Here is a 255,528-nt window from a genome sequence, read left to right as displayed (position 1 = left end):
TACTTTCTACTTACAGCCAGTCTTGTTACTTCACCACTTTTTCTTGCTCTTAACAAGCATTTAAACCTACTCATGCACGCTTCCAATTGCTGCAAGCCAGCTTCCTTTCCAATAATAGTAGTTATATCATGAACTGGCTCCGAAAGAATCTTAAAAGGCCATTTAACTAGGCTCTCGAGATTCTGTGTTACATGTAGTTAATTTGAGTTATTCTTCTTGTAACTTCTAAAATAGGGCTTTTCCCTCCTTTGTTCACTTTAAAAGAGGTGTAAAGAGATGTAGACATTATCTAATTTATTGTAGGAGTTTGTGGCAAGGGTATAAAATGACATTATTATCATTAAACTTCAGAGCTCAAATACAAGGGAGACAAACGATTTCTTGTGTTGTTTTCACATCAGTTGCCAGGTATTCTGGCACAGCAGATGGTAAACTTCAGTGTCTGTGTACTTTCTGTGCCCGCAGGGTAGTGGAAGATCCTGTACCCAGGACATGTAGGGTCAAACTTCGGAATCAAAACATTTCACATTTCTTGAGGTAAATGATTAAATGTAATAATAAAAATGTGTAATGTAGGATGTAGGATTTGTAAATGCAAAATGTTTAAAGGCATCTCCTTCCTAAAATGGTATGCAAGGCTGGAATTTATTGAAGAAGCATATTAGTAATTGCATTTTCTTAGGTGGAGTTTCAAACACATTTAGGTGTTTAGATCCTGCAAGCAGGAGCAGATGCTGTTGAAAACCTCATATGAACCGAATAGTAAGGATACAGAGGGGTTTTCTCGACTCTGTGAACCTTGGTCACACATCAAGGAGGGTTGCAGAGATGAATTGTTTTGTGCAATCCTCAAAAATTCAGGACTGATGGTAGGGTTGCGTTACGATGACATGTCTTTTTCTCTTTCACTTGCAACTAATGAAAGTGGTTCACCGCACATCGAGTTAAGAATGGCTCTCGCTGCCCTGCCGGTGAGACCCGGCTGAGGAATGGGGAAGAGCAGAAGTAAGGGGCGGTGGAGCCTGGTTTGCGATTTTAGTGCTGAGAGGGGAGATGAGAAGCACGGAGAGGGCAGAGGGAAGGAGGGAGGGGACCTGGGTGGAGTTTGGCAGTGCCTTCGCTCCCATCATGCCATTCCAGTCCCCGGACAGTCGGCTGAGCAAAGCAACAGTTCCAACGTTGTAATTTGGAACTAAAAATATTACACTTTCTTTCCTCTTTTTCTTCTTTTTTCAAACTGCGGTACCCCATTATGGTCTTTTCTCCCGTGCCAAGCATGCATGTGCAGGTCCTCTTATTGACTTCTGACAAGTTAGGAGAACACTTTCAAGCATGCCATAGTAACAGTATAGAGCTAATTTAATAGGTGGCTGGCTACTTAAGTGTCATAAAAATTACTCCCTCTCCTTCAAAAGATCTTTATATTGAGGCTGCGCTGCTTCATGAGGTTTCCTAGCATTCAGGCTGGACAGGTCTATATGGCACTGCACAATGTACAGCAACAGTTAAATGCACCCTTTTTTTGTCTCTAAATTAATACTTATGTTCACACATAACTGAGACAATTACTGACAAGGCAGTCTGTACATCCGTGGAATTATCACAATACATCATAAACAATATTTATGGCATAAAGCGAGGCAATTATAGTACATTGTTTAACTGATGCAATAAAAAAAATAAACCAGGAGGAACACCAAAGCCTGACACATTCAAAACCATTTGTGTGATGTTGGCCGTAACATGTTTTGCCACAACGAAACAATAATAATTTTGAAGAATTTGTTGCCAGCCCAGCAGATTGTACAATGCATCCTTTAATCTACATTATAATGAAAACTTACAGCAACAAAACAATAAACTACTTTTATAGTGCATAAAGCAAAAATATGACAACAAAATTGTGAGGTTTGGCCATGCGCAAATGAACTGAATGTGTTACTCATTATGCAATATGCATTGCTTTTTAAAGGGATAGTTCACCCAATAATGAGAATGGTATCATTTACTTATCTTCATTTGCAAGTCAAGGTCCAGCGTAGAATGTACACATATTATTTCTTTTATGTAGCAGTAGGTGCTGTCTTTCAGATTGGTTTGGATTTTTATTTGATAGAGTCTCTATAAGTTCTTGCAATAATATGTAAGCATGTGAACATATCAAGATGAAGCCTGTAGTTTGTGCACCCCTAGTATCACTAAGCAAAATTGTAAATGCAATTGCAAATATAGCTGCAAGCAGCAATTAAGGGGCCAACCACAACAGAGGTAAAATGAAGAGCTAAGGAGCTTTCTTTAATTACTCAGTAAAGACCAGGGTTCTCCAACCCTGCTCCTGGAGAGCTATCTTCCTTCAGTTCCTAAACTGCTCTTATTAAGAAACCCTGAACACCTTAATTAGCTGGTTCAGGTGTGTTTGATTAGGGTTAAAGCTGAACTCTGCAGTATGGTTGCTCTCCTGAAGCAGGCTTGGAGACCCCTGTTAAAGATAACAAAGAATTTTACTACAAAGCTCAAAATGGCCAATGCTCAAAAAGACAGACATAGGACAATTAGGTATTGTTTGATTCAGTGACTGTTCTGACTCTAACAAGCCCAATCTTATGATTTTCATGCAGACTGTTCAGAAGTTATAAGCAAAAATGTCCATTTTTTTATGTCTTTTGACTAGTAGGTGGTGCTGTGCCGAAACTATTCATGTGCCTTCAGGTCATGATTGTTATAACACATAGTTTGGTCAAATTCCGCTAAAGTGTTGCAGAGATATAGACTCATGTCCATTTTTGCACAAACTTCGTCACATTTGTTAAACAGTTTGGTATATCTAAGATCTTTTGATAACTTTTTGCGAGAATGCTCTGAAGAGGATCTGATGCAATTTTGGTGAAAACTGGACAAACTGTCAATCAGAGGAAAATTTTGCTTCTAGACCTTACGGCTTAAAAGCTATTAGCAGAAATACGAGTGCAAATTTGGCCTATTGGTGGCGCTAGAAAGAGTTTGAGATAGAGACTCCAAATTTGATATGGGTAAAATTGAGACTGTCTTAAATCTGTGGGCCAAATTTCAGCCAAATCTGGCTGCCATAAACTCCAAGGTATTGTTTGATTCGTTACACTGTTCCAAATCAAACAAGTCCAGTCTTATGGTTTTTGCCCAAACTGGTCAGAAGTTATAAGCAGAGCTGTCAATTTTTTTTTGGTGTGCTGTGCTGAAACTATTCATGTGCCCTTAGGTCATGCTTATAACACATAACAAGTTTTGTCAGAATCCGCTAAAGCATTGCGGAGATATAGCCTCATGTCCATTTCTGCATAAACTTCGTCAAATTCGTTAATGCGCTTTACAAAAAAACGGTTTGGTGTATCAAAAAACTTTTGATAATTTTTTGCCAGAATGGTCAGGTTCAAAAAAGAATTTTCTCAGAATTCAACATTGCGAAAAATCTTAGAATTTATAAAAATTCTTAGAAAATGTTTGGTATGCATTCGACTCGCTATGAGCCAAGGAACCAGAGGAAAATTTAGTTTCTAGATCTTTAGTTATTAGCTGAAATGTGAGTGCAAATTTGGCCTATTGGTGGCGCTAGAGAGTTTGAAATGGAGACTCCGAATTTGATATGGTTAATATTGAGATAACTTTCCCGCAAGCATGTTTAACGTGCTGCCATAAACTCCCAGAGCAGAAGAAGATAAATAAAACTAACGGATACAATACGGTCCCTAAATAAAATCAGACAGGTTTTCCAAACACTCCCTCATCTTCTATTGGTTGGACAAACGGATAGACCCGTCCCAAACTAATGCAGCTGGTTAAGCCATTATGCTGTGTTGGGTTGGTTGGAATGCTTACACTTTTCAAGGAAATTAACCAACAAATGTAAAAACATTCACACTTCATCAACTGTTTTTTTTTTTTAAAGAGATTTTAATGGAAAAGTGGTTCTGCTTGTTATGTGTCCCATGCTTTGTAAATTAATCTTACAAATACATGAAATAACGTGCCACAGGAATGAATTTTAGCAGGTGCCCTGCCCAAGTACTTCTGTTGAACCTTGTAATTACAGATTTGATGATGATGATATTTGTATATGGGGGTGTGGGAGGGGGGTGTCCTTGCTTTCATCGCTATCATAGCAATTAGCTTTAAATTTAGTTGCCCAACAACATATATGAACTTAAAGCCAAGAGCCGCCATAAGGTTACAGTAGCTACACCCTGACATTTTGACATATGTTCTTTTGCCTTTTTCTGCTTGTGGAATGTTTTATGGATACACTCCAGTTTCATCAAAAAAAAAACGGAACAGAAATGACCGGCTGGGAAGCCGGCAACTTGAGTACAAGGCATGCAGTGCGAGGGTGGTGCTGCTGGATGGATTTCTAAATTATTCTGAGCTAAGTTTACATTGTTTTTCAGAAGCTTGGCCCCTGAGAATCTGCTTTGTCAACTACCATTTGGTTTAAGCCTTGCGGCTACTCCACATCTTATGTAATACTGGCTTATAGCTCAATTTGTTTGGCAGCTGAATGAAATGTCAATCACTTGCAGAAGTCGTTCTCCTCTAGAGGAACTGGAAGTGAACCCCTTTTGCTTACATAACCTTAGGGTGCATCGGTTACAGCTAACCCTACAATTCTTTGGTTTCTGAAGGCTACACCCTGGTGTTGCAAACAACAGTGAGTAACGACCATTACGTGACCCCCGTATTTTATACACGAGTCCCCACAGAGCGAACAGTTTTTCATAGGAAATCATAGGGTGATGGTAACCAATCTCTTTTAAACACAGCCATGAATATCAAAATAAAATTCTATATAAAGACCAAACAACACTGACAGCAAAGAAATAAATCAGTAAACCACAACAATATAAACTGCTTTTAAAATTGCTTGTCAAGGTACAAGTCAACACATGAGCTCAAATGACCTTCTTTCTGTTCGTTCCAATTTGAAGTAACCTCAGCAAAGAAAGCTAATGTTGCCATTTTCAGCTTTTAGTGCTGGGCGATTTTTCTGATTTTATCGATTAATTAGAATTTAACGTTCTGCCAGGATTTTATTTTTTAGAAATCAAGGAATCGCTATTTTTAATAGAAATATCATGGTGTTGTGTTGACAAGGATGCAGCGTGGCCAGTGAAATAGAAAAAAGAAGATAACTTGAGCACCGCATTTTTAGAATGTCACTTCATGCATGAGACGCGAATGCAACAGTCAAACGCGTCTATAGAAAAAACAATGGAAAAGCAGCGTAAACTAATAAAAATCCTGTGAAGAACTACTACTGTCTGATATTTCATCTTTGCATCATGGTGACATGCTGAAAGCTGCTGTTCATTGTTTTTACAGAAAATGTATAGTTATTAATATTCTACTGGTGTTATACCTTTAGTCATTTTGAATTTGAATTGTCTTGACTTTTGGAAATTATTTGGAAGCATTTTCCTTGTATTATTTCTTGACATATAATATGTATATGCATATGTAAGACAAGTTAGTACAAGATGTAGTTGTAGTTCATGCATCTTTTCTGCAAAGATATTTAACAAGTAATTTGTTTAACATTTACATCATGTTGACAACTTCATGTGTGGTGCGGTTGGAATAGAATTTTCTTTAACCAGAGTTAATAAAGAAAAAGTTCAAATCATGGAGAATTCAAGTTACATTTTCAAGTCGACTAGTTAAAAATCGTAAAAAAAAAAAAAAATCGACAATCAGTCAAAAAATTGAAAATCAAGATTTTGCCATATCAATAGGCAATAACAATTAGTTCAAATAAAGTATCAAAAGAACATGGTTTTATTGAACATAACTGTTAAAATACATAATGTACATTACGCATTATAACAAATGACGACAGAAATGCTACAGCCACTGTCATTTCTTGAATATGTAGATATCAAAATGTTTAAACTCAGAGTGAAGGTTTGAGCGTTTATTTGATTTATTTCAAAATGTATTTTCATTTCAATTCTGATGAAATGGCGCATATTGCGTTCCCAGATGAATGTCGTAATAAACCCAAACTCACAGCAATATGCAGAGATGGAGTTTGAGATGCTCCATACATGCAAATGATAACAGTTTGTGTGGAGCAGCATTTACTGCGAACAGAGCTACTCTGGAGACGCACATATGTGACCTACACGCATATTAGTAATAATGAAAGTGCATATATTAAATCTGCATTGCATATATTTCTTTAAGTGAATGATAGCGTTTGTGAGTGCACAACAGCATTATGCTTTATTTTGATTTTAAAATTAACATATCATGCTGCCTTGGAAAGCGGTCTAATCCGTTTCATGAATTCTCGTTCGTGGAATGCACCACTTCTGATATTTTGTCGGATACTCGACACAAGCAAAATGCAATTGAGGATTTTTTTAAAATCAAGTACTCAAATTGAATCGAGGAATCGTGTCCGCTCTAGTTGCTAGTTTAGCATTTTTATCAGATTTCTCAAAACAGTGTGTTCTATAGATAAAAGACAAAATTATGTCTGTTTAAATTCAACTTGGATATATTTGTCTTTTTATGCCATATTGTTCTGGGTTAACATGAACCTCAGAGATTTGTTTTAGAAAAACAATGAGACCAAAGAATCTTGCAGACCCACATGTCCATAATTACAAAATTGCTGCAGTCTTCATATCACATGCATGAAATTGCTATATGGAGTTTTTATAGAGTTGCGTGTACACGTGACGTCCTGTTACAGGAGAACGTTTCCAGAAAAATGCTACCAAAGCAATGCTGCCACTGTATGTTTCAATGATATATCATTGCTCTGTGATTCCAACTATACCACTGACTGGCTTAACTAGCCAGATAGTAGAGCTTTAATGTTATAAAAAGAATTGATATAATAAACAGGCGTTTAAAGTATTCATTTTGTTTTATTATCTTGCACAAAGACAATAGAAAATATAAGCTTCCCATAAAGTTGCACTGCAAGTAAAACCAACAGATTGCCATGTCATTTTTTTTTTAAATGAAATAGATGGGTATTATTAGATATAAACATAACATTTGCATTCCTGGAACAGGGAGTCACAAGGTCGTTTACTGGTGACTGCCTGTTCCGTTTACTTCAGCTTTATGTGGAGTATATTTGTTTTTTACACAATCTAAAGTTCCAGCATGAATGTGCAGTCACTGCTTCTTTGCCAGTAGTGGATTACATTATAAATTTTACATGAATGTCACATCATTTGAAGTGTAAGCTTTTTATGTCTCTCACGTGTCCATTGGGCTGGTGGTGGCAACTGACAAATTACAGAAGAAAACCTACAAAGAAACTTGAACCTTATTATTATGCAAACGTTTATGAACCCAGTATTTATCATGAAATGCATTGCAAATAATTTTCATTGAATCCTAAATAGAACTGTAACATCACACCACTTGCCTTGTTTGTTTCAAATGTGCTGCTTTGGTCAACAGCTGTTTTCCATTTACCATCCCTTACTTCATACTGGTAAAAAATGGGTCCTAATAAGTGTCCAACAGAGAGAAAACAAGAAGCATGGTCTGGACAACCTTGAAACATCCCATTTTAGACACTCATGGAAATTTCACATTTGCCAATCTAGCAAAATCCTGGAAAATGTATTGTTGTGGTGGACTCAAATGTCATTTCCAGGCCCACCCCCCCTTGGCCTTAACGTTATGTGATAAAACACTTGAGAGAGGGCTTAGCTAATGGAAACAAAATGGGAGAACGTGAGTGTCTGCTTTTATTTTTTACTTTTTTTTTAAACTAGTGAAGTGGTTTGACGTGACTTAAAACAGAGTGAAATTCAGTCAGCCAAACTGTTAAGGCTTTTCCAGCTGTGTCCCTTGTGACCCAGCCATTTTTGACAGCAATTAAAAACAGCAAAGGAGAGAAAAAAGGCATGAAATGCCACCACAGGATATTTGACCTTTGAAGTGTAGATTGATCTCCTAATTCAGTTTGACAGTATGGTCAAAACCCTAAGAAACTGGCAGTTATGATTAAATTTGTGTCAGCGTTTCAATCCAAAGCACACACTTGTACTGTAGACACAAAAGTAAGAGGCTGTTGACTGTTGTATAATGATGGGTATTCAGTCTGATTTATGTATTGGAATTAATTTTAAAAAGTTTTACCTAAAAAAAAATTGGATGCAAAATTCACTTTTACATGGTGTTTACTTATAAATGTGTTTTAGCAGTATGTGGTTGCAACCACCCTACAATGGCCACGTACACACTGCAGCTAATTTAGTCATCAGTTCACCTTTTACTCCTTAACCACGTTCTTAATCAACATCTTGGATAACAAGGGGGTGAGTACATTATCTGTAAATTTTTGTTCTGGAAGTGGACTTCTACTTTAAAGAGATATGTGCCGAAATGGGTCACTGTGAACAAAGCTGTTTTTGACAAGGTAAAAATGGTGGTGTTTTACAAGACCATTGAGGAAATGTTGTAGACATTTCATGAAGACCCTAAGAATCATACCAGCTTGGAAAATGGGCATCCAATGTCCCATTTAAAGGAGAAGTCCACTTCCAGAACAAAAATTGACAGATAATGTACTCACCCCTTGTCATCCAAGATGTTCATATCTTTCTTTCTTCAGTCGTAAAGAAATTATGTTTTTTGAAGAAAGATTTTTCTCCATATAATGGACTGATATGGTGCCCTGTTTTTGAACTTCCAAATCGCAGTTTAAATGCAGCTTTAAACGATCCCAAATGCGGTTGTAAACGATCCCAGCCGAGGAAGAAGGGCCTTATCTAGCGAAACGATCTGTTATTTTAAAAAAAATAATAACATTTAGATACTTTTTAGTGTCAAACAGTCGTCTTGTCTCGCTCTGCCTGATCTGTTTCTTTCCGGTTCATGACAGTTAGGGTACAGTATGTCGAAAAACTCCCATCTCATGTTCTCCCTCAACTTTAAAATCATCCTATATCGCTGTTTTACCATGTTGTTAAGGGTGTTAGTTCTTCTTTGCATGTTCACTTTGCAATAACTGAGTCGGTACTTCTGCAGCGATGTAGGATGATTCTAAAATGATTTTTGAAGTTGAGGGAGAAAATACGATTGGAGTTTTCCGACATACCTTAACTGTCTTGAGCCAGAATACACAGAGTTCAGGGAGAGAAAGACGAGATGTGTTTTTGAGATTTAAAAGTATTTAAATTGTATTTCTTTAATGAAAATAACTGATCGTTTCGCTGGATAAGACCCTTCTTCCTCGGCTGGGATCGTTTACAACCGCATCTGGGATTGTTGCATTTAAACTGCTTTTGGAAGTTTAAACTCGGGGCACCATATCAGTCCATTATATGGAGAAAAATGCTGAAATGTTTTCCTCAAAAAACATAATTTCTTTACGGCCGAAGAAAGAAAGACATGAACGTCTTGGATGACAAGGGGGTGAGTACATTATCTGTAAATTTTTGTTCTGGAAGTGGACTTCTCCTTTAAAAAAAATCATGACACTTGTGAAATAACATCAAATAACATGATATTTGTACTTAAACTGATGATTCAGTAAGCAGAAACTAAATTTACTCCAGTAAATTTTCTAAACTGAAATTTTAGGTGTTTTTTAGGAAATGTGGTCAATAAAATATAAAGTACAGAATTATAGGTCTCAAATTATAGAATCTGTAGCTGGTATTTTGCTATTGACGAACTTCTCTGACCAGAATCACAAGAAAAAACCATAGGTCAGACTTTGTGCTTTTCCCAGTAACCCTTTAGTTTGCGGTGCTAGCTTTGCAGAATCATGCCATGTTGCCAAACATTTTCTTTCAACAGAACAGAGCGCTGTAATATTTGCTGAAATGACTAACTGTTAGATGACACTGCACTAATGCACACTGTCATTGAGTTTGAATACATAAATAAAGACTACAGCAAAGCTGTTGTAAGTTTTTCATGAGCCGAAAAGGCAGTAAACCCTTATGGTCTTCTCCATATTAGCAGCACACAATATGAATGTCAATATAAAATGTAGTTTCCAGTAATGCGCAGCAGTAGGAAGCCTCAAGAAACAAAAAACCTTTAAAACATCTATTTTTTTTAGATATAACCGTCATAAAATAGTTGCATTATTTTGGTCCTTTCCGCTCAGCCTTCATAAAACATGACAGAACACCTCTTCTTGAAAATAAACTTGTGGAGACAGTCTAGTGCAGCCCGAGTGAAAAAAGAGTGGGTTTTGGGGGGAAAAAAAGAAAGAAACTGCAAAAGTGGTGTCTTTGTATAGAAATTTGCTTACAGAAGGAAGCAGCGAAGATCGCCCAGCTAGCACTTTACAGTCCATCCCACTATTCTACCCTCTTTCCAATTATAAGCTAATTTTACACTTCAAACTGCACTGTCATGCAGTAAATGTTGAAAAAAAAAGGCAATTATTTTGACAATTCTATATTTTCCTTCAGAGACAGTATATATCACCTAAACCAATGATTACCTTCACTGGACAGGGCTGTTCTCCAAACACAGTGTGGGAAGCACCGGCGTACACTAGATTATGCTAGCAAATGTCATTATTTTTTCATAGCCACTAAGAACCATGTTAGTTTACTTTGATTAGTTTACCTAAGCCATGTCAGCAAAACACCTATTATCTAGTTCATTTATGTGGAAATAAGTGGAAACCTCCTGCCAGGGAGATTGCGAGTATTTCCACGGGGCAATCCTTCACCTGCTTCCCAAAACCTAGCACTTGAGGTTAGCCTAATTCAATTAGATGAGTCAGAGTTAAGCAGAGCCAAGACCAGCCCAATGACCCAGAATTGTAACTTGGTGGGATGTAAAAGGCAATTTGTGGGAGCTCCACGCCAATTTCACATCATTTGGTCTCGCCGTTGACACATTTTGCAGTGCCCAAGATGATTAAGATAGACGATTTGCATACGACGATGTCTTTCCTGGCACGGTGGACTGGCCTTAGTCAACATGAAATCAAAATTGACCCTATTTCCACGTGTTTCTGTTATTTACCTACCAATACGTTATTCCATCCAGAGAAAACACAACATTTTTTTAATGCACATTTTAGGATAAAATTGATTTAAATGACCAAGATGAGAATAAATGGTGTCAAAATATTATTATCCCTAACTATCCCTACCATAAATTTGTCCTATGGTGTGACAACAAAAATTAAAAAAAAAAAATCTTAATAATATATAAATAGCATGAGAGAGATTTATCTTTATTGTTAGACACTTATTTTCAGATAGTGTTATTTATTTAATATCAAATTATAATTAACATTATTTTTTCCACCATGACTTGGACAATTTCGAGACAAACTTTGGCAACAAGACAAACTTTGCTGTCATCTGTTCAAAACTGCTGAAAAAAAAAAACATTTTAAGGTGAGTGCTATTTCTATCTCCCCTATTGCAACACTGTTTTTTAAAGATATTTTGAGATAAAAACAAATCTGTGGTTCTTTTATGTGTGTCACACCATAGGACATTACGTCACACTAAAGGACCGAAGTTATTATAATAAGTATTATAATATAACAGTTATTATAATAAGTATTTAGAATTTAGTATAATAAGTATAAGTATTTCTAGTTCATTTTGAATGACAAAGGAGAAGGAAAGTTTAATTTTGATACAAACAGTATCAACATGTTTCTTTTTAAACAAAACAAAATAATTTTCATCAGCATAATTGAGTCTCATAGTCAATCAGTATGTTACTGAACCTCATCTAGCCCCCCTGCTGCATGTGCGGCACAGCTAAATATTATTGATTGAAACTATATTCATTAAGGCATGATTTTGATTCTCTTTACTTTCTGCATCGTTCTCTTAGGATCTCCTCCATTCTAGTGGATCCCTGTTCATTTTCTGTCTATATTTGTGTGTCCTGTCTCTTCCACTAATTTCTTTCCCTCAGAAACAAAGTATCACATTTTATACTTATTTTCATGACACTTTATGACAGTACAAGTTTCTGCAAAAACATCAGAAGATAGTTTAATGTAATTATTGCATTCAACACTGAGACCTTGGCCTCTGGTGTGACATCTTTGTCCTATGGTGTGACAGTATAGGCGTCACACCGGAGGACATTTTCTGTCACACCATGGGACGTTTCAGCCTTTAGTGTCAATTAATGACCTTACTATTCCAAGCTAACTTGTCATTAGCAGTTTGCAAGACACATTTGCATAATTTTCCATGATTATGTAGTTTAACATACAGTTTTTAATGAAAAAATATAATTTGGGGTGTCACACCAAAGGACAGCAAAACATAACACTTTTATAGTGGTTCCAAAAAAGTTATTTTTTTTAACAAGTCTGAGACAAAAAGTGACCATGTGCACATGTCATGGGTTTGACAAGGGGCTTCAGCTACATGACCATGAATGGGGTCCTTCAAGTAATGAAAGTTTTTTTTCTGGAATTGGCCGACTTATGGTGTCAAACCATAGGACATTGTTTTCAGAGACAAAATATATCAAGTTCCTACACTTTCCGAAATATAAAAAAAATAGACACTTGTACAATTACGCCGGATGTATTTATTAACATTTTTATGCTTTTCTTCTTAATTTTTTTAAATTAAAAAGGAGCCACAGTGGTTCCAATATCTCAAGTAGAATGGAATCCAAAAGTCTTTTATCAGTTTTACTTTCCTCTCCTCTGAAATATCTATCTGTCCCACCCAACAGAAAAGAAAAATTTGTTTGTGTTGCAGAAGTCTGAAAGAGAATTATAGGAGATCGAGGCAGCATATGCTGAAATGAACATTGAATAAACTTTAGCAAATATTTAAGTTTCCTATAAATGAAGTAAGAACAGACGCTGCCTGGAAGCACAAGCTGTGCCCTATAACAGATAGTCTTTCCATGAGCTTGGTGTGCAAGCTTTAACTCCAAACCACATTCCTCTCATTTTCTAATATGGGGTTTATTTGACCAGACACCTTCCTGAAGGTAATTTGAAATGAAAAATGTCCATTTTAAAAGCTTGACTATATAATGGTAAGTCATCTTGGTACCAAATATAACCCTGCTAAAGCTACAATAAACCTACTTCTAAAGTGATACTTTGCTAAATTGTCTTATTTAGGAATGTCCTGATGTCTCCTGGGCAGAGCAGGTATGGTATTCCCTCCCAAGGTATTTATTTGCACCGTTGTGTGTATTTGTTTTGCTTGTGGTAGCTTTTTCCTTTCACCTCCACAGTAGGAGGCAGTCTCCTGTCTCTGTGGCCTGGAGTTTGGCGCTCTTTCCGAAGCTCTTGCTTTCCAAACCGGCAGTTCTCTAATCCCTTTGTTGCCCTTGGACCATTGCTGGGAAATGCAAATGTGGGAGACCGTAATTGTGGACATACGTTTCGATTTGAGATATGAATACACACAAACCAAAGATATTATAATCTTGTTCCCAGAACTTACGACAGTCTAGACATACAGCTTACATGCGCCCAGTGTTATGTAATATTGTTCGCCCGCTAAGGCGAGCATCACTGTAACTACTGCAAATGTTTAAAGGCGCTGTATGTAATTTTTGACGGTTCTAAAGCATAAAATAACACATTTGGAGATATTTAGGAAGCATGCATTAAGTTCACATTTTCTCCAAATACAAAATTTTAGCCAGTTATTCTACTTTGAAATGAGCGTTCTGTGTCAGAATGTCCGTTTTTGTTTTGGTCTGTGTGATTCTGCCCACTGACAATTTTCTCAATAGTATTTTGACACCTCAAGTTGCCAGCTGGCAAAAACACACAGCATATTGTAGCCATGCAAGCCAGAAAAACAAACTGGGTCAGAGATTGCAGATTCTGCTCAACCTTAGCATCCAACTAAAAAGCATTATGACCAGAGGCATATTAAAGTGAAAAAATAAACTCAGCTTACAGTCTATGGATCGTTGCCTTCCATTGTCAGTTGCGCTCATACCTATATTTTGAATTTGGACTGCAATACCCACTGCAGTCACTAGATTACATACTGCTCATTTAGGGCCCTGTCATACAACTGGTGCAACACAAGTGTTTTTTGCCAGTTTTAGCATGACGCAGTTATCATTTTTACGTCCAGCACCACTTTGTTTAAATAGCAAATACTTTCACATCCATCTGTTTGCCCATGGTCGTGCTGGTCTGAAAACAAGGTGTCAGGAGAACTAATGTTTTTAGGCAGCTGAAAACGATTGTGCCATTGACCATCTAAAATCCTGGTCTAAAGTCAATGACCCAGTATTATTTAAAGGGTGTGGTAATAATATGCACCTATATTAAAAATGAAAGGATTACAATGCAAAAGATTATTATTGTGTTTTATTGTCAGGGGGCTGTGGTGGAATCCGGATTTTCCCGTAGATGGTCTGCTTGCATGCTTTAAAGGAGAAGTCCACTTCCAGAACAACAATTTATAAATCATTTACTCACCCCCTTGTCATCCAAGATGTTCACATCTTTGTTTCTTCAGTCGTAAAGAAATTGTTTTTTGAGGAAAACATTTCAGGATTTTTCTCCATGAGTTTGAACTTCCAAAATTCAGTTTAAATGCGGCTTCAAACGATCCCAAATGCGGTTTTAAATTATTCCAGCCACGGAAGAAGGGTCTTATCTAACGAAACGATTGGTTATTTTCATAAAAATAATACAATTTCTATACTTTTTAATGTCAGACGCTCGTCTTGTCTTGCTCTTCTGGTTCATGACAGTTAGGGTGTGTCGAAAAACTCCCATCTCATGTTCTCCCTCAACTTCAAAATCGTCCTATATCTTTATATAAATATATATATAAATTTACCTTTTTTGTTAAGGATGTTTGATCCTCTTTGCATGTTCACTTTGCAAAGACTTGGTCTGAACTTCTGCAGTGATGTAGGATGATTTTGAAATGATTTTTGAAGTTGAAGTTCAGAGTTTTTCGACATACCCTAACTATCTTGAGCCAGAATACACAGAGTTCAGGGAGAGAAAGACGAGACGAGCGGTTGAGATTAAAAAGTATTTAAATTGTATTTTTTTAATGCATATAACCAATCGTTTCACTAGATAAGACCCTTCTTTCTTTGTCCATTATATGGAGAAAAACGCTGAAATCCATTTAACCTTGCACATGAACAGGTCCATTTCCTCTCTGGAGAAGCTTTCAGTCTTTGCTCTTGCAAATTCTGCCATGTATATAGCAAAACCGCCATGGTGCAAGCGCAACTGGCTCTTAAAGGGAACGGGAATTTTTTGCCTTGCTAACTAGCAAAAGTGGATTTGGACATGCCCTAAGTGAGCCAAAAGGGGCAAAAAACAACAATTTACAAATAATGTACTCACCCCCTTGTCATCCAAGATTTTCATTTCTTTCTGTTTTCAGTTGTAAAGAAATCATGTTTTTTAAGGAAAACATTTAGGATTTTTCTCCATATAATGTACTTTAATGGTGACCCCGCATTTGAACTTCCAAAATGCAGTTTAAATGGGGCTTCAAAGGACTCTGAACATTCCCAGCTGAGGAAGAAGGGTCTTATTTAGCAAAACAATCTGTCTTTTTTTTTTTTTCGAAAAATTAAAATTTGTATACTGTTCAAGCACAAAAGCTTGTGTAACACTAGCTCCGGGATGCGTGTCCACGACGCTACGTACTACAGAATCATGTCGAACAGAATTTTCGCCATACCCTACCTTTTTGAGCCAGAGTACACTGTCGATGAGCAGATGACGGTGACAGAGAGAGGAGACTGCTGCGGCGACAGTCTCTCAAGCCCCGGGCAGACCACGTTCAAACAAGACATGGTGGTGAACGTGTGGAAAATGGCAACTATTGCCAACGGAGCAGGAATCTCAATGCTGTCAAGAATGGACCATATCTATTTCACTGTCAAAAAGAATCAGCAAGTCAGGTGGTGAGTAGCGCGTGACCTTTTGACGTGATTCTGTAGTATGTAGCGCCGTGGACACGCATCCCAGAGCTAGTGCTACATGAGCTTTTGTGCTTAAATATTTTTAACTTTTTAAAAAATGACAGATCGTTTCGCTAGATAAGACCCTTCTTCCTCGGCTGGGATCATTTAGAGCCCTTTGAAGCTGCATTTATACTACATTTTGGAAGTTCAAAATCGGTGGTACCATTGAAGTCCATTATATGGAGAAAAATCCTGAAATGCTTTCTTTAAAAAACAGAATTTCTTTACGACTGAAGATGGAAAGACGTGAACATCTTGGAATTTGATAGCATGCGCAAATGCAGGCGCGTGTAATGCCTGTGCATTAGAAAGCTTCATCTTAAGGCCTTTTCACACTGAGTGTGAAAATTCTCCATGATGATGTCTTTGAATCAAAACAATAGATCCTTATGCGGACAATCACACCAGACACAATCATTTGCGGCCCATAAAAAAAAAAGGATTTTTTTTTTTGCCTTGTGTGTTGATGACCAGTTCCCCTGCCTTCCCCTGTCACTCCACAGTAAACAGGGTGTCCAATTAGATTTGAGCTTAGATCATGTGCCCGGAGCAGTTGCTGTTGCACAAGAGTAAGAATGGTGGTGCTGTTTCAAAAACCAGTGAACCAGTAAACCAACACTAAAGAAGAGTACGTTAAAGCAATATATGTGAATACATACGTGAGGAAATATGCATTGTTGGACGACGTCATGTAGCATGCAGGTGTGAATTAGCAGAAGGGCGAGCCATCGTTTTGCGCTCTGTGAAATCAGCATTCACTGGCAGTCCGCCTCATTTTTTTTGCATCACGCTCAGTGTGAAATAGCCTTGAACCACTGATGTCACATGGACTATTTAATGATGTCCTTACTACCTTCCTGGGCCTTGAATGTGTCAGTTGTATTGTTGTCTTATGCAAAGCTCTCAGATTTCATCTAAAATATCTTCATTTGTGCTCTGAAGATAAACAAAGGTCTTACAGGTTTGGAACGACATAAGGGTAGGAAATTAATGACAGAACTTTCATTTTTGGGTGAACTATCTCTTTTAGAAGAAAGATAGAGCAGACACTGGACAAAGATGAAACTTTCTAGAGTGCATTTGCAGGGTTTCTGCAGGTTTTATGAGGGTAAATTTAAGACTTTTTAAGACCTTTTTAAGACCAACTAAAGAAAATTTAAGGGGAAAAAATCAAAGGGAAAACAATATAGTAATATGTTCTCTAAGTCTAGTTCGAGTTTTACGTTTACTTTCAAATTAGCAGCAATTCAGTGTGTAGCAGTTGTTTGTCTTTAGTTTCATTTGAGTTTTCCCTCTTTTCCTCGCTTGCCTTCCGTAAAAGCGTTGTGCACATTTTACTTTCACTTTCAAATTTAAATAAATGTAACTAAATAAATAAAAAACGTAAAATGTTTATTAGTAAAATGAATAACAAAACTTGGAAGCACGGCATACACCTTGATGTAATAAAAAAAATAAATTACACAGTTAAAATAAAAATCAGCAAACACTGTGGAACCAAATAAATATGAAACTTTTACTATCACCTTAGATAAATTGCAAAAGTTAACAAGCTTTTCAAAATCCAATATATTTTTAAAACATGTGCTTTTGCATTTAGTTTTGAAACTCTTTCTTGTCTTTCTGACCTCTCTCTTCTTGTCAGTCAGCTCAACTCACTCTCTTCACGTGATAAATTAAATCTGATCTGTGATGCGACTGTCATTCGGCACAGTGCATTGAGCAGACGCGTTCAGTTTTAGTTGTCTGTTCTCTAACTGAACTAAATGACAAAAATTTCAAAATGACAAGCTCTTCTTCGGGTGACTGACAGATGAAGCAGCACGTACCATCTTCCGCGTATTGTTTAATGGATATTGAGCGACCAAAGCCATGTAGCACAGAAATTACGCTTTCACTTCACTTTGAAATGAAAAACATGAGGAAACAATCCCTCACGAATGCCATGATCATATGAATTTAAGACTTGTTGCTCTGATTTAAGACCTTTTCAAGGCCTTAATTCATGGAGAAGCGATTTAAGACTTTTTAAGACTCGCGGAAACCCTGATATGTCAGCCGTCTGCATTTGCACATGCTATAAAAGAGTATACTTGGAAAGGCTACAGGTTCATGCATTTACATAGACATAGACTTGTTTACACATACAAAAACAAAGTATACTAAGGGCTTAAGGTTGCAGAGAGGTGTACATTTCTAAATGATGAACTATATCTGGTGGGTGGTTTGAACTAGTGGTAAAGTCAGACAGACTTACATTACGCCATATGAAGAGATCAGAATATTATAAACACAGTGGTGGTTTAGAAAAAGGTGTCCAATCCTGCTTCCGGAGGACCTCTTTCTGCTGTTTCAGGTGTGTTAATTAAAGTTGGAGGTAAACTACTGAAAGGTGGCCTTCCAGGAGTAGGATTAGACACCTCTGCCTTAAAGCACCTTAGCAGTTGGATAGCAAAACTTGGTGCCCCAGAGTTTTAGATATTACTAGCCACAAATTTAGACACTTCTGTCTCACTATAAGAGTGGGAGATTGAACTTGTAGCAGTCAAAAATTTCCTGGCAGTCATTGCACCTCATCTCAAATGTCTGAGCGGTCTGCAACCTGGTGGAAAAACTTTTTTACAGGGTGAAATTTTATTCACAAACAGCTTGCTTAAGATTAGCTTTAAATATAGTCATCCATGTCCAAGTCATTTTTTCTCTTCTTACATTTCAATTTGTTACCCTTCACCATTTTTCAGAACCACTAACAACATTCCTAGTCCAAATCTTTTACCAGCTGTGAGCAGTTTTCTATTATGTGGAGGAGGGAAAACTACATGACTGCATTCACACAGGGTTTTGACCCCAGAATTTTTTTGTGCAAATTGCTGGAAATTCTTCGGCGGGAATATAAAGTGGAATGCAAGAATCCCGGAATCCCACGCCGGAATGTGTGACCTAAGGATGTGTGCTGCAGTGACTACAATGTCTCCAAGTAGGTACTTTTTTTGAATAAGTAATTACTTTGCAGTCATTAAAAAAAACATGTTCTGTATGTATAAATGTAATCTGGATATACTTCATTTGTCATGTTGTCATTGTCATATGAACGAACAGTACCAGTGGCAGTTACATCAATCCACAGCCATTCACAAATCCTCTTCTTTGGAATCCTCTTCTAGGAAAGTAGTAAATTGCCCACTGGATGTGCACTTCAGAATCCCACTGGAAAGAGTAGTTTATCTGGGCCTGTTGTTTTATGAACATTGTGAATTTGGACACACTGCTGACATACTGTTTTTTTGCCTGCATATAGCTGTAGTTATGGCGCAACTCTTTTACTGTGGATTTATGACGTGAGGGAATAGAAATATTCATATTGAGCCTCATTCATGAAACTTGCGTAAATATATGTTCAAAATAAGAGTAATTTGCACATAAAACAGACCTCGAAAACTCTCATCTGGATTCACAAACACTTCATAAACATTAGATTTGATAATTAAACGTATGTTACAACTACATCCACATAACACAGTGGAATATTCTGGACTTCCTTTTGAGGTTTGGATCCAGTACACTGTGTGCAGAATTATTAGGCATGTTGATATTCTGGTCATATTTTTTTTCCAAACACATTTTACCAATTCCAAACCACATCAGTCTTAATAACTACTGTTAATTTTGTGTTTAATCATTTATATGTGATGTATAATTGTCCGTGAAGGCTGGAAGTGAAAAACTCCTTATATTCAGGTGTGCAGAATTATTAGGCATGTTTTCGTTTACAGCTAAAATGAGCCAAAAAAGATATTTAACCCAGACTGAAAAGTCCAAATTATTAAATGCCCATGAGAAGAATGCAATACTAATGCATTACAAGAATTTGCAAAGTTAAGGCTTGACCATTGGACAGTGAAATGCTTGTTGAGTCTGCATGGTCAGAAAAAACAGGTGGAGAAGAAAAGATGCATGTTAACTGCAAAAGAATTAGGAATTAAGGTGAAGAATTAGGTGTGACACCATCAGGAACCGTTTAGTCTCCAGCGCCACCATTTTCCAGAACTGCAACCTACCTGGAGTCTTCAGAAGTACAATGTGTCAGGTTCTCAGAGACTTTGCTTGGTAAAAAATCCCAAAAAATGCCCCTGACTTAATAAGACTAACAAGCTGACGTCTTGTGAACTACATGAAGACAGTTTTTTTATATGCTTTAGAGACAGATAAGTTGAGAGTGACTCTTGAAGGACAAGCATCACATCCTCTTGTACCTCTGATTCAAGAATTTATCTTCTAAAATCTGGCAGTAAGTTTTGGGAGTTCATTTTAGTCCATCTCTGCAAGTCAGACTTTTCAGGATAGGAGACTAAACATGAACTCCCAAAACTTACTGCCAGATTTTGGAAGATAAATTCTTGAATCAGAGGCACAAGAGATCTTTTCTTCTCCACCTGTTTTTTCTGACCATGCAGACTCAACAAGCATTTCACTGTCCAATGGTCAAGCCTTAACTTTGCAAATTCTTGTAATGCATTAGTATTGCATTCTTCTCATGGGCATTTAATAATTTGGACTTTTCAGTCTGGGTTAAATATCTTTTTTGGCTCATTTTAGCTGTAAACGAAAACATGCCTAATAATCCTGCACACCTGAATATAAGGAGTTTTTCACTTCCAGCCTTCACGGACAATTATACATCACATATAAATGATTAAATACAAAATTAACAGTAGTTACTAAGACTGATGTGGTTTGGAATTGGTAAAATGTGTTTGGAAAAAAAATATGACCAGAATATCAACATGCCTAATAATTCTGCACACAGTGTATATTGTATAAATATAAAGCAGACTAATAGGCCAAATGCCTAACAATAGTATTCAATTAAGATGTCCACCAAAGAGATTTAGCCATCTTAAAAAAAGTCAGAACTGCAAAAAAATTATGATATAAACTCACAAATCGGACTTTTCTCAGAATTGCATGATATAAACTTAAAATTACGAGATACACCTCCAATTTCACAGACAAGGTGCAAGTTAGTCCTTGACTAAAATGCATGTTTGAGCTGTTTTAACTGAAAGCCAGTTGCACTGACATATAAATTTGTAAGAGATATTGTTTTGCCTCAAGATGCACACCACAATGTTTTTTTTTTTTCTACTGCACATTTAAAAAAGTTACTTAAATGCCCTAATTGAACCAAAGCAATTTAGCCTTCTTAAAAAAAAAAACAGCAGGCTCTCTTCTGAAAACAGCCAGCTGTTGGCTTTTGAAAATACTTTGGTGTTACAGCATTTTTTTCAGCTGGGACACTTTGGTTGCTGTGATTTGGAATATCCACGGCAGTAATGTATTAATAACGTATTAACAATGTACACAAAAATTTGTTCTGCTTGCATTTCATGAATGAGGCCCAATGTGTTTCTGAATTATGTGAGTATGTTTTACTAATTCTGGTCCACAGTTTTATAAACCCATCATCATTTTTGCATAGTGAAAAAAAGACCTCTGTTGCTGTTATGAATAAAGTATGATTGCCTGTTCACAAAGAGGGCACAGTAAGCTATTCACAAATCATTCAATATTCGATCTGTATGAAAGCCCATTTATGCCACTGAATAAAATTTAAAAAGGTAACTGTCTTTTTATCTCACAATTCTGACTTTTTTTTCCTCACAATTTCAAGTTTACATCTCACAATTCTGACAACTGTGAGTTAAAAAGTCAAAATTGAGATATTCACGTGCAAATCTTAGAAATTAAGTCATAATTGCATGACAAACTCGCAAACCTGACTTTTCTCAGACTGTGATAATTGTGTTATAAAGTCAGAATTGTGATATAAACTTGCAAATCTGACTTTTCTCAGAATTGCATGATATAAACTTGCAATTGTGAATTATAAAGTCAAAATTGTGTGATATAAACTCGCAAATCTGAGAAATGAAGTCAGAATTGCGCTAAAATTGTAATATAAACTCACAAATCTGACTTTTCTCAGAATTGCATGATATTAACTCAGAATTATGAGATATACCTCCAGTTTCACAGACAAGGCGCAAGTTAGTCCTGGACTGAAACGCATGTTTGAGCTGTTTTAACTGAAAGCCAGTTGCACTGACGCTTTGGTTGCTGTGATTTGGAATATCCAGGGCAGTAACGTATTAATAACGTATTAACAATTTACACAAAAATTTGTTCTGCTTGCATTTCATGAATGAGGCCCAATGTGTTTCTGAATTATGTGAGTACGTTTTACTAATTCTGGTCTGCAGTTTTATAAACCCATCATCATTTTTGCATAGTGAAAAAAAGACCTCTTTTGCTGTTATGAATAAAATATGATTGCCTGTTCACAAAGAGGGCACAGTAAGCTATTCACAAATCATTCAATATTCGATCTGTATGAAAGCCCATTTATGCCACTGAATAAAACATTTTAAAAAGGTAATTGGGTCAATTCTGACATTTTTTTCCTCACAATTTCATGTTTACATCTCACAATTCTGACCTTTTTTACTAGAATTATGAGATATAAACTTTGAATTTTGAGTTATAAGTCAGAATTGTGAGATAAACACAACTGTGAGTTTAAAAAGTCAAAATTGAGATATACACTCGCAAATCTTAGAAATGAAGTCATAATTGCTTGAGATAAACTCGCAAACCTGACTTTTCTCAGACTGCGTGATAATTGTGAGTTATAAAGTCAGAATTGTGATATAAACTTGCAAATCTGACTTTTCTCAGAATTGCATGATATAAACTTGCAATTGCGAATTATAAAGTCAAAATTGTGTGATATAAACTCGCAAATCTGAGAAATGAAGTCAGAATTGTGCTAAAATTGTGATATAAACTCGCAAATCTGACTTTTCTCAGAATTGCATGATATTAACATGCAATTGTGAGTTATAAAGTCAAAATTGTGCAATATAAACTCGCAAATCTGACATTTCTCAGAACTGCATGATATAAGCTCAGAATTACGAGATATACCTCCAGTTTCACAGACAAGGCGCAAGTTAGTCCTGGACTGAAACGCATGTTTGAGCTGTTTTAACTGAAAGCCAGTTGCACTGACATATCATAAATTTGTCTCAAGATGCACACCACAATATTTTTTTTTTTTTTGTTTTGTTTAAAAAGTTACTTAAATGCCCTAATTCAACTAAGATCTAATCCTGGCTTAGTCTAAACCCTGTCTGTGAAACCGGGCCTTAAACTCACAATTCTGACTTTTTTTCTTAGAGTTGCGAGTTTATATCTCAAGTTTATAGACATAATCTCGCACTTCTGAGAACATTTTAGTTTTTTTTCACCTCAAAACTGGACTTTATAACTTGCAATTTGAGTTTATATCTCACAAAAAGTCGGAACTGCGATCTACAAACTCGCATTTGCGAGAAAAAAGTCTGAATTTTAATTTTATCGCACAATTCTGATTTTATTATTTTATGAAACTGTACATTTATATCACATATCTTAAATCTTTTTTTAAAATTGTGAGTTTATATCTCGCTTCTATAGATCTGCATGAAACAAGGTAACAAATTAGTAAATCATGTGCATGATATGCTTGAAAAGAGGTAACAAATGAATAAATTGTGCCCACAATTTACTTAAAGAGTCAAAAGTATTAGCAAGTTGTGGGAACTAATTGTTAATTTTTTTTCTTTATGGCATGTCATGTCTGGAGCTCCATGGATTTACATAAAGGTCAACATGGTTAAGAAGGTGGAGATGGTTTGTATATAGACTAGAGATGGTTTGTATATGAAGACCTAGATTCAGGTAACAAAATAAACTGAATGGTACCATACATAATGCAATTGTTTAAGCAATTGTTTGACGAGTCCTGTCACTTGGAATGTCAAAACCATTTGTTGGACTTTTTTTTTTTTTTTTTTTAAAGATGCATGTGACAGCTCTTTTCAGTTTCAGTCCTAGTTATTGTACTGCTGTACCCTGTTACTACCTGGTTCTCTTTAAGTAGCCTTCACTTTTAGGGGTAAATGTAAGGCTGACATAAAGCAAAGTTGACTTTGACAGTCCCATTTAGCTGAATAGAGGTAGAGGAGTTAATCAAATTCAGGAATCATGCTAAAAATAGGGCTGCACTGGCGTTGACATACCCACTAAGAAACATCTGCATGCTGAGTTTGAACATGCCACTTAGCTTCACAAGCACGTTTTGTACGTTAAAATTATTTGTAGGTATCTAGAGAAAGCAGCATAATAATTACCTTGCGCTGGTCTTTGAGTTGCAGACACTGATGTATTTAAGGAGTATTCTTGGTTATTCAGCGGCCTGCATTTGTGGCCTGCGGTTGATTACAAAGAAAGGAATTTTGACTCATCCTACAGTTTGTAAAAATGAATGGAAAACCCATTTATTGTCAGACAGTACTTTGCAGCAGTGGAAGCAGGTCAGTAGGCCAAAGTATTTAGAAGCTGAAATGTTTTCCTAGGTGGAAGAACCTTTTATCCGTGTAAATCCTGTGGGTTGAGTTTGCAGAGATGTAATTTACAGATTGCAGTGTGTCATACCCCTACAGTATCCTTCTCTACCTAGTTTACTCACAAAGTGAAGTTTTACCTAAAGCTGTCATTATTTACTCACCCTCATGTCATTTTAAATCTGTATGACTTTCTTTCTTTGGTGGAATACAAAGGAAGATGCTTTTATTTTGTCCATATAATGAAAGCTATTAAGGTCCAAATTAATACTGGACCCTATAAAATGTGGAAAATTTCAACACATTTGTTAAATGATAAATAAGGCAGGATATTGGGTTCAACAGTGGAATAACTTAAAGTTAAATGGTAACAGGTAATGTGTATCCTCCCGACAGTTAAAACCGTTTTATGTTGTCTCTGCATTTTTCTTTTCCCACATAAGAAGCCAGCCCATCTCTTGGCTTTGTCAGCTTTTTCCAAGGGTGCCAGCCATCCAGGGATAGACACTAGCATGCCAGAGGACGCCATGCAAATTACAAAGCATCTTCAAGATTTACTCCATCTGAGGTTGGTTGTTTAGCAGACAGAGCAGTCAAGCTGTAAGATGAAGATCCCGAGTAATTTATCTCAGCTTTGCATCTTCTCTCCGCTGGTTCACCATAATTAATGGCGTACTGCAGAGCGCTGTCTCCCAAACAGGATTGTTAAGGAATCGCATCATAAGATCTTTATAACCCAAGAATCATGACCCGTCACCTCTGACTTCAATGGATCTGCAGAGCGCCCATTTCAAGGTTTAATCACTTAAATATATTTAGAAAAAAATATAAATATTCTGCACCATGTGTACTTGCACAACTATTATTTATGTACAAGTTACTGTACAGATATGTAAGCAAAATAGTGATACTTACCTTAGCAGGTGCTACTAACGTACACATTCTCAACTAAGAATGGTAATCCTTTTTTAATTTTGGCCATTCATTTATAAAACTGGTGCTTTGGGGGCTTGAAAAAGCTAACTTTAAAAAATGGGTTTTTAAAAATGATACCATTAGCGCCTTTGCAGACATATTACCTTTACACTGTGCTTCTTTACAAAGCGACATTGCCAACTACTGGCCTGACATACTACAGCATTTTAAAGGGATAGTTCACCCAAAAATGAAAATTCTGTTGATGCTAATGATATTAATTATTTTAACCTATGTTGTTCCAAACCCTGTAAGACCTTTGTTTATCTTTGAAACACAAATTGAGATATTTTTGACGAAATCCCTAATCCTAATCCCGTAGATTTAGTTTGTTTTTCTGAGATTCTTCTGAGGTTTCTTCAATTATGTGCCCTGTGGAATAATCTCTTAAAGGGATAGTGCACCCAAAAATGAAAATTCTGTCATTAATTACTCAACCTAATGTCGTTCCAAACCTGTAAGACCTTCAATCATCTTCAGAACACAAGTTAAGATATTTCTGATGCTTTCTGACCATGCATAGACGGCAACACAACTACCACGTACAAGGCCCAGAAAGGTAGTATGGACATCATAAATACAGTCCATGTGACATCAGTGGTTCAACCGTAATTTTATGAACCCAAGAGAATACTTTTGTGCCCAAAGAAAACAAAAATAACGACTTTATAGAACAATTTCTTCTCTTCCATGTCAGTCTTCGACATCTGTCGACATTACTACCTTTCTGGGCCTTGAACATATTAGTTGTGTTGCTGTCTATGGAGGGTCAGAAAGTTCTCAGATTTCATCAAAAATATCTTCATTTGTATTCTGAAGATAAACTAAGGTATTGGGAGGTTAAGGATGAGTAATTAATGACAGTATTTTCATTTTGGGTAAAACTAACAGATTACGTAGGATGTATGTGTGGCGCATGTGCCGGTGAGAAGTGACAAATGCGGAAGCACAGAAGAGAAAGCAAAACAACAAGTACAAAATGAGGATTTGTAAAGAAAAATGTCTGAAGATTTTGATACAAGCCAAGAGAAGACTGGTTTTGGCTTTGCTTCCTTTGCTCTTGTAAACAAACGTTGGTTTTTGTGAGATCAGCAGTGCCTATGCTACGCATAAAGTGATTATTACAGTTTAAATATGGATATGTTTCTTACAAAAACACATTGATTCACTACAGGCAGCCTTTATTTACCCCCCGGGAGTCATGTGGAGCACTGTTTATTATGGATGGATGCGCTTTCTTGGACTTCTTTTAGACTGTTGAACAGAAACACCCACCCACTGCCATTGTAAAGCTTGGAAGAGCCAGGACATTTTTTAAAATATAACTACGACTGTATTCGTCTAAAAGAAGAAAGTCACATACAAGTAGGATGCCTTTAGGGTGAGTAAACATTTTGTGAGTGAACTATCCCTTTGAGTCAATTGCATAGATTGTTTAGTAGCCACGTTTACATAGACACTTTTTGTTTCAATCAGAATAAACTCATTCTGACTGATGAATCCGAACATTCCGTGTTTACATGAATGCTGAATAAAGTGATCGGGTGTATTCCGAAAAGCAAGGTTAACTTCCCGTCACATATACCCTGAACTCTCGGTTGATTAATCCAAACCTTGCTTACTTGAGGTATGCTAGCTCCAAAAACACATCCGGGAGTAAGTTCATTCAACACAGAGAATGTTCCTGAACATGCCAGACATTCTCAACAGTCCGGACAAATTGATGAGCCACTATGGAAACAGTCGTTAAGAAAAACGTTAAAAAAACAGTCGTTAAGTGTACTATACTTCTTTCTTCATCTTTTGTTCAAACGTCATTTACATAGTGCATATCGCCACCTAATTGGTGGTTGTGCAGTCATTTTTTCATTTTTTTTTTATTTAATCTTTAATCCTTGAGAATTACTTCAGTCACACCAGATTTAAAGGAGAAGTCCACTTACAGAACAAAATTTACAGATAATGTACTCACCTCGTTGTCATCCAAGATGTTCATGTCTTTCTTTCTTCAGCCATAAAGAAATTGTTTTTTGAGGAAAACAAATGCTCATCTCGTCTTGCTCTCCCTGAACTCTGTGTATTCTGCCTCAAGACAGTTATGGTATGTCGAAAAACTCCAATCGTATTTTCTCCCTCAACTTCAAAAATCATTTCAAAATCATCCTACACCACTGCAGAAGTACCGACCCAGTCTTTGCAAAGTGAACATGCAAAGATGATCAAACACCCTTAACAAAAAACTAAAACAGAGATATAGGATGATTTTAAAGTTGAGGGAGAACATGAGATGGGAGATGAGATGAGTTTTTTTTTTTTAGACATACCCTAACTGTCATGAACTGGATAAAAAAAAAAATAAAAAAAAAAGTTCAGGCACAGCAAGACAAGACGAGCGTTTGACATTAAAAAGTATATAAATTGTATTATTTTTATGAAAATGACCAATTGTTTCACTAGATAAGACCCTTCTTCCTCTGCTGGGATCGTTTGAAGCTGCATTTAAACTACATTTTGGAAGTTCAAACTTGGGGCACCACAGAAATCCACTATATGGACAAAAATCATGAAATGTTTTCTTCAAAAAACAATTTCTTTACGACTGAAGAAAGAAAGACATGAACATCTTGGATGACAAGGGGGTGAGTACATTATCTATTTTTGTTCTGGGAGTGAACTTCTTTAATTTGGATTTAATCTTTTGACATGCAGTGTACGAATATACAGATTTAGCCAGTGTTTTTGCATCCTTATTTTCTTTGTTTTAAACAGGCTTAGGCCTAGTCCACGAATTTTTATAAACAGATAACTTACTTCGTTTAAAAAAAAAAAAAATTGTCCAAAAAATTCATGTCCATATGAAAACGCAAAAACACGCAATGAAGCGTGTACTGCATTTATGAGTGGACAGATGGCCAAACCGCATAGAAAAATCTGCGGTTTTGAAAATACCTTTGTTCGTGTGGACAGGGCCTTAAAGGGATAGTTTACCCAAAAATGAAAATTCTGTCATCAATTACTCACCCTTATGTCGTTCCAAAGCCGTAAGACCTTTGTTACCCTTCAGAACACAAATTAAGATATTTTTGATGAAATCCAAGAGCTCTCTGACCATAGACGACAAGGGTCCTACCACGTTCAAGGTCGAGAAAGGTACCACAAAGTATGCATGTGCTTTAATCTGCATGTAAACAATGTATGCGCCATTCTACTCTCCAAAATGGTGCTAGGGTAACGCTGAAAGGGAAGAATAGTTAAAGTTCAGTTTCAGTTTTTTTTGTGCAAGTATTCTTGTAGCTTCATAAAATGACAGTTGAACCACTGATGTCACATGGACCAAACGTGGTAGGAACCTTGCTGTCTATGCAGGGTCAGAAAGCTCTTGGATTTCATCAAAAATCTCTTAATTTGTGTTCAGAAGACGAAGTAAGGTCTTATGGGTTTGGAACAACATGAGGTTGAGTATTACTTGCTTTTATTAATCAAGCAGTAAAAACAGCCATTCCCATGCTCTAAGCAATTGTGACACAACATTATCCTGGACCACTGCACAAACAATAAGTGGAAAGAGAATTTTAGATCAACTCAGCAATCATTTATTATATTCAACAACAACAACAACAACAACAACATCGGCTCGTTCTGTGTGCCATGCATCATTGCATATGCACAAAACTTTCCAGTTTCAGTTTTCATTCCACTCTAGTGTTTACATGTCATACAGAACAAAGATTTATCCTTATCCCACCCCTCTCAACCCATTGGCCATTTTTTATTCTAAATGAAGTGTTTACATGGAGCGTTTTCATTTAGATTGAACTTTTGAACTGGCTGTTGTCAAAACACAATGTCCCTTGTTAAAGCACCAATTGTTGTCAGTACATAAAAAACGCATGGAGAAAACTTATGTTTTTAGTACATCGTTATCGTGTAAAAGTACCCTAAAATAGACAACACTGAGAAGAACAAATTCATTGTTTCTTGTTTATTGAGGCAAACATCCCAAAACAAGCATATTTATATAGACATTCATATTTAACCAGGCATTATGCTAGTTAAACAGTTCAGAAGAGCCAGCCAGCTATAGATAGAAGTTGTAGCACTTAACTTAACCCAGCTCGTCAACAGTCCAAGTAAATTTAGTCAGGGTAAGAACGGGAAATCATTTAACAAATCTTCCATGCAGTGGTCTAAACCAATACATGCTACATTTGTTTTGTTTTTTTTACTTATTCAACAGTGGACGAAAAAAAAAAAAGTCACATTTTTGGAATTATTTAACTACATATGACAGCATGTTTGAAAGCATCCATCTGTACAGTAGTTAAAAGTATTTTTTAAAGGGGGCCAGGGTGACATTTATACAGGTGATTAATACTTAACGTCCCATTGTTGGCATCGTAACAGCGGGTGACTTCAGCGTAGCATCTTCTGCCTTCCACTGCGAAGTAACAGTTTTGATCTGTGTGTAGAACTGAATGCCCTGTAATGGAAAGAATAGCCAAATACTTAAGACTAAACAATGACTCAAGATTAGTCATCTTCTTTTTAATACCCTCTCAAAATGACAATGACATCACATGAGAAATGGCAGGTGGCTGGCAAACTTACGCTGGCGGGGGCAATAAACCACTTGCGTCAAAACATGTCAGTCATTGTTTTATGACAAACTACAGCTGACGAAGTTTTATACTAACATTTTACAACCAAACTTTAGACATTCAAACGGACAATCCAAATGGACCATGCCTGTGAGTGATTTTAAACTTTAGTCAGATCATTTGGGGAAAACTGCCTAATGTTATGCCAGTGATAAATACTTACTTGCTTTCCATAGAAATTGGTGTCACCCCTGAAGGAGGCTCTGGAGCCGGTGAACGAAAACATGGGCAGTGGGACGGGGATTGGTACATTAACTCCAACCTATTGACAAAAAAAAAGCAGTATATTAACCAACGTCTCAGAGGTCAGCTGCGTTTGCCCTTTTGTGCAGTCATGTTCTCTGCATCTCACATATCTGACACACTCACACCCTGATGACAGTTAAGACAACAGCTCACCCGTCAGACGCAAATGCATTTTTGTCTGCCGCAGAAAGCTGTGTACTTTCCTCACGTCGCTAGACACCATGTGGGAGAGACGGTTTGTAAATGCTATACATTACCGCTTCATGTTAGTCTCCCTGCTCTCAATGTAAACTTAGAAATCTCAGCATACAAGTGCAGCTCTAACCTTTCCAGTGCGTGTTGAGACTTCAATGTCAATGTAGCAATTAACGTCCCAAAATAGGAGAGTTTAACAAAACTATAGTTTAAAATTTGTGTTAACCTATACTAGGTAGCAAGCAAACACAGGAGAGTAATTCCAGTAGATTTAGTTTGTTTTTCTGAGATTCTTTTGAGGTTTCTTCAATTATGTGCCCTGTGGATTTAAAAAAAAAAGGAACTCTCTTAAAGGGATAGTTCAACCAAAAATGAAAATTCTGTCATTAAGTACTCATCCTCATGTTGTTCCAAACCTGTAAGACCTTCAGTCATCTTCAGAACACAAATTAAGATATTTTTAATGAAATCCAAGAGCTTTCTGACCCTGCACAGACAGCAACGCAACTACCTTCAAAGCCCAGAAAGGTAGTAAGGACATTTGTGAAAAAACGTAATTTTATAAAGCTATGAGAATACTTTTTGTCCACGAAGACATAAATAACGACTTTATTCAACAATTTCTTCTCTTCCCTCTTAGTCTTTGACACTTGTTCACAAGAGTACCACGATGCATGCGCTTGCATTCCTCTGCTTGTAAACAAGGTGCAGCGCACACAGAGTCATTTGATCTCATATGAACTACTGTAAGAGCCTGCAATAATGCAGTTTGACCAGTGTGGTGCTGTAGCACAAGACTGTAATTCAGTGCTTCTGGATGCAATTCGAGAAAAAGAAAACACGAACCTGAAGTTGCTGAGCAGCATTTGAATGAATATTTAAATAAATGCTGTGCCCTTTTCCTCTCAATAACAAAATAAACTACAAAAACTGACAGTGGTATGAAATTATGTTTTTTGAGGAAAACATTTCAGGATTTTTCTCCATATAATGGACTTCATTGATGCCCTGATTTTGAACTTCCAAAAAGTAGTTTAAATGCAGCTTCAAAGGGCTCTAAACGACCCCAGCCGAGGAAGAAGGGTCTTATCTAGTGAAACGATCTGTCATTTTTTTCAGGAAAATAAAAATGTGTATACTTTTTAAGCACAAAAGCTGGTGTAGCACAGGCTCTGGGATGCACGTTCACACATGAATCATGTCAAAAGGTTATGAGGAACATAGGCAGAACTACAGACCCAGTGTTTACAAAGTGAACGCGCAAAGACTAAGAAAGTGCAAGTAAGTCAAACGTTGTTTACAAACATAAAGGTACAATGATGTCGGACGATTTTGAAGTTGAAGGAGAAAATAACAGTTTTTCGACATACTCTACCTTTTTGAGCCGGAGTACACAGATGATAAACTCGTGGTGATTCCAAGACATGATTTGTAGTAGTGATGAATTATTTTACCGACTCTGACCTTTGAATCTCGTTCAGCAAAATGAACAAATCTTTTTGAGTCATTTTGTTGTTTTTAGCAAAATCAGCATCATGTGACAGCCCCATAAGATGAATGAACGACTCGAAAAACCTGAAGACTCGAAACAGTTGAACTAATTCCAGTACAGAACCTAATAGGATGTTGCGCGTGCATGACTGAATGAATCATTCCCCGAGATGACTCGTTCTTCCCGAGTCACATTAAAGATTCGTTCAAAACTAACGAATCGTTCAAGAACGACCCATTGACGCACATCCAAGAGCCTGTGCTACCCCAGCTTTTGTGCTTAAAAAGTATACAAAGTTTTATTTTTTGAAAACAATGACAGCTCGTTTCACTAGATAAGACCCTTCTTCCTCGGCTGGGATCATTTAGAGCCCTTTGAAGTTGCATTTAAACTACATTTTGGAAATTCAAAATCGGGGCACCATTATATGAAGAAAGTAAGTCCATTATATGGAGAAAAATCCTGGAATGTTTTCCTCAAAAACCATAATTTCTTTACGACTGAAGACAGAAAGACATGAACATCTTGGATGACAAGGGGCTGAGTACATTTTTTGTAAATTGTTGTTCTGGAAGTGGACTTCTCCTTTAAGAACGCAACTGATTTAAGCAATGTGGGTGTTTGCACGAGCTCTGCAGTTTGGTACTTAAGTAAAGTCCAGTCACATAGGGCTGGGCGATATGGCAAACAATTAAAATCTCTACTTTTCTCAGAAAGTTTGACCGATTCTCTTTTTTTTTCTTGATTTTAACTACTCAATTTGAAAATATAACTACAACAAGATTCAAGTAACTGTTTTCTTTATCATCCCTCTAGTTAAAGAAAATTCTATTCCAAGTGCACCACACATGAAGTTGTAAATGTTAAACAAATCACTTGCTAAATATCTTTGCAGAAAAGATAAATGAACTCTTATTTATCTCCTACAACTTCAGAATCGTCCGACATCATTGTACCATTTTGTTTGTAAACAGCGTTTGACTTACTTGCACTTTCTTAGTCTTTCGACATGATTCAATAGTACGTAGCGTCGTAAACACACATGTCAGACACTTGCTACACAAGCTTTTGTGCTTAAAAAGTATACCTACAATGGTCTTGTCAATACGCATTTAAGGGGCATTTAAATATGACGTTATTGGGGTCGCTAATTCTAACGTTTGGTCATATTTCTATTTAAAATCAAGATTTCTCGATTTCTAAAAAATAAAAAGGTAGCAAAACTTTAAATTCAAATGAATCGATAAAATCAGAAAAATCGCCCAGCCTGACAGTCACGTCACGTTTATTTATATAGTACTTTATGCAATAGCCTTAAAGGAGAACTTCACTTCCAGAAAAACAATTCACAAATAATTTACTCAGCCCCTTGTCTTTCAAGATGTTCATGTCTTTCTGTCTTCAGTCGTAAAGAAATTATGGTTTTTGAGGAAAGCATATCAGGATTTTTCTGCATATAATGGACTTCATTGGTGCCCCGATTTTGAACTTCCAAAATATAGTTTAAATGCAGCTTCAAAAGGCTCTAAATGACCCCAGCTGAGGAAGAAGGGTCTTATCTAGCGAAACGATTTTCGGAAAATAAAATGTGTATACTTTTTAAGCACAAAAGATTGTGTAGCACAGGTTCTGGCATGCGCGTTCATGACGCTACGTACTATTGAAAAATGTCGAAAGACTAAGAAGTGCAAGTAAGTCAAAAACGCTGTTTACAAACAAAAAGGTACAACGATGTCGGACGATTCTGAAGTTGTAGGAGAAAATAAGACTCTACTTTTTTTAGCCGGAGTACACAGATGATGAACTTAGATGCGATTTGTAGTAGTGATGGGAAGTTCGGATCATTTTACAGACTCAGACGTTTGAGTCTCGTTCAGCAAATTGAACGAAACTTTTTTTGAGTCATTTCGTTCATTTCGGCAAAATCAGCATCATGTGACAGCCCCATAAGATGAACGAACGACTCGAAAAACCTTAAGACTTGAAACAGGTGAACTAATTCCAGTACAGAACCTAATAGGATGTTGCGCGTGCATGATTGAATGAATCATTCCCCGAGACGACTCGTTCTTCACGAGTCACATTAAAGATTCGTTCAAAATGAATGAATGAATTTGTATTTTTCAAAAAAAAAAAAATGACAGATCGTTTCGCTAGATAAGACCCTTCTTCCTGCGCTGGGATCATTTAGAGCCCTTTGAAGCTGCATTTAAACTACATTTCGGAAGTTTAAAATCGGGGCACCAATGAAGTCTATTATATGAAGAAAAATCCCGAAGTGTTTTCCTCAAAAACCATAATTTCTTTACAACTGAAGACAGAAAGACATGAACATCTTGGATGACAAGGGGGTGAGTACATTATTTGTAAATTGTTGTTCTGGAAGTGGACTTCTCCTTTAAATCAAGCAGCTTTACAGTATAAACACTCTGAAAACAGACGGAAAACAGAGTCAGTGTCACTTTCAGTTGGAATTACAACTGATTTTCTGTTGTAATAGTTAATAAATGATAGTTGGGTTTGCAGAGGTCAAAGCTTGATCTAGCCCAAGACAGTTTTGATTATCATAACCCTATAAGGTATTTTAAGAGAGATTATGTTGTGAACAAAATAGCTGATCCAAAAATGAAACGTCTTATTACTTTATTTTGTTTCTTATCCATATGACTTGGGAATGATGATTCAGTTGCTTTATCATATAGCTGATGAAATTGTAAATAAGACAGTTTCTCTGTCTGTCATCTCATTTTGTGTGCCAAATGTATTTATTTGTATAAATTAATTGTATTATAATTGTAATTACATAATATGTTTTCCAAAATCTGAAGTGATTACCTTTGTTTATTTATTAGTTAGAATATATATAACTTAATATTGCAACTAATTTTAAAAGCTAAATAATCAAAGTATACTGATTGATCAGTGAAATAATCAACAATTAGTCGATTACTCTAACTATCAATCGACTAATCATCAATTATTTCACTGATCTAATGATTAATCAAAATAATCGTTTGTTGCAGCCCTAGTCAGAAAGCTCTCGGATTTCATCAAAAATACCTAAATTTGTGATGAACGAAGGCTGAGTTATTAATGACAGAATTTTCATTTCATTTCATAGAATTCTGGAGGTCTGGGTATGTGGCAATGGGAAATCAACAAAATCTATGCACAAACAGAATTTAAAATGTAGCAAACACAAATGATGACATGGTAAAAAAGTTTCCAAGTAAGTTTTATAATATTATATATTTATATAACAGAAAGAACCCTAAATTTGTTCTAATAAAAACAAAAGCGAGAGACATAAAAGTGTCTGAAGTTGAAGAAACTTGAACATGTTTGCTTTGAGAACCATCTACTGTTGGGCTTCAGCTGTGTATGGAAAGTGTAGAACAATCAGCTCATTCTATTGAATGTGTTGACGAAGCAGTCGACACACAACTGAAAGCCACAATCATTTGTTTGTGTACCAGCCGAGAAAAGTAATGCATGCAGAGAATAACTAAACAAAACATTTTGTTTTTGGGGTGGGGTGAGGCTGGAAACTGGCAGCGCATCTTGAAATGTTTAAAAAAAAAAAAAAAAAAAATGTGGTTGCACATTTTGAGCCTTCTGGCCGAAGGTGACTCGTGAGGGAGTGGACGAAGAAAAAAAAAAAAGCAAAAGGAGGTTCTTGTGTGCGCGGGTTTCGGAGGCCAGCTCAGCACATGGCCCGTGCCGTGTACTCCAGCATGTGAATCGCAAACACACGGCATAGCTGCTTGCCACGGGCAAACAAACGGTGTAAAAAGTGGCCCGTTTTTGCATAACCACCAGATCAACAGGTTGCGAGGGATCCCTTTTGAGTTCAATTTAAGGCTTCAGGCTTTACTAACAAAATATTTTGGCATAGTACTGTTTTGATTTAAAAGCACATATTTGCTATGAACTATTTGTAGTGCACATGTTTTCTGGTCGCAAATGTATGCTTTCAAAGCTGTGGCAAAGTGGGGAAAAAAAAATACTGTTTTTATATACATTTTTAAAGGAAGGCTTGTGCAACCCTTAGTGTTATATATGGCCGCTAAAGAGGCAACACTTACATCTAAACCATGCTTCTTGGCTTTGGCTCGGGGAGTGGCGCCAATGGGATTTTACACATTTCATTTACATCACGTTCCAATATTTACTCTAGAGGTGTGCCTGGAACTCTTCACCTACAATGGTCTTGTCAAGAGCCTACATGACATGTGGAGGTGCCTAATACGACATAAGTGAACATCAACATGTCTACATCGTGTATAAGGAGGGAGTTTTCCACAATCGCAGACTGACCGAGGTCTCTCAAAGGTCTGACTCTTGCATGCACCCGTCTCAAGTCAGCCAGATGGAGTTTCAACACTGTTAGGGGTCATTTTTCCATTCCAGTGCACTACTTTCCCATTGAATTTCTATGCAAATTAAATTCAAAATAAAAATGTACTGATAATTTATACACTCCAATGTCATCAAAGATGTTCATGTCTTTCTTTCTTCAACTGGAAAGAAATTTGATTTTTTTGAAAAACATTCCAATTGAAGGTCAAAATTGATCAAATGAAGGTCCAAACTGCAGTTCCATTGCAGCTTCTAAGGGCTCTACACAATCCCACCTGAGAAATAAGGGTCTTGTCTAGTGAACTAATTGGTAATTTTCTAGGAAAAAATTAAATTTATATACTTTTTAACCACAAATGCTTGTCTTGCACTAGCTCTGCGATGCTCGTCCAAACGTTCATGTATTGCGTGATCACGCTGGAAAGGTTATGTGCGTTTAGTTCTTTGTCTGTGTACTTCAGTTCAAAACGTCAAGGCAGGGCGAAAACCTACCTTAAAATCTAATTTTCTCCTCCAACTTCAAAATCATCTGACATCGCTGTTTTACCATTTTTTGTAAAGGCCGTTTGAATTCTTTTTGCACATTCGCTTTGTAAACAATGGGTCGGTACTTCCGGGTACATCACGCGTGTCACTTTCAAAAAGATATACATATAAAAATTTAAATAAGTCTTAACAAGTGCTTGTCTTGCACTAGCTCGACGCATTTCATAGTCCTATCATTTCACGTAATGCGTGAAGTCAAGCTACGAGCATTTGTGGTTAAAATGTATATCAATTTAATTTAATTTATTTATTTACTTTTTTTTTTAGAAAATGACAGTGGGTGGGTCCTCCCCCCCAAAAAATTACTGGAGTATATGCCATTTTCTGTAGTCTGGTGCCTTTTATTATGAATATTACCTCTGTCCACTAACGTCACAACATTAGAAAAGACAGCCGTTTGCGACGACTTGCTTTTTCACCTCTCATTTTGCATCGGAAAGGCATTTGTTTTCAATAAAAATAAAAACGAAGGAAATAATTGAAAAGTTTGAATAAAGTATCGGGTAGGCTTAGGTGTATCTGAGCAGCAGATATGCTCATATACTTCGTTTACTTTGCTGTGTTACAGAAGTGCAGCAGGTACGAATATTCCCTAAACACATATAGTAAAGACAGCGATGCAGTCAGGACCGTGGGCCCCGCTTCCTTTGAATTATGCTTGATGATTGCTCCTGATGCGCCCACTCCGTCCACTCCTCCACCCCAGATGCTGCATGTTCATACGCGTGAGCATAGAGCTTAATCTATTAGTGCATTCGTCATGTGGAATGGATTTGACTGATGGCGCTCTAAAAGTGCGCAAACATATTCGCCAAATTAAAGATGGTAAAAGTGGGTGGGTCCGATATAATTGGTCTTCAAAAGTGGGTGGGTCCTGTCCCACCTGCATTCAATGGTTCCGACGCCCATGCATAAGACCCTTATTCCTTTGCTAGAATCATGTAGATTTGAAACTGCAATTAGGACCTTCAACCCATTGATCCCCACTGAAGACCACTATATGGAGAAAAATCCTGGTATGTTTTCCTCAAAAACCTTAATTTCTTTTTTACTGAAGAAAGAAAGACATGAACATCTTGGATGACATTGGGGTGAGTCTTTTTTTTTCTGTAGTTGTTAAGCTGAAGTTGTTAGTCCAGTTTTAAAAGTTTGATGAATTTTGAAATGCAAGTTTATGATGTATAAAAAATTAGTATAAATGTATTATAACGTTTTTAGAAAATCTCACCTGACCAACATCAACTTCATGGGTGTATTTACGAGCAGCGGCACCGTTGGTGGTAAAGATGGCAGTACCGTTGCCATATGGGTTCTTATTGACTATTTTGATGGCATCATCCAAGCTGTCGGCCTCCAGGACCACCAACACAGGTCCAAATATTTCCTCCGTATAGCACTTCATGTTTGGCTGAAATAAAGTATGACAAACAACAATGGTACAACATTAAATGGCTTTGCATGATACTTTCATGTTCTAGCATACAGCAGTTAAAGAGATTTATTCACCATCATGTTGTTGCAAACATGTACAACAATATATTTATAACATATATTATTATGTGGGGTAGTTAAGCAACATGGCATGACCAAGAGAGTGCAGTTTTCCCTAAAAACCACAATTGCAAATTTGACACTGATTTTATACAAGAGTTCAAATGAGCAGTTCATATACATTTTAGTACAATATTGTCAATGTTGACTGTTTTTGCTTGAATTGGTTAACCAAAATAGTTCCAAAGATCGCAGCAGAACAGTCACACATCTCTGAGTAACACACAGTGGTTACTGAATGATTTGTTTGTGAATTAATCATTTGAGTCAATGATTCAGTGGTCCATTCATAAGGACAGGAACTTGCTTCAAGGAGAAGTCCACTTTCAAAACAACAATTTACAAATAATGTACTCACCCCCTTGTCATCCAAGACGTTCATGTCTTTCTGTCTTCAGTCGTAAACAGATTATGGTTTTTGAGGAAAACATTTCAGGATCTTTCTTCATATAATGGATTAAATGCAGTTTCAAAGGGCTCTAAACGATCCCAGCCGAGGAAGAAGTGTCTTATCTAGTGAATAGTCATTTTTTTCGAAAAATAAAAATTTCTATACATTTTAAACACAAAAGCTTGCGTAGCACAGGCTCTCGGATGCACGTCCAAGGGTCGTTCTTGTTCAAAATGAACGTTGTGAACGCGCATGCCAGAACCTGTGCTACACAAGCTTTTGCGCTTAAAAAGTATACACATTTTTATTTTCCGAAAACAATGACCGATCGTTTCGCTAGATAAGACCCTTCTTCCTCGGCTGGGATGGTTTAGAGCCTTTTGAAGCTGCATTTAAACTACATTTTGTAAGTTCAAAATCGGATTTTTATTTTTCGAAAAAAATGACGTTTCACTAGATAAGACACTTCTTCCTCGGCTGGGATCGTTTAGAGCCCTTTGAAGCTGCATTTAATACATTATATGAAGAAAAATCCTGAAATGCTTTCCTCAAAAACCATAATTTCTTTACGACTGAAGACAGAAAGACATGAACATCTTGGATGACAAGGGGGTGAGTAAATTATTTGTGAATTGTTGTTGTAAAATGCATGCATGTTACATTTTAGCTTCATTAAACTGTATGTAAATGCATCTAAAATCTACTTCAGCTGCTTCTGCTTTTTCTGAAGTGGGGTAAGATCAGTTTTATTAAAGGGGTCATGAACTGCCTTTGTTTTTTTATTTTGTACTGTTCTCTGAGGTAAAGACAATGTTCTAAAGATAGATTTTTACATAAAAAAAAAAAAACACAATAATTTAGAATGCTGTTTTCTGTCCTGTTTTTAACCCCCCTAATCAGAACGCTCTGTTTGGATAGCCGTGGCGGAAAGTAGACTCGGAAGTAAACACCCACTGCTATGACAGGCTAACAGCGTAAATTCATTCCTCATAGATGAATGGCGCTGTGATTTAAGTTTAAAACACATAAATAATTCAGTACATATCAAACGATCTGTAAGAAGCGACAAAGCAAAGCAACCACGTAATAAAAACAGTTACTCACACTTGTGTTGCGACATCTCTGTCGGATACAATATAGGCGGCACAGCATCACCTTTTAGTTTCAAAACGCATTAAATTGTGTCGCTCCAGTTACTGACATAACCTTGGTTCCCTGAGATAAGGGAGCAAGCGTTGCGTCACTGAAGCTATGTGTAACTGTAAACGAATCAGCGGTAAAATGAAGTAAACAAAGGAGCAAGTTCTTACTGATGCGGTCTGGAACTTTATTCAAAACAAAGCACATTCACTCTTTCCTAACACTGGGATCAAAAAGAAGGCAATGCAATGTAATTTTTTTTCCACAGATTGGCACTGCAGAGCATTCTGTTGTTTTCAGAGCCATCTTTATCATTTGGTTACTGTGTAGACCTGCACATTTGGCTTTCTGGTTAACATTATGCATGAATCGGTGGGCGGGGCTAAACAGGCAGTGATGTTGATCTTCTGCGGAGGCGGTGCTTATCCACACTATTACATCATAGACTTGAACATTCCAAAAGCTGTCGTTTGACAGACTGGCTTTAATATCAGCAGTTTTCAGACTAACAAGAATGTTTTGAGTTCTGAAACTTACTGGATGTTTTTATGCTACAATGACCTCTTATATGTCAAAAGATCAAGGGAGTTTTGGTTTCTCAGTTCATGACCACTATAATACTGATTTCATTTGATTGGTGTCAGCCCTATAATGCCTTTTAAATTAAGTGAAAGTATCAACAAAATATAAGAATTTAATATGAAACATGACATGCATTAAATATGGTTAGGGAAAAATGCCCTTTAAATAGACAAAAAAACAACAAAACAAACCCTGTAAACCAATTTAAATAAATTATAATATGCAGTAACTGTAGTCATGTAAAATGTAATTTCCCAACAAAATTGTGGCCAGTGAAAATGCTGAGTGTCTAGTAATTTTGGAAAACCACTAGCCACAGTGGCTGGTGAGCAAAAAAATTAAAGTCGAGTCCTGGTTACTAGAGTAAATTTATGGTAATTTTTAGTGATTTGTAGACTGAAAAGCCTTTTGACTGTATCACTGCGCAAAGTGTTTCTCCTGTTTGTCAGCACTGTTTCATCTGGCTTTAAACTAATTTAAAGGGGTCACTGGATGCCCATTTTCCATAAGTTGATATGATTCTTTAGGGTCTTAATGAAAAGTCTATAATATACTTTGGTTAAAAATTCTCAATGGTAGTGTAAAATAACACCCTTGCCACCTTTACCTTGCCAAAATCAGCTCTGAAAAAATCATCTCATTCTGGTCGAGGCTGCTTTAAATGTTAATGAGATCTGTTTGCCCCGCCCCTCTCTTCTCTCTGTGAAGTGACAAGCTTGTTTACTTCAGCCGCGTTTAGCCGCGAAACTTGCTAACTAGCCCATTATTAGGAAAGGCGATCACAGAGATTCATCCAAAAACCCTTATACTCACTTCTGCTGTAAGTGAAGCTGGATCACGAATGATTTGCATGAACATAGACGGATATATGTAGATCGGGAGGTGCATTCCCTTCACAAACAAACGTAATCCACTGCATCTCCAGCGGCTCAGATGTCGGGAGTAAATGACGTCCACTATGTTCATTATTACATCCAGCAACACAACACCTCAATCGCTCAATCAGAGATATTCTTGTCTAATTTACATCCCTGCTCTGGCATCGAAACAGTGGAGGTTGGACTGTTACAGCTGATTTAAGGCGGGTCTGAGGTAAGACGCTCATGTCAATCAACTATCGTGGGAGAGGCCTCTGTGGGTGTGATAGCACACCGACAGGCATCTGAGAACGGCTCGATTTGAAAAAGGGAATATTATGTTTACAGATTAATTAAAAACAACTGCATGGATTTTTATCATTATAGGGTAGATTTGTACATACACTGCCAACACACATTAATGTTCAAACAACATAAAACCAAAAAAAAGTGAAAAAAAAAAAGTGAAGTTTGTATCAGATGACCCCTTGAAATCACTGTCATTTGTGTTCTTTACTGGATTCAAGCGCTTCACACTGGATCTCAGAGCAATGTTTAGTGGTCGTGTGACATTTATCCGCTTGGTTCAAATGAGTAGTGTTGTTTTGTTCCACTTTTGGTGCATAAACATTGTATCAAACATTAGTGACCACAAAACCATCATAATTAGCATGGGTGTATTTGTAGCAATAGCTAAAAATACATTGTAAGGGTTAAAATTATTAATTTTTCTTTTATACTAAAATCATTAGGATATTAAGTAAAGATCGGCCAAATATTCAAACTAGTCCTATCCTAACAAACCATACATCAATAGTAAGCTTATTTATTCAGCTTTCAGATGATGTATGTATCTCGATTTAAAAAAACTGACCCTTATGACTGGTTTTGTGGTCTGAGGTCACATTTATTGAGGAAAATTATATCACTGGATTAAAAAATGTCTTGTTTTGTTCTTCACAGTAGAAAGTAAGTAATACAGGTTTCGAAAGACAGTACAGCACTTCTCCAACCTGTGGGTATTGTGTCTCTCACCGTGACATTGCTAATGATGGTTGGTCCCACGAAGTTGCCGTTTTCGTAACCCTTGACCTTTACATTCCTCCCATCGAGCAGCACCTTAGCGCCCTCATCCACACCACTCTGAATAAGGCTGTTGACTCGCTCTTTGGCCTGAGGCGAGATGAGAGGACCCACATCAGCTCCGGGTTGGTCACCTTACAGAACAGCCAAGAGAAGAAATAACAGAAAAACAAGGACATGATTAAAAAGCAAAAGAGCTGCTTAAAGCACAGCGATTATAATCTGGTTTTTGCTAACATGTTTTAGTGCAAACCATTAGAACAAAACTCATTACACGTGGTACTATGTTACAAATGCTGAATGAACGCACTATTCATTACATAATGAATGGTGGTAAAGGTGATCAGATTTCTGCCTCGCAAAAATGTGCGAATTCATATGTTAAACAAGATGCACCAATTTGTTAAGTTAGGTGGATAGCTGGCAGAAAACATAGCGGTTTTTCTTCAAAACAACAGCTTAGTTGGTTAACCAGATATTTAGACATCCTAAAATCTGGAGAAATGCTTTCTGTATCGTTTGCTTTGTTGATTTTTGCTGAATAGAGGGGATGACTTTCCTTTAATTTACCCGTTTTTACTGGGTTGTAACCAAAGGGATTGGTACTGACATACCCAAACACAGCCAAACACACAATTTTAGATACCCTGAGGCAATATGTCTTAGAGGTCTGTTATAGGGTTTCAGAATAGCTGCTGCGGTTCAGCTTCTCTGATTACAATTACAATTTTCATCGGCAGATTTTTTTTTTAAACATTTGATCGGCCCATACTAATTTCTGGTCCCATTTATACCACAAAATGTGCTTTTGCTTTGTGGCATGACCAAGACAAATAGTGCGTCTATCCTCTGGGTGAGCTGAACATGCTTTAAGTTGCTCTGGGAGAGGTGTGGTCATGAAGGCATGGGTGGTCTACGAAAAGGCCAAAAAAGAGGGCATGATTTTAGAGAACTTCTACATAGAGAGGAACTTCGGAAAAGAGATTTCATTCAATGAAACTCATGGAAAAACAGCCTAAAGTGACACTTACGCTATAGGTTTTCTTAGTCTTGGTGGTCCCAGAAATGCAAATAACGGAATTGGTCAATATTGTGTCACTAACTGGCACAAAAACTTAAAAAGAAAACCCCAAACCAAACACGTTTTATTTTTATTTGAGATCAAAATATTATGGGATCTAACAGAACCACAGCTAAATGGCGTATTTAATGTTTGACGAAATATCATTGGTGCAAAATTTTGTCGCATGCCCTTCATCTAGGATTGCTGCTCTAGGTACTTTTTTTTGCATTTGCTTCCTCTCACAAACATTTGAGGGCATCAACATGCAACCAACCTAAGCAATATTCGATAACTCGTTGGAACGTGGACATACTTTGGCCTTTATCGTATTGCAGCTGAATAGGATGCTCCTCATCCCAAATTGGATCAGATTTGAGGTACTTCAAGATTAAAACTTGCTAATTAAAATAACTCGAGTACCTGCATTGACACGGAGACCCTTTGCACGTTCAACCAGTTCAGGCAACCAGTTTCGGGCTTCTCCTATGAGGATAGCAGTGGACAGTGCCATGCATCTCTGACCTGCCGCTCCAAATGCAGCACCAACCAACTGGTTCAGCGTGTTCTCTTTATTAGCATCAGGCATCACCACACCATGATTCTTCGCCCCCTGGTGGACAGAAAATAAGATTGGAGCAGCTCCACATTTTTACCAAACATACAAATTCTAACACTAACATGATGAGAAAAATAGGCAAACTAAAAATGAGGGAAGAAAACGTGACTGACCTCAAGGTTTACCCCTTTGAAAACATTTGAAAACAGACTGGCATAAGATTTGGAATTCAAATTTAATTTAATTAGCAAAACTGCACTAATGTGGAAAGGTTTGTGGGAGCAGAGGGGGCTGCTGTGGGATTTCAGAAAGGGAGTTTATCTGCAGTGGGAGTAAATGAGGTGGGAAATGCTGTATTAAATCCAAGGCATTTGAATAATGGTAGTGTATGTGTTTTGCATTTTAATTTAATACACTGCTGCCCATCATCTTTGAATCTGTCATGCTAACTGTCAAAACAATAAAGAATGAAAGGGGTAATCTCCAATTTCCTAAATCTTGAGTCTAAAATTGCAGCCTCATTATGGAGGTTAAGAAGGAACTAGAATGTTGCAAATTCATTTGTAACCAAATGCTGCCACCATCTGGTCATTGCAGTTGTGCTGAGAAACACTACAGTATATTCATATCATATTTATAGCATATTCAGTTCATTTAGATTTTGAGAACCAACAAGTCAGATTCATGGTAATTTAGACCTCTTTTGTGAAATTGATCATCTAAAGGCATCTTTACACACCCTAGTTAAAGGGATAGTTCATCCAAATATGGAAATTCTGACTATTACTCACCCTCACGTCATCCCAAACCTGTAAGACCTTCGTTCATTTTCAGAACACAAATTTTTGAGCTTTCTGACCCTCCATAGACAGCAACGGCACAACCACGTTCAAGTTCAAGTAATACAGTATGGACATCGATAAAATAGTCCATGTGACATCAGTGGTTCAACCGTAATGTTATGAAGCTTGCACTGTGTTACGCATCAAAGACTGAAGACACGAAAGAGGAGAAACTGTAGAATAAAGCTGTTATTTTTGTTTTTTTGTGCACAAAAAGTATTCTCTTAGCTTTATAACATTAAGGTTAACATTAAGGACTATTTTAACAATGCACTGTTGCAGTCTGTGTAGGGGCAGAAAGCTTTCAGATTTCACCAAAAATGTCTTAATTTGTGTTCTGAAGATGAACGAAGGTTTTACGGGTTTGGAACGACATGAGGTTGATACATGTAGGCTTAATATATTTTTACTGTGCTCCATGTGTTGTGTATCAGTGTTAATTTTACAGCACATTTTGATTCAGTCTTAGTCATGGTCTTTTGACTAAAATGCCATATATTTTTAGTCACGTTTCAGTCATCTGAATTGTTTTAGTTTTAGTCTAGTTTTGGTTGACAACATCTCCAGTAGATTTAATTGGCTAAAATCTAATGAGTTTATTTACAGTGTAATGCATTTATTAGGCATTTCTTTAAAATGACCAAACTCATTATATAAGTTTGATATTATGGCTTTATCATGATATACACAGATTTAACTGCTGTGACATGCCTTTATATTAAGATTAAATGAAACCACTTTTCATAAAGAAACAAGAACATGGTCTTCTTTTTAATCAAATACCAGCGGTTATATGTCACCCTTGACCACAAATGTAGCATGTGTATATTTGTAGCAATAGCCAAAAATACATTATATAGGTCAAAATTACCGATTTTCTTTTTATGCCAAAAATCATTAGGATGTTAAGTAAAAGATCTTGTTCCATGAAGACATTTTGTAAATTTCCCACCGTAAATGTATCAAAATTTATTTACTGATTATTACTGATTAGTAATATGCATTGCTAAGAACTTGATTTGGACAACTTTAGATTTTTTTGCACCCTCGGATTCCAAATTTCAAATAGTTTTACCTCTGACAATTTTTGTCTCATTCTAACAAACCATACATCAGTGGAAAGCTTATTTATTCACCTTTCAGATGATGTATAAATCTCATTTTCAAAAAATTTACCCTTATGGTTTTGTGGTCCAGGGTCACATATATGCTAATTGTGCATTCTTTATAACTTGTTTCATTCTTCATTCTTTCAAGCAGATTATATAAATGAATTAAGATTAGTCTTTATTAGGGTTACTAAAGTGATTCAGTCAAGAGGAGTGAGTGATTTTGTCTTTCTTTTGTTGCTTGATTAACATCAATGCCACAGACAGCAAACAGCAACTAAATTAGGCTGCTGTCCCTTTAAAACTGAATGCACGGATGCAATGTACTGATACACGCCCGTTAGTCTCCCAACTGTTTATGTTCACCTAAACTGACAGTTCAACATTATTTTGTGTGTATTCTCCATTCACGGGCTGTGAAAGAGTACTTGTGCGCTGTGTGAGAGGAGCTGCTTCGGTGCGCGTGCTCAGTAAACCAGACCGTCAAATTTATCCATATGTCTGCTCTTCTCTTACTCCCAGATATTGACATTATTGAATCTCAATGTTTTATGAGATGTGCAGCAAATGTATGTCAAATGTATGCAGATAGATCAATAGGCTATGACACAGTTCAAATGTGTTTTTATACAAAACTATATTATACTTATACATAGTTTTGTATAAAAGTGATTTAATGGATTGACGCACTTAAACCGCAAAACTGAATTACGGAAGAGCGCGGTGCAAACAACAGTTCAAATGTACACATCTAACCTCCTAACCACTCAGCAGATTCGTTCTGAATGAATCTCTTCCCAAATCGTCCCTCCCTAAAATTTTCGTTTCATTTTATTAATTGGCGAAAATGTCAATAGATTTTCGTCATAGTTTTTGTCATTCAAAACAAGTTTTTGTTGCGTTATAGTCTCGCTTTCGTCTGTGAAAAAATGTCTTTGATGAAAATTATGACGAAAATTATTCGTCAACAAAATTAACACTGTTGTGTATTTATACAAGAATCAATGTCTAAATTAGACTTTGAAACTGCTCGTTGTAGTATATGATGCCTTTATGATCTTTCTCGATATTCTAAGTCCTGGTTGCCTAAAGTTTCAATGAAACGACAAAAACCTTTTGAAGCTAAATTGTATGGGTTTGGATATGGGTTTGTAAATGACACAATCTTCATTTTTAGTGTCAACTATCCCTTTAAATTCACAGAGGATGCTTAAGTATGATTTTGTTGCTTGTAACTGAACATACTTTCATATGCAGTTTGGTTTTCTGTAAATTCATTAACTTCATGTTCAGGACCAACCATGTTGCTCTGCACTCTTTTGCCATTTTTGGAGCCTCTCTCGTAGATATACTCGCCAGCCTGGTTGGAGCCCACAAAACTGATGGCTTTGATGGCAGGATGGTCACAGATGAAATTCACAGCTATAAAAACACACAGAAAAATGTGTTATCTGCACACAGAACCTGGATCATAATGTGGTCAAGATATTTATAACCCTTCCACTTCAGTAATATTCTATACCGTCATGCTGTCCGTGGATTATGTTTAATGTTCCATCCGGAGCGCCAGCGTCCTGTAGCAGTTTGGCCAGCATCATGGCGCAGCCAGGCACTCTTTCTGAGGGCTTCATTAAATAGGTGTTCCCGCACACCATGCCCATTGGGAACATCCACAGGGGAATCATGGCAGGGAAATTAAAGGGGGCGATACCGGCACACACGCCAATGGGCAACCGATATGTGTATGTGTCCATGTCTTTAGTGATGGAGGGGAGGGTCTCACCCAGCATGAGGGATGTGATGCTGCAGGTGTGCTCCACCACCTCTGCAAGATCAACAAACAACTTCAGTCAATAATGTGAAGGCACACAAATAAAATGTGCAAACAGTTATAGGGCCAAAGACTTTCCTAGGCCCTAAAAGCTAATAATGTCTCATCTGTAGAATATCCAAGTTATTTTCAACCTTATGTTTATTATGTCACATGCTATGTTGTTGATTTCAGTCTGTATAACCGAACAGGAAATATTTTTACAGTAAATACAGTACTTACTATATAATGGAACCTTTGCAGGCAAAGGGTAAGGTTGGTTATGAAGTACAAATGTGCTTAAGCCTCAATCGCTCAATCTGAGATATTCTTGTCTAACTTACATCCCTGCTCAGGCATAGAAACAATGGAGGTCGGACTGTTACAGCTGATCTGAGGTAAGACGCTCATGTGAATCAATTACCGTAGGAGTGGCCTCTGTTGGTGTGACGCCACAACGACAGGCATCTGAGAATGGTTCGATTTCAAAAAGGGGATATTATTTTTACAGATTAATTTAAAAACTCTGCATGGATTTTTATCATTATAGGGTAGATTTGTGTGTGTTGCACTTCCAGCTCACATTAATGTTCAAACAACATGAAAAAAAGTTTGCATCCGATGACCCCTTTAACTACTACATTCAGGAATTAAGTAACATGGTGGTAATTACTCCTAATATTACTACAGAACTGTTTTAAGAACGAGAGACTCACGCAGTCCTCTGAACACGTCACCCTCAGCATCAGCCAGGGTTTTTCCCTGCTCCAGGGTTATCAGCTTGGCCAGCTCTTTCTGAAACACAAATCAAAACACATACACATTATTAGGCAGTAACGTAGAACAATTAATTGGGGGCTCAAGCGCGTAATGCTGAAACCCTACTGTAATTGTTAGAATAGTCATTGATCAGCAATCTCTATGTAAAATTGATCGTGCAGACCAAACCGTAAATCATAGAGACTTGAAACTTGGAGGGATGGTAGTACTCACACCGCTGACGGCCTGACGGGGGCGCTACAGCGATCGAAATTACTCAGAACTCCTAAACCGTTAATTGCAGGCTCAAGTGTCTTATGTTGTCTGATGTCGTCTGATTCACACCGGACAAAAATGCCTCTGATTCAATCGTGAGCGAAAATTTTCTGGTATTTTGCATTTTTTGAAAACCTACTTTTGCAAACTAGTCCTAGGTTTTTTACCCGTTTGGAACCAAACCAGTGCAGAAACATTCTCTGGAGAGTGAATATCAGTTATTATCAAAAAAAAAGGTTGAACTTTCGACTTACTGTCACAAAGGGGCGCCAAAACATTTGAAAGGGAAACATTCGCCATAAGAGGGAAAAACATGAAAAAATTGGCAATAAATGCACAACCATTTGTCCTATCAACGTGAAAATTGGTCTACACTGTCCTGGTGTGAAGTCCAACAAGTGTCTACAAAGACATTTGCTTATCTCAAAAAACATGGCCACCCTCAGCCGACAAATTTTGAGTACCTGTTAGATAAGGTTAACGGAGGCTGATCGGAACAAAACTCGGTGGGCCTGTTCGACTCACTGCTCTACAGGTCTGAGAGAAATTTGAAAGAAATCGGCCACTGGTAAAAGGTAAAATGGGTGTCGTTTTACACAACCATTAAGGAATTTTGACCAAAGCATGTTACAGATATTCCACGAAAACACCAACCTGTGGAAAATGGGCATCCAATGTACCTTCACAAAAGCTTGATGGTTTAATGTTTAAAAATGATGGCAACTGTGCTTGAGGAGGCCTGGTGTGGCCGCACCAGTTGCACCGACCTAAGGAAGACCCTGTCCGTACAACAAGTGTGTTGAACAGGATCTAGTAAAATGAGACCTAAATTCTGCTAATTTTAACCATAAAGACTAAAAATGCACAATATTATCGGGACGGAATCAGCCGATAAAGACTTAAATTGTAAAAATCATGAATAAAAATTACAAACCATGACACTTGTAAATAATTTAATTAAATAATGTATCCATTAATATGTATATATTTTTCAAATGTATTATGAAAATTTAAATACAAGAAGATTTACAATATTTTTACAATTTTTACAGCTCTTTTGCTTAGTCCATCTATTAATGTTAAATCCACAAACGTTAAGGTTTCAACTGTCTGAGAAAAAAAAAAAAAAAAAGAACTTGTGTTCTTTGTGTGTATGTTTAATACGTTTTTGGTCAAAGCTAACCAAAATTAAAAATAATTTGTTTATTTCCTCACAGAGGAGACTTGGTGGTGTTACAGAACAAAGGGAAATATATATCAGCTTCGGCTACCGCCCAAAATGATTTGAAATAGAACAACATCCTGGATATTTAAAAAAATCGAATATCGTGCATCCTTAATAAAGACTGGTGTTGATTGGTATCCAAAAACAAGCTAGATGAGAATGGGCAGCTGTAACTTACAATATTGTCTTTAATAAGCTGTTGATAGCGAAGGAAGATCTGCTGGCGGGCCAGGATGGAAGTTTCGGACCAGGCGTGGTACGCCCGTGAGCACGAGTCCACGGCAGCCAACATCTCCTCGTGTGTGGCCTTGGGCACTCGACCAATGACCTCGTTGGTGGCCTGAGGACAGCACATGAATTATAATTCAATCAAAGAAACATTTCACCCACAACTAATGGTTTGTGGCCTTTTCTCTGCAAAGACCTGATACAGTAAGTCAAAAATTCTGATTGGCTGATAACAAACATTAACTGAACATCAAAAAAACAGTGCATGCAACTATTATTTTCTAACACAAGACCCATTTTATAACAAAGAAAACATAAAAATCTCAAATTTATGCAAAAGCTACTTCATGTCCACCTTTTCCTTAATGAAAACACAGACTGCTTAAACTGAGCTAATGTGACATTAACCAGAGTTTCTGAAATATGCAAGTGCAGAGTGAAGAAACAAGCAATTATTATGGCATCTGTTTTCTACTGTGCAAAGAAGATTACACTAAAGCTCAAGTACCTGGTTAATCTTTATGTTTTCTCTACTGCTCCTTTCACACACTGGTAACAGTCACAAGCATTTTTAGGACTGTAAAATGTATAGCAGTATAACTGAAGCTGCACTATATAATGATTGATGGTTTAACTAAGGATAACAAAGTAAAGCAGGTGCTGTGTTTTTGTCTAGTCAAGTTGATTAACACCAATCACATGTGCTTAAACCACATTAATCCAATGGGTTTAACTTGACCTAAGTGTGGTCAATGAAAGTAATCTGTTAAACTGCTGTAGTGCATTATTTCCTCAAGTGTACACTACCAGTCAAAAGTTTTTAAACAGTAAGATTTTTAAATGTTTTTTAAAAACGTATCTTCGGCTCAGCAAGCCTGCATTTATTTGATTCAAAGTACAGCAAAGACAGTGAAATTTGTAAATATTTTTACTATTTAAAACAACTATTTCTATTTGAATACATTTTAAAATGTAACTTATTCTTGTGAATTTTTAGCATCATTACTCCAGCCACATGATCCTTTAGAAATCTTTCTGATTTGCTACTCAAAAAACATCTATTATTATTATTAATATGTTGAAAAAAGATGAGTAGATTTTTTCCAGGTTTCTTTGACGAACAGAAAGTTCAGAAGGTCAGCATTTATCTGAAATGGAAATCTTTTGTAACATTATACATTTATTTGTAACATTACACAAAAGCCTGAAGTTAGTATAATTTATAGTAAATTATAGAATTATAGAAATTCATACTTTTATTTAGCAAGGATCCTTTAAATTTATCAAAAGTGATGATAAAGACATTAATAATGTCTTTAATAATGTTAAAATGTTAAAAGTATGAACTTACAGGATTGTGAATGTCCAACCATTGTGAACTCTTGGATTCTACAAACTTTCCATCAATAAACAACTTGGTGGTGGGCTGAGAAAGGACAGAGAAAATTATGCATAATTAATATAAAAAGAACACATAAAACAACTCATGAACAATAGCAACAATAACTTGGCACAAAAACACTATAAGTTTGCTTGCTTTATTTTTTTCCAAGTGAGGTGAATAGTTCGCACTTCAAGACTGTAATACAATACGCAACTTTTCTCCAGATTTTTAACCTAATTTGCAGTCTGGATGAGTCAATGCTAGTTGCCAGTCTGCAGATTTTGCAGCTGGAGTTGACAGCTTGCACAGAACACCATGTAGTGCATGATGGGCACAGACTATGTCTCCAACCAGCCAAACATCTTTCATATTTTAGAACACATGCTGATTTTATCTGCCATGCATTTTTTGGGAACACAACACATATTTGCGTTTGTATGAGCTTGTTGTGTTTGAGTCACGTTGTGCATTCCAGTCTTTACATAAGACAAAATTAATGTTATTCTTCTCAAAAGCAGAAGAGAAAAGTCTGGAATAAATGAGTGATTTCTCTAGTCACTGTCAGATCTGAGTCAAATAGTGTAGTGCAAGGTTCAGTACGAGGCAGTGGTGTGTGGTGGTCTTCCGAAATGAGGTGGCAAAGTTTCACTTGATGTTTACATTGTGTACAGGTTTAAAGGCTTACGGAACAATATTTTATATCAGCTGACGACAACAACTGGATATATAAGCAATTTAAACAAAGTTCATTGTCTGCTTGGTTCTCATAATCACTTGAAGAGTACAATGCATAACTATGCACAATACTTGTGCTCAAATACCTGATGAACTTACCACAGAGGAGGAAGAGTAGCACAAGCGTCCCATCTGAAGAGGAACCTGCAGGACATGTCACAGGTACAATATTAAATGATTTCCATTATTGTGTCTGGGCAAATCATTTCATGAGATGTCAGTCAGTATAGCTGGTATAGCTCATGTAAAACTTCTGTGCACTTACATTTAACTTGGTTCGTAATCAGCATAGAAATTACATATAAAGCTTTTGATCAAAGTGCACATGAAAAAATATTTAGATACAGAGAAGCTGCTTTTCTGATTGCTATAGGTCTGCTTTGTTGCTCAAAAGTATTCATGCATGATATCCAATGCCTTCAAGGACTGATAACACTAGTAGCACTTAGCGCGAATGAACTTGACAAAAACTATTGCGAAATTATATAATATAAGAACAAAGGTAATATACTTGTGGTGATCAGGCAACAAACTCCTTGCATTTCCAACACCTTACACATAATATATTTAATAGTGCATTACACATAGAGTTGATTTCATGGCTAGTGTGCAATAAAGTATCTGCTCGTGGTGTTTGACCGTGAAGTTGATACTTTTGCAACACGACGTAGCGTCAAACTCATACTACGTGTATGACTGCAAAATGCAATGCTTTGTGTTTCTTACCCTCTTCTTTACAAGGGAACGCATTAATGTCGCTGCCATGATGGAATTCGTGGATTTATGTTGTATTCACCCCCTAATGTGCGTCCAACCCCCGCCAGAGGACGTGCACCGAGACCTGAGCACAGCAGATGAATCGCTTTTCCTACTGTGCCTTTAAGAGTGGGCGGGACATCGTCTTCAATCAGCCAATCATGTGCTAAAAGCAACTACTCCCCCACACTAGGCAAATCTACTGGCTAGGCCTGACAGATGATAGACCAATCGCAGTGCGCGTTTGTTTGAAGGCGTTTCTTTGATGACACAGACGCAGATCATAGGCGAGAGCTGTTGCTTGGAAAATGATAGGATATTAAACCTGTCAATTATTACTTACAAAGACGGAAGACATGTGACAAATGTATGGTATCTAACAAAAGACGTTTAACTACGCTAGTTTTGATTTTGCATTTAGTTTTCTCCATAACGTTTAGCTCGATGAAGTCATATTTATTATGTCTATGGGTGAAATTTTCATTTGAACTGAGTCAGAATCATTTGAGCGAATCGGTTCGTTCGAACTGTTCGTTTTTACATAAAACGATTTTTTTGTAGAACATGTGATCCTGGACCACAAAACCAGTCATAAGCGTCATTCTAAAAAAAAAAAAAAAAAAAAAAAAAAAAAAAAAGAGATTTATACATCATCTAAAAGCTGAATAAATAAGCTTTCCATTGATGTGTGGGTTTAAAATTAGAAAATTGTCCAAATTAAGTTCTCAGCAATGCATATTACTAACCAAAAATTAAGTTTTGATATAATTACGGTAGGAAATTTTCAAAATATCTTAATGAAACATGATCTTTACTTAATATCATAATGATTTTTGGCACAAAATAATAATCCATCAATTTTGACACATACAGTGTATTTTTGGCGATTGCTTCGCATTTGTTTACGAATATGTTTTCGGTCCTGTCCTGTTTGTTTGTTTATTCAAACGTTTTTGTTTTGTGTTGGCTAACAACACAGAATAACACTTACAATATAATAAATAATAATGTTATTTTTAATCACATTAATATTAATAATTCCGAACACTGTTAACAGTATTGCTCTCACAAACTTTTATTCCTAAACAAACACATCTCAAACGGTTCGCGAATCAGATTGACTGAATCCTCAACAAGAATCGGTTCCTAAAAATGAATCTTTTTAGTAAACCGAGCTTCGCTGCTATGCGTGTAGTTAATAAATCCATCTCAAACAAAGTCCGTTCATCTTAAGGACCAGAAATCTAATATGAGTGCATCAGCTGCACGTTTAATCAAGGTAAATGCACAAATCATGTATGTATGGTTTAACACTGCAGATGAAATATGACAGACATCCAAACGCACACACAAACGTAATCATTTCCCGATGTCTTCCTAAGTCCATTAAAGTTGCTTAGTCACGAGAAAACCAGCCAGGAGGAGGATTTTTCGTGTTGCATCTCATTGGTTGACAAAGTATTGAGTTTTCTTGTGTAGTAACTGAACTGATAAATGCATGACATGGCGACACAAGCGAAGGTTAAATATGTTGTTTCATATCTGAAATGACGTTATTGTTTGTAATGCATTATTTGACTGACATATTGTCTTGTTCTAGCCTGTTCTGTATGGATATTTTAGAAGTTCCTGCTCTTGGAGAGTCCGGATAGGTGAGTGTTGAATACCTCATTCTATTTATGTGCATGCATCTCAGCATATATCAACTGTTAGTTTATTTAATAACTTAAATGTGTTGTAATATTTCTAGCGTTTGCACTGAAAGGCATTGAATATGAGCAAAAACCAATAAATCTCATCAAGGATGGTGGGTTACAGGTAGAACATATATGCAAAAATCTCTACACTTAATATTGATTGAGCCTTCTCTTTATGCTGGCACTAACTGAAATTATCTTTTTAACAAGCTAACAGATGAGTTTAAGAAAGTAAATCCAATGCAACAAGTGCCTGCAGTCACCATCGACGGCATCACCTTGTCTCAGTCGGTAAGAACATTGACTCTCCCGTTTGTGGCACACAGAAATGTAATTGTTTACATTATTTTGTTATTTACCACAGTTGGCCATCATACAATACATTGAGGAAACTCGTCCAGAGCCCCGACTCCTGCCTGCAGACCCAAAGCAGCGGGCCAACGTCCGCATCATCTGTGACATCATCGCGTCTGGGATCCAGCCCCTCCAGGTGAGACATGACATTGTGTTTACAGGTGCACAGAGTAACAATTTGATCTAAAGAAGTTGTTTAAATGTTTTTAAGTGGGTCCAAGTCAGAAGAGCCCACCTTCAAGTCTCTCAACTCAAAACCATGTCCAAACATATGGAAGTTATTAAAACATATCCTCTACAAGCAAGAATTTCACATCAGTGCTTTATTTGAGGAATATCAATCAAACATTACATTAAAGACCCCATTATTTCCAATGATTCTGTTTCAGAATCTGTATGTGCTTCAGAAGATTGGAGAAGAGAAGGTACAGTGGGCTCAACATTTCATCAACCGAGGATTCGATGGTGAGTTTGTTGTCATATAAACCATCAGGAGATTTGTTTCTGTCTTTGATCCAATTTCTGTCTTAACACGTTTTCTTGCACGAGTAATGTAACATAAATACTTCACACCTGATTTCTTTAACTGTGTAATTGACTTTTATTGCATGTTATTTAAAGCCTTAGAGCCTATTCTGAAGCAGACGGCGGGAAAATACTGTGTTGGCGATGAGGTAACAGCCGTGATGCACTTTATTTAATATACACTAGCAGTCAAAAGTTTTTGAACTGTAAGATTTTTCATGTTTTTAAAGAAGTCTCTTCTGCTCACCAAGCCTGCATTTATTTGATCCAAAATACAGCAAAAACTGTAATATTTTTACTATTTAAAATAAGTGCTTTCTATTTTAATATATTTTAAATTGTAATTTATTCCTGTGATCAAAGCTCAATTTTCAGCATCATTACTCCAGTCTTCAGTGTCACATGATCCTTCAGAAATCACTCTAATATGCTGATTTGCAATGTTGAAAACAGTTATACTACTTAATATTTTAGTGGATACTGACTTTTTTCAGGATTCTTTGATGAATAGGAAATAATGTTCAACAAAAAGAAAAAAAAAAGTAACATGTTTGTAACATGTCTTTACTGTCATTTTTGATCAATTTAATGCATCCTTGCTGAATAAAATATTAATTTCATTAAAAAAATACTAACCATAAGGTGTTGAACAGTAGTGTTGAATTCTAAATCCAGTTTTAACATGCCTTCAATTAATAACATTTCTACACTTTTAGATATCCATGGCAGATATTTGTCTTGTGCCTCAAGTCTTCAATGCAGAAAGGTATGACATGACTCTTTAAGCTGATCTTAATTTTTATGCAATGCCGAATGCTATAATGTACATTCTACTGTCCTTTACCAAAGGTTCAAGGTGGATATGTCCAAGTTTCCTACTATCGGAAGGTTAAATCAGACCTTAACTGAGATTGAAGCATTCAAAGTCAGTCATCCATCACGTCAGCCTGATACACCTGATGATCTGCGGGCTTAACTTGAATAATCAAATCAATAAAACACTTTGATAAACAGTTGTGCAAGACTCTTCATTAATAAGACAGTTTGGTTTCTTTTTAGCAAAGTACTGCATTTATTGCTTTGGTGAAAAGACTGTAGTCGCAACATTCAGGCATCTATGAACAAGAGATGAGCTGTACATGCCAGTGACTTAAAGGTAAAAAGTGTGAGTGCAATATGAAACATACAAAGTGGACAAAAATACAAATGTGAAAACGTGTAAAGTACGTGCAAAATAACAGAAAACATTTATTGCACAAAAAACTCAGAATGTACTAACAAATTTGAACTACATGTGAGAGACTACTAAATAAAAAAATATGATATTTAGGCAAAATAAGAAAAATCTTCATTCTGTTCAAAAGTTTTCACTCCCCAGCTCTTAATGCATTGTTTTCCTTCTGGAGCATCAGTGAGCGTTAAAACTTTCTGTAATAGTTGCATATGAGTCCCTCAGTTGTCCTCAGTGTGAAAAGACGGATCTGAAATTCATAGTCATTTTAGAAAGGGTTCAAATACACAAAAAATGCTGGAAAACCAAAGAATTTGTGGGACCTGAAGGATTTTTCTGAAGAACAGCAGGCAGTTTAACTGTGCAGGACAAACAAGGGACTCATGAACAACTATCACTAAACAAAAAAAAACACACCTGAGGTAACAACACAGTATTAAGAATCAAGTGTATGTAAACTTTTGATAAACACATTTAAATGGACACCTCACCCAAAAAATGAAAACTTCTGTCATCATTTATTTACCCTTATATTTAGGAAAACTTGTTTCATACATGTAAGACTTCCTTTCTTTGGTAGAAAAAAATGCTGAAACTGTTTGTGTCCATATAATAAAGGTCAAAACAACACTGGACCCAATTAACTTTAATTATATGCAGGGCTCACAAGAGTTCAGAATCAGATTTTGGTAGCCCAAAATAAATTAAACTAGCCATTTTAAAATATATATATATATAAATTAGGGTCACACTTTATTTTAAGGTCCTATTCTCGTCATTAACAAACCATTAACTATGACTTTTGCCTCAGTAAATGTTTAGGTTCAGGTATTGGGTAGGATTCCCTGGTGAAAAAAGCAGCATATGCTGGTTAGGTATGTTTTGGTGCTGGTTTAAGCTGGTCCTTTGCTGGTTTATGCTGGTCTTTGACTAGCAACATGATCAGCATAAACCAGCAAAGGACCAGCTTAAACCAGCATCAAAACATACCTAACCAGCATATGCTGCTTTTTTCACCAGGGTTAGGGATGCAGAATATGGTCATGCAGAATATGTGCTTTATAAATAGCCAATATGTTATAAAAAGGCATGCTAATAAGCGACTAGTTAATAGGGAGAATTGTTTCCTATAATTAAGTGTTACCAGAATTGGATAAGAGTCGAAATGTCAATTAAAAACAAGAATCGGTTCGGTTCATAAAAACGAATCTTTTTAGTAACCCAAGCTTCTATGTATAGAGTTAATAAATCCATCTCAAACGAAGTCTATTCATCTTGAGGACCAACAATCTAATATGAGTGCATCAGCTGTACCTTTAATCAAGGTAAATGCACAAATCATGTATGCGTGGTTTAACACTGATAGCGATGAAATATGATCTGGACATCTAAACGCACACACAAATGTCATAATTTCCGGACGTTTTCCGAAGTCCATTAAAGTTGCTTAGTCACGAGAAAATCAGCCAAGAGGAGGGTTTTTCGTGTTGCATCTCATTGGTTGAGTAGTGAGTTTTTTTTTGTGTACAGTTTCAGTAGTAACTGAACTGATAAATGCATGACATGGCGACACAAGCGAAGGTTAAATATGTTGTTTGATATCTGAAATGACGTTATTGTTTGTAATGCATTATTTGACTGACATATTGTCTTGTTCTAGCCTGTTCTGTATGGATATTTTAGAAGTTCCTGCTCTTGGAGAGTCCGGATAGGTGAGTGTTGAATACCTCATTCTATTTATGTGCATGCATCTCAGCATATATCAACTGTTAGTTTATTTAATAACTTAAATGTGTTGTAATATTTCTAGCGTTTGCACTGAAAGGCATTGAATATGAGCAAAAAACAATACATCTCATCAAGGATATGCTACAGGTAGAACATATATGCAGAAATCTCTAAACTTAATATTAAATGAGCCTTCTCTTTATGCTGGCACTAACTGAAGTTATCTTTTTCACAAGGTAACAGATGAGTTTAAGAAAGTAAATCCAATGCAACAAGTGCCTGCAGTCACCATCGACGGCATCACCTTGTCTCAGTCGGTAAGAACATTGACTCTCCGTCTTTGTGACACACAGAAATTTAATTGTTTACACCGATTTGTTATTTACCACAGTTGGCCATCATACAATACATTGAGGAAACTCGTCCAGAGCCCCGACTCCTGCCTGCAGACCCAAAGCAGCGGGCCCACGTCCGCATCATCTGTGACATCATCGCGTCTGGGATCCAGCCCCTCCAGGTGAGACATGACATTGTGTTTACAGGTGCACAACGCAACAATTTGAACTTGTTATTTAAATGTTTTTAAGTGGGTCCAAGTCAAAAGAGCCCACCTTCAAGTCTCTCAACTATCAGGTTTTCATCTGCAAGTTAAAAATCATGTCCCAACACATGGAAAAGTTATTAAAACGTCCTCTACAAGCAAGAATTTCACATTAGTGCTTTATTTGAGGAACATTAAATTAAAAACCCTATTATTTCCAATAATGCTGTATTTCAGAATATATATGTGATTCAGAAGATTGGAGAAGAGAAGGTACAGTGGGCTCAACATTTCATCAACCGAGGATTCGAGGGTGAGTTTGTTGTCATATAAACCATCAGGATATTTGTTTCTATCTTTGATCCAATTTCTGTCTTAACACGTTTTCTTGCGAGTATTGTAACATAAATACTTCACACCTGATTGCTTTAATGGTGTAATTGACTTTTATTGCATGTTATTTAAAGCCTTAGAGCCTATTCTGAAGCAGACGGCGGGAAAATACTGTGTTGGTGATGAGGTAATAGCCGTGATGTACTTTATTAAATATATAAAATAGCACTATAACGGTGAAAAGTATGCACACTATTGTTAAAAAGTTTACTTTGTTTGATGCTTTTGAAAGAAGTCTCTCATGTTCACCATTTGAATATATTTTGAAATATAATTTATTTTTGTCACAACTGAATTTTCAGCATCATTACTCCAGTCTTCAGTGTCACATGATCCTTCAGAAGTCATTCTAATATGCCGATTTGCTGTTCAAGAAACATTCTTATTATCTATGTACAAAGAATGTGACGTGTGAATTATGACATTTTTCAGGATTCAGTTTAATGCATCCTTGCTAAATAAAATATGAATTTATTTAAAGAAAAAAAAGTATATATTACCAGTCAAAGGTTTTTGGACAGTTTTTTTTTTTTTGTAAGTCTTTTCTGCTCACCAAGCCTGCATTTATTTGATCCAAAATACAGCAAAAACAGTAAAATTTTGAAATATTTTTTACTATTTAAAATAACTGTTTCCTATCTGAATATATAATTTATTCCTGTGTTTTTAAAGCTTAAGTTTTAGCATCATTATTCCAGTCACATGATCCTTCAGAAATCATAATATTCTGATTAGCTGCTCAACATTTATTATTATCCTGTTGAAAACAGCCCAGTAGAATTGTTTTTCAAGTTTCTTTGATGAATAGAAAGTTCAGAAGAACAGCATTTATCTGAAATTGAAATCTTTTGTCACATTATAAATGTCTTTTTCATCACTTCTGATCAATTTAAAGCATCCTTGATAAATAAAAGGATTAATTTCTATAATTTTCTTCCCAAAAAAGAAAAAAAACCCCAACAACATACTGACTGTAAGCTTTTGAATGGTATGTGTATAATGTTATGTATAATGTTTTTTTTTTTCAGATAAATGCTGATCTTTGGATCTATCTATTCAAAGAATCCTGAAAAAAAAAAAATACTCAAACGGTTTTAAATATTGATGATAATAATAATAATAGTAATAATAATGTTTCTTCAACAGCAAATCAGCATATTAGAATGATTTCTGATGGATCATGTGACACTGAAGACTGGAGTAATGATGCTGAAAATTGATCTTTGATCACAGGAATAAATTACATTTAAAAAAAATATTCAAATAGAAAGCTGTTATTTTAAATAGTAAAAATATTTCACAATATTACTGCTTTTGATGTATTTTGGATCAAATAAATGCAGGCTTGGTGAGCAGAAGAGACTTCTTTATATATATATTAAAAAAAAAAAAAAAAAAAAAAAAAACATTAAAAATATGTTTAAAAACGTTTGACAGGTAGTGTGTATTAACCCTAATGTTTTGAACAATAGTGCTGAATTTTAAATTCACTTTTAACATGCTTTCAAATAATAACATTTCTACACTTTTAGATATCCATGGCAGACATTTGTCTTGTGCCTCAAGTCTTTAATGCAGAAAGGTACGACATGTCTCTTTAAAGCTGATGTTAATTTTTATGCAATGCAGAATGCTATAATCTACATTCTACTGTCCTTTACCAAAGGTTCAAGGTGGATATGTCCAAGTTTCCTACTATCAGAAGGTTAAATCAGACCTTAACTGAGATTGACGCTTTCAAAGTCAGTCATCCATCACGTCAGCCTGATACACCTGATGATCTGTGGGCTTAACTTGTATAATCAAATCAATAAAACACTTTGATAAACAGTTGTGTGAAACTCTTCATTAATAAGACAGATCAATTTCTTTTTAGCAAGGTACTGCGTTTATTGCGTTGGTGAAAAGACTAGTCGCTTTTTGCAACTTTCAGACATTTATAAACAAGAGATGAGCTGTACATGCCAGTGACTTAAAGGAAAATGTGTGAGTGCAATATGAAACATACAAAGTGGACAAAAATACAAACGTGAAAACGTGTAAAGTACGTGCAAAATAAGAGAAAACATTTATTGCACAAAAATACATACTGTCTCTGAATGTACTAAATACAAATCTGAACTACACGTGAGAGAGAGTGAAGGCTTTGCTTGCTAATAAAGAAATTAATCTAAAGTCGGTAGCTGTAAAACAGCTGTTCATGCTAAAACTGCAACAATGCAACGTTAAAAAACAAATGCTAAAAGTGCTTCTCACGTTCCGATTTTTTACATCACGTTTCTGTGAGTACTCTACATTTATTTCTAAGAAAAAAAATCCTGTAGTCCCTGATCCTAAACAGGGAGTTCAACTGTGCATTTAACGGTGTCATTATAAAACGTTCCTGAACAATCTGACCCTCCAAATACTAGGATGCTACACTGAAGAGAGAGGCTCTTGCCATTATGGTGATCCCTCGCATCCCTTGGGTCTGAAGATAAAGCCTTTTTACAGCCCAGACTTATCAGACTGTGGCCTGCACGGGGTTTGGAGCAAAGCAATGGAGACACCAATGACGTCCAGGAGCTGGTATCTGCAAACATGCATCTTTTTAACCTTTCAAACCATTCAGATTAATAACTGTAAAAACTCTGTACAAGAACACAGAAATCAATGATTTGGGACTTTTGAGGCAATCTACAGTTGATGTCAAAAGTTTACATACACCTTGCAGAATCTGCTCAATGTTAATTACTTTAACTTTTAGGGATCATACAAAATGCATGGTATTTTGTTTAGTACTGACCTGAATAAGATATTTCACATAAAAGACATTTACATATAGTCCACAAGAGAAAATAATGGTTGAATTTATAAAAATGACCCTGTTCAAAAGTTTACATACACTTGATTCTTAATACTGTGTTGTTACCTGAATGATCCACAGCTGTGTTTTTGTTTAGTGATGGTTGTTCACGAGTCCCTTGTTTGTCCTGAATAGTTAAACTGCCTGCTGTTCTTCAGAAAAATCCTTCAGGTCCCACAAATTCTTTGACTTTTCAGCATTTATGTGTATTTGAACCCTTTCCAGCAATAACTGTATGATTTTGAGATCCATCTTTTTACACTGAGGGCAACTGAGAGACTCATATGCAACTATTACAGAAGGTTCAAACACTCACTGATGCATTAAGAGGTGGGGGGTGAAAACTTTTTGAATTTAAAGATCAGAATAAATTTAACTTATTTTGTCTCCTGGGAAACGTGTTAGTATCTCCTGTAGCCTCTGATAGGCAGTACTAAATGAAAAAAATATATTTAGGCAAAATAAGAAAAATCTTCATTCTGTTCAAAAGTTTTCACCCCCCACTCTTAATCCATTGTTTCCTTCTAAATCATCAGTGAGCGTTTGAACCTTCTGTAATAGTTGCATACGAGTCTCTCTGTTTTCCTTAGTGTGAAAAGATGGATCTCAAAATCATACAGTCATTATTGTAAAGGGTTCAAATACACAAAAATGCTGGAAAACCAAAGAATTTGTGAGAACTGAAGGATTTTTCTGAAGAACAGCAGGTAGTTTAACTGTTAACTAGCCATTTTTTTAAAATATAGAAAACTAGATTAGAGTCAATCAAATACATTTTCAAAATGTTTCAGTATAAGCCTTTTTTAGAATAACAAGAAAGATTTTAGTTCTAAAGCTTACAGGATGTTTTTAATAGTACAATGACTTCTTACATATCAAAAGATGATATGAGATCATCAAGAGATTTCTCAGTTCATGACTCTTTAAAGGCTTTTTATGACCCTTTTTAAGACCTGCACAAATAAAATGAACACTGTATGAGTGTGGTAGGGCAATGTCTATGGTAACACATTAAACCATAAAATGACATGATTCACAGTTTAAATAAAGTTTTTTTAAGTTTTTAAAATGATGAACATCACATTTGTGACCCTGGATCACAAAACCAGTCGTATGGGTCATTTTTTCAAAATTGAAATTTATACATCATATGAAAGCTGAATAAATAAGCTTTTCATTGATGTATAGTTTGTTGGTATAGGACAATATTTGGCCAAGATACAACTATTTAAAAATCTAAATATTGAGAAAATCACCTTTAAAGTTCTTCAAATAGTGTTCTTAACAATGTATATTACTAATCAAAAATTAAGTTTTCATACATTTACAGTAGGAATTTTACACAATATATTAATGGAACATGATCTTTACTTGATTTCCTAATGATTTTTGCCATAAAAGAAAAATCAATAATTTTGACCCACACAATGTATTTTTGGCTATTGCTACAAATAAACCCCAGCGACTTAAGACTGGTTTTGTGGTCCAGGGTCACATTTCAGCCATTAAACCACTTTGAAAAGAAAAGGGATGAATCAAATGTATAAATTATTATATTATTCTAAAACAGGGGTGTCAAACTGGATTCTTGGAGGGCCACAGCCCTGCAGAGTTCAGCTTCAACCCTAATTAAACACACCTGATCCAGATAATCATGTCCTTTAGGCTTAAGCCAGGGCTTAACCTGTGTAATTTTTAATAGTCCTTTACAACTGTTGCTTGTCAGTCTGAACAAACATGATGATGATGATGTCACACTGTGTCACACTATGCGTCACGACAGTCAAGACCCATAAAAAGAAAAAAAAAAAAACGGGTGCGCACAAGAAAACTTGTCCTGAGTTTTACATTATCAAACCATACACGTTCGGTGGCTGTGGGCTGTGTTACACACGGGGCTGAAATGTTGGCTAGCATGAAAAGTATATGAATGGTGGCAATACAGGTGTATTTAAGAAGAATAGTGTAAGCAGCACCACACCCACATAAAAACAGGAGTGCAGCCGGAGTTTACCATAGCAAAGGCAACATATAATAAGAATTCTGTGAGCAGCGGACAAGAGTGCCAGAGATTATGACAGTTAGAAAAAAATCTCTACCATTAATTCTGACCATGGCTTGTCCTGACAAATGAAGACAGATTGAGTAGTCACACTGCAGTGTTACTGCAACAGTTATTAATCGGCTGTCGGTGAACATGTCAAACCAGCAATCAAAGACTACAGATTTTAGCCTAGGTTTATAGGAATCTTTAAGGGTTTTCAAAATTGGTCTCAGATGACCAAATCATGGCCAAAATCACACAGCGTGAGCTGGGATTTATTTGAAAGCTACATGTTTTGTGTGTTCGAACAACTCTGCAGGGCTGCGGCCCTCCAGGAACCGAGTCTGACACCCCTGCTTTATCTGGAAATCTTGTCCAAGAAACTTCTGGAATACTGAAATTTATTTTAGTTTTAATTGTAATAATTTTAGTTACTTTTAAATAGAATATATTACGTTAAAATGTTTTGAACAACAATTCTTGGGCCAGGAGTTTCAAATATTGATGGACATTGTTGGGCCTTGGAATTGGACACTGCTTTAACATGAATAAACTTTCTATTTTGGTAAAAATGGACCATATATTTTTATCACATCAAATTTTTGTAGAATAAAATTCTCTTATTCTGAAAACTGTAATTGATAATGTTGCATAACACCAACTGCTACTGACTAGCAATAACACACAGACAGGCTATATGCAGTTTTCTTTTTTAAAAAGCCCATCTGTTAACACAAATGCATGATTGTCAAACCATTTCTAAGGGCTTTAAGGTATTTAAACTTTAATTAGCTATAATATATTTAGGTGTATGGTACTTAGTGTGGTAAATTAGGTAATGACAGACCTATGTTGAAGAGATGGAGGTCCTGTAGGGCTCCTACAGCACTGCAGCCCCCACTGATCAGCACCCTGTTGTCAGACACGGGTAGAGCAGCGTGAAACCTGCACAGAACAATGATTAAAAAAACCTTAAGTCTTCACTTCAAAATACATGAATTTAAGTAGTAAAATTCATATTTTGAAGTCTTACCCACGGGCCAGTGGTGGCATGTTCTCATACTTTACAGCAGTGTATTCCATGAAGCCTTTGAGCAAAAGAGTTTGTATACGAGAGTCTGATAATTTGAACAACACAAAAGACTAACAATTTCAGAATTTTTTTTTTTTTTTTTTTTTAAATGTAAGAGACCCATGTGCTCAGGATCATTACCAAGATCTAGGATGTGAAGATCATTGAGGTATGTGGCAGTTTTTCTTCCACCAAAAATGATCATCTTGTTTGACAGCAGCGTGGTGGAGTGCCTATAATAAAATGACCAATAAGGATAAATTATACAGTTACAACAAATGGACAAAAAAAATACAAATAATAATATTAATAATAATAATAATAATAATAATAATCTCACATTAAAAAAAATAAAATAAAAGGAGAAATCCACTTCCAGAACAACAATTTTCAAATAATTTACTCACCCCCTTGTCATCCAAGATGTCTTCAGTCATAAAGAAATTATGGTTTTTGAGAAAAACATTTCAGAATTTTTCTTGGACTGATATGGTGCCCTGATTTTGAACTTCCAAAATGTAGTTTAAATGCAGCTTCAAAGGGCTCTAAACGATCCCAGCCGAGGAAGAAGGGTCTTATCTAGGGAAACGATCTGTAATTTTTTTTTTCCAAAAATAAAAGAGCACAGGCTTTGGGATGCATGTCCACGATGCTACGAATTTTGAACGGATCTTTAATGTGATTCAGAAAAACGAGTCGTCTCGGGGAGTGATTTGTTCAGTCACGCATGCACAACATCCTATTAGGTTCTGTACTGGAATTAGTTCACCTGTTTCGAGTCCTCAGGTTTTGAGTCATTTGTTCATCCTATGGGGCTGTCAGGTGAGAACGAACGAGTCAAACCCGAAAATTTGTCAGATAAGAGGTGAGGTGAGCTAATTATAGACGAAAGACCCAGGTAAACAATTCATCTTTTCTGTTTCTTATAGCATTATAGTTCTGTCTTATTTGTAGTGTGATCAACATTTGTGTAAGCAGTAGATGTGTCAGGGAAGTAACGCGTAACATTTTAATTATATTTTGCTAAAATGAACGAAATGACTCGAAAAAAAGATTCGTTCATTTTGCTGAACGAGACTCAAAGGTCAGAGTCGGTAAAACAATCCGAACTTTCTGTGTTCTCCGGCTCAAAAAGGTAGGGTATGGCGAAAAACTCCTCATTTTAATAATCTCATTTTATCCTACAACTTCAGAATCGTCCGACATCATTGTACCTTTTGTTTGTAAACAGCGTTTGACTTACTTGCACTTTCTTAGTCTTCTTAGTTCCGCCTGCATTCCCGCGTAACCTTTCGACATGATTTAATAGTACGTACCATAATGGACACGCATCCCAGAGCCTGTGCTACACGAGCTTTTGTGCTTAAAAAGTATACAAATTTTTATTTTTTGAAACAAAATGACAGATCGTTTCGCTAGATAAGACCCTTCTTCCTCGGCTGGGGTCGTTTAGAGCCCTTTGAAGCTGCATTTAAACTTCATTTTTGAAAGTTCAAAATCGGGGCACCAGTGAAGTCCATTATATGGAGAAAAATCCTAAAATGTTTTCCTCAAAAGCCATAATTTCTTTACGCCTGAAGACAGAAAAACATGAACATTTTGGATGAGTAAATTATTTGTGAATTGTTGTTCTGGAAGTGGAGTTCTGCTTTAAAGCATGCTTAAAGTATCATTTCACTCTCATATCATTAAAAACCTGTATGCATCTCTTTCTTCTGTGGAAAATTAAAGTATATATTTAGAAAAACGTTGATTAACTACTCACCCAAACCTAGGCAGAGGACGGTCACCCTCCACAATCGGTTGATACCACAGACCATGTTCAGGGTTAAAAATGTACAGTGCATTACTGCAAACCTTGCCTTCAGGACATCGGCTGGGCTGCACTCCTCCAAATACATACAGCTCCTTCTTATAGACTGTGGCACTGTGGTGCGCCAACGACGGTATATTTCCCTTTGCCTATCCCAACCCAAAACATCAAACATAAATGCAACTGTAATTTACAGTTTCAAGTGATCAAGAGTTTCAAGTTTCAAGATGATGTGTTACACACATCATTTAAAGAAATAAATGATCTAATACTCACAGAAACAAGCTTCCACTTCCAAGTTACAGTGTCCAATATATAAATATCACTGTATCGCTGGCAGTCTCTCAGACCACCGTACACATAGACGGCTTTAGATTCAGGATCAAAGGTTGCTGAGTGACCTTTTGAGCTTGGTGGACTGACCTCAGACGATGAGACGTCCATGGGGAACCAGAAATCATTATCTGAGAATTATTAGAGTTTTAGATATGTTAAAGGTATATGTCAGTATTCATATGAAAATTGTAAAAATAAATAAACAAACAAGCAAATAAATAAATAAAGTAAGTATATATCCAAAGCTATATCAACACTGAATTTTCGGCATCATTACTCCAGTCTTCAGTGTCACATGATACTTCAGAATTCATTCTAATATGCTGATTTATTATCAATGTTGAAAACAGTTGTGCTGCTTAATATTTTGTGGAAACTGTGATACTTTTTTCAGAATTCTTTAAAAAAAATAAGAATTTAAAAAGAACAGCATTTATTTAAAATAGAAAGGATTTCTAACAATATACATATACAGTTCAAAAGTTTGGGGTCAGTAAATTTTTTTCTTTCTTTTTTTTGAAAGAAATTAACACGTTTATTCAGCAAGGATGTGTTAAATTGATTAAAAGTGATAGTAAAGACTTATGTTAGAAAAGATTTCTGTTTTGAATAAATGCTGTTTAACTTATTTATCAAAAAAAAAAAAAAAAAAAAAAAAGGGCAGCACCAACATAGATAATTCTAATACTAAATCAGCATATTAATATGATTTCTTAAGGATCATGTGACACTGAAGACTGGAGTAATTACTGATGAAAATTCAGATTAGCATCACAGGAATAAATTACATTTTAAAGTATATTAAAATAGAAACCATTATTTTATATTGTAACAGCATTTCTGAATATTATTATTTTTTCTGTATTTTTGATCAAATCAGCCTTGATGAGCATAAGGGACTCATTTAAAAAATGATTAGTTTTTTAAAGTCTTACTGATCCTAAACTTGTCCCAAACAATATTCTATATAGTAAGAATGATTTATATACATTAAATTGTAAATATGCTCCCAAGACTAAAATCCAAAAACATATCTAAAGGAAAATTTTAAAATGGTGGCAAGAAACTTCTAGAAACTTAATATAGTAAATAACAAAAAGATCTTAATTTAGAATTAATGAGTAAATAATTACATATAGTATTAAATTAAATAAAAATTATTTAATTAGACATATTTTACTTAATTCTAAATAATTAAATGTAATAATTAAACGTATTTAATAATTATATAATGTATACTTGCTTGAATATGACTAGTTTAGTTATACACTGACCAAAATTATATACGTAACACTTTTGTTTTTGCCCCCATTTTTCATGAGCTTAACTCAAACATCTAAGACTTTTTTCAATGTACACAAAAGGCCTATTTCTCTCAAATATTGTTCACAAATCTGTCTAAATCTGTTAGTGAGCACTTCTCCTTTGCTGAGATAATCCATCCACCTTACAGGTGTGGCATATAAAGATGCTGATTAGACAGCATGGTTATTGCACAGGTGTGCCTTAGGCTGGCCACAATAAAAGGCCACTCTAAAATGTGCAGTTTTATCACACAGCACAATGCCACAGATGTCACAAGTTTTGAGGGAGCGTGCAATTGGCATACTGACTGCAGGAATGTCCATCAGAGCTGTTGCCAGTGAATTGAATGTTCATTTCTCTACCATAAGCCGTCTCCAAAGTCGTTTCAGAGAATTTGGCAGTACATCCAATCGGCCTCACAACCGCAGACCACATGTAACCACCCCAGCCCAGGACCTCCACATCCAGCATCTTCACCTCCAAGATCGTCTAAAACCAGCCACCCGGACATCTGCTGCAACAATCGGTTTGCATAACCAAAGAATTTCTGCACAAACTGTCAGAAACAGTCTCAGGGAAGCTCATCTGCAGTTTGTCTTCGTAACCTACTTAAGTGGGCAAATGCTCACATTTGATGCCGTCTGGCACTTTGGAGAGGTGTTCTCTTCACAGATAAATCCTGGTTTTCACTGTACAGGGCAGATGGCAGACAGCGTGTATGGTGTCGTGTGGGTGAGCGGTTTGCTGATGTCAACATTGCGGATTGAGTGGCCCATGGTGGCAGTGAGGTTATGGTATGGCCAGGCGTATGTTATAGACAACGAACACAGGTGCATTTTATTGATGGCATTTTGAAGAGATCCTGAGGCCCATTGTTGTGCCATTAATCCACGACCATCACCTCATGTTGCAGCATGATAATGCACGGCCCCATGTTGCAAGGATCTGTACACAATTCCTGAAAGCTGAAAACATTCCAGTTTTTGCATGGCCAGCATACTCACCGGACATGTCACCTATTGAACATGTTTGGGATGCTCTGGATCGGTGTATACGACAGCGTGTTCCAGTTCCTGCCAATATCCAGCAACTTCGTACAGCCATTGAAGAGGAGTGGACCAACATTCCACAGGCCACAATCAACAACCTGATCATCTCTATGCGAAGGAGATGTGTTGCACTGTGTGAGGCAAACGGTGGTCACACCAGATACTGACTGGTTTTTGGACCCCCCCAGACCCCTCCAAATACAGTAAAACCGCACATTTTAGAGTGGCCTTTTATAGGCACACCTGTGCAATAATCATGCTGTCTAATCAGCATCTTGATATGCCACACCTGTGAGGTGGATGGATTATCTCGGCAAAGAAGGAGTGCTCACTAACACAGATTTGAACAATATTTGAGAGAAATTTGTGTACATAGAAAAAGTCTTAGATCTTTGAGTTCAGCTCATGAAAAATGGGGGCAAAAACAAGTGTGTTTATAATTTTGGTCAGTGTAGTACTGTGTTCATGCAACTCTTATTAATAAAAAACGCTTTTTTTTTTTTTTTTTTTTTGCATTTTGCAAACAACAATGAATTTTAAAATGATACGCACCAATCTCTAGTTTCCATATAGAATCTTTACAACTAGCCTGGTCATCAGCCTCTCCACCAATCAGAATGGCCGTTTCAGGATCACTCAAACACATGGCGTGGCTCCAGCGCTTTGATGGACAGTCTGAGAATAATAAATAAATTATTAAATACAATAATATTTTGCAATAAAAAAATTGCAATTCCAATTAAAAAAAAATGATAAAATTCAAAAAGTAATAATGATGGCAAACACCAGTAATAATTACCGAGTTTAATATATAAATTATTTATGCTATCAATATTTCATTAGTTATATCAATAAATAATTCTGCAATGCTATGACAATTACAGAGGCTACATTAAGATTCCAAACATGTAAATAAACATTAATCATGTTTGATCCCAACAGAGGAATGTGCCTTTACCAGCCCTGCAGCTCTTCACGCGTTTAACAGCCATCTCATCCTCTAAATCTACTGCAGACATTTTACGCAGCTTGCGCTTCTTTGGGCTTGAAGCTCGCTTTGGATCCTGAGGGCTCTCCGGTTCTTCAGAACTCCAAATATATCCCTTTATTCCAATTATGGAGCGCCTTGGAGTTTTGTCCTTCAAAAACCAAACAAAAGCACAGTACGTTTTATAATTTCACACACTCTCTCCACCTGAAGATTATTCTACTTGCTAGAACTAGTTTGTGGACAACTCCTTACCATCGGCCACACACCCTGAAGCAGAGTGCTTTCCCGTGTCTCCATTTTGCTTTTTCCCAGCTCTGCACAGCTGACGCTTCCCTCGGGAGGAGATCTCTGGGTGATCTTCATAAAGAAGGAGAAGTCATTCTTTGGTGTATTCACTTCATCACAATTCATGTCCTAAGGCATTTTTTAAACCTTATGTCTAGAATTCTAAAAAAAATCTGATGACCGGTTTAAGGGAAAGTCCACCCAAAAATTAAAATTCTATCATCATTTACTCAGTTGTTGGCCCCCTTTAACTTCCATAGTATTTTTTCTATACATCAAGTGTTTGGTTACCAACATTCTTCAAAATATCTTTTGAGTTCAGGAGAAGAAAGAAATTCATACCGGTTTGGAACAACTTGAGGGTGAGTAAACAAGTTCGAAATGGTCTTGTGGCCACTGAACAACAACAAACAGATCATTTCACTGAAGTCATAAGCAAAGTGTGACTCACATCATGACTCTCTCCGCTGCTGAGGAGGGTGCTGGACGGATTGGAGCAGTGGTTTAGCACTAGGCGTTTCCTTGTAATTCGTGGAGTGCTGCTGATAAAACTGGATCTCACCTTTAAAGAATATACAGTTTTAAAATAACAAAAGCAAGACATGCTGTACACATGCAATAGATCTTTAATCTGCACTACCAGTGAGAGAAGTTCGAGGACATGATGTTACGTTGGAATACCTGTCCATTGATGCTGAGCATGACTTTGGCGTAAACTCCTCTCCGGCCTCGCTGTGTGGCTTCAGTGAGAAGTTCAGGAGTCCAAACTCCTTGCCAGATCAGACTCCTTCAGAAAAAGAGTTTCCAAGACAAAGCTTAAATTAAATGTAGGGAATATCAGAGTCTAATTTATTGATTTTTGTTTATTAATATGGGTTTGGTTTACTTTGACAGTTAAAAGTTTGAGATCAGTAAACATTTTAATGTTTTTTTTTTTAAGTCTATTTTATTTATTTGATCAAAAATACAGAAAAAAAAGTTACTTTATAAAATACTATTGCAATTTAAAATAATATTGTAATATTTTAATATACTTTAAAATATAATTTATTTCTTTGATGCAAAGCTGAATTTTCATCAGTCATTACTTCAGTTTTTAATGTCACAATCATTCTAATATGCTGATTTAATATCAATGTTTGAAATATTGCTTAATATTTTTTGGAGCCTGCCATACTTTTTCAAGATTTGTTGATTAATAAAAAGCTAAAAAATAGCATTTATTCAAAATATAAAATTTTAAACAGAAGATTTTCTAACACATAGTCTTTACTATCACTTTTTATCAATTTAACACATCTTTGTTGAATAAAAACATTAATTTCTTTCAAAAAAAAAAAAAAAAAAAAATCTTTGAATGGTAGTTTATAATGTTACAAAAGATTTGTATTTTAAATAAATGCTTTTCTTTTTTAACATTATTCATCAAAGAATCCTGAAAAATGTATCACAGGTTTCAAAAAAAAAATACTGAGCAGCACAACTGTTTCCAACACTGATAATAAACCAGCACATTAGAATGATTTATGAAGGATCATGTGACACTGAAGACTGGATTAATGATGCTGAAAATTCAGCTTTGCGTCACAGGAATAAATTATATTTTAAAATATATTAAAACAGAAAACCACTATTTTAAACTGCAATAATATTTCATAATATTACTGTTTTTTTCTGTATTTTTAATTAAGCAAACACAGCCTTGATGAGCAGAAAAAACTTCTTTAAAACGCCAAATCCCAAAATTTTGAACGATATTGTACATCAGAGTGAAATGGACTATCAAAAATACATATACATGTAAAAAAAATAGGGGTGGGGCTATTCAACTAGTACAACTGATCGGTTGTTGACTGGATGGAGGCAGATCTGGATGGGAACTTGCAGATGATTGTTAGAAAGAGATGGATTGAGAAGTCCCACATACTGTACATACAAGTCCAACAATTTTTATGATTTTATTTTTTACAAAAATTCACTAAAAAATTAGCAAAATTTTAACCATTTAACAAATAAAGACTGGAGGTACCATATTACAGGGATAGATTCATGCACCATGGTACTTCAAGGCACTTTAAAGTCTGTGTGAACCAGTACTTAACACTTATCGTAGTTAGCTGCCAAGGCATTTTTCACTTAAAGGGGCCATGAAATGCTTTTTTTATTACTTTGTACTGTTCTCTGAGGTCCACTTATAATGTTATCAAGATTTTTACATAAACATCATAATTTAGAAATAATAGGCTATTTTCTGTCCTTGTTTGGCCCCCCCCTCATCAGAAAGCTCTGTTTAAATAGACATGGCAGATCGGAAGTAATCGCCCACTGCTATGACTGGCTAACAGTTGTGCATGTTTGACAGCTTGCATCCTTCATAAATGGATGCATATATATTAATAGACAAATAGCGACCGGAACATGTGAAATATGCGATCCGGAACTTCATTAAAAATAAAGTTTATCCAAAGTTGGGATCAGGAGGAGGGCATGCAATTGTTGTCTTTGAAGCCATCTTTATCTTTGGTTTCTGCGTAGACCTGCGTTCACATCTCTTATTCACACTACGTGCATGAATCAGGGCTAAACAGGCAGAGATGTAGAAGCAGGCGTTGATCTTCCTCTGCGGAGGCGGTGTTTAGTCACACTATTACGTCATAAAGTGACACATGCCACAACCTGTCGTTTTGGCAGATTGGCTTCAGTATAAGCTGTTTTTAGACCGAGAAAGTTTTGAGTTATGAAACTTACAGGATGTTTTTATAGTACAACGCCCTCTTATATGCCAAAAGATCAAGGGAATTTGAGTTTCTCAGTTCGTGACCACTTTAATATTTATATTATTTTAATTACTGTAAACAACAGCAGTCAGTTAACCGCCAATTTGGATGAAGGGCTATAATCGAAATATTCAGCGCACTTGCCTGGAGTGAGGTGAAAGAGTCCCGATGACCTGTGATTTGACCTCTGGACCCAGCAGAACCTCCACGGAGATCTCAGTGTCACTGGAAAAGGACGACCATTCCCCTAAACCAAACACTATCAGCTGCTTCGGTAAAGGTAACGGCATCTGAACCTGGTACATCGTACGGTTGACATTTCTAAAAGAGGTAAATTAGAGAAAACAGAAAAAAAAAAGGTTGTCATACAGGGTAGTGATCACAATGGCTAAAACTATAACTATACTATTTGATTGCATAAACGCTTCTCAAACTCAAAAACCACGTTAAGAACTGTTGTAAATGAGGACATTTTATGACAATACACTAAACACACATGCACATATTATATAATTCATGAGTTTCAATTTCAGATAGCCATTTTTTTTTTTTTTTTTACAGTTTTTGGTCTATGGTCAAAACAGTGGTTTTTAATGTTTGTTCCTTTTGCAGAAAACCTATTATTAGTATATCAGTGGGCAATGACGCTGAAAATGCTACTTTTTTTGTAGCCAAGCGATTTCTACCCTGAGTAAAAGTGTGACAACTACTCACTACCTGCTTGGTTAAATGAAATGAAACCTGACACAAACAAAACAATAGTATCTGGTCACAGAGTGAAGTACTTTTCATGAAAGCGCCCACCGTATGAACTGACGAGGCGCTTCACGTAAGGACCAGATGGCATAAAAGTGCACTTTGCCCATGCTGTTGATTCACAATCGATCAAACTCCTCCAGCGCTGTCGGTGTGCGGCCTGCAAGACCTGCAGCCAATCCCGCTCGACCGCTGTCGCATTTATCACCTCCCGTGACACGCGCTCCGCCGCGACCAATTAACATCTCTGACACTCACACGGTTTATGCAGTGACAGCTCTGAAAATATCTAATGTGAACAAGCAAATTAATACATTACAGTATGTATGTAAATACATAATTAACGAAATAATAATAAAAAAAGCTTTCGAAAAAACATTCAGTAGGCCTACGTTAAAATATTTATGTGCATAAATAAATTAACAAAATAATAAAAAAAGGTTTAGAAAAATATTCAGTAGGCTTACATTAAAATATGTATGTAAATAAATAAATAACGAAATAATAATAATTTTAAAAACGTAAAAAAATATTTAGTAGAGCTGCAGTACTACATTTTGTGAAAAAAAAAAAAAAATCACAAAACCTATTTTTTTTCACAGAATGCAATCCGAATAATTTATTTATTTTTAGTTATTTTAAATAAGTATGTAAATAAATAAATAACGAAATAATAAAAAATATTAAGTAGGCCTACTTTCAAATATATAAGTATGTAAATAAATACATACATAAATAATGAAATAATATTAATTTTAAAACTTTAGAAAAATATTAAGCAGGCCTTCAGTACTACATTTTGGAAAAACAACGATTTTCAAAAAACGTTTTTTTGTTTTTTTTTTTCATAAAATGCAATCCAGAATAATTTATTTCATTTTAGTTATTTTAAATAAGTATGTAAACAAATAAGTAACAAAATAAAAAAAAGTTTAGAAAATAATTCAGTAGGCCTACAGTACTACATTTTATGAAAAATAAAGAATTTAGTATGAAACATATTTTTTTCACAAAATGCAATCCTAAATAATTCATTTATTTTTAGTTATTTTAAGTATGTAAATAAATAAATAACTAAATAATACTAAAAAAAAGGTTTAGAAAAAAAACATTCAGTAGGCCTACATTGAAATATTTATGTAAATAAATAAATTAACAAAATAATAAAAAAGGTTTAGAATATAATATGTACGTAAATAAATAAATAACGAAATGATAATAATTTAGAAAACCTTTGAAAAAATATTTAGTAGGCCTACAGTACTACAATTCGTGAAAAATAAATATTCACAAAACATATTTTTTTTTCACAAAATGCAATCCCAATTTATTTCTTTTTAGTTATGTTAAATAAGTATGTCAATAAATAAATAAATAACGAAATAATAAAAAGGTTTAGAAAAAATATTCAATAGGCCTACAGCACTACATTTTGTGAAAACTAAATACATTTTCACAAAACTTATTTCTTTAACAAAATACAATCCTGAATAATTTATTTGTTTTTAGTTATAAGTATGTAAATAAATAAATAACAAAATAATAAAAAAGGTTTAGTAGGCCTACTTTAAAACATATAAGCATGTAAATAAACAAATAACGAAATAATATTAATTTTAAAAACTTTATAAAACTATTAAGCAGGGCTTTAGTACTACATTTTGTGAAAAACAAATACATTTTCACAAAACATATTTTTTTCATAAAATGCAGAATAATTGATTTTTTTTTGTTATTTTAAATAAGTATGTAAACAAATAAGTAACGAAATAATAATAATAAAAAAGTTTAGTAAAAAATTCAGTAGGCCTACAGTACTACATTTAGTAAAAAAAGAAATAATTTAGCATGAAACGTATTTTTTTTCACAAAATGCAATCCTAAATAATTGATTTCCTTTTAGTTATTTTAAATAAGTATGTAAATAAATAAATAACGAAATAATAATGATTAAAAAAAATAGAAAACAATTCAGTAGGCCTACAGTACTACATATTGTATATATATATATATATATATATATATTAAAGGTCTAATTCAAAATTTATTGAACCAAAATATTTTGAATTATAGGTCATACTTAAAAGGTTTTTTTTAATGTGTTTTTGTTATTTTTATATAATTTTTTCATAGTTCTAGTTTTAATTAATAATTAATAATTTAACATATCTTATTTTCATATAATATTTATGTTTTATTTTAGAAAAAACAGCTTTGTGAAAATCACAAACGAGCTAATAGAATGAATTAAACCAATACATTAAAATATGCCAATTAAAAGAAAATAATAATGAATAGCGAACTAAATATGTTGTTCATAAAGTAACATATGATCAATACATTAGCGCTTTTATCTTTTAAAAATGATTATATTCTCCTTTAGTACAAACATCGGATTATAATATTAATATCTCATAGGTATTTATTATAATCCAACATCCTATTTTTAAATAAATACAAAATATACATAATATATAATGTTGTCTTTTTTCAGTCTAACAGCGCCCTCTATCGAAAACAAAAAACTAACACTTTAACTCTGCGGTTACTCAATACATTGACCCCAGTTTACAGGGAAATGGTGCTTGTGATCATCCAATGAAAAACTATTTTTACTGCTGAGAAAGCACTTTCTGAGGTTATTCTGAAAAGGGAAGTGCGTTGCATCTAAAGACGTTTTAAAGGATGGAAGGAATCATAAAGCTAGATATGTAACAGGCATCAACCGCACACTCAATTCAAAGTCAACGTTTATTGTGAACAACAGCAAAAGAAACAAACGAAAAACAAGAAGAGGATGACAAACATATATATGCATATCGTACAAAAAAGATACAGAGAAAGACAAGCAGAAAAAACACATTGGCAGAATCGAGTACCTCAGCAGCACGATGCAACAGTCTCTCAAGACATGCAAATAATCAAGGTACGAAAGGAACTCTCACGGTGCACATTTGCAGCGCCATTTGGTATTCATTTAATCAAAAACCAGAGTATTTAAATGAAACAAAACACTACACTACAACCCCTGCTGGCAGCACTTAGTGTGGCATATTGCACGTGATTTTAGCAAAAAAAATACGTATATAGGTAGTTTTGTAAGTTACCTTGGTAAAGAGGCATTGGCTAAGAACATAAATGTAAATAAACGTCTTCGACAGGCCATCTGCATGATGTCTAAACGAGCCTGGGACATGCAAATATTGGATCAGTTATGCAACAAATTAGCTTCTGACAGGAAATGGTTTAAAGTTGCCCATTTCCACCAGTAGTAACCCTGGTGACTGAAATGATAGCCATTTTAGTACAGTATACAACTGCCATAAAAACATATTTAAATCCTAACACGCGGTGGCTTCCAGTGTCTTTGTGGCTGAGAAAACAAACCCAGTATTAGCAGTATGTAAAAAATAGTGTGTCTGACCTCAGAGGCCGTCCCATACGATACTCCATGCAGTATTGTATGACATAAAACAAGAAAAAAACAACCAAACGAACGTTAAACACTCATATGTCGTTACCTGAATCAACAGTGACCTGCTCGCTTTCCTTGTTTGCTCTTGATTTGTCTAGAACTGTGTGAAAAGCATTTGACCCGGTTCACCACCCATATACTTTCCCTGATTACTCTGTAGTCCCTGATATGCGATGCCACAGTTCTCTTGTGGTGTCAGACAATACAGTTATAAAACATGGTCCTTTTATATGATCGTCGCACACATAAGCCACACAGAACACATTGCACGTATCATGAGCCTCATGAATCCATTCACGTAAAAAAGCATCTTGTATACATATATAGAAGTCATTTTTTGATCTATGATAGGGCTTGGATAAAACGAAAAAGCACAAATTAACAATAGCAAGAATTTAATACATACGATCAAAAATAGTATCACTAAAACCGTTTTAAATATGCTCTTGGTTCCTCAGGCACTGTAGTACACTCTGTAGTACAGAGTCTTATTCCGCCACAGCGAGTACGAGTTGTCAAACTTCAGCTGGTATGTACCTTCTCCTGGAAACTCGTGGCTTCCGTTCTGAACCGCCAGATGACTGTCCTGACGATACACAGGCAGGATTTCTCCCAAGTTCGAGTTGGCAGCTGATTTAGAGCCCTTCTCAATATCTCCAGGAACCACAGGGCCTATGAGGCAAAACAACTGACCATGTTATTATACGCAGTGTTGGGGAAAGTTACTTTTAAAAGTAATGAATTACAATTTTACGTCACTCCCTGAAAAAGTAACTAATTACGTTACTTAGTTACTTTTTAAGTAATGCGTTACGTTACTTTTGCGTTACTTTTAAAATCTGGGCAGGACTTGCTTCTTTGTTTTTAATATAAAACAATTCTAATGTAAAAGCCCTTTTACACCAAAAGTGAAATGAATTCATCTCAGGCTAAAAAAAAATATATGCAGGAGGTCACTCCTTAGCTATATAAAAAAAATGAAGCACAAATGTTAGTTTGTCTAATGTAATAATTGCATTTTACAAAGACACTGGTTAATAAAATGAATATTTGTTTTATTTAAAATATTGAATTATTGCAGGGTTACGTCAGAGTTTGCATTTCACCGTTTTTGTTAATTTTGAGGAATGCTGAATCTGTTTTTTGTGAGTGAGATGAATTAATGCATGTTCACATTTAGTCTAGAATACAGTAACATCATGTTCACTCCCAATTTCCTGACAGGAGACTTGTCAATCAATAAACGGGGAAAAAAGTAACTGGCGTTACTTATTTGAAAAAGTAACTCAGATATTTTCTTAGAAATTCAAAAGTAATGCATTACTTTACTAGTTCCTTAAAAAAAGTAATATTATTACGTAACTCACGTTACTTGTAATGCGTTACCCCCAACACTGATTATGGGGCCATTCACATATCGCGTCTTTTGCGCGCTCAAGTTCGTTATTTCAAATGCAGCCACACTCATAACGGAAGCGACGCGGTCGCGACGCGCACGTGGTGCGACGCGCTCGTTTTTTTCAGGCACGTCCGTGCCGCATCGAGTTGAACACAAGATTCAACCAATTAGCTTCATCCTTTCCCGTAATAACATCGAAAGCTCAGCCAAGATGGAGAAACAACTGATCATAGCTGTACATTTTTAAATAAATTTAGTAGCAGAGCTATAGCAAGTGATTTTTAGTGCTGGAAATCCGTTTGTCCTTTGATGAAACTTCCGCGTCTTCATTGAGAGTGCGGGTCATGGTTGCTTAGCAACGGCAGATGCCACGGGAGCGCAAGCTACAGAGCGCTTTGGAAATGAGGAAAAATCTGCGCCTAGCGTTTTCCACGCATTTTTAGGCACGATATGTGAACGGCCCCTGTAAGTATTCCTTATGCCAGAGATCGCGTTAACCGAAAATTGTCAGTCATTGACGGCCGTCCGTCTGAGGGTGATCTGAAGGGTCTGAGGGGTGTCTGAAATTATAGGCCTGAAATTACAATTATTAAGTTAGGATAGTTAGGGTATTTTGAAAAACTCCCATCTCATTTTCTTTTCCAACTTTTCCAATCATGCTACATCTTTGCATGTTCAGTTTGTAAACACTGTACTGCTGCAGTGATGTAGGATGATTCTGAAGTTGGAGGAGAAAATGACATGGGAGTTTTTTGACATACCCTAACTGTATTGAACTGGAAAACACAGAGGTCACGCAGAGCTAAGACAAGCATTTGAGGTTAAAAAGTATATAAATTGTCATTTTTATTAGAAAATAACAGATTGCGTCGCTAGATAAGACCCTTCTTCCTCGCCTGGGATCATTTAGAGCCCTTTGAAGCTGCATATAAACTGCATTTTGGATGTTCAAATTTACAGGCACCATAGAAGTGCAATTTCAATTACAATTTCTTTACGACTCAAGAAAGACAGACATTAATATTCTGGATGACAAGGGGGTGAATAAATTATCTGTATATTTTTGTTCTGGAAGTGAACTCCTTTAATGGGAAGACTAAAAAAAATTAAGTAAACAACTCACACACTTAGATATAATCAATTTGTTACTTCAAAATGAGACTTGAAATGGGATGAAAACATGATCTGTGGGAGTTTTCAGTGAGTAATCAGCTTGGTGAAACTGAAAGTAAATCTCTGTGTTTGTGAGTAATATTTACTGAGCTTTAATGACTGACGATCTGAAAAAATCAAATAATGGTCCAAAGTTAACCATTAAAAAGAATAGCTGAACATAAGTTCACAAATAAAATATACTGTTTAAATTGTTAATGCTTGAGTTATTATTTTGGAATAAATGTGAAATGTGAAAGACGAACTTGAGATTCATACTTGGCTTTAATAAAAAGAATATTAATTACACTGTTAATGTAAAATATATAGTTTATTTATTTATTTACTTTTTCTGATAGTGTAAGTAATGTTTATACAACCAACCAAAATGTGACTGGGGCATGGATTTAAATTTGATAAAAAATAATAATAATAATAATAATAAAAATAAGGACTTCGCCTTCTCATTTCAGAATGCCACTAATATATAATTTAATTTAATTTTTTTTTTTTTTATTGTAATACATTTTTAAAAATATTGTATGTTCACCAGGTCTGTATTAATTTGATAAAAAATACAGCAAAAACTGTAATGTTGTGAAATATTATTACAATTTAAAATGACCATTTCCTAATTTAATATAATGTAATGTATTCCTGTGAGGCAAAACTATATTTTTAAACTGAATCATTCTGATTTCTTACTACTATCAATGCTGAAAAAAGTGCTATGCAATATTTTTTGTAGAAATCATGATAAAGAGAAAGTCTACAAGTCAAATATAATATATAACACTTATATAATAATGTAAAAGACATTACTGATCAGGTTATTGCATTCTTGCTGAATAAAATAATGGGGGGGGTGACTGATTCCAAACTAATGAAAAATAGTATATATAATTTAGGAATATATACAATTGTGCTAAAGTGTCACACTGCAAAATATCCTAAAAGACCTAAAAAAAAAAAACACAGCCTTTTTGTTTATTGAAAATCTAACATTTTTATTTCATTATTTGGATCTGAGGTAAAATAGGACAGGTTTCGTAAGATATGAAACTTTGAGGTAAAATCTTGACAGGTTTCTTGAGATTCACCCAATTCACTAATTTGTTAATTACAATTGATGGTAACTGTGCTGATACACTAAGCACACAAGAGATGAAAAAAGTAGGGCTGCCCCCTAATAGTCAATTAAACGTTAGTCGACGAGAATAGGCTTGGTCGACCAAAATTTCATCTTTAAAGTGTCGCTTAAAAAAAAAAGTAAAAATCCACAGGAAGTAGCAAAGTCACGCAGTCTGTGACAGACAGATCGTTAACGGCTGGTCTATGAGGTAATATAGTACATCGGGCAGGACATCCTGCCTATCATTCATCAACCTTAAATATGGTTTATCATCTGAAATATCTAAGTAAAAGCAACTTTACTTGGCCGCAGAATCTAATGCTAACTTAGAAAAATGTGCGCTATTGAAGTTTGGGAGTGGAGTGTGGAAGCTGAACAGTACTGCGTTCACTGCATGACAGATGGAGGTGCCAGTGTGGTCACTTGCTCTTAAAAAACTGTCATTTCTGGTCACAAAGATCAGAGTAATACATCAACAAGTTGACAACAACAAGTTGAATAATGAAATCAAACAGGAAGTGATTTCTGCCTTCTCTGTCTCTGAACCTGAGCGTGTCAAAAAAAAATGAACTGAAACTCCATGTATATGGATGTACTATGGGTATACTTGCCTTATAGTAGGGCTGCCCTCGACTAATGATTTTTATGGTCGACAAGTAGTCATTCATTATAAGCTTTAGCTGACTAATCGCAGGATTACTAAAAATTTAAATCATAATAATGACCCTTTAATTGCCTACATAGCCTAATAAGCGCTCAAGCACATGCATGAAGCTTGCCACAGCACACCTGCAGGAGTAATGATTATGAATGTGTCAGGGAAAAACAATAAGGAGGCTGCATTAACATTTTAATAATTTATTAATAAAATAGTGCTTTCTTTGTTTTCAGCTTACGAGATGAAGTCAGAGACACTGTCTTATCATCTCCACAGTAGTGATACGCCTGTTTCAATGTTTCATACAGATTACATAATCTAAAAAATTTTTTTCCATTTGAATTGGTTTATTTGAAAGTAAACATTTTGCTCTCTACAGATATATTTTAATGTCTAGGCAGGTATACAATCAGTTAATTGTTTTTCTTGACGCGCTCAAGTTCACAGAGAGCGAGACGGCAGAAAGTGCATCCTCTTTGCTTTCATTATTTTACAAAAGCGCAATGTTTTGTTGTTATTGTGAGTGCACATGAATAAACGTAGAGTCTTTACAGATTCGAAATATGTATTACTCTTATCTGTAAGACCAAGAATGACAGAGCAAGCACACCAGCACCTCCATCTGTCATGCAAATCGGCCAAGTAAAGTTGCTACCACTTACATATTTCAGATGATAAGCCATATTTGAGGTCGCTGAATGATGCGAGTGAATGCGAGCATTTGGATGTGCCCAAATCAAATAGACCAGCCGTTAATAATCTGTCCGTCACACTTTGCCACTTCCTTTAGATTTTTATTTATTTATTTATTTTTCTGCAACTAATAAAAATTTGGTCGACCAAGCCTCTTCTGGTCGACTAACGGTTAGTCGACTATTAGGGGGAAGCCCTACCTCACATACATGAATAATATACTTTTAGAAAGCAAAATGTCTAGTTCAAATGGAAAACAGGTATTCTTAGATTATACAATCCGTATGAAGCATGCATACACTGAGGGGATGACGAGTCAGTGTCCACGACTTAATATCTTAACCCAAAAACAAAGAAAGCACTAGTTAATGAACAAATTATTAAAATGTTAATGCAACCTCCGTACTGTTTTCCTTTCCCTGAAACATTCATATTCATTACTTCTACTGGCATGCTGTGGCAAGCTTTTTTTGCATGTGCTTGAGCGCTTACTAGGCTATGCAGACAATTAAGTGCTCATTATTATGATTTAAATGGTTTATTAATACACGTGCGTTAAGTCTACTAAAGTTACTAGTCGACCAGAAACATCTTTAGTCAAGGGCAGCCCCTAGAAAAAGACACAGCAACTCCTACCAATAAATCTGAACAAAAGCAGGAAACAGGACAGGAAGAACTCCCTCACCTTCCAGGTCATCATCTTCATCCTCATCGTCACTGGATTCGCTAATATGGACAGTAATGGCTCGGCTGGTGACTGGTGACCAGTCGAAGTAAACCCCAAAACCAATGTCATAGCCATCTGTGGCAAACTCCCAGCAGACACGCTTGGCCTCGGGAACAGTGGGCACGTGGACGGTCATTATGTCTCCACGATATACCGTCACCACGCTGTCCTTCTGCTGACCCAGCTTAGTCTTCAGCTCCTTCAGATCCACGGAGGTCCATGTGGATGCTGGTTTCATTGGAGGAAGAGCTGCGAAGAGATAAGTGAGCACTCAATTGAAATACTTTCAAATTTGCACAGTTGTGCATGTATTCAAATCACCCCAAAATCAAAAGAAAACGACACTCAAGAAAATGAATGGCTAATAAACGTTTTTGTTTTGTGACTTTGTGTTCCTAATTTCTTCCCTGGATATACATACAGTAAGATTTTTAATGTTTTAATGTTTTTTTTGTTGTTGTTGGTTTTTTTTTTGTTTGTTTTTTAAGAATTCTCTTCTGCTGACCAAGCCTGCATTTATAATTATTATTATCAATATTTAAAACAGTTGAATATATTTTTTCAGGATTCTTTGATGAAAAGAAAGATCCAAAGATCAGCATTTACCTGAATTAAAAAGCTTTTGCAACATTATACACTGTACCTTTTAAAAGCCTGGAGTCAGTATCTATCTATCTATCTATCTATCTATCTATCTATATATATACATATATACATATATATATATATATACATATATACATATATATATATATATACATATATACATATATATATATATATATATATATATATATATATATATATTTTTTTTTTTTTTTTTTTTTTTTTTTTTTAAATTTTAGATAAACACTGTTCTTTTGAACTTTCTATTCAAAGACACCTTGAAAAAAAATTCTACTCAGCAGTTTTTTTTTTTTTTTTTTTTTTACATAATAATAATAATAAATGTTTTTTGAGCAGCAAATCATGATGACTTCTGAAGGATCATGTGACTGGAGTAATGATGCTAAAAATTCAGCTTTGAAATCACAGGAATAAATTACATTTTAAAATATATTCAAATAGAAAAGTTATTTTAAATAGTAAAAAATATTTCAGAATTGTACTATTTTTCCTGTATACTGGATCAAATAAATGCAGGCTTGGTAAGCAGAAGAGACTTCTTTAAAAATAAATAAATAAATAAATAATTTTTGAATGGTAGCATATAAATATATAATTTCAATATTTTAAAACGTACATATAAATAAAATTAAATTACACATATTTACATTAATATACATAATTTACAAATCAGAATAATTCAAGCAAGATGCACCTAATTGAAAATAATGTTGCTGCATAATTACACATTGGCTCAACTGGTAAAAAAAAAAAAAAAAAAATCACTACAGTATCACTACATTTATAAGGACAACAAAGGTTAGTAATATATAACCAATATTTAAAATAAAAAGACTAAATGTAAAAAATAAAAATATTAAATTAAATATTTATATTTATATTAAAAAAAAAAAAAATATATATATATATATATATATATATATATATAATATTAATAATTATATTCTATTAATAATTAAATAAGAATAATAATATTCTTTCAGCAATATATAGTTAATTAGCATAACTTTAGTTCACTGTGTAGCCCGGGCACATCAATTATGAAATAAACTGATGAGCAGTCATGAGTTGTGCATCGATTTGTATTGTAATAGCAATATCTTTTACACCATGTTTTATGCTGTCATAGCCCACATATCTGCTATATAACACAACTTTTGTACTACATACTGTAGTACATGGCCTATATAATTTACACTGCATGCAATTTTTAAAAGTCAAGTGACCTGTGACTTGAAAGAAAACTCGCATACGCTTATTCTGCTAAAACATGTCATATACAGAAAGATTCCCATATTTTTTAGAGTGTAAAAACTAGACTTTAAGGTTTTGAACGGCACATTACAAATCGCACAAACATTCTCCTTTTTTCTGACAGCTCTGTTCTCGAGGGGCAATGATGAAAGATGATGAGAAGATTTCCTGAGCTTAGCTTCACTTCTCTAATAGAGTTTGCTAACCTTTTTTCTCCCCAGGGTGTGAAGTACCGCTCTCCTGTGAGTCACCCGCCTCTGCCTTCCCAAGAGATGCGCTGGGCTCCTATTGACAACATCACAATACATACATACATCACAAGCACAGCGCTACAGCTCACTCATTCACATATATCTGACAGGCTTAAAATCACTGTACCTCAGTAGATTGCGTGGATTCTCTGTTGTTGCTGTTATCATCCATTTTAGCTTGGTTGTCTGGTTGGATTACCGTCCGGGAAACGTCTGTGCTTTGAAGTCTTCAAAATGAAAGTGGGAAGGATGAGGTTTACATACCTTTGAAATCTAAAATAACCATTGTTGAGCACTGAAAAACACCTGCACAAACCTGTTTAAAGGATTTGATTCACAGTTTTTTGACGTTATACCAGGGAAAGATGAAACAGACAGAGATGACAGTCTAGACTGAAGCTCTGAAGTCTCTAGTTTCTCCATCTCTAGAGCAGCAAACACATGAAATATATAAAACATCACAACATCTGATCAAAGATTCAGTCCATCCTTCAAACTCTTACCTGACTCAGAGGTGTCTTTCAATGAACCTCATGAAACTAAATCTGCAAGAAGAAACAAAACTGCATTCTAATGTTAAACACATACATTTGGACACAGAAACAAGGCTGTCGGACTACATTTTGAAAGCACTCGTTGTCAACTGACACGTGAAGCATCAGTTTTGACACGTCGAGTAACTAAAGTGAAATTCACCATCAAACCATCAATCTCAGCAGAGGTAAAAAAAAAAAAAAAAAAAAAAAAAAAAAAGGCTCGAGCACACAGCATATTTGCATTCAAGCCAAACCCGCCGTATGTGTTGAACCCACACGTACAGTATTGTTTCATAATGTAATGTACATACACGTACCTGCAGCGAGCGCTTGATGCTGTAGATGCAAGTGTTACCTGACAAATAACGTTAAACGCCCAGGAAGTCCGCTAATTTGTAAATACGTGTTGTGAAGAGTGAAGTCTTTCCTGAATGGCTGCCAGACACACGCAACCACACAAATACATAATAAAAGTCCCGAGAAATAAAACCGCTCAAACACAGTTTGAGAAGAAAACAAAACAAAAAAAAAAAAAAAAAAAAAAAAAAAAAAAACACACACACACAAAAACAGAACAAAAACTAAAAATAGATACATACATTTACACACACACACACACATATATATATATATATATATATATATATATATATATATATATATATATAAAGTTAAAGGTGAGTGATAACAGTTAAGACATTTATATATATATACACTACCGTTCAAAAGTTTGGGGTCAGTAAGACTTGTAATAGTCTTTAAAGAAGTCTCTTATGCTCATCAAGGCTGCATTTATTTCATGAAAAATATAGAAAAAAAAAAAAAACAGTAATATTGCAAAATGTTTTTACAATATAAAATAAAGTTTTTTATTTTAACATACTTTAAAATAGAATTTATTCCTGTGATGAAAAGCTGAATTTTTATCAGCTGTTACTCCAGTCTTAAGTGTCACATGATCCTTCAGAAATCATTCTAATATGCGGATTTATTATTAGAATGATCAATGTTGGATAATATCAACAGTTGTGCTGCCAAATATTTTTTGGAACCTGTGATTTTTTTTTTCAGGATTCTTTCATGAATAACAAGTTTAAAAAGTACAGTGTTTATTCAAAATATACATATTTTATAACAATGTAAATTATTTATTATTAACTTTTAATAAACTTTTAATTATTAACATACAATTAATTAATACATCCTTGGTGAATAAAAGTATTAATTTCTTTAAAAAAAAATACACAGTGTGTATGTGTATATATATATATATATATATATATATATATATATATGAAGAGTTCAGATGCAAAACCAGCTAGCAAGCAAGATGCACCTAATTGAAAATAATGTTGCTGCATAATTACACATTGGCTCAACTGGCAATCTGCAGTGTGAAAAAAAAATAAATAAAAAATTCACTACATTTATAAGGACAACAAAGATTAGTAATATAAAACTAATATTTAAAATAAAAAGACCACATGTAAAAAATAAAAGCATTTAATCATATATATATATATATAATTTTTTTTCAAGTTTAGGGTCAGTGATATATTTTTTTAAAGAAATTAATGGCTATTAATTAAATACTTTCACCAACTACTCACCAGCGATGCCTTAAATTGTATATAAGTGACAGTAAAGACATTTATAAAATTATAAATAAATAAGCTAAATATGTACAGTACTGTGCAAAAGTTTTAGGCCACTAGTATTTTCATCAGCTAAAAAATGGTTTAAAGTCAGTTAAAGTCGGTCTTTTGTTGTAGTGTGTCAGTAGGAAATATCAGTTTACATTTCTAAACATTCATTTTGCCATTAATCGTAATAATCCAGTGAGATTTTTGTGTGGAGCACAGGCTGTTGTCAGACTCCTTGTGCAAACCGAGATGTGATCTCTCCATCATTCAATCCAGTCTGTTTTAAGAAACAGAAAAAACGGAGACGGACTAAATCCAGAAGAACTGTGGCAACATCTCCAAGATGCTTTAAGAGACCTACACCTAAAAAGCTACAGCACTGTTACAATTTTTAGACAGTTAGGCACATAAAATGAGGATGCTGTCAAAAACAATGTCATAATAGATTTTCTTTATCAATGAACTTCTATTAACTAAAATAAATAAGCATTTGATGTGACCATCCTTTGCGTTTAGAGCAGCTTTTGCCCTAAGTGAACTTGTGCAGAGTTTTTCAGGTAGCTTTGCAGGTAGGTTCTTGGAGATGTTGCCACAGTTCTTCTGGATTTAGTCTGTCTCAGTTTTTCTGTTTCTTCATGTCATTCCAGAGACAGACTGGATGATGGTTCATTCAACAATGCCTTAAATTAATGAAAAGCTACAGTAATGACATGTTCTTTTGACCTTTCTAGTCATCAAATAATCCTGAAGAAAATGTATTAGGGTTTCCACAAAAATATTAAGCAATACAAATGTTTTTAACATTAATAATAATAATAATAAATGTTTCTTGAGTACCAAATCAGCATATTAGAATGACTTGATCATGTGATACTAAAGACTGGAGTAATGATGCTGAAAATTCAGCTTTGATCACAGGAATAAATGACATTTTATGAAATAAAATATATTTAAAACATTAAAATATATACATTAAAATAGTATAAATTGTTATAATATGCACAATATTGCAGTTTTTACTGTGTGTATGTGTGTATATATATATATATATATATATATATATATATATATTCATTCCTGTTTTTTATTTTTACTGTCATTTTATTATTTACACATAAACTAATCATCTTAAAATAAAATAAATACAAAAAAAAAAAAGTCTTACGTTTATTTTTCTTACATGTAGGTGTTTTACATATTACAATATTTGTGAGATAAGTGAACAGTTCTAGCGTTTTTGTTAATTAGCAGCATATATTCAGTGTAGATAAATGGCTTGGCACATTCAAATATACAGGGAAACATTTCAAAGTCATTTGGGCCTGTGTGACAAAAATCTGCAGAGAATAAAACACAAATATAGCACTCGGGCAGCTCAAAGGGATCCAGCTGACATGCTAACTCCTCCCCTGAGTTTAATTAACACCTATTTTAGACTTTACTTTACAAACACCTGCACAAAACAGCTGGATGAAGAAACAGATTCAACATGAACAAAAATGTACACACTGAAACTTAAATGTTGCACAATTTAATTGTGTCACTTTGAACTCAACAAAATGATGTCCTATCCTTCTGCTAAGTTTTAAAAAATACATTATAGTACATGACTGAAATGCAGTCTTGCAAACCTTTATCTCTTGACAACAAATCAGTCAATGGAGTGGATTTAGTTTGTACATCAACCAAACTGATCCATGGGAAAAGACTGTAAAACAGCAGAGACAAATTGTTATAAATTATTATAAAACAAGGTTGAATAATATAGCCATAATTCATTCTGAACAACTACGATGAAATGCTTTAGACTCACTCGTCTGGGTTATTGAGGTCAGACGCACTGGGTAAATTTACAAAACTGTGGTAAGTCAATGTCTTTGTCTCAAACAGCCCGTTTAGCAGCTGCAGAGTCTTTCTGGAGCTCAGCTTCTCTGCCGTGCACAGGTTGAGGAGACTGTAGAGCACAGCAGATACCCATCTCTGATCCAGGAAGAGGCCACCTTCAGCAAACAGTGCAAGTTTACTTAATGGAGTCTTATAGCTCACTGTATGAAAACCACACTGACTTAACATGACAGATGGCTATGGACATATCTGGAAGGGAATACAATGCTTGTATTGTGCTGCTTAAATGTGTGTTTAAGCAGCTAGTTATAAAGTTGCAAAAACTTCAATCATGCAACTACGATTAATTATGTTTCATTGAATTTTTTAAATAATTACATATGGCCTAGATGCAATTGTACAGTTTAAAAAATTATTCTTAGTGCATTTACACTACTGTTTAGAAGTTTAGAGTTGACAGGATTTTAAGTTATTAAAATTGTGTTTTGGTTTTTTTTTTCATATTTTTTAATAAATGGAAAGATCAAAAGAAAATAGATGTCACTGTCACGTTTGATCAGTTCAGTGCATCTTTGATGAACAGAAGTATTAATTTCTTTAAAGATAAAAAAATACTGATTCCAGATTTCTGAGCGGTAGTGAATAATATTAATAATAAAGATAAAAATAATAACTAATAAAAATAAAATAGATAAATAGATTAAAATCTATTTTAAATAGATTTTTTTCTTAATCAAATCAGTGCATCCTTGATTAATTAAAAAATATTAATCACTTTAAAAAATATTATTGACCCCAAATTTTTGAATGGTAGTGAACACTACTACTACTACTACTACTACTACTACTACTACTACTACTAACTAACTAACTAACTAACTAAATAAATAAATAAATAATAGATTAATAGACTAAAATCTATTTTAAATAGATTATGCCTTGGCTGTTATGTTTGATAAAGTTAATGTATCCTTTGACAAATAAAAACATTAATTACTTTAAAAAAGATATAACTGACCCCAACTGTTTGAATGATAGTGAATAATACTACTAACTAATTAACTAACTAAACAGATAGATAGATTAAAATCTATTTAAAATATTTTTCTTGACTTTTCTTGACAAATTCAGTGTATCCTTGATGAATAGAAGTATTAATTAAAACAAACAAACAAACAAACAAACAAACAAAAAAACTGACCCCAGATTTTTGAATGGTAGTGAATAATAATAATAATAATAATAATAGATTTTAATCTATTTACCTGTTTTATTTATTTATTTTAACTGTCACTTTTAATAAATTCAGTGCATCCTTGATAAATAAAATTAATTTCTTTAAAAAAATGACTGCCCCCAAATTTTTGAATAGTAGTGAATAATAATAATAATGATAATAATAATAGAAAAATATGTAAATAAGTAAATAAATAAATAAAACATGTTAATAGATTAAAATCTGTTTTACATAGATTTTTTCTTGACTGTCACTTTTAATCAATTCAGTGTATCCTTGATGAATAAAAATATTAAGTTCTTTAAAAAATGACTGCCCCCAAATATTTGAATGGTAGTGAATAATAATAATAATAATAATAATTTATTTCTTAGTTAATGTATTTTAATGTGTTTAATAATGAGAGATTTATATAGACATATTTTGAGGTGAAATAAAATGTATTGTTAAGGATACATCTGCAATTTTAACACACCATTCATTGAAGGAGGAACTGAGGCTGAAATAACTTCTTTATCTTTTAAAGCTGCGGTCACTTGATTGTGGAGAAGCCAAATTGCAGTCACATTATTGCAAGCCACAAACTCATACTGGGGTTTGATAAGAAAGCTGTGGTCAAGGAGCACAGCAAGCCTGAAATTAAAAAAAAAAAAAGAAGATGACAAGCTGATGCTTTATGATGGAATGACATTTTGTGGCTACTTATGAAGTTCAATAAATTAATATTTAGAGATGAAAATAATAATAATAATTATTATTATTATTATGTAATACAGAAAAAAAAAACATAAAAAATGAAAAATAACTAATAAAATTTGACATACATTCAGTCAACAAACAGATGTTAAAACACAGGCTATTTTTTCTTCTTCCATAATAAAAAAAAAAATAATAATAATAATGTGAAGCATGTTCATCTTAATACCTGTTGAGTGTCACTGCTGAGGTGAAGCCGTACACGAGACAGCGTGAAGGCAGATGGCAGCGGATCTCTGCGCAGACTTGAGGTAGTTGAGAGGGCAAGACACAGATAAAGAGCATGTCTGCCCATTTAGCCAATCTAATGTTGTCAAAGTAACACTCAACACCCATGTTTGAATATTCCCCTATGGACCAATCAAAGACAAGAGATTGTTTTAATAAACTAACAGGTCATGATGAAAATCCTGATTTATCTGTCATGTCACATGAGTTGTACAGTGTCAGACAGAACTGTCTGGTTTTAATCTTAATGACACCAGGGGGATTTTTACGATATATGAGCTAGTGGAAACTGCTCTTGACTGCACGATTACCATGACAAGAGGGCGCCAGTGCTCAAATGCACTTTGCATGAGTTTCTATAGCAACTCCTGTGTGCATGATTATGCAGCTTTGATGGGCCTCCAAGGATCCACGTGATCACTAATACGTCCAGTCTGACAGAGGAGGCACTTGAGGACAATCACAACTGACAGCTGAGGCATGTTTATAATCAAATACATACAGGTTTGTTGAGCATAAAGGACTTCTAAACTGCAATTGTTTTAAAACTGTAGATCTACATCTGTTTGGACCTAGCCCATATATTTTGTTTCCCAAATAAATCATTTAAAGGGGTCATGACATGAGACATCAAATTTGCCTTCATCTTTTAGTATATAAGTAACATTAAAATATCCTGCAAGTTTCAGAGCTTAAAACCTCCTCCTCATTACAAACAAAGCATTTATTTAATCAAGCTCCAAAAACAGCTCGTTTGGATCTGAGGTGCAAGGTGATGTCATCCGGGTGCAGTCGTTCACATAAACACTGCCTTTCAGAGCAACACATCGACGAATAGTCATCTCACCATAGGCCCTGCCCACTGCCATTCAGTCACTTAACGGCTCACACACTGAATGCAAGTGTGTTTTTTTTAAGTTTTTAAGCTTCCCAAATAAATTATTTAATAAATGTCAAATGAAACACTTTTCTAGGAATTTTTTATTCTTATTCTAACTTATTTACTAGCTGCTTACACGATCACAACTAAGCAGCCACTTATAAAGTTGCAAGAAAAAAATGTATATAAAATAAAAAATAAATAAAAATAAAAGAGGTTCTACGACTTTCTTAAAGAGGTCATCGGATGCAAAGTTCACTTTTTCATGTTGTTGGCAGTGTATGTACAAATCTACCCTATAATGATAAAAATCCATGCAGTGGTTTTTAATTAATCTGTAAAAATAATATCCCCTTTTTCAAATCAAGCCATTCTCAGATGCCAAAGGCCGCTCCTACGATAGTTGACTGACATGAGCGTCTTACCTCAGATCAGCTGTAACAATCCCATCTCCACTGTTTCGATGCCGAAGCAGGGATGTAAGTTAGACAAGAATATCTCAGATTGAGTGATTGAGGTGTTGTGTTGCTGGATGTAATAATGAACATAGTGGTCATCATTTACTCCCGACATCTGAGCCGCTGAAGATGCAGTGGATTAGGTTTGTTTGTGAAGGGAATGCGCCTCCCGATCTACATATATCCGTCTGTGTTCGCGCAAATCATTCATGATCCAGCTTCACTTACACCAGAAGTGAGTATAAGGTTTTTTTAATGAATCTCTGCAATCATCTTTCCTAATAACGTGCTAGTTAGCAAGTTTAGCGGCTAAACGTGGCTAAATGTGGCTAAAATAAACAGGCTCATCACTTCACAGAGACAGGAGAGGGGCGGGGCGAGCAGAGCTCATTAACATTTAAAGCAGCCTCGACCAGAACAGGATGATTTTTGCAGAGCTGATTTTGACAAGGTAAAAAGGGTGTTGTTTTACACAACCATTGAGAATTTTCAACCAAAGTATATTTTAGACTTTCATTAAGACCCTAAAGAATCATATCAACTTGTGGAAAATGGGCATCCGATGACCCCTTTAAAACAACTGATTCTGAGTGCACACGTTCGGGGTCTGTTTTTTATGTTTTTGAGATAGTTTTTACGATTTTTAAATGTTTTTGAAAGTTTCTTCTGCTCGACAAGGCTGCAATTATTTGATCAAAAACACAGTAAAAACAGCAATATTATTACAATTAAAATAACTGGTATCTATTTTAATATATTTTAAACTGTAATTTATTCCTGTGATGACAAAGCTGAATTTTCAGTATCATTACTCCAGTCTTCAGTGTCACACGATCCATCAGAAATCCTAATATGCTATTTTTTTGTTATAATGATATCATATTTGTAAAATTGTCTTTACTGTCACTTTTGATCCATGTAATTCATCTTTATAAAAGTATTAATGTGTATTAATGTGTATGTGTATATATATACACATACACACACACACACACATATATATGACGAAACCAGTCTTAAGTAGCACAGGTATATTTGTATCAATATCCAAAAACACATTGTATGGGTCAAAATTATTGATTTTTCTTTTATGCCAAAAATCTGTAGGATATAAAGCAAAGATCATGTTCCATTAAGATATTTTGTAAATTTCCTATAGTAAATATATCAAACCTTAATGTTTGATTTGACTAAGTTATTATTATTTTATTTGAACACATCAGATTCCAGATTTTCCAGATTGTATTTCAGCCAAATATTGTCCTATCCTAACAAACCATACATCAATGGAAAGCTTATTTATTCAGCTTTCAGATGACATATAAATCTCAATTTCATAAAAATGAACCATTATGACTAGTTTTGTGGTCCAGGGTCATATATACACACACACATACACACACATGTTTGTTTTTGTGAATTGTGGGGACTTTCCATAGGCTTCTATAGATTTTATACTGACCAAACGATATTGTCTATCCCCTAACCCAACCCTAACCCTAAACCTACCCCTCACAGAAAACATGTTTGCATCGTTACACTTTCAGATAAACATCATTTACTATTTTTAGGCAGGTCCCCACAATGTCAAAAATTTCAGGTTTTACTATCCTTGTGGGGACCAAATGTAGCAAAAACAAGTACACAAACACACACACACACACACACATGTTTGTTTTTGTGAATTGTGGGGACTTTCCATAGACTTCTATAGTTTTTATATTGACAAAATGATATTGTCTATCCCCTAACCCAACCCTAACCCTAAACCTACCCCTCACAGAAAACATGTTTGCATCGTTACACTTTCAGATAAACATCATTTACTATTTTTAATCATTTTTTTGCGGTCCCCACAATGTCAAAAATTTCAGGTTTTACTATCCTGTAAAACCTGAAACTATTTACTATCCTTTGAATGTAGCAAAAACAAGTACACACACACACACACAAACATACACATACATATATATATATATATATATATATACACTACCGTTCAAAAGTTTGGGCTCAGTACATTTTTTTATTGTTTCTTTTCTTTTTTTTCTTTTTTTTTTTTAAGAATTTAATACTTTTATTCACCAAGGATGTATTAAGTTAATAATTAAAAGTTTATTAAAAGTTAATAATAAATAATTTACATTGTTATAAAATATGTATATTTTGAATAAACACTGTACTTTTTAAACTTGTTATTCATGAAAGAATCCTGAAAAAAATAAAAAAATAAATCACAGGTTCCAAAAAATATTTGGCAGCACAACTGTTGATATTATCCAACATTGATCATTCTATTAATAAATCCGCATATTGGAATGATTTCTGAAGGATCATGTGACACTTAAGACTGGAGTAACAGCTGATAAAAATTCAGCATTTCATCACAGGAATAAATTTTATTTTAAAGTATGTTAAAATAAAAAACATTATTTTATATTGTAAAAACATTTTGCAATATTACTGTTTTTTTTCTATATTTTTCATGAAATAAATGCAGCCTTGATGAGCATAAGAGACTTCTTTAAAGACTATTACAAGTCTTACTGACCCCAAACTTTTGAACGGTAGTGTATATAGTAGTCAACATTTTAAGTGGATCAAAAAAGTTCATCAAAGTTGTCCTAAGACAAGAACAGGTATTGTCTCGGTTTTAGGACAAGGTTTTGATTCAATTCATATGTTGACTAGTGTGTATGTATGTGCATATATATATATATATACACACACACACACACACACATATACAAATATTAGTAAATAATATGTTTAGTAAATATATATATATATATATATATATATAATTTATTAAACATATTACTTACTAATATTTGAATGAATACAAAAGTGTAAATTTAATTTTAAGTTATTTATTTATTTATTCTTTACTCACTAACCTAATGTCTCAGGCCTTTTGGTTGAGATGTTGATGTGGCCTGGTTTAAGGCTGGATGAATGCAGTAAAGCCATCGCCAGCTGTTTACCCATGTGTCCTCCTCCCAGTACGCCAACGGACAGATGTGCTTTAGCAGTGCAGCCATTCTCAGCATTCACTTTCTTTCTGTGTGAAAATGTTCATGACTGTAGTAAACGGCGTCTATGTGGAAATTAGAGTCGTCTGAGACCTACAACAGAGTTTGACTCTTCTTACCTCAATATTCGGAAAAGTTCATAGGCAAATACCGCATGAGCACATCCACTGACAGTCAACCCAGCGGACCGACTGCGCAGATAAACCAGCTCTCGTTCGCCTTCACCGAGTCCAGCCTCAAACCCGAGAGAGGTTAAATTAAGTGTTAAGTCCAACATTTCAATAAGTAAGAGATAAAGTAAGAGGACCGGTTTCTATAGTAACCATTTCAAACTGTGAAACTAGAATCTATAAGACAAAAGCGCGCTATGGTAACGCTTTACGTCAGTTTTTTAAAATAAAAGTCCCAACTGTTTTATTTGCGCTTTAGAATTTAGAAACATATAATATACAGACACGTTTTAATGTTCAGGGACCTCTGTTGGCATGCTGAATGAAAATTTTATTCATAGCAAGTTTATAAAAATAAAATACAAAATAATTCCAACTGAAAAAACAACAAAACGAAAAAATAACACTGTACAAGGCATTTATGATACAAATAAAAATAACACAAATAATTACAATAATGTACAATGTCCCACCCCATAACATTCTTTTGTACACTGTACATTTAACTTCACAAACTGTGAACAACAATATGCAGTAAGAAAAAAATGAAAAATAAATAAAAAATTATACAGATGTATTATTTTCTTTCCTCATACTGTTAAATCATTACCTGTCATTTTGTGACAACTAATAATAGAGCAGTAATAGAGAAATTCAACATTCACAAGTTTCTAGTTTTGTTAATTCCCTTTGCATTGTTAGAGATGAAATGCAGAGAAATCATACTACACAGATTAACTGTGATCCATCGTCAAAACAAATACTGTGCAGATGCATGGAAAAAATAGAAGATCCAACAAGCAAAGAAGTGTAAATCTGTTTTCAAATAGTCTGTTTTAGATTGAAAATCAGTATACTAAATGACATTTGACTAATCACTAAATAGATTGCTTTTGTTTTACAGAAGGCAAAGAGTTTGTTAATAAAACTGAAATGAGAATCAGCATTTAAGTGTGTCCTGGAAAATTCAGTGCTGTTTTCTTTGTTAATTAACAGTGATCTGATAAACATTTGCCTGTAATCTCCTTCGGCCAAAGGATTTATTGCAGTGATGCTAGAAAACAGCTGTTTTAAGGTGATTGATTAGGTCAAAATGAAAATCTTATCTGCTTTAAATTCAACTATTATTACCAACAACTAACTATAATATACAAGGTTGTGATTGCAACTATGAATAGTGTCTGACCAAAGTGATGCAATAATAATAAAATATATTTTAAAAGAAAAAAAACAATCTTGCTACTGATGTCTTTTCTCTAATCCCTATATTTAATTTTGTGAGAAAATATTATTTTTATGATGCCATGTGCTGATATCCCTCATACACATTAATGCATATTAACCAGCTGGGGATTGAGTAAGTACACAGATGTTCTCTCTGCAAGTGCTGATATTAGGTTAAAACATTGTTAATGAGGTTAAGAGAATAAATTTAAGACAAACCAGAGGACAGGCAGGAAAACAAACATGAAGTCCCTATTTACAAGCTGACAGCACTTCTCAGGCTACAAACTCCAGGTATATGAAAAAGTGTAAGCTGTGTTTATTGTACATCGCAATGTTTTGTTCTTTTTCTGTAGCTCATGCAAAGAGTTGGCCTTCTAAGGGAAGTGGAAGCTATATTACAGCATTTTACAGGCGGAGAAGGAAGACGGCCGTGTAAGTGAATGTTCCAGTCTTTGAAGAGAATTAGCTGCATGCTTTTTAAAAATGAGTGACAAATAGCAGCCAAAAATTCTGAGGTTTTGGAATGTACATCTAACATTTGTTCAATTTTGTTTGATTGGATATATAATGTGGCACATATAATAAAACTATGTTTAATCTGTGATTATTGGCTACTGTATCGGTATCAGAACTCTTCGCATCAAATAAGAAAATGTAAAAGTATTGCATTTTTAAAACCTTCCCTTTTAACATTAACTTCACAGATCTCTGATACTGTATGCAATTTTTGATATGCATTTTCATATGCAAAGCCAAGACACCCAGAGAGAATCTGCAGACTTTTTGCTTGGAAACTGTAAAATGGGTTAACAATGGTAAATGCTTAACAGAGCTAATAGTACATCATTCTTATTAGTAGCTGAAAGCACAAGTCGCATTAACTAAAATATTTTATATTCAAAAATGCAATCTAGTATAGAACTTTGAAATAACCGATGGTTCAGTTTTAAAGGGAACCACAGGTATTAGGACATGTATGGCTTAATATAATATAAATAATATCTCTTACTTAAACAGGTAGTAGAAAACGATTTATGTTATTTTAAAAAATCCACATCTTTTTATACATATTTTGGACTATGGGGGGCACTATTATTTCGTTGACGTGAAATGGTTGCACTCTGTGAGTTTTTGGTGCTACCTGTTGCTATTTTTACCGCAACACAACTCTGAAAATAAAATATTGATACGATGCCACATTGGGCTTTTGTTTGTAATTTTCTGTCGAAGGGGCAACAAGAGAAGCGATGCAAGTCTTTACCGCTTTTCGTAGTGATTTGAAGAAGACAAAAGTATGGGAAGATGCCTGTGGACGAATAAAACTTTCTAAAGACCTGTGTCTTTGTTCTCTTCACTTTAGTCCTGATGCTTTTGAGGCTTTTGGTAGACCACAGCTACTGAAAAAGCTTACAAATGGCGGAGACAAGAAACGCTAGATGCCATCCTGACAGGACGTAAACATGCCGATGCTTGACAAGACGCTGCAGCCACTAAAGGAGTTTCTTAGTGCAGATTTCACTCGATATCCATGGGCGTTTAAATTCCTTGTTGGAAAAAAAAATCAATGGTATGGCATTTGGTTTAAGCCTACACTTATATCCATCATGACCTGTAAGCGCTTTCATTAGCTGTGGTCATCATATCAGTATTATTTTCCGAGTTCTGTTGCGGTAAAAATAACAACAGGTAGAGCCAGTAGCTCACCAAGTGCAATCGTTTCACATCATCACAATAATGGCACCCCCCCACAGTCCATAATATGTATAAAACAATGTGGATTTTTAAAAAAAATTCTTTATTAGGTTTTCTGCTACATATTTCAGTAAGAGACATTTATGTTATATTAAGCCATACAAGTTATAAAATCCAGGTTCCCTTTGAGCAGAGTTTTCTGATAAGTATAACGAGCACAGATTATGTGTGGGCCACAAATAACCAGTGACTAAGATGACAGTTTGTTCTGCTGGAATCGGTACATTGCTGTAGGATAACAGAGGCTCTACAGAAAAAGGAAATTAACAAATAGTTTGTGACTCCATATTGTGAAAGCTTGAGCCTGCCTTATATACTGTATATTCCAAAGCAAAACGTCTTTAGGCACGTCAAAGCGCAAGAACACTTTTTTTTTACTCAATTATTTCAATGGTCACTGTTTCTTGAAAAAAGAAGAACTCTTCCTCTTGCAAACTCAGTGACATCAGAAACAGTCTACATCAAGTACACAAACGCAAATGCTTGGCCAACCCATTACAAGCACATGACCTCTTTGTACATAGGCATAGTTCACCCAGAAATGATAATTCTGTCATTGTTTACTCACCCTTATGTCATTCCAAACCTGTATGATCTGTGAAACACAAAAGAAGATCTTTTGAAGAATGCTGGTAACCAAACACGTTTGTAGGGGTGGGCGATAAGACCAAACTCTTGTATCACGATATGAGTAATTTTATTTCACGGTAACCACATATATCACGCTATAGTTATTTTGGCTTTAAATAGGGCCTTTATGATATCGAAAATTTTGATACCATAGAAATTTCATAATTCTTGTGACAAATATCACAAACACTAAAACTAGCCTAAATAAAAAAAAGCTCACAGAAGATAAATAAACAGTCATTAAATAAGCACGTGAGTGATTAAATAAGAATAAGAAACTAATTATAGCTGCAAGCAGCGTTGAAAGGGCCCTCGCACTCGGGCTCATCACCATGGTGCCTTTTGTAAAACAGTGAACGGTGGGCAATTTGCATTTAAAGTGATCAATATAGAAGGAATATATCAAGGTCATTTAAATGTGCCAAACTTCCTGCTACCAGGTGGTGGCGTTGTGACTATAACTGGATATTGGCATGTAGATATGTTCAGGCCAGCCCTTTTATAAAACATTTTGGTTCATCAGCTTGGTGCAGATTGAACATGGTATGTTTGAGTTAGTGCAAAATATCCTGTTGCCAACAGGTGGCGCTATGATTATAACTGAATATTGGGCTTTAGATGTGTTCAGGCCAGGACTCTTACCAAACATGTGAAGTTTGGTGCAGATTGGACATTGCATGACTGAGCTACAACATGGCAAAACATTGAACTCTGTTAGGCTGCCAAACACAAAAAACTCAAGATCTTCACAATCTAATATTGCAAACAAATATAATGTTAATGTCATTAAATCTCTATGAGGAGTTTGTTAGACCATAAAATATTCCACATCCTGTTGCCAGCAGGTGGCGCTATGGCTATAACCGAATATATGCTCATGGGCATGTGTTCAGGATAGGACTCATATCAAACATGTGAATTTTGGTGCAGATTGAACATTGTATGCCTGAATTCTAACAACTTCCTTTTTTATGGTGGAACATCAAAGTTTTTCAGGCCACCACAGACACACCCTTCAACGAAAACTCAAGATCTTCACAATTTAATGTCACAAAGGGCTTTAGATTAGACTGACCAAATTTGGTATTGATCTGTTTAAATCTCTAGGAGGAGTTTGTTTAAATTATGGCAAACGGCACAAAACTTGCTGAGAAAATTTAAAATAACAGACTTCCTGTTGGGTTTCAGTCTTCATACCGAAAAATACGACAAATTTCAACCAGTTTATTGTGTCTACCGGTACATCGCCAACCCCTACAGGTTTGGTTTCCGCTGATTTCCATTATATGGACAAAAACACCATGGAACACCATGAGGGTGAGTAAATGATGACAGTATTTTAATTTTTGGGTAACTATTCCTGAAAGTTAACTCAGCAAGGTTCTCTTCTGACCTGAAAGTAAGTCCTTACCATGTTAGAACACTAATGACTTCATTTCACACATTTCGAATAAAGCATTTCAGTTCACATACTTGCGTACAGTGTTTCAGGCCACATCTAGGTGCTGACAGCAGCCAAAGCACAAGCACAAAAGGGGTTAATGATGGCATGATCTATCAGTGTACCTGCCACTGCTCAGAGAGGGCTGCAATGCATCAAAGCTCAAATAAATAAAATAATAAATACTATAGCACAGCCAGTCTTGATGCAAACCTCATGTAGATCATGAATACGTACAATCATCTTCATAAAAGCTCTGGAATGTTTGAAAGGAAAGAAACTATAAAATACTAAACATCCAGCCAATCACCATCATGTATAACCTCCCATGTTCTGAAAGTGACTTTAGTGTTTCTAAAAGCCAGCATCTTAAAATTGAGGCTACTGATGGAGAGAAAGCAAACGAGTTGCAAAAGTTGCAGATGTGCGAGGGAATGAGAATCACTTTTTAGCTATTGTGGAAATTGGGAAAGGTCCCACTTTCACTCATTCACTTTTTCTGCTAGTGTCTGAAACCTGTGGTTGACTATCTGCTCAGCTTGCTTAAGCACCTGAACTCACGGATGCCGGATTTCCCCCGTTGGGTGTGTATGGTGGCGGAGCGGGCCTGTCTCCCACAGCATCCTTCCTGTATGTGAGGATGAGAGCGGCGCAGAGGAGGTGAGCCCGATAAACTGGGAGGAGAGCGGCTACGGCCCAAACAGCCCCTGCGGTGCTCGTAGCGGGACGGGGAAGAGCTGACGGAGCGTTGTAGTGAGGAGGAGCTGCGGGGGGAGGCGCTAGAGCTGCGCTGGTGGAGATGGTGAGCAGCGGTGGGACTGACAAATAAGTGCCTCGGGCCCATGTGCTGGGGGGAGGAGCAGCTAGGGTGCGGAGAGCCACGGGGTGAGCTTGCGTGCATTAGCTGGGCCAGACAGGTCAGCAGATCACTGTCACTGGTGCTGCCGGCACGAATCCTGTACCGCCGTAGCCTGGAAGAGAAGTCAAACTATAATATAGCATGCAACTGATAAGGAAACAGATTGATTGAAATAGATTGATAGAAAAAATTGAAGCACCTCAGAATAACTTATCGACTGCTCAAAAGGTCTTAGCTACTGCCTGGTGACCACTGAGAGCACTATATATAGCTATGTGATTAGAAATGTATTCTAGATAATACCTAGGCATTAATAAATTATTCTGAATATTTGCTAGGTGTTCTTGGTGGTAGACAGAACACTGACAAGCAGCTGATAACAGCCTGAACTGCATGAAAAACTGCCAGTTTTGATAAACATACTGTTGGCCTTAAGTTCTCAGAGGCAAGTAAAGATTTTGGTTGTCTAGAACAGTGGTTCCCAATTCTGGTCCTGGAAAACCCCCAAAACTCATGTTAGATGTCTCCCCAATCAAACACATCTGGTTCAGTCGATCAGGACTGGGAAATAGTGGTTCCCAATCCTGGTCCTAAAAAACCCCTGCACTGCGCATTTTAGAAGTTTCCCTAATCAAACACCTAATTCAATTCATCAGCTCATTAGTAAGACTCCAAGACCTCAAATGTGTAAGATAAGAGGGACATCAAAAATGAGCAGTGTTGGGGGTCCTCCAGGACCAGGATTGGAAACCACTGCCCTAGACCGAAATTTCTGACATCCTAGATCAGTGGTTCCCAATCCTGGTTCTGGACAACCCCCAAAACTGCAAGTTTTTAATGTCCTGGAGAACCCTCAGCACTGCACATTTTTGATGTCCCTCGTATCTTACACATGCATTTGAGGTCTTGGAGTCTTTACTAATAAGCTAATGAACTGAATAAAGTGCATTTGATTAGGAGGGATCGAAAATGCACAAATAAGAAATGAGAAGCACCCTTATTTCCAGATCACTAGAAAGCTACAGGCAGGTGTGTCTGATTACAGTTGGAGCTAAACTCTGCAGGACAGTGGCCCTGTAAGACCAAAGTTGCCCATCACTGTTCTAGACCAGTGGTTCCCAATCCTGGTCCTGGAGAACCCACAACACTTCCCAATCCTGGCACTGGAGAACCCCCCAAAACTGCACATGTTAGATGTCTCCCTAATCAAACACACCTGATTCAATTCATCAGCTCATTAGTAAAGACTCCAAGACCTCAAATGTGTGTATTAGATAAGGGAGACATCAAAATCATGCAGTCTTAGGGGTTCTCCAGGACCAAGGTTGTAATCACAGGTCTAGAATGTCAGAAATTTTAGTCTAGACCAATGGTTCCCAATCCTGGTTCTAAACACTGCACATTTTAGATGTCTCCCTAATCAAACACACCTGGTTCAATTCATCAGCTCATTAGTAAAGGTTCTCCAAGACCAGGATTGGGAACCACTGGTCTAGAATGTCAGAAATTTCGGTCTAGGGAGTGGTTCCCCCAATGTTAGATGTCTCCCTAATCAAACACACATGGTTCAATTCAGATTATTAGTAAAGACTCCAAGGCCACAAATGCGTGTGTAGAATAATAGGGACATCAAAAACGTGCAGTGTTGAGGGTTCTCCAGAACAAGGATTAGGAACCACTGCCCTAGACTGAAATTTCTGACATTCTAGATCAGTGGTTCCCAAACCTGGTTCTGGAGAACCCCCAACACTTCCAAATCCTGGTCCTGAAGAACCTGAAGTATCCCTAATCAGTGTTGGGGGTTCTCCAGGACCAGGATTGGGAACCACTGGTCTAGAATGTCACAAATTTCAGTCTAGGGCAGTGGTTCCCAATCCTTGTCCTGAAGAACCCCCAAAACCGCACAAGTTAGTTGTCTCCCTAATCAAACACACCTGGTTCAATTCATCAGCTTATTACTAAATACTTCAAGACCTCAAATGTGTGTATCAGATAAGAGAGACATCAAAAATGTGCAGTTTTGGGGGATCTCCAGGACCAGGATTGGGAACCACTGGTCTACGGTTACAGATTCTGACAGAACCATACATGTACAATACATGAACAATAACTACCTTCCATCCACAGTGGAGCGGCTAGGAGGTTTTCCTGGTGGTGGACGGGGCATGAAGTGTGCATTAATGGCTTCCCCACTTGTTGTGGGGGTAACTGGACGTGGTATCTTGCTCTTCCGTAAAAGTGGGCTAGAGGATGAAGACAGTGAGGGAGCGTCATCTCCATGACGATCGGAACGAGAACCCAGAAGTGACTCTTCATCTTGAGAGCGTTCAGATGAGGCAGAAGAAATCTGGTCCCGCTGCATAGCAGCCACTATGACACGCCTGTCGGAAGATAAGGATGGGGAAGCAGAGGGAGAAAGTGGAATGTGGTGAACCCTCCTCTGCAGCAACTTCTCTTTAGCAGATCCTGGTGGTGGATCCAGAAGGCTGGATGGTTCTAACACTGGGATACGGCTATGCCGACGACTGGGGTCTTGTTTGAGAGTGGAGGCTGGAGAAGAGGGTCCGTTTCTGGCAGGAGCATCTTCCTTTCTCTCCTCCAGAGTGCATTGGTTGGGCTCTATTGAGTGCTCAAGGATGGGAGAATCACTCTTGGAGTCTTTAAGTTTAGGAGGCTGCTCGTTGCCATTTCTCTGTGTGTCTGAAGGAGGTGTAAGACAGCCGTTCATCAGAACTGGGCTACGTGGAGAGGGAGGCGTGCGTGGTGATGGAACCAGGCTTGGCACTGGGCTTGAAGGTTTCTGAAGTCCATTCCCATTTAGCAAAGGATCTCCTTCAACATTAGAGGGGCTGGTAGGCTGGAAGGCAACATGCTCCTGTGGGGAGTTGATGTCAGCTGTGTTGTCTTGTGGATGCATCTCATTGTTACCATTTTCAGTATCACGTCTCTCCAGTGGAACGCTGTCGGATGCAGATTGGGAGGACAGCACAGAGGGTCGCTGAGCTGTCAGCTGAGAGAGGAATAGAGAAAATTAGCAACACATTACATAAATTGTTTATGTTCTTGATGTCACCTGGGGGTCACAAATTCAGGTTCATTCTTGATGAATGCTTGTATTCAAAACCAAACATGCTTGCATGCAGATATTAACTGATCTTTGACAAACCACACACAACGTCTTTGTGTTAGTAAAAAGAGAATGTCTGTAAGTTAAAATATCCTTTAGACCAGGGGTGTCCAATCCTGCTTCTGGAGGGACAACCTCCTACAAAGTTTAGTTTTAACTTGTTTCAAAACACCTAGCTAGATGCTTCTAGTAATCCAGAGGACATTAGGCAGCTGTTTTAGGTGTGTTTATCAGGGCTGAAAGTAAACTTTGCAGTACAGTGGCCCTCCAGGAGCAGGATAAGACGCCCCCCGCTTTAGACACCTTGGATGAAAAGCAATACCTGACTTAAAGGATAAGAGATGGTTAGTCACATATACAGAGGAATGAAAACACAAGCCCTGTTCCAAAACCTAGTGACTGATTTGGAACTCTTCAAATAAGCATTACTTCTGTTTGACACAAGCACTGCACACATATTTCTCCTGAAGTGAAGCAGGAGACTTGACTTACAACTGATTCCAACTGAGTTTCAAGTTAGCAGGATGCTAAGCTAACATGGTGGCCCACCAGGAGTAGGACTGGACGTCCCTGTCATTAACAGTACAAGGGGCACAGAAACACTACTGAAGGTCCTGCAAATTAAAAATTTAAAACAATAAAATGTACTGTATACCTAGAAAAGATAACCTGCTGAACAACACACTAGGCTAAAGACATTTGAAAGCCTACCTGCTACAACTGCAAACATCTATCCCAGACTATCCTAGGAACCATGTGACTAGGTAGACCCAAACCTAGTTCACTAGGTTTACTAGGAACAGAGCTATTTACAAAGTCCACAGTTTTAAAGACAGCCTTGACAGAAAAAATTTTTGGGCATGCATAATGGACAGAACAGTATTCCTGGGGTTCTTTAAGGATAGAGTGCACAAAAAACAGCATGACTTCAGAACTAATACAAATACAGTACAAATACAAGAAAAATCAAGAACATACAAAACATACAAAACAGGAAGTAGTAAGACTGGAAAGAAGACATGTTTGGTGGGCAGAGATGGTCGAAGTAATGGGAAGCACGGAATGGGAGTGCCTATTCACCTGCTGAAGCTGAGCGCGGGTGATTCGTATGACTGAGGGGAACTTGGTGTTTGCAGCCGTCGCTGGAATAGCAGGAAGTTTCCTGCGTCCAGGCGAATGGGCAGCACGGGGCTGGGAAGGTAGTGGCAGCGAGCCGTGGCACGAGGAGGTGGTAGAGGAAGGGTGGTGTTGGTGGTCTGCAGATTGGCTACGCCGCATCCCAGGTGGGGCGCGCTGGTGTAGGGGGTCCGACAGGGTGGTCAGGAGGGTGTGTGGGCTAGGGGAGCGCAGGTGCAGGGGGCTGCACGTCCTTGCCACAAACTCCTCAGGTTGGGATGCAGGAGAGGTGGGAAGCTAGAAAACGAAAGTGGGGAACAGTGGAAGGGAGGCGAAAAGCATTTAGTGAGGTGGATCAGGTGAGTCAAGGGCGGTGAATGGGTAGTGAAGATGGACAAAAATAAGGTATAATAAAGATAGTAGCAGGTAATGAAGGAATAAGAGGAAGCAGATGGTTACAGATGGCTATGTATGCAGAAGGAATTCACAGATATCTTCCAGAGACTCTGGCACTTAAATCAAACTTTCATAAGGTCAGTATTGTGCCTGAATCTGCAACATTGTAATAAATTAAGCCAGCTCTATGTGGTTTTACAACACTCCTTCCAGAAACAGTGTCTTGACCTGGACAGTGAGGATACAAGATCTCCGGTAACAGGATCAGCTTAGCTCAGACTACCGTAAGCTTACATCACAGACCTGAGGGTGAGCTGTCTGTATCTCATTACTGTGGGTGACAGGTGAGCAGCCCTCTGAGACCACCTTTATTCTGCTGACACGAGTGTGTGCGCAACATCGAAAGTGTTAGCCTTATTTACGACATCCAGAAAAGAGTAGAGCAGAAGGAGGAGAGTTTAAAGGGGACATTGGATGCAAAATTCACTTTTACATTGTGTTTGCATATAAATGTGTTAATGATAAAAATCCATTTGCACCTTTTTTAAATCCACCAAAAACCTAAACACTCTCAATTATCAAACAGTTTTGATTTTCTGAGCAGTATGATGTCATATTGCTCAAGCCCTGCCCCGACCACTGGTAGAGTGTCCTATATCAGCATATCCCAGTTACACGCTGTCTGTTGTTCCACGCGCTCAAACAGCTGTACTGACAATGTCTCATAAGCAATGCAGATGTTTTGTAGTTGGATGTAAACTTAATTTTCTCCCAACATCAACGTAGTGGATTAGTTTCGTTTTTTAATGGTATTGGTAACGCGCCACCAAATACACCAAAAAACGGAAAAGAGGGGCGGGGTGAGCAGCAGCTCATTATCATTTAAAGAGACATTCACTGAAAATGGTCACTGTGAACAAAGCAAGTTTTTGGCAAGGTAAAAATGGTGTTGCTTTACATGGCCATTGAGGAATTTTAACCAAAGTATGTTGCAGACATTTCATGAAGACATACCAATTTGTGGAAAATGGGCATCCGATGTCTCCTTTTAGTGAAAAACACTAACTGTAATGTTTTTTAACATACAAATAAAAAAGTATAGGAGATTAAATATCCTTCTATAGTGTGTATCAGTAGGTAACACTGCAACTTATACACATGCTGTTTTTGTATTAAAGTATAGGCAAGATCCTTGCCAAAGTGAATCATCCTCAGCTCCTGTCTGGCTTGTTCATGATCATATTTGTAAGAGAGAAACAGTCTAAAATTCGCCTATTCTAAATTTTGTGAGAAACTTGGCAGGGATTACACAGGCTTTATATAAATACTACTGTTAAAAATATAATATATGTGACTCAATAAAAAATACTTTAAAGCTGTTGTGATTTATACAAAAATTTTGACCACTAGGTGGCAATGTCATCCTACTCTTCAGGTCCCCTTGGGTCACACCAATAACACCTTCCAAATTTGTCTTGATAAGCTAAAGCACTGCCAAAATAGAGCCTCTTGTTCTGTTTGGTGCCTTTGTTGTAACCAAGGAGCTGAGAATGTGTCTAAACATCAGTCACCAAATTTTATATTGTAGAAAATTTGTAGAAGTAGTGAGAACAATTGTTTTCTAAACCATAGTTACCTGTGTGAGTGCTCCTTCAGCCAGTGCCTCACCAGGGCTGGTGGGAGTAACAGGAGGTCCACCAGCAGTAGGGAACACACTGAGCTCCAACCGATCCATCCTATGTGGGCCCTGGACTGTGTGAGGCATGTGGGCGTCTCCTTGTACGGGACTAGGAGTGGATTCTTTATCTGGTGATTCATCCATTGGCTGCAAAACTTCTGGCTCCTCTTCACACTCATCTGACGGGCTACTAGTGAGTTTAGCCTCACGACCAGGGCTACTTCCTGCAGCCTCTTTGAAGTCCTGCAGGTCAGAGCCCTTCTCTACCATCACCCAATCACGCAACTCAACATCTTGTAAACCTGAGCTCAGATTTAGAGCAACAAAGCCACTGTTGGCTGCACCATCGCCCTGCTCAGGAGATCCCGGTGAAGCAGGCTTGGGCGAGCCACTGCCAGAGCGGAATTCCTCGTCATAGTGCCAAACACGCTCTGTGTGACTTCCGTTCAACATGGCCATGCCAGGGACACCATCAGCTTCCCGTTCCTGTGCTGTACCAGGTGGCTGCTTGCCAGAACTGGTCACAGAAACCAAATGAATGTATACTAAGTCTTCAGAACATACCAAATAGTTGCTAAATTTGTGCAAAAACTACAATCTTGAGTGCAAAAGAGACTTACCAGGCCTCTACAAACCGTTCAGTGTTGGGTTTGGGCTCTAACGTTAGTCTCTTCTCCAGCTCAAAGCTATGGATGTTTCGCAGTTTCCTCAAAAGAGGAGTGTCTCTGTCTGAAGGCACCACCTCTGACCGGACTCGCACTGGTGAACCAATGCTAGGCCCCGCATGGGGGCTCTGATTGCCTCGGTTGCTATGCTCATCCTCTGTCCCCATCTAGAAAGGAAGGGCAACAGAATATGAAACTTGCAACAACAGACAAAGACGTCTATTCATGGTTCATGGTACACATTCTGGTACCTTCCAGACAGCAGGACAGATTCGATTCCGGTTTCGGTCCAAGTCCTCCCAGACATCAGTCTCCAGGTTCCTGTGAGGAAGATTCTGAGATCCAGGCAGATGCTCGGGTCGAGCATTGTCCCCATCACTTAGCTGCTCATCTTGTAGAACTTCATCTGTGTTCTCCTTCAGAAGATCTCCAGGCACCAACGAGGCATTCACAATGCTGGAAGAAAACAGAAGCACAAGAGATCTTCTCATGGTGATACCACTACTATGACAATCCAAATGTTTAAGAGAGTTTAACCAAGTGAAAGTAAAACAGTCACATGATTTACCCCATCTGAGCTGGTGTGAGGCGAGTATGGTGCTGTGGCGTGTTTGCCGTGGCGGTGATTGTCAGTGGGCTATCTGAGCTCATCCTTTCCCAATCGTACGGGTCATTTTCCACTACGTTGTAGGTCCTCATGCTATTCTCAAAAACGGTCCTCAGTAGCTAGAATGGAGAATAATTTTCATATGAGATCCACCAAAAATGCTAGATATTCCACTGATTTATTAAAGTGTCAAAGTTGTACCTGATAGTCAGGTTTGGTGAAGTAGTCCAAATTGCTGATGTGGTCCAGAAAGACATTGAATTCTGGCGGAAGGTGCTTCAGCATGAGCCGATGATCGTATGTGTCTTTTAACTTCCCAACTTGCTCCTAATGCATAAACACACAAATATCATCATCACTTCTCAACAAACAGGAAAATGCTTTTCATAGCACTTCTTCTTCCTGCCTGATCAGCACCTTGTCTTTTATTTTCCTCCAGGGGAGTTGCCCAACCAAGAACTCCACCAGCATGTAGAACAAAGACCACAAGTCATCATGTCGCCCCATCTCCTGTGACAGTAAGACCAAAACAAATCTGATCAGACCAGCATTACCAACAGCTGAGACTGTGCAGGAACAAGAGAGCAAACAGGGGGATTCTTACCTTGTTCTTATGGGCGTTGATTGAGGCGTACCGTACTGTACCCCTAAACCCTGCAACAGGACGGGGCTGAGAGAGAATAGAATCTTACAGTACACAAATATATAAAACCTAGTGACAAGTAAATACTCACAAACATACAGTTGAGTTAAAAGTTTACATACACCTTACAGAATCTGCTAAATGTTAATTATTTTACCAAATAAGAGGGATCACACAAAATGCATGTTATTTTTTATTTAGTACTGACCTGAATAAGATATTTTACATAAAACACAATTGCATATAGTCCACAAGAGAAAATAATAGATGAATTTATAATGATTCTTAATACTGTGTTGTTACCTGAATGATCCACAGATGGTGACAGTTGTTCATGAGTGCCTTGTTTGTCCTGAACAGTTAAACTGCCTGCTGTTCTTCAGGTCCCACAAATTCTTTGGTTCTTCAGCATTTTTGTGTATTTGAACCCTTTCCAACAATGACTGTATGGTTTTGATATCCATCTTTTTACACTGAGGACAACTGAAGGACTCATATGCAACTATTACAGAACGTTAAAATGCTCACTGATGCTCCAGAAGGGAAAATGATGCATTAAGAGCCAAGGGTGTAAACTTTTGAACAGAATTAAGATCTCTCTTACTATGCCTAAATATGATATTTTTTTAATTTAGTACTGCCCTTCAGAAGCTACAGAAGATACTTACATGTTTCCCAAAAGACAAAATAAGTTACATTTACCCTGATCTTCAATTTCAAAATGTTTTTACCCCCATGCATCATTTCCTTCTGGAGCATCAGTGAGTGTTTGAATCTTCTGTAATAGTTGCATATGAGTCCCTCAGTTGTGCTCAGTGTGAAAAGATGGTTCTCAAAATCATACAGTCATTGTTGAAAAGGGTTCAAATACACAGAAATGCTGAAAAACCAAAGAATATGTGGGACCTGAAGTTTAACTCTTCAAGACAAACAAGAGACTCATGAACAACGATCACTAAACAAAAAAAAAAAAACACAGCTGTGGATCATCCAGGTAACAACACCAAGAACCAAGAATCAAGTGTATGTAAACTTCTGAACAAGGTAATTTTTATAAATTCAACTCTCTAGTTGAATTTTCTCTAGTGTACTATATGTAAACATTTTATATGTGAAATATCTTATTCAGGTCAGTACTAAATAAAAAATAACATACATTTTGTGTGATCCCTCTTATTTTGGTAAAATTAACATTTTGCAGATTTGTCAAGGTGTACGTAAACTTTTGACCTCAACTATATAAACAAGTATAAACACTGCATTAGAAATGATTACTGATACTGACCGGTCTGACTTCTTGGCAGGAGTTTGTAAATTGGCGTGCCAAACCAAAATCTAACATGTAGCAAGTTCGGCATGTGTTAGGAAATCGGCCCATGGCAAAGTTGGACTGCAAACAGTACAAACAAGTCATTCATTACTATAAGGTTGCAATACTTTGAGTAAAAAATAAACAGTAAACTATTTAAACAGATAGTTCACCCAAAAAGCCATCCTAGGTGTATGTGACTCTCTTCTTTCAGAGGAATACAATCAAGTTACATTAAAAAATGTCAGGCTCTTCCAGGCTTTCTACTGGCAGTGAATGGGTGTTGGGATTTTGAAGCCAAATAAAGTGCATCCATCCAACATAAAAAGTACTCCACACAGATCTGGGGGGTTAATAAAGGCCTTCTTAAGTAAATCGATGTGTTTTTGAGTAAAATATCCATAGAGATTATGGTTTATATTTAGAGTTTTTTAGGCTTTATAGAGATTAAAGTTCATAAAGTTTTAAATATGGTTATTGTTCTTACACAATTGCATCGATTCAGAAGGCATTTACCCCTCGGAGCCATGTGGAGCACTTTTTTATGACAGATGCACTTTATTTTGCTTCAAAATCTTAACATCCATTCACTGCCATTATAAAGTTTGGAAGACCCATAAAAATTTTTTAATATGAACTCTGTATTCATCTGAAAGAAGAAAGTCATATAAACCTAGGATGGCTTGAGTGCAAGTAAATCATGGGGTATTTTTTCTTTTTGGGTGAACTATTCCTTTAAGTATAGTATGCTGCTATTTATCTACAATACAGAAATAGATTTTGTAATCACTATTATTTGTATTGGAGGCAGTTAAAAGACTTTAAACTTCTTACCGGTTTAATGTCACGGTGTAAAAAGCCAACTGAGTGGATGCTCTCGATGGCCTCCAGTATCTGGAGACCTAGTCTAAGTGTAGTGCTGACTGTGAAAGTGCCGCGGTTCATGCTCCTCCTCAGATCCGCTAAATTACGGCCCTGCAAATGCCAAAAAGGCAACAGTTAATCATTTTAGCTGCAAATATTTGACTGAAAGACATGTTTAATATAGTCATAAATAAATGCTTGAATACTTGAGGTCCTCAAATTCATATACAAATTGCAACAAACAAAAAGACAAATGTACATCTTGCATGAATTATTAAATTAACGTATATTGTAGGTAAGTAATGCATTTACAAGTATAGACCTATTTTTATATGCCACAGTTGATTTAACCATCTTTACTTTTTATTTATTACCTTCATAGCTTTCTGTGTACACTACTGCACTCACATTACAACTATTAGGCTTGTAAGATCATCACAAATGAACTGTAATAATAAATAGAACAGAATAAATACATAGCCTGTCAATCAAACCTCACCTGAAGCTCCATGACAACATAGTTAAAGCGATCATTGCGGCCACATCCGACAAACCGACAAACGTGATCTTTTCCTGAAACAAGGAGACGACACTTTATTAGACTACATAGCAACTCATTTTATGGCAACCACTCATAGAGGAAGTCATTTACATATAGAAGTCTTAAAGGTACAGTGGCAAACAAGCCTGTTTAATTCTAAAGAAAATCTAAGAAAAATTTTGTTTTGGTTAAAGGAGAAATCCACTTCAAAAGCAAAGATTCACATATAATGTACTCACCCCCTTGTCATCCAAGATGTTCATGTCTTTCTTTTTTTAGTCGTAAAGAAATTATGTTTTTTGAGGAAAATATTTCAGCATTATTCTCCATATAATGGTCTGGTATGGTGCCCAGATTTAAAGCCGCATTTAAACTGCATTTTGGAAGTTCAAAATCGGGGCACCATATAAATTAGAGAAAATGCATAAATGTTTTCCTTAAAAAACATAATCTCTTTACGACAAGAAAGTAAGACATGAACATCTTGGATGACAAGGGGGTGAGTAAGTTATATAGGGCCCTGTGAAATGCTTTATTTTTTCTCACCATATGTTTTATGTTATCAAACTCTGTGTTTTAGCATGTCTAATTATTTGAATGCATACTTAATTTATTCAAATTTACTCTTAAAATAGCTTTGTGAAAGGTTTTTTTACCCTCAGAAATTCTGTGTTGTGTATTTAAAATGTTCTGGTTATCAAATTAAGGCATAAAACATTAATTTAATTTATCTTTTAATTATTGAAAATTAAGCAAACTTTTTTTTTTTTTGGCAAACAAAGGGGAATTTACTATTAAAATTAAAACATGGAAGTTGTGTGATTACACCCTAAAAAATAATGTTTGTTTAATTTTAGTAGTAGTAGTAATAGTAGTAATATATATATATATATGTAGCACAATGCCTACAATTTAAACCTGACTTTTATTTTGACAGGTTGCTGTGTCCACCTTTACATTTCTGTGTGTGTATGATATAACACTAGTTTTCCTAAAATGGAACGGTCAAATGGTCATGAAGTGACTCTCAGCAGATATTGTTCATGTATTTATGTCCTCATTTAGTGAGACAACAGACGCTGAAATCACAGCGAGTGTCATGCGCTTCAGTTTCCATTCATTAAAACAGAGACACGCAGATCATGCAGGATTCACATTTAAATGGTATTTTTGCGGCGTAATATTTACAGATACTAGTCCATATTGCGGTTTGATTTAAGTGTAATGACCTACTTTTGAATAATTCATTCAAACGTTGACAAATTCCGTGACATTCCGCATTATTCAGTAAATTCCGTTTTTATGACTGGATTCCGTGATTCCGTCCGCATTTTCGGGGAAATCACAGGGCCCTAATTATATGTGAATATTTGTTTTAGAAATGAACTTCTCCTTTAGTAAAACAATGATTACAATATAAGCAGACAAGAAAAAGAAAATGCTACAAAAGTTTTGAATATGACCACTTCACAGGACAAATGGTAAACACTAAGTTTATTTCTTTTTCTGTCCATGTGCTCCACTACTCCTCCTCCTAATGGAGGTCTGTCCAGAGGAGGGGGGGTTTATGGATTTAGTTCAGTGTGGCTCAGCTCTCTTGGGACGCTCTCTGGGCTGCAGTAACAGATCAAACCAGCTTCGGCCATATTGTACTCTGATGTACTCCTGCCTTCTGTCCTGACGCATGCTACAGTCCCCCGCAAGACCCTCTCTTGATACCTCTTTCTCCAGGTCTCCAGTCCTCTGTTATTATAATTATTCTGACCAAATTCTGAGTTCATATTCATTATTTAGACTACGCAGTATTTGTATACAGAATTATGTAAAAAATGACATAATGCCAACCAGCAAAAATAAAGAGCAATAGTATCATGTCATGTGTGCATTACTTCTAGTGACGATCTGTTTTGTTTACTTTTCTCTTCTAACGTGGTGGGGGGTGGCGAGTAGATAGAGAGATCTCCAGTTACAAATCTTTCCCTCAGGAAGAGATAAAACCACTCTGTCCTATCATACAGCCAACATGATACAAGTACATTGATTTTTTTTCATAAGCAGAGTGGAGAGGTTGAGGATATAATGGAGAACGACTGTAAAGGGAGGGAAAGAGGATAATGATGGTGTCATTGCTGGGCTCTGCTAATTGATTTGTTGATTCTTTGCCCAGAGGAAAAGAAGACACGGTTTGATTTCAAGCTTGGCTCATGATCCTTGCGATGCTTAATCCTTACAATTACGAGCTATTTTATAAACATAGATGTTCTTTGCTCTATTTGAAACTATTAGGATTCAGGGCTGCATTTATCTAGTGCAAAACATTACGAATTTCGGTAACACTTTACAATAAGGTTAATTATTTAATTAGTTAACATGAACTGAGAAAGAACAATACTTCTACAGCATTTATTAATCTTAGTTAATGTTAATTTTAGGATTTACTAATGCATTATTAAAATCAAAAGTTTGTTGTTAACATAGTGTTTCTTAACATGAAGAACTAACATGAACAAACAATGAATGACTGAATTTTAACTAAAATGAACAAGGATTAATAGTGTAATTAATGTATTGTTCATTGTTTGTTCATGTTAGTTAATACATTAACTAATGTTAACAAATGACACATTGTAAAATGTTACCAGAATTTCAATTAAGGAGACAGTATTAAACATGAACAAAGAAATGTATATTATATTCAACCAGTAAATCAAAAAAAGTAATTTATATAACATAATGATAAAGCAGCATAGAAGTAAAAATAGTGACATACTACCTTTAAAAGGTTTGGGGTCAGTAAGATTTTTTAATAACACTAAAAACACACTAAAAAGAGCAATATTAGTGAAATATCATTACAATTTAAAATAAGTCTTTTTCTATTTTAGTATATTTTAAAATGTAATTTAATGCTGTGATGACAAAGCTGGATTTTCAGCAGCATGAAAAAGCTTGAAAATTAGGGTGAATTTTCATCCATTTTCATCAATTTGATCCTTTTAAAATGCTAATTTGTTTCTCAAGAAACACAGACACTTCTTAATATCAATATTGATATTAAGTGCTGCTGTTTAATATTTAATAAGTATTTTAGTGAAACTGTAATACATTTTTCAGGGTTCTTGAATCAAAAGAACAGCATTTCTTTTGTAATAAATGTCTTTACTGTAACTTTTGATCAAATTAATGCATCCTAGCTGAATAAAAATACTCACAAAAAAACATAATAACACCCAAACTTTTGAATGGCAGTACATATGAAACTTTAAAAAAAAAAGTACATTTGTGAATTTATTGAAGTATACGATTTGTAAAGTTTTTTGTAAATCACACTTAGACACATTTATCTACTCTACTTAACAACTTGCCTTGCAGTTTCTTCAACACTGCCACCTCCATCTTCAGAACCTGTTTGGGTTGTTGAGCTGACTCTGCTTTCAGAGCCACACTGGTGCGGTTCATCAGGTCCAGAGCCTCGTAGATCTCGCCAAAGCCACCACCACCAATTTTCTTCAGCTGAAAAAAAAAAAAAAAGCAAAGACCAGAGTGATAAATTATCTTTGAATTTGAAGATGAATAATTAATCATAGATTATTAATCATAATAATTACTAGTACTATCATTATTTCAGAATTTAATTAAGCCAGTTCAATTCTAGGTCCACTGTTTACACACCTGATCCAAATCACATTCATAATAAAATATGTAATGCGTCTCAGTAAGAGACTAAAGAGACCATTGTTGGTGTAAAATACATTGAGAAAGAGAAAATAATCAATGTAATTAAAATAATTTAATTTGTGCAGCAATAATACTAGATGTTATGCAAAACAAGAAAAAGGGTTTTTGCAGGTTTTATGAGGGACTTTTTAAGACCAACTAAAGGAAATTTAAGGAAAAAAATCTAAAGGAAAACAATACAGTAATATGTTCTTGTATAGTTTGAAGTTTTATTTTCACTTTCAAATTAGCAGGAATTCAGCATCTAGCAATTGTTTGTCGTTCATTTGAGTTTTCCCTCTTTTCCTCGCTTTCCTTCGGTAAAAGTGCCATGCACATTTTACTTTCACTTTCAAATTAGTGGCAATTCAGCATCAAGCAGTTGTTTGTTTTTAGTTTGAGTTTTCCCTTTTTTCTTAACTTTCCTTCAGTTTTAAGTAGCTTGTAAAAGCGTTGTGCACATTTTGCTTTCACTTTTAAATTAGCACTATTAACGTAACGCAACAAACTTTTATTAACAAAACGAATAATAATACACCATGTTATATGCCTAATATAAAATAATAACTTACACAAAAAGGTTTAAATAGGTATACAAGACTGAAAATCAGTAAACACTATGTAACTAACTAAATAAAAAACTTAAAATGTTTATTAGCAAAATGAATAAAAGCTTGGAAGCAGGGCACACACCTTGATGTAATATAAAATAAAAAAATAAATTACACGGTTTAAATAAATAAAAATCAGCAAACACTGTGGAACCAAATAAATATGAAACTTCCACTATCACCTTAGAAAAATGACAAAAGTCAATAGGCTTTTTAAAATCCAAAATATTTTTAAAACAGGCACTTTAACATTTTGTTTTGAAACTCTTTCGCCATAGTCTTGTCTTTCTGACCTCTCTCTTCTTGTCAGTCAGCTCGACTCACTCTCTTCACATGATAAATTAAATCTGATCTGTGATGCGACTGTCATTCGGCACTCTGCATTGAGCAGCCGCATTCAGTTTTAATTGTATTGTCTGTTCTCTAACTGAACTAAATGATATTTATTACTAAAAAAATCTAAACGACAAGCTCTTCTTCGGGTGACTGACAGATGAAGCAGCACATACCGCCATCTACTGCGTATTGTTTAATGAATATTGAGCGAAGTAAGCCATGTAGCACAGAAATTATTTCATTTCACTTTGACATGAAACACACAAGGAAACAATCCCTCACAAATGCCATGATCATATGAATTTAAGGCCTTTCAAGGCCTTAATTCACGGAAAAGAGATTTAAGACTTTTTAAGACCCGCGGAAACCCTGAAGAAAATGCATAATTACACATGTCCTTTGTAATAGCATCACAGTTTTTCTGCACAGAAGTCGCATTGAATTTTCAAGATTTTGCTATGTATTTCTCTTGGCATCATATGTCTCTTTGTGGCACAATCTCTTCTGCCCTCATGTGTCACTTCCTTTTCCCCTCAGACCTCCCTGTACAGTGACAAATCTGGTTTTCTCTAGGGATTATACTCGGTTGATTCAGCAGCGAGCTTATACAACACGTTTCGTCAGAGGAAGCAACGTATTACCGATCAGTTGACTAAAGGAGCCGGTCACAGATGAACACACACTGCACTACGAGATCAGCGTGAGGAGTGAGTCACTACCTGCCACTATCTGCACACTTACTGAAAACAGTCTCACTTACATACGCAAGCGTAGGTAAACGTAGTATCACATACTTTACAAAAAACAGATTACTTTTTGTTTGCACAGTCAGGATTTTTATTTTTGTGAGCAACTATCTTAAGAACGGTCTAAATCAATAACTAGGCTGTCTGGTCATTTTACAAGCCAAGCACTACACTGATGTGCGTTAGATAAAACCTGCAGACTTACTACTTTCCATCGTTCCTTCACCAGAATGCCCGTGGACAGGATGTCTGTCTGCTCCAGCCCTGCGCTCATCCTGTCTGTGGTCTGCTCCGAGCTTGTCCCCTAACGCCAGCGACAGGGGTCTGGGTCTGGCATTGGAGCCGTGTGGTGCCCACTGGACCCAGAGAAGAAAGGAACATTGTGTTAGTACTGCTTGATGTACTGTGACAGCATTTACAATGCACAATGGCTTCATAGTCAGTAATCAACACAATGAGTAAAAAGTAAATATTTGATTGAACACGTTGGACATGATTTGACTGGTCAAATTTGATACAAATCAAAATAACATCCAAGAAATGATTTTAAAATAATACAGACAAACATTTCAAAAACTTGTACATGACTTGTCAAATTGTCACTGAACTGTCATCAAATATTTAATGCACATTTCAAACAAGTCTACCAGTGGTCTCTTTCGAGAGGCTTTTTTCTTCAGGAGATTGAATGCGGATGTGACTAACATTAGAGTGTCCAAAATAAAAGTGCATCTTAAAAATATATACTGATTTTTAAAACGTGGATACATGGATACAAACATGGATACATCATATTGTCATTTGGACGTTGTATAAATGTATATTAATGTTACAATACTAGTAAATGACGTGGGGGGAAAATGAGATATTGTGGCAAAAAATTAGAAATTTGGCGACTCAGGGGACTGTAGGACTTTCGTTCATCTTTGGAACACGAATGAAGATATTTTTGATGAAATCCCAGAGCTTTCTGACCCTGCATAGACAGCAACGCAACACACACGTTCAAGGCCCAAAAAGGTAGTGAGGATATTGTTAAAATAGTCCATGTGACATGAATAGTTCAGCCTGAATGCTACTGAAGCTACAAAAATACTTTTTGTGAACAAAACCCTCAAAATAACGACTTCATTCAACAATTTCTTCTCTTCCGTGTCAGTCATCGACGCACATTCACGACAGTACCACAACGTATGCATCATTGTTGATTAAAGTCGTTATTTTTGTTTTCTTTGAGCACAAAAAGTATTCTCATAGCTTCGTAAAATTACAGCTGAACCACTGATGTTACATGGACTATTTTAAAGATGTCCTTACTAACTTTCTAGGTCTTGAATGTGATAGTTGCATTGCTGTCTATGCAGGTTCAGAAAGCTCTCGGATTTCATCAAAAATATCTTAATTTGTGTTCCGAAGAAGAACGAAGATCTTACAGATTTGGAACGACATTAGGGTGAGTAATTAATAACAGAATTTTCATTTCGGGGTAAACTATCCCTTTAACTAAAACGAGAGAATGAATCAATAGTCTGGAACAACGTATGTGAGTGGAGCGGAACACCGAGATTTCCATTCCCGCACTGTAAACATCTAATCACCTTGTTCCGATTCCACTCCGGGGTTTCCATGTCACACAAGCTCGTTTACTATGTTCTGGAACTTGGATAATACAAGTAGAGCCATACAGGGGAGCATCACAGCGGCATATCAGTGCACCCTTGGGACGGTATTTCACCAATTAAATTACAAGACTGAAACTGCTGTATAAACAGTTACGTTACAGCTCTGTGTTGCATTAGCTGGCTTAAGATAAAAACGTCACGGAAATGTAATTGTAGACCATCAAGGACATGATATCATCTCTTAGAAGTGAGATAAACGTTTCCTGCCTTTAAAGAGCTTAGTGATTGACAGCTGTCATCTTAACACGTTCACACGTTAACATACTAACAAGGACTGTTGTGTAAAACTAATGTACTAGAGGTGTGCAGACGGTGTTTTAAAAAAAAAAAAACCCGTATGTAACACTCTGAGCTGTTACTCGAACAGTCTGTTTTGCGTGTTTTGCAGACCTCAAGTAATCACCAGATCATTACAGCATTTACTTCTTCCTGCAAATGCTGCTGCTTTCAATTCTGAAGACTTTTACTTTTTAATAAACACAACAGGCTAGTATCTGCCATATTTAAAATGAATTCTCTGAGTCTGATCTGGTTTAAATGGCAGCGGCCCGCTGTTGAAATGTGATCCGCGCAGCTCGATGTGTTGCGTTGCTACAGTCAACACCGACAACACATCCACACACATATTACATCTTGTTCATTCCAGTGGCTATGACCTTGAAAACAGTCATTTGTATGACTGCAGCTGTCACTGACGGCATGTCATGGAGCCGTGCGTCCGTATCCATGTTACTCACCTCAATCCCGTTCCTCACAGCGCCGGGTGTGGTTTATAATTCTCACAAAATGCGCTTTAAAATCATGTCAAAGACGTCAGATGGTGTATGTATGCGGAATGTTCTTCCATGAGGACGGCGGGAGATAACCTTTTCTCTGACATATGCACAAACAGCGCCGTGATTTCGTAAACGTCCCTTTATTATCGCGGCTCCTTCAGCATCTCTGCGGATTCGTGACGTGGGTCTCCTCTGATCCGTCTGCTTGCATGCGCGCTCGTTCGCGACGCTATCGCCCTTCGCAACAGCGAGCGCGTGAACTAGCATTCCACTCTGCGGGTGCACGTAGATTCTCAAGGCGCGTCCTCGAGAAATGCTCGAACTTGGGAGAAAGGTGCCCTCTTCTGTTTAAACCAGGGAGAGCACTATCAAATCGCGGTTTCTGAATACCGTACTGCTGGCCTTTTGTTAAGTTTCAGTCTTATATAAAAAAAATAATAATAATATATGATCCCTTTTGGAGGAAGGTGCACAAAATGCACAGAATATTCATTTTTCATAACCTGTGAATTAGGCCCATTTGCTATCCACACATAAACTGCTTACTTTCAGACAGAAAAAGTTTATGTTAAATATGTTATGTTATGTTATGTTATGTTATGTTAAAAGTTTATGTGTCCTGTATATTTCCTATATGTCCTATACATAGTAATGAGCAGAGCTGGGTAGTAACTGATTACATGTAATCTGGATTACATAATCAGATTCCAAAAATTAAGTACTTGTAATTACATTAAATTACATTTTAAAATACTTGTAATCAGTTACTTTTTTATGGATTACATGATTACAGATTATTTACACAATAGCAATAAATTATTCATAATTTTTGATTCTCCCTAATTCTGTCGTTTTTTGTTTTTTCTTAAATTTTCTTCTTTTTTTTATTTTATTTATTTATTTATTTTACTAAGATAGCCAGCATTTGACCACTAGTGTCTTTCAACATTGCATCAACTATTAATTTTTATTTAAATTATCGTTCTGTAGGTTAACTATGTATTTCTATGTCTTTGGAAGGCTTTTTACTTTTAAACACATTACAATTCAAACTTTTTTTGTCATCTGATCCTGTTTCAACTAATAGATTTATTTTAAGTACCTATAAAAATAAAATTATTCAAAAAACTATTCAAAATAAATATTTCAATAGTTTTCACATTTGCATGTTCATTGGTTCTCTGACGTTGGTTATGGTCAGATGGCATGCAGGTAACCCAAAAATGTTTTGATTGATTTTAAAATTATTTATTTTTTTAATTTAAAAATATTTATGATTTAACAAATTAGCTTTTCATTACACCAGTTTGGGAATCCTTGACGTAATATAAGGTTTAATGCACTTAATGTTGTTAATAACAACAAATGTAATATATTTTCTTACTCTTTGTATTGTTATATGTCAATATGGTAAAATTATCTTTTTTGTTTAATTATTGTAAACAAGGGTCAAAAGTAATCTAAAAGTAATCTGATTATATTACCTAAAATGTGTAATGTAGTGGATTGTTACTAACTACTTTTTTTTTTTAATGTAACTTGGAATCAGTAACCGATTACAATTTGTAAGTAATCTACCCAGCTCTGGTAATAAGGGCATAAAACATTTTTCCTGGTACAGTTGCATGATGAGGAGGAAAAAATTAAGGATATAAAATCACTGAACAAATGGTTCCACTTGCCCTCTTATCTCATTTAAGACCATATAATGTCATTCAAAATGTCAATTCTCAAAAGAAAGGAAGAAGATAAATGTTAATACTATTTTTTTAAAATAAAAATGAAAAAAAATATATTTCAGTGACCAGTGTTGGGAGTAAGTACATCAGATTACTTTTTCAAGTAACTAGTAAAGTAACTTTTTCAAATAAGTAACGCAAATTACTTTGTTTTCTGATTTATACACTGACAAGTACATTTCCTGTTGCTTATTAATTTCACTTTTAGTGTGAAAGGAGCTAAATAGTTGCCAAAAATACAACTTTTGGGTTTTCTGTTATTAAAAATAAATAAGCGAGCCCAGTCCAGGTGACAAAAAGTAACGCAAAAGTAACGTAAAGCGTTACTTTTCACAAAAAGGAACTTTTTTTATTTGTTTTATTTTTTTGACTAACGCAATTTTGTAATCCGTTACTTTTAAATCTTTCCCCAACACTGCCAGCGACTGTCCAGTCACGGATTCAATCGATGACAGTGTGACATTTCGACGCAAAATGTCACAGAGCTCAAAGAACCGCAACTGAAAACTAGTAGAACGGCATTTAGAAGAACGGACCAGTTAACAAATGGGCGTGGCTTAGCCCAGGCGTTTTTCTTGTGTTGTTGAAGTAGCGTCAATGACGTTGTCGTCTGGTATTTGTTACTTTTCTCAACGCTACTCAGGAAGGACCAATCACCGTCGGTAGTGATTAATGTACACATGAAGTTTAAAAGTACTTTTATATATACTGATGACTCAAGCTCCCGTTTGTATGTCAAACAGTAGCTGAAATTAATATTTTAAGGTATTACAAACGTTTTTAAGTACCTCAGGTACAGCATGGAGATTTGAATGCGGCTGAACGGATTAATTCGGCTGTTTGAGCCATCTTGCGCCCCCTTTGAGGAATATTGCTTTGTGTCACATTACATTTTTTGGTTTGTCACCCAGTAGAAAGAACACACCTCCAGTCCTATCAAATAACTTCCTCTTCATTTGGCGGAATCATGGAGGTGAATGTTTCAGCGGAATCTTTTGAGAGGTATATAACAATGCTGCAACATTGTAACGATGGCCAAAAGCACGTTGTTTAATTTGTAAGCGATGTCTTGTTATACTTACTGTCTTGCAGGACATGTAGCATATGCTTGCAGATCACTGTATTAGAAATATTAGACCAGGACCAGCAATATGCACTGTGATTTTGTACTGAGTATGTATAATGTTACATTACAGTATGGTGCCAGGTGACTTTCAAGAGAAGTTTAAGAAAAACCATGACATCATATTCTACAGGTATATATCAATATTATTTTTGAATGTATAACATTATATATTAGAATATTATTAGAATATACAATTGTAGAAGTCTCAAAAATGAATGTACATGTAATAAATTGAATACGTTTCTATTTGACCTTTGAACTCCATAGGCGGCAGAGAGATAAAGCAGTGTCTCAGTACTTTGCCTCCTTGGAGACTTTAGTGCTCACAGATAGAGGAGCCAGTCTGGAGCTCTGTGAGCGGGACTCTCAGGTGGACTTTTTTTTTTTTACACATACACTGCGCAATATGCTGTACATATACACAGCATGCTTGCCAGAATATGTTTAACACATTTATTGAATTTCATATTGTTTTTTAATTCTGCTTTTTAAACACTGAAGCATAATCATGAGTTTAATTTAAATATGAATAAACAAATTAGTTTAATATCTTGGCAAGGGGGCCTCACAGAAGGTTACCACCATATTTGGGGTATTTAGACCAACAAATAGAAAAGTTAACAACAACAACAACAAAAAAAGCATAAAAAAATTATGTTTTAATGCATTGCCATGAAAAAAGCACAATCCATTATACATTAATATGGTCATTTAGTACCGTGGTACCATGCACTACCATTAAAAAGTTTGGGGCTTTAGTGAAAGTTCCTTACGCTCACCAAAGCTAATATTGTAAAATAAAAATTTTATTTTAATTTTATTGTAAAATATACATTTTTTAAAGTAAAAATAAACAATTCCCATTTTGTATATGTGACCCTGGATCACAAAACCAGTCATAAGGATCAATTTTTCAAAATTGAGTTTTAAACATCATCTGAAAGGTGAATAAATAAGCTTTCCATTGATGTATGGTTTGTTAGGATAGGACAATATTTGGTTGAGATAAAACTGTTTGAAAATCTGGAATCTGAGGGTGCAAAAAATCTATATATTGAGAAATTCAACTTTAAAGTTGTCCAGATAAAGTTCTTAACAATGCATATTACTAATCAAAAATTAAGTTTTGATATTTACAGTAAAAATTTTACAAAATATCTTTATGGAACATGATTTTTACTTAATTTCCTAATGATTTTTGCCATAAAAGAAAAATCAATAATTTTGACCCATACAATGTATTTTTGGCTATCGCTATAAATGTACACCAGCGACTTAAGACTGGTTTTGTGGTCCAGGGTCACATATTGTAAAAATCCTTAAGAAAGCATTCTAATATGCTGATTTTGTGCTCAAGAATAATTTTCTGTTATTATCAGTGTTGATGTTTAATTTGTTTGTGGAAAATGTGATACAAGATTGATTTTATAAATTTCAAAAATCGTAAAATTATAAATGTCTTTACTGTCACTTTTGATAAATGTAATATGTCTTTTCTGAATATGTATTTTTTTTATATATAAAGGAGAGAGAGAGAGAGAATATATAATACACTGTTCATTTCAAAAGTTTACACACACCTTGCAGAATCTGCAAAATGTTAATTACTTTACCAAAATAAGAGGGTTTTTGTTTAGTGGTTTATGAGTCTCTTGTTTGTCCTGAACAGTTCAGCTGCCTGCTGTTCTTCAGAAAAATCCCTTAGGTCTCACAAATTCATTTTTGTGTATTCACACCCTTTCTGACAATGACTGTATGATTTTGAGATCCATTTTTTCACACTGAGGACAACTGAGGGACTCATATTCCACTATTACAGAAGGTTAAAATGCTCACTGATACTTCAGAAGGATACATGATGCATTAAGAGCCGGGGGGTGTAAACTTTTGAACAGAATGGAGATGTGTACATTTTTTTCATTTTGCCTAAACATCATATTTCTTTCGTTTAGTACTGCCCTTCAGAAGCTACAGAAGATATATAGATGTTTTCCAGAAGACAAAATAAGTTAAATCTGCCCTGATCTTCAAATTCAAAATGTTTTCATCCCCTGTGTAAAATATTACAAAGTTAACAGAAATTATGTCCATATTGTAGTAGGAATAGTAGTGTATTTTTCAAAGATTATGTAAAAATATCAAAACATAACAGTGAAAGCAACTATTTGCACCGTACAGGATCGGCTGTGCCTTCAAATACAGGCAACCCAAAGTGGAACGGTCAGAGTTTCTATTGATGAGCTACAGCCGTTAAAACCACGCTACCATGTTTCAGACGTACTGGTTAGAGACCTGAGATATGAGCCGTAAGTCATCGCCTTCACAATTCTCCTCAACAGTTGTAAAACACCTCAATTATCTCTTCTAGATCGGCTACTGCCAGTTCTTGATTGTTATTGCTTTGCAGGCTGAGAGTTGATTGGAAAAGAGAGGACTGTGTATGTTTAACTTGGGGTCTGGGACAATACAAGCTGCTGGTGTCCTGTTCTCCTTTCAAACTGGAGATTTGCTGTGATGGGGAGGAGATTGTCACACTCAACCCAGAAAACAAACTCTACTTTGAGACTCTGCAAGATCCAGCTAGGTATTAGAAACAATATATGATACTGTTTTTCATACTCCCATAAAAACCTCTTTGGTAATGCTCGCAAATGTTGGTTTTTCACATTTAACACTATTTAAATTTCTTGTAGGTCATCTTCAGATTCAAACCAGGTGAGAATATAGGCTTTAATGTGAAAACGTATTAATGAAAGAGCTATCCGGTGTGACAAAGCATGTTTTTCCATCTCAAAGGAAGATGAAGATCGATGCGGGCTGTGGAAGGAAACATTCAGACAGTTTGAGGACATCAAGGCAAATGGTGAACCACAATTGTTCATTTTCAAACTCTATTGCAGTTTTGTATTATTATTAAAGGTGTTTGTATTGCTAATGATGCATAACTACACCACAACTACAATACAGTAAAACTACATATAATTGCTAATGTTATTAATTTAGGTCCTAGTTCTGTGGGAATGGACTTAAGGCTCCATGGGTTCAACCATACGTATGGTCTTCCTGAACATGCTGATACACTGGTGTTGAAGGACACAAGGTAGTTCACTCCATTAAATATTTCAGATGCATTCAAAACTAATGTGTTTGAGAACTATCCATACCTAGAACACAAACTAAATTTTGTTTTACTTCACAGTGTCACTGAGGCGTATCGTCTGTACAACTTGGATGTGTTTGGCTATGACGTCAATAGCAGGTTGGGTCTTTATGGTTCTGTCCCCTTCCTGCTAGCTCACAAGCTGGAGAGGACAGCTGGAGTGTTCTGGCTGAACGCCTCTGAGACTCTGGTGGATGTGAAGTACAACCCCGAGCCAAATGAGGTGCAGTTCTATTATTCAAATGACTATGAAGAAATATTTGGAAACAGTTACAATGATGTTTGGTTATATAAGTTACTTCATAACATGAAGTTACATACTGCAAAGTTTTTAAATGACTTCCAGTGGAATAGTCTAAAATTGAGATGTATATTGTTTCTTTTCTCTTCTGAACAGGATGAGGATGAACCACCAGGGAAGAAAAGCAAGATCTTACCACAGACTGATGTGAGATGGATATCAGAGAGTGGCACAATTGACTGTTTCATTTTGCTGGGACCAACAGCTGCCCAGGTGTTCTCTCAGTATGCTCAACTCACAGGTACTTACATCCCCCAAATAATGTCAATGGTAGTACAATCAAAAGCTATTAAAACTTTTGTTAATTTCTATAGTTTTTTGTACAGTCCTCCCTGTTAACAATATGTAATAGACTATCCGCTATATTTTTCAATGTGAAAGTAAGCTATTTTCTTTGAATGTGTGTGACTTCTGATTCATTAGCGCTATATAATAAAAAACTAAAAGAATAACAAAGTGCAGTAAAGGTAAAACTATTTGCACTACTAACCAATGTGTTTATGATTATGATAATAAATTCTAACAATATGAAATCAAATACAACTTTACCATATCAACCAGCATAATTGCATAATTAGCTGTTTTTGTACAGCTAAAATAACTGTAAGCAGCTGACACAGGAAGTCTTGCACATTCAAGGAACAAATGGCTGTACCCGTTCTTACGTATTAAGACTTATATGGCTTAATATAATGTAAATGACGTCTCTTACTGAAATCTGTAGCAGAAAACCCATGAAAGACTTAGGGTATTTAAAAAATCCACATAATTTTATACATATTTTGAACTATGGGGGCGCCATTATTTCAAAGACATGAAACGGTTGCACTGCCATTACTTGTTGGTATTTTTACCGCAACACAACTCGGACAATAAAATACTGATATGATGCCACATTTTGCAGCTTTTCTTGTAATTTTCAGTCGAAGGGCAACAAGTAAGTAAGCAATGTAAGTCTTTACTGCTTTCCTAGCAATAAGAATACGAGAAAAGAATCAGAAGATGAGGAAGATCCCTGTGGATAAGTAAAACTTTCTAAAGACACGCGCCTTTATTCTCTCCACTTAAAGAAGAAGTCCACTTCCAGAACAACAATTTACAAATAATGTACTCACCCCCTTGTCATCCAAGATGTTCATGTCTTTCTGTCTTAAGTCTTGAAGAAATTATGGTTTTTGAGGAAAATATATGATTTTCCTCTATATAATGGACTTCATTGGTGCCCCGATTTTGAACTTCCAAAATGTAGTTTAAATGCAGCTTCAAAGGGCTTTAAATGATCCCAGCTGAGGAAGAAGGCTCTTATCTAGCGAAACGATCGTTCATTTTTTTTTTTTTTTGAGAAAAAAAAAAAAAATTGTATACTTTTTAAGCACAAAAGCTCTGGGATGCACGTCAACGACACTACGAATCACGTCTAAGTTCATCATCTGTGTAAAGGTAGAGTATGGCGAAAAACTCTTTTACCTTTTTGTTTGTAAACAGCGTTTGACTTACTTGCACTTTATTAGTCTTTGCCTATTCGCTTTGTAAACACTGGGTTCTGCGTGACCTTTCCACGTGATTCAGCAGTACGTAGCATAGTGGACGCGCATCCCAGAGCCTGTGCTACACGAGCTTTTTGTGCTTAAAAAGTAAACAAATTTTTAAATGACCGGTCGTTTCACTAGATAAGACCCTTCTTCCTCAGCTGGGATCGTTTAGAGCCCTTTGAAGCTGCATTTAAACTTCATTTTGGAAGTTCAAAATCGGGGCACCAATGAAGTCCATTATATAGAGAAAAACCCTGAAATGCTTTCCTCAAAAACCATAATTTCTTCACGACTGAAGACAGAAAGACATGAACATCTTGGATGATAAGGGGGTGAGTACATTTTTTGTAAATTGTTGTTCTGAAAGTGGATGTCTCCTTTAAGCCCTGATGCCTGTGAGGCTTATAGTAGACCACAACTACTGAAAGAGCTTACAAACAGCAGAGACAAATAAATGCTAGATGCCATCCTGGCAGGATGTAAACATGCAAACGTGAGTTTCACAGCGTGTATTTTACTCTATATCCAGGGCATTAAGACTCCTTGTAGAGAAAATCGATGGTACGACATTTGATTTAAGCCTACGCTTATATCCATCACCACCTGTAAGCTCTTTCAGTAGCTGTGGTCATCATATCAGTATTAAATTTGTTGTGTGTTCTGAATTGTGCTGCTGTAAAAATAGCAACAGGTAGCAGCAGTAATTCACTGAGCGTAACCATTTCATAATGGTGCCCCCCATTGTCCAAAATATGTATAATATGAAGTTGTTGCTTTTTTTAAATAACGTAAATCTTTCATGTCTTTTCTATGACATGCTTCAGTAAGTTATGTTATATTAAGACATACATGTCATAAAACCCATTCCCTTTAAAAAATAATTAGAATATAAATGTGGAGACTTTATGTAGCTCCACCTATCTTTAGCGCTGCTCTTGTTGCATGAGGGTAAGGTTGTACGCATTTAACAATGAACTGCTCGTTTTATATTCTTTCTAGTGTACTGGCATTTGTTATGACATCCGCCTTGAACATTACAATGCTCATGATAACTTTTATTAACTCTACAATAAGTAAATCCACTTCACCAGCTAATTGCTTTTCCGCAGAAATAGAAGTTCAAAGACAAAATTACAAAGATGGCTGCACACGTGTTTGTATAAGGTCTGTACAGAAGTTCCTTTAGTATTTCTCTGCCAACAGGCTACCAGGCTCTTCCTCCGCTCTTCTCTTTGGGTTATCACCAGTGCCGCTGGAACTACGAGGACGAGGCTGATGTGAAAGCGGTGGATGCTGGATTTGACCTCCACGGTATTCCGTATGATGTCATATGGTTGGACATAGAGCACACAAATGGGAAGCGCTACTTCACCTGGGACTCCGAGCTTTTTCCAAACCCAACAGAACTACAGCATCACCTCCAAAAGAAGAACAGGAAGGTAAAATACTGGGGTTATAAAGTTAAAGGCATTAAGGTTTAAAGTGTTTTATGCTTTATATATGTCTGTTTAGTTGGTCGTTATTAGTGACCCGCACATCAAGATTGATCCTGATTGGCCGCTTTACTGTGAAGCTAAAGAAGGAGGCCATTTTGTGAAGAACAGAGAAGGTGCTGTTTATGAAGGAACATGCTGGCCAGGTAAGATTCAATACAAAACTATGTATAGTGTCATACAGTAAAAAAAAATCTTCACAAGACTTGAAAGTTGCTGCAACTCTTAAAAATCAAAACTGACCTGAAATCCAGTATATTAATTCCAGTTGTTCTCTCATTAATCTTAATAAGTGATCATTATTACTACACTAAAGATTAAAGGAATAGTTCATTCAAAAATGAAAATGCATCATTTGAAAATGTGTCATTTTAGTATTATTTACATACTATTATAGTATTTATTATCACTTAAATTTTTATAATTCCAGTTGTCATTTTAATTTTATGGTAAGTTTTAGAATTTTCACATGCTTTTGACATTTTGTTATTATATATAGTTTTTTTTCTATTTAGCATTAACATATTTTTATTTTATTTGTAGTCATTTTAGTACTTCAGCTTAAACTTATTTTATTTATGTTAGTTGCTAAGACAACCTTTCTAATTTTTATGTAAGTTTTTCATCTAATATTTATTTTATTTTGTTTTATTTTATTTTTCAATTAACAAAAAAAAACTTCATCGTTTTACTAAACAAAAACAGCACTGCTGAAAATTCTGTCATTATTTCTTTCTTCTGGGGAAAACAAACCCGTAGATTTCCATTGCAAAAAGCACTTGAGACCAAAAATATTTCACAAAATATCAAATTTTATATTCCGCAGAAGAAAGCAAGCCATACAGGTTTGAAACAACACAAATGAGCAAAATATTTTGTAATTTTTATTTTTGGTGGATAATAATAATAATTTTTGACATAAATGGGTGAAAATAATCCTATTGACTTATTTGCATTGAGATGAACTTTTAAATCATCATATTTCAAGAAATGATTATTATTCCATCAGGTGAATCCTGTTATTTGGACTTCAGCAGCTCAAAGACAAGGTCATGGTATGCCAGACAGTTCTCTCTAAGCAAATATGAAGTGAGTCTCAATTTTTGGTCACTATTAAGATTTAATCTAATTGTATTGCTTATCGAAAGTTATTGAACACCTCTTAAGTGGTTCCTGAGCATATTTTGATCTTAAAACTAATGATTTATCTCCATAGTCCTGTGGATAACTGCTCTTTATTCATACTTACATTAGGGCTCAACAGAATCTTTGTTTGTGTGGAACGACATGAATGAACCGTCTGTCTTTAACGGGCCAGAGCAGACAATGCCTAAAGACGCAGTGCACCATGGAGGATGGGAACACAGGGAACTACACAACTTATATGGCTTCTATCAAGTAAGCTCAGTCAAACCAGGCATGTAATATAAATATAGACCATGGTTATATTGCTTTTTTTTCCTCACAGCACATGGCTACATTTGATGGCTTACTAACCCGGTCAGGTGGCACGGAGAGGCCGTTTACCCTTACACGCTCATTCTTTGCTGGGTCTCAAAGATTAGGTAACCTCAAAATCAGATGACATTACTCTATGCCCATTGTGTTGATGGAAACAAACAAAACGAACCATAGCAACGCTGAACTGTTTCTGTCACAGGTGCCATCTGGACTGGAGACAATGTCGCTACCTGGGAGTACTTGAAGATTTCAATACCCATGCTGCTGTCACTGAGTTTGACAGGAATACAGTTTTGTGGAGGTTTGACTAATAATGACAGTTTTCATATTTTACCCTTTAATGTACAGTTGATTATAATAAAGTTAATACATTTGTCATACATACAGTTAAGATCAAAAGTTTACATACACCTTGCAGAATCTGCAAAATGTTATTTATTTTACCAAAATAAGAGGGATCTTACAAAATGCATGTTATTTTTTATTTAGTACTGACCTGAATAAGATATTTCACACAAAATACGTTTACATATAGTCCACAAGAGAAAATAAGAGCTGAATTTATAAAAATGACCCTGTTCAAAAGTTTACATACACTTGATTCTTAATACTGTTGTTACCTGTTGATCCATAGCTGTTTTTTAGTGATAGTTATTAGAATAGTTTTTCCGGAACAGTTAAACTGCCCGCTGTTCTTCCCTCCGGTCCCACAAATTCTTTGGTATTTCAGCATTTTGGGAGGGGGGTAAATTTAACTTATTTTGTCTTCTGGAAAACATAGTTTCTTCAAGTATCTTATCAAGTATCTTCTGCAGCTTCTGAAGGGCAGTACTAAATAAAAAATATTATATTTAGGCAAAATAAGAAAAATGTCTTCATTCTGTTCAAAAGTTTACACCCCTGTCTCTTAATGCATTGTTTTCCCTTCTGGAGCATCAGTGAGCATTTGAACCTTCTGTAATAGTTGCATATGAGTCCCTCAGTTGTCCTCAGTGTGAAAAGATGAATCTCAAAATTATACAGTCATTGTTGGAAAGAAGGGGTCAAATACACAGAAATGCTGAAAAATTGAAGAATTTGTGGGACCTGAAGGATTTTTCTGAAGAACAGCGGGCAGTTTTAAAAAAAAAAAAAACAGCTGTGGATCATTCAGGTAACAACACAGTGTTAAGAAACAAGCATATGTAAACTTTTGAACAGGGTCATTTTTATAAATTCAACTATTACTTTCTCTTGTGGACTATGTAAAGTTGTTTTATGTGAAATATCTTATTCAGGTCAGTACTAAATGTAAAAATATCATGCATTTTGTGTGATCCCTCTTATTTTGGTAAAATAATGTAACAATTCGCAGATTGTGCAAGGTGTATGTAAACTTTTGACCTCAACTGTACATTATACACTACTGATTAACAGTTTAGGGTTAGTATGTTTTTTTAAATTAAAAGAAATTAATACTTTTATGCGGCAAGGAAGCATCCAACGTGACAATAATAATATTTATAATGTTACAAAAGATTTCAAATGCTGTTGTTTTAAACTTTATATTCTTTGAAACCTGAAAAAAACACTTATATATATAAAAACATGATTTAAGAAATGTTTCTTAAATTTTTTTTTACTGAAAATGTTGCTTTGCGATCACAGGAATAAATTAAATATTAAATTTTAAAATACATTAAAATAGAAAACTGTTAATGATATTTCACAATATTACTGTTTCATTGTATATTTGGTCAAAGAAGCAGCATTGGTGAGTAAAAGACACTTCTTTCAGAAACATAAAAAAAATTACTAACCCTAAACTTTTGAATTGTAGTGTGTTTTTACGGAACAGGAATAAAGTTCAGCATGGCTGATTGAATGTGCTCTCATATGTGTGTGTAGCTGATGTTGGGGGCTTCGTGCAAGATCCAGACCCTGAGCTTCTGGTCCGCTGGTACCAAGCAGGTGCTCTTCAGCCATTTTTCAGGGGACACTCTGCTAAAATGACCAAGCGGCGTGAGCCCTGGCTGTTTGGAGACGATGTGACATCTGTGATCCGCTCTGCTGTTCAGGACAGATACTGTCTCCTGCCGTACTGGTACACTCTGTTTCACCAAGCACACACGTCAGCCCTGCCTCCCATCAGGTACTGCATTTTCATCTGCAGCACAGCTTTATTTAGAATGGCTCATATCACATGCTGATGCAGTAGAGTACATTACATTAAAAAAACCTCCATCATTATTTCTGTTTGTTTCTCTATAGACCACTTTGGGTAGAGTTTCCCAGCGATACAAGCACATTTGCTGTGGAGAACCAGTACATGATTGGTAAACATGACCAGATCTGCTAATACTGCTAATGAAGTCACTATCAGTGGTGGAAGTATTTTTACTTCAAATAACGTACTTAAAGGGATAGTTCACCCAGAAATGAAAATTACCCCATGATTTACTATATATATTGTTGCAGGCCAAAGTCCAGTACCATTCTAACTAATGGATATTTTTCAGGCGATGCTCTCCTTGCGTGCCCTGTGACAGATCCTGGGGTCACAGAGGTCAAGGTTTTGCTCCCAGGGTCTGATGAGGTAAGCCTATTATTTCCATATGCTTTGTACAGAGTATACATCGTACTAAAGTGCATTCTTAAGAGATGTTTTTGTATTTGAAAGCTGTGGTACGACACAAACACAACAGAGGTACACAAGGGTGCCAGAACTCTGGATCTGCCAGTGACTCTGAACACTGTAAGTGACTCCCCTAAATCTGTGATACAGCAGTCAGCTGAGTACTAGTATTCTTACAGGGTTATTTACAATATATCATCATTTTTAGGTGCCCGTGTTCCAGCGTGGGGGGACAGTGGTGCCCAGGAGAGCAGGATGTGGGTCGAATACAGCAGACTTACAGCAGCATCCAATCACTCTCACTGTGGCTCTGGACACTAAGGTGAAACATGACGAAAGAACAGATAGTAGTGGGTGATAAAATAGTACGGGTCAGGGACAAAATTACCATTACCATTCAAAAGTTTGGGGTCAGTATGATTTTTAATACGGGGGTCATTAAGGGAATTAATACTTTTATTTAGCAAGCATGCATTAAATAGATCAAAAGTGACAGTCAAAAATTTATGAATTTAAAAAGGATTTCTGTTTCAAATAAATGCTGCTCTCTTGAACTTCCTATTTATCGATGAATACTGAAAAAAAATGTATCATGGTTTCCACTAAATTTAAATGGCACAACTTTTTTTCAGCATTATTAATAGTAATTGTTTCAAATATTTCTTGAGCAACAAATCAGCATATTAGAATGATTCCTGAAGGATCATGTGACACTGAAGATTGGAGTAATGATACCGAAAATTTAGCTTTGCTATCACAGGAATAAATTACATTTGGGTAGTGTTTAGTTACTTTTAGTTACAGATAATAGGGTACAATGGGGTTTCTTTGATATGATTTTCCTCTAAACCAGTAGATGGCAGAAAAACATAACTTTCTAAAACATCTGCTTTTCAACATACACTTGCAAAATTGGCTGATCTTTGACACGATTTTGGGCAGCAGCACAAAGTCGATTCTGTGCTGACTTGATCTAATATTTGATGTTTTTAAAAATGTTGTAGATTTGATTTACGTAGCAAATGGGAATCGCTAAAATTATTCAGTATATCTTGAGACATAGATCTTCTTAATGATTTTCAGTTTTGTTTAAGATAATTAAAGCAGCAGTTTTTAAATAATGAAAGAATATGTAAAAGTATGATATTTGGGGTAAAAAGCGACCCTGCTGCTGGGGCTAAAAGGCACAATAATTAACATGATAATTAATAGGCTGACTTTTCGTTTGTTGACATGACATTGTTAGATTCAGATAGTAAATATCATATATTATGTTGGGTGTCCAACTTAGAAATAATCACCATGTTTTCAGTGAAACTATCATGTTTAAAAACATGATATTAATCATATCATATAATAAAATATCATTTGTTGTTACTACTGAAAATCTTTATTAAATTATTATGGGATCTCCTTCAATGCTTTCAGAATTTTTACATTTTACAATGATTTTGTTTCTGTATTTTAAAATGTATGTTTCATATTAACATATTTTAATGACAGCATATTTATTGAACAAAAAATAATTATTTTATTTATCAAAATAAGCAGAAAATAGTACAGACTTTGCTAAAGGGATTGTTTTGAGCAAGTATTAACTTTATTAATTAACATTATTAAAAAAACATTATTTTAGCTAAAGTATTTGTATCAATACTGTGAGCCTTTTACCCTGTGTGTGGGGTAAAAGGCCCCTCTTGCCACCTCATACATTTATGAGATTTTTAAACAAGACAATCGACTTGTATGATATATTTTCACACAAAATATGTTGCTCCATAAATGCTCCATAAACGCATTTTTTCATTCCCCGTTGTAGCTTATACTTTTATTTCTCTAGCATGTACATGTAATGTGTAACAAGGACATATCAAATTAAAGTTTTGCTTATATCGCCCAGCCCTAAGACATAATATAAATGGTTCATTTTGATTTCAATATTTATGTTCTACAGTATTTACATGGTACTCTAAAGCTGGGTTTCCCAAAGCAGTGTGTAGTAGGTTTTCTTCTTTTCTTCTTTTATTTCTTTATTTTATTTGCATACTTTTCCACCATTTAGAATGTTGAATTTTGAACCTTTTAAGAGTATTCTGCCAAAAAGGATTTGAAATGTTATAAGCCTGGGGATTTACAAAGTGAAGAAGTCGCATAAATGTTAGTATTGTAATTTGTAGTAAATTGTTATATCTATTATTAAATACTTTTTTTAATAGGGTTATAATTTACAACAGTAATATATTTCTGTCTTCATAGTTATAATTAGAGTTGAAAAATATTGTATTTACATATTCACGATGTACTTGTTGTTAATATGCAAATATGGCGTTCAATTTTGGCAAATTTGGGAAATTATTTGAAATGATACATGTCTAGAAAACAGTATTTTACTGGTACTTCTCAAAAGGAATCATGGTTGTACATTTTGATAAGGCTCATAGTCAAATATTTAAGCAGTCCATGATAAACAAGATTTGAACACACACATAATTATAGACTATTCATTTTGATCATATGTTTTGTATTACAGGGCAATGCTGATGGATTTCTTTATCTGGATGACGGTCACTCTTTTAGTTACAGAGACCAAATGCAGTTCTGCTTGCGACGTTTTACTATGCGAGCTGGCAAGCTTGTCAACAGGTAATGGCCAAACATCACACATCACTTTTATAGGGATAGTTCACTAAAAATGAGAATTACTCACCCTCATGTCGTTGTAAACCCATAAGACCTTCATCTTCAGAACATAAACTAAGATATTTTTGATGAAATCGGAGAGCTTTCTGCCCCTGCATAGATGGCAAGGGTCCTAAAATTGTCACATGGACACATTTTAACAATGTCCTTACTATATTTCTGCCTTTCTGCTGTTTGTGGAGGGTCGGAAAGCCTTTGGATTTCATCAAAAATATCTTAATTTGTGTTCCAAAAATTAACAAAGCTCATGTTCATGGTTTTTCAGAGAGCTTAATATGTAATTTTCCATGTGTTCTCCATATGTTTTCAGCTGTGCTGATGATGAAGGCTCGTTTGTCTCAGAGGACAAGGTGGAATCGGTGGTCATTCTTGGTCTGAATAGTATGAAAAGAAAACCCAAACTCAAACCAGGTGTGAAGAGACCAAAAGTTTTCTTCTGTGGTAACTACTAGTGGATTACTTTTATATATAAATAATATGATGTTAGCTATAAACCAGAGAGTTTTTTAGTCACTAAACCTTCCGTTTCTCTCTTGAAGGTGCGCCGAAGACGGCAGTCAAGTTTGAATTCGATGCAAAACGAGGTGTTTTAACTTTAACTGGACTGGACCTAGAAATACAAAAAGACTGGGAAATAATAATATAGTCAATGGTATGATTTTTATTTTTTATTTTACACTTTTAAAATGTTGTTTTACAGTATTTCAGATGCTGTTTATGCCTTAAAGTCAATTGCAATAAAATGTTATAATTTGGTTAATTAAATCAGCACTTCAGTAATGTAGTGTAATATTAAAGATTCCCTCCACAATGATCATCTACCTCAAGAAATTTAATAACATGATATGTGACCCAGGACCACAAAACCAGTCATAAGGGTCAATTTTTCAAAATTAAGATCAATACATCATCTGAAAGCTGAATAAATAAGCTTTCCATTGATGCATGGTTTGAACATCTAGAATCTGAGGGTGCAAAAAAATCTAAATATTGAGAAAATTGCCTTTAAAGTTGCCCAAATTAAGACCTTAATAATGCATATTACTAATCCAAAATTTTGACATAAAAGAAAAATCAATAATTTTGACCCACACAATGTATTTTTGGCTATTGCTACAAATATACCCCAGCGACTTAAGGCTGGTTTTGTAGTCCAGAGTCACATATGGTTTTAATGGTTGGCTTGTTTTAACATGAATTATTAGGCATTTTCTTTTGCTACACTTAAGAGTTGACATGATGGAGGTGAAATAAGTTTTCAAAAAAGAAAACATTGTACAAAAAACATTTCAATTTCTAAATAAAGAATTCTCAAGAAGTAATATGGTTTTTTTTATGATTTACGAGTTAGATTATTTTTAAAGACATTATTTTTATTCAGCAAGGATGCATTAAATTGATCAAAAGTGACATTTATCATGATACAAAATACTTGTATTTAAAATAAATGCTGTTCTTTTGAAAGGTGTATTAAAAATGTCTCCACAAAAATGTGTTATAATGAAAGAAATATTACTTGAGCACCAATTCTGCATGTTAAAGGATGATGTGACACTGAAGACACTGAAAATTCAGCTTTACCATCACAGGAATACATTAAATGTTAAAATATATTATAGTAGGAAACAGTGAAGCTGTTTTAAATTGTATCACTTTTACAGTATTTTTAAACACTGTTGTATGATACAGCTGAATATTGAACAGTTGTGGTTAGAGAAGAGGGTTATTAATGATCCACATTGATAAAGTGACATAATATGGACAGTTTTGTTAAGTTAGGTCAAGCCTGTTGTCGTTATGCTGAGAGTGCTTAATGCTGAACTCTATTGAGAACAGGTTTAAAGGCTGTGAATGCCTTCTGCTGAGGTAGGCCATCTCACTGGCCTCTCTTTGCAGGGCCGCTCTCCTTTGTGTCACCCTACAATGGCGGCACGAGAGCGCAACTGTCGCCCAATACTCATTGTTCGTCAGCCAATGGGAGCAGTCCAAACAGAAGACTGTAGCAGTTTGTGTATGTATGTGTATGTATGCAGGTGTGTTTGTGTGTAGGTGTTTGTGCACGTAAAAGGAGTGTGTTCACACGTTGTCTTTTTCTTCTAACCCCGGTTTTTACTCCCTGACCGCATGAAAGGTGCGTCACTTAGCAGGACAACCAATCAGAGGTCAGCTGTTTGAATTTATGCCAGGTGTTTTTGGCTTGCAAGAGTTAAGTTGTGGTGGCAAAAGCCAGAATTTTCAATCCCTAAAAAAACACTGCCCCAGTGAGACAAGATGCCCTATACGCCGTCTGGTTTCTTTTGCGACCGGTTAATCCGCGAAAGAGAGAGAAGGGATGGCGAAGGATCCCTGAGCAAACCCATCCGTTTCAGTGGCCAGGACTACAACACTCTCAAGCAGGAGTATCTCCAGAAGAAGGCCCTCTTTGAGGATGAATCCTTCCCCGCCACTGTGGACTCCCTTGGCTTCAAAGAGCTGGGCCATAAGTCCAACAAAGTCAAGAACATTGTCTGGAAGCGTCCCAAGGTAGGAGACAGAGGGCCTATGTTGCTTCGACTGGACTGGAACTAACATTGTGGGTGGGAAGTGGAAATGGCACATGGAATGGTTGAAGCAGCTCAACTAATGGGACTTTCCTAAAAAGTATTTATTTGCTTATACACATGTATGAGCAATGATAATGCTCAGATGGCAAGAGATTTCAGAGTGCATGATAGGAAAATTCGGGCTAGTTGTCACTTTTCTTATGTCTGTGTGTATGGAAGCCTGGTTTAGACACACTTCTTTCAAAAGAATAGCATATTAAAGGGTATTTGATTAGTTTTTTGTACTATTTATGAAGCATGGATGTTTATATTATGTTTATGAAATGCACAAATGAACATTTTTTCCAATGATTTTTTTAAATGTCAGCCACATGCATTGCCAGAAAGAGTCACATCGTGACATGAAGTCACAATTTCGACATATAGCCCCACTATGAGGAAAAAAATCACAAATGCGAAAAATACATTTACACTGTGAGATATGAAGTTGTAATTGTGAGCAGTGTTGGAGGTAACGCATTACAAGTAACGTCAGTTACGTAATAATATTACTTTTTTCAAGTAACTAGTAAGGTAACGCATTACTTTTGAATTTTTAAGAAAATATCTGAGTTATTTAAATAAGTAACGCTGGTTACTTTTTTCCCCATTTCTTTATTGACATGTCTCCTGTCGGGAAATTGGGAGTAAACATGATGTTAGTGTATTCTAGACTAAATGTGAACATGGATTAATTCATCTCACTCACAAAAAACAGATTCAGCATTCCTCAAAATGAATAAAAACAGTGAAATGCAAACTCAGAATATGACACAACCCTGCAATAATTAAGTATGTTAAATAAAATAAATATCCTTTATGTATTTAATCGCATTTTATTAACCAGTGTCTTTGCTGCTGAATTTCGATGATGCAATTCAACCATACTAACAAGCAAAAATGACTTTAGATGCACTAACATTTGTGCTTTTTTATAGCTGAAGAGTGATCTCCTGCATAAATGTACTTTTCTTTCAGCCTGAGGTGAATTCATTTCACTTTTGGTCTAAAAGGGCTTTTACATTAGAATTGTTTTATGTTAAAAACAAAGAAGCAAGTCCTGCCCAGAAAAAGTAACACAAAAGTAACGTAACACATTACTTTCCATAAAAAGTAAAACGTAATTAGTTACTTTTTCAGGGAGTAACGTAAAATTGTAATGCATTACTTTTAAAAGTAACTTTCCCCAACACTGATTGTGAGATATAAAGTCATAATTGTGAGAAATAAATTTACATTGTGAGATATAAAGTTGCAATTGTCTAAAAGAGTCACGTTGTGAGAAAAAATTGCAGTTAAAACAAAAATGCTGAAAAGACAAAAAATCACAAATGCAAAAAAAATCAATTCAGATATTCACAGAAAGTCGTAATTGTGAGAAATAAGTCATTTTGTGAGATAAAAAGTTGCAATTGCCAGAAAGAGTTGTGCGAAAAAGTCGCAATTGCGAAAAATAGCCTCATTGTAAGTTATAAAGTCACAGCTGTGAGAAATAGTCACACTATAAGACAAAAAAATTACAAATGCAAAAAAATAAATTGACACTGATATAAACTCATAATTGTGAAAAATAATAGTCATTTTGTGAGATTTAAAGTAGCAATTGTGAGAAATAAAGTTAAAATGTGAGATATAAAGTTAAATTTACAAGAAGTAGTCACTGTGAAATGTAGTCGCATCTGCAAAAAATAAAGTCACATTGTGGGATATAAAGTTGCTATTACTAGAAATAGTCGCATTGTGAGAAAAAGTCGCAAGTGCAAAAAATAAATTCATATTGTGAGATATAAAGATGTAGTTGTGATAAATAAAGTCACATTGTGAGATATAAAGTTGCAATTACAAGAAATAGTCAAGGTAGTTACAATTAACAGAAATTAAAATCATATTATAACACAAATATAAAGTCACATTTGCAGGAAACAGTCACACTGTGAAATATAGTTACAATTGCAAAAAAAAAAAAAGGTACATTGTGGGATATAAAGTTCCACTTGCTAGAAATAGTCACACTGTGCGATAAGAAGTCGCAATTACGCAAAAAAAAAAAAAAAAAAAAAAAAAAAAAATCATATTGTGAAATATAAAGTCACAATTATGTAAAACAGTTGCATTGTGAGATAAAAAGTTGCAAGTGCAAAAAATAAATTCAAATTGTGAGATATAAAGTTGCAATTACAAGAAATAGTCAAAATAAGGTTACAATTAACAAAAATTAAAATCACATTATAAGATACAGTATAAAAATCACATTTGTGAGAAATAGTAACATTGTGAGATATAAACTCAAATTTACAAGAAACCATCACACTATAAAATATAGTCGCAATTGCAAAAAAAATAAAAATAAATTAATAAAAGTACATTGTGGGACATAAAGCTTCAATTGCTAGAAATAGTCACACTGTGAGACAAGAAGTCGCAATTACAAAAAATAGTTGCATTCTGAGATAAAGTTGCAAGTCCAAACTAATTAATTCACATTATGTGATATTAAGTTGGAAATGTGAGAAATAAAGTTACATTGTGAGATATAAGGTAGAACATTACAAGAAATAGTCAAAAATAAAGTTACAGTTAACAAAAATTAAAATCACATTATAAGATACAGTATAAAGTCACGTGAGACATAGTAGCATTGTGAGATATAAAATCATACTTACAAGAAATAGTCACACTATGGAATATAGTCGCAACTGCAGAAAATAAAGTTACATTGTGGGATATAAAGTTGATATTGCTACAAATAATCACATTGAGAGCTATAAAGTTGCAGCTATGTAAAACTGTCGCATTGTGAGATAAAAAGTCGCAAGTGCAAAAAATAAATTCACATTGCGAGATATAAAGACACAATTATGTAAAATAGTCGCATTGTGAGATAAAAAGTCGCAAGTGCAAAAAAACTATTTATATTGTGAAATATAAAGACACAATTATGTAAAACAGTTGCATTGTGAGATAAAAAGTTGCAATTACAAGGAATAGACAAAATAAAGGTACAATAAACAGAAATTAAAATCACATTATAACATGAGATAAACAAGAGATAAAATGAAATTTACAAGAAATAGCTGCACTGTGAAATACAGTCACAATTACAAAAAAAAGGGAACATTGTGGGATATAAAGTTCTAATTGCTTGAAATAATCACATTGTGACATAAGAAGTTGCAACTACATAAATTGTTGCATTGTGAGATGAAGTCACAAAAATAAATTCACATTGTGAAATATAAAGTCGCATTTATGAGATATAGTCAAATTGTGAGATATAAAGTTGAAATTACAAGAAATAGTCAAAATTTGAGATATAAAGTTACAGAAAGGAAAATTACATAAGATATAGTAAAAAGTTGCATTTGCAAGAAATAGTCACATTGTGAGATATAAAATCAAATTTGCAAGAAATAGTTACACCGTAAAATATAGTTGCAATTGCAAAAAAATAAAGTTAAAATGTAGGATATAAAGTTCCAATTTCTAGAAATAGTCACATTGTGAGATAAGAAGTCACAATTACGTAAAATGTTCGCATTATGAGATAAAAAGTAAAAGAGATAAAAATGTATTCACATTGTGAGATATTAATTCGCAATCGTGAGAAACAAAGTCACAATTACGAGAAATGAAAGTTACATTGTAAGATACGGTATAAAGTCGTATTTGAAAAAAGCAGTCACATTTTATAATAAAAAGTTGCAATTGCCAAAAATATTCACATTGTGAGATATAAAATGCATTTGTGAGAAATAAAGTCACGTTGTAAGATATAAGGTTGCAGTTGTGAGAAATAACATCACAATTATACTCACAAAACAGTCAAAGCTATAAAACAGTGAGCTATAAAGTCAGTTATGAGAAGTTAAAGTCACATTGTAAGATAGACATTGTAAGTCACAATTGTTAGAAATAAAGGTGCAATTACAGTAAATTAAATTTGCACAGAAATACACTATTACCATGTTATTATTATAATTTTTAATCTGAGGTGAAAACTTCCATACTTCTAACTCAAAACCTTGTGACAACTAGTCTGTCCATACATCCACCGATTTATCCAAAACATGCAAAATGCTATAAGTCTTTGTATCTCTCAACCTGTGTGTAATATCTCAAAGCTGTGGTATCAGTAATAAACTCTTTGATTATGTGTATCCTGCAGGAGATATGTGATAACCCACAGTTCATTGTTGGAGGCGCTAGCAGGACCGATATCTGCCAGGGAGACCTGGGTAAGATAATACTTCAACACATTAACACATTATTCTACGGACTGTTTACCTGATTTTTAGGCAGTGTTTTTAGGGTCACACTGCAACTTAATGGCAGTGAGCACCTCTCGCTGGCCCCCATATGCAGACCTACAGTCCAGCGGGACCCCTCCATATTGTGTTTACGCTGTTGGAAGGGAATCCAACTAGCAGCACTTCCTATTGTTGTGACCCCACATGGGCAATAAAAGAGACCAAAGACACAAAGGTTGCTAATTCATAGAGTAGATTACCAATCTGGCATGTTGCCCTGGACAGTGTAAAAATGCAGAGTTCAGCAGGCCCCTGTTTTACTGCAAATAGTACAATATATAAAATATTCCCTATCAATGTGATTTTTTGTTATTTTAGGAGACTGCTGGCTGCTTGCAGCCATTGCGTGCTTGACTCTGAACGACAAGCTGCTGTATCGTATTGTACCTCAAGAGCAGAGTTTCACTGAAGGCTACGCTGGAATTTTCCATTTCCAGGTCAGTGTTATTAACTGGGCAAACTAGCTTTTGATTTATATCTTCATTATATTTGATTTCTGTCTTCCTCTGTCTGTTTTCCACCTTAGTTCTGGCATTATGGCGACTGGGTGGATGTCGTTGTTGATGACCGCATTCCCACCTTCAACAACCAGCTGGTGTTCACCAAGTCAGCTGAAAGGAATGAATTCTGGAGCGCTCTGCTGGAAAAAGCTTACGCTAAGTAAATATCCCTCCATGACATTTACTTCATGTGTTTTGGAAATAGTCAGTCCTTAAAATTTAAAAGCTGAAAATCTTGTAAGATTTTATTGATGTGAAATTAATATATATATATATATATATATATGTGTGTGTGTGTGTGTGTGTGTGTGTGACCCTGGACCACAAAACCAGTCTTAAGTAGCACGGGTGTATTTGTAGCAATAGTCAAAAATACATTGTATGGGTCAAAATTATTGATTTTTCTTTTATGACAAAAACCATTAGGATATTACGTTCCATGAAGATATTTTGTAAATTTCCTACCATAAATATATCAAAACGTAATTTTTGATTAATTATATGCATTGCTAGGAACTTCATTTGGACAACATTAAAGGCAATGTTCTCAATATTTAGATTTTTCCACCCTCAGATTCCAGATTTTCAAATAGTTGTATCTCAGCCAAATATTGTCCTATCATAACAAGCAGGCAGACAAGACAAGATGAGCGTCTGACATTAAAAAGTATACAAACTGTATTATTTTTATGAAAATAACTGATCGTTTCACTAGATAAGTCCCCTTCGTTTGAAGCCGCATTTAAACTGCATTTTGGAAGTTCAAACTCAGGGCACCACAGAAATGTGGAGAAAAATGCTGAAATGTTTCCCTCAAAAAACATAATTTCTTTACGGCTGAAGAAAGAAAGACATGAACATCTTGGATGACAAAGAGTGAGTACATTATCTGTCAGTTTTTGTTCTGGAAGTGGATTTCTCCTTTAAAACAGTTTCAGGGTTGAATGTTACAGGGTTGAAGGTGAGGGCAAAGAAAGACATTAGCACAGAAAGATGCGCTAGACTTTAGCAACATTACAATTACACTTCAAATTGTGGAAACTGAAATTGTGAATTGAAAATACGCCCACATATCACACATCAATTTCCCAAAAACACAAAAACTCCCATATATTGCAAAACAGTTTTTACGCTCACAAGGTGGTTTTTCAGGCAATTTGAAAAAGGAATATAGCACAAAACTGCAATGGAAACAGTTTTTTCTGCATTTACAACTCACCTGGCGTACGCAAAAGTCACGTGATCATTCTTTAATGTACTATAACCTCCAAGAGACACCTCATTTGTGGCTGCTCACAAGTATAAGGGGCTTTCCTTGCCATTATTGCTTGAATAAGCCTTTATTGACACAGCCACCAGAGCTGAATGCGGCCATTCTAGTCAGTGCTTGTGTTTACATGTTACAGCAGCAACTCTCCACGCTGCTTTGCTAAAGATACACGTCGACATATCCTTAAAAGTACACTTTTTCATGTTGTTTGAACATTAATGTGTATTGGCAGTGTATGTACAAATCCACTCTATAATGATAAAAATCCATGCAGTGGTTTTTAAATAATCTGTAAAAATAATATTCCCTTTTTCAAATCAAGCTGTTCTCAGATGCCTGTTGGTGTGCCGTCACACCAACAGAGGCCGCTCCCACGATAATTGATTGACATGAGCTCTTACCTTAGACCAGTTGTCACAGTCCAGTAACTTTCCTTGTTTCGATGCCGAAGCAGGGATGTAAGTTAGACAAGAATATCTCAGATTGAGGTGTTGTGTTGCTGGATGTAATAACGAACATAGTGGTCATCATTTACTCCCGACATCTGAGCCGCTGAAGATGCAGTGGATTACGTTCGTTTGTCAAGGAAATGCGCCTCCCGATCCACATATATCCGTCTATGTTCCCACAAATCGTTCATGATCCAGCTTCACTTACAACAAAAGTAAGTATAAAGGTTTTTTTTTGTGAATCTTTGCAATCGCCTTTCCTAATAATGTGCTAGTTAGCAAGTTCAGCGGGTAAACGCGGTTAAATGCGGTAAATACAGTAAACAGGCTCGTCACTCCACAGAGAGAAGAGAGGGGTGGGCAGACCTCATTTGCATTTAAAGGAGCAATCCCCTCAGAATGGGATGATTTTTGCAAAGCTGATTTTGGCAAGGTAAAAGGGTGTTGTTTTACACAACCATTGAGAATTTTTAACCAAAGAATATTATAGACTTTTCATTAAGACCCTAAAGAATCATATCAACTTGTGGAAAATGGGCATCTGATGACCCCTTTAATTAAAAATAATGGCTAGTGTGGTAGCTGCGATATACATAAACCTACCGACTTCGGTCGTCATGACTAATCACTAGAGGAAAAAATTACGTTTTACTCACATAACAAATGTTAATGAAAATGGTGTCATTTCGTGTATAAAATATTTTGCAAGTTTTGCACAATTCTGTAATGGAAATGCACCTTATGGAAGCCATGGAATTAAAAAAAATAAAATTCAAACATAAGGTTATGCTTTATTTCAAGGTAATGTTGTTACTGTTTAATAACACAGTAATAACTGTGTAATAAGTACTGAGTAATATTAATTAATTACAAATAATTAATAACATAGTTAAATTTAGGGTCAGCATTTTGGTTTAGGGTTACTTTCATGTAAATGCATAATTTACTGCTAGTAAGTACATCTAAAATGTACAACAATGTCACATTAAAAGCGTTATCAATTATTCTGAGTTAATATCTCAAAATTCTGATTTTCATTCTGAGAATTTATTTTATAACAAAATTTTGATGACATTTCATGCAGTTTTAATTTCAATTTCAGTTTCAAAGTTTATATTTCACAATTTTGAATTAACATCTTCTAATTCTGAATTTCTTTTATTGCCTAATATTTGTGAACAAAAGAATCTCTGTGTATCAAAAAATGTTTTGGTACATTCCATTTCTTTTTCATATTAATGCATGAAATGACATATTGAATATACTGATATTTTAGTTTAAAAGTCTTTTAGAATTACATACTTAACAGAGCACAGTCAAATAAATTTAATGTTGTGAACAATTTTCAACATCTTTTCCGTGATAGCAGTAATGGCGACACATGTAAACACAAATGGCACAAACTCATAAGAATGACCATATTCTCAAACAGACAGCAAATTCAAAGTTCTGGCATTAAACTCTAGATGGTGCAGTCCGATAGGTCTAACTTAATCTGACATAATGACATATCACATGGCACAGCTTATTGGTTCTCTCCTGTATCTTGCTGCTCAACATTCACATATATGACTAGTGCTTCTTGCAGCATGCAGCGTGCTTCAGAAATCCTCCACCTTCCCCAGCTCCACCTGTATAAATCTGCTATGACGAGATTCATGTATGCCATATGGGGGTTATTTCATGTAGGTTATATGTGCAGAAGCAGTATTTCTTACATGCTCACAGCAGTATGTTGTGGATGTATTGGCGGTAGCAAGTCTTGGTAGCTGAATAAGTACAGCTGGACATTATCATTCATTTGTGCACACAGCACCTGAATATAAAGAACTGAGGTATATTCTTTCAGCACTTTCACACTTAATTTATTGTTGCCAGTAAGGCCTCTCAATGTAATTTGTGTATTCCTGTTAAGGCTTCATGGTTCCTATGAGGCTCTCAAAGGTGGAAACACTGCTGAAGCGATGGAGGACTTCACCGGTGGAGTGACTGAATTCTATGAGATGAAGGAGGCGCCTAAAGAGCTGTATAAGATCATGAAGAAAGCTCTGGAGAGAGGCTCCCTCATGGGCTGCTCCATTGATGTGAGTCAAGCAGAAATACTTTTATTTTGAAACAACAAAGTCATTTTTATAAAAACAATGATCCAAATCCTAGTATTCAACCATAAAGCAATTTAATTTTGACCCACAGTCCCTGGTTCCTGCGCGCTTTGAAACTCGTACTACAACAGGACTTGTGAAGGGTCATGCCTACTCTGTTACTGCTGTAGAGGAGGTAAACATTCTGTTATTTGGTACTTTTAAGATTATTTCTTTTATGATAGTCATGTTTCTATCTTAACTCTGAGAGAGTCTGATGATATTTGTGATGTTTTGTGTCTGCAGTGTAAACAGTCCCAGCAGAAGGAGTCTAAAGTTCGTCTGGTGCGTCTGCGTAACCCCTGGGGTCAGGTAGAATGGAATGGACCTTGGAGCGATAAGTGAGCTTATTCCTGACCCTGTTGAAACACCAGCATATGCTGGCTATGATTTGAAGCATGGTAGCTGGTTAAAGCTGGTCCTTAGTTGGTCATGAGCTGGTTTAATCTGGTTCTGAGCAACTAGCTCCATATTTGATATGGATAATTATATACGTGTTTAAAACTTTGCTGAAAAACCTACTGCATGCATTCTGACACCTGACAATTTTATTATTTTTTTTTCTAAAGGTTAAATAAACTATGATTTAAGAAGTCTCATATATCAGTCTTTAAAGGGTTTAAAAGTAAATGTTATTATACAGTTATTACATTATTTTTTCTTTTTTACTGCAGTTCAAAAGAATGGGAGACCCTTTCTAAAGGGGAAAAAGATAAACTTCAGCAACAGAATGCTGAAGATGGAGAATTTTGGTGAGTTAAATCAAACAAGAAAACACATCCTTATGAGGAATCTTGAAAATCATAGACAGTATTGTACAACTACAAATTAAGGTCTTGACCTTATGCACAGAGAATGCAAAAGCTACTTGCAAAGGGTATTTTTTCTTTATTCACTTAGAGAAATAAAGTTCTAACTTTTTTTTGCCAATCCATAGGATGTCATTTGAAGATTTTAAGAAAAATTACACCAAAATTGAGATTTGCAACCTGACCCCTGATGCTCTAGAGGACGATAAGTTACACAAATGGACAGTGTCTGTTAATGAGGGACGCTGGGTAAGAGGATGCTCTGCTGGAGGATGCAGGAATTATCCAGGTGGGTGTTGTTTTAATGAAGTGGAAATAGAATAAAAATTGACATTTTCAGAATTCCCTGTGTTACATTCTTTTTTTTTTTAATTTGGTGTTTTTTTGTTGAAATGACTCTTTCTTCTTAGTTTTTTCTTAGCAATTTTGTAAATTAGGGTTTTATGTTACATTTAATGTTGTTAAATGAATGTTTATTACATTATTTCAGTTTGATGGGTGTTACCATGATGGTGTTTAGTGTTTGTGTGAATGACACTGTGCACCTTCTACATATGTTAATATTTAAAAGCTGCTTGGGATGGGCTTTGGTTCATCATGTAAAAGAAATTAAGGTTTTTGAGGAAAACATGCCAGGATTTTTCTCCATATAGTGGACTTCAATGGGGATCAACGGGTTGAAGGTCCAAATTGCAGTTTCAATGCAGCTTCAAAGGCCTCTACACGATCCCAGCCGAGGAATAAGGCAATATCTTACCTAGTGAAATGATTGGTCATTTTCTAAAAAAAATAAAGATTTATATACTTTTTAACAACGAATGCTCATCTTGCACTAACTCAACTTCACACATTATGCAATCACGTTGGAAAGTTCATGCGTGTTGTAGGTGGAAGTACCAACCCAGTGTTTACAAAGCGAAGAAAGTCAAACGCCCTTTACAAAAAAAGGTACAATCACAACGTCAGATGATTTTGAAGTTGGATGAGAAAATGAGATGAACTTTTTTGCCTTTTTGAACAAATGTACTCAGACAAACAACTAACCACACGTGACCTTTCCAACATGAAGTCGAAGATGCGCATTTGTGGTTAAAAGTATATACACATTTTGTTTTTTTTAAGAAAATGGCCAATCGTTTCGCTAGATAAGACACTTATTCCTCGGCTGGGATCGTGTAGAGCCCTTTGAAGCTATATTGAAACTGCATTTTGGACTTTTAACACATTGGGCATTAATGAAGTCCACTATATGGAGAAAAATCCTGGAATGTTTTCCTTGAAAACCTTAATTTCTTTTCGACTGAAGAATGAAAGACATGAGCATCTTGGATGAGTAAATTATTGATTATTGATGTGGTCTCTTAGACACATTCTGGACAAATCCACAATACCGCCTGCGTCTCCTGGAGGAAGATGATGACCCGGAGGATGATGAAGTGGCTTGCACTTTCGTTGTTGCTCTAATGCAGAAAAACAGGCGTAGAGAACGCAAGTTGGGTGCAAATCTCTTCACTATTGGATTTTCCATCTATGAGGTATCAATCACCATATTTAATCTTTAAAAACATAATGTAGATAGTGTATTTTTATTCTCTTATTGCAGTGTAAAAAGTGATAAATATCAGGTTAATAATGCAACTTGTCCATTTGTCCATAGGTTCCAAAGGAGGTATGAAAATGCGAAGACAATAAATGGACTCACGGCTTGTGAAAATCATGCAGTTTTTTCTCTTTACTACTAGTTCCTTTGTGCTTTTATCGTTATTTACTGATGTTTTATAGATGGAATATAAACGCCTTTGTGACTGATCAGGTTCTTTGCTGCCCTGTTTCTCTGTCTGCCAGATGCACGGAAACAAACAGCACATGCAGAAGGATTTCTTCATGTCTAACACCTCTAAGGCTCGCTCCAGGGCCTACATTAACCTGCGCGAGGTGACCCAGCGTTTCCGTCTGAGTCCTGGGGAGTACGTCATCATTCCCTCCACCTACGAGCCCCACCAGGAAGGCGAGTTCATCCTCCGCGTCTTCTCTGAAAAGAGAAATACCTCTGAGTGAGTGAAAGCAGACGGGATGGGAGGGATGTTTTTCTTTTTAATTGTCCAATGATGTCTGAGGTCATTTTTCCTCACGCTTTCATATTTTTCATTCTTAATCGAAATCAATTTATTTTACTGGAAAACAAACAAAAAAATCTGGTTGAGGGGCTGTTCGCAAAGAATGCATTTTTGCAAACATCTGGTTTGAAAGCAGCTGTTACAGAAGTTGCTACTCATGTCAGTGGGTTATAATGGCTGCAAAATGGCTCATTAAATGGGCATTATTTAATGTACAAAGGCGTATGGTTACATTATCTCATGAATACCAAGGTTGGGAAGAGGGGTGGAAAACAATAAGGACAAAAATTTTAACGACAATTTGATTTGTAGAGCTGGAAGAAATCGGCCCCAGTTCGAGGCTGTAATGGAATCTTTTTTAGGACAAGCACCAGCACATTTTGGGACCGTCCGGTAAACATTTCCTTTCAGTTCTGACCCACTCTGAAGCACATTTAAACTTCAGCTACAAGGAAGACACGGACACCCTAAGGACTGCCGATGTTCTCCAAGGAATACTGATGATGCTGCATGTTCGAGCCATGATGAAGGACGAGGATTCAGAGTATTTTAACAAGGATCATGTCAAAAATGATTTCCAATTTCTTGATGTGACTTAAATGTGACCTTACCTATCAACATTTTAAAATCCTATGGAGAATTAACTTAATTTTAATAATACTTTAAAGTAATCATACATCTGGTAAGTTTGAGTAATTCCTACTCAGTTATCATAAAAAACATGGTTATATGGCTGATGTAAGCCGAATAACAATTGATCATTCAGCCATCAAAAGTGGCTAAAAAGACTGATGAATTAGCTCAGATATGAAGAAAAACCTAAATGATAAAGGCTCCCCGAAAGCTCTTTGATAACCTGTGCTGTTTACTGTTGTGACCAGTGTTTGTTGGTTTCTTCTCAGGGAGATAGAGAACAGGATTGAAGCTGATCATCCAGTGGTAAGTTCTTGATCATCTAAAAGCATTTGAAATTTGTGTTCAACTCAGATGTGTCTTTATTACAAATAGTACTAAACTACTCAGCTACAAGTGTTGAAGACAGATATACAGTGCCTTGCAGAAGTATTCATACCCCTTAATTTTGCAGCCTCATGTTAAACTGCTTTAAATTATTTTGTTTCCCAAATCAATCTACACGCCATACACCATAATGTCAAAGCAAAAACAGAATTGTAAAAAAAAAAAAAAAAAAACTAAAATAAGTACATTGCATAAGTATTCATACCCTTAACTCAGTACTTAGTTGAAGCACCTTTGCAGCCTCAAGTCTTTTTGGGGTGTGATGTGACAAGCTTTGCACATCAGCATTTGGCAATTATCTTCCATTCTTCTCCTCACCTCTTCTCCTCTCAAGCTCTGTCTGCTTGGATGGGGGCAGATGCACATTATCAGGTTTTTCCAGAAATATTTGATTGTGTTCAAGCCCAGGCTGTGGCTGGACCTTCACAGAGTTGTCTTTTAGCCACTCTTGCTGTGTGCTTAGGGTCATTGTCCTGCTGGAAGGTGAACCTTCTGCCCAGTCTGAGGTTCTGGATGCTCTGGACTGGGCTTTCATTAAGGCTATCTCTATATTTTGTGCATTGAGCTTTCGTTCTACTCTGACGAGTCAGTCCCTGCGCTGAAAAACAGCACCACAGCATGAGGCTGCTACATCCACTCTTTACTTTTAGAAAGGTACTCTGCAGGTGACGAGCAGTGCCTGGTTTCCTTCAAACATGATGCATGGAATTGAGGTTCATCAGACCAGAGAATCTTGTTTCTCACAGTCTGAGGGTCCTTTAGGTGCTTTTTTGCAAATTCCAAGTGAGTTTTCATGTGCCTTTTCTTGCCACACCACCATAAAGCCCAGATCTGTGGAGTTTTGCTGTGATGTTTGTCCTTCTGTAGGTTTTTTCTACCTCCATGTATGTCCTAGAGTGACCATCAGGTTCTTGGTCACCATTCCAATTAAAGCCCTTCTCCATCAGTCTCTCAGATTGGCCAGGAGGCCAGTTCTAGGAAGTGTCCTGGTTGTTTTTAAATGTCTTCCATTATGGATAATGGAGACTACATGCTTCTGTGAACCTTCTGTGCAGCAATTTTTTCTGAACTCTTTCCCAGATCTGTGCCTTGATGCAATCCTGACTCTGAGCTCTACACACAGTTTTTCTTTACCTCAGGTCTTGGTTTTTGCTTTGATATGCATTTTCAGCTGTTAGACCTTTTATTAAAAGAGAAGTCCACTTCCAGAACAACAATTCACAAATAATTTACTCACCCCCTTGTCATCCAAGATGTGCTACATGAGCTTTTGTGCTTAAAAAAATATACAAATTTTTATTTTCCGGAAACAATGACAGATAGTTTCGCTAGATAAGACCCTTCTTCCTCGGCTGGGATCATCTTGGATGACAAGGGGGTGAGCCTTTCTAGATCATACTTATTCAAATGAATTTGCCACAGGTTAACTTCACATGAAGTGTAGTAACAGCTACAAGCAATATGAATGGTCCTGAGCTAAATTTCAACTGTACCAGATACTTTTGAAATGGATTTTTTAAATAAATATGCAAAGACGTTAAAAACCCGTTTTTTGCTTTGCCATTATGGTGTATGGAGTGTAGACTGATGTAGGGAATTTTTTAAAGCAGTTTAACATAAGGCAGCAACATAACAAAATGTGAAAAAAATGAAAGGGTACGAACATTTTCGCAAGGCACTGTACATTGTCTAACAACGTTTTAACTTTTCAAGAACAGCACTTCGAAAGATTTTTATGAATTTATTAGAATTTATCTTAAGGAATTTCATAACTTTTTCTTAATAAAGTTTTAGTAAATCCAGCCGCAGAATGTCATGGAGATTTGGAGTGGACTCCGGATGAACTCATTTGACTTGCTACCACCTAACAATGCTCTCACCAAAACAACCCAGAACACTTTAGGAACCGCAAAGCACTAAAAAATTACTCATAACACTTTAGCAACTGTGTTGCAACCCACTGGAATTTCACACAAGCAAACAGTTTTCTTCAGAAAATGTTCCATTTCAGTTCATTCTGTTATTTCTGAGTACTTTATTTGACTCTCATTTTAAAGGGCAAAGCTGTCCAAATAAAATCTGCATTAATTATTGAGAATAAGGAGCATATAATCTTTTTTTTTAATCTACTAATAATCAGATTCTTTGGCTTCTCACACAACGAAAATAAGAGAATAAGAACAGTTCTCACATGTGTTTTTTACAACTCCCATGTCTGATCAGCCGGATCCGGCTTCGACTGGGGAAGAGAGCGAGGAGGACCAGCAGTTCCTGTCCATTTTCCAGCAGATCGCGGGGGGACGTGAGTACTGGGGAGCCACTGAGCGCTAGGGGGAGTGTGAGTATGGTGGTGGGGTGGGACCGGTATTTGGCCATGCCAGTGGTAACAGTGGTAACAGCCATATCCCGACAGTTTCATGTTGGCGTAATAAACACCACACCTGACTTTCTGCTTATTCTTGTGTCTTGCAGCAAATGGAGATCTCAGCCAATGAACTCAAAGATGTCTTGAACAAGGTGGTGTCTAAATGTACGTATCTTTGTATGATCATTAATCATTTGTGAATTTTCGGTATAATATCTTCAATAAATAATCTGCTTTTTACAGACAAGGACATACACACTGAGGGCTTCAGTCGAGAGAGCTGTAGAAGTATGATTGCCCTCATGGACGTATCCTTTGTATCAAGATTACATAATTTTGGTAAAGCCCGTTTTAGGCATTGTCCAAAATATTTTGGGTTATTTTCAAGAAAAGATACCATTTTTGATATATCCACCTTTTTTGACGTAAGAGCTGACACTGCCATTCATAAATTGAATGAGTTTGGTTTCCGGTCTCATCCACATCCAGATATTTTTAGCTGTACAAAACAGCTCGTTTTGCTGCTTGATATTGCAAACTGGTGTGTCTTACCATATTATTTCAATGTATTTTCTTAATTGTGAACACACTGGTTTGTAGTGCAGTTTACCGTTTCCTGCACATTGTCTTCTTGTTATTTCCCTATAGCGGCTAAAGAACTGGAAGTCTCGCCCATAAGAATACTTCCACTTACTTAAAGGAACACTCCACTTTTTTTGAAAATAGGCTCATTGTCCAACTCCCCTAGAGTTAAACAGTTGAGTTTTACCGTTTTCGAATCCATTCAGCCGATCTCCGGGTCTGGCGGTAGCACTTTTAACATAGCTTAGCATAGATCATTGAATCTGATTAGACCGATAGCATCTCGCTCAAACATGTAAACCATATATAATGACGATATTTTTCCTATTTAAAATTTGACTCTTCTGTAGTTACATAGTGTACTGGAAAGACTGACGGAAATGAAGAGTTGCAATTTTCTAGGCTGATATGGCTAGGAACTGTACTCTCATTCCGGCGTAATAATCGAGGAACGGCTGAATGGATTCAAAAACAGTACAACTCAACTGTTTAACTCTAGGGGAGTTGGAAAATGAGCCTATTTTCAAAAAAAGTGGAGTGTTCCTTTAAGGGTGGAAAAGAAAGATATAAGTTTTATGGTTTTCAACACATCTATTTTGATTCTGACTGTTTTGAAATAAGAAATGTCACTTCTCCACCTGATTTAATGTTGTAGCAGATGTGGTAGTGTACAATACAGCATGCAAATCTTTCTTAATCCTAATCACACAGATGGACGGAAAAGGAAGGCTGAACCTGCAAGAGTTTAGACACTTGTGGAACAAAATCAAACAGTGGCAGGTTTGAAGTGTCCTTATTTTATCCTATATAAAATAGAAAAAAGACTGTTACACACATTGACTCAAATTTTTCTCCACAGGGAATCTTCAAGCGCTATGACTTTGATCATACTGGCACTATCAGCAGCTACGAGATGAGAAATGCCATCAATGATGCAGGTTAGATTTTTTTTTAGAGTTTTCATGTGTTTCTGCTGTTCATCATGTTCTCATGTCTCTAACGGTCTTGTCACTCTTCAGTCACGTGTTTTGTGTGCCTCTCAGGGTTCCGGCTGAATAACCAGCTCTATGACATCATCACCATGCGCTACGCCAATGAAAACATGAATGTCGACTTTGACAGTTTCGTCAGCTGCCTTGTGCGACTGGAGGGGATGTTCAGTAAGTCGTAATCTTTTTTTTTACTAGCAACAGCATGACAAATAATATGTAACACAAGTATCATTGATTAGGGTCTTCATGAAATGCCTGCAACATACCACAGTTAAAATTCCTTAATGATTGTGTAAAACAACATTCTTTTTACCTTGTCAAAAACAGCTCTGTTCACAGCAAGCCGTTTCGGTGCATGTCTCTATAAATGATAATGAGCTACTGCTCCCTCTTCCATTTTTTGTGTATTCGGTGGCACGTTACCATCAAAAACAAAACTAATCCACTGCGTCCTCAGTGGTTCTGATGTCGGGGAAAATAAAGACTCTTATGTTCACTTTTACATCCAACTACAAAACACGCTGCTTATGAGACATTGTTGTCACTACAGCTGCTGGCTGAGGGAGGGAATATGCTAATACAGGACTGTCCATCAGCAGTTATAGGCGGGGCCTGAGCAATATGATGTCATACTGCTCAGAAAATCAGAATGGCTTGATAATTGAGACTGTTTAGGTTTTTTGGGGATTAAAAAATAAAGGAGTGAGTGGATTTTTTGCATTGTAGGGTGGTTGTGTCCACACACTGCTAAGACACATTTATAAGCAAACACCATGTAAAAAGTGAATTTTGCATCTTATATTCCATTTAAGCTGTATTTCTTTAACATTATTTTGCATCTGCAATATATTGAACTATAATAGACTTTTTTTTACAAGGCACAGTTTAATTGATAAACAAAACCCAAATTTGTCTTTGAAAAAATATGTTGTCAACCTTGTTACATTCAAAATGTCTTCAGATTGAAAGAAATTACGAAAATTACAACAGCAATAGCGAGCAAATATTATTGTAGCTCACCACATTATTGGCAGTGTTTCTGTTGGTTGTGCCAAGAACCATATTTGTTTTCTGTAAAAATTTGCTGACTGATAGCTAATTTTTCATTGTAAATTTTTCTCAAGAACTATTGAGCTTCATAAGGTAAACAAGGATATACTAATAAATGTTGCCATTAAATATGATTGGTTAAAAAAAATAAATAAATAAAAAATTACTGATCTCTGCACAACCAAATATTGTAGCCATGAATTAAGAATTTGTAAACTTAATTTATGGCCACATTTTCTTAATTTAATTAATTAAATTTAATTAATTAATTTTTAAACTGTTAAACAATATTACACAATATGTTAAAATAAAACAAACTGTCAAATAAACTGTTAAAATACACAATATACTGTATTATTAACAATAAAACTAATGTACATTACGCATTATAACAAATGCCTGCAGTGGGCAATTTACTGTACAGTTTACTGCGTGATCTAATCCTTGTTTAAAATTGGCTACACAATATTTAATTAAAATATCCACTTAATCTTTAATATTGGGCCATTTCATTATGACAGAAATGCTACAGCCACTGCAATTTCTTGAATATGTGGACATTAAAATGTGGTTTTATAAATTTATAATATACCATCCAAATCTAACGAAATGGCGCATGTTGCTTTCTCAGATGAACTTTATAATAAACCCAAACTCACAGCAATGTGCAGATATAGAGTTTAAAATGATCCACACATGTATTTGATAACAGTTCGTGTGGAGCAGCATTTGCTGTGAATGGATATAGTCTAAGATGCAAACACGTAACACACACGCATGTAAATAATTAAAGCACATATGTGACCCGGAACCACAAAACCAGTCATAAGGGTCAATTTTTCCAAATTGAGATTTATACATAATCTAAAACCTGAATAAATAAGCTTTCCATTGATGTATGGTTTGTTATGATAGAAAAATATCTGGCCGAGATACAACTATTTGAATATCTGGAATCTGAGGGTGCAAAAAAATGAAAATATTGAGAAAATCACCTTTAAAGTTGTCCAAATAAAGTTCTTAACATTGCATATTACTAATCAAAAATTAAGCTTTAATATATTTACAGTAGGAATTTTACAAAATATCTTCATGGAACATGATCTTTACTTAATATCCTAATGATTTTTGGCATAAAACAAAAATCAATCATTTTGACCCATACAGTGTATTTTTGGCTATTGCTACAAATATACCCCAGCGGCTTAAGACTGGTTTAGTGGTCCAGGGTCACATATATTAAACCGGCATCGCATACATTTATTTAATTGAATCGTAGCGTTTGTAAATTCACAATCGCATTATGCTTTATTATGATTTTTAAATGGGTTTAATAGACTGATTATCAGTCTAATAATGCGTTTCATTGATTCTCATCTGTGGAATGCACCACTTTTGGTATTTTGCTGGTTACTCAGCACGGGCGAATTGTAGTTAAGTATTCGAATTGAATCATGGAATTGTGACAGCCCTACTAACAATCATACAATACACATTTGTACTGTCTGAAGTGAACCTGTTCTCATTGTAGGAGCATTCCAGGCCTTTGATCAGGGTGGAGACGGCACCATTAGACTTAATGTACTGGAGGTGAGTGGATCTTAAGAAATTATTTAATGCACAGATGTATAAATGTAAGAAGCCTTCCATTTAAAGCTGTAGGTTGGCTGATTACAAAATGTTCAACTGCTATTTCAATTTCTCTAGTGGCTTCAGCTAACCATGTACGCATAGACCAGCGACGGATCCAGGTGAGCCCGGACTCGGCAAGGACCAGAACTACCAGCTCTTACCTCATCACTCAATGTGCCAGACTACTGTTACCTCTTTCTCTGTACCTCAGCCCACATTCACCACAAGCTCGAGAAACTTCACACACGATTACTCCTCCTCTTCGTTTCAGTTTTTATATGGGATGGCAAGAAGGGTGAAATGAGTAGTACATTGTTACAGACTGACGTCAATTTTTTTTTAGTCAGATTGCAGAGGAAATATTTTTGAGGGCGTTGTGCGCAAGCAACTTTTGAGGCACGTCGTAGTTGCTGGTTTTCTGTTGTTATTCATTCCTCAGATTAGCTTTTCACATGAACTTCATTCAGTTTGTCTACACTGGTGTTACAGGCAGCATTTCTCTTTTACCTCAACTAGCCTCAAAAGATGCTAATGTTTCATGGCCCTGAGATTTCCTTTTGCCATTTGCTGATGGACCTAATATATAATTGATTATCTAATATTACATACACCTATAACATAAAAACAAATAGATTTGGATTGAACTCTTAACAATTTTGCACACATTCTTATTACACTGTACATGTGACATCTTACGATGATGAAATCCATTCTGACCATTCACACTGAAACACAATTCAGATTTGATTCTGGTTTCACACCATATCCCAGCCTCCCATTTTAATTTAGTGATACCAAAATCCATTAAAAACAGCATGCATTAGGACCATGTAGGTGGTCCTTTTTGTTTCAAATCCTGGTTGTTTGCAGATTTTCATTTGATAGGAAATAAAAGACATGAAGAACCAGGTAAGGGAAAAAAATATCAAAAACTGCTGGAGGAGAATCATCAGGAAACATCTCAGATTTCATGACAGATGGCAACATTCAGGGTCTTTATTGAATGGTGTAGACATGGGTCGAAACTAGGCTTTTTTTGTGCATGACCCGCATTTAACCTTTTGTTTAAATGAGTGTACTGACTCCACCCGTTTAACAAAATAAATGTGTAGTTCTTGGTGAAGTGCTTTCCCAGGAGGGGGAAGAATGAAGCCTGATTATTTACACATAATTGGCAATTACAAAATAAAATAAATAGTGATGGGTCTGTAAAAGCTTTGTTTTATCAACGCAGTGGTAACGTTTTATATTAAGATGTCCTCGTTACGGTGTAATTATACATTTAATTAACTATATGTACTTACTATATGGTTAGGATTAGGGTTACTTGCATGTAATTATACATAATTAACTGTTATAATAATAGCAAGTACTTGTAACGTGTAATAAGGACACCTTAAAATAAAGCGTTACCAAAGTGATATACCTTACCATTTATTTATATCTGGTTTATTTTACATCAGATTTTTTTTTAGCCCTGTTACAAAATTTGAGACACAGCATTTAATACCCTGTTATGTGATGTTATATTCTAAAAATAAACATTAAACAAACATACATATTTCATAAATTCAAGTAAGGTTTGATCATTTTTCATAGAATAATGTTGGTAACAGGGTTGCATGATTGAGATTAAGAAATGAACACAGTAAAATATGTTAAATAGATTATTAAAACTAGCGTTCATGCTATTTTAGAAAAATGATTGTTTATTAAAGTAACCTTAAAGGCGTTTTAGAGAATTGTTTTAGAGAAATGCATTGCTGAAAACACGTTAGAAAGACTGCGAACTATGTATTACTGAAGAGGTACTTAAAAAGTGCTTAAATTGTTGAAAGACAATGTATCTATGAAACAAGTGTTCTTATATATCTTTAATATCACTACGAGGAACAGATGAACTGAATCAATTGTGTAAATCATTTACGCTGGAACTGCTCCGATTAATTCAAACTTCACTAGCAAAAAAAAAAACAGATTAAAATTAAAAGTGAATTTCGACATTGCTTGTAATGAGTTTAAAAAGCACATAGTTAGGGGTGAAACTGAGTTTTTCGAAACTCAGTATCAGTTAAACCATTGAGTCACAAAGTGATTCACAGTTTCAAAGCACTCCAATTGGATTGCATATCGATTCCGAACGCGTATCATGAATCATTTGATTCAAATCGGGACTTCAGATTGTGCATCACGAATCATTTGATTTAGATAGGGACTTCAGTTTGTGTATTACGAATCATTTGGTTTAGATTGGGACTTTGAAGCGGGTTCGTGAATCATTTGATTCAGTTTGGGACTTCAGATCACGTATCACGAATCATTTGATTCAAATGAGGACTTCAGTTTGTTTATTACGAATCATTTGGTTTAGATTGGGACTTTGAAGCGGGTTCGCGAATCATTTGATTCAGACTGAGACTTTGGTGCAGGTTCACAAATCATTTGATTCAGTTTGGGACTTCAGATCACGTATCACGAATCATTTGATTCAAATGAGGACTTCAGTTTGTTTATTACGAATTATTTGGTTTAGATTGGGACTTCGAAGCAGGTTCCCGAGTCATTTGATTCAGTTCGGGACTTTAGAGCACGTATCACAAATCATTTGTTTCAGATCAGTGGTTTCGCAAATATTTTTTTCTGATTTTTTTTATTAACCAATAGAAAACATACAATTAACACAGTACAGTTACAAATGCCTTACGAAAATTAAGCATGGTTTTGATGTGAAAGAGAAGACTTTGTTTGAAGTCCTTGAAAATCAAAAAAGTGCTTACAGTCTTTGAAAGTCCTGGAATTTCATTTTATACTGTCTGTAAACAGACAGTAGTACAATATCTGTACGAACACTGCTATACTAACTACAGTGCATTGGCGTCAATAATTTGTCTGCTCAATCGCAATTTCCAGCTGTTTCACAGAATCTGAAAAATCGAGGTGAATCGCTGACGAATAGTGCTTTCACACTAGGTGCATTTCCATTACAGATTTGCGCAAAACTTTTGCAATATTTTATAAATGTCACTAAAAAACGATTGCAAAATAACGCCGTTTTCATTAACCAATGTTATGCGACTAAAACATTTTAGCTGTCCAACAATGCATTTTTCCTCAGATATTTCATATATGGATTTAACTTATTACAAACTTATTTAAAAAACAAACACTTGAACTAACATCATCGTGATAAAAACTACATAAAACGACAAAAAGCATCTTTGGAAAACAATTATTTGAAGTGAAATTTAATTCTTTAGTTTGCCTCATGTCCCATTCGATTACATGGAGAGGGTGGGGTTTATGACCTATACTGGGACCAGCCACCTGGGGGTGATCGAAACGTTTTGGCTTCACTTTTCAAGACTTGTGCGGCACACTTGGTTATGGCTCTGACACGGCCACCGGAGCTGATCGCGACCACTCTAGTCAGTGTTTGTTTATAAAACTGATAGTTAGGGTCTTTGACAAATTGCTTTTCGAATTTGTGTTCCCACATCATTAGCAAGTTTGGGTCGCTAAATCTTAAATGACTGTCAGCTAGTGAAATGACATTTGATCCGAGACATCAGTGCTTGTGTTAAAGGGCATGCCAGATGAAGCCTCGATTCGAGGCTTGTTAACGTAGAAATCCCTTTCGTGGAAGCCTCACTTTCTGCGCGATTCACTTTGCGTGTCCTAATGTTCAACCCCCAGATCTTACTTTGCGAGTACATTTTCATTGGGACCTATTTAATAATTACATTATTAAATACCCAGTCATACAAGTAATATGAAGAATACTAATTATTTCAGGAAAATTAAATATATCCCGCATGCAATTAATATATGTGTACATTATTCTTCATATTACATCATATTGATATTCGTTCTGGCATTTAATGCCACTGTTCAATGGGTAAATTAATTTATCAGAGTCAGAAATTCAGGCTTTTATTTGTGCATATAACATGGATGGATCCATAAATTGTGGTGAATGCTTCTTCCGACGGAGCTTCACAGGCTTTTGGCTGCTTTATTTTTTACTAACCACCTGATTGTGCTGTTTTCAACACTCTCAAAGCTTTGAATCTTTTCCCGAAACAGTCAGAGGAAAGTCTCGGGGCTTCACTCCTGTCAACTGTTGAATGCACGAGTGTCACGTCCCGCTTGTTTACTTTGAACTGGAAGACGCTCCCACATTTAACACAAGGCCTCATGGGGTGTAGGAAACTTGTGGATGGTCTTTGGTAAAACGGAACATTTCAAGTTGACGGAACTTAAAATTTAAAGGCAGCAGGGTAACAAATTATTTTAAGTCGACAACAGTTTTGGAATGTGTCAAAAAGTGTGGAATGCGATTTCTACTGAGGGGGATCTGCTGCCCTTGATGTGTTTTATAATCCCCATCCCAACCCTCTGAGATATTTTGATCAAGGGGCTCCCCCTAGTATTTTATGTGATTTCTGTGGTTACTGTGCGTTTTCTATGGTTTCTAGACCCACCGCCCACCCCCATTACCACCAAGAGAGAACGCCATATCCCCTCAAAACACCCCACCCCACCCCTCACACACACACATACACCACCCCTTACCATCCCATAAATCACAACAATGTAACCACCAGAAGAGGGGGCACAGTTTACCTTGTGACACCACTCATTGTCAATATCAAGGATAATCCTTATTATCCTAAAAACTTATTTTATATACTTGGTGGTTTATAATCATTCAAATTTGGATGAGCGGTTAACAACATTTCTCTGTGGTGTAATACTCCACAAATTGCTTTAAAAAGAGGCTGTTATTGCTTTTAAAAAAGTAATGGGATTGTAGCCTATTCATGAAAAGTCTCAATCGGAGAATGTAACTCCCATGAAACCAAACTCGCCTTTAGGATAAAAGAAATGCACACAGTAGCACAGTGTTATTTTTTATTCCTTTGTTTCAATAGCGTTTGTGTACAAAATGTCTATAAAGGTTTCAACAGTATGAATGAAATGAACAAGTGTGAGAAACTTGGGAACACCAGGTAAGAGGCTGGCTGCAAATCTCTCCTCAGCAACACACAACTATAGCAAAAGAGCCGAGACGCATTTCAAAGTTTATGACTGGGTGAAAAAAACACAAGCTGTATTTTATAATATAATGAAAAAAACTCGAGTGACCATATAGAGTTAAAAATACAATACTTAAGGGTAGTAAAATGTTCTAGTCCAGCTGACGTGAGATAATGATGTTACTCTTTATAAAATCGAACACGAGTAACCTCCAAACCAAGTTAAGATGTCACCAAATGTTTTTCAGTTTATGTTACAGTAAGTTTTGGTTAGTGTGTGCGTAACGGCTGAAGGTTATAGGAAGTGTTGTAATACACTCCCAACTGCACAAAAACACCTCCCATGTTTTCACCTCTACAACTTTCATTCTCGCACAGCAAAAGAAAGGTACTTTCCTGTGTGAGGACCCTCCTGGACTTGCATAAAACAAATCGGCACAAAATTAAGAAAAAGAAAAGAAAAAACCTTCTTCACTCTAGGAAAAAAAATAAAATAAAACGACCTAGTCTTGTTCACACCGTCCCATAAAACACATTCACGTTGTTCTCAATGGCTTACGAACACTAACTGCCACATTACAGTTTCTGTCAACAGCACAGCAAACATTTCAACTGCAGACTGAAGAGTCACGGCAAACCTGAATCCTTTAACTTTACTTCACCTTTGGTGAGCAACCACAGAAAAAACAAAAAAAACAAACAAACAAAAAAAAAAATACTGGGAAATAAACTCAACCACTCAAATGACTACATTTGAATGAATTAAAGAAAACCAAATAAAATCACCAGACAAAATTTGACTAAATTGATGTATTTGTAAATCAGATTGAAAAGTGTCTCAGAATAACAGTTTGCTTTGAGAGGTAATGAATACCATGAACCAGAAAATTACGTAAAAGCTGCAACGTTACAACACTCAAATCTGGTCGCTTGACACGACAAGTCTCATGCTTTCTGAAATCACTCCACATTAGAAGATCTTTAAACACATACGGCACACACAATATTGAGCTACACGTGTTTGCTGAGGGAGCTGCCGCATCTCTTTTGCTGCACCGGTACCCATATGTTTCCCACAGTTTCTGTCTGTATTTGGTCAGTAAATCTCAGAGCTGATGATACAATACAGTGCATGATCAGATGAGAGACTTGAAGAAGCGTCTGATACAGAGATCAATCCCTTCCAGGAGAATATCAGAGCAATGCCACATCAGTATAAAAGAATTGAGCATATTTCACACTTCACATAGAAGTGAAACAGAGGAGACACGTGTAAAAGATTTCCTCTCATCAAAATACCAACAAATCAAATCCACTTACAGAGAAATGTTCTTTGTTTTGTTTGACATTACAATAATTTGACATTACAATAAATTTTGTTTTACATAAAACCAGCTTATCTGAGGATAAAATCAACTATCGTTGTTTAAATTGTGGCGTTAACATCTCTAAGTGGCAGTTGTCGGTATCTGATGGTTCGTATCAAAAAAATATGCCCATGAACAGGGCTCCTCTGGTGAGGGCTGAATGAGACATTCCCAATATGGGAAAAGAGGAGAACATGTCTGTGAAAATTGCCTTGGCCCCTCATGGCTCCATTTTACTGTCGTCTTCAGCATGTTTCTGCATGTGACAATGCACTGCCTGCAAAGCCAGAGACAAGTTAATGTTTGAAACACAAACCTGGAGACAAAAGTCATTTGATAATCAAATATCACATTTTATCTATAAATAACTACACACATATACTACCATGCAAAAGTTTGGGGTCAGTAATTTTTTTTTGACTCCTATGCTCACCAAGGCTACGTTTACATTATGTGATCAAAAAATAAACAAATTATATATATATGTATATACATACATACATTTAATTATATATTATAATAATTAATATATATATAACTTTTCTCCATTTTAATACATTTCTTAAAATGTGATAACAAATGCTGATTATGCTGATTTCCTGCTAAAAAAAAAAACATTTTTTATTATTGTAAACTCAAAAAAAAAAAAAAAAAAAAAACTGTGGAAGTCTTTTTTTTCCAGGATTCTTTGATAAATAAATTTTTTTTTTATGTCACTTTTGATCAATTTTATGCATTCTTGCTAAATACAAGTATAATTTATTTTTCATTTATTTTTTGTTGTTACTTTATTATTTCAAGTCTTAATGACCCCAAACTTCTGAAAGAGAGTTTTGGTTGAAAATCACTGTAATTTAAAATGTTTAAAATTTGTATTTTAATCATTAAAACTTTTATTTTAAAAACTTAAAATGATTGTTAAAAAAAAATAATATATTTATCAATTAATTAATTAATTCTATTATTAAAAAAAATAGCTAAAATTTAAACTTAAAAAATATCATCTTTTCTAACAATAAAAGTATTTGCTATCACATCCTTGGTGAATAAAAAGTATTAATTTCTTTCACAAAAAGAATGAATAAAAATTTACTGACCACAAACTTTTAAATGGTAGTTTATTTTGTTACAAAAGATCTCTATTTTAAATAAATGCTGTTATTTCAATTTTTTATTTATTAAAGAATCCTAAAAAAGTAACTGTTTTCAACACTGATAATAAATCAGCATATTAGAATGATTTCTGAAGGATCAAGTGACACTAAAGACTGCAGTAATGATGCTGAAAATTCAGCTTTGCATCACAGAAACAAATTACATTATAAACTATATTCACATAGAAAACAGTTATTTTACACTGAAATAATATTTCACAATATTACTGTTTTTTCTGGATTTTTGATCAAATAAATGCAGCCTTTATGAGCATAAGAAACTTATTTAAACCTTCAAAATTTTTGAACAGCACTGTATGTATGCATGTATATGTTATTTATATGGAATGCAGATAAATGTCATGAAAATAACCTGTACCCTGTCAGACTGTGGTTTGGTAGCTTTGTGGTACAAGTTCACAGGTTCATGTGTGGAAGTGACTAGGAACATTAAGTGTCTGAAAGCTGCTGTACCTGTTTGGAGCCGTTGCGGGTAGTGAAGAAGGTGTCGCAGTTTCTCCAGCGGCATTTGAATGTTTGCTGCGCTGGGCTGGTGTGGTCATTCAGCAGGTGCTGCTGCAGGTGCTCCATCACGCCAAAGATCAGCGTACAACCGTACCACTGTGAGGAGACATGCAATACATATTAACTGGCATCAGGAATCTCTGTCAGTCTAACTGAGTCTCGGTCACATGACCTCCACACACGACCTCAGTTTCTTACCCAGCAGCGGTAGTTCTGAATCAGGTTCAATCTGACAGCTCTCACGCTCCCATTATAGCAGCCTGTGTAGATCTGCAACAGACAGTCTCATTTTTAAAATCATTTAATTTAATAATCAGTGTCAGTAAATGTTTATAAAAATGTTTTCTGGGATCTGGTATTGAATCTCAATACCGAAGAAGAAGGAGAGACAGGGTTTTTTTTTTTTTTTAAGATGTGCTCACCATGCTCTTGTGGATGACCATACACATCACCATGTCTGAATGTCCACCATATACTTGAAGTCTGTCATGAGACTGGAAACACCAGAGATTTGGTCAATATCATAAAAATAGGTCATAACGCGCACACAACGATATCATTGTAATATAAACCAACTTGTGAGTGAATGAATCCAGATCAAGAAAATGGACCACTGATTTTTTTTTTTTTAACATTATGACATTAATTTCATCACAATTAAGTATTTTATCCCACAAATTTTCATTACCACAGTGTGGAAAAAAAAAAAAAAAAAACTTGTTCACATTCTCGTTTCATAATGTAAAATGTTTTTACACTTTAAAGTAGGGCTGCAAAATGATTAGTCACGATTAATCGATTCAAAATAAAAGTTTGTTTACATACTACATATGTGTGTACTGTGCATATTTATATTTACATATTTATTATGTACACATACACATATATATGTGTGTGTATATATATATATATATATATATATATATATATATATATATATATATATATATATATATATATATATATATATATATATAAAACGGAAAAATGTTAGATTCACATGTAAAATATATTTATATTTATATATAATATAAATTATATCCAAGTGTTTACATACAATTTTTTTAATATATACCTATATATGTGTATTTATACATAATAAATATACACAATACACACACATTTAGTAAGCATAAACTTATTTTGAATCGATTAATCACGATTAATCGTTTTGCAGCCCTACTTTAAAGTATTCATACAGCATAGTAATACATCATGATTTTAATTATTAGTGTTATTTTTTATTTACATAATATATTATTTATTAAAAATAATATTTTGAATTAATTTTTATTTTTATATTTTTAGTTTTCATTTTAATTGTAGTAATTGTATTTTCTTGTCATTTTTATTTTTTTTATTAGTCTTTCTTTCTTTTTCATTTTTCATGTTTTTTACAGTCTCATATCCTCACCAAGGCTACATTTATTTGATTAAACAAAAATTTTAAGTTGTGAAATTTAAAACAACTTCAATTTTAATATTTTAATTTCTTAAAATGCAGTTTATTCCTGTGATGGCAAATGCTGATTTGCTGCTGCTAAAACATTTCTTATTATAAATGTTGAAAACAGTTTTGCTGCTTAATATTTTATTTCAGGATTCCTTCATAAATAGAAATATTTTGTAACAATAAAAAATGACAACTGTCGCTTTTAATCAACTAAATGCATACTTGATAAATAAAAGTAATACATTTTTAATATTTTTTTATATTTATTTAGCTTTATTCTTCATTTCATTTCGTTTTAGTAACTTTAGAACTTCAACCTAAATGAAAATTAGAAATGCTGAAGCCTTTATAACAAGACTTTATAATGTTTTTCATTTAATATTTATATTCTACTTAAGTTTTATTTCAATTAACGCAAGCCATTTTAAATAGTTTTAATCTTCATTAACAATAACACTGAACAGTACTGATTTACTGTAATGCAAATAACAAGAATAATAAAAGTAACATTTACAACAAGATGCATTAAAGTTATAAGAAGGGGGGTAAAATATGCTTAATTGCCATGAAAATAACTTTAATATTTCTAAATTGAACTTTTTTCTCATAATTTTGGCTGTACATGGCAGTGACATTTCTTGACAAGTCTTTGTAATATTTATAAATGTGTCATTTATACCTGGAGCTCGTACACACGGACCAGTTTATCCAGGCACGCGGTGACCATCACCTTTCCCAGTATGGCCACCACAGTGACGGCATGACTATGACCCTTGTAGATCCTCACCAATTCTCCTGTCTGGAGATCCAGAGACAAAGATGTAAATTAGATACAAAAAAGACACTTAATTTGTGCTTATCAATGAGAAACACTGTGCATCAGGTACTCACATGTATATTATGTGCATGTACAGACTGGTCACTCGAGCCACTGAACACCAAATCATTCACCACCTGCAGAGACGAAACAAATAAAAACATATTTTACTCTATGCATCTTTTTAAAGGAGATCCTGCCCGCTCTTTTTAATATGAAGAAACTGAATAAGGACTGGGACTTCTGAATGACTGCTTTAGGCATATTTATCAGGAATAGTGTGACCTTCATGCAGAGCACAGTTTTGCTGTGGCCCTCCAGCGTTCGCAGCAGCAGGCCACTCTTTGCATCTCTAACGCTGATGGTGGAGTCATAAGAGCCGACCAGCAGGATACGTCGAGCCCCTTCCTGAGCCGTCGCCAGGCAACTTACAGCCCGTGGGCCGTGACACTCAAACACATCCAGCTGCTTATTGTTCTGCAGGAGATGAGAGAAATGTTAATTACCACACGATCAAAGAAGGGAGGACTCAATAGGTTCTCAGCTTATCTTTTCTAAATTTAGCTCATTTAGCCTCAACCTTGAATTCTGATCAGTAAAGTCTTCATACCCTAAGACTGAAGGTGATCACAGAGCCATTGGCCAGACCCACGTAGAGAATTTTCCATCGGTTATGAAGACAAAGCACTCGATCTGGGAGGGACAGCTGCTCCACACACTCTGTTGTCTGAGAAAAATAAACACAATTCTTGTGATATTCTCAGGATTATAGAAAGACATGAAAAACAACAGTATAAGGATTTAAAAAAACTTAACACTAGGAGGACTTAGAATTTCTGTCAAATATGTAATTCTATCATCAATACCACTATTACTGAAATCTTACTGAAATGTCACTTTCATCCGAGAAACAAAAAACATGATGTTAGGCAGGATGTTTTTAATAGTAATAAAAATAAAGGCAAAATTGAAAAAAAAAAAAAAAAAAAAATTATATATATATATATTAGAATAAAAATAAAAAAACGTTATTGCCTTTATTATAAATTTAGGCAAAAAAAAACTACATTTTAAACATTAGAAATGTTATGGAAGCCTGTTTCCACCACTGAATAAAAAAATAATAAAAACGTTAATAAAAAAATAATATAAACTTTTTATCTCACTATTCAGACTTTTTTCCTCAGAATTGCGTAATATAAACTCACAACTGTGAGTTATAAAGTCAGAATTATGGAATATAAACTTGCAATTCTGAGTTTTTTCACAGAATTGTGATATAAACTGGCAATTTGTTAATTATAAAGTCAGAATTGTGAGATTTAAACTCACAACTGACTTCTTTTTCTCAGAATTGTGATATAAACTTGCAATTGTAAGTTACAAAGTCAGAATTGTGAGATTTAAACAAAAAATTTGTGAGTTATACAGTCAGAATTGCGAGATTTAAACTCAAAACTGACTTTTTCTCAAATTAATTGTAATATGAACTTGCAATGGTGATTTATAAAGTCAGAATTGTAAGATTTAAACTCACAATTCTGACCTTTTTTTCTCAGATTTGTGATATAAATTTGCAATTGTGAGTTACAAAGTCAGAATTGTGAGATTTAACTCGCAACTCACAGAATGATATAATATAAACTCACAATTGCATGCTACAAAGTTAAAATTGCGAAATAAACACAATTCTGCCTTTTTGCTCAGAATTGTGATATAAACTAACAATTTGCAAGTTATGAAGTCAGAATTGCAAGATTTAAACTCACAACTCTGGCTTTTTCCTCAGAATTGTGAAATAAACTTGCAATGGCAATTTATAAAGTCAGAAGTGCAAGATTTAAACTCACAATTCTAATTCTATCTTATTCCTTAGAATTCCATAAAATAAACTCACAATTGCGGGAAAAACGTCAGAATTGCGAAAATGTAAAATGAATTTATATCTTGCAATTCTTACTTTTTATCTTGCAATTCTGACTTCGTTTCTGTGAGATAAAAAGATGGACTTACATTTTTTTTCATTAAGTGGTGGAAACGGGCTTCAATAAATGTTGCCCTGGCTACTAAATGAAATAAGTTTAAGTATTAAAATCACTCAAGCTAAAAATTAAATAAAATAAAAAATATTAAAAATTAAAATACTACAAAAAACCCTATAAACCTAAGTAATAAATACCCTATGAACTAAAATTGTAATGAAATCCAGAAATCTAAAAACAACTGAAAATAATAAAAAATACTGTAAGAGTACATAAATACTAAAATAACACTAATGTCCAATCTGTTCATGCTTTTTCCATGCACAAAGTGAACAGTGACCACAGTTTTAGGCAAGATTTTCAATAAACAACTACTTCAATTAAATTGTAACCTTTGAATTTTACTTTTATCAGCTTTTACGTTGCTTTTTTGCAGTCCTTACTGATGTTAAGACAATCTATAATAACTCACTTTTAATATATGGAGAACTGATAAACTTTGTATTTGACGTTCCATTGATGAAATAATCTAATTAATTCCTTTAAATATCAGTTTGCTCCTCACACAGATCTAGTGTAGTTGTATGAACTATTTTATGGTACTTTTTGACAATGTGAATCACTTTATACTTGGCTGAATGGAAAAATGCCACATCGACAACATCGACATGAATAACTAATGACAGTTTTCATTTCTGGGTGGACCATTTCAAAAGCGGTGCGTATCAGATCTAAGTACCTTGAGGTTGTAACAGCGGATGGTCTGGTCACTTGATCCCGAGTACAGGCGTTGTTGCAGGCCTCCTCCACATGTCACCAACAGACAATTCACTTTACTGCTGTGACCTTCAAACACAGCCACACACTTCCGGCTCTGTAACAGCAATGAAGAGACATCTTAAAGAAACCTGTATGCGAGCAACACTCATAGCTTATTATTTTATAAACTGCTTTTACTAAACTACAAGTTTCAGACAGTTCTTACTATCAGGTTGAAAGCGCGTATGGTGCGGTCCCCTGAGCAAGTGTACAGCAGTCCATTATGGATCTGCATTCCATTCACGGCCTCTTGATGGCCTGCAAACTCTCCTTCCGTTGGCACCTCCTCCTCCCCTGGATCTGATACATCTGACAAAACACAGACACCAGCATATCAGTTATTGCGTGAAACATTAACACTATGAAAGAGATGGGTGTCTAGATAATGTCTGTGCTGTTACGCAACAAACAGAACATCATACAAACTTGTGGGTAAAGTTTATGCTGATAAAAATGTCATGATCTTTAAAAGTATACTTTGAAAGGCTATATGTTCGGCTGCAGACATTTGTGTCAAAATTAAAAGAAGTACTTCGGATTTAAGTCACTACCACAATGCAACATAAGGACTGATCATCAAAACTGATCATAATCAGTGTTTTTTTTAAACCTAATTTTGGGAAAGTGAGTTAACGTGACAGTGCCGATATGTTTAATTTTAGTCATCTGATTGAGCTCCCAAGAAACCAGCACTGCCGCTCTTATTTTGTACATAAGTTGGCACAATTCTCAGGGTTGTCATCCTGGCAGTAACTCTTAAGAGGCACAGGTTAAGTATAAAACTAGCAGACACTAAGAATACCTTGCCCTTAAAAAGTAATTTGGGGACCTGACGGACTATTTTTGTATGCTGATCGTGTGAGTATTCTAATTTGGTCGTTCTGCTACGACTGCACTGAGCACAGAACTATACGAATTTACATGTACTTGCTGTAGGTTAAAAAAAAAAATCAATAGTATGCGGCGATACGACAGTGGTTTAGTGCCACGTTAAATTTTTTTTTTAAAAATCTAAGATTACGAGAAAAAAGTAAAAATATTTTGAGAATAAGGTTGAAATATTCAAAGAATTAATTTGAAATTATGAGAATGAAGTCGAAATGTTTCGAGAATAAAGTCAAACTATTTAGAGAATAAAGTCAAAATTACGAGAATTAATTTTAGCAATTACAAGATTAAAGTTTTAATATTTCGAGAGTATATTGTAGCCTATTGTGCGTGCAAATGCCCCAGATTGGGAGCATTTGAGACTGACAAATTCTGTCAGTTTTATATCAAAATACAAACAATATGTCTTACAATAATGTTTTTTTTCCCACTTTTTAATGTGGCATCACAGATCACTGTATTCGCCTCAATTTAAGCGGCATGTGAATTAGTCATCTTTCCGATTACATTAGTTTCATTATATTAAAATAAACTATACTGTTTTTTTTCATTTCTTCTGATGCTCCTACACATGCTATAAACTTGAAATAAAGAGGAAAAATATATTCATATTTTATATTTCGTGATAAAACTGACAGAATTTGAAAGCTGAGCTGTGTTATATTAAAAGTAACAAAGCACAAAGTTACTGCGATTACTGGGTGGCTGGCGCACTACAAATAAAGAACAGATGATGTTAAATATTATGTCCAATCATTTACTGTATTATATCGTGAATAAAACAGCTTGTGAATAGTCACTTTTATACCTCAGAAATTGCGGAGTAGGTGGTGGAATTTTCACAAAGAAAACAGTATAATTAATTAAACAAATGTCTCATTGTAATCGAAAAAGACGACTGATTCAAATTAATACAGCGATCTGTCCTGCCACATTGAAGAGCGTGGAAAACACACTATTGCAAGACACATTGTTTGTATTTCGCTATAAAACTGACCAATTTTAAAAGCTGAGACTTTAAAATATAAAAGCACAAAAAGCACAAAGCTTATTGCTATTATTGGGTGGCTGGCGCACTACAAATATGCCTAATGAATGCAATCGAAGACGTGAAATATTATTTCCAAGCATACTGTCCCTGTGAGCATAACACATGGTTTTTTCTAACAATCCCATATATATATTTTGCCTTGCAACTTCTCCTGGTGCTCGCAATCTGGGTCATTTGCATGCACAGGCTATACTCTCAAAATATTAGAACTGTAATTGCTACGATTTTATTCTTGTAATTTTGACTTTATACTTGAAACATTTTGACTTCATTCTCCAAATATTATGACTTTAATTTCATATTTTTATTTTTTAACGTGGCACTAAAACGCCATCTAACCGCAAAGTCTGACACGGAAGAGAAGAAAATCGTTTTTTTTCTTTGTGCACAAAAAGTATTCTCATAGCTTCATAAAATTAAGGTCGAAGGACTGATGTCACATGGACTATTTTATCGATGTCCTTATTACCGAACGTGTCAGTTGCGTTGCCGTCTAGAGGGTCAGGAAGCTCTCTGATTTCATTAAAAATATCTTCATTTGTGTTCCAAAGATGAATGAAGGTCTTACAGGTGAGTAACTGACACAATTTTTATTTTTGGATGCACTGTCTCTTTAAATGGTATTAACAGTACATTTGCTATAGCTTCCATTTATGTTTTTGAACACACTACGTACCTGAAGGCACCTTGGACTCCAGCGCTGTTGAGCCTGATTTAATTTCACTGCAACAACAAAAACAAGAGATTTTCAATACTGCAATACTTAGAAACTCTAATGGCAGTAAAGAGAAAAAGTGAAGGTGCCAGAAGGCCGAAAAACCAAGGCAGACCATCTGTATATGAACATGACATTAAATAAGTTGTATCTGTTACGTCTGTGTACTCCTGCCCACAACAAACTGCTATGATTTTTACAATCTTCAAAGCAAAACGCTTGTTCAAATGCTTGTTCAACAATATCTTCCATCTTTCAGAATGGTTACTCACCTCAGATCTTACAGATTAAAAACACTTCTTGGAAATGCCATGTTGTTTGCTGACAAAGTATTAGAGTTATTTTTCCACTGTGATTCAGTTCACTGTATAATCACACTAAACCAAAAAATTTTTTATTATTTTTTATTATTATTAAATGTGTCAGTTGCGTTGCCGTCTATGCAGGGTCAGAAAGCTCTTGGATTTCATCAAAAATATCTTCTTTTGTTTTATGAAAATGAACAAATATTTTACGTGTTTGGAACGACATGAGGGTGAGTAATTAATGGCAGAATGTTCATTTTGGGTGAACTATCCCTTTAAGTTTAGAATGTTTAGACTTACCTATCACAAGCCTTGATTATACTGCTAGTATCAATTTCACTAGTGGAGGTGACTTCATTGCAGGCAAGATTTTGGGGGTCTGTGACGCCATGGTCTGTTGTGGCCGACTCCTTGTCCTTCTTTTCAGGCATCTCGTCTGCATCTGAAGAATCTAGATTGACAATATCAATATCAGGCGGGGGAAGCTCCACTATCTCCAGTTCAGATGATTCGGAGTGCTCTTCTTTCTCTGGTGGTGTTGTGAGCTTGGTTTCCTGTGGTTGTGCCTTTGATGCGTCGGTCACCATCATCTCTTCATTTTCATCTTTCTCTTCTGGTGTCGGGTGTGAGACGCAGGTGCTGCTGGATCGCCGATGGGGTCGGCACTTCCGGACCGGTCGAGGAGCGGGCTGCTCTGCATCAAGTTCAGACTCGCTGATTTCAGGCTGCTCATTCAACTTTGCTTTATTAAGACACTTTCTCTTTTTTAGCTTTCGAACACGCTTAACTGGATTCGTTTCTAGGTGGTTAGAGGGAGACAGCGGCTTCGGAGAGAGGGTTGCAGACATTAGTGAGGAAGACGGGTTGGCTAACCCTTCTTGAGAGCTCGAATTTCGCTGAATTTCTTTGACGGGTGACGGCTGTAATCTGTGAACTGATGAAGCTGCTGTCAAAGCCATGCTTGTGGCATCTTGCGAAGCCCCCGTCTTACCGCAGAAGGTAGTATCTGTTTTAAATGTAAAAATAAACATTTTAGAATTGAGTAGTGCTAGCAATAACAACCTCTGAGCTGGTATTTAATGATTGGAGCCTACCTGTTTGACAAGCTGCAAACACAGTTTGGACAGGCGCAGTACTCTGAGGTGCTAGGAGGGGGCTTTTGACAAGGTTACGCTCAGGAATGGGGTTACATTGAAAGATGGGCTCCTGTTTGATGGTAACAGGAAGTGAGGAGGTTGAAGAGGATGAGTGAGCAGCTGTTGTTGGGTGAACAGGACTGGCGGTGATCTGAGAAACCTGGGTTGATGAAGACGTTAAGATCTCCCCACTGTTCCTCTCACTTTCTTTTGACTCAAATTCACCTGAAAAAGAGTTTTGATGTCCATTTATTTTATTATCAGGTTTGCATAAAACCTGATTCAATTAAGTTTAGGTTTGGCATATGTAAGGCGCTTACTGTCATATAGCTAATACATACTACAAACTGGTCATAAACCATCTTTACAGGAAATTTGTACAGTATGAACTCCATGAAAAGATACGTGGTATTAATTTCACTTTCATCATCATTTACCATTGATTTATAAGGTAATAAATATGATTGTCTGATTTTCGTACCTTGCATTCCTTGAAGAATTTCAATGCGCTTGGTTCTCAAAGAGTTCATCTCATTGGTTACCTGTAAAGGAGTTAACACAATACTGTAAAATCAAGTATCAACCCAGTGAGAGCTGAAAAACAACTGAACACATTTTTGTTAGTCTCACCTGTTGTTTGACCATAAGAAGGCGCTGTACTTCCAAATAGGCAGCTTGCAGGGCGGCACGTGCCTGAATAAGACTGTTATCCACAGCCTGAAGAGAGCTGTTAAGCTCCTCCTCACGTAAAGATACAGCCAGCAACTGATCCACTTGCGAGCGCTCTGCAAAACACAATACATAGAAACTAGGGCTGTCAGTCAATTACAATTTTTAATCTAATTAATTACATGGTGTTTCGATTAATTAATCTAATAAACCGCAAAATAAATTTGACTGTGAAAATACCCACAACAAATTATTTAAAGCTATTTTTGTGTTAAATGAGAAAGTATCAAGTAGACATTACAAATTGTATCATACATAGAACATAGAATTTATTACACATAAACATTTAGGCAGCAACAGCCTAATGTAAACTATGAAACATAAAAGAAGATAATTTGAGAAACATCTCAGTATTTTTTGTTCATACAGCGAAAGTCACTGGTAACCAAAACAGCTTTGTTAATTTGATTAGTTCAAACGGCTGATTCATTCTGAAATGAAGTAAAGTCTCTCTTTATAAATGGGCTTTTGCATCACTGATTCACATGATTCGTTCAAAACGCGGATTCATTTAGAAACTAAACACTGCTGTGTTGCTTGCTGAGATGCGCAACAATACTGCTATGGCTTGAAGGGTAATATGTTCTCTGCAAAACTGAGCAAAAACATAACACAATATCAACCTCTTATTTACTGAACTGCTGTATAAAATCACTCTTGTATAAAATTCTGTCATTAATTACTCACCTGCATGTCGTTCCAAACCCGTAAGACCTTCGTTCATCTTTAGAACACAAATTAAGATATTTTTAATAAAGTCCGAGAGCTTTCTGACCCTGCATAGACAGCAACACAACTACCACGTTCAAGGCCCAGAAAGGTAATAAGAACATCGTTAAAATAGTGACATCAGTGGTTCAACCTTTGGCATGTTATGCAAACCTTTTGTGTGTGAAGACAAAAAAAATAATGACTTCATTCAACGATTCCTTCTCTTCCGTGTCAGTCTTCCTGGGCATTGAACATGGTAGTTGCTTTGTTGTCTATGCAGGGTCAGAAAGTTCTCGGATTTCATCGAAAATATCTTAATTTGTGTTCTGAAGCTGAACGAACATCTAACGGGTTTGGAACGACATGAGGGTGAGTAATTAATGACAGAATTTTAATTTTCGGCTGAACTATCTCTTTAAAACACCCATAAATAAGGACACTTTGTAGTCTGGTTTACAAAAACAGCATAAAATAGTTTCCTTACCTTTCTTAGCCTTAATTTTTTGCCTCTTGTTTTTCCTATCTTCATTAGGAATCTCTGGAGACACAACATCCTAGTAGAAAGACCCAACAATTAGATAATGGCAAAACTTATATTTCATTTACATTATTCTTGCATTCTTATGTTGGACTATGTAATGCAAAGCTCACCCCTGGAGCTCTGCGTTTCTTCCCAGCTCCTTGTGTGTCCATCAGTTCAGCATCTGATATACAACCGCCATCTTCTTCAACTTCCTCTGGGCCTTTAGAAGGCCCTTTCGAACCTTGAATCTCCAGGTGACCTTTGGACTGCAGCTCCTCTCTCCTTGGTGGCTGTGAGGGGCCACAAGCAAGAGAGTCTCGCACTGGGTCTACAGCTTTGGGGAGAGAGCTGGTACCAGCAGGGCCATCTTTGACCAAATTGCTTTCAGACAAGCTACGTTTGCGGGTAGGCACTTGACTAAATTCAATCAGAGAGTCCCAATGAAAGCCCTCAGAAAGAGGTACATCTTCATCCATTTGGTTTGGACCCTCAGGTTCACAGGGCACCATTTCTATACCAAATCTGAAAAGATTTATAATAAATAAGAAATTAAGATATGAAGGAAGTAACCATTTTATGAAAGCAAACTGAAATACTTGTGCAATACCTTGGTAAGCCCTTGCCCTGCTTCTTCCGGTTGACTTCCTGGTAGACCTGGTCCCAGTTGACATTGCGCCTTGAACCAGATGAGCTAATGAGCTGTCGCAAAGTAGGTTTAAGTCCTGAGTCCTTCTCAGTCTCATTCTTTTTTGTTTCACTCAAATTTCTAATACGTCTGGCAATGTTCAAGTTGGGTTCATGGGATGCTGCTTTGCCTTTGGTGCCAATATGGCGGTTCAAATCCCTTTGTAGACATGCAGGCAATGCAAGCTTACTTAAAGAGGGCACAGAGCCACTGGCAGTTTGTTGGGATGGGCTGCTGTGGGACCCCTCACCACCTGAACACATACCTTCATCCAGGGTATCCATGACTTGATCCTGTACTGTACTTTCTTCCATTTCACCACACTCTTCCTCATCTTCGTGGTCCATAGTGGAGGTACTAACTTGTAAGGACTGCAGAGATGGCCTAGTGTCATTACGCACATTGCCAGTCTGTACTGAGGTCTCAGTACTGGTTAACTGCTCTCGTTCACTGCTTAAACGTCTTGCAAGACCCAAACATTCTTGGCCTTTGTTCTTGTTCAGTTTCTTCTTACTCTCATTTAATTTTTGATTCTTGTTTAGGTCTGAACTCTCTGCTAGCTCTTTAACCTGAGGCACAGCCTTTGAACCTTTAAGGCTGCTATCTGTACCAGATACATCGATAGAGTTATTTCTATTAAGCAATGTGTCTTTAGCCCTTCTCAACATCTCTGACAGCAGACTATCCTGCTCTGCATTGGAAGTGGCATGTTGTGGGAATTCAGAGGTTGTTTGGGAATGCATAAAACTTTTAGAGCTGACAAAGTCTTGATTTCTGGTTTGTTTGAGATTCATTTTCGAAGAATCTTCAACAGGCTTGCTGGTTCTTCTAGTGGTGGAGGTGGAGGGGTAAGTGTGAATATCCATGCTAGTACTGCCAATGTTCTTGAAGGAACTCTTCTGCTCCTTGCAATCACTCTTTTCAGGTTCTGTGTGTTTATACTTCCAATTGTTTTGGTCTGCTTTGGATATTTTCTCCATGTCCTGACTGCCCTTGTTGAAACTTTGTGCCTTAGAGGTTTGTGGATATTCCAAATCTAACATTGGCTGAGGGTTAGTCTGAGATGAAGGATCTCCAAGTTTAGCTGGTGGATATGGCACCCACCGGTGAGCCTTCTCTGACTTCTGACCCTTACCTTTGTTGGGATCATGCTCTCCACTAGATTCTTCTAGACTCTGTTCACCCTGAGTCTGATTCTCAGAGTTGCTGGGTGTCTTCTGAAGCTCTTTTGCAGGCGTTTTTAAGAGCGAAGGTGGTGACTTATATTGTCCCTTCCAAGAGACATTAAACTGACTGTTGTTCCAGTGAAATTGCTTTCTCTGCTGTGGAGGGCAGACTCCATAGCCACCTTGTCTACCACCCCAGAAGTTTCCTTGGTTGTGCAAACTCCCTCCTTGACGACCGACAGATTCCCATTTCTGCAAATCAGGCGGTCCTTCAGCATGCCATGTGGCACACCTAGCATCTCGGCTAAATCTTCTGCCACGTTCAGGGGATGAAAATCTCAAATTCTGCCAATTGGAGCCTCTGCCCCTTTTGGGCATCTGAGGAAAGTTAGGATAGGACCGGTCCCAAGGGCCACACTGCTGGTACATCAAGGGCCTTGGCCCAAGCCACTGAGTTCGAAGCTCCTGCCACCTCCTCCTTTGTTCCTGCTCTTCTTTAGCCTGCTTTGCAGAAGCCTCCTCTTTCCTAATAGAGTTCAGTATAGAACGGTGACTTACAATGATTTAGCCGGCACTGACACATCATATTGACACATTCAGCAATGAGGACATGTGAATGGCATGGTGAATGCATAGACACATACACTACGACACTGCTTCCATGGAAGAAATCAGTGTAATTTTCTTAACATTAAAGGTATATGTTTAAATCAAACATGTATCATTGGATTAATGAAAAACTACGGTCACACTTTATTTTAAGGTTCAATTTTCTTGTGATTAACAAACCATTAACTACAACTTTCGCTTCAATAAACACCTAATTTGCTGCTTGTTAATAGTTAGTAAGGTAGTTGTTAAGTTTAGGTATTGGGTAGGATTAGGGATGTTGAATTAGGTCATGCAAAATATGTGCTTTATAAGTACTAATAAACAGCCTATATGCTAGTAATATGCATGCTAATAAGCAACTAGTCAACAGTGTGAATTGGTCCCTAAACTAAAGTTAGTGTTATTTATATTGTTTTTTGGAATCAAAGTTGTTCTTAAAGTCCTGAATGACCATGGCATCTAAATGTTAAGTGGCTGATCACAGAAATGGTGAGTGATGTACATGTTTTTTTTTTTTTATCTTGTGAGAAAATCAAGTCAAGATCAAAGGAAAATGACTTTTTATAAGACAAAAATGCAATAAAAATCAAGTAGTAAGAAAGAGGAACTCTGGAGGAATGAATATGAAACAGCATGGTGCATAAAAATAACTGGTGAGGTCAGACTATTTAAAGACACAGTGCCCATACTCTTTAAGGGTTGAACTGGAAAGGCATGGTGTGGTATGCATCCAAGAGAGTGAGAGTGCAAGTGTTGCAGTCATGGCTGTTTTTGGCCTCACATGACACCAGACTCCAGTGTCAGAACTGTATGCAGAATAGTTTAATATAGAACTGCAGGTGTTGTGGTAACAAACACTAAGAAAGCACACTTCAGCGACAAAGATTTAAACACTACCACGCAATTAATCACCAGATGACAGGTCTGAAATCACCAACAACGGCAAAACCATAGCATGCAAAGACTCACCTGATCATTTCCTTGCGTTTCTCGATAAGCTGCACAATTTCTTTGTCAAAATACTCTTCATCTTTGTCTTTGTTTGTGGGCTGGTTCTTCTGATCCTCAGCATGCTGTTTATGTAAAGGGCTGGAGATGTGACTGGCATAGTCGGTCAGGCTCACCTCCGTTACGCCGCAGACCCGGCACTCGTGTCCACAGTCCCTGGGGACGGAGGAGAACATAGGCTGCTCAATGCTTCCCTCAGGCATGGTTACTGCTTCTGAGTGGCTGTCTAATGAGTTAAGGTCCTTTTAGCAGATCAGGAGGCAAACTGACTTTTCAAACAAAATAAAATCCAACTAGTTACTCAAAAAGGAAAGAAATAAAAGCAACGCAATCTTCCTGATCTCGTGGTGCATCTTCAGGGGCTTCACAAATGGTGAACAAGCAAGAACAGAAGGCGCTAGGAGATCTTGAGCTCAGAGGGGTGACCACCCTCTCAGCAGCTGCTGAGCCTTAGCACGCTGTCATGATGGAGTCCGCTGTGCTCTGAGACGAGGGTTGGGAGAGCTGTTGGATTTTGGTGTGTGAAATCGCATTCCCCCCACCCTCCGTCTCCACCTTCCTCTGCTCTTTAGGGCTGCAGCAAGGGTGGGACTCTTTGGCTGGATGTAATCCGAGCTGCTTACAGTTGACAACTTGAAAACCCCTCCCTGACATAGTTGCTGTCTTTAGTGCCAAACTCGTGAGCTGATAGATACCTGCTGTTGGCAGATGGTCTATCCCCCGAAAAATTGTGTCATGGCAGCTTGCCATTTTGCAGTCAGCAGTCTGTTAATTTACTATCCCTAGTTTAAAACTTTTAGTTTAACAGTTTTTTTGTTGAGTACTATGATTTTGATTTGTTTGATTATCTCTATGTTCCGAAGCTCATTTCCATTGGTCAAACTAAAGATTAATTTCTGCTTTAAATCACTGCTCTGATTAATGCTTTAAAAAATTAAAGGGATGGTTCACCCAACAATTAATATTACCCCATGATTTACTCACCCTGAAGCTATCCTAGGTGTATTCGGCTTTCTTCTTTCACACGAATGCGATCTAATTTATATAAAAACGTCCTGGCTCTTCCAAGCTTTATAATGGCATTGAATGGGTTCTGAGAATTTTTTAATCCAATAAAGTGCATCCATCCATCATAAAAGTGCTCCACACGGCTCCGGGGGGTTAATAAAAGGCCTTCTGAAGCGAAGCAATGCATTTGTGTAAGATATAACACAATATCCATATTTAAAACTTTATAAAGCATAATCTCTAGCTTCTCTCATAATCTCTAGAACACCATTCTCTTCTGAACGCATGTACAACAGTTAGCAAAAGCTAGAGATTAAGGTGTATAAAAGTCATATAAACATAAAATAAAGTCATGTACACCTAGGATGGCTTGACGGTGAATAAATCATGGGGTAGTTTTCATTTTTGGGCGAACTGTCACTTTAAGCATCATTATTACCAAGATGTAATTAGCTAAAATATGACAAATCTCTAAAAAATCATGATGTTTGTGTGTTTTGCACTTTATAGTTCAATACCCTCCCTATTTAAGAATGTCATTCTCACTTTTCACATTCCAGAGATGTACATAATTGTCACATGAGGCAGTTGTCATTTGTCGGCCTTGCCAGTTGTTTCCAATGTCCCTATATATATACTTCTGGGTTAAGGCAGCTGCCTTGGCTTATCTATCCACTGACCAAAGCAGACACGTGCCTTACGTTACACATGCTTTTCATCTTTGACCATAACCATATTCCACACCTTTTTACCAAACAATTTCCCAAAATACTTTCCATGACCTTCCCAGTTTGCATTTGCTGCATAGGAATTTTAAAAATATATATTTAAAGGGATAGTTCACACAAAAATGAAAATTCTGTCATTAATTACTCACCCTCATGTCGTTTCAAACCTGTAAGACCTTCAGAACAGCTTCAGAACACAAATTAAGATATTTTTGATAAAATCTCAAAGATTTCTCACCCTGCATAGACAGCAACACAACTATCACGTTTAAGGCCCAAAAAGGTAGTAAGGACATTGTTAAAATAGTGACATCAGTGGGTCAACTGTAATTTTATGAAGCTACGAGAATACTTTTTGTGTGCAAAGAAAACTAAAAATATGACTGAAAATATGTCTTCTGTGCCATGCATCGTGATACTTCTCAGAAGAGAAGAAATTGCTGAATAAAGCGGTTATTTTTGTTTTCTTCGCACACAAAAAGTATTCTTGGAGATTCAACATTACGGCTGAATCTGGCGTCATATGGACTATTTTAATGATGTCCTTACTACCTTTGTGGAACTTGAAAGTTTCAGTTGCATTGCTGTCTATACAGAGTCAGAACAGAATTTTCATTTTTGGGTAAACTATCCCTTAACATTCCTTAACATAAATATTTTGTAATTAAGTGGTTTGGTGTGCATCATGGTCTCTTACCGGCCTTTCAGATTCTCCAGCTCCCGGTGGTGCAGCATACTTCTCATGTGCTCTTCCATCTCCTAAAAACCAAAGACATCAGTGAAATATTTTTTATTTTACATGAATCAATTTTAACTAAGGATTTCCTAGGTTATATGTGACCCTGGACCACAAAACCAGTCATAAGCATGGCTATATTTGTAGCAATAGCCAACAATACATTGTATGGGTCAAAATGAGAGATTTTTCTTTTATGCCAAAAATAATTAGGATTTTAAGTAAAGATCATGTTCCATGAAGATATTTTGTAAATTTCCTACCGTAAATATATCAAAATGTAATTTTTAATTAGTAATATTCATTGCTAAGAACTCCTCTATTTCTGTTTTTCTCCCTCTAGGTAATATCGCAACAGGGGGTTGAACTTGGCGTCCGAGCCTCCATTAAGGACAGCAAGCCAAGTTTGTTTACCATTGCACATCAGGAATGGATTTGCAGGCGAACTCGTGAAACAGGTGTCAACATGAGTCACATTACAGTTTATTATACAACCATTACAGCTAAGGGCAAACTGTCACATTCTAGCAGAAATGGGAGATGACGCTTAAATAGACAGGCTTACCTGTTTGGAGCTGTACACAGTTTCACAAAGAATGCATTTCTGTTCTTTAACCATGTTGAACGATGTTATTGCATCTCAGACCACCACAAATAAACAGGGATCTGCATAAAGAGACAAAATTAAATAATTACATCAGACAGCATATAATGATTAATTAAAATCACGTCCTAAGAACAATTTTGTGATTTCTCATTCTATCCCTACACCCACACATTTAGATAAAAACAAAAATAGCTTTAGGGGAAAAAAAAAAAAAAAATTAGATTAAAAATGAATATATAAATGCAGAATATTGGATTTATAAAGATATAACATGTGATCCTGGACCACAAAACCTTAAGTAGCACAGCCAACAATACATTATATGGGCCAAAATTATTATTATTTTTTCTGCCAAAAATCTTTAGGATATTAAGTAAAGATCATGTTCCATAAAGATATTTTGTAAATTTACTACCATAAATATATCAGAACTTAATTTTTGAGTAATATGCATTGCTAAGAACCTAATTTGGACAATTTTAAAGACGATTCTCTGAATATAAAGATATTTTTTTTGCACCCTCAGATTCTAGATATTTAAATAGTTGTATCTCAACCAAATATTGTCATATCCTAACAAACCATACATCAATAGAAAGCTTATTTATTTCAGCTTTTTGCAAAAAATTTACCTTTATGACTGGTTTTGTGGTCCAGGGTCACATATATAGAACAAAATCTATAAAATGTATAATATATAAAAAAAATACAAGAAATGTAAGTTTTTTTTTTTTTTAAATACTGTAATATATTAATTTTATATTTATGTTTATGGTCCATAAAACAAAATTAGTGGATAAACAAAAAAACAAATAATTAATTTGACATGATTATAAATAGACCTTCTTGAATACACTATTCAATCTGTATCTGTGTATCAATCTGTAGTTTGATGCACTAAAACCTTCTGGCAGGTACTCAAATCTGAATTTATACCAACAGTCCGAATGTAGCCAGTGATAGCGTTCGGACTCAGCCATGCACATAGCTCAAAGCTGACTGACCTTTCTTGTTTATTTCATACTGCAGCGGCTCGTATAAGTGTTAGCCAAATCTTACATTAGATTATGTGTTATCAGCAATGCATGAGGTTGGAGAAGCTCCATAAGGAAGGAAAGAGGGTCAGGGTCTCTGGCTCTACTGCAGGATGCCAGAAAACACAAACCAGGGACAGCACTTAAGTCAGGAAGCTAAATGCAGTATGCTGAGAGTGCAGCACACAAGCCAACCACAAAACCACTGCAGGGTCGTAACTGGCAAGTTCAATTCACAAGCAAAGTTTGGAAAAACCCACTGCACAAACACAGGTCCTACACAGCATAAGGGACTGTTCATACAGAACATGTTTTGCATTTAAAATTTGACCTTTGTTAGAAAGGTCAAAGGTATTTGTTTAACCCATGATTACATAAAAATATAAATGAACAACGGAACAGCAGAACAGTAGCATGCAAAACACATTCTTGGGGAATGCCCTCAAAAGTGGTCTATGCTGGATAAAAGCAAATGCTACATTTGTCCTGTTGTTGTGCGTCGCACACGCAAGCACATGTAGAACGTCAGAATTGGAAAAGGAACAGAAACAGAGTTATAAACAATAGCATTATGTAAAGCTTTGAATGTGTGTATTGTGAAATGCATCATATAAATAAAATTTACCTGACTTAAAAGTAAACGCAATCTGACACAGAGTCAGAAGTTTGGGATCAGTAAGAATTTTACTGTTTTTTTTTTTTTTTTTTAAAGAATTCATATGCAAATCAAGGCAGCATTTATATGATCAAAAATACAGAAAAAAAACCTAATATTGTGAAATATTAATACAGTTTAATATAATGGTTTTCTATTTAATTTATATTTTAAAATGTAATTTATTCCTGTGATGCAAAGCTGAATTTTCATCAGCCATTATTCCAGTTCTCAGTGTCACATGATCCTTCAGAAATCAGTCTAATATGCTGATTTATTACTTGTATTATCAGTGTTGGAAACTGTTGTGCTGCTTAATGTTTTTGAAATTTGTGATTGTTTTTTCAGGATTCTTTGATGAATAAAAAGTTTAAAAGAACAACATTTATTTAAAATATAAGTCCTTGGTGAATAAAAGTTCATTTCTTTCAAAAATAAATAAATAAGTACAAATTTACGGACCACAAAGTTTTAAATGGTAGTTTCTATTGTTACAAAATGTTTCTATTTTTTTGTATTTATTAAAGAAAAATACTGATAATAAATCAGCAAATTAGACTGTGACACTGAATACTGGAGTAATGATGCTGAAAATTCAGCTTTGCATCACAGGAATAAATTACATTTTAAAATATATTTAAAAAGAAAACAGTTATTTTACAACTAAAATAATATTTTACAATATTACAGTTTCTTCTGGATTTTTGATCAAATAAATGCAGCCTGGATGAGCATAACAACACCTTTAAAAGACATTAAAAATCTTACTTTCTTAGTATATATGACTTTTTATTTTACATTGCCAAATGGTGTATTAACATCTTCTGCAGCAAATCGATAGGTGTAAATACTGAACAAGTGTAATATTTTACAACTTTTGAACTATAAACCACTGTTTCCGGCCAAATATCACATGTGTGTTCATAAATACACGCTTGATGTGAATAGTGACGCAAACGTTGTGAAGCTTGTGCAAAAAGTGACAATCCTCTGTGTTTCCATGTCCTTTCTCACACAAACTTTTCAATTAAACTAGTGCTTCACAACACTATCATGAACTGACAGCTGGCCATAAGAAATGGTTTATATAAGTTCAATAAACTAGTATTTTACACGCACCTATCGTTTGATTTATCAACTGGATTATAGTTGTGTTATCTTTGGGTGGCTTCTGAGGCATCAACTTTGAGGGTCCCATCCATTTACAATATAGGAAAGAAAGTCATATACATTTGGGATGGCATGAGATTAAGTAAACAACGAGAGATTTTTAATTTTGGAAAAGAGTATGCATTTAAGGAAAAATAAATAAATCAAAATTAGAAACCAGAAATGTGCTTCAAAGAGCCCAAGATTTAAGATATATGACTATAAATTGGCATGCTTTCAAAGAACAAGTACTTCTGCGCCACGGTTAAAAGATTAAACTTCCAGCTTTCCATTCGAAAATGGCACAGCCTCAGTGCTGTCAGAGACTTAATCTAAGAGTAGTTTTCCATTAGTGCCACTGATAACAACAATGCTTTAAATAGCTCTCAAACCCCGGGTCAGTGTGCATGTCCTCTTCAAATACTGCCCAAGAGAAACGGAGACCTGCCTCCCTCTCCTGTAATATAATAACGGGGTGGAACATAAAGTAAACTCAAGGTTAATAACCAGGTTTGAGTTACTGAAATCTATTAGATGAGCCAGGCAAACCGCTCTTATTATTAGTGTGGAGCGGACACTCCTTTCTGCGGAGAACTGTTTGTTACTTAAAAATTCGTTCAACGGTTAATACATTTGTAAGGTCAGTGCTGCTAACATCAATGGACAAAGTACTACGGTGAGCTGACAGGTGGTTAAACTGCTGAAGGATGTAAAACAAAACAAAAAGGGCTAAATATTTGAACATACAGAGGTGTTGCTCATGTGCAGATGTTTAGCATTCAGGCTAGCACACTGCATGGACTGATACTTCAATAAAGTAAGCGACAAAACAACGTGGATAAAGACAAATCCAGTTTCGTGTGTACCTCTTAATTCACGCAGAGAATGCATTTCTTCCAACTTCCACATAAACACAACATTTGTATTGATAATCCACGCTTCTTAGTATAGTTATGGAGGTACTTGGGACTGGGAAAACAGAAACAATAGGTTTCAAAATGGCCGCCAAAATTTTAGCGTAAAAGTCATCAAATAACGGTAAATAACGGTAAAACAAACACATTTTATAATCAAAATGGGAGCATGTAAAATTAAACAAAGCAAGTAATACAAAATAAGAATGACAGATTTTTAATAAAGAGATAAGTCATGAAAAAAAAATTATATATTTGACTTTTACAATAACTGTTTTTGCACTTTACGTTTATAATAATAATCAGGACTAACTAACGCCAAAGAGAAGAATATTTAAGTATTCATATATATATATATATATATATATATATATATATATATATATATATATATATATATAATGCATATTCGTACTGAATTATTAATTAGTGCCACAAAAACATATTTATGAGATCACTTGTATTTAAAACAGCCAAACCCATCATTTCATCAAGTTTTTGAACAGTAAGATTTGTTTTTTAAATGTTTTTATTGATGTTTTTTAATTATTTGATGTTTTTTAAAGAATTAAAAAAATAAATAAATAAAGAATTATTTTCTGCTCACCACGTCTGCATTTATTTGATCCAAAATACAGCAAAAACAGTAATTTTGTCAAATATGTTTACTATTTACAATAAAGTGCTTTTCATTTGACTTTATTTTAAAATGTAGTTTATTTCTGTGGTCAAAGCTAAATTGTCAGCATCATTACTCCAGTCTTCAGTGTCACATGATCCTTCAGAAGTCATTCTAATATGCTGATTTGCACTTTTTATTATTATCAATATTTAAAACAGTTGAGTACATTTTTTTTTTCAGGATTCTTTGATGAGTGGAAAGATTCAAAGATCAGCATTTATCTGAAATTACATTTTGTAGTTTATCAAATTTCATACTTTCGTAACATTACACACTGTACCATTCAAAAGTTTGGAGTCAGTATTTATTTATTTATTTATTTTTTGGGTGGGGGGTAAGAAATTATAGAAATTAGTACTTTTATTAAGCAGGGATGCTTTAAATTGATCAAAAAGATTTCTATTTTAGATAAATGCTGTTCTTATGAACTATCTATTCATCAAAAAAACCTGAAAAAAAATTCTACTTTTTTACTTTTTACTACTTACGTTTTCAACATAATAATAAAAATAATACATGTTTTTTGAGCAGCAAATCAGAATATTAGAATGATTTCTGAAGGATCATGTGACTGGAGTAATAATGCTAAAAATTCAGCTTTGAAATTGCAGAAATAAATCACTTTAAAATATATTAGAAAAGAAACGTTATTTGGAATAATAAAAAATATATTTCAAATATATATTATAATGCAAAAAAAAAAAAAAAAAGACTGGTAATAATACAAAATAGAAGCAAAAAGTAATTTGGTCATTAGAAAGCACCAAAATGGTACCATAACAACGGACATAAAAAAGACCTGAACTTGTTTTGTAAGCATGGTTAAATAATGCATGTTTACAGAACGTTTTAAATCAATGAAATAATTTAATACGATTGGTTTATACAACATACATCATAATAATAAAACATACATTCACATTGATAACAAAAAAGAACAGCAGTATAACCAGAAAATTTCTGTATGCCCTGCAAGAGTTATTTATTGATCGTTGGGAAATGCAACATAACCAAAGGTCCTTGTCATTAAAAGCCTTTTTTGATTCAGCAAAATCCCTTCTTAGTCATAATTTTTAACTAGCTTAATCTGACATAGAATGGATGTGAATAATTAGTGTTTCAGTGTCACGACCACATGAATACACTTTGCCCCTGTACAACAGTACACATGGCTCAGCATTCACTCTTCACTACACATAGATGCTTTACAATATCAAGTTAAAATCTATAGTCCAGTTAAAAACAAAACGTACAATACAACATCATCACAATTCTCATAAAAGCATAATAGACTCTTTGCTCTGAAAAAAGCGTGTTGCATAAAGTGTTTGATATTTGTAATTAAAAATGCTGCAGTGTTCAACACTGTGTTGTTAGATGAATCAGAAAATAATTAGCTTATTTGGTCCAGCTCTCTCATTTTTGCCCTTAAGTGTCTTTTGCGAATTTTGATAATCCACTTAATGCTGAGTTTGGTAAAATCTGCTGCTTTAAAAAGAGCCATGAAGACGCCACACAATATGGCTACGGTGTTCCACGGGTTTGCTGTGACAATCTGTTTAAAAACATAAGACACACTCAATTAGACTCTTGATAAGCATTTGAGCTAAACATTCAGACAATTTGGTTTAATATTTAACTAGATAAAAAAGTTCATCAAAACAAAATTTAAGTTGGCTTGAGAAAGCCGGACACAAAAATGTGAAAAAGTTTGAAAAGTTAAAATTAAAAAAAAAAAATGTAAAAAGTTTTAAGTTTGATGGTTTTCAGTCTGAAATAGTTTTAAGTTTAAAGTAGTTTTAAAAGGTTAACGTTTGAATGTTTTGAAGGCAGTGTCAGAGATAGATAGAAAGATGATGATAATAGATTTGATGAAAGATGATAACATTTTACCAGCATGTTGTTAGCATGTTTAACATGTTACTAGCATCATTTGCAAGTTACTAGCATGTTGCTAGCATGATTAGCATGGTACTAGCATGATCAATACTTTACTAGCATGTTGTTAGCATTTTTAGCATGTTACTAGCATCAATTGCAAGTTACTAGCATGTTGCTAGCATGATTCTAACATGATTAACAAGTTACTAGCATGTTGCATGATTTTAACATGATTCTAACATGATTACAATGTTTAACAGGCTACTAATATGTTGTTAGCATGATTTGGAAGTTATTAACATGATCAGCATTTTACTAGCATGTTGCTAACATAATAAGCAAGTTACTATCATGATTACCATGTTGCTAGCATGATTTGCAAGCTACTAGCATGTTTCTAACATGAGTCGAACATGATTAGCATGTTACTAGCATGTTGCTAACACAATTAGCAAGTTACCAGCATGATTAACATGTTGCTAGCATGATTTTATCATGATTAGCATTGTGCTAGCATGTTGTTAGCATGCTTAGCATGTTACTAATATTGTTAATGTGATTTGCAAGATAGTAGCATGTTTCTAACATGATTAACATTTTAATAGCATGCTGCTAACATAATTAGCAAGTTACTAGCATGATTACCATGTTGCTAGCATGATATTATCGTGATTAGCATTTTACTAGCATGTTTTTAGCATGATTAGCATGTTGCTAGCATGATTAACATTTTACTAGCATGTTGGTAACATAATTAACATTACTAGCATGATTAGCATGTTGCTAGCATGTTTCTAACATGAGTCAAACATGTTACTAGCATGATTAACATTTTAATAGTATGTTGCTAACATAATTAACAAGTTACTAGCATGATTAACATGTTGCTAGCATGATTTTATCATGATTGGCATTTTTCTAGCCTGTTGTTAGCATGATTAGCATGTTACCAGCATGATTCGCAAGTTACTAGCATGTTGCTAACATAATTCTAACATGATTAGCAAGTTTAACAGATTACTAATATTGTTGACATGATTTGCAAGTTACTAGCATGTTTCTAACATGATTAGCATGTTTCTAACATGATTAGCATGTTTCTAACATGAGTCAAACATATTTAGCAAGTTACTAGCATGATTACCATGTTGCTAGCATGATTTTATTATGATTAACATTTTACTAGCATGTTGTTAGCATGATTAGCATGTTGCTAGCATGATTTGCAAGTTACTAGCATGTTACTAACATGTTTCTAACATGAGTCAAACATGTTACTAGCATGATTAACATTTTAATAGTATGTTGCTAACATAATTAACAAGTTACTAGCATGATTAGCATGTTGCTAGCATGATTTTATCATGATTAGCATGTTGCTAGCATGATTTGCAAGTTACTAACATGTTGGTAGCATAATTCGCAAGGTACTAGCATGTTGCTAACATAATTCTAACATGATTAGCAAGTTTAACAGATTACTAATATTGTTGACATAATTAGCAAGTTACTAGCATGCTTACCATGTTGCTAGCATGATTCTAACGTGATTAGCATGGTGCTAGCATGTTGTTAGCATGATTGGCATGTTACTAACACATTACTAGCATGTTTCTAACATAATTAGCATGCTACTAACATGCTGCTATGTTTCTAACATGATTAACATGTTTTTAACATGAGTGAAATATGATCATCATGTTACTAGCACGTCATTAGCATGTTTCTAGCATGATTAGCATGTTACTAGCATGTTGTTATCATGTTTCTAGCATGATTAGCATGTTGTAAACATGATTAACAAGTTACTAGCATGTTGTTAGCATTATTATAGCATGATTAGCAAGTTACTAACATGTTGTTAGCATGATCAGCATATCGCTAGCTGACTTACATCTTTGACTTGCTGTATAAATGGATCTCGCCATTGGAAAACAACAAAGAAAAGCTCATTGGCCTGCTCCTGTGGAGGCCTCTTGTCAATGTACTTCACCACACTGGACTGAAATAAATATGGAGGATTAATCAAACATTCAGCTGCCAAAAAACTTTTGAAGAACATGATCTTTTCATTTTATGCTGAAGTTGACAAAGATTGTTAAATAGTACTGTCAATAACACATTACCTCCTGTCTAAATTCAACCGACTCATTTCCTCTGCCTGTCGTCTTGACCAAAGACATTTTGACCCACGTCCGAAAGCCTCCAGAAAAGGTCCACATGGAGTAATTCCTTTCACACTCCATCATAAAAGCAGCTTTATCTGAGCTGGTGAGAGATCAACATTTTATACAAACAAGAAGATGAATCTGACTCATGCTAAACATTAGCATTAAACCCCTAAAATACCTTTTAACCATGTCGCTGAATTTGGAAAATATCATGTAACTGATTGCGCTGAAATCCTCTTCCGTTTCATTCCGGCTGAATTGCAGGAATACAAGTTCTCGGTTCCTCACATCAGTCGGCCCTCTGACCACCACGGCTCGCTTCTGCCACAGACATGTGACGCAAAAGATTATTAATAGCAACGTTTCTTCAAAATAAGTTTGAGGAAGCTCTAAAACATACCTGCGTCTGGTTCGAATATGGTCCGTGGTAAATAACCTCCTCTTTTATACAGTTTCTTTCCTTTAGACTGTCCAGTGCAACAAGAGGTGGAATGTTGTCGTGATAGTGATGCATGCAACTTAGTAACTGCGCCTTCCCGGGATACAAAGCAATTCCTGTATGATGAAAGATGCTGTAAATATAGATACTGAAATATATCGCATATAACATTGTGCTATAGCTCACCTGGTGCAGGAAACTCCTCAACCTCTTTGTATGAAACAGACATCACTGGATGGTTGAGCTTTTCCAAGAAGTCTGAAATGGTTTGGTAGGCCAAGAACACAGCCACCGTAGTGAGCAGCAAGTAAATGAGGACAAGGATGACTGTGAAAACATTCTTCACGCAAGCTTTGTTGAAACCAATGGGCATTAGGTTGTTGTCCACAACATCCTCATCTGCATTGTCTTTATTAAAATGACACAATAAATGAATGAAAAATGAATGACAATCAAATAAATACACACAGTATTGTTGCACAAAGGGAAATTTGTCTCAAAAATATCTATCTACCTTGTAAAGGGGAGCTAAAATGGGAATTTTCACCTGAGATTCAGAGCCATATTACAGGGAGTTAAAAATGACTTCAGAAACATGGCAGCATCATAATGTTATTTTCACACAGAAGTTTGTAGATTGGTTATGAAATCTGTTGACTTTAGCAATCTGTGTTGCATTATGTGTCGGTGATGACCATTCAAAAATGGCGAAACAATACTTTTCAAATTTTTTCTCCAAAGTTTGCATGCTCAAAAAGTATTAAAGATGTCTTGATGCCTTTTTGGATATTGGGTCTTAAACTTTCCTTTTGGCATCTTCATTTTTAAGGTTGTGTATGGTTCAGTTCCATACAGAGATGGAATTTCAACATGGCTTGTTAAATTGTATTTAACACATTTTTAGTGGTCAAAAACCAAATGTGGGTCAGTTTGCAAAAATATGAGACTTATTTTCTTTTAAAGAGGAAAGTCTGAAAAACAAATGATGTTGAAACTAAAAATATATCTTGTTTCCTGTCAAAACAGCTGCATTGAACACACCTGTCTGAGTGACATAAATATATTTTTTTCCAAAGTTTGTGCAGCTGTAACTCAAGAAGTATTAAAGATACCCCAATATGACTTTAGTTCTTAATAAACTTTTATTTTGGAAACGTTTAAAAGGCCCTACATCATTCAGTCCCAAAGACATGGGGATCTCAGTGAGGCTCCATTTTTTACATGAATAAATATTTCCCACTTTCAGCGATTGAAAACCATATGTTGGTGTAGTATCTATCTCTATAAATTTATTTTCTGAGACAGTACAGTGCATTCTATTGTTTGCATGCATTAATTTATTAAAATGCACTGTATTGTCCCAAAACGTACATTTAAGTTAAAAACTTAAATGCATAAATACGACTGCACCAACTAAACCATCACACAATATAACTATAGCATCAATAAAAATATAAATGAATAAATAAATAAAACCAGATGAAGTTCCTTAGGTTTATTTTGTGATTATTGGCAGGTTATTTTATTTCAGCAACACTTTTATATGATATAAGATATTATATATTCATAATGCATATGTATCATATACGTGATTCTGGACCACAAAGCCAGTCATACGTTTTTATGCCAAAAATCATTAGGATATTAAGTAAAGATCAAGTTCCATGAAGAGATTTTGTAATTTCCTACTGTAAATAGATCAAAACTTAATTTTTGATTAGTATTATGCATTGCTAAGAACTTAATTTGGACAACAATTTTCTCAATATTTTGATTTTTTTTTGCACCCTCAGATTCCAGATTTTCAAATATTTGTACCTTGCCAAATAATATCCTATGCTAACAAACCAATAAATCAATGGAAAGCATAATATATCAAAACTTTTTGATTAGTAATATGCATTGCTAAGAACTTAATTTGGACAACAATTTTCTCAATATTTTGATTTTTTTGAACCTTGAGATTCCAGATTTTCAACTATTTGTACCTCGCCAAATAATGTCCTATCCTAACAAACCAATAAATCAATGGAAAGCATAATACACTACCGTTCAAAAGTTTGGGGTCAGTACATTTTTATTGTTTTTTTTTTTTTTTTAAAGAAATTAATACTTTTATTCACCAAGGATGTATTAAGTTAATAATTAAAAGTGTATTAAAAGTTAATAATAAATAATTTACATTGTTATAAAATATTTATATTTTGAATAAACATTGTACTTTTTAAACTTGTTATTCATGAAAGAATCCTGAAAAAAAAAAAAAAAAAAAAAAATCACAGGTTCCAAAAAATATTTGGCAGCACAACTGTTGATATTATCCAACATTGATCATTCTAATAATAAATCCGCATATTAGAATGATTTCTGAAGGATCATGTGACACTTAAGACTGGAGTAACAGCTGATAAAAATTCAGCTTTTCATCACAGGAATAAATTCTATTTTAAAGTATGTTAAAATAAAAAACATTATTTTATATTGTAAAAACATTTTGCAATATTACTGTTTTTTTTTTCTATATTTTTAATCAAATAAATGCAGCCTTGATGAGCATAAGAGACTTCTTTAAAGACTATTACAAGTCTTACTGACCCCAAACTTTTGAACGGTAGTGTATATCAAAACTTCTTGATTAGTAATATGCATTGCTAAGGATTTTCTCAACATTTTGATTTTTTTGCACCTTGAGATTCCAGATTTTCAACTATTTGTACCTCGCCAAATAATGTCCTATCCTAACAAACCAATAAATAAATGGAAAGAATATTTATTCAGCTTTCAGATGATGCATAAATCTCAATTTCATAAAAATTGGCTCTTATGACTGGTTTTGTGGTCCACGGTCACATATCATGTTTATGTATCATTATATAATACAATCAAACTTTTGACTTAATGATCAACAAATCAACTCTTGAGTTTAATGATATAAATAATGCATTATAAACAAATTATATTGAATATATAAATGAACTCAAATCTATATAAATAAATAAATAATCACCTAATCTCTCATAATATATGTAGGATATGTAGGATTTCTGTCTACATACTGAAATCTACATCTTAATTACTGTCATATTTTAGGAAATAAGCTCAGACCTGGTGAAGGGCCACAACTGGCTTGATCTTGCTCCATTTCAGAAACATCATTGTTCGGGTAAGACTCAAGTGGCCCTGCGCAGTCTTCACCATTGAACTACAATGCAACAAGTGACAGGGACATATGGAAAAATGCACAGACATAGACACACACAGCTACTGTGACAGTATTTCGCGCCTCATATCAGTCTCAGCAGCAATAAAGAGCAGCGGTCAGCTGTTATCACATGACTGCAGTTGTTCACACACACTTTCTCGGTACTGTGAGCACAAACAGAGAAGCAGATGAATGAGTCCTGCAGGATCTAACCGCATTTCGCACACGAGTTTCATTACCTCTTGATACGATCGAGAAGTGTCTCTCCTCAGCATTCTGCTTCGCCTCCGAATATTTGCGGTGTTTAAACTTTGCCATCAACTTACAGGAACAGGATCCACGCTCATTTCTTACAGATTCTCTCGAGGAGCGGAGTGAGGCACAGCCAATGACCAAAAAACATGCCAGGCGTGACATCACAGCTGTTAGTTTGGGGAGGGCTTGGGATACTATCCTTGATCTGTTTCTTAGAAGTCTACTCGAAATCTTCCATAGTTTTATCACACTTGTTTCCCATAAATGTTTCTCTTATAATTAAAAGCACACTGCCCTACATTATAATAATAATTCATCTCCATTTTCTGTAATGAGGTGACTTGTTTAAAAAAAGGGAAACATGTTACTTTCGCCACAATGCTGGGAAAAGTTTATTGACGCAGAGTAACGTAATGTATTTTTTAAGTGAATGTACTGTCATTCACCTTCAAGGCATTGACTTTTTCGCTAATCCTTTTAAAGCGCGTGACTTTAATGTCTTGAAAGACTGGCTGCGGCGCGAGCCAATAGCATTCGAAAGAGGGCTGTGACGGAGCATTTCATTGGTTGAACCTACTAAACAAACACGCCCACTTTACTGAACGAGTCGCGAATCTGAATCTGGACTTCTGTTGGTCATGTGAGTCTGTCTGTTACACAAGGATAGAAAGGAGTTTTGAAAGTATAAAAATAGCCAATGATCATCCCACACAATTAAAATTAAGTATGAGTGCTAATAAAACGATTAATTTATTAAGATATATTATTTTGTAGCTTGATAAAAGTCTTAAGAATAAAAAAATGTATGTTCTGTTCTTATTTGTGATGCTTAACACCATTTCTCAAGTCTCTTTCTTAGTAGATTTGTTGTCAAGTAATGCAATTTTAATAAATGAAAGAAGACTTGTTTCGGTAGTGAATAAATCGGTGTTTTAGAGAATCGTTTGAACTAATGATTCAGTGATTCATCTTTTTGATGAACGATTCTAAAGAGTCTAGTTACTGAGATGAATAACAATTACATTTTCAGGTTAACAGTGAGCATTAACACAATTTTAAAAAAAAAATAATTAAGTAATGCACAAATAAATAAAAGAGTATACACCTTTTTTTCCTGGAACAGTGAGCGCAGTAATTTGTAAATGTTATAGGTGTGTCTTGTGGTCCTATCCGCGCCCAGCTATTTTTAGCTGTACAAAACAGCTAATTTTGCTGCTTGATATCTCAAATTAGTGTTTTACCATGTTATTTTAATTGTTTATCTTACTTATGAACACACTGGTTTGTAGTGCAAACAGTTTTACCATTTACTGCACGTTGTTATTCTTCTCATTATTTTCCTATAGCGGATAATGAACCGGAAGTCTCGCCCACAGGCTTTCTTCCGCATTGAAGAAAAAGGCGGATAGGAGAAAAGATTATGCATCTTTAGAGGTATCAATAAAACACTTATTTCATTTCATTTTATTTCAAACAAAACATAATTTAAAACAAGCTAATACACATATATACATGTGTTGCCGCGCCAACAAAAAAACATCCCAAAAACTTTGTACAGTACAAAAAAAAATGTTCGAAAAGGAGTGGGATGAAGCTAAAGCTTATTTATTCCCACCCCCTATACAATTCCAAAGTTCCCTTATATCTTTTAATTATACCAATATCTTTGTAAGAGAACAATTCCACAAAAACTAAACACCAACCAAATAATTTCTTCCCAAAACAACCAAATCACCCATTCTCATACAATCCACCTCTTAACCCCCACAACCCTCACAATCACCTGTGTATATCCACATAGGCTTTAAGTAAAATGGTTTTATACAATGTTTTAAACTGTTTAATGTTTATACAATGCTTCAACACATGCTCCAAACCATTCCACAGCTGCACCCCACAGACAGAGATACACATACTTTTTAAGGTTGTTCTTATTTTAGTATTTTTAAAGTTTGACTCTTCCCTCAAATTATACCCACCCTGCCTTTCCAAAAACATTTTTTGTAAGTTTCCCGGAACTAACACATTTCTTGCTTTGAACATAACTTGAGCAGTTTTAAATTTAACCAAATCAATAAACTTCAATATATTTGACTTCAAAACGAATATATTTGTCTGTTCCCGATATCCCACATTATTAATAATTCTGATTGCTCTCTTTTGTAATAAACATATTGGTTGTAAATTGCTCTTGTAGGTATTTCCCCAAATAACTCAAATACGGTAACATAAATGTATTATACAAAATATGCATTGATTTGTTATCCAAAATATATCTTGCTTTATTCAAAATAGCTGTAGTCTTAGCCAATTTTGCTTTAACATACTTTATTTGAGGTTTCCAACATAACTTACTAATCTAAAATTACACCAAGAAACTTATTTTCATATACTCTTTCTATATTTTTATTATCAATTTTCAATTCAAATTCATATCATTTGCAATAAAATGTGACGCTTTTATTAAGTATTAAGTATTATAAAGAAATTTAATAAATTAAAATGCTACAATGAGTAAGCCATGAATTTAAGGACTTTTGTATAGGTGAATATAAAACAAATACCATATAAAATGAAAAGGCTTTCCTGACATTATGCTAAAATGTTCCTCAAATTTTTATTTGTAATTACATGAGTAATATACAAAGGCATAAATATTACAAATATAGGCTACAGTAGCATACTGACTATAGAAATATATGCAAGTTGCACAAACTTGTAAAGCTTTGTTCTTATTTTTGGGTGGGTTTAGTTATTTAATTTTCCATTTAAATATTAAGATCTGTATTAAAACATACATAATGTGTTTTTTCTGTGCTTTTTTACATGTGGACTTGAAAAAACAAACAAACAAAAAAAAAAACACCACTTTTTTTTAACTGTTCTAAATGCAGAGATTCATTTCACTTGTTGATAATATCTATGAAACTGTGGGAATTCACTCTTAAAAGGCTGTTGAACGTGTTCAAGGAGGAGTTTCAGTAGGAGGCGTCACTTCCGGTCCGTCTCACGTGAATGGAGAAACAGAAACTCGCGGCTGGAAGTTTAGAAAATTCCCTAAGCAGAAGTTGGTGTTTCTTTCATATAAAATGCAAAGTCATTAAAGTCCACTACATCCCGGACCCCAAATAACTATACATTCAAATGTTAAACCATTATGTCCCAAAGCAGCGACTACAGATTCCGTTCCGAAACAAATGGAGCATTTCCACCTCTGCTTGTAAAAGCTGATCCGAGATCAGCAGCAGAAAGGCTGAATGGAAACATAACACACGGTTCGATGACAACAAGGAAACTGACACCGCAGACTTGGTTCTTACAACATATAAACCTCAAACACGACAGTCCACAATGTTTCATCCCCGAATTGTTGTATTATATGCCTTATTAAGTATTTGTTCCACAAATGAGAGTAAAATAAAAAACGCACAGAAACCGGTGCGTTTGTTCACCGAGGAGGAGTTGCAAAGATACGATGGGAGCGAGGTAGGCTATATGCTGTGTCACAAAAACAGTAGTTTTACACGATATTTCTGACGACGTTTTCACGCTTAAATGCAAAATGCATTTACTAAATATCTTTAAATGTACCCCACCTCCATTACAGGACCGACAACCAATTTACATGGCCATTAAAGGTGTAGTGTTTGACGTCACGACTGGAAAAGGTTAGGTTTTTTTTTTTTTTAACAACAAATTTTTTCAGTCTTTTGTGTGCTGGTGGAAGCTATTAACTTGTTTGAGGAACTACATTTGTCTGTTTGAGTAAGCAGTGTTTAAAACATCTGCTTTGTTCCCTATTTGTTCCTATATATAAGCACTTTGCCCTTAATGGATGAACTTTCCAACACTGGGATTCCCAGGGCTGGAAAAGTTATGCCATTTAGCATATAGCTCTAGGAGCTATAGGAATTTCTGTAGTGAAACTGTGCGCTTATATCGAGTTCTAGTCTGTTACAATGGCTAAATTGTAATTTGTGATGATAGTTTGTATGGATAGATTTGTTAATCAAAAATGGCATGAGAGTTCCTTGTTCAAACTGTATGTGTTTCTTTTATTTTTAGAGTTTTACGGAAAGGGAGCGCCTTATAATGCCCTTGTGGGCAAAGACTCGACCAGAGCTGTGGCCAAAATGTCCCTTGACCCAGCAGATCTCACATATGACACTGTAAGTTAGGGGAATTTAACAAAATTACAACTGTGCCACACACAAACAGCTTTTGTTTCAGTTTCCTAATATAAAGCTGAATATTGGATTTCACCAAACTTTTTGCACTAACTTACACATTGCCTCTTTCACTTCCTGTTTGTTAGACGGGTCTCACTGAGAGTCAACTGGAATCTCTTGAGCAGATATTCAAAGGCACATACAAAGCAAAGTACCCCATCGTGGGATACACCAGCAGACGTGTCCTCAATGAGGACGGCAGCCCGAATGTAGACTTCAAACCTGAAGACCAACCAAACTTCACCGTTAAAGATGAATTTTGATGCGTTTGAAATGAATAAACCGATCCAAAAGTCCAGTCAACAGTCTGAATCATAGTTGTTTGTGACCTTTGACTAGTTCAGGTGGGCATGTGTAAATTTGAGGTTGTCTGGTGGTCTTTCAGCCTACAATCATAGAACACATTATGATGCATACTGTCCCACGTGGGTTTTTCCCTGGTGGGCAGCTTTGAATGTCATTCAAATTAGGCCACCTACAGGTGTGATTAAAAAAAATGAAATAGGTTTGGTCGTTTGGCACTTTCACGTGTATTTAACTGTTAAACAATCTTTTCAAATGTTTAAGCTGTTTATGAAGTGTCTGTAATTGTAAACATACATTAAATCTCTTGGTTTCTTTCACTGTACGCGACGGGAAAGTTTTGGTGATTCACACTTCACTTAGAAATTGAAATTGCTTGTGGCGAGAGGTTTCATATTACAAATTAAGCGTTAATATATCATTCCACAACAACATTTTTACTCAAACGCCGTCTCAGTCATACTTATAGTGTTTGTGTCTAATCTCTAAGAAATGCCCTGAATGACCAGAAATGTTTGTTACTTTTACTTGACTTGTCATATTAGTGTCAGCTAAGAAATCTAAATGGAATATCTTAATGAATTTTTGAAAACACACAAACAGGTGTCATCTGGTTTAAAAAAAGTTTAATGCGGCAAATAATCAGGCAAGTAGAACACGGTTGTTTTACATGTAGAAGCGACCGGGGCTATTTCCCACAAAGGATATAACTCAGTAAGCATCTGAGGTAAAGATCCACTTGCAAAGATTCTTGTTTGAAAGTGAAATATCTATACAATTTAAAAGTTTTGATCTTTTTATTTTTATTTTACATTTATTTTATATTTTATTGCATATAACAAAATGTTACTACAATTTTAAACAACTATTTTCAATTTTAATATATTTTTGAATGTAATTTATTCCTGTGATGGCAAAGCTAAGTTTTCAACATCAGTACATCAGTCTTCAGTGTCACATGATCCTTTAGAAATTATTCTAATATGCTGATTTAGTGCTCATTTCTTCTTATTATCAATGTTAAAAACAATTGTGATGCTTAATAATTTTTATTATGTTTATTTTAGGTTATTGTTTGGATGCAGCATTTATTTGAAACAGAAATCTTTTGTAACATAAATGGCTTTATTGTCACTTTTGATTAATTTAATGCATCCCTGATGAATATAAGTACTAATTTCTTACCAAAAAAATAAATAATTTAATTAATTAATAAATACATTAAAAATACTGACCATAACACAAAAATTCGTTTTTTCAGTCTAAAATTCATAAAGCCAAATTATTATATTTAGTAAAACAGTAATATTGTGAAATATTACTACAATTTGAAACAATTTTCAGCATCATTACTCAGAAATAACTGTAGTATGCTGATTTAGTGCTCATTTTGACATATTATTATCAATGTTAAAAACTATTATGCTCCTTAAATTTTTTTGTGTATTATACTGCTTAAAATTATAATTACTTAATTTTGGAAATAGTTTTTATTGTATTAATTTTAATTTGTCTGACTAAACAAAACAGCTGGATTTATTGTCACTTTTTATTAATTTAATGCATCCCTGATGAATATAAGTACTCATTTCTATGTAATTTATTCCTGTGATGGCAAAGCTGAATTTTTAGCATCATTATTCCAGTCTTGATTGCAACATGATCCTTCAGAAATCACTCAAATATGCAGATTTAGTGCTATTTATTATTATTATTATTATTATCATTGTTAAAAACAAAATAATATTTAAAAATATATATTTTACTTAAGTTGATTTTTTTTCAGGATTGCTGTCTGAATAAACAAAACAACATTTATTTGAAACAGAAATCTTTTGTAACATAAATGGCTTTACTGTCACTTTTGATTAATTAAATGCATCCCTGATGAATGTAAGGACTTATTTCTTACAAAAAGTATATAAAATAAGATGAAATAAAATAAATAATACTGACCCCAAACTTTAAACTGTTCAAAATGTGTGAAAAAATTCAGTCCTGCAATAAAAATTTTTAAATAACTGTTTTTTTTTTTGTTGTTTTTTTTTTTAATGTATTTTCAAATGTAATTTATAACTGTGATGCAAGGCTGAATTTTCAGCATCATTACTCCAGTTTATAGTGTCATATGATCCTTTAGAAATCACTCTAGTATGCTGATTTAGTGCTCATTTTTCATATAACTATCAGTGTTAAAATTTTGTTGCTGGAAACTGGAAACAAAACTTATTTCTTAACAAACAAACAACAAATACTGACCCCAATCTGTACACTGTTTACACTGTCCAGTATAAAATTCATTAAGCCAAATGATTATATTATATAATATTATATTTTTGACTGCAAGGTATGTAACTATAGGAAAAACGTTCAAAATCAAACCCAATTAGAAGTATTCACAGAAATAAAAAGTGTGACAACAAGCCCAGTTCCTCTCAGTAAAGTGAGAGTAATTGTTCAAACTTGAGTTTATATTGAGTTTTAAACACCTCTACATGTTTTCCAAAACATCAAAGGGCTTCCTGATGAGAAGGCCATGACCTGATTTCCATGGAGACTGTAAGCAGTAGGTGGGTATGCTGAAAACCATTTGGTCAAATGCAGTTTTTGTATTTTCATGATGAATTTACCCTATAATGCATCTCATGTAAAAAAACATGGGGGCTGGACAGTTTCATAAACGATAGTGAGTCAGTTAGCAAACACTGTCAGATTCAGAGTCTCAAAATGATGGTTTTTGTTACTCTAAAAAAATTCCCGGGGTATCAAATAGCATTTACAGCAAAATAGTGAATCATTGTAATAGCGCCTTTACTGTAAACACTGGCCGAGCTTAATTTATATTCCTATTTACCAGAAAACCCTGAATTGAATTCAAAATTACTACATTATTGTTATCATTTTATCTATGTAATATGTAAATGTTATTAATTGCTGCCTAAAGATATTAACCTCAGTTGTTAATGGCTGTTCCTTTATGTTTGTGTTATTGTAAAACATTCAGATGTAACATGATATACATGTTTTCATCCTGCTGGCCATGTAATTTGGTAATAATTTTCTCTTATTGCCATATGCTCCATTACCCGCATACCACCAGCTACGTTCGTCCTCACATGAGTGACGTATATATCACACTTTCCACCCTCTGCCACAACAACCTGCCTTTTGTATCTAAAAAGGTGTTGATGGTGGGAGCCCGTGATGCTGCTTCCTGTCTCCATTGCACATCAGAATTTCCCCTCCGCCCGCCCACTTTCATTTTGTGCCGAGCTGTGGGCTGTTTCACTTCAGTCTCTCTGAGTCTCTTGACAGAGTCTGTTCTCCTCCTAAATCAATGTGGACAGTTGCTTTCTCCAGCCACCCACACCGTTTGACCCTCGACTGAATGTTTTAGAGTGGTGAGTAACATTTATTTACATGTATTTTGTATTATACTAATGTGTTATTGCTTATTTGTTCTGTTTTGAAGCAGCTAGCTAATTAAGTTATACATATTATGCAGTCATTGTTGTTTTTTACTGTGATAAATATTACAACTTAATTTTTTACTAATAAATTTCATGTTTTATTTTATTTTATTTTATTTTATTTATTTATTTTTTTTATTTTATGCATTATTTGTGCCTTGAACTTCAGGTCTTAGTTTGAAAGTTTGACTCTATGATGCATTCTGTATTAAGTTTCATAGTGTTATAATAACAAATGAAACCATTTTCACTCATCAGGTAATCCTAGAGAATTTCATCTATTGGTCATTACAACACGGCAAACCTATGAAGGTGCTGAGTGGTCACGTCGTGGTAAGTTATCACCTTCGCCCATCACTTTCACACACCTATTGTCCCTTAATGTCATCATGGAAACTGATTACTACGTATTCGAATTGACTTACTTCCCTAAATCTCATTGACAGGATAAACACATCTTTTGTTCTTTCTTTTTCAGTCTAAATCGTTGACCCAAAGCAGCATGGACGTAATCAGCATGCCAGGCACAGCTGTAAGTATATTGATCCCAAGATCTTACGCATACAGCGCTCCTTATCACCTTCTGATTGATAGATTAGTGCAATTATGGATTCTTTTAAGGCTGAGTGTTGAGAACAAAGCCTGCAATGGGATGCTACAAAGTTGAATGTTAAATGTCAATAAATTTCACCCACACACAGTTTGGGTTTTATGTTTACAAAGCTTGCTCTGTTAAACTCTTGTTGCACCAGTCCAGAATCCCCCTAGTTACTATGTTTAGTTCTGTTTTTTAATAGACATACTATTGTAGTTCATTACTTCATCTCATTGAATGCTTTCATTTCTCTCAGGTTCCAGCAAATGCAGGACTTTCCCTTAGTCAGCAGACTAATACCAATCTGACCAGCATCTCCCACAATGGTAAGCTTAAAGTCTCACTTCTCTTATTTTAAATGTCATTGCACTTTATGAAGTTGTTTTGGACTTTTTGATGTCGAAAAAACAACAACCAAGAGTAAATATGGTTGACTGTCAGTTAGAATATAGTGATTTTCAATGTTTTTTACTGATATTTAACAGGAAACATCAGTCGAAGGCGTTGGAAGAGCCTCTTGCGACGTGTACAGAAAAAGAACACAGAATCTCCCAAAAACACATTGTTTGGGCAACCCTTGTCTGAAATCTGTCAAAATGATGGGTGTCCTCCTGAACCAATTATGGTAAGAACTTTCAGAGTTGTAATACAACAGAACTTCAATGCGAAATCCTAAACCAATTTGGTATTATGTGGGGTTTGTATTTCAAATGTCTTAATTTCCTTTCCAGGATACCCTTATGCTGCTGCTGAGGAAGGGTCTGCGCACTGAGGGGGTTTTCAGGAGGGCTGGCAACGCCAGAGCTCTGAGAGAGATCAAGGCGCAGCTCAACGAAGGGATAGAAGTGGATTTAAAAGAGCAGTCGGTCATTTTGTTGGCTGATCTTGTCAAGGTATGGGACGACCTTGTGCAATATGATTTGATTTGACTCGACTCAACAGTCTAAAATATGCATATCTGATCACTAATGTCTGTCTTTCATGTGTATTTGCAGGATTTTCTTAGACATCTGCCTGGGAGTTTGCTAATGGTGGAAAAGTGCAAATCCTGGATGGCTGCAATGGAAAAGGAAGGTGAAGATCAGAAGCTTGCTGAGATTAAAATGTAAGTTGTCTAATGTTACACTTTGGTTGAATAAAATGTGTTTAGTGTACAGAAACTGACCAAAACCCTTCTTTTTTTCTTTAGGGTGATCAAAACGCTTCCTGAGGCAAATATTCAGCTTTTGAAGCACTTGATGGTTCTGCTTTATCACATAAGTGAGAACGCCGATACAAACAAGATGACTCCCCTCAATCTGGCCACATGTGTTTCCCCCAGCTTGCTCCCAACAGACAATGTGGAAAAGATGGAAGAGGTGAGTGGAAAGTAACTTCTGAAAGTCTTGACCTTAAAGACTTCTCACATGATGTGGCCAAGAGCCAAAAAACAAGCAGGCTGAGTAAAACTGAAACTCAGCGGAGGAAGAAAAGATCAAACTAGTTTCATATGCAGATTTATTTTGACCCATTTGCATGGGATTTTATACTCAATGTGATCTTTTTGTGTTGTTAAAGTTGCATTAGTTTAATTCTTGTGTCTTTCTGCCAATGTTTTCGCAGGTGACGAAACTGACTGAGTTTCTCATTGTCAACTGCCCTCAAATATTTGGTGAGGATGCACTGACGCTCTTCGGAGACTCTGATGAAGAAGATCTCAGCGATAACCAAGGTAAATTTTGAAATATTTTGTCTTTTACGATGCCTGTGCACTGGAGTTTACACTGCAAATTCATTTCAATGGGGTTTAAGAATCAGCTTTGTCTCAGATGTTTCTCAGGAACATTGTGAAACATTACTAAGATTTCTTATCAAGAGAAAAGTTGCAGAAGACTTACTGAAACAAACTCTGATGTAGACATCCATTGACCAATGAGAATTTGAGAGAGGCGGGTCTAATTATACCTCAGAAATCCAATTGGCTATCTAATTCCCATTTCAAATTTCAAATTGACCAGGCTATTTCCATAGCCTTAACAGAGAAGTTTACTTCCAGAACAAAAATGTACAGATAATTTACTCACCACTTGTATATGTTTCTTAAGAAAAAATTTCAGGAATCATCTCCATATAATGGACTTCAATGGTGCCCCAAGTTTGAACTTCCAAAATGCAGTTTAAATGCAGCTTCAAATGGCTCTAAACGATCCCAGCCGAGGAACAAGGGTCTTCTCTAGCGAAACAATCGGTCATTTTCAAAACAAATTGACAATTTATATACTTTTTAACCTTAGACACTCGTCTTGTCTAAGTCTGCATGAACTTTTTTCCGGTTCAATATGGTTAATACAGTTAGGGTATGTCGAAAAACTCCCATCCTTACAAAAAAGGTAAAACAGCGATGTAGGACGATTTTGACATTGAGGAAGAAAACGAGACAGGACTTTTCGACATACCCTAACTGTCTTAGCCCGGATTACACAGACTACGCATCACAGAGACAAGACAAGACGAGCATTTGAGGTTAAAAAGTATATAAATTTTCAATTTGTTTGGAAAATGACCAATTATTTTGCTAGATAAGACCCTTCTTCCTCGGCTGGGATCATTTAGAACCATTTGAAGCTGCGTTTAAACTACATTTTGGAAGTTCAAACTTGGGGGCACCATTGAAGTCCACTATATGGAGAGTTTACTTCTGGAAGTTTAATTCTTCTTTAAAACATCTTATTAATTGCTATCTGTCCAGGTTTCTCCAATGCATAGGCACTCTTTACATACGATAGCACAGCAAATGTAATAGCACTTAACGGTTGGATAATTAATAAGTATCTCTCTTTGATTTTTCCTTCAGACTCTTTTTCTTCGCACCATCATGACTCTGCGTACGACAGTAATGATCCTGATGCAGATGGCTACAAGGGCAGCAGTTCTGACATGGACTCCATCAAATCCGGCGCTGAAGAGAAATCCCAGGAACATTTGAGCGCAGAGGAACTTTGGACCAAAAAACTAACTCGCAGACGTTCAGAACCAGTCATAAACTTCAGACAGGGCCTTCAGCAGCACCTTTCCCACTCCAGGAGCCAGACAGAAATGGACTTTCATGACAAACTCTTAACAAAGCAGATCTCTGATGACTGTATTGTGGTTAGAGGAGGCAACAGCTTGGGGAAAAGCTATGGAGACAAGACGACCTCTAAAGACTGCTCGTATTGTTCTTCAAGCTCACTTGAGAGTTGTTTCTCCAGCGCTTCAGAGAGCTCTATCCATAACAGCCCTCTTATTGTGCCTTTATGCAATCAGAGAAAGGCCCTTCAACGCAAGCATTCGTTCCCCACCCGCCATTCGGCTCCTGCACCGAATCGCTCAGAGACCCCCAAAAGACGCTCGCAGTCCATGAAGACTGCACACATCAGAAGCAGGACCGTCTTCGGGCGAAGCGGTTCCACCAAACGGGCCATCGATAGAGCCCTACGCCACAGCCAGACTCTACCCGAGGTACTGAATCCTAATCTGGAGCCGAAACGCTTGTCTAGCGAGGAGGTTTTCCAGCAGGTGGACAGTAGGATACCTAGCGATCCTCCAAGTTATGAGCAAGCCGTTCAGGACAATTCCCATGTAGCTCTCTCGAGCCGTACATCGTTGACTGTTCAGGATGCAAGATGTCTGTCAAAGCAAACATGCAGCAGCTCAAGATCTTCTAGTGAAGAGACACTGGATTTTAACATCCACGACAGAGACGATTCAGAGACATGCTGTGATAGTATGAGTGGATCCTCCTCTGAGTTGAGACAGAGGAGCATGTCTGAAACTGGGTATGAAGGATGGTGCAATCAGGAAGAGCTCAGAGAGAGTTATGTTTGAGTTATTGTACATTTTTATTATTGTTGTTACTACTTTTTGGTGGAGGCAAAATATATTTTGCATATGACCTCATAATGAGGCGTGGACCTTTTAGGGCTTCAAGTACAATTAAGGCATGGAGTTGTGCTGAATATGTTGAATTTTATTCTTCATTTTAGTCCAGGCTTTTGTGACAATGTTGTTATGCCCACAGTATGTTGATTGTCTAGCACCCCAACAATGATAAATGTAACTAAAAGGCACTTTGAGGGAATTTCACTACACAGGTTTATAAGTTTTTGTGCAATGTATGCAATGTTTGCAGAATTAATGTGCATGCTTAAAAACAATGTAAATCATATGTCTTCCCATGAAATAAAGACATGAAATGAAGTCATGTTGCCATTCTCTTTTTAGCATTCTGAGTCACTATGAAAAAGTATTTAACAATCATTTTATTATTACTATTATTATTTTTAAAAATGCAATTTATACACTGCCATTCAGAAGTTTGGGATCAGTAAGATTTTTCATGTTTTTAAAGAAGTCTTTTCTTCTCTTCAAAGCTGTGTATATTTGATCCAAAATGCAGAACAAAACAGTAATATTGTGAAATATTATTTCAATTCAAAATAGCAGTTTTCTGTTTTAATGTACTTTAAAATGGAATTTATTCCTGTGATGCAAAGCTGAATTTTTAGCATCATTACTCCGGTCTTCAGTGTCAAATGATCCTTCAGAAGTCATTCCAATATGCTGATTTATTATCAGTGTTGAAAACAGTTGTGCTGCTTAATATATATTTTTGCAGCATTGCAGCATTTATTTAAATTTTTTGTAGCAATATACAATACCGTTCCAATTTTGGGGTCAGTAAGAGTTTTCTTTCTTTTTTTATAAAAAGAAATTAATACTTTTATTCAGCAAGGATGCGTTAAATTGATAAAAAGTGATGGTAGACGTATATTGCTATGAAAGATTTCTATTTTGAATAAATGCTGTTCTTTTCAACTTTTATTCATCAGAGAATCCTGAAAAAAGCATCACAGTTTCCAATAAATATTAAGCAGCAACACTGATAATAAATCGGCATATTAGAATGATTTCTGAAGGATCGTGTTACACTGAAGACTGGGGTAATGGCTGATGAAAATTCAGCTTTGTATCACAGAAATAAATTATATTTTTAAATGTATTAAAATAGAAAACTGTTATTTTAATTGCAATAATATTTCATAATATTATTTATTTTTTTTTTTCTGTATTTTTGATCAAATTGATTGGATTAGCAAAAGAGACTTTTTAAAGGGTTTGCAAATGTTTTCATGTTAGGACCCATCTTGAGAGCCACCAAAAACTATTTAAAGGCATATGAGAAAAAAAACAATATTTAGAAACATTGTCCTTGTCATATATTGTGTAGGCTGATTCGTCAGTTTCAGTTGTATTGCCAGAAAGCTTATAAAAATAATAATAAACATATAAAGACATGACTGTATTGTATACAAATAAATCATAGGCTAAATAGTTTTGCATTCTTAGTCAAGTAACCTTTGTTTTCAATATTGTATTGTAATCTGTATTGTATAAAGCTTTGTACAATACTGTTTTTTTTACAGTTTTAAACAAAAATAACATAATCACTGATGCAAATCTGAGACAGCAAGTAAGAGCAGTCTAATAGCTGAAATGATGCATTTACATGGAACTTGCAGTTCAGTGAGTGAGTCATATGTTGACTCAGTAGCCGTTCTGAAAGATTCACTGAAAATTCATGAGAATGATTCAAACCGGTATGTTGTGTCCTTTAGAATGAACCGGATCATAAGAGTCATTTGTTCGTGAATCAAATGAGGAAAAAATGCTAGAATTTTGCTAGGAAATATAGCAATTTTGTTTACGTTTTTGCAATTAGTCAAATTTGAACAATATAGTAGTAATGTGATTTTATTAGACATATTAATCTTTATTGTGTTTTAGTGTTTTAGCATTTAAAACCATTTAAAATAAAGTTTTGCCTTAAAGGTGTGAAATTTGACACTGCTTTTTGACACTTTCCTCATAAACTCTTAAGATATTTTGTGATATTTAAACGATTTTAATTGTCATTTATAGTTTTAAGTGTTCAACCCTGGTGAAAAAAACAGCATATGCTGGCAGGTATGTTTTGATGCTGGTTTAAGCTGGTCCTTTGCTAGTTTATGCTGGTCCTTAGCTGGTTTATGCTGGTCCTTTGCTGGTTCATGCTGGTCCTTGACCAGCAACATGACCAGCAAAAACCAGCAAAGGACCAGCTTAACCCAGCAAAGGACCAGCATAAACCAGCTAAGGACGAGCTTAAACCAGCAAAGGACCAGCATAAACCAGCTAAGGACCATCTTAAACTAGCAAAGGACCAGCATAAACCAGCTAAGGACCAGCTTAAACCAGCAAAGGACCAGCATAAACCAGCTAAGGACCATCTTAAACTAGCAAAGGACCAGCATAAACCAGCTAAGGACCAGCTTAAACCAGCAAAGGACCAGCTTAAACCAGCAAAGGACCATCTTAAACCAGCAAAGGACCAGCATAAACCAGCTAAGGACCAGCTTAAACCAGCAAAGGACCAGCTTAAACCAGCAAAGGACCATCTTAAACCAGCAAAGGACCAGCTTAAACCAGCAAAGGACCAGCATAAACCAGCTAAGGACCAGCTTAAACCAGCAAAGGACCAGCAAAAACCAGCAAAGGACCATCTTAAACCAGCAAAGGACCAGCTTAAACCAGCAAAGGACCAGCATAAACCAGCTAAGGACCATCTTAAACTAGCAAAGGACCAGCATAAACCAGCTAAGGACCAGCTTAAACCAGCAAAGGACCAGCTTAAACCAGCAAAGGACCATCTTAAACCAGCAAAGGACCAGCATAAACCAGCTAAGGACCATCTTAAACCAGCAAAGGACCAGCTTAAACCAGCAAAGGACCATCTTAAACCAGCTAAGGACCAGCATAAACCAGCTAAGGACCATCTTAAACCAGCTAAGGACCAGCATAAACCAGCTAAGGACCATCTTAAACCAGCAAAGGACCAGCAAAAACCAGCAAAGGACCATCTTAAACCAGCAAAGGACCATCATAAACCAGCTAAGGACCATCTTAAACCAGCAAAGGACCAGCATAAACCAGCTAAGGACCAGCATAAACCAGCCAAGGACCATCTTAAACCAGCTAAGGACCAGCATAAACCAGCTAAGGACCATCTTAAACCAGCAAAGGACCAGCAAAAACCAGCAAAGGACCAGCTTAAACCAGCAAAGGACCAGCATAAACCAGCTAAGGACCATCTTAAACCAGCTAAGGACCAGCATAAACCAGCTAAGGACCATCTTAAACCAGCAAAGGACCAGCAAAAACCAGCAAAGGACCAGCTTAAACCAGCAAAGGACCAGCATAAACCAGCTAAGGACCAGCATAAACCAGCATCAAAACCTACCTAACCAGCATATGCTGTTTTTTTCACCAGGGAAATACTTTCTAGGGATAAATATTTGTGTTTATTAGCCTACCTGTAGCCTACTAAAGTACAGAAAGTGACTGCCTAGATATGCACCTTGCAGTAGATTATCAACCTCAACCGCGCCCATGTTTTCTCCGCCCGGACTATATGGATTGTAATGCTCTAATGTGACAGTAAGCTGTTAAAGATTTTCTGTCATTGTTAACGACGCGACAAATCACCAAGGCTGTGTGCGCGCTCCAGTTGTGTCGCGTCGCCATCTGGACGCGATCCAGATCAAAGGTCGACTTTACAGCGCAGGTGCACTGTAAGCACAGACCTGTTGGCACTCTTTAACTCGAGTGGTCTAACTAACTTATCGTACTAGCTATCGCTGGGGCGAGGCTTTGACACCATCTATCGAAAATGACTCAGAAATGAGTCTCTAGCGCTCACTGTTCAGCTCGGTCGCTGCGTCTCTGGTTTCTCTCTTCAGCTGGTCCCCACACAACCGACAATGCCTAAGATTGTAAGTAGCTCTTTTGTTTTTATTAAACATAAAGGTTTATTGCGTAGAACAACAGTGTCATAACTGGAAACAGTTATGCAAATCATCTGTATTACACAAGGATTTTAAGAATTATCTTTCTATATCTCATATTAATCCATACAGGCGTGCTAACGTCTTTGTATGTTTATATAAATTTGTTGAATCATGTCTTGTTTGGAAATTTCGTATGTGAGTTACAACAGGCCTTTCTCATAGCCTAAACACTCAAACATTACAAAAAGTTTCATAGCTTAACAGTATTTTTTTTTTATTTAATATGTTTGTAATGTGTTCTGACTGACAAAATCCATGATGTTAAAAGAAGTTAGTAGTTGCATCAAGATAAAGCTGCAATTTATTACTATATTGCCTCAATATATTTTTTTACAGTGTTGAGGAGTAACCTTGTGCATCTTATAAATGCCTATTAGTGGTTATACTTGAAATTCTATTATCTAATATTTTTATATTTCAAGGTGTAGTGACTACCTCACACTTTAGGAGGAAACTAACTATTAATTTGATGGTTAACATTCTTGAGTACAAGTCTTTACACATTAACTAGACTTAGACAATGGGGATGAGTTCATGCTGCGCTCATGCCGCAAAAGTAAAAGATTAGCTAGACGCAGATTATGCTGGTGTGAACATACTTTTGGCATTAATATTTGAATACCAGGATGTGATGTCACTCTAATTACTGTCTAACATTTGAGAGAGATTACTGGTAAACCAGCTTATTCGATAAGGTTTTTACATTTTGTAAATATTGTAGATATTTGAGTGGTAAGAGTGTAATGTTAAAATGTATATTTTCATTGTATCTTTATGAAAAATCTCTTTAAAATATATAACACACCGTATAAAAACGCCAGGACATTATCCAATAATTTAACTGAAAATGACGCAATAAAGTGCAAAAAACAAAACACAAGTAAAACATTTGTAAAAAAAAAATGAATACAAAAAAAATCCTTAATATTAATACAGTACGTGCCATATTTGTACAGCTTTTTTACAGTGTATAAATATTTTATAATATTGCATGTTGTATTTTATTATTAATTAGCAACCTTTTCAATAAGTGTCTGAGAAAAATATATAAATGTAGCATTCCATGCTCTTAAAAATGAAAGTTCTTTATTGGCATCAGTAGTTCTATAAAGAACGTTAAACATCCACGGAACCTTTCAAACACAGAAAAGGTTCTATAGATTTTTTAAATGTTCTTCAAAATGGTTCTTTTAGGAACTGTTCACTGAAAGGTTCTTTGGGGAACACCCTTTTGGAACCTTTATTTTTAAGAGTGGTTGAATAGCACATTATAAATGAATTAATTATTTGTTAATTATGAATTATTTTGTTAAAATCAAATAAAAAATCTTCCATTGGTGGCAGTTCATTTAACATTGTCCTCCAAGTTTAATTAATTTAAATGTGTAAAAAAAAAAGATGATCATAGACAGACTTTAACACCCAGTTTTATTGTAATTATTGTGCATGCAGCTTTCATGCACTCAGATTAATTGAGAGGATTAATTGTACTTTTTGAAATTAATTTGTGACACTGCAAAATCATTAAAAGAAGCTAGAAAAAAAAAAAGTGATTAAAAGTGGTTAAAAGCTTTAAAGAAATTATGACCTGTTTTTTTTCTATTACACAAACATATACATTTTATCCAGGCTGTTTTCATTTGTGAATTGCCCAAAACATTAATTAAATCTGAGAATGACCTAAAGTTTTTTTTAAGCTTATGAAGAAGTACTTGAGCACAAACACTTGTCTGTGAGGTTAACACCGGCTTGTGAGTCTGTACCCTTCAGGCAAATGAGACATGCAGGTTTAGTTGTCACGCTGTGTTATGACGTACTTCGGGTCTTTCTTCCTGTTAGATGAAATTTGCAGCTCTGATGGTTGCTCATGGAGATGGTGACTGCTGGATTAAACAGTAGCACTCACGCAGTCAGTTCCATTGTTAGGACAAATCCAGCCGAGAGGACAAGCTTTGAAGATTATAGATTATATCTGCCATGCTGGCATTGGGATCAGTGTTTATTTTCTTTGGATAAAGGTAAACTGAAGTTGCCAGTAATAAGCAGCTTGTATGCCACTTACTGATAAGACCAAAACCATTTTAAAAACCGTATGTGCTAATGAATACATAGTGGTATGTGTGTAGTATCAGGGGCACCATAAAGGTTAGGGGGAAAGGTTAGGATGAGGGGGCCTGAATGCAATTTCTACCAAGGGGGATCCAAACACCCCACCCTAAAGGGGACTCAAGTGAATATTCTGTTCAATATATGCTGTAGTGTAGTTCTCATATAAAGAGATTCCATAGTGGCAGCAGTGATTTAAACTCTTTTGACAGAGTTGCAGGCCTGTGGTGCCCTTATCTAAGGGCTTGCTGATAAAGGTTCATTTGCATTATGTGACTTTGATAGTCGTATTCAGGATACTCAGATAATTGGAGACCTTGTACTTTCTAATTTGTTGTCATTTTTATTAATATCTTCATATATGATTTATAACTGAATCTGAGGTTGATAATCCAATAGGAAAAATGCAATTGTTTTTCAGTATGAATGATAGTGAATCGCATTATTTTAAAAACATATCTGAATTTTAAAGTGAGTGTGTATTGTTTTTTAAGTGTATTATAGATTTTCACCATAAATTCATTGGTACAGAATTCCAAAATCGTGTTTCTACTGTAAAAAATAATCTATTTTGTTATCAAAAAGTTTGGGGTTAGTAATAAACTTGCAAGGATGCACTAAATTTAACAAAAGTAATAGACATTTGAAATTTGATTTTTATTTCAAACAAATTGTGTTATTTTGAACTTTCTAATCAAAGAATCCTAAAAAAAAGTATTTTGGTTTCCACAAAAATATTAACAAGCATATCTGTTTAGAAGTTAACTGTTAAACTGATGATCATAAGAAATCTTGAGCAAATCAGCATATTAAAATGATTTCTGAAGAATTATCTGACGCTAAAGACTGGAGTAATGCTTTGCATCAGAAACAAATATCTCACAGACCTCAAACTTTTAAACGGTATTGCATATGGTGAGGTAACTTTAACCTATGCATTATCCAAGTTAACCAATAACAATTATATAGTTTTTATCTATAATCTATCACACCATTTGTCTTTTATACCATATGTGACTCTGGACCACAAAACCAATCATAAGGGTCAATTTTGTGAAATTAAGTTTTATACATCAACTGAAAGCTGAATAAATAAGCTTTCGATTAATTTAGGGTGCAAAAAAAATAAAAAAAATAAAAAATATAAATATTGAGAAAATCGCATTTAAAGTTGACAAAATGAAGTTCTTAGCAATGCATATTACTCAAAAAATATAAAAAAATAAGTTTTGATATATATTTACAGTATGAAATTTACAAAATATCTTCATTGAACATGATCTATACTATTTATGCTTGATCGCAGATTTTTCTAGAATTTTAAGTAGTGGAAATTGTTGCAGTTTTGTATTGTCAGCAGCAGGTGCCAAAAGTTTTAGAGTAGGTGACCAATACTGTTCTAAACAGGCAGATCATTTACTTGCTGATGTGGCTAAATACTAACGACTGGGTGTAACAGCTATTGCAGCTTGAGTGTTATGGCACTTGTCACTTTTCTCATGATTAGAGCCACTAAATGTGCTAATTCTAAATATATATAAGCTTTGTTAATAGGTACCAATAACAAGAAGAAAGCGTTGAACTGAGCCGTCGATGGGTCTTGGTTTCTGAGAGTAATTTTGCTAACATATGTTGCACAAGTTTGAAGGGTTTATCTTTACAGCTCTAGAGTAAGTTCACATGAAAGTTGTGTAACTTTGACAATGCCTGTAAGACTCTGTCAAGGTTCACTGGGTTGTTATGAAAGCTTGTATAAAGTGTGCTGGACTGAACTTTTTAGAATAGAATTCATGGAATCTCTACTGGGCACAGATCTGTTTTTTGTTTGTGTTTACAAGTACAAGTATTCTTTGTTGGTTAAAATCTAAAACTAACCTCACAGATTATAAAAATGTCAAAGTTGAGTTAATAATGTCACACCCTTGAATGTCAGTTTAATCTGTTGAAATCACCTCTGTTGTTGTCAGTCATCTGGAGGACATTGCACAATGCAGATCTGGTATAAGACTTTATTACTAGTGGCTTTGTGGAATGAGATGTCATTAAGGTAACATAGCATTCCACGATTATAGTTAACATGCTTTTGATAGCTGATGTTCCAAATGATATTGCAAGTGATATTACATATCTGATATGACATAGCTGTAATGTAATTAAGGTGTTTACCCTGTAAAATATATTTCATTGTATGAACATCTGGCCAACAAAACTGTTCTGTTGAAATGGCATATTTAATTTTTCTGTACAAATACCATCACATTTATGCTTTTATTGACTCTTGATGCTTGATTCAGTAACAATGGAAAAACACTTATGTTTGTTCTCTGCAGATCAATGTCCGTGTCACTACAATGGATGCCGAGCTGGAATTTGCAATCCAGTCGGTTACAACAGGCAAACAGCTCTTTGAACAGGTGAGCGATGGCTCCTGAAATCCTCCTGATTTCAGCTCAGCCAGAGAGACGGCATGTGAAGAATCAGCTGTCTTATGTGGTTTTTAACCCTACACTCTTAAGAAGAACCATTTTTGGTTCCACAAAGAACCATTCAGTCAGGTTTACTTGATTGTTCAACATTCATTTTTCAATTGTGAGTATCAAATATGATACATTAGGCTTCTGTGGAACATTTATTTGAACATTCTGATCTTTTTTGGAGGTATAGACTATATAGACTAAGAGATATTGTAAGACAATTGATATTTATATGCATTTTTTGTAAGTAGCCTGCTACTTATGGAGGCCCGTTTTTGCCACGGAATAAAAAAAAGGTTATTGTGACTTTTTATCTCACAATTTGGACTTTTTTTCTCAGAATTCCATGTGAGTTATTAAAGTCAGAATTGCACCATATATACTCACAATTGCAAGAAATAAAGTCATAATTGCAAGTTAAAAATTTCACACAAATGTGAGTTTGTGTCTTGTATTTCTGATATTTTTTCTCGCAATTGCGAGTTTTATCCCACAATTCTGACCTTTTCTTGCAATTGCAAGTTTGTATCTTGCAATTCTGACTTTTTACCCACAATTGCAAGTTTATATTTCGCAGTTCTGGTATTTTTTCTCACAACTGCGAGTTTGTATCTCACAATTCTGACCTTTTCTTGCAATTGCAAGTTTGTATCTCGCAATTCTGGTATTTTTTCTCGCAATTGCGAGTTTGAATCTTGCAATTCTGACTTTTTCCTTGCAATTGCAAGTTTATATCTTGTAATTCTGACATTTTACTCACAATTGCAAGTTTATATTTCGCAGTTCTGGTATTTTTTCTCACAATTGCAAGTTTGTATTTCACAATTCTGGTATTTTTTCTCGCAATTGCGAGTTTGTATTCCACAATTCTGACCTTTTCTTGCAGTTGCGAGTTTTATCCCACAATTCTGACCTTTTCTTGCAATTGCAAGTTTATATCTCACAATTCTGAGTTTTTTCCTCACAGTTGCAAGTTTATATCTTGCAATTCTGCTATTTTTTCTCACAATTGTGAGTTTGTATCCCACAATTCTGACCTTTTCTTGCAACTGCAAGTTTGTATTTCGCAATTCTGACATTTTTTCGCAAACGCAAGTTTATATCTCGCAATTCTGACATTTTTTCACAAACGCAAGTTTATATCTTGCAATTTTGACTTTTTTTCGCAAACGCAAGTTTATATCTTGCAATTCTGACTTTTTTCTCAGAATTGCAAGATATAAACTCACAGTTCTGTCTTTTTTCTCAGAATTGCGTGATATAAACTTGCGAGAAATAAAGTCAGAATTGCAAGATAAAAACCTCGCAGATGTGAGTTTGTATCTAGCAATTCTGACTTTTTCTTGCAATGGGAGTTTATATCACACAATTCTGACTTTTTTTCTTGCAATTCCAAGTTTGTATCTCGCAATTCTGACTTTTTCTCGCAAATGCGAGTTTGTAACTTGCAATTCTGACCTTTTCTCACAAATGCAAGTTTATATCTTACAATTTCTGAATTTCTGAATTTTGAGTTTATGTCTCGCAAATCTCGACTTTTTTCTCATAATTGCATGATATAAACTCACAATTGTGACTTTTTTCTCGTAATTGCAAGTTTGTATCTCACAATTCTGACTTTTTTTCTCAGAATTGCGAGATATAAACTCACAATTGCAAGTTATAAAGTCCAATTTTGAGGGGGAAAAATAATATGTTCTCACAATTGCGAGTTTATATTTCACAATTCTGACTTAACTTGCAACTGAAGTCAGAATTGTGAGATAAAAAGTCACAATTATCTTTTTTTATTCAGTGGCGAAAATTAGCTTCCATAGGCTACTGTTGTAACAGTCTCACAGAGTTGTAATTATTTTTAATTTCATCTTGCTTTTTGGTCATAAAAATATCAACAACTGCTTAAATACTTTTGCTCAGTTTGGGCCTTTGAATAAAAACGTACTCAGTAAGTTTCAGTAATCTGTGCCATTTTTTTTTTTAAAAATTGATTTTTCTGACTATGATTTCATATGTCAGGCTTTACAGGGTTAAACCTAAAGCTAAACTCCCTCCACTTAATATACAGATTAGGGAACATGTTTGTAGTTTCATTCTGCATGCTGGAAAAAATAACTCAAAAGTAATATTTAAAAAATTAATATTCTCACCATGCTATGAATAAAACCTTCTACCAAACAGATATGCACTTGCATAAACTATTTTTACTACTATGCACACCTATGCAATCGAGATGCACTAATTTCATTCTATCACAATGACTCATCAACGTGTAGTAACTTGTATCTCTGAAATAGCAACCTTCTTTTTGCAGCAAAACTTTGCAACTAATTTCCTAAGCATTTTACTCACCTTAGTCAGACCTGAATTCATGCTCATGGTCACTGGGTGTAAATCATTTTTCAGATACTATTCAGATTACTAATGCTAAACTACCTAGTTATATGGTGATTGGTGAGGCTCATTGGTATGACATGGAATACAAAACCAAGGTGGAGGACACCATCTCTGCCTGTTTGCACACACCTAACTGATAAGAAGTCAGGATAGGTGGTATTTCCCTCCCTGTTGATAGCATGAAGTTTAGTGTTGAGTTCCTATTCTAATCTACTAAAAGGAGAGACTCCCATTGTTTGACCTACAGCGTAACGTCATGCTTGTTTATCAAGTGCTGAGGTGATTAGGTATATGTTTTAAATGTACACCAGTTTTTGCTTATACATTTAGCATTGGGCTATGTTTTACCGTGTTGATGTATTCAGGTGGTTAAGACGGTGGGTGTGCGTGAGGTCTGGTACTTCGGTCTGCAATTCATGGACACCAAAGGCGTTCTGACATGGCTGAAGCTGGACAAAAAGGTATTCTTGATTTTGTTTTTGAACGTTTTCCTACCCTATGTTGTTAGACAAGAAACAATAAATGCTTAATATGTACAATGCTTCGATTAGCATTAATAATATGCTAATAACACATTAATAATGCATTAACATTAATGATATGCACAGGCAGTTCTAAAGCAGACTCAATTTCATTATTCTAACAATTTGCTAGTGTCATATATGGCACTCATACTTGTATTTTATTAGCAGCATTTGCTAAGGCAACCAAGCGTACTATTATTATTTAACCCTAATGAATGAATATCTTATTAATCATAAATTGTGTAGCTTAATAAGGAGGGACATAATAATGCTTGCTTTGGAGACTCGTAATGATTTTATGATAAAACAGACAAAAGAACCCATAGACTTACTGGCACCCAATGCAAATCTATAGACTAAAATAACACAGAGATGTGGGGGTGGGCTCTTTTGACTTTAGTCAGTATTTCACCACCTTAGCAACCACCCAAACACCCTAGAAACAGCACAGGAACATTCCAAGAACATGTTATCTATAAGTGGAGATTCTTACATTTACTTCTCTTGAAGGCTCACTTTCTGACATGTGATTGTGTTTGTTAAATGCTTGCAATATATGACACATTTAAAAAGATTAAGCTGCTTGTAATGCAGTTGGGATACTAACGTTTAGGTCTTAGAACAATACTTCATTTTGTTTGCCCTTAAGATATGTATTCCAGTTCACCCCTATTTTGTAGAGTTGTCAAGTTGTCACTTAATATACATAGCATCATATAATAACACATAATATAGGGTTGTTTTACTGTTCTGTCACTAAAATATCTCCTTTGTATCATAGCATCTTATTCACTCTTGATTCTGATTTCATAGGTGTCCTCTCAAGAGGTGAAGCAAGAGAACCCTCTGCAGTTTAAGTTTCGGGCCAAGCACTACCCTGAAGATGTGGCTGAGGAGCTGATTCAGGACATCACAAAAAAGCTCTTCTTCCTGCAAGTGAAGGAAGGCATCTTGAGCGATGAGATCTACTGCCCCCCAGAGACAGCTGTTCTGCTGGCCTCCTATGCTGTTCAGTCCAAATTTGGAGACCATTCACCGGAAGGACACAAATCTGGATACCTAGTGAACGAGCGGCTTCTGCCTCAGAGGTGAGTGGGAATTCAGTGCATTCTAATGATTTAGCCATTTGAAATGACTTAAATAAGGGGTGCTTATTCATGTTTCTGGAGGTCTGCTTACCTGGGGTCAGTTCTAGTACTGCTCCAACACACCTGTTTGTTATGGTTAAGTGTTGTATTAATTTAATTAAATTGATTAATTGAGTTGGCTAAATATATTTTCATTAAATATGTTAAACTTGACATCATTTGGACATGCAGTTGAGGTCAAAAGTTTACACACACCTTGCAGAATCTGCAAAATGTGAATTATTTTACCAAAATAAGAGGGATCATACAAAATGTTATGCATGTTTTATTTAGTACTGACCTGAATATGATATTTCACATAAAAGATGTTTACATGTAGTCTACAAGAGAAAATAAAAGTTGAATTTATAAAAATGAGCTTATTCAAAAGTTTACATACACTTGATGTTTAACACTCTGTTGCTACAGTACCTGAATGATGTACTTGAACTTTGTCGTGAACAGTTAAACTGTCTGCTGTTCTTCAGAAAAATCCTTCAGGTCCCACAAATTCTTTGGTTTTCCAGCATTTTTGTGTATTTCAACCCTTTTCCAACAATGTATGATTTTGAGGTCCATCTTGTCTCACTGAGGACAACTGAGAGACTCATATGCAACTATTACAGAAGGTTCAAACACTCACTGATGCTCCGGAAGGAAACACAATGCGTTAAGAGGTGGGGGGTGAAAACTTTTGGAATTTGAAGATCAGGGTAAATTTACCTTATTTTGTCTTCTGGGAAACATATAAGTATGTCCTATAGCCTCTGAAGGGCAGTACTAAATGAAAAAATATGATATTATGGCAAAATGTACACATCTTCATTCTGTTCAAAAGTTTTCACCCCCTGGCTCTTAATGCATAGTTTTTCTTTCTGAAGCATCAGTGAGCGTTTGAGCGTTGTCCCTCAGTTGTCCTCAGTGTGAAAAGATGGATCTTAAAATCATACAGTCATTGTTGGAAAGGGTTCAAATATACAAAAATGCTAGAAAACCAAAGAATTTGTGGGACCTGAAGGATTTTTCTGAAGAACAGCAGGTAGTTTAACAGTTCAGGACAAACAAGGGTCTCACGAACAACTATCACTAAACAAAAAAACACATCTGTTGATCATTCAGGTAAGAATAAAGTATTAACTTTTTTTAAGTAACTTTTGAACAGGGTCATTTTTTATGACTTTCTCTTGTGGACTATATGTAAACATATCTTATTCAGGTCAGTACTAAATAAACAATAACATGCATTTTGTAAGATCCCTCTTATTTTGGTAAAATAATTAACATTTTGCAGATTCTGACAGTTTCGACCTCAACTGTATTTTGGCCCCAAATATATTTATGTTATATGGTCACAACACTTTAGTCGTACGATTCTACCAAAACCCTTACAAAAAATAACCATGATTTTATTATAGTAAAAGTGTAGCAACAATGTTTTTGGAGGATTGATTACCATTTGTATAAACACAGTAGCAAAACCATGGTTTGTTTATGGTTACCGTGGTTTAACCATTGTGTTTTTGGTTTTATATATAGTAAAACCATGGTTAATTTTAATCAGGGAAGGTGTGCTGATTTGATATTCTGTGTTTTCAGAGTGCTTGACCAGCACAAACTCACTAAAGAACAATGGGAGGAGAGGATCCAAATTTGGCATGAGGAGCACAGAGGAATTCCCAAGTGAGTTGACTTACATCCTCCCGTTCAGCTCACTTTCATGTCGCTCTACAAGTTTATCATTGAATTTTTACATTTTGTGTCACCAGGGAAGATTCCATGCTGGAGTATTTAAAGATCTCACAGGATTTAGAAATGTATGGTGTCAACTATTTCGACATCAAGAACAAGAAAGGAACAGACCTGTGGTTAGGTGTAGATGCTTTGGGACTTAACATCTATGAAAAAGAAGACAGGTAAGCCCTTTTTTGTGAGGGAGTACTGATTGTATAGAAACTATGTCAGGTTGGTTGGGGATATTGGGGTCAGCTGTCATGACTGTGGGGTTAATGACCTGTGGAGTGACTCTCCAAACCCACAACAAGCCACACAAGTCAACACGAACACATAGTACTTATTGCGGAGAGGGCATTGCACCTAAGGACTAATGGACCACAAAGTCTGTGATGTTTGTCGTGTTTGTTGACAAACACAAAAAAGACAAAACTTTTTATTGTTTTTCATTACTTAGGTTGACTCCAAAGATTGGATTTCCTTGGAGTGAAATAAGGAACATCTCATTCAGTGACAAGAAGTTCATAATCAAGCCCATTGACAAAAAAGCTCCTGTAAGTATTTGCATGAATGATTTTATGTCTTTTTTTCACCTGAAATTATTGTATGTTGGCCACTGGCAAATAACAGCATTGCAAAATTAATAGCTAAATTAATTGTAATGCAGAATTTAAAAACATTCTTCATATTTAAGTGAATTCAAGTGTACAATGTTTTTCTTAATCATGAAGGCTGGTTAGAATATATTTGGCGTATTATTTATGCATAATGAACTGTGTCACATACTGTTCTCTCTCTCGTTTTTACAGGACTTTGTGTTCTATGCATCACGTCTGCGTATTAACAAGCGCATCCTGCAGCTGTGCATGGGAAATCATGAACTTTACATGCAGCGCAGGAAACCTGATAGTATTGAGGTGCAGCAGATGAAGGCTCAAGCCAGAGAGGAGAAACACCAGAGACAGATGGAGAGGTGAGGACATAATGTTCATTGCCCAGAGTGCGTCATTATATACCAATGACCAGCTGCACTGATGAGCACAGCAGGACACCAGTCTGGCACTATTTTTAGAATTATTATTGGGCAAGAAAGAAAGAAATACATAAATGTTTACTTTTATTTATATGTTTTACTTAATTTTTTTCTTTGTGAATTTTCCTCCAAGATTTTTACATTTTTTTCCCATTAAGAGTATATCATTAAATGTATTCGCTACCTGTTTTCTTCCCAGAGCCCAGCTAGAGAATGAGAAAAAGAAAAGGGAAGCAATAGAGAAGGAAAAGGAGAGAGTGGAGAGAGAGAAGCAGGAGATGATGATGAAGCTTGTCCAGTTTGAAGAGCAGACCAAAAAGGTTGAGAAAGGTACAAAAAAATATTACTACATATCTGATATACTTAATAAAGTAACACATATGTTTTGGTCTGGAAATCAATGCAATGAAGTATATCAAAGTATGCAAGTAAGTGATATGTCCCGTTTAACAGTTTGCAAAGATGAAAAAGAGGCAAAAGTTCTAAAATGAAGGTCATTTTAATGAGCAAAGTCCAAATGTGTAACAATCTATACAAAAACACAAACAACCATGAACAGAAACCCAAGAGGAACTTAAATAGACAGTGATGATGAACTTAAAATTAAAAATAGCTGAGTGTTTATGGAAACTGATGAGTGGCAGGAAACTGGCACAAAGCAAACAGCAAGATGATGAGAAACAAGCTACACGTCCATGAAAATTAAACTAACTACACGTAACTGTGACTATATATGTATACACACACACACACACACACACACACAAATCTCTCTAAGTGGTGTGTGGTGGTGTTCCAAAATGAGAAGGCAAAGTTCTTTACATATTTTTTTATTAATCAAATGTAAATTCATGTCCCGGTCGTGTTTTCTTGGTTAACTAAACATTAATTACACTTTCAGAAAGAGAAAAAACAAAGCAAAGAAACAAAAACTATTCTATTTTATGTTTTTTACATTAACAGTGTAATCAATATTTTATTTATTAAAACCAAGCATGAATCTCATCAAGTTTGATTCCAAAATAATACCTCCGTAAGTATATTTTATTTGTGAATTATGTTCAGTTTTTCTTTTTAATAGTTAACTTTTTACTGTTTTTGAATTTTTCGAATCTTCAGTCATCAAAGCTCAGTAGATATTGGTCACAGACACAGAGATTTACTTTCATTTTCACCATGAAAAATGAACTCCCACAGATTATGTTTTCATGCCATTTAAGTCTTATTTTGATGTAACAAGGCGGTTATATGTAAGTGTGGGAGTTGTTTACTTACTTTTTTACATTAGTCTTCCCATTTACGCCATTATATTGTTCATTCAGACTGATTTGTGGGAACATGGGATGCACACTAACATAAGAGGCGGGATTTAATGCATGAACCAATCACAGCTGAACCTAACCAGTAACATCCAATCATATCATGTGACTTTCCCCCAGTCATTCTCAGTTACCCCCCACCAAAGCCACCACACGCTTTAGGTGGTCTGTTAAAATTCAGTGAGCTCAGGGCAGGCGAGAGACGCAGACTCCTGCTGTTACCTCACCTGCTGGTGTCACTATTAGACAATGTTTCTTTTGAAAAATGAGGGATTTATACACTTTTTAATGTTGTAATTTGTAATATTGGTGTTGTTTTGTTTTTGTACTAAGATTTTTTTTTCTCATCCATTATATCCACTGTCTCCCCTGCCTCCTTGGAGGAAACGCCCCTTACATATATATATATATATATAACATCTAATTATTATTTGTAATAATACATTGCAATGCTACATTGCATGTTTTAATTTATATTATTCACAAATAATTTACTCACCCCTTTGTCATCCAAGATGTTCATGTCTTTCTGTCTTCAGTCGTGAAGAAATTATGGTTTTAGAGGAAAACATTTCAGGATTTTTCTCCATATAATGGACTTCATTGGTGCCCCGATTTTGAACTTCCAAAATGTAGTTTAAATGCAGCTTCAAAGGGCTCAAAACGATCCCAGCCAAGGAAGAAGGGTCTTATCTAGCGAAGCAATCTGTCATTTTTTTCAGAAAATAAAAATCTGTATACTTTTTAAGCACAAAAGCTGGTGTAGCACAGGCTCTGGGATGCGCGTTCATGTACTACTATGAGTTTTTCGACATACTCTACCTTTTTAAACCGAAGTACACAGACGATGAACTCGTGGTGATTCAAAGACGTGATTCGTAGTAGTGATGGGAAGTTCGTAAAATGGGTAAATCGGTAAATCATTTTACCTACTCGGATTTTTGAGTCTCGTTCAGCAAAATGAACGAATCTTTTTTCGAGTCATTTAGTGCATTTTAGCAACATCAGCATCACGTGACAGCCCCATAAGATGAACAAACGACTCGAAACAGGTGAACTAATTCCAGTACAGAACCTAATAGGATGTTGCGCATGCGTGACTGAATGAATCACTCCCCGAGACGACACGTTCTTACTGAGTCACATTAAAGATTCATTCAAAATAAACGAATCGTTCAAGAACGACTCGTGGACGTGCATCCCAGGGCCTGTGCTACATGAGCTTTTGTGTAGCACAGTATACAAATTTTTATTTTTCGAAAACAATGACTGATTGTTTCACTAGATAAGACCCTTTTTCTTCGGCTGGAATCATTTAGAGCCCTTTGAAAACATGAACATCTTGGATGACAAGGGGGTGAGTACATTATTTGTAAATTGTTGTTCTGGAAGTTGTTCTCCTTTAAATGTATATGTATAGATATTTAATTACATTTAAAAAACTACAATTATTTGTAATAATACTATTTTATTATTATTATTATTATTAAACAAAATGTTTAAATGCTGAATGCTGTGATTGACCACCATACTAGCACATGCTTGCAATAAACACTATTGTATAATTGAGTGACTGCTGCCCCCTTATGGTTGATTTGTGTATTGTTTAGATTTGAAAGAGCAGTTTGAGAGGGCACGGAAACTGGAGGAAGAGAGGCGGCGGGTGGAAGAGGAGGCGGCACGTCTGGAGGCTGAGAGACAAGCGGCGCTGATGGCTAAAGAAGAGCTGGCCAGACAAGCTGAGGACCAGATGAAAAATCAGGAGCAGCTGGTGAGCTGGGGACACTTTCATAAACACACAAAACACACCTTAAGCAGTGTAAATCTTTGTAATCTGTGAAGAACTGTGCAGTGGGGTAGAACTTTTCTTTATTTATTTATATTTATTTTCTTTTTTTATATATAGGCAACAGAACTGGCAGAATACACTGCAAAGATTGCCTTACTGGAGGAAGCCAGAAGAGTCAAGGAAGAAGAAGCCAATGAATGGCAAAGCAGGGTGAGTTTTCAACAGCCTATACACTACCGTTTTTATTGTATTTATTGTGGAAGTCATAAAAAGTGAAAAATACGGATACATTTTTCTGCTTCTAATGAACCTCTTCAATTCTCTCAGGCTAAAGAGGTACAGGATGATCTGGAAAAGACACGTGAGGAGTTGCATCTTGTTATGTCGTCCCCTGTGGTTGCTGCCCCTATAGCTGAGCCCCTGCCCCAGACCATGGAGGAGGAACCCTTGGAGAACGATCATGATGATCATGAGGAGAACAACAGCACCTATAGTGCTGAACTGCAAGTGGAGGGCATCGAGGACCACCGCAATGAGGAGGAGCGCATCACAGAGGCAGAGAAGAACGAGCGTGTGCAGAAACAGCTCATGGTAATATGCACATTACATTTCCTAAACATAATTACAAGTTAATTAGAAGCAAGGATTGGGATTGTCATTTGCGTGCCTTGCCCCCTCAAACAACTTACTGTGGCTCGATAGTGAATCGATAGTGAATGTAAATAAACAGCACAGATTGCACGCTTCCCACCATAGACACATCCCCAATTCATTGAGGGCCCCCCTAGACATATAAATGCTCCTTTCCTTTCTCCTTTCAATGAATCTGAGTGATTTATTGAATCTTTTGATCACCCAAAACTGATCCAAATTCAGAAGATTTGCTCAAAAACACAAATGACAGTTAAAACAAGTCTTATTATCTCTCTTTTTATATGTATACACATATAATACTTGCTTCAGAGTGATTCATTGAATCGTTTTAACACCTAAAGCAGATCCAGATTCAGAAGATTCGCAGAGTTGACAATTAAAACAAGTCATAGTATCTCTGTTCATATATGTATACACACATAAAATTGAGCTGTATTGGGGATTTTGATTCATCTGAGTGATTAATTGAATCTTTTGATCACCTAAAACAGACCCAGATTCAGACGATTTGCTCAAAAACAAAGCTGACAATTAAAACAAGTCTTATTATCTCTGTTTATATATGTATACACACATAAAATTGCGTTGTATTGGGGATTTTGATTCATTGAGTGATTCATTGAATCTTTTGATCACCTAAAACTGATCCAAATTCACAAGATTTGCTCAAAAACAGAGTTGACAATTAAAACAAGTCATAGTATCTCTGTTCATATATGTATACACACATAAAATTGAGCTGTATTGGGGATTTTGATTCATCTGAGTGATTCATTGAATCTTTTGATCACCTAAAACAGACCCAGATTCAGACGATTTGCTCAAAAACAAAGCTGACAATTAAAACAAGTCTTATTATCTCTGTTTATATATGTATACACTGAGTGATTCATAAAACCTTGATCCAAATTCAGAAGACTTGTATTGGGGTTAAAACAAGTCTTATTATTTCTCTTTATATACATATACACGTATAAAACTTGCCTGTATTGGGGATTTTGATTTGATTTTGAATCTTTTGATCACCTAAAACTGATCAAAATTCACAAGATTTGCTCAAAAACAGAGTTGACAATTAAAACAAGTCTTATTATTTCTCTTTATATACATATACATGTATAAAACTTGCTTGTATTGGGGATTTTGATTCATCTGAGTGATTCATTGAATCTTTTGATCACCTAAAACTGATCCAAATTCAGAAGATTTGTTAAAAAAAAAGGGTTGGCATTTAAAAAAAGTCTTATCTCTCTTTATATACGTATACACATATAATACTTGCTTGTGTTGGGGATTTTGATTCATCTGAGTGATTCATTGAATCTTTTGATCACCTAAAACTGATCCAAATTCACAAGATTTGCTCAAAAACACAGCTGACAGTTAAAACAAGTCTTATTATCTCTCTTTATATACATATACACATATAATAATTGCTTCAGAGTGATTCGTTGAATCTTCTTAACACCTAAAACTGATCCAAATTCAGAAGATTTTCTCAAAAATACAGTTGACAGTTAAAACAAGTCTTATTATCTCTCTTTATATACATATACACATATAATAATTGCTTCAGAGTGATTCGTTGAATCTTCTTAACACCTAAAACTGATCCAAATTCAGAAGATTTTCTCAAAAATACAGTTGACAGTTAAAACAAGTCTTATTATTTCTGTTTATATACGTATACATGTATAAAACTTGTTTGTATTGGGGATTTTGATTCATCTGAGTGATTCATTGAATCTTTTGATCACCTAAAACTGATCCAGATTCAGAAGATTTGTTTAAAAACACAGTTGACAGTTAAAACAAGTCTTATTATTTCTGTTTATATACGTATACACACATAATACTTGCTTGTATATGCAGATGCAGATTCGTTCACTGATTAGTTCAGATTAGTTTGTTATATAACAGAATGTTGGATTATGGGTAATTTTATTATTTGTTCAGGAGATTTGCTCAAAAACATAAATATGTTCATGATTATCTTTTTTTTTCAGTTCGTTTACAATTTATATACATATAGTACTTACTCACAGTGAGGATTGTGATTCATCTCAGTTACTAAAATCTTTTAAATACTGTATGTTATAAAAATATATATATATATATTTGTTCATGGACCCAGTGCAGTGATGATATATATCATTACAACAGTAGGTGAGTGTCATTGTATCATTAATTCAACAGTTTCTACTCAAAAACACTACACCGTTGTACAATTGGTCTACAATATTAAGCCTTATTATGCTATGTTATATTACTCTGTTCATGCTTTATTCATATAGTCTGTGTATGAATAATACGCAACATTCATTCGGTTAATTTCTAAACGACATGTCTCGTTCAGCGGCGCTGATCTCAAATCATCACTTAGCTCCAATCAGGAGCTATTCGTTCAGTTACAGCATTAGTATGAATTATACCTCACGTCTCAATTTTTAATTTCAACTGTCCCATTTGATATGTACTTTATGACTCACTGTATCTTAAATTGTTTTTAGGCCCTGAGCTCTGAGCTGGCCGAGGCGCGAGACAGCTCGAAGAAGACTAAGAACGACATTTTGCACAGTGAAAATGTACAAGCCGGGAGGGACAAGTACAAGACGCTTCGTCAGATCCGCATGGGCAACACCAAGCAGAGAATAGATGAGTTTGAAGCCTTATAATGGCTGATAAATTCTCCAATAAACCTCGAGTACCAGCAGCACTTGCTGTTCAAAGGTGAATTTATCTAATTGCCACAAATGGCCCCACTTTGTCCTTGTCATTGGAAAGACTGGATTATTTACACAGTCTGTACACACTACACAAGTAGTGTAGGTTTATTGTTTTATTTTATTTTGGCAAATATGGAAAACACACTTATTTAAGGCACCAAATTACTTTGAGTACACTCTTGAGATCTTATTTATGCTAATTGTGCCAAAGACTTTGGCTTGAGAAATCATCTTTTATGGGAACCTTTTTGTAAGTGCTAACTTAAGATCGTTTGCATTCAAAATGTGGTGGAGCTTCATGTTTTGTTATAAAACAAAATGGAGGTTTTATTTAAAAAGGCTGAAAAGGACAAATCCAACAACAAAAAGTGAAAATATATTATGATAGAGAATTATAGCTAATAAACATAAATGTGATCAAATAGTGGCCATAACAAACAAGTCAATGGTTTTTAGTAGATTTTGATTGAAGAAATGCTGCATAGTAAACTAGATCTGTATATTTTCTGTGTAATATTTTAAAATAAATATATTAAATTGAATTGACTTAAATCTGCTGTCTAGTTACTGTGGGATGTAAGCTGTATGGTTGCTATTTTTTGTTTTGGCGAAAGAGTAAAAGAAAAAAAGCTAGCTCTAGGAAGACAGAAGCATAATGTCTTGGCGGCGGGATTGTTCGGAATAGCAGAAAGGTTTGCGTTGTCTGTTTACCCAGATGTCCTCCACTTATGCCGTGACCATTAAAAGAACTACAGTTTCATTCGCGGTGATGCGCAGAGAGGCTGTTAAAGGCAAATTGTTATGCAAAGGGTGCGCCTGCACGAGCCCACAAAGGACCACTGATATTTACTCAAGGACTAGAACGTTAATTATGTTGCTAGACAACAATTTATGAAGCCTGGAAACCGTTTGTTGAAATATGCAGAGGGTCAGCTAACAGTGCAAGGGGTCAGGATTACTGTGTTCCATTGGAAAACGTTTCAGCTGTCATTAGCTACAGTGGGTTAGTTCCCCGAAAGCCTCCCATAAAAAAAAAAAATCTTCCACAGACTACATCTGCAGTGTTGTGACTGCAAATTATACTGGTAAGACACTGGACTATGATTTATTTATTTACTGATTATTAGACACAGTTATTACATTCAGGAATCTGCACATGTGCAGAATGTTTTGACCATAATTTATATTTATAAGATTGAGTGTTTATGATACATTTTATTGGCGATACCTGACTGATTATTCGATTTTTTTAAATTCACGAATCTGCATTATACATATTATATTGGCATTAATAAAACATAAGCAGACTTGTTCAAAAATGCAAGGAGAACCTTGTGTTCCTGGTCAAAAATGATAAGTTTATTAAAAATTGCTTGTAAGTTTTTCATTAGAGGATTAGTTCACTTCCAGAACAAAAATTTACAGATAATGTACTCACCCCCTTGTCATCCAAGATGTTCATGTCTTTCTGTCTTCAGTTGTGAAGAAATGTTGTTTTTTGAGGAAAACATTTCAGGATTTTTCTCCATATAATGGATTTCATTGGTGCCCCGATTTTGAACTTCCAAAATGTAGTTTAAATGCAGCTTCAAAGGGCTCTAAACGACCCCAGCTGAGGAAGAAGGGTCTTATCTAGCGAAACGATCTGTCATTTTTTTCGAAAAATAAAAATGTGTATACTTTTTAAGCACAAAAGCTACGTATTATTGAATCACGTCGAAAGGTCATGCAGAACGTAAGTGGATACAGACCCAGTGTTTACAAAGTGAGTGAGCAAAGACTAAGAAAATGCAAGTAAGTCAAATGCTGTTTACAAACAAAAAGGTACAACAATGTCCTCCTCTCAATTTGTAGGAGAAAATAAGATGGAGTTTTTCACCATACTCAGTACACAGACGATGATTCGTAGTAGTGATGGGAAGAACCTAATAGGATGTTGCGAATGCACGACTAAACGAATCACTCCCCAAGACGACTCGTTCTTTCCAAGTCACATTGAAGATTCATTCAAAATGAAAGAATCGTTCAAGAACGACCCATTACTAATTCGTAGCATCGTGGACGCGCATCCCAGAGCTGTGCTACATGAGCTTTTGTGCTTAAAAAGTATATAAAAAAAATATTTTTTGAAAAAAAAGACTGATCGTTTTGCTAGATAAGACCCTTCTTCCTCGGCTGGGACCGTTTAGAGCCCTTTGAATCTGCATTTAAACTGCATTTTGGAAGTTCAAAATCTTGGCACCAATGAAGTCCATTATATGGAGAAAAATCCTGAAATGCTTTTCTCAAAAATCATAATTTCTTTACGACTGAAGACAAAAAGATATGAACATCTTGGATGACAAGGGGGTGAGTACATTATTAGTAAATTGTTGTTCTGGAAGTAGAGCTCTCCTTTAAGTTGTAAGTTGTAAGAGATCCTTGAAAGTTTGTGAATCTGAAAAAAAAAACAAAACATGCATAGTTACAGGTCCTTGAAAGTGTTTGAATTTATTTTGTGCAAGAAGTTTTCTGGAAAAAAATTTGTATTTTTCCCTCCGGTCTGCTAATGTGTTATTTTGCCAACACTTCGTGGCCTATGCATACTAGCTTGCTTGACTTCGTTAGTTACGCGCGTTAACGTGTTAGGTTAACTTAACGTTACATGAGCCTAAGCTCTTTTCAATAAAATTAATGCAAAATTTAATATCAGATCATTTTAATTTTATGCAAAACAGAAATAAGACAAATAGAATATCAGATCTCTGTCATATGGCAAAAAAAAAGCAAAAAAAAATTTTTTTTGCATAGTTGTGTTTGACACATGAAAACTGTAACAATGTATCTTACAAGGTATCACGGTGTAACCTTGCTCTCACTTGAAATGTGTCCCCACTTTAAGTCCTTGAATTTGAGGGTATTAGGCCTGGAAAGTCCTTGAATTTGAAGTTAACCAAGGTGTGGGAACCATGTTTAAAGAAATTGTTTTTGAGGAAACATTTCAGGATTTCTCTCTATGTAATGGACTTCTGTGTTGCCCCCAAAGTTGAACTTCCAAAATGCAGTTTAAATGCAGCTTCAAAGAGCTCTAAACGATCCCAGCTGAGGAAGAAGGGTCTTGTCTAGCGAAATAATTGGTTATTTTCTAAAAGAAAAATACGATTTATATACTTTTTACCTTAAACACTTGTCTTGTCTAGCTCTGTGTGAACTGTTTTTTTTCCAGTCATGACAGTTAGGGTACGTCTATAAACTCCCTTCTCGTTTTTGCCTCCAACTTCAAAATAGTCTACATTGCTGTTTTTACCTTTTTTTTGTAAAGGGTGTTCGATCTTCTTTGCATGTTCACTTTGGGTTGGTACTTCTGCAGCGGTGTAGGATGATTTTGAAGTTGGAGGAGAAAATGAGATGGGAGTTTTTAGACGTATCCTAATTGTCATGACCTGAAAAATTAGAATTCACACAGAGCTAGATGGGACAAGCATTTGAGGTTAAAAAGTATATAAATTGTAATAATAAAAATAATAATAATAACTGATCATTTCACTAGATAAGACCCTTTTTCTTTGGCTGGGATCGATTAGAGCCCTTTGAAGCTGCATTTAAACTGCATTTTGGAAGTTCAAATTTGGGGGCACCACAGAAGTCCATTACATGGAGAAAATTCCTGAAATGTTTTCCTCAAAAAACATAATTTCTTTACGACTAAAGAAAGAAAGACACAAACATCTTGGATGACAAATTTTTGTTCTGGAAGTGAACTAATCCTTTAATATTTGTCAAATCTTGGATTTAATCTTTTTGACAACTTATTTTCTTTCAATAAGCATAGGTTTTGTATTTCTTTTTGGTACTGATTTGCCATATAGGCCTAATTGACCTGAGCAGGTGCACCTCAGTTTTTGAGTGAAAAAAGTATTATTGATCAATAATTTTGGTAATGTTTAAAAAAAAGGGTGCATAAGTTTATATCACTAAGGCCTATGATCAATCAGTTCCAAAAAGAATTATAAAACCTGTCTTAATTGAAAGAAAAGTTGATAAAAAAGATTGACAACAATATTTAGTAATAATATTGTAGAACATATAAGATAATATATAAGATATTTATAAGCATTATTTGTATGCCGGTCATATTTGACAGGGAACACTAAAAGTGTGACAGACTGGCGGGAAATAATTACAAATTACAAAATAAGTACAAAAAGTATGAATATGTTATAACCTGAACGAAGTTGTTACGACTTGTGTGAAACAGTTTTAGTCCATTTTCAGGAAAAAGAAAATCTAGTCAAAATGACTGGAACACAATGTGAGCGTTAAAGATAATTTAAAATGACTGAAAATGAACTGTAAAAATGCTACAGTAAAAACCTGTTAAATGGTTAAGGTAAGTTCTTAACCATTTTAAGTTAAATCAACTTAAAAGTTCTTAACCATTTAACAGGTAAGTCTTAACCATTTAAATGGTAAGTTCTCCTACTATATACAATGAAAAACTGCATTGGACATTGCATGTAATTTTACGACAGTATACCGTTTTTGGAAGTGAAAAAGAACATAAAATTTACAGTGAATAACTAAATTGACATTCCCAGAATTCCCTGTGTTATTTTTTTATTTTATTTTTTTTTTTTTTTTTTTTTTTCTTATTATTTTTTACATTAGGGTTGTATGTTACATCTAATGTTATAAATGAATGTTTACTGCATTATTTCCAGTGTGCTTATTATTGAGAAAATGCATTAAAATAATATGGCAAGATGCACCAATTACAAAGCAAATTTGCACTTTTTTTTGTACAGTTACAAATAGCTGAACGTGGATGAGACTGAAGCCAAACACATAAAACGTACAAATGGCCACGCCCACTCTTACGGCAAAATAAAGCTTCCTTTGTGACATCAGTGGTTCCATAAAGAATCTTTAACATCCATGGAAACTTTCCAATGCGCAAAAGGGTTTTTATAGTGGAAAAAGGGTTCTTTGGAATTTTAAAATGCTCTTAACGCTAAGAAAAAAAAGTTTCTTTAAAGAACTGTTTACCCAAAATGATTAATCACTCCGGAAAATCTCTTTTAAGCGTGCATTCCATACAATCAGTAATTACTTAATAATTACAGTGAAATATGATGGATGACGCGTAACAGTATAAATCTTTCTTCGCACTCCCAGTTCACCAGTGAACTCCAGCTAACTGGAAGGAACAAATGCCCATATAAGGAGCGCGTGTATCAGTCTCTGGGGGTGGTGCTGAAAGAACAGCTCCACTAAACACGACTTCTTTTAATAGCGGTCCCTTGTGGCAGATTTTCAGGAGACCCTCAGCTGGATGCTTGCTGCCAAGGGGTGCAAGGGAGCTATGACAACCCATGAATCAGGAAAGTTCCCATGCCGGACCGGAGCTTTGAAAACTGAGGGATGTTTTGAGGCGACTATGAGAAGATGAAGAGACAAAACGTGCGGACACTCGCCTTAATTATCTGCACTTTGTCCTATTTACTCATTGGAGCGGGAGTCTTCGACGCTCTCGAGTCAAAGCAGGAGAAAAGCCAGAAGAGCAAACTCGACTATCGAAAATTTCTGCTTATGCATAAATATAATCTCACCAGGCTTGACTTTGAACAGATTGAAAAGGTCGTGTTGCTACTGAAGCCTCACAAAGCCGGAGTCCAGTGGAAGTTCGCCGGGTCTTTTTATTTCGCCATCACTGTGATAACGACCATAGGTAATTTTTCAATTCTAATTGATGAACCTAATTTGTGAAGAGCATAATGATGTTTATACTCTCATTACAAGTTTAGCCTATGCATGTTTCTACAATTCAACTTTATGTTTAGAAAAAAAAAACCTTGTTTCATTTAATTCTGTTTCACAGAATTATTCTCACGACGTTTATGATAAAAATGTGTTTTAAAGTTTTAACTGTGAATCGCATTTATGTGGAAAGGGGTAATTTCCCGCACAAACAATCACAATTAATTGATTAAAGCATCAGTTTAGTGTCATATATGTTTTACTGATGCTGTTTTGTGCTTCTGTGTTCAACATTGCCCACTATTATTAGGAAAATTTCGATTATCTTAAAGTAATCATTTGGTTTTCCGTCGCATCACCTCTATTAGCAGTACAGAAAACCAACAGGTCAAACAGGTTAGTATATTCATTTTAATAGGAAGGCTAAGGTGTATATAGACTATACAGAAATTCCCGTAAACACTTTTTCGCGGAAAAGTTCTGGCAGCTACAAAAGAACGTTTTTTAAAAGTAGAATTAACATTTTACCGTGCGTTTATGAAATTCAATCAAATTCGAATTCAGTCTTGGTGAAATATGTTCACTAAGATTGCTTAAGACATAAATTGAGACCGCAGGAAGCGACTGATGAGTAAGAAAAATGAAGAAGGACGCTACGTACAGTCATCACTGAAGGGCTTAATCCTGTGTTACTGTTCATGGTGATTTTGGTCGGTGGCTGCTTCCGGTGGATTAATTCAAAAATGGTCATGCATGGGTTATTTTTAGAAAAGCACCCTACAAAATGCTAATGTGTGTGTCACCTCTATGCGATTTCACGAGCCGAAGATAATGATGTTGCAATACAGCTACAACTAAACAATATATAATTATATTTCACTTTAACACTCATGTTCTGCTTGAAAGCTCAAAAGCACTTTTTAGTTTGATAAGACTTGTGATGAAAAGTGATATACAACACAACATAATTTGATACACTCTCGGAAAACAGGTACAAAAGATATAGGAGTCAGCACCCTTTTAAAAGCTACTAATATGCCACATTTAAGTGTTAATATTCACTCTTAATAAATAAATAAGATACAAAAGTATACCTTTTGAAAGGGTACTGCCTTAGTGACCTGAGAGTGTATCTTCAAACATCCAAATAATATGCTTAGTTTATTTAGATGTTATAATTTTTAGATATTTTAGATTAAAGTATAATTATTAGTTCATTTACTTAAAAGTATTGTCACTTGTCATGGAACATTTGACTGGTTAAGAATTAATTTTGTGCTTTTTTTTTCAGATAAAAGCAAGAACAGAGATTCTGTAATGTCACCGCTTCATAACTGTAAATCATTCTTAAATATTCGAACTTCGATGCTAATTGAAAATCTGATCCGTGAGTCTATTTGGTATCCCAAAACTGTGAGCTATGCGCCGAGCTTCAACAAATCTCCAGGCTAATGCCATATTAGTCTGCCCTCATTGGGGAGTTTACAGCATCATCATAACAAAACTGGGATGGCTAAGTGTAATGAACGTCTGTAATAATATTTACAGGATTTTAAAGAACGTCTAGTACAAATAAGTGTGGGAGGTGTGTATCTGATGAACAGTTTGATGAGTCTGGCCAATAACAAACTGTGACGTTATTGAAAAGCTTGTTTACCTTATTACATTTATTCTGACTTATTAAGAGGTTGTTTAGCTGACATACACCCCCAAAGAGCACAAATGTTATTCTATGCACAGCTGAATTACAGTAAAGTAAATCACACGCTGACTGGAATCAAAGACCCATTAACTGAAACTCAATCAGATTAATCATGTCTTTATTAGGATTGTGACCAAGCATTACTCATATTATAAAAACATATATTTTTATTGGTTTAAATCAGGGGTGTCCACAATCCTGTTCATTCTATTTAATGACAGCTGAGCTAAAAGGAAAAAAAAGATGGCTGGAAGTTGCAGCTGGTAATTACTTTGTGTGCAAATGTACATTTTTGACCAACTTTTTTCACTTTGGATGTCATTTATAGCAAGAAATTAGTATTTTAGTGATTAAATATTTGCTTAGTTATCACCAATGCGCTCTGTATCTTATTGTAGATCATTGAAGGTACCTTCATGCACAAAGACTACCTGCACAGTCATTGCCGGTTAGGTCAGTGGCGCAACAAATCAGCTGCTTAAAGGGATAGGTTACCCAAAAATAAAATTTACTCACCCTCAAGCCATCCTAGGTGTATATGACGTTCTTCTTTCAGACGAATACAACTGGAGTATTATATTAACCCTCCGATGTTGTTCGGTCATTTTAGTCGCTACTTTATCAGAACCCACCACAGACGCACATACGTGTGACTGTAACAATATGGCAAAATTGAGCCAGAAGACTCAAATAAGAGATTGAAATCAGATTGATTAACCTCTGATTAAGCCTTCCTGTTCATTTCTGTTACATTTTTGTTGAATTTTGATGTTATGTCTGTTAGATCAGGTCCCCACGCCAGACAATTAGGATCCAGCCCCGGACACCAGATCCCGTCAGAAAATATCAGTCTTTCTGGTAACAGAACAACTAGTCAGCAAGCTGTAGTTACCCCAACCCCACTAACAGCAGGTTTCTGTCAGTTAGGATGTTGACCGATGGAAGCCAGAAAAGAGCAGAAGCAGGAGACGAAGTAATGATGATAAAAAGGAGCAGGGTTTATTGAATAGTCTTAGTTGCGTATGTCTCAATGCTCAGACTTTGTCTGGAGAACACAAATTCAACAAGTACTGTTATACCAAACTGATTCACAACAACATCCCATAAACCTTGAGTCTCTATAAACATTCCCTTGTATCTCTTATTCATGAAGACAAACAGCCCTTGAAGCTACACAGTCATAAGACTAAACAACAATGGAAAAAATATATAAAAAACAACTATAATATAATATGAATTAATGAATCAATAAAATGAATATATAAATGATTATAATGATTATTATAAATGATTATATGATTAAATGGAATAATAAAATGATGAAATGATTAATGATTCTAAATGAATAAATGAATAAAGAATAAATGAAGAATATATAAAAAGAAAGCAAAACACAACACAAATGTATGGTTGCTCTGAGGCAAAACACACACAGTTTGCATTTAAGGATCGTCAGATCCTTCATGTCTAACACAATATCTGTCTCTATTTTAACATGAAATACTGCCATAATTAAAAAGTGATATAACATTTTTACAATTTTTTAAATATTATTTTCAATAGGAAATAATTGATCATAATTATTGCATAAATATTAATTAGTACCATGAAATTCTCTCAAAATACAAAATCAAGAATATTATGGAACAAAAATATATAACATTGATTTTACTTAGAAAAAAAAGAGTTACATTTCAGGTGTTTGGTCTCTTTAATTGATCAAATGAACAATACCAGAGGGTTAAAAAAATGTCCTGGCTCTTCCAAGCTTTATAATGGCTATAAATAACTGTTAAAGGGTTAGTTCACCCAAAAATAAAAATTCCATCATTAATTACTCACTCTCATGTTGTCCCAAACCCGTAAGGCCTTCGTTCATCTTTGGAGCACAAATTAAGATATTTTTGATGAAATCCGAGAGGTCTCTGACTCTACTACCACGTTCAAGGCTCAGAAAAGTACCAAGATGATCGACAAAATAGTCCATGCAACATCAATGGTTCAACTGTAATTTTGCAAAGCTATGAGAATACTTTCTGTGCACAAAGAAAACAAAGATGACGACTTTATTCCACATTTTCATCTCTACTGTGTCAGTTGTGGACATGCGTTTCAGGAGAGTACCTTGACACACGCATGTGGTGGCGCTTTTATACAGCGTGCGTCTTTTTTCGAATGTAAACAAGGCACAATGCAACGTCAAAACGCCAGATCTGGGTCAGGTAACGTGGTGGTCATGAACGTGTCTCACAACTGACACAGTAGAGGTGAAAATGTGGAATAAAGTCATTATTTTTGTTTTCTTCGTGCACAGAAAGTATTCTCAAAGCTTCATAAAATTACAGTTGAACCACTGATGTCGCATGGACTACTACTGTCGATCATCTTGGTACTTTTCTGAGCCCTGAACATGGTAGTACCCTTGCTGTCTATGGGAGAGTCAGAGACCTCTTGGACTGCATCAAAAATATCTTAATTTGTGTTACGAAGATGAACGAAGGTCCTACAGGTTTGGTACAAGAAGTAATTAATGACAGAATTTTCATTTTTGGATGAACTAACAATTTGAGATTTTAAAGCCCAATAAGCACATCGATCCATCATAAAAAGTACTCCACATGGCTCCAGGGGGTGAAAAAAGGCGTTCTGAAGTGAATCGATGCGTTTGTGTAAGAAAAATATCTATATTTAAAACTTTATAAACCGAAATTTCTAGCTTCTGCTCACCACATTCACAAAAGAGTGGCGTTCCAGTGGATGATGTAGGCTTAGTATAAGCTCTGAAAGCACAGAGGAGGGAATCATGAATACCAGTCATGAATTAGAAGTACAAAACAAGGATTTGTAAAAAAGCTAGAGATTACAGTTTATAAAGTTTTAAAAATGGATATTTTTCTTACACAAGCGCATCAATTCGCTTAAGAAGGCCTTTATTAACCCCTAGAGCTGCATGGGGTACTTTTTATGTTGGATGGATCTACTTTTTTGGGCTTCAAAATCTCTGACATTATAAAGCTTGGAAGAGCCAGGACATTTTTTAAATATAACTCCAATTGCATTCGTCTGAAAGAAAAAGTCATACACCTAGGATGGATTTAGGGTATGTAAATCAAGTGTTCCTGAAGAGCTTATTTAGCTGGTTTTGGTGCTTTTGATTAGGGTTGGAGATGAATTGTGAAAGAATGTAGTTCTCCAGGAACAGGACTGTGCACTCCTGGTTCAAACCATTCCAGTGGATGCAGGGTCTGAAGGGTTAAGGTCTACAAACATACTATAAACATATGACATCACATCAAGTTATTCATGAAAGCATTAGTTCTTTAAACCACTTATCTTCTCCTGCTCTTCTTCCCAAGGTTATGGCCATGCCGCCCCCAGTACGGATGCTGGGAAAGCATTCTGCATGGGGTATGCACTTCTGGGCATCCCCCTCACCCTGGTGATGTTCCAGAGCCTGGGCGAACGCATCAACACCTTTGTCCGCTTCCTGTTGCACAAAGCCAAGAAATGCATGGGCCTGCGGCGGCCGGAAGTCTCCATGGCCAACATGGTGATCATCGGCTTCTTTTCCTGCGTCAGCACCTTGTGCATAGGAGCAGCTGCCTTCTCCCACTACGAAGGTTGGACCTTTTTCCATGCCTTCTACTACTGTTTCATCACCCTCACAACCATCGGTTTCGGGGACTACGTAGCCCTACAGAAGGACAACGCTCTCCAGAACGACCCTCATTACGTGGCCTTTAGCTTCGTCTATATCCTGATGGGCCTCACAGTAATTGGTGCTTTCCTCAATCTAGTGGTGCTACGGTTCATGACGATGAACACCGAGGACGAGAGAAGAGACGCAGAGCAGAGGGCGCTGCTCTCCAAAGATAAACAAAAAGGTCCGGTTTTGCGGCGTCCGGACCCGCCGAGCCCAGTCGCCGCAGGGCGAGATAAAAGGCGAGGGCTGAAGAGCGTCTACGCTGAGGTGCTTCACTTCCAGACGGTGTGCTCCTGCCTGTGGTACAAAAGCCGAGAGAAAATGGTGATCCTCCCGCAGGATATGTCCTTCACTGATGCGCTAATGGAGCAAGGAGATGTATCGCCCCACCACTTCTTTGAAACCGGCCCCACGGGCTGCGTGTGTAACCCTCAACGCTGCTCAGCCATTAGCACTGTGTCTGCTGACCTGAGAAACATCTCACCCTTCAGGCTCTTCTCCAAGAGACGCAGCTCTGTCTGAATCACCTCACTTTCTTATACAGCCACTGTAGATCTTTAATGAGTCACATGAATTATTTTCATAGCATTCACATAAAGATGCTTGAACGGACCACCTAGAACTCTGCTAGGAGTCTTTTTACACAAACACATCTATACTCTATCAACACTTTGAAGACTTTTATGAGAATTCAAATTGTTGCCTTCAAATAGCTCATTTACAGCCTGATATGGTGCAATAGACGGTAACAGCTATTTATTATACATGTAGTTTGACCAAAAAAATTATGATCTTAATTTATCTTGTTCTGATGAGAAACTAATGGTATTAGAGTCGTGAATTTGTTTATTTTAGTCATTTTAGTCATTTTTTGCTTTGCATTGCAGGGTTTTACACTAGTCAGAATTGGATGGAGAACACCTTTTAAATTTCAATTCTGTTTTTGAGTTTGAGTTGAGATAGTGAACAGAATTCGAATTTGAATGAGAAAGTAGGCTTAAAATTCAATTTACCAATTTTAACAAGAAAATACCTTTAAATATATGTGACTCCGGACCACAAAACCAGTCATAAGGGTCAATTTTTCCAAACTGATATATTTATACATCATATGAAATTTATGCATCATATGAAAGCTGAATAAATAAGCTTTCCATTGATGTATGGTTTGCTATAATATTTGGCCGAGATACAACTATTTGAAAATCTGGAATCTGAGGATGCAAAAAGTCAAAATATTGGGAAAATCACCTTTAAAGTTGTCAAATGAATACTAATCAAAAATTAAGTTGTGATATATTTACAGTAGGAATTTTACAAAATATCTTCATGGAACATGATCTTCAGTTAATATCCTAATGATTTTTGGCATAAAACAAAAATCAATAATTTTGACCCATACAATGTATTTTTGGCTATTGCTACAAATATACCCCAGCGACTTAAAACTGGTTTTGTGGTCCAGGGTCACATATATATATATATATATATATATATATATATATGTATATATATAAAGAGATGGACAAATAGACAGGAATGTAAAAATACCAAATATGTTCAATATATATATATATATTATAATATATATATACTTTATTCAGTTTATATTTTTAATAACACTTAATTTCCCAGAATGCTATGGAGCCCCCCTGGTGATAAAAAAAAAATGAGATGGGAGGAAAAAAAAATATTGCAATGCATTCATATGGAAATAATATGAGATAGGAGGGAAACTATATTTTAATTCCTGTGAGAGGGAACGTAATGTTTCTCATGGGAATGCAAAAAGATTTGCGAGCGAATGCAAAGACACTCAACTCTTATATTTTTTTCAGTGCACACTTAACCTTAATGAATGCATGATCTGCATTGAAATTCTCTGAATAACAATTCAATAAATTCCTCTTTATATCAATTGACCGGTCAGAGGGAGTTTGATTGACAGGCGATCTGACCAGTCATAATGCTGAATTGCCATTTTTGTCCAACAAACAAACCAGACAGGAGAGTAGATTAATATCTGTGGACTTGAACTTGAAAAATGTTGTGTGTCAATGTATTTCTGTGGTTGAAACAAGATACCTTCTGATGTTCATTCATGTTTTTTTGTGCTATAACTAGTAGTAAAGAGGAAGAGATGATCGGTTCACTTGCCGCTTGAACTGAGGCGCTAGTGATCTGTCACAACACATTAATGAGCCACAAAATGGTATGTATTGCTTGAAATTCTTTTAAAAAAACTATTTTAAAACTTAGACTTTGTTATATACCAAAAATAACCTGCTCTGTCAGTTTCACAACCTCTGTATTTTTCACAACCATGTTTTACTGACAGTTTTCGCAATGTTGCGATGTTGAGAAAGCTATGTCTGACACTCTTTATTAAGTATGCTATGATGTGATATTATTACCAGACTGTCACTCCATTACTGTAATGAGTCCCCTATAATACGTTGTGCTAGACGTCAGTGTAACCAGCAAAATGAAACACCTATCAGGTATTTGTTGATCCAGATGGCATATCGACATGACTCCTGCTTGCTGCCCAGCTCTGTACAGTGTGTAATGGGAATAATCTGACCTTTTGAAAGCTCCTGAAGTATATTAACCTGATGGAGGTCACATGGAGTGATAAAACGATATTCGGATTGGCTGCTGAAGACTGTTTTTTTCAAAACTAAGACAGGGTTGTTAATGTAACAGTGCTATCAGAGTCAACATCTCGGCGTGGAAAGTTTATTAGACTCTTGAACTTAAGGTACCTAATTACTCTTGATGTTTAGCACATGAAATTCCTTTGAAGATAACGTGACCTTGGTCTGAACTAAAGCTTTAGGAAAAACAGCAGTTATCGCATACGGACTCTCCAAGTGCTCTCAGCACCGATCTGGACATCGTGTCCTGTGTATCCCCCATGATTCAGAGAGGCCTTGCTGCTCAGGCTATGTTTGGCCCACACAGGAGTGTGTGCCATCTTCACATCCTGCCAAGGAGAAAGCGCTTTGTGCCCAAGACTTTGCCTTCAGCTATTAAACCTGCACGACACAGTGACAGAAGGAACGCCATTACAACAAATGCCTGTATTGCCCCCCCCCATGGTGGCGGCATCTGTTGCTTTTCCTTCTAGAGTTTTTTTGTTTTGGCATCTACATCTATGTGAAAGGTAAAAAATATCTTTGACCAGCAGGTCGGTGGGGGCAGGACAGAGTGTACATTTATATTTCTATTTTTGTCCTTATTACAGGAAACAGGGCAAAAATAATTCTTTGCTAATTAGAATAATAATAAAAAGAACAGGAAAGAATACCAGGTTTCTTTTTTTTGGTCTGTGTGAAATTGATACGGTCATGTCCAATGCCAGTGAAACTAGAGAAATGGATGTATTTTCACAAAGTTTATTCTGTAAATGGTCTAATAAGGAATATGTTCCAATTTCAATCGTTACTCGGTTTTGTGGAATCAGTAACATGCTGTCAATTACCAGAGGAAATCATTTTAATTCATCCAACGGTTTGTAAAAACTAACAAAATAGTGGGGGGTTTTTTTAACCCTTTCAAAAACACTTGGTTACACAGCTACCACAACTATCCAAAAGGTCCTGTGATGACATAGTTTTGTATATTTGGCCAATTTGAAAGTTAACATCACCCTGGTTCCATCAACAAAAACCCAATAGATTTTTTTCTTTTGGTTTTTGGAATAGTACAGAAAACAGGCATTCTGATCAACAACAGTTTATGATTCGTACATGTTTCCATCATAATAAACTCCACAAATAAACACGTTTTCTGAATTTTAAAGCCTAAATACAATCGTTGGAAGTAAAAAGCTCAATGTAACTCACACAATGTTTCTCAGAACTCTTTGAATCTTTATTTTAAAAACATTTTCTTTGAAATACTGAGTTCAAAGAATAAAAGCTGTATTAGCATGCCACAAACTTTTTTTCAGATTTGAACCCGAAACATTCCTTAAAGTCAATAAATCATGTGCAACCCATTAAACTTGTAACATATTGTGGACTGAAACAGGACGTTCAACAAAAAAAAAAAAACAAAGCAAAAAAAATCCAACAAAATGTCCAATTTATTTAAAGGGTAGTTATTAAATAAATAAATAAAAATATTTTTTTATTTTTTTATTAAGAAATAAATAAATAAAAAATAAGCCACAAACATTCATTGCCAAAATAGCTGGCTGTTCACAGAGTGCTGTATCCAAGTATGTTAACAGAAAGGTGAGTGGAAGGAAAAAGTGTGGAAGAAAAAGATGCACAACCAACCGAGAGAACCACAGCCTTGAGAGGCTTGTCAAGCAAAATTGATTCAATAATTTGGGTGAAATTCACAAGGAATGGACTGAGGCTGGGGTCAAGGCATCAAGAGCCACCACACACAGACGTGTCAAGGAATTTGGCTACAGCTGTCGTATTCCTCTTGATAAGCCACTCCTGAACCACAGACAATGTCAGAGATGTCTTACCTGCGCTAAGGAGAAGAAGAAATGGACTGTTGCCCAGGGGTCCAAAGTCCTCTTTTCATATGAGAGCAAGTTATGTATTTAATTTGGAAACCAAGGTCCTAGAGTCTGGAGGAACGGTGGAGAAGCTCATAGCCCAAGTTGCTTGAAGTCCAGTGTTGTTTCCATAGTCTGTGATGATTTGGGGTGCAATGTCATCTGCTGCTGTGGGTCCACTGCACCCATTTACCAAGTAATTTTAGAGCACTTCATGCTTCCTTCTGCTGACCAGCTTTTTAAAGATGCTGATTTCATTTTTCAGCAGGATTTGGCACCTGCCCACACTGCCAAAAGCGCCAAAAGTTGGTTAAATGACGATGGTGTTGGTGTGCTTGACTGGCCAAGCAAACTCACCAGACCTGAACCCCATAGAGAATCTATGGGGTATTGTCAAGAGGAAAATGAGAAACAAGAGACCAAAAAATGCAGATGAGCTGAAGGCCACTGTCAAAGAAACCTGGGCTTCCATAACAACCTCAGCAGTGCCACAGACTGATCACCTCCATGCCACACCAAATTGAGACAGTAATTAAAGCAAAAGGAGCCCCTACCAAGTACTGAGTACATATACAGCAAATGACATACTTTCCAGAAGGCCAACGTATTCACTAAAAATGTTTTTTTTAATTGGTCTTAAGTATTCTAATTTGTTGAGAGATTTGTTGGTGGGTTTTTGTTAATTAAATGTGAGCCAAAATCATCACAATTAAATGAACCAAAGCCTAAACTACTTCAGTCTGTGTGCGTTGAATTTATTTAATACACAAGTTTCACAATTTGAGTTGAATTACTGAAATAAATGAACTTTTCCACAACATTCTAATTTATTGAGATGCACCTGTATAACATAAACCGTTCATGGGGTTTCACTACATATTTAATTAGGAGACATCATTTACGTTATATTAAGCCATACAAGTCTTAATACCGGGGTTCCCTTTAGTTGTTTTGAAACTTGTTCCTGAGTTGTTGTTTTTTTTCCTGCTGAAGATATTTTGAAAAATGAGATGACCAGACAGTTGCTGATCCCCACTGCCCAGTTGATTTCCAAAGGAAGAGAAGAAGAAAAAAAAAGAATAAGAAAACAGGGACCAGAGTCTTTTCGGTTACCCACATTCTTCAGAATATGTTCTTTTGTGTTCAACAGAAGAACGAAACTCTTACAGATTTATTTGGCACAACTTGAGGGTGAGTATATTATGACAGAATGTACATTTTTGGGTGAACTATCTCTTTAAATGTTTATTTTTAGCTATTAGATGGAAAAGTAAAAAGTGGTCTGAGTGACTCCTGGTGAAAAAAACAGCATATGCTGGTAGGTATGTTTTGATGCTGGTTTAAGCTGGTCCTTTGCTGTTTCATGCTGGTCCTTGACCAGCAACATGATCAGCAAAAACCAGCAAAAGACCAGCTTAAACCAGCATCAAAACATACCAACCAGCATATGCTGTTTTTTTCACCAGGGACAGGTGTTTTGTGGGGACAGGGTTTAAAAGCAGGCTTTATAATGTAAACTATCAGTGCCAAGAAAAATGTTTCAGCTATCAGGTAACCAGCAAACATTTGCTTTGGAATAACCTGCTGATAATTCACAACGTGTACACAGTGAGCAGTACTTGGAAAATTGTCTGATTACATGTTTACTTTAAAAAGCGAGGACGGCTCCTTTAAAACTACTTGGTAGCAACGGGTCCTTTCATTGGCTGCAATAAAAACACTCCATCAGATAGCGTGAGCGTTATAAAACGTTTCGGACTTCAAAGGGTAGATACTGTACTACTGCCGAGAATTAAGTATGGATTTCAAAGGGGTTTTGGTGAATATCTTCGGCCAAAATCGGCAAATAGTATTATGTGCTGCAGGCACAGCAGTTGCTCTGATAGGACTCGGTGTTGTATATAAATATACGCGTCCAGAGAAAAAGTTTAGTCGTGTGGGAGTTGTTTCCCAGCTGCTGGTTTATCCTATGAAGTCTGGGAAAGTGGTGTCGGTGGAGACGGCCGAATGTCTACGAATGGGGCTGAAATATGGCGAACTGCGGGATCGGTGAGTTTTTGGTGAAAGTAGGCATATTTGCTGTTCAGTCATACGATTTCTTTAAACATACCTCGGTAAAATTACTGTGCGAATTAGATGAGGTCTGCTATTTTGAATTCCGTCTCGAGCATTTGACATATTATGACGGTTCACAGTCTGATGCTAACGGACAGCGCTCGAGCAGGCTATCGCTGCTACATAAACTTTTGAAAAATACAAATAGCATACTGTCTTAGTTCTGAGATGCTTTGGAGGGATTTAAAGCTTATTTACCTCAAACGTCCATAATTCGCGCCATGATGTCGTAGTATGTACATTACAGAATAATATGGACAGCTGTTCTTGTTAGCTAACGTTAGTGTTAGTTATACAGAGAGTGTTTGTTTGTTGCAGTCACTGGCTGGTCATCACGGAGGACGGACACATGGTGACGGGCAGACAGCAGCCTCGTCTGGTTTTGGTGACATTGAGCTGTGAAGGTGGACAGCTGTGTCTCAATGGACCCGAGATGGAGGAATTAAGGGTTCCTCTTAACCAGCCCAATAATCCAGTTGTGCCCTGCAGGTAACGTTAGTTACGTTTTAGGTAAAAGTGGCCTTGTAAGTATTTATATTTACAGTAATATGTATGAAATTCATTGCAGAGTAGCTTGAATTGGCGTCATTGTGATTGTAGTGGATGTAAAAAACAGTGTTTTATTATTATTATTTATATTTCTGTATTAGTTGTATATTGTTATGTATATTGTATTACAGCATTTATGTTTTAAAAGAGCTTTTATTAGATATTTTCAGATTTCATTTTATGTTTTAGCATTTTTTATGTGCTTTTGTCAAGTGTAGTGTAACTGGCTTTATATTTTATGTGACCCTGGACCACAAAACCAGTCATAAGGGTCAATTTTTAGAAATTGAGATTTATACATCATATAAAAGCTGAATAAATAAGCTTTCCACTGATGGTTTGTTAGGATGGGATGATATTTGGCTAAAATACAACTATTTGATAATCTGGAATCTGAGGGTGCATAATATTGACAAAATTCGCCTTTAAAGTTGTCCAAAAGCAATGCATTGTCTTAGCAATGCATATTACTAATCAGAAATTAAGTTTTGATATACTTACAGTAGGAGTTTTACAGAATATCTTCATGGAACATGATCTTTACGTAATATCCTAAAGATTTTTGATATAAAAGAAAAATCGGCAATTTTGACCCATACAATATATTGTTGGCTATTGCTACAAATATACCCATGCTACTTATGACTGGTTTTGTGGTGCACATATATTATTGATATGTTTTATTATTATTATTATTTATGTATTGTTATAGTATTTATTCATGTCTTGAATCAGTTTTTATTTAACATTTTCATTTAATGTTTTACTATTTTTATTCTATGTGCTTTTGTCATGTTTAGTAGGGTTTTTTTCATATATTTATTTTAATTTTTTTTTTATTACAATTCTAATTGTAGTACTTTTAGTACTTTGAATTGGACTTGTTTCAAGTAATTATTTCAGCAAAAGCAAAAACAAAACAAAAGCATGCACGTCAAAAGAAAAACAAAAAAATATTGTTAATTAAAACAGACAAAAAAAATCTTTACACCTCCAAAAATACAAAAATGAAATAAGACTGTCACAAGGGTGACACTTTGAGCATGCAGGTTCTTAAGCAGAGCATAATTTCAATTTCAGTTAATTATCAGAACAATGTTCTTTAGTATGTAGTTTTTAACAGTGCTCTTATGAAGTCATTTATTTTCAGGTACAAACAGGGGTCAAATCAGAGTTCATCACCTATAAACATGTTCCACTAACCAGAAAGTGTCCAGATATTTTTTGTTTTGAATTACATATATATTGCTTTATAATTTAATCAACTCATATTGTTGGAAAAGTGTGCCTGTGCTGACCTGCTTTAAAGTACGTTCCACTTGGTATGATATTTTGTGGTGTAATATAAAAATTAATTTGCTTATTTTGCGTATATCTAGAGTCTTTAGTAGAGACGTTGAGGGCAGAGACTGTGGGGACGATGTGTCTAACTGGCTTACACGATACCTGGAATCTGACAAGACTGTTCGTCTGGTGCATTTTGAACCCCATCTAAAGCCCCAAAAGCCTTTTGAGAAAGATCCCCTCTTTCCTAAGGATGAAAAGGTTCGATGGACAGCCCTGTACATGTCTCATACTAAAAATAAAGATTTATGAAGGCTTTTATATATATATATATATTAGCTCTGTCCAGTGTATCAAAATCAGTGATTCAGTGACCCAACAATTTTGTGAAATCACAATTGTACTAAATGCTTGGCTTTAAGGTACTTTAAAGAAGAGATATAATGTCTCCTGTGACATTCTCAGTGTTATTTCTTACATATCTGTCATTTCACAATATTATTATTATTTTTTTTTTTGTTCAGGTAGCCTATCCTGATGCTGCTCCCATCATGCTAATGTCAGAGTCCTCTGTTAGGGACCTGAATACCCGATTGGATAAGGATGTTACTATCTATCAATTTCGTCCCAGTATTGTTGTCAGTGACTGTGAGGCCTTCACAGAGGTATAATTAAATGTCATAACAGTGTTATGCAATGTAAAGTGTGTTATGATGTAATATAAAACTTGATTATTACCTAACTAGGACACATGGGATCATATTCAGATTGGCAAAGTGGAGCTAAAGAGAGTTGTTGGCTGTGGAAGGTAATGTAGAATATACACTGTTCTCTAATACATTGTTTAATCATGTAAACGAATTAATTCCATGAGTTAATATTCAGATGCGTTCTTACCACTGTTGACCCTGAGACTGGAGTCATCACCAGGAAAGAACCACTGGATACTCTCAAAACGTAAGTGCATACAGACAGAAACATTTCATTTTATTACACTAATTGAGTTAAGATTTACCTAGTTCATGTGCACACAGCTTAATGGCTTTTTAGGCAAACTTTTTTTTTTGTCTTATGCTGCCTGCCAAAGAATTTGGCTTGTTTTTCTTTTGTTAAAGGGGTCATCGGATGCCCATTTTTCACAAGTTGACACAATTCTTTAGGGTCTTAATGAAAAGTCTATAATGTACTACAACACCCTTTTTACCTTGCCAAAATATGCTCCGCAAAAATCATCCTGTTCTGGTCGATGTTGCTCTAAATGCAAATGATCTCTGCTCGCCCCGCCCCTCTCTTCTCTCTGTGGAGTGACGAGCCTGTTTACTTTAGCCGCGTTTAGCCACTAAACTTGCGATTTGAACTTCCAACACACATTAATGTTCAAACAACATGGAAAAGTGAACTTTGCATCCGATGACCCCTTTAATCAGTTACATCTTATCAGGCATTTTAGACTTCATTATTCATTATTCATTATGTTCATTATTAAAGCAGAATTTGGAAGAGAGTCCTATTATACGTATATGTAAATGTACACTAGTACCAGTCAAAAGTTTTTGAACAGTAAGATCTATATATATCTTAAGAATTCTCTTCTCACAAACCTGCATTTTATTTAATCCAAAATACAGCAAAAGCAGTAATATTGTGAAATGTTTTTACTACTTTCTCAGAACTGCTTTCTATTTTAATTTACTGTATTTTAAAATCTAATTTATTCCTGGGATTAAAGCTAGATTTTCAGCATCAGTACCACTGTCTTCAGTGTTACATGATCCTTCAGAAATCATTCTAATATGCTGATTTTAGACATTTATAATGTTACAAAACATTTCAGACAAATGCTGTTCTTCTGAACTTTCTATTCTATTTTTTCTAAATAAAAAAATCTGAAAAAAATAAAATCTACTCCGCTGTTTTCAACATAGTAATAATACTAGAATGATTTCTGAAGGATCATGAAACTGGAGTAATGACGCTAAAAATTCAGCTTTGAAATTACAGGAATAAAATATTTAAAATATATTCAAATAGAAAAGTTATTTTAAATAGTAAAAATAATTTAAAATGTTACTGTTTTTGCTGTACTTTGAATCAAATAAGTGCAGGCTTGGTGAGCAGAAGAGTTAAAAAAAACATTACGATTCTTACAGTTATTGTTATACATATATTTCAGTACAGTTATAAAAATTATTGTGTATATATAATGTGTGATTTGTGTCGTAGTGTGTGCATGACTAGAAAAATCCCATGCAATGAAGTTAAAAATGCATGTGTTTCAGAGTTTATAGTGTGCAGAAATATATTCCTGTACAGGATACATAGAACATCTTCATAACATCATGTTGGCATCTCTTAATACATCCACAGCTTTAATTTTTATCACTTAATTTTTTTTTTTTTTTTTACTTAATAGATATCGACTGACTGACCCTAATCAGAAAACTGCACCAATATTGGGACAGTACTACACTGTCAAGAAAACGGGTGTCCTACATGTGGGTGAAACTGTTTATAAGATCAGCTATTGAAATGACCGGACAGGATAGAATGCAGAACCTTATAATAAAATCTAGTGACTGACTTGCAAGGAGAAATGCCATTTGCTTACACACAATAATAAAAAAAAAAGTTAGACAAAATCAGTATACTTCTTATAAATTTTCCTTGAATAAGAAATATAAAGTAATATAGAGTGATTGAGAGAGAGAGATTGTTTTGTAAAAAAGTCCTATGTTTTAGCTAGATCAAATGTCTTGGAGATTCCAAAACCACTAGGTTTTCAGCAAATTTAAAAGGATAGTTTACTTAAAAATGAAATTGTCAATATTTACTCTATTTTTTTGTGGAATACAAAATAAATTTCTTCTTTAGTAAAAATTCTTCTTTTGTGTTCCTCAAAACAGCACCACAAGGGCGAGTAAATAATGACCGCTTTGTGTTTTGAGTGAACTAATTCTTTAATGTGAAATGAGAAGATTTGTATTCAGTATTTCAGTATTCTATATGCACCTTAAAATTACCAATGTATTGGGAATGTAATTTTACATTGTAAAAATGCTCTGATGTAAAGTTCATGTAACTGCTCAAATCAGTACCTTAATTTAAATACACTGATATAAGGAAGCATAAGTGTCTGTCATTATTTAATGAAAATGTTTGTGTTATTTGAGTATTGATTTCTCTGAACATTTTAAAACGATCCCAACTATCAGACACTGAACTAATAAATAGAATTACTCTCTCTTTCCTTCGGCTTGCTCCCTTTATCGGGGGTCGCCACAGCAGAGTTATCAACACAGTCGATTTGAGCCAGATACTGAATAGAATTACTAATATTGTGATTCTTAAAGAAGAGACCGGTCTTACTGACCATAAAGCAATTTGAAACTTTTTTGGTGCTGTTCATTTGGAAAATGTCCAATAGATGGCGCCATTTCAGTGCTTTCAAGGAGTTTCATGTGTCGTGGACAACCAGTTGCATAACAGATTACCTCTCTGCTTTTCTGTAATTTTTTTCTGCACATATATATATATATATATATATATATATATATATATATATATATACACACACTACCGTTCAAAAGTTTGGGGTCAGTACATTTTTATTGCTTCTTTTTTTTTTTTTTTTTTAAGAAATTAAT

The 255,528-nt window shown here is 35.4% G+C and overlaps 15 protein-coding genes across 28 annotated transcripts; 8 read left to right on the top strand and 7 right to left on the bottom strand.

Moving 5' to 3' along the window:
* Window positions 1-29,319: 29,319 nt before the first annotated feature.
* aldh6a1 (aldehyde dehydrogenase 6 family, member A1) lies at window positions 29,320-53,326 on the bottom strand. Its single transcript, XM_051132726.1, has 12 exons — window positions 53,166-53,326; window positions 52,539-52,583; window positions 51,672-51,746; window positions 50,271-50,432; window positions 48,549-48,627; window positions 47,545-47,847; window positions 47,323-47,444; window positions 43,936-44,125; window positions 42,405-42,586; window positions 38,077-38,256; window positions 30,174-30,272; window positions 29,320-29,832 (listed from the first exon to the last, which is right to left on the bottom strand). Exons 1-12 carry the CDS (start codon window positions 53,202-53,204, stop codon window positions 29,728-29,730), a joined length of 1,581 nt encoding a protein of 526 aa, XP_050988683.1. The 5' UTR covers window positions 53,205-53,326; the 3' UTR covers window positions 29,320-29,727.
* Window positions 52,460-61,494, top strand: gstz1 (glutathione S-transferase zeta 1). 10 transcript variants are annotated; one of them, XM_051132749.1, is made up of 9 exons: window positions 52,460-52,601; window positions 58,663-58,714; window positions 58,813-58,877; window positions 58,967-59,047; window positions 59,122-59,247; window positions 59,509-59,584; window positions 59,739-59,791; window positions 61,197-61,246; window positions 61,331-61,494. In XM_051132749.1, exons 1-9 carry the CDS (start codon window positions 52,593-52,595, stop codon window positions 61,455-61,457), a joined length of 639 nt encoding a protein of 212 aa, XP_050988706.1. In that variant the 5' UTR covers window positions 52,460-52,592; the 3' UTR covers window positions 61,458-61,494. The 10 variants fall into 10 exon arrangements, with proteins under 10 accessions (XP_050988706.1, XP_050988704.1, XP_050988703.1 ...); XM_051132747.1 differs by lacking the exons at window positions 58,663-58,714; window positions 58,813-58,877; window positions 58,967-59,047; ... (3 more) ...; window positions 61,197-61,246; window positions 61,331-61,494 and adding exons at window positions 54,796-54,847; window positions 54,946-55,013; window positions 55,103-55,183; ... (3 more) ...; window positions 56,488-56,537; window positions 56,621-56,784; XM_051132746.1 differs by lacking the exons at window positions 52,460-52,601; window positions 58,663-58,714; window positions 58,813-58,877 and adding exons at window positions 54,325-54,474; window positions 54,796-54,847; window positions 54,946-55,002 and having other exon boundaries at window positions 58,974-59,047.
* A 51-nt stretch (window positions 61,495-61,545) lies between these two features.
* zgc:163014 (uncharacterized protein LOC100038766 homolog) lies at window positions 61,546-75,147 on the bottom strand. 2 transcript variants are annotated; one of them, XM_051132662.1, is made up of 13 exons: window positions 74,986-75,147; window positions 74,326-74,502; window positions 72,086-72,191; window positions 71,856-71,966; window positions 71,372-71,476; window positions 71,087-71,267; window positions 70,681-70,803; window positions 67,715-67,902; window positions 67,391-67,587; window positions 65,767-65,858; window positions 65,587-65,671; window positions 65,401-65,498; window positions 61,546-62,236 (listed from the first exon to the last, which is right to left on the bottom strand). In XM_051132662.1, exons 1-13 carry the CDS (start codon window positions 75,045-75,047, stop codon window positions 61,998-62,000), a joined length of 1,764 nt encoding a protein of 587 aa, XP_050988619.1. In that variant the 5' UTR covers window positions 75,048-75,147; the 3' UTR covers window positions 61,546-61,997. The 2 variants fall into 2 exon arrangements, with proteins under 2 accessions (XP_050988619.1, XP_050988620.1); XM_051132663.1 differs by having other exon boundaries at window positions 65,587-65,641; window positions 74,986-75,144.
* Window positions 75,148-77,670: 2,523 nt separating this feature from the next.
* tmed8 (transmembrane p24 trafficking protein 8) lies at window positions 77,671-87,320 on the bottom strand. Its single transcript, XM_051134174.1, has 7 exons — window positions 87,159-87,320; window positions 86,809-86,850; window positions 86,622-86,730; window positions 86,433-86,532; window positions 86,261-86,339; window positions 84,132-84,422; window positions 77,671-79,084 (listed from the first exon to the last, which is right to left on the bottom strand). Exons 3-7 carry the CDS (start codon window positions 86,726-86,728, stop codon window positions 78,867-78,869), a joined length of 795 nt encoding a protein of 264 aa, XP_050990131.1. The 5' UTR covers window positions 86,729-86,730; window positions 86,809-86,850; window positions 87,159-87,320; the 3' UTR covers window positions 77,671-78,866.
* Window positions 87,321-89,633: 2,313 nt separating this feature from the next.
* On the bottom strand, window positions 89,634-99,383 carry noxred1 (NADP-dependent oxidoreductase domain containing 1). The gene is made up of 6 exons (XM_051133318.1): window positions 97,040-99,383; window positions 96,786-96,949; window positions 92,492-92,672; window positions 92,042-92,199; window positions 90,298-90,484; window positions 89,634-90,192 (listed from the first exon to the last, which is right to left on the bottom strand). Exons 1-6 carry the CDS (start codon window positions 97,195-97,197, stop codon window positions 90,063-90,065), a joined length of 978 nt encoding a protein of 325 aa, XP_050989275.1. The 5' UTR covers window positions 97,198-99,383; the 3' UTR covers window positions 89,634-90,062.
* Window positions 99,384-99,457: 74 nt separating this feature from the next.
* On the bottom strand, window positions 99,458-122,001 carry ttbk2a (tau tubulin kinase 2a). 2 transcript variants are annotated; one of them, XM_051133316.1, is made up of 16 exons: window positions 121,775-122,001; window positions 119,561-119,711; window positions 117,311-117,458; window positions 113,904-113,977; window positions 113,375-113,515; window positions 112,517-112,621; window positions 111,193-111,258; window positions 111,006-111,098; window positions 110,790-110,915; window positions 110,550-110,707; window positions 110,233-110,437; window positions 109,937-110,148; window positions 109,275-109,833; window positions 107,207-107,539; window positions 105,114-106,009; window positions 99,458-103,111 (listed from the first exon to the last, which is right to left on the bottom strand). In XM_051133316.1, the coding sequence occupies exons 2-16, from the start codon at window positions 119,627-119,629 to the stop codon at window positions 102,667-102,669; spliced, it is 3,630 nt and encodes a 1,209-aa protein (XP_050989273.1). In that variant the 5' UTR covers window positions 119,630-119,711; window positions 121,775-122,001; the 3' UTR covers window positions 99,458-102,666. The 2 variants fall into 2 exon arrangements, with proteins under 2 accessions (XP_050989273.1, XP_050989274.1); XM_051133317.1 differs by lacking the exon at window positions 107,207-107,539.
* A 2,471-nt stretch (window positions 122,002-124,472) lies between these two features.
* ganc (glucosidase, alpha; neutral C) lies at window positions 124,473-139,313 on the top strand. Of its 2 annotated transcripts, none has more exons than XM_051134214.1 (24): window positions 124,473-124,554; window positions 124,749-124,808; window positions 124,946-125,048; window positions 126,857-126,984; window positions 127,086-127,262; window positions 127,372-127,393; window positions 127,475-127,541; window positions 127,682-127,778; window positions 127,878-128,061; window positions 128,236-128,380; window positions 130,875-131,110; window positions 131,184-131,310; window positions 132,174-132,253; window positions 132,419-132,562; window positions 132,633-132,729; window positions 132,825-132,926; window positions 134,513-134,756; window positions 134,876-134,940; window positions 135,124-135,200; window positions 135,285-135,359; window positions 135,448-135,561; window positions 137,770-137,882; window positions 138,250-138,350; window positions 138,479-139,313. In XM_051134214.1, the coding sequence occupies exons 1-24, from the start codon at window positions 124,520-124,522 to the stop codon at window positions 138,583-138,585; spliced, it is 2,700 nt and encodes an 899-aa protein (XP_050990171.1). In that variant the 5' UTR covers window positions 124,473-124,519; the 3' UTR covers window positions 138,586-139,313. The 2 variants fall into 2 exon arrangements, with proteins under 2 accessions (XP_050990171.1, XP_050990170.1); XM_051134213.1 differs by having other exon boundaries at window positions 138,250-138,380.
* Window positions 139,314-140,008: 695 nt separating this feature from the next.
* capn3a (calpain 3a, (p94)) lies at window positions 140,009-161,266 on the top strand. Its single transcript, XM_051134270.1, is given in 22 exon segments — window positions 140,009-140,462; window positions 144,687-144,756; window positions 145,147-145,265; window positions 145,355-145,488; window positions 148,963-149,131; window positions 149,241-149,324; window positions 149,435-149,529; window positions 149,863-149,940; window positions 150,126-150,286; window positions 151,363-151,532; window positions 151,655-151,666; window positions 151,843-152,051; window positions 153,017-153,053; window positions 155,358-155,429; window positions 155,431-155,472; window positions 155,607-155,664; window positions 155,743-155,807; window positions 156,793-156,861; window positions 156,941-157,019; window positions 157,125-157,241; window positions 159,655-159,713; window positions 159,831-161,266. Coding segments are annotated over 22 exon segments (2,178 nt in total). The 5' UTR covers window positions 140,009-140,210; the 3' UTR covers window positions 159,858-161,266.
* Window positions 161,267-164,652: 3,386 nt separating this feature from the next.
* On the bottom strand, window positions 164,653-189,350 carry znf106a (zinc finger protein 106a). Its single transcript, XM_051133445.1, has 22 exons — window positions 189,221-189,350; window positions 185,475-185,575; window positions 184,871-184,932; window positions 182,399-182,593; window positions 179,574-181,343; window positions 179,095-179,488; window positions 178,928-178,997; window positions 177,634-177,788; window positions 177,485-177,545; window positions 176,962-177,228; window positions 176,168-176,873; window positions 175,524-175,570; window positions 173,075-173,217; window positions 172,829-172,963; window positions 170,718-170,834; window positions 170,393-170,584; window positions 170,182-170,244; window positions 169,970-170,089; window positions 168,260-168,331; window positions 168,036-168,107; window positions 167,787-167,933; window positions 164,653-166,435 (listed from the first exon to the last, which is right to left on the bottom strand). The coding sequence occupies exons 2-22, from the start codon at window positions 185,526-185,528 to the stop codon at window positions 166,379-166,381; spliced, it is 4,899 nt and encodes a 1,632-aa protein (XP_050989402.1). The 5' UTR covers window positions 185,529-185,575; window positions 189,221-189,350; the 3' UTR covers window positions 164,653-166,378.
* Window positions 189,351-190,680: 1,330 nt separating this feature from the next.
* Window positions 190,681-198,082, bottom strand: pacc1 (proton activated chloride channel 1). Its single transcript, XM_051134245.1, has 8 exons — window positions 197,883-198,082; window positions 197,547-197,643; window positions 194,628-194,849; window positions 194,403-194,557; window positions 194,181-194,323; window positions 193,958-194,099; window positions 193,726-193,833; window positions 190,681-191,505 (listed from the first exon to the last, which is right to left on the bottom strand). Exons 1-8 carry the CDS (start codon window positions 197,916-197,918, stop codon window positions 191,344-191,346), a joined length of 1,065 nt encoding a protein of 354 aa, XP_050990202.1. The 5' UTR covers window positions 197,919-198,082; the 3' UTR covers window positions 190,681-191,343.
* A 2,876-nt stretch (window positions 198,083-200,958) lies between these two features.
* nenf (neudesin neurotrophic factor) lies at window positions 200,959-203,149 on the top strand. The gene is made up of 4 exons (XM_051133801.1): window positions 200,959-201,384; window positions 201,506-201,566; window positions 201,964-202,067; window positions 202,214-203,149. The coding sequence occupies exons 1-4, from the start codon at window positions 201,250-201,252 to the stop codon at window positions 202,388-202,390; spliced, it is 477 nt and encodes a 158-aa protein (XP_050989758.1). The 5' UTR covers window positions 200,959-201,249; the 3' UTR covers window positions 202,391-203,149.
* Window positions 203,150-205,687: 2,538 nt separating this feature from the next.
* tagapa (T cell activation RhoGTPase activating protein a) lies at window positions 205,688-210,700 on the top strand. The gene is made up of 10 exons (XM_051132555.1): window positions 205,688-205,831; window positions 206,159-206,233; window positions 206,379-206,432; window positions 206,752-206,821; window positions 206,981-207,120; window positions 207,227-207,388; window positions 207,491-207,600; window positions 207,685-207,853; window positions 208,098-208,206; window positions 209,329-210,700. The coding sequence occupies exons 2-10, from the start codon at window positions 206,207-206,209 to the stop codon at window positions 210,339-210,341; spliced, it is 1,854 nt and encodes a 617-aa protein (XP_050988512.1). The 5' UTR covers window positions 205,688-205,831; window positions 206,159-206,206; the 3' UTR covers window positions 210,342-210,700.
* A 3,361-nt stretch (window positions 210,701-214,061) lies between these two features.
* ezra (ezrin a) lies at window positions 214,062-232,828 on the top strand. Of its 2 annotated transcripts, XM_051133469.1 has the most exons (13): window positions 214,062-214,324; window positions 218,836-218,919; window positions 221,739-221,834; window positions 222,711-222,985; window positions 224,621-224,704; window positions 224,791-224,937; window positions 225,213-225,309; window positions 225,565-225,728; window positions 225,988-226,118; window positions 228,718-228,878; window positions 229,014-229,106; window positions 229,224-229,487; window positions 232,061-232,828. In XM_051133469.1, exons 1-13 carry the CDS (start codon window positions 214,313-214,315, stop codon window positions 232,223-232,225), a joined length of 1,773 nt encoding a protein of 590 aa, XP_050989426.1. In that variant the 5' UTR covers window positions 214,062-214,312; the 3' UTR covers window positions 232,226-232,828. The 2 variants fall into 2 exon arrangements, with proteins under 2 accessions (XP_050989426.1, XP_050989427.1); XM_051133470.1 differs by lacking the exons at window positions 214,062-214,324; window positions 221,739-221,834; window positions 222,711-222,985 and having other exon boundaries at window positions 218,861-218,919.
* Window positions 232,829-237,521: 4,693 nt separating this feature from the next.
* Window positions 237,522-246,929, top strand: kcnk3b (potassium channel, subfamily K, member 3b). Its single transcript, XM_051133280.1, has 2 exons — window positions 237,522-237,983; window positions 243,071-246,929. Exons 1-2 carry the CDS (start codon window positions 237,701-237,703, stop codon window positions 243,937-243,939), a joined length of 1,152 nt encoding a protein of 383 aa, XP_050989237.1. The 5' UTR covers window positions 237,522-237,700; the 3' UTR covers window positions 243,940-246,929.
* A 2,710-nt stretch (window positions 246,930-249,639) lies between these two features.
* Window positions 249,640-255,007, top strand: marc1 (mitochondrial amidoxime reducing component 1). Its single transcript, XM_051133281.1, has 7 exons — window positions 249,640-249,985; window positions 250,370-250,540; window positions 251,980-252,145; window positions 252,409-252,549; window positions 252,631-252,692; window positions 252,770-252,841; window positions 254,298-255,007. Exons 1-7 carry the CDS (start codon window positions 249,735-249,737, stop codon window positions 254,410-254,412), a joined length of 978 nt encoding a protein of 325 aa, XP_050989238.1. The 5' UTR covers window positions 249,640-249,734; the 3' UTR covers window positions 254,413-255,007.
* The last annotated feature ends 521 nt before the right edge of the window (window positions 255,008-255,528 follow it).

The sequence above is a fragment of the Labeo rohita genome, chromosome 17, assembly GCF_022985175.1.
Source record: "Labeo rohita strain BAU-BD-2019 chromosome 17, IGBB_LRoh.1.0, whole genome shotgun sequence".
Classification (NCBI taxonomy): Eukaryota; Metazoa; Chordata; class Actinopteri; order Cypriniformes; family Cyprinidae; genus Labeo; species Labeo rohita.
Note: the sequence above shows the minus strand (reverse complement) of the source record. Positions and strands in the feature narration are given on the sequence as shown.

Bases quoted from the DNA above. Each gene is read 5' to 3' on its own strand.
- zgc:163014 (XM_051132662.1), bottom strand. From the start codon at position 75,047: ATGGGCAAAGTGCACTTTTATGCCATCTGGTCCTTACGTGAAGCGCCT. The intron at 65,499-65,586 runs GTAAGACTTCAA...TGTTCTGTGCAG, and splicing joins ATGCCACCACTGGCCCGTGG to GTTTCACGCTGCTCTACCCG. The intron at 62,237-65,400 runs GTCTGTCATTAC...GCATGTTTGCAG, and splicing joins CCTCCATCTCTTCAACATAG to ATACCAGCTCCTGGACGTCA.
- noxred1 (XM_051133318.1), bottom strand. From the start codon at position 97,197: ATGTTGGACTTAACACTTAATTTAACCTCTCTCGGGTTTGAGGCTGGA. The intron at 92,673-96,785 runs GTTAGTGAGTAA...ATTGGTCCATAG, and splicing joins CAAAAGGCCTGAGACATTAG to GGGAATATTCAAACATGGGT. The intron at 92,200-92,491 runs GTATTAAGATGA...TTTTAATTTCAG, and splicing joins TCAGCAGTGACACTCAACAG to GCTTGCTGTGCTCCTTGACC.
- tmed8 (XM_051134174.1), bottom strand. From the start codon at position 86,728: ATGGAGAAACTAGAGACTTCAGAGCTTCAGTCTAGACTGTCATCTCTG. The intron at 86,533-86,621 runs GTTTGTGCAGGT...TTCATTTTGAAG, and splicing joins GAATCAAATCCTTTAAACAG to ACTTCAAAGCACAGACGTTT. The intron at 84,423-86,260 runs GTTAGCAAACTC...ATCTCTTCGCAG, and splicing joins ACACCCTGGGGAGAAAAAAG to CTCTTCCTCCAATGAAACCA.
- tagapa (XM_051132555.1), top strand. From the start codon at position 206,207: ATGAAGGTGCTGAGTGGTCACGTCGTG. The intron at 206,822-206,980 runs GTAAGCTTAAAG...GATATTTAACAG, and splicing joins GACCAGCATCTCCCACAATG to GAAACATCAGTCGAAGGCGT. The intron at 207,601-207,684 runs GTAAGTTGTCTA...TTTTTTCTTTAG, and splicing joins AAGCTTGCTGAGATTAAAAT to GGTGATCAAAACGCTTCCTG.
- pacc1 (XM_051134245.1), bottom strand. From the start codon at position 197,918: ATGCTGAGGAGAGACACTTCTCGATCGTATCAAGAG. The intron at 194,100-194,180 runs GTATTTTAGGGG...ATCTCTCACCAG, and splicing joins TTCAGCGACATGGTTAAAAG to CTCAGATAAAGCTGCTTTTA. The intron at 191,506-193,725 runs GTAAGTCAGCTA...GTTTTTAAACAG, and splicing joins TTATACAGCAAGTCAAAGAT to ATTGTCACAGCAAACCCGTG.
- aldh6a1 (XM_051132726.1), bottom strand. From the start codon at position 53,204: ATGGCAGCGACATTAATGCGTTCCCTTGTAAAGAAGAGG. The intron at 52,584-53,165 runs GTAAGAAACACA...CATGTCCTGCAG, and splicing joins GTTCCCTTGTAAAGAAGAGG to GTTCCTCTTCAGATGGGACG. The intron at 38,257-42,404 runs GTGAGAGACACA...ACTTTATTTCAG, and splicing joins CCATCATTAGCAATGTCACG to CCAAACATGAAGTGCTATAC.
- marc1 (XM_051133281.1), top strand. From the start codon at position 249,735: ATGGATTTCAAAGGGGTTTTGGTGAATATCTTCGGCCAAAATCGGCAA. The intron at 252,550-252,630 runs GTATAATTAAAT...TTACCTAACTAG, and splicing joins ACTGTGAGGCCTTCACAGAG to GACACATGGGATCATATTCA. The intron at 252,693-252,769 runs GTAATGTAGAAT...GTTAATATTCAG, and splicing joins AGAGTTGTTGGCTGTGGAAG to ATGCGTTCTTACCACTGTTG.
- nenf (XM_051133801.1), top strand. From the start codon at position 201,250: ATGTTTCATCCCCGAATTGTTGTATTATATGCCTTATTAAGTATTTGT. The intron at 201,567-201,963 runs GTTAGGTTTTTT...TTTTATTTTTAG, and splicing joins TGACGTCACGACTGGAAAAG to AGTTTTACGGAAAGGGAGCG. The intron at 202,068-202,213 runs GTAAGTTAGGGG...CCTGTTTGTTAG, and splicing joins CAGATCTCACATATGACACT to ACGGGTCTCACTGAGAGTCA.
- ezra (XM_051133469.1), top strand. The intron at 222,986-224,620 runs GTGAGTGGGAAT...CTGTGTTTTCAG, and splicing joins GAGCGGCTTCTGCCTCAGAG to AGTGCTTGACCAGCACAAAC. The intron at 226,119-228,717 runs GTACAAAAAAAT...TGTATTGTTTAG, and splicing joins GACCAAAAAGGTTGAGAAAG to ATTTGAAAGAGCAGTTTGAG.
- ganc (XM_051134213.1), top strand. From the start codon at position 124,520: ATGGAGGTGAATGTTTCAGCGGAATCTTTTGAGAG. The intron at 124,809-124,945 runs GTATATATCAAT...TGAACTCCATAG, and splicing joins CATGACATCATATTCTACAG to GCGGCAGAGAGATAAAGCAG. The intron at 135,201-135,284 runs GTAAGCCTATTA...TGTATTTGAAAG, and splicing joins TGCTCCCAGGGTCTGATGAG to CTGTGGTACGACACAAACAC.
- znf106a (XM_051133445.1), bottom strand. From the start codon at position 185,528: ATGGTTAAAGAACAGAAATGCATTCTTTGTGAAACTGTGTACAGCTCC. The intron at 179,489-179,573 runs GTATTGCACAAG...AAATCTTTTCAG, and splicing joins CAGGGCAAGGGCTTACCAAG to ATTTGGTATAGAAATGGTGC. The intron at 166,436-167,786 runs GTACAGCAGCTT...CTGGCTTTGCAG, and splicing joins CCCGCAACGGCTCCAAACAG to GCAGTGCATTGTCACATGCA.
- gstz1 (XM_051132741.1), top strand. From the start codon at position 54,445: ATGAGTGCATCAGCTGCACGTTTAATCAAG. The intron at 55,014-55,102 runs GTAGAACATATA...CTTTTTAACAAG, and splicing joins TCAAGGATGGTGGGTTACAG to CTAACAGATGAGTTTAAGAA. The intron at 55,921-56,487 runs GTAACAGCCGTG...CTACACTTTTAG, and splicing joins AATACTGTGTTGGCGATGAG to ATATCCATGGCAGATATTTG.
- kcnk3b (XM_051133280.1), top strand. From the start codon at position 237,701: ATGAAGAGACAAAACGTGCGGACACTCGCCTTAATTATCTGCACTTTG. The intron at 237,984-243,070 runs GTAATTTTTCAA...CTTCTTCCCAAG, and splicing joins CACTGTGATAACGACCATAG to GTTATGGCCATGCCGCCCCC.
- ttbk2a (XM_051133316.1), bottom strand. From the start codon at position 119,629: ATGAGCGCAGGGCTGGAGCAGACAGACATCCTGTCCACGGGCATTCTG. The intron at 117,459-119,560 runs GTAAGTCTGCAG...TTTTTTTTTCAG, and splicing joins TGAAGGAACGATGGAAAGTA to CTGAAGAAAATTGGTGGTGG. The intron at 111,259-112,516 runs GTCAGTATCAGT...ATTCTCTCTCAG, and splicing joins CCTGCCAAGAAGTCAGACCG to CCCCGTCCTGTTGCAGGGTT.